Raw genomic sequence first — 288,358 nt, forward strand, 5'->3', positions numbered from 1 at the left:
ACACATACACACACACACACACACACACACACACACACACACACACACACAGTGGGGAACAAACAAAAACAAAATAAGTGACGCAATGTAGAGAGAATACAGAGAGATGGATCATGGATAATACAAGCCGGATTGGTTCAAAACACTGAAGCAAAGATAACGCAAGACTAACACTATGGGGGCCATTTTCTTCACGGAGAACAGTATTGAAATGTAGGGTGTAGATCATTTTCCCTCTCCAGAGCACGTTGGACGACACACATATACTCTCTCTCTCTCTCTCTCTCTCTACCTCTCTCTACCTCTCTCTACCTCTCACTCTCACTTTCTTTCTCTGAGATATTTCCAGCAGTTGTGTGCTGGTGTGGGTTGGGGGAGTGTTGGGGAACAGCTGTGGTGGATGTCTGTGCTACTGGGAACATCCATCTCTTGAACACTTCCATTTTCTCACTTAGTGCTCTGCACCTGAGCACCAGCCTGACCAGGGACTCCTCTCCACGGAGTGAAGTAGCGAGGGAGGGGGAAGAGAAAGGGTGCGGAGAAAGAACAAGAGAAAGAGATAGGAAAGGAAGAGAGTGACAGCTGTATGGCGTTGAGTTACTTTTGCAGCAGCTTACTGTCTGCCTGGAGAGGGAAACGGGTAGAGAGAGAGCGAGAGAAGAGAGATAGAGACAGAAAAATAGAAAGACAGAGAGCACTGAGGAGCAAGACAGAGAAAGAAAATGTGTGGAAGAGAGTGGAAATCATTTTCATTTCATTTTCAATAATTGTCTCTTTCCTATCTACCACAGAAGCCTGTAATATACAGTGTTGACTGGTATTGGAAACAAAAGTTCAATTTCAAACCGGGACTATCTCCAATATAAATCTGTACACTTTCCAAAGACTATCCTTAATCCTTCAAGACAAAACCATATCTTCTGAGAAATATGGCCACTAAAAATGGGGGAAGCCGATAAAGAGACAGAGGGAATGAAATGGAGATAAAGAGACAGAGGGAATGATATGGAGATAAAGTGACAGAAGGAATGAAATGGAGATAAAGCAACAGAAGGAATGAAATGGCGATAAAGCGACAGAAGGAATGAAATGGAGATAAAGAGACAGGAATGAAATGGAGATTGTCACGCCCTGACCTGAGAGAGCCTTTTTATGTCTCTATTTAGGTTTGGTCAGGGTGTGATTTGGGTGGGCATTCTATGTCCCTTTTTCTATGTGTTTGCATTTATTTGTTTTGGCCGTGTGTGGTTCTCAATCAGGGACAGCTGTCTATCGTTGTCTCTGATTGGGAGCCATACTTAGGCAGCCTGTTTTTCCGTTGGGGTTTGTGGGTAGTTATTTTCCTGTTTAGTTCTTGATAACCTGACAGAACTGTTGCTAGTCGTTTTTGTTTATTTTGTAAAGTGTTCATTCTTTCTATTAAAAGTCAAGATGAATACATTCTTCGCTGCACCTTGGTCCCATCCTTTCAATGGCTGTTACAGAGATAAAGAGACAGAAGGAATGAAATGGAGATAAAGCGACAGAAGGAATGAAATGGAGATAAAGCGACAGAAGGAATAAAATGGAGATAAAGAGACAGGGATGAAATGGAGATAAAGAGACAGGAATGAAATTGAGATAAAGAGACAGGAATGAAATGGAGATAAAGAGACAGAAATGAAATGGAGATAAAGAGACAGGAATGAAATGGAGATAAAGAGACAGGAATGAAATTGAGATAAAGAGGCAGAGAGGGAATGAAATGGAGAAAAAAAAACAAGCAGTCTCTAAAAATGGACCAAAGTATCACAAAGGAACCAGGTAAATAATGATGTCTCAGTCAAGTCATACAACTACAGTACACTAGTACAACACAACACCCTGATTACATCTCACAAACTATAAGCCTCCTAAAAGCCTTCCCTTTTGTGGCTTTCTTAGAGTGAGTCCAACAGAGCCTGAAGCAGATCAGATCAGTGACCTATGACCAGGCATCCCACAGTCCAACCAGCCGGCAGACTCTCCACGACAGAGAATGACACACAACTGCACACGCAAACACACACACACCCTGTCTGTCTGGTGCTTATAACCTGATGTCGATTTCTGTCAGTGGTTTCTGTCCCATCTCACCTGATTCAGTGCTTCATTGATTTTAATTCATGTTAATACCAGACCAGAATAATCACTTATGCAAACAAGCTCTAACAGTTTTTTGTAATCCAGAATGTTTCATTCATGAGCCCACCACTTCCCCAGGTATCATTCATCTTGGCCTCCTGCACCAGCAGTACCACGGCCAAGGTTACAGAGGGCCAGGTACTCCCATCAGTCAATCTATCCTCCCTCCCTGTCCAACAGACTCTGCAACTCTCTGAGACCGACTGCAAAGAGTTCTGAGACTTTGAAAAAGTGCTTCACTGGGCAAATTGGGACTGTCAGACAGAGAGAGAGAGAGAGAGAGAGAGAGAGAGAGAGAGAGAGAGAGAGAGAGACCTCTGTCATCTGACCTCAAACTCAGATAATATAATCTTCTTTCAGCCCTATATCCTACCACACTGTGTTGAAACCTGTGAGCTTGTTGCATCTGGGGCTGCCTGTGGCTCTCAGTGATACTGTATGTTTATTTATACTAAGGACAGATGTCATCGGCGTCCATAATTCAATGTTTATTTCCTAATTCATTTTTGTCTAATACTTGCCTTTATTCCCCAGTGAGGCTGCTTGAGGTATGTTTAATGTCAGACCATGTCTACAGTTGAAAGGGGAAAGGGGGCAATGGGCCATTGAGATTTGGTTTAATGTGGTTTAGTAAAAATAACAAAGCATTTTTCTCTTGTCTTTCTTATTTGCATGTGTGCTCCTTGAAGGTGTGGGTGTGAGAGAGATGTGTGTGTGTGTCTGTGTGTGCTCCTTGAAGTTGTGTGTGTGTGTGTGTGTGTGTGTGTGTGTGTGTGTGTGTGTGTGTGTGTGTGTGTGTGTGTGTGTGTGTGTGTGTGTGTGTGTGTGTGTGTGTGTGTGTGTGTGTGTGTGAGTGTGTGTGTGTGCACCTTGAGGGGGTGAGTGGGTGTGTGTAGGTGTGTAGTACTATAACAGTGGTGGCTTGTGACACTATAAATGGGGAGGACGGGCTGGAACAGAATAAATGGAATGAAAGAGAAGATACCATTCCATTCACTCATTACTATGAGCCATCCTCTATGTTACACTCTCTCCTGCACACTGTGTGATGCATGTTCACTCTGCTCCTCAGCCTTTGATGATACTGCCTGGGCTGCTTTACATTATGGCTGGTCTGTCAGAGTAGGAGAGGTTTCATGCCACCAGGGGCTCTCGGTGACTCTGATCCCAGCCGAGATGAGGGAATCTGGGGCATTGGAGATCTGAGGGACCCCCTGGATCTCCCACCATGGGGGTCCCACAGTGAAGTGGAAGTGGGGCGAGTGTTAAGCAGGGGGTTGGTCTATGGGTTTGGACATTCATCAAGGAATATTGGATATTGAATAGTCATTTAAATTAATGACGGACTCCAACATGAATTGCAGACATTATTTTCAACTGAAATCACTTGTCCACTTCTAGACTTGAGTTTAAACTTACCCGGGCCTCGTCGACCTTCCCTACAATGGGAGGCGTGACAATGGCGTGATTTTGGAGGTATAGCAATATGAGACTAAACTGACCCCAACCCTGAAGGGCACTACAGCTGCAACAGTATAACCGTTGTTGAAGTCCTATTTTCTTATTCTTACATCCTGGTCTTCACCGATCTCAGAGGATTGGGTGAAGGGCCGGCCCTGATTGGGCGTGTGATTGGGCACAGGTTAAATAACAGTCCCAGAGCACAGCAGACAATAATCTCCTAACCTCCCTAGATCCCACAGTTTATAGACAAGGTGTTTACCTGTTTATTATCGCATGTTTGTATTGGCAGTGCGGACAGATACAGAGATGGTATCCATTGATTCTTGAAGAATATAACTTAGAAATGCATCATGATCTTAGTTTAATTGTCGTACCCCATGAGAACACCAAATATAAGCTTGTTTTACTCCCATGTTTGTAAACAAAGTCAATATAAACAAAACTGTATAGCCTCAAAACATGGTTACAACTATCATTTTGATATCATGGATGATCAGTCCTTGCATCCATATCCCTGTCTATGAATTTGAGTGGTTATTTTTCTCCAGCCCCATCCCTCAGCTTTTTACCGAAACAGTGGCGGGGAGATGTACTGCAGGCCAACCAAGATGTACTGCAGGCTAACCAAGATGTACTGCAGGCTAACCAAGATGTACTGCAGGCTAACCAAGATGTACTGCAGGCCAACCAAGACGTACTGCAGGCCAACCAAGATGTACTGCAGGCCAACCAAGACGTACTGCAGGCCAACCAAGATGTACTGCAGGCCAACCAAGACGTACTGCAGGCCAACCAAGACGTACTGCAGGCCAACCAAGACGTACTGCAGGCTAACCAAGATGTACTGCAGGCCAACCAAGATGTACTGCAGGCCAACCAAGATGTACTGCAGGCTAACCAAGATGTACTGCAGGCCAACCAAGACGTACTGCAGGCTAACCAAGATGTACTGCAGGCCAACCAAGATGTACTGCAGGCCAACCAAGATGTACTGCAGGCCAACCAAGATGTACTGCAGGCTAACCAAAATGTACTGCAGGCCAACCAAGATGTACTGCAGGCCAACCAAGACGTACTGCAGGCCAACCAAGATGTACTGCAGGCCAACCAAGATGTACTGCAGGCCAACCAAGACGTACTGCAGGCCAACCAAGATGTACTGCAGGCTAACCAAGATGTACTGCAGGCCAACCAAGATGTACTGCAGGCCAACCGAGATGTACTGCAGGCCAACCAAGATGTACTGCAGGCCAACCAAGATGTACTGCAGGCCAACCAAGATGTACTGCAGGCTAACCAAGATGTACTGCAGGCCAACCAAGATGTACTGCAGGCCAACCAAGATGTACTGCAGGCCAACCAAGATGTACTGCAGGCCAACCAAGACGTACTGCATGCTAACCAAGATGTACTGCAGGCCAACCAAGATGTACTGCAGGCCAACCAAAATGTACTGCAGGCCAACCAAGATGTACTGCAGGCCAACCAAGATGTACTGCAGGCCAACCAAGATGTACTGCAGGCCAACCAAGATGTACTGCAGGCCAACCAAGACGTACTGCAGGCTAACCAAGACGTACTGCAGGCTAACCAAGATGTACTGCAGGCCAACCAAGATGTACTGCAGGCTAATCAAGATGTACTGCAGGCTAACCAAGATGTACTGCAGGCCAACCAAGATGTACTGCAGGCCAACCAAGATGTACTGCAGGCCAACCAAGATGTACTGCAGGCCAACCAAGACGTACTGCAGGCTAACCAAGATGTACTGCAGACCAACCAAGATGTACTGCAGACCAACCAAGATGTACTGCAGGCTAACCAAGATGTACTGCAGGCCAACCAAGATGTACTGCAGGACAACCAAGATGTACTGCAGACCAACCAAGATGTACTGCAGACCAACCAAGATGTACTGCAGGCTAACCAAGATGTACTGCAGGCCAACCAAGATGTACTGCAGGACAACCAAGGTGTATTGCATAAAAACATGATCTTATAGTAGGTCATCGTTAACAGAAATAAAAGGTACAAGAAGAAAGTATACTCACCACGCCCCACTGGCTCAGACATTCACATCTTGTCCTGCTGCTGCCTTCCCATTGGTTGTGAGCAACCCAGCAACCGGTAGTCCTCAGCTGTGATTGGTGCAGTCTGGTGGACTGCATCTCCTGCACTCTCCTATTGGGTGGAAGTGATGGAGTTTTCAATTCAATTAGTCAATTCAAGTATCTATTTAATTTTTTAACAAGACAAATGTTTTTTTTTTTTTTAGGGGGAGTTTCAATTATGAAGCGAGTGATTGGCTAATGAGACCATAAGGGAATACCAAACGAGGTTCACGGAGAAGGGACACCCTTAGAGTTTAATTTAACTCAGGCCAAAGAACCGGCTACTAATTGCACTTAAACAATTAGTTAATTCAAGTAATTAAAGTAGTAGAGGGTAAAAACGAAACATTTTCCATCCAATTATATGCATTATTTTCTAAGAGAGCTTTTGATTCAACTTTTAGAATTGTGTCTCTCTTACATTCAAGACGTCCAAACTGACTTTCTCTAAATGGCGGCTCCTCAGCTCCTGCATTCGGAAGTGGTTTTCCTGGTATTTTTCCTCAGCAAGTCTCCTGTAGTGTTACACTGTATTATAAACTGTCTGGTTCAAGCCCTGAATGCTGATTGGCTGACAGCCGTGGTATATCAGATTGTATACCACGGGTATGACAAAACATGTATTTTTACTGCTCTAATTACGTTGGTGACCAGTTTATAATAGCAATAAGGTACCTCGGGTTTTGTGGTATATGGCCAATATACCACGGCTAAGGACTGTATCCAGGCACTCCGCGTTGTGTCCCACTTAAGAACAGCCCTTAGCCGTGGTATATTGGCCATATATACCACACCCCCCGTGCCTTATATCTTAATATACAGGTAAATGCCAAAATAATGGAAACACTTGAGATCATGAGGGATACAAAGTATAATGAAAGCAGGTGCTTCCAAACAGGTATGGTTCCTGAGTTAAACATCCTTAGGGTCATGTATAAAAAAATATTTTGTCTACCATGGCTATTCCCCCATAGGATGACAATGCCCCCATCCATAGGACACAAGTGGTCACTAAATGATTTGATGAGCATGAAAACGATGTAAGCCATATGCCATGGCCGTCTCAGTCACCAGATCTCAACCCAATTGATCACATTGAGCCTGAGACAGCGTTTTCCACCACCATCAACAAAACACCAAATGATGGAATTTCTGGTGGAAAAAAATGGTGTCGCATCCCTCCAAGCATTCCAGATACTTGTAGAATCTATGCCAAGGTGCATTGAAGCGGTTCTGGCTCGTGGTGCCCAATGCCCTATTAAGACACTATGTTGGGGTTTCCTTTATCTTGGCAGTTACCTGTAGATGAATGATGCAACACAGTATAAAAGTGAGATGGCAGTGGGTTATGTTGATCATTAAGACTAGGAGGTCATAACACTGTAGTTATCAACCAGAAACAACAGAGTGTGGGAAAGAGAGGGAAAGAGGGAGAGAGAGGAGGAAGGACATAGATAGAGAGAAAGAGAAAATGAGAGAGAAAGAAACAAAACAGGTAGATAGAGACCCACAGAGAGAGAGAGAGAGAGAGAGAGAGAGAGAGAGAGAGAGAGAGACAGAGCGAGAGACAAAAGAGAGAAAGAGAGAGAGAGAGAGACAGAGCGAGAGACAAAAGAGAGAAAGAGAGAGAGAGAGAGACAGAGCGAGAGACAAAAGAGAGAAAGAGAGAGAGAGAGAGAGAGAGAGAGAGAGAGACAGAGCGAGAGACAAAAGAGAGAAAGAGAGAGAGAGAGAGACAGAGCGAGAGACAAAAGAGAGAAAGAGAGAGAGAGAGAGAGACAGAGCGAGAGACAAAAGAGAGAAAGAGAGAGAGAGAGAGACAGAGCGAGAGACAAAAGAGAGAGAGAGAGAGATAAAGTGAGAGGCAGAAGAGGGAGAGAGAGGGAGGGGAGAGAGGAGAGGAGAGGAGGAGAGAGAGAAGGTCATGGCTTGTATAATATATAAAAGTTGGAACTCCATAGAGCACATCAATAGCCCTGTTGCCTGGCCTGTTGTCCTTCCCATCCACCACCCCTCTGTCGCTCTCAGTACCGTTCCCTGTAGACACGTCTCCAACACAGTTCAGCCCAAGGAAACTAGGGCAGGCGAGAATGCATTTACACAAATCTCTCTTCATCTTTAAAGGGAACCCAGCCAAGCATCAGCCCCAGGAGAATCCCAACGGGACCTCACGGGCTCTATACTGGTCATGGACCAAATGACTGTGGTGTGGGCTGTGTGTGTGTGTGTGCACATGTGTGTGCGTGCGTGCGTGCGTGTGTATGTGCGGGTGTCCTACCTAAGCCTCCTGGCCTTGTCGTCGGCAGCCTGCAGCTTCCTCAGCCTCATTCTCTCCCTGGGGGTCATTCTGTCTAGTTCTGACTTCTCCCTCAGTGTCTGAAGGTGCACCTTTCTCTGCCTGTTCAAAGGGCAAAGGTCAAAGGGCAATGGTCAGAGGTTGGGAGGGCTGGAGTGTTGGCGAGTAAGATAGGTCAGAGGTCAGATACTCCTACAAACAATTACCTCTGCACTGTTAAAAACAATTGCTGCCTTAATGGGATTTTGAATTTACCATGGCAAAAAGAGATACTGTGCACAGTAAACACCTCAGTGTGGTGGATTTGATTGAATTCTAGCGTTTACCTTTTGTAGGTCACTTCCTATGTGAATGTAAATACTTCTTTCAACATGTAATGAATGTAACAAGGTCATTTAGAGTGAGATGGGCAGTAATCAGACATAAACAATATACATATGAAAGAGACGATCTAATCAAGAGGAATATTAATTGGAGACCCTGATTCAGATATGTCTACCACTGTCCTCTAACCATAACTTAAACCCTAACCATAAGCCTAAACCTAACCGAAAGCCTAACCCTCAACCTAGCTTCATGTCCACATCCTGGTTCAACCCTAGCCTCATATTACCTCGATTTACCTCGACTAACCTGTACCCCTGCACATTGACTCGGTACCGGTACCGCCTGTATATAGCCTCGTTATTGTTATTTTATTGTGTTACTTTGTTCTTGTTCTTTAGTTAATTTTTTTATTTTTAGCAACACAAAAAAAAATGCATTGTTGCTTGTAAGTAAGCATTTGATTTGATTTTAATCCTAACCCCAGCTTCATGTCCGCATATCAGCTCAACCCTAACCCGGGGTTCTCGAGCGGCGCAACGGTCTAAGGCACTGCATCTCAGTGCTAGAGGCATCACTACAGACCCTGGTTTGATTCCAGGCTGTATAACAACCGGCCTTGATTGGGAGTCCCATAGGGCGGCGCACAATTGGACCAGCGTCATCCGGGTGAGGATTTGGCCAGGGTAGGCCGTCATTGTAAATAAGAATTTGTTCTTAACTGACTTGCCTAGTTAAATAAAGGTTAAATAAAAAAATAAAAACAACCCTAGCTCCATGTCCACATCCTGGTTCAACCCTAACTTTAGACCCAACCCTAAACCTAGCTCCATGTCCACATCCTAGTTCAACCCTAACTTTAGACCCAACCCTAAACCTAGCTCCATGTCCACATCCTGGTTCAACCCTAATCTTAGACCCAACCCTAAACCTAGCTCCATGTCCACATCCTGGTTCAACCCTAATCTTAGACCCAACCCTAAACCTAGCTCCATGTCCACATCCTGGTTCAACCCTAATCTTAGACCCAACCCTAAACCTAGCTCCATGTCCACATCCTGGTTCAACCCTAATCTTAGACCCAACCCTAAACCTAGCTCTATGTCCACATCCTGGTTCAACCCTAATCTTAGACCCAACCCTAAACCTAGCTCTATGTCCACATCCTGGTTAAACCCTAACTTTAGACCCAACCCTAAACCTAGCTTCATGTCCACATCCTGGTTCAACCCTAACCTTGGACCCAACCCTAAACCTAGCATCATGTCCACATCCCAGTTCAACCATAACCCTGGCTTCAACCACAACTCTAACTCTAACTATAAGGTGTGTAGAATTCCATTCGACAAGTCATCAGGTTCAGTATGTACAAAGTGGAATAACACGATCATGTCACTGACCAGTTAATAAGCATAACATCAGATCAGAGAATCATATCATGCATAATCCCAAATTAATCACAATTTCTCACAACCATATCGCATTGTCCACATGCTACCAAGGCACCTTGGCAAGTCATTACAGATGCAGTCTGTCAGGCAACAAATGACATGATCGTGTCAATCCTAAAGAGATGGGTGTGGCTATTGCTAAGACCTAGACCTAATCTGGTCTTTCTCTGCAGCATGTTACACCTGGCTACTCTGACATACAGGAGAGTGTGTGGCCAGCTAAGCTACTGATGACAGGCACCTTCCCTGATTGGTGCCAGTTTGAATCAGTGACGGTCTGGTTTGTTTAAGAGACAGCTGCTACTAACTGTGCTTCCATGTCTGAGTGAGTGAGAAAATGTGAGTGTGAGGAAGTGAGAGAGAGAGGGAGATTGAGAGAGAGAGAGGAGAGAGGACAGAGAGAGTGAGAGAGAGCGAGATAGAGAGAGGAAGTGAGGGAGAAAGAGAGAGGGAGATTGAGAGAGAGAGAGAGAGAGAGAGGACAGACAGAGAGTGAGAGAGAGGGGGGTTATAGAGTGGGACAGAGTATGGCAATATTAGTGTGTGTTTGGGTAAATGCTTAAAAATCCCTCTGTCCCGATGCAGCCACATTGCGCTAAGCTAAGGAGCCAATGTTCATTCCTCATGTCTGAGGATGATACTGGTGTGTAACTGCAGCCACGTAGCTCTAAACTGAGGAGCCAGTGTTCATTCTTCATGTCTGAGGATGATACTGGTGTGTAACTGCAGCCACGTAGCTCTAAACTGAGGAGCCAGTGTTCATTCTTCATGTCTGAGGATGATACTGGTGTGTAACTGCAGCCACGTAGCTCTAAACTGAGGAGCCAGTGTTCATTCTTCATGTCTGAGGATGATACTGGTGTGTAACTGCAGCCACGTAGCTCTAAACTGAGGAGCCAGTGTTCATTCTTCATGTCTGAGGATGATACTGGTGTGTAACTGCAGCCACGTAGCTCTAAACTGAGGAGCCAGTGTTAATTCTTCATGTCTGAGGATGATACTGGTGTGTAACTGCAGCCACGTAGCTCTAAACTGAGGAGCCAGTGTTAATTCTTCATGTCTGAGGATGATACTGGTGTGTAACTGCAGCCACGTAGCTCTAAACTGAGGAGCCAGTGTTCATTCTTCATGTCTGAGGATGATACTGGTGTGTAACTGCAGCCACGTAGCTCTAAACTGAGGAGCCAGTGTTAATTCTTCATGTCTGAGGATGATACTGGTGTGTAACTGCAGCCACGTAGCTCTAAACTGAGGAGCCAGTGTTCATTCTTCATGTCTGAGGATGATACTGGTGTGTAACTGCAGCCACGTAGCTCTAAACTGAGGAGCCAGTGTTCATTCTTCATGTCTGAGGATGATAGTGGTGTGTAACTGCAGCCACGTAGCTCTAAACTGAGGAGCCAGTGTTAATTCTTCATGTCTGAGGATGATACTGGTGTGTAACTGCAGCCACGTAGCTCTAAACTGAGGAGCCAGTGTTCATTCTTCATGTCTGAGGATGATACTGGTGTGTAACTGCAGCCACGTAGCTCTAAACTGAGGAGCCAGTGTTCATTCTTCATGTCTGAGGATGATACTGGTGTGTAACTGCAGCCACGTAGCTCTAAACTGAGGAGCCAGTGTTCATTCTTCATGTCTGAGGATGATAGTGGTTTTAGTTCTCCCTCTTCCTTCTTAATAACCCAAACCACAGACAAACCATACAGAATATAGAGCATGTCCTTACACCGCTTTCAATATCTGTGCTGCGTCTCTTTCTCCCGCCGATGTCTTGTCTCTCAGCGTCAGACTACAGAACTTGTGTTTTAAGATCTGTAGAGAGTGAGTGAGACAGAGAAAAAGAAAGGGAGGGGGAAAGAGAGAGAGAATAAAAGAGAGAGAAAAGAAAGAGCAAGATAAAGGTTAACATTATCAATCTTATTGCTTTATTACTAACAGACTAGTATATCCCTGTCTAACTTCACCATTGTTGATATGTTTACCTCGCTTGCTCTCTCTCTCTCTCTCTTTCCCTCTCTTTTCCTCTCGTTCCCTCTCACTTCCTGTCTTTCCCTCTCACTTCCTGTATTTCCCTCTCACTTCCTGTCTTTCCCTCTCTCTTCCTTTCTTTCCCTCTGTCTTTCTCCCTCTTCCTCTCTTTCTCTTTAGAAACTCTGTGCTTTCGGCATAATAGAGGGTGGTGCCCTATCTCTATGTCCCTCATTCTCTCACTGAAATCTGTCAACAAGAGAAAAGAGGGACATGGAGGGTAAACCATTGGGGGGAGAGGGAGAGGGGGAGGGAGAGGGAGGGAGAATATTCACAGGACAATAGAAGAAACTTGCCATGGACAAATAACACCAGTCACACCACACCCTGAATACAAATAGAGGGAGAGATGGATGAGGAGGACAGGGAGAGATGGAGGAGGGAGAGCAGGAGGGAGAGGAGGAGAGATGGAGGAGGAGAGATGGAGGAGGAGGAGGGGGAGAGATGGAGGTGGAGGTGGAGAGATGGAGTAGGGAGGAGAGATAGAGGAGGAGAGATAGAGGAGGAGAGATGGAGGAGGAGAGATGGAGGAAGCAGAGGGAGAGATGGAGGAGATATGGAGGAGGGAGAGATGGAGGGAGAGATGGAGGAGATATGGAGGAGATATGGAGGAGGGAGAGATGGAGGAGGAGAGATGGAGGAAGCGGAGGGAGAGATGGAGGAGGAGAGATGGAGGAGGGAGAGATGGAGGGAGAGATGGAGGAGATATGGAGGAGGGAGAGATGGAGGAGATATGGAGGAGGGAAAGATGGAGGAGGAGAGATGGAGGAAGCAGAGGGAGAGATGGAGGAGGAGAGATGGAGGAGGGAGAAATGGAGGAGATATGGAGGAGGGAGAGATGGAGGAGGGAGAGATGGACTAGTTGGAGGGAGAGATGGAGGAGGAGAGATGGAGGAGGGAGAGATGGAGGGAGAGATGGAGGAGATATGGAGGAGGGAGAGATGGAGGAGGAGAGATGGAGGAAGCGGAGGGAGAGATGGAGGAGGAGAGATAGAGGAGGGAGAGATGGAGGAGATATGGAGGAGGGAGAGATGGAGGAGGGAGAGATGGACTAGCTGGAGGGAGAGATGGAGAAGATATGGAGGAGGAGGAGATAAAACAAGAGACATCAAAGAACCATTGTGTTTTATGTCAACACAGAACAGCCAGGCAACACCAATTACTTATACATATACTTTACATGTACATTCAGCCATAGGTGCTAGAGAGAAATGCAATACATAAAATGCAGTGCTGACAGAAAGAAAGCTCAACAGAATACATCATGTCCGGTCAGGTTACCATACTGCACAAGGCAGAAACTAAACACAGACCACCAGATGTGTATCCATGTAATGTGTACATTTACATACAGTGCCTTCGAAAAGTATTCAGATCCCTTTACTTTTTCCACATTTTGTTACGTTACAGCCTTATTCGAAAATGGATTTAAAGAAAAACAACTTCAGCAATCTACACACAATACTCCATAATAAAAAAATAAAAATAACAGAAATACATTATTTACATAAGTATTCAGACCCTTTGCTATGAGACTCTAAATTGAGCTCAGGTGCATCCTGTTTCCATTGATCATCCTTGAGATGTTTCTATAACTTGATTGGAGTCCGCATTGGTGAAATTCAATTGATCGGACATGATTTGGAAAGGCATAAACCTGTCTATATAAGGTTCCACAGTTGACAGTGCATGTCAGAGCAAAAACCAAGCCATGAGGTCGAAGGAATTGTCCGTAGAGCTGCAAGACAGGATTGTGTCGAGGCACAGATCTGGGGAAGAGTACCAAAAAAATCTCTGCAGCAGTCGGGGAAGAAGGGCCTTGGTCAGGGAGGTGACCAAGAACCCAATGGTCACTCTGAAAGAGCTCTAGAGTTCCTCTGTGGAGATGGGAGAACCTTCCAGAAGGACAACCATTTCTGCAGCACTCCACCAATCAGGCCTTTATGGTAGAGTGGCCAAACGAAATCCACACCTCAGTAAAAGGCACATGACAGCCGCTTGGAGTTTGACAAAAGGCACCTAAAGACTCTCAGACCATGAGAAACAACATTCTCTGGTCTGATGAAACCAACTCTTTGACCTGAATGCCAAGTATCACGTCTGGAGGAAACCTGGCACCATCCCTACGGTGAAGCATGATGGTGGCAGCATCATGCAGTGGGGATGTTTTTCAGCGGCATGGACTGGGAGACTAGTCAAGATCGAGGCAGAGATGAAATTAGCAAAATACAGAGAGATCCTTGATGAAAACCTGTTCCAGAGACTGGGGAGAAGGTTCACCTCCCAACAGGACAACGACCCTAAGTACACAGCCAAGACAACGCAGGAGTGGCTTCGGGACAAGTCTCTGAATGTCCTTGAGTGGCCCAGCCAGAGCCCGGACTTGAACCCGATCAAACACCTCTGGAGAGACCTGAAAATAGCTATGCAGCAAGGTTCTCCATCCAACCTGACAGAGCTTGAGAGGATCTGCAGAGAAGAATAAGAGAAACTCCCCAAATGCAGGTGTGCCAAGCTTGTAGTGTCATACCCAAGAAGACTCGAGGCTGTAATCGCTGCCAAAGGTGCTTCAACAATGTACTGAGTAAAGGGTCTGAATACTTATGTAAATGTGATTTTTCCGTTTTTTATTTTTTATAAATGAGCAAAAATGTCTAAAAACCTATTTTTGCTTTGTCATTATGGGGTATTGTGTGTAGATTGATGAGGGGGAAAAAATAAATTATGTAATACATTTTAGAATAAGGCTGTAACCTAACAAAATGTGGAAAAAGTCAAGGAGTCTGAATACTTTCCGAAGCCACTGTATATGCTTGTCAGATACAGTACATTATTTGACATCTCACATGAGCTTAGCTGGCTTTACATTTCAGTGAGCTTCATATTCCTGTCTGAGTGTGTGTGTGTGTGTGTGTGTGTGTGTGTGTGTGTGTGTGTGTGTGTGTGTGTGTGTGTGTGTGTGTGTGTGTGTGTGTGTGTGTGTGTGTGTGTGTGTGTGTCTTTCTAACCTGTCATGGTAGAAAAGGTTATGAACACAGAAAATGTGCTGTGGAAAAAAGTGAACTATGACAGGAAGTCAATTTAGCATTGAGTAAATCCAACCAGCCAGTAGGTTTGATTAGTCTGTGATTCTGGTACCATAGCTCCGCCCATTTGACCTTTGGAGCCACCCCAATCAATCAACCAATCAATCAGCTTTAGGAAGTATTTATATTGCTGTGATATGTGTTATGTTTCCAGGATAGGTCTAACCTGCATACTGTCCTCAATGAATTTTGTCTTCAGAGCTTCTGCAGCCGAGAGCCTGGATGACGGGGTTTTCTCCAGCATCCTAAAAGAGACATAGCACATGGTTCTGGATAAGTTAAGGGTTAGGGTTTGAAGCTAAGTTAAGTGTTAGGGTTTGAAGGAGGGTAAGAGACTCTTTATCCTGTATTATCCTTTTGTACACTTTGAAGCACAATGTGAGAGGTTTGAACTCTGACCTATGTGTTACTGAGTTGACCCTTACATTCTCCAGCTAATGCCTTCTCACCTTTGCATGAGTGTGTTGAGCTCCAGAGAGTAACTGGCTGTCAGTCTGGGGGTTTCTCCCTCCACTATCTTCATCACAACTGACAAGAAGTTGTGTCCTTCAAAGGCGTGTGACAGGCAACACATCTCATACAGGATACAGCCTAGGGCCCTGAAACACACACACACACACACACACACACACACACACACACACACACACACACACACACATCAGCCAACACAGTTCAAACTGGTAGTGATATCATCGACCCCTCTGGGTACACCTGCATTGGTTAAGGATATAACCAGGATCCACTGGTCCTGACCTGAAGTCCAGTCGTACGGAACAGTCGGTGCCAGTTGAGGTAACCTTTGAGGTCCCCATCCATCTGAGCAGTGATAAGGTCACCTACTGTATCAAAACTGTCATTCCATTCCATATTCATTACCTGCCCTTGGAAGGGTAGTGCGACCTGACACTCTGATCTACTGTGTAATTGAATCAATAAATCAATGTCGTCTCATATTTCCAATATGACTAATACCCCACATGGACTCTAAACAGATCAGTAAGAAGTGAGAACATTAACACATTGTCATGGTTGTCGTAGGGTTGAGACCAAGACGCAGCGGGAAAATGTACACTCATCTTCTTTTATTAAAGTGAAGAAGGAAAAACACCAAAAACGTATACAAAACACAAAACGAACTTGACAGTCTTGTCAGGCACACACAGCTAAACAAGAACAATCTCCCACAAAATACTAACACAAACACATACCTATTTATAGGACCCTCAATCAGAGGCAACTAGAAAACACCTGCCTCCAATTGAGTCCAACCCCCAATTACCTAAACATAGAAATACAAATGACTAGACTAAACATAGAAATACATTAACATACAACAGTGCCCAAAACCAAACACCCAACTACTAACACAACCAGCCCGAACCACATAAAACAAATACCCCCTGCCACGTCCTGACCAAACTACAATAACAAATAACCCCTTTTACTGGTCAGGATGTGACCGTACCCCCCCCCCCTCCCCCCCAAAGGTGCAGACCCCGGATGCACCTCACACAAATAAACAAAAATCGGGCTCGGGCCTAAGACCACCCCCTGACCAGTCCACTCCTCCCAAATACCTCGGCCTGACACATATCACTGTAGACCCTGTACTATATTCTATGAGCTCTAGACTGTAGGACGATTCTATGAGCTCTGGACTGTAGGACGACTCTAGGAGCTGTGGACTGTAGGCAGACCCACTTGGTTCCGGGCTGTAGGCCGTCTCACTCGGTTCCTGACTGTAAGCCATCTCACTCGGTTCCTGACTGTAGGTCATCTCACTCGGTTCCAGACTGTAGGCCGTCTCACTCGGTTCCTGACTGTAAGCCATCTCACTCGGTTCCTGACTGTAGGTCGTCTCACTCGGTTCCTGACTGTAGGTCGTCTCACTCGGTTCCGGACTGTAGGCCGTCTCACTCGGTTCCGGACTATACACTGTTGCCGGATACTCTGGACAGGGTACTGTTGCCGGATACTCTAGACGGGGTACTGTTGCCGGATACTCTGGACGGGGTACTGTTGCCGGATACTCTGGACGGGGCACTGTCGTCGGACACTCTGGACGGGGCACTGTCGTCAGACCCTCTGGACGGGGTACTGTCGTCGGATACTCTGGACGGGGCACTGTCGTCGGATACTCTGGACGGGGCACTGTCGTCGGACACTCTGGACGGGGTACTGTCGTCGGAAACTCTGGACGGGGCACTGTCGTCGGACCCTCTGGACGGGGCACTGTCGTCGGACGCTCTGGATGGGGCACTGTCGTCGGACGCTCTGGACGGGGCACTGTCGTCGGACACTCTGGACGGGGCACTGTCGTCGGACCCTCTGGACGGGGTACTGTCGTCGGACACTCTGGACGGGGCACTGTCGTCGGACACTCTGGACGGGGCACTGTCGTCGGACACTCTGGACGGGGCACTGTCGTCGGACACTCTGGACGGGGTACTGTCGTCGGACACTCTGGACGGGGCACTGTACATTAACATAGAACAGTGCCCAAAACCCGGAATAATAAATCAAACACCCAACTACTAACACTACCAGCCCGAACCACATAAAACAAATACCCCCTGCCACGTCCTGACCAAACTACAATAACAAATAACCCCTTTTACTGGTCAGGACGTGACACACATCTGGTAATGGAACTGTACACATCTTCTATTGAGGTGTAATAAAGCTCCCTTCTCCTGCAGGTTGTTTGGCATCAAAGGAAAGTGGCCATGAATAAACAGATTAGATGGGAGAATAATAATAGCCCGCCAGACATATGTGAATGAATATACTAGCTCCCGTTATTACTCTTGATGGATTAGAGAGATAACCAAACGATGACAGGAAGAAGATGGAAGTTAGAGAGTTAAAGGTATTATTTGTCAATCATCCACCTCTTTGTCTTTAATATCACTCCCTCTTAATCTCTTGTTTTATTGCATCCTGCCACACAGTACACCAGAACAACAATGCAAGTAATACAAATGGACAGAGTGATTCTACAATGAATATGAATGTATTCAGATACCATAACGGAGGATAATCAAACAATATCATCTACATTTCCCTGGAAGCCTCCATCTTATTTTCCATATCAAATGTTCCATTGTTTTTATATCAAGTAATAATTGTATTATTTGATGTAAAATAAGAAGAAGGGATTGGGAAGAGGAGTGGACATCCATGTATTACAGGGATTTCAAACATCTATCACCAGTCATTGTCTCATTGTGACCTAACAGAGTTGTGACTCTACTTGTTGCTCTAATCCTCGTACTCTTTCTACTGTGGTACAGTAGAGCGGTCGAGGCGTGAGGTGACCACTTCCTCTCTCATTAGTGTGGTCTATGGGAAGAGACGCTGAGCCTTGCGGAGTGAGGAGGAGTGGGAGGCAACAGACTACCCAGAGGGCTGTGTATCAGTGTCTGAGATCACCACCATCTCCTCAATTGGCTTCTTGTTCTCTTCCTCTCTGTCCGTCTCTCTTCCTCTCTGTCGGATAAAATAAGCCAATTTTCCACTCCCACTCTGGGATTAGTGGTAATTTCCTCTTGAAAACAGATGAATAGGGAAAGAAGGGAGGAAGGAAGGCCAGGGGTGGAACGTAGCTGCTGGCAGCTGGGAGGGATAGTGCAGAGTTGCCAGTGCTTTTGTCTCCATTCAGTACTATGTTCTACCGGCTGTACTTATTTTTCTCCAAGAAATCAGATTCTTCTTCATGAATAACTTCTCAAAAAGACTATTATTTGAAACCATGGAGCACTGGTGCTGAAGGAAGTCATGAACAGTTACCACTGTTGCATTCTTTTCAAAGAACTTTGAGTTCAGTAGATGCTTGCACTTCAGACTGCAGTGAAAAATGAGGGATCTATAGTCGGTCTTGGTATTAAAGGTGTTCTTTATGCTCTCCTGCTGATCAGACCAACGCCCGTATCGACTCCATTCATCATTATACATGAATCCTTTTCTACCCCTCTTCTACACTTCATTACTCATCACATATTCCAGTCCATATCCAAAGTGCCTCTTAGCCATGCTCCTTTTGGACTGCTTTGAAGTGAGTAGCAAGTTCTCAGGAAATGCCAGCCAAATCTCACAATGAGAGTCTGCCTTGATACGTGACAGCATTACACAGCATTCTGAACTCAGCACCTGTAGCCTTAGCAGGAAGCAGAGAGACGGAGGAGGAAACTGGATGTCAACAACTCTCTTGAGGTTCGGAGGGGTATGAGAATCAAAAAAGAACTCATCTTCAAAACGCAGAGCTCTAAAGGTGTTTGCTTCATTAAAAGTTTTAAACATGACAAACATTCACATAATAAAACTTGTGGTGGCTGCCGCAACACAAAACAAGCGTTACAAGTGTTAAGAAAGTTACTACACACATAAACAAACAGTGCAGCATCAAGATAAATGTCAATGTCCACTCATCGTTCAACCTATCTAACCTTACCTTTCTTTACATTTGAACTTTAACCTAACTTTGACCTTTCTGTCTTTGAGCCTCAGTGTGCTGCTCCACCTTCCTACCAAATATCAGACTTGGAGTCGTAACCGTGGTGGTTCAGTACTTCAGGGCTCATGTAGTAAGGCGTGCCCGTGAAGGTGGTGGCCAGGTCACATGACCGCATCAGCAGACAGGACACCCCAAAATCACCTGAACAGAGGAAGAGCAACACTTATAATAATAATATATTATATTATATTTGTAGAGTGCAATTTGCATAAGGTAGGAAACAAAACAAAGAACAATAAACAGCAACAATACATTACCTAATAATGCTAAATCTAGACTAAGCAGAGGAATTTATCAAGCATTATGAGGTGATTATTTCCAAATTGGAACCTGTTCCTATTTCCTGTGCCCTCATTGATCCCATCTGAAAGGACCAGGGGGGTGGGTGTGAGCACTATGCAGAAGGACAATAAAAAGGCTGAAAGAAGTGTCCGCCATATTGCTTTCACCTATCCAGTCCTCTTTCGAATGACAAGGATGAGTCATCATAGGAAGAGGAAAGAAAGACAGTTTTCTGTTTGGAATTGAACTATTAGCACATTAAAGTAGACCGTTTTCTGTTTGGAATTGAACCATTAGCACATTAAAGTAGACCGTTTTCTGTTTGGAATTGAACCATTAGCACATGTTCTGTTTGGAATTGAACCATTAGCACATTAAAGTAGACCGTTTTCTGTTTGGAATTGAACCATTAGCACATGTTCTGTTTGGAATTGAACCATTAGCACATTAAAGTAGACCGTTTTCTGTTTGGAATTGAGCCATTAGCACATTAAAGTAGACCGTTTTCTGTTTGGAATTGAACCATTAGCACATGTTCTGTTTGGAATTGAACCATTAGCACATTAAAGTAGACCGTTTTCTGTTTGGAATTGAACCATTAGCACATGTTCTGTTTGGAATTGAACCATTAGCACATTAAAGTAGACCGTTTTCTGTTTGGAATTGAACCATCAGCACATTTTCCGTTTGGAATTGAAACCATTAGCACATTAAAGTGCATGCCCTTATTATGTTCTATTGTCTTAATTTGATTAAGTGAATTACATATTTGATCTAAATCTTGTAAGCAAACAACTGGCAGTGATTTACACAGTGGGCTACAGATGGTGTGCTGTGCATAAACTGTGTGCTGTGTATAAACTGTGTGCTGTGTATAAACTGTGTGTAATTTCAACAGTTTTGTATTCATCCATTACCTTTGTAGATAATTGTATGCCGCAGACATATGGAGAGAGCCTTTGAATTTAACAGGCGTGACACAGCCTCCCTGCACTTTTAAGGACTAGCAAAGATTTCAAACAAACAAAAAAACTCCCATGGGCCCCTGCTGCATTGGAACTCACCGATTTTAACTATGTTCCTTTTCAGGAAGATATTTTTGGCCTTCAGATCTCTGTGGAGGATGCGCCTGGGACAGAGGAGGCAGGACAAACAGATATCAGCAGACAGGCAGACAGGCAGGAGTACAATAAAGAAATAAACCTTGCACAATGCAATCATGATACTTTGAAGTCCAAAATATATCCTTGTTTAGATCCCTGTGGTTCTTAGACCTCCCCCTTATGTACTCTTCATTTTTGACCAATGGAGTCTTGGACTTTAAAAGTATAAATACAGTATGAACATGTTATGCATGTAGTGGAGTCCAAGCAGCAGCTGGATCAGCCAATCGGTGACCTGGGTCTCAGGCAAGCTCTGCCCTGCTTCTCTCACTTCCTCCAGATGACAGTCCAAGTCCCTGTCCTAGAGCATAGAATATTATAGCAACAGACTCAGATATTCATACAGATACCCACATCACAATAAATGCATGCAAGTGTACACAGGTGCATGCACGCACACACCCACCAACACACTATTGTTGATACACATTGTGGAAAACCTTTTGCAAAATACCCATTCCGATACGTCCATGAGTTCATTAAATTCCATTCTGGGGGAAATGTGCATCAACTCTAACTGTAAGAGCTAAGTGCATCAACACTAAGAGAGCTCTGAATCATCGTCTCTATTTTACACTCCAGACAGAACGGTCCTCTGTCAGCTGCCATTGTGACCATTTAACTGTCTGTGAGGATAAGCTGGAATGAGATCTGAGCTGGCTTCATTCTCTCTAATGGGACTTCCAGAGAGAACAGAACAGCACCAGTGAACTTCTTAATGGAACTGTAGGGGTGTGGGACGGGTAATGTCCTCACTGGTTCATTCTGAGAGGCACTGAGTAGGTTATGATGCTCTGCCAGTGTGCTTGTGTGTGTGTGTGTGTGTGTGTGTGTGTGTGTGTGTGTGTGTGTGTGTGTGTGTGTGTGTGTGTGTGTGTGTGTGTGTGTGTGTGTGTGTGTGTGTGTGTGTATATGGGGGGTGATGGAACAACATAAGCTGTATCTGTGTCAGGTAGGTCTGTCCTCGGCTAAAAATGCTTTAAGCAAACTGTTTCATTAAATAATTAAGACACAGAAATGACTAGAGGGAGTCCGACTGCAATTGATTTGATTATGCCTCCTGGATCAGACTTGCTGCGCTGTGTTAAAAACAAGTGTGACTAGCACCCGTTGTCTCTCTCCTCGCTGCTGCAGCGACCACCACAGAACATCAACACTGTGTATCGTGCTGTCCGTGTTGCTGCAACATAATTACAGCCATTTCTGACTGAAAAGTTCTGTTACCGAAATTCCTAATTTGTTTAGGAAAAACATTCCCTATTCCCTCAACCCTTGCTCTCTTTACGTGACACATGTATGCATCGCATGCACGTGACTTATAGGGCCTGACCTATAGCATATTATAATCACATCAATAAATTGGTTATAACAAGCTCTGAACACTGTAACGCATGACAGCAAAATGGATGCACAGGATGTGACAAACAAACTTGATACGGGGGAATGTTTACTGGTTGCTCAGGAGGTAAAAGGGGAGTTCAGATGTGTGGAATAAATTTGACAAGTTGTGGAAAATACTGGAGATAAAGAAAAAGAAGGTAAGGAGCATGCGCTTCATGCATATTATGTGTGCCAAACAGGTGCTGTTAGATTACAATAAAACATTTCTTACCATTTGGAACAATGTAAACAACATAAAATAAATTACAAGCATAATTTTAGTTTTAGTTTCCATTTTAGTTTTTTTCTTGTAAAGCCTTTCTATACAGCAAAAACTAAAAACAGTCACATTTATTCGTGAACGCAATTTACGAAATGGGTCAGTTTAGGCCTATTTCTTGCAGTAGCCTATATAAGTGTTGAAATATAGGCCTAAGGCCTCAGTAAGTTACAGTATTTAGACTAAACAGAATGCGCTCTTAGGCCTACAGCTCGATGGTGGTTATACAAGGCTGCTATACTAAGCCATGACTTATTATTATAATGCTGATCATAATAATAGTAATAATAACAAGAAGGAGATCAAGGAAAAAGGAGGGTTATTTTTAATAAATATAATTTTGGGGACAATTTGGAACAGAGTAAACAACATTAAATAAATGATAAATAATGCCAGAGAGGCTGGTCTAATGAAAAAAAGTGTAAAGCCTTTATTACAGCACAGCAAAGATTAAAAACAGAGGAATTTGTGGAATTGTTTATCCGACACGTGGTTGTGTGAGGCTTATTGCTCACAGAATCAGTAGGCTATTAATCAAACAGTCAAACAGACAACAGAAGCAGGATCTGTGTTATTTCTGTAGATATAAATGGAAGATTTACAAAGCCAGGCATATTTAACAGTAAAACTGTTGATTATAGACCTAATTAAGTTGGGGTTTCCTCTCTCCTCACTTTTCTTAGACAATTATGGCTGCTTTCTTGGCTCCTAACTCCACTGCTGTCTCGGCCGCATTGTTCTCAACGCCAATATGCTGGTTAACTTTGCTATTATGCACATAGCAACATGGTCTAGGAAAAAAAAAACGCAAATTCAACAGCACACTGATGTGTTTCAGAACCTGATGTGTTTCAGGACAGTAACCACTATCCAACGTGGGAGAAAGCGCATTTGTTATAAAATAATATCATTTTGATTTGTGTTGCACCTGTGACGTTTGTCATTAAAGGTAGACCAAGGCGCAATTTGAGTTGGGTTCATCATACTTAATTTTCAATGTGAACCAGCAAAAACAATGAACAATACAACGAACGAAAAGCTAGGCGTGCAAACACATGCAACACAAAGACAAGATCCCACAACTGACTGTGGGAAAAAGGGCTGCCTAAGTATGATTCCCAATCAGAGACAACGAATGACAGCTGCCTCTGATTGGAAACCATACTCGGCCAATCAAAGAAAAAGACAACATAGACATACAACACATAGAATGCCCACCCCATGTCACACCCTGACCTAACCAAACAGAGAATAACGGCTCTCTCAGGTCAGGGCGTGACAGCACCATGGTTCTTACATAATATAACCATACACAATTTAATCTGCAAATCTGTTAGACTGATGGACTGTGCCATTCCCACGGCCTCCACAATGGATCAGTCCACTCAGACAGGCGCCAATCAGACAGGTGTCTTGTACATAATTTTTTGAGAAAGACTGTAAAACAGGTCCCCTACCTGCTGTAATCTAGTAGGATAAAGACTGGAGAACAGGACCCGTACCTGCTGTAATCTACTGTAGTAGGAGAAAGCCTGGAGTACAGGACCCCTACCTGCTGTAATCTACTGTAGTAGGAGAAAGACTGGAGGACAGGACCCCTACCTACTGTAATCTAGTAGGAGAAAGACTGGAGGACAGGACCCCTACCTGCTGTAATCTAGTAGGATAAAGACTGGAGAACAGGACCCGTACCTGCTGTAATCTAGTAGGAGAAAGACTGGAGAACAGGACCCGTACCTGCTGTAATCTAGTAGGAGAAAGACTGGAGAACAGGACCCGTACCTGCTGTAATCTACTGTAGTAGGAGAAAGACTGGAGAACAGGACCCCTACCTGCTGTAATCTACTGTAGTAGGAGAAAGACTGGAGGACAGGACCCCTACCTGCTGTAATCTAGTAGGAGAAAGACTGGAGAACAGGACCCGTACCTGCTGTAATCTACTGTAGTAGGAGAAAGACTGGAGGACAGGACCCCTACCTGCTGTAATCTAGTAGGAGAAAGACTGGAGGACAGGACCCCTACCTGCTGTAATCTAGTAGGAGAAAGACTGGAGGACAGGACCCGTACCTGCTGTAATCTAGTAGGAGAAAGACTAGAAGACAGGACCCCTACCTGCTGTAATCTAGGGGGGGGGGGGGGTCCTCCACATGTACGAATCACATTTTTACTAATACTGTAGAACTTTGTCCTAGAGCTGTATCCGTACCCATTGGATGCAGTGATCACAATATAGTGGCTATATCCAGGAAAGCCAAAGTTCCAACAGCTGAGCCTAAAATAAGGTATAAGAGATCATACAAAATATTTTGCTGTGACTCCTTTGTGATTGATGTAAAAAATATTTGTTGGTCTGATGTGATTAATAAAGAGCATCCAGACACTGTACTTGATTAATTTCTTAACTTGCTTCTTCCAATTATTGATAAACATGCACCTGTTAAGAAACTGACTGTCACGACTTCCGCCGAGGTCGGGTCCTCTCCTTGTTTGGGCGGCGCTCGGCGGTCAGCGTCGCCGGTCTTCTAGCCATCATCAATCCACTTTTCATTTTCCATTTGTTTTGTCTTGTTTTCCTCACACCTGGTTCAATCCCCTCAATCACTTGTTGTGTATTTAACCCTCTGTTCCCCCCATGTCTTTGTGTGGGATTGTTTATTGTTTGATGTATGCGCACGTTAGACTGATTCCGCTGGGTTATGTCAACCCGTATTGTATTTTGTGTTTGTTGTGCCGTGTGTTTTTGGTTCGCCTAAATAAAATGCTCCGTTTGCTACCCAATATCTGCTCTCCTGCGCCTGACTCCCGTACAGCCATTTACGCATACCTGACACTGACTGTTAGAACTGTTAAGGCTCCATGGATTGATGAGAACTTGAAAAACTGCATGGTTGAAAGAGATGGGGCAAAAGGAGTGGTTAAATAAGTCTGTCTCAACAAAAAGAAGAAGAAACTGTATTAGGAAGCGAGATCAATGATATACATTAAATGAAATTATGGGCAGAAAGACAAATTCAACTCCATCTTTTATCGAATCAGATGGCTTATTCATCACAAAACCATTTGATGTTGCCAACCATTTTAATGATTACTTCATTGGCAAAGTGGGCAGACTTAGGAAGGAAATGTCAACAACGAACCGTGAGCCATCGTATTCATGCATAAAAAAAACAAATAATGAAAGAAAAGCATTGCAAGTTAGAATTTTGTAAAGTAAGGAGAGGTGGAAAAATTATTGTTAACGATCAATAATGACAAACCTCCTGGCATTGACAACTTAGATGGAAAGCTACTGAGGATGGTAGCTGACTCTATAGCCTCTCCTATCTCTTCGATTATAATCACAGTTGTGTATATCCCGCCCCAATCAGACACATCAACGGCCCTGAAAGAACTACATTTGACTCTATGTAAACTGGAAACCACATATCCTGAGGCTGCATTTATTGTGGCTGGGAATTTTAACAAGGATAATCTGAAAACAAGGCTCCCTAAATTTTATCAGCATATCGAATGCGCGACCCGGGCTGGCAAAACCCTGGATCATTATTATTCTAACTTCCGCGATGCATATAAAGCCCTCCCCCGCCCTCCTTTCAGAAAATCTGAGCACGACTCCATTTTGTCGCTCCCAGCCTATAGACAGAAACTAAAACAGGAAGCACCCGTGCTCAGGTCTGTTCAACGCTGGTCCGAACAATCGGATTCCACGCTTCAAGATTTCAACGATCACATGGACTGGGATATGTTCCGCATAGCATCGGACAATAACAGTGATGAATACGCAAATTTGGTGAGCGAGTTTATTAGCAAGTGCATCGGTGATGTTGTACCCATAGTGTCTATTAAAACATTCCCCAAACAGAAACAGTGGATTGATGGCAGCATTCGCGCAAAACTGAAAGCGCGAACCACTGCTTTTAACCTGTTAGGGCTAGGGGGCAGTATTGACACGGCCGGATAAAAAACGTACCCGATTTAATCTGGTTACTACTCCTGCCCAGTAACTAGAATATGCATATAATTATTGGCTTTGGATAGAAAACACCCTACATTTTCTAAAACTGTTTGAATGGTGTCTGTGAGTATAACAGAACTCATATGGCAGGCAAAAACCTGAGACGATTCCATGCAGGAAGTGGCCTGTCTGACAAGTTGTTGTTCATCTTGGCTCTTTTTATTGAAGACTGAGGATCTTTGCTGTAACGTGACACTTCCTACGGCTCCCATAGGCTCTCAGAGCCCGGGAAAAAGCTGAATGATATCGAGGCAGCCTCTGGCTGAAACACATTATCGCTTTTGGCAAGTGGCCGATCAGAGAACAATAGGCTTAGGCGCGTGCCCGAGTCGACCCCATGCTTTATTTTCTTTCGTCTGTTTACCTAACTGCAGATTCCCGGTCGGAATATTATCGCTTTTTTACAAGAAAAATGGCATAAAAATTGATTTTAAACAGCGGTTGACATGCTTCGAAGTACGGTAATGGAATATTTACAATTTTTTTGTCACGACATGCGCCATGCTCGTCACCCTTATTTACCCTTTCGGATAGTGTCTTGAATGCACGAACAAAACGCCGCTATTTGGATATAACAATGGATTATTTGGGACCAAACCAACATTTGTTATTGAAGTAGAAGTCCTGGGAGTGCATTCTGACGAAGAACAGCAAAGGTAATAACATTTTTCTTATAGTAAATCTGACTTTGGTGAGTGCTAAACTTGCTGGGTGTCTAAATAGCTAGCCCTGTGATGCCGGGCTATCTACTTAGAATATTGCAAAATGTGCTTTCATCGAAAAGCTATTTTAAAATCGGACATATCGAGTGCATAGAGGAGTTCTGTATCTATAATTCTTAAAATAATTGTTACGTTTTTTGTGAACGTTTATCATAATTTAGTAAATTCACCAGCAGTGTTCGGTCAGAATGCTAGTCACATGCTAGTCACATGCTAATGTAAAAAGCTGGTTTTTGATATAAATATGAACTTGATGGAACAAAACATGCATGTATTGTATAACATAATGTCCTAGGGTTGTCATCTGATGAAGATCATCAAAGGTTAGTGCTGCATTTAGCTGTGGTTTGGGTTTATGTGACATTATATGCTAGCTTGAAAAATGGGTGTCTGATTATTTCTGGCAGGGTACTCTGCTGACATAATCTAATGTTTTGCTTTCGTTGTAAAGCCTTTTTGAAATCGGACAGTGTGGTTAGATTAACGAGAGTCTTGTCTTTAAAATGGTGTAAAATAGTCATATGTTTGAAAAATTGAAGTTTTTGCATTTTTGAGGTATTTGAATATCGCGCCACGAGATTACACTGGCTGTTGAGTAGGTGGGACGCTTGCGGTTAATCAGAGCAAGGTGACCGGAAACATGACCGAATACAAACAGTGTAGCTATTCCCTCCGCAAGGCAATCAAACAAGCTAAGCGTCAGTATAGAGACAAAGTAGAGTCGCAATTCAACGGCTCAGACACAAAAGGTATGTGGCAGGGTCTACAGTCAATCACGGACTACAAAAGTAAAACCAGCCCCATTGCGGACCACAATGTCTTGCTCCCAGACAAACTAAACAACTTCTTTCCTCGCTTTGAGGACAACACAATGCCACTGACACGGCCCGCAACCAAAACCTGCGAGCTCTCCTTCACTGCAGCCAACGTGAGTAAAACATTTAAACGTGTTAACCCTCGCAAGGCTGCCGGCCCAGACGGCATCCCCAGCCACGTCCTCACAGCATGCGCATGACCAGCTGGCTGGTTTGTTTACGGACATATTCAATCAACCCTTATCCCAGTCTGCTGTTCCCACATGCTTCAAGAGGGCCACCATTGTTCCTGTTCCCAAGAAAGCAAAGGTAACTGAGCTAAATGACCATCACCCCGTAGCACTCACTTCCGTCATCATGGAGTGCTTTGAGAGACTAGTCAAGGACCATATCACCTCCACCCTACCTGACACCCTAGACCCACTCCAATTTGCTTACCGCCCCAATAGATCCACAGACAACACAATCGCAATTCCACTGCACACTGCCCTAACCCATCTGGACAAGAGGAATACCTATGAAAGAATGCTGTTCATCGACAACAGCTCAGCATTTAACACCATAGTACCCTCCAAACTCGTCATCAAGCTCGAGACCCTGGGTCTCGACCCCGCCCTGTGCAACTGGCTCCTGGACTTCGTGACGGACCGCCTCCAGGTGGTGAGGGTAGGTAACAACATCTCCACCCCGCTGATCCTCAACACTGGGACCCCACAAGGGTGCGTTCTCAGCCCTCTCCTGTACTCCCTGTTCACCCATGACTGCATGGCCATGCACGCCTCCAACTCATCATCAAGTTTGCAGACGACACTACAGTGGTAGGCTTGATTACCAACAACGACAAGACGGCCTACAGGGAGGAGGTGAGGGCCCTCGGAGTGTGGTGTCAGGAAAATAACCTCACACTCAATGTCAACAAAACAAAGGAGATGATCGTGGACTTCAGGAAACAGCAGAGGGAGCAGCCCCCTGTCCACATCGACGGGACAGTAGTGGAGAGGGTGCAAAGTTTTAAGTTCCTCTGTGTACACATCACAGACAAACTGAAATGGTCCACCCACACAGACAGCATGGTGAAGAAGGCGCAGCAGCGCCTCTTCAACCTCAGGAGGCTGAAGAAATTCGGCTTGTCACCAAAAACACTCAAACATTTACAGATGCACAATCGAGAGCATCCTGTCGGGCTGTATCACCGCCTGGTACGGCAACTGCTCCGCCCTCAAACGTAAGGCTCTCCAGAGGGTAGTGAGGTCTGCACAGCGCATCACTGGGGGCAAACTACCTGCCCTCCAGGACACCTACAGCACCCGATGTCACAGGAAGGCCAAAAAGATCATCAAGGACAACAACCACCCAAGCCACTGCCTGTTCACCCCGCTATTATCCAGAAGGCGAGGTCAGTACAGGTGCATCAAAGCGTGGACCGAGAGACTGAAAAACAGCTTCTCTCTCAAGGCCATCAGGCCATCACTAACATTGAATGGCTGCTGCCAACATACTGACTCATCTCTAGCCACTTTAATAATGAAAAATTGATGTAATAAATGTATCACTAGCCACTTTAAACAATGCCACTTTATATAATGTTTACATACCCTACATTACTCATCTCATATGTATATACTGTACTCTATACCATCTACTGCATCTTGCCTATGCCGTTCGGCCATCACTCATTCATATATTTTTATGTACATATTCTTATTCATTCCTTTACACTTGTGTGTATAAGGTAGTTGTTGTGAAATTGTTAGGTTAGATTACTTGTTAGATATTACTGCATGGTCAGAACTAGAAGCACAAGCATTTCGCTACACTCGCATTAACATCTGCTAACCATGTGTATGTGACAAATAAAATTTGATTTGATTGGATTTGATTTTTCTGTCATATCTTTAATCTGAGCCTAGAGGAAAGTCCTTGTCCTCAGGCCTGGAGGGAAGCCAAAGTAATTCTGCTACCCAAAAGTTTGTAAAGCTGCCTTTACTGGTTCTAACAGCAGACCTATAAACTTGCTGCCAGCTCTTAGCAAACTGTTGGAAAAAATGATGTTTGACCAAATACAATGGTATTTCTCTGTAAACAAATTAACAACAGACTTTCAGCATGCTTATAGAGAAGGGCACTCAACATGTACTGCACAAACCAAAATGACTGACGATTGGTTGAGAGTTGAGGAGAAACTGACTGCATCACTTCTTCTTTTTATAAGAAACATTAACGTGTTGAAAATCCCAAATTGTTTGCATAGTCAATTTACACACAGCTCTGACACACAGACTTACCCCACCAGACATGACACTAGGGGTCTTTTCACAGTCCCCAAATCCAGAACAAATTCAAGAAAGCATACAGTATTATATAGAGCCATTATTGCATGGAACTCTGTTCTTTCTCATATTGCTCAAATAAACAGCAAACCTGGTTTCAAAAAACAGATAAAGCAACACCTCATGGCACAACGCCTCTCCCCTACTTGACCTGCATTGATATGTAGTCTACGTGTGCCTTTAAAAAAAAAATGTAGTTCTGTCCTTGAGCTGTTCTTGTCTACAGTCGTGGCCAAAAGTTTTGAAAATGACACAAATATACACTTTCACAAAGTCTGCTGCCTCAGTTTGTATGATAGCAAATACTCCAGAATGTTATGAAGAGTGATCAGATGAATTGCAATTAATTGCAAAGTCCCTCTTTGCCATGCAAATGAACTGAATCCCCAAAAAACATTTCCACTGCATTTCAGCCCTGCCACAAAATGACCAGCTGACATCATGTCAGTGATTCTCTCGTTAACACAGGCGTGAATGTTGGCAAGGACAAGGCTGGAGATCACTCTGTCAAGCTGATTGAGTTCGAATAACAGACTGGAAGCTTCAAAAGGAGGGTGGTGCTTGGAATCATTGTTTTCCTCTGTCGACCATGGTTACCTGCAAGGAAACACGTGCCGTCATCATTGCTTTGCACAAAAAGGGCTTCACAGGCAAGGATATTGCTGCCAGTAAGATTGCATCTAAATCAACCATTTATCGGATCATCAAGAAGTTCAAAGAGAGCGGTTCAATTGTTGTGAACAAGGCTTCAGGGCGCACAAGAAAGTCCAGCAAGCGCCAGGACCGTATCCTAAAGTTGATTCAGCTGCGGGATCGGGGTACCACCAATACAGAGCTTACTCAGGAATGGCAGCAGGCAGGTGTGAGTGCATCTGCACGCACAGTGAGGCGAAGACTTTTGGAGGATGGTCTGGTGTCAAGAAGGGCAGCAAAGAAGCCACTTCTCTCTAGGAAAAACATCAGGGACAGACTGATATTCTGCAAAAGGTACAGGGGTTGGACTGCTGAGGACTGGGGTAAAGTAATTTTCTCTGATGAATCCCCTTTCCGATTATTTGGTGCATCCGGCAAAAAGCTTGTCCAGAGATGTAACGGCCGTCGGGAGAGAGAGTAGACCAAGGCGCAGCGGAGTTAGTGTTCATCATAGTTATTTAATTAACGTAAGAACACGATACAAAAAACAAGAAAACCGACAGCCAAAACAGTCCTGTCAGGTGCGAAACGAAACAGAAACAATTACCCACAAAACCCCAACGGAAAAACAGGCACTTATGTGTGACTCCCAATCAGCAACAACCAACAACAGCTGTGCCTGATTGGAAGCCACACGGCCAAAATCAATGAAACAGACAACATAGAAAATGAACATAGAACGCCCACCCAATGTAACACCCTGGCCTAACCAAAATAAAGAACAAAAACCCCTCTCTATGGCCAGGGCGTTAGAAGAGAAGACAAGATGAGCGCTACCATCAGTCCTGTGTCATGCCAACAGTAAAGCATCCTGAGACCATTCATGTGTGGGGTTGCTTCTCAGCCAAGGGAGTGGGCTCACTCACAAATTTGCCTAAGAACACAGCCATGAATAAAGAGTGGTACCAACACATCCTCCGAGAGCAACTTCTCCCAACCATCCAGGAACAGTTTGGTGACGAACAATGTCTTTTCCAGCATGATGGAGCACCTTGCCATAAGGCAAAATTGATAACTAAGTGGCTCGGGGAACATAACATCAGCCAGGAAACTCCCCAGACCTTAATCCCATTGAGAACTTGTGGTCAATCCTCAAGAGGCAAACAAAACCCCACAAATTCTGACAAACTCCAAGCATTGATTATGCAAGAATGGGCTGCCATCAGTCAGCATGTGGCCCAGAACTTAATTGACAGCATGCCAGGGCGGATTGCAGAGGTCTTGAAAAAGAAGGGTCAACACAGCAAATATTGACTCTTTGCATCAACTTCATGCAATTGTCAATAAAAGCATTTGACACTTATGAAATGCTTGTAATTATACTTCAGTATTCCATAGTAACATCTGACAAAAATATCTATATAATAGCAAACTTTGTGGAAATTAATATTTGTGTCATTCTCAACACTTTTGGCCACGACTGTATTTAATGTTCTGTATTATGTCATGTTTTATGTTTTGTGTGGACCCCAGGAAGAGTAGTTGCTGCTTTTGCAACAGCTAATGGGGATCCTAATAAAATACCAAATACCAAATCTAGTAGGAGAAAGACTGGAGGACAGGACCCCTACCTGCTGTAATCTAGTAGGAGAAAGAATAGTAGGAGAAAGATTAGAGGACAGAATCCCTACCTGCTGTAATCTAGTAGGAGAAAGACTGGAGGACAGGACCCCTACCTGCTGTAATCTAGTAGGAGAAAGAATAGTAGGAGAAAGAATAGAGGACAGAATCCCTACCTGCTGTAATCTAGTAGGAGAAAGACTGGAGGACAGGACCCCTACCTGCTGTAATCTAGTAGGAGAAAGAATAGTAGGAGAAAGATTAGAGGACAGAATCCCTACCTGCTGTAATTTAGTAGGAGAAAGACTTGAGGACATGACCCCTATCTGCTGTACTCTACTGTAGAAGGAAAAAGACTGGAGGACAGGACCCCTACCTGCTTTAATCTAGTAGGAGAAAGACTGGAGGACAGGACCCCTACCTGCTGTAATCTAGTAGGAGAAAGACTGGAGGACAGGACCCCTACCTGCTGTAATCTAGTAGGAAAAAGACTGGAGGACAGGACCCCTACCTGCTGTAGTCTAGTAGGAGAAAGACTGGAGGACAGGACCCCCACCTGCTGTAATCTATACAGAAAACACTTTGACAAGATGAAAAGAAAGACGGAGAGAGAGTGAGAGCGAGAGAAGGGGGGTGGAGAAGGAGGGGGCACAGATCAATCACTTGTTCCATGCTCTGACACTTCAGACATTCCCCCGTGACCTATCTCTAGCTTGGAACAGTTTGAAGAGAGAGGTGTGCTGCTCTGGTGCAGGGAACCACAGTGACCATGTAATCATGTTAGCGCTGTATGGAGTGATTCCAAGCCATGGTGTTATATAAGAAAATCACGAAGCCATGACTTTATAACATGAGAAGTGCATGACAGGATCAAAACAACCATATACACATGTAGGATCTTAATTTGAGCCAGTTTGCTACAGTAGGAAAATAATCCTGCAGCAACAGGGAATGTGAATTATGTGATTATAATTCATGGACATTTCTGTAGGGGTTGATACATTTTTCATAAAGGAAAATCAAGTATGACATTTCAAAGGGGAAATAACAAACTTCAGAAGTATTTTTAAAAATACACTAAAGATTTTACATTTCCTGGAAAGTTCTTCTGCAACATGGTGATCAAATTAAGATCATACAGTGAGGGAAAAAGTATTTGATTCTCTGCTGATTTTGTACGTTTGCCCACTGACAAAGAAATGATCAATCTATAATATTAATGGTAGGTTTATTTGAACAGTGAGAGACAGAACAACAACAAACAAATCCAGAAAAACGCATGTCAAAAATGTTATAAATTGATTTGCATTTTAATGAGGGAAAAAAGTATTTGACCCCTCTGCAAAACATGACTTAGTACTTGGTGGCAAAAGCCTTGTTGGCAATCACAGAGGTCAGACGTTTCTTGTAGTTGGCCACCAGGTTTGCATACATCTCAGGAGGGATTTTGTCCCACTCCTCTTTGCAGTTCTTCTCCAAGTCATTAAGGTTTCGAGGCTGACTTTTGGCAACTTGAACCTTCAGCTCCCTTCACAGATTTTCTATGGGATTAAGGTCTGGAGACTGGCTAGGCCACTCCAGGACCTTAATGTGCTTCTTCTTGAGCCACTCCTTTGTTGCCTTGGCTGTGTGTTTTGGGTCATTGTCATGCTGGAATACCCATCCACGACCTATTTTCAATGCCCTGGCTGAGGGAAGGAGGTTCTCACCCAAGATTTGACGGTACATGGCCCCGTCCATCGTCCCTTTGATGCAGTGAAGTTGTCCTGTCCCCTTCGCAGAAAAACACCCCCAAAGCATAATGTTTCCACCTCCATGTTTGACGGTGGGGATGATGTTCTTGGGGTCATAGGCAGCATTCCTCCTCCTCCAAACACGACGAGTTGAGTTGATGCCAAAGAGCTCCATTTTGGTCTCATCTGACCACAACACTTTCATCCAGTTGTCCTCTGAATCATTCAGATGTTCATTGGCAAACTTCAGACGGGCATGTATATGTATTCTTGAGCAGGGGGACCTTGTGGGCGCTGCAGGATTTCAGTCCTTCACGGCGTAGTGTGTTACCAATTGTTTTCTTGGTGACTATGGTCACAGCTGCCTTGGGATCATTGACAAGATCCTCCCGTGTAGTTCTGGGCTGATTCCTCACCGTTCTCATGATCATTGCAACTCCACGAGGTGAGATCTTGTATGGAGCCCCAGGCCGAGGGAGATTGACAGTTCTTTTGTGTTTCTTCCATTTGCGAATAATCGCACCAACTGTTGTCACCTTCTCACCAAGCTGCTTGGCGATGGTCTTGTAGCCCATTCCATCCACAATCTTGTCCCTAACGTCCTTGGAGAGCTCTTTAGTCTTGGCCATGGTGGAGAGTTTGGAATCTGATTGATTGATTGCTTCTGTGGATAGGTGTCTTTTATACAGGTAACAAACTGAGATTAGGAGCACTCCCTTTAAGGGTGTGCTCATAATCTCATCTCGTTACCTGTATAAAAGACACCTGGGAGCCAGAAATCTTTCTGATTGAGAGGGGGTAAAATACTTATTTCCCTCATTAAAATGCAAATCAATTTATAACATTTTTGACATGCGTTTTTCTGGATTTGTTTGTTGTTATTCTGTCTCTCACTGTTCAAATAAACCTACCATTAAAATTATAGACTGATCATTTCTTTGTCAGTGGGCAAACGTACAAAATCAGCAGGGGATCAGATACTTTTTTCCCTCACTGTACATGGTAATAAGGCTGAGACTCGGAGAGCAGCCGGTTTTTCAAGTGTTCTCCTCCTCTCTACCTCTCCTCCTCTCTACCTCTCTTCCTCTCTACCTCTCCTCCTCTCTACCTCTCCTCCTTTCTATCGCTCCTCCTCTCTACCTCTCCTCCCCCTCTACTGCTCTTCCTCTCTACCTCTCCTCCCCCTCTACCGCTCTTCCTCTCTACCTCTCCTCCCCTCTACCTTTCCTCCCACTCTATCTCTCCTCCTCTCTTCCTCTCTTCCTCTCCTCCTCTCTACCTCTCCTCCTCTCTTCCTCTCCTCCTCTCCTCCTTCTCTCCTTCCATACCTTTAAAGAGCTCATCAGGACCCACTCAGAGAAAGGACTGATCTGTTGCAGCACAAAGAGCCTCTGGCTAAATTGGTCCTCAGGTCATTGATGTGAAGTCTACGTTCTCATTCAGTCTCTCTCTATTCAGCTTCCTACTTCACTTTCTCTCACTTTCTGCAAAGGTTAGGCAGCGGAAACGCAATGTCCTAAATTACATCCTGCTATGCTGCTCTGAGACTGAGAGCTCCTTAGGCTTCTGACATGATTAACCAAAACACATGGCCCTAACTATGACACATGTTGCAGTTGGGTTGGCATCCAGGGTTAGTGTGGTTGGTGAAATGTGTTACATCTGGTGTTGCGTCTTCTCTGCTCTCTTCACAGGTTCCCGGTGGCAGCTGGCAAGACATTCAAGACCTAATTTCCACTTTCTTCCTTCCTGCTGGAAAACATATTTTACACCCTCTTCTGTTGGCTCTCTGCAATGAGTCATGCTCAAGCTTGGCTGTGTCTGCTAGTCGGTCAGACTATTTGTCTTCCTGGAATGAAATGATTGTCTGCAGATTGAGAGCGTTCCTTGACTTCTTGTTAATGTCAGCGTAGGTGTGGGCTTACTGTTATTCTGAGCTAGCCAGTGATCCCAGGTTGAAGTAACTTCCGGGTCACTACCACATCAGTGGGCAGGGCTGAGATGTCATTCAGGAGACAGTGGAGGGATGGGATCATTCATGACCAAGCTGTGGTTTGATATACTACATGGCCAACACTGTCTAAGACTGCTGTTTGTGAAGATTTCCAAGACTGCTGTTGGTGGAGATTTCCAACACTGTCTAAGACTGCTGTTTGTGGAGATTTCCAACGCTGTCTAAGACTGCTGTTTGTGAAGATTTCCAAGACTGCTGTTGGTGGAGATTTCCAACGCTGTCTAAGACTGCTGTTTGTGGAGATTTCCAACGCTGTCTAAGACTGCTGTTGGTGGAGATTTCCAACGCTGTCTAAGACTGCTGTTGGTGGAGATTTCCAACACTGTCTAAGACTGCTGTTGGTGGAGATTTCCAACGCTGTCTAAGACTGCTGTTGGTGGAGATTTCCAACGCTGTCTAAGACTGCTGTTGGTGGAGATTTCCAACGCTGTCTAAGACTGCTGTTGGTGGAGATTTCCAACGCTGTCTAAGACTGCTGTTGGTGGAGATTTCCAACGCTGTCTAAGACTGCTGTTGGTGGAGATTTCCAACACTGCTGAAGTCAGCTGGTTGCGGAGATGTTGGTGGAACATTGTGATAAATGGGTCGTTCAAAGTCACCCTCCATATATTGTGCTTCATTAGATATCATGCCATCACCTTTCCCATGTTCTCATGCATACAGTATGTACAGTATGACACGATAAATGGTTTGCAGTTTAGTGACCTTGTCCTTGGTGGTAGAGATTGATGTAGAGCAGGGTTTCTTAAACTATGGGCCTGGGCCCAAAGTGGGCCCTGGGCATGTGGGTCGCAAGTTATCAGAATGCGTCTATAATCACACAGTATTTCATCTTAATTTGGGTCGTTGGAGAATGATTTGGGTCACGGGAGAACGGTCCATTTCTTATTTGGATCTTGAGCTGAAAAAGTTTAAGAACTCCTGACGTAGAGGACCAGAGAATGGCACAGAAGGGCTCACATCTGTTGGTGTGACATGGAGCCTCTAGAATAGATGACTCCTTCTAGCCAGAGGCAGGCTGGCAGAGGCACCGTTCAAGGGCACATTGGTTATGTAACAAACAAACAGCTGACTTTACCATGCCTTTGCACATCTACACATTTAGCATATTATGTCACAGAAGGTAATTGAGCAGAAATATAAATACGATTGGCGAATTAAAAATAACTGAGAGTATGGATTGAGTATATAAAAATGTGTCTATGTGACTCAGTGCTTTCGTTTTTTGCTTTTTGTTTTATGCAATTGTTCTGTCTCCCTCATAATATCACATTGCAGTGGAGGGCATTCAGAATTCAGAGAAAGTCCTCCATTCAATGTCATAGGACAGGGGTTATCGCCATGCGGCATGAACATCACATCAATCATGGAGCCGTTCCTGCAGGGAATAACTCAGCACGTAGCGTGTCCAGATTCACTTATTGTCTCTGTTAGTTGGATCACATTGGTATAATCCTGGAACAGTGGGGAGGGAAGCCACATTACGGTACACACACACGCATGCACACACACACATACACACACACACACACTTTCCTCCTGGGGAATAAACCATTGGTAGCATTCCTATGCTCCTCCTAGCCACATCACTAGCTGATAAGTAACAAGGTGATGACAGTCTGAAAAACAAGATGAGAAATCACTACAAAGATTTACAGGTATATGTTGAAAATGTTGTCTGTCTCACTGAAGAATAATCCCAAACAGATGTACATGTCCTGATAGATCCCAGAAGTTCAAATTACAATATGGACTGGGACAGGGGAAAGGGGAGAGGGGTGAGGGGACAGGGGAAAGAGGCGAGGGGAGAGAGGTGAGAGGGGAGAGAAGCGAGAGGTGAGAGGGGAGAGAGGCGAGGGGAGAGGGGAGAGGGAGGAGGTGAGAAGGGAGAGGGGAGAAGGGAGAGGTGAGAGTGGCAAAGGGAGAGGGGGAGGTGAGAGGGACGAGAGGGGAGAGAGGTGAGGGGAGAGGGGAGAGAGGGGAGTGAGGGAAATAAAGAGAAAGAAAGAAACATGGCACCAATGGAATGGAGGGAAGGAGAAAAAGAGAGTGAAAAGAGAGTGAGAGTGAGTTAGAGGATTGATGATGGATGGATGGATGAATAGGGAGAGAGGGAGGGAGGGATGGATTCATGAATAGGGAGGGAGGGATGAATAGGGAGGGAGGGAGAGGGAGAGAGAGGGATGGATGGATGGATGAATAGGGAGGGAGGGAGAGAGAGAGAGAGAGGGATCGATGAATAGGGAGGGAGGGGGAAGGAGGGAGGGAGGGAGGGAGGGAGGGAGGGAGGGAGGGAGGGAGGGAGGGAGGGAGGGAGGGAGGGAGGGAGGGACATGCAGTCAGATGAGATAACCAATCTGGCTTCAAAGAGGTTGGGAGGTTTCCTAAATCTGACAGAGGTATGGGGTCTGGAGACTGAGAGGAGTGGAGAAGGTGTGTGTGTGTGTGTGTGTGTGTGTGTGTGTGTGTGTGTGTGTGTGTGTGTGTGTGTGTGTGTGTGTGTGTGTGTGTGTGTGTGTGTGTGTGTGTGTGTGTGTGTGTGTGTGTGTGTGTGCATTTGCATGTGTATGTGTATATTCAGTTTATATAATGATGTGTGTGTAATGATGTGAGTGTGTGTGTAATGATCTGTATGTGTATACACAGTATATATAATGATCTGTATGTGTATATACAGTATATATAATGATCTGTATGTGTATATACAGTATATATAATGATGTGTGTGTAATGATCTGTATGTGTATTTACAGTATATATAATGATGTGTATGTGTATATACAGTGTATATAATGATCTCTATGTGTATATACAGTATATATAATGATCTGTATGTGTATATACAGTGTATATAATGATCTCTATGTGTATATACAGTATATATAATGATCTGTATGTGTATATACAGTACATATGATGATCTGCATGTGTATATACAGTATATATAATGATCTGTATGTGTATATACAGTATATATAATGATCTGTATGTGTATATACAGTATATATAATGATGTGTGTGTAATGATCTGTATGTGTATATACAGTATATATAATGATCTGTATGTGTATATACAGTATATATAATGATCTGTATGTGTATATACAGTATATATGATGATCTGTATGTGTATATACAGTATATATAATGATCTGTATGTGTATATACAGTATATATAATGATCTGTATGTGTATATACAGTATATATAATGATGTGTGTGTAATGATCTGTATGTGTATATACAGTATATATAATGATCTGTATGTGTATATACAGTATATATAATGATCTGTATGTGTATATACAGTATATATGATGATCTGTATGTGTATATACAGTATATATAATGATCTGTATGTGTATATACAGTATATATAATGATGTGTGTGTAATGATGTGAGTGTGTGTAATGATCTGTATGTGTATATACAGTATATATGATGATCTGTATGTGTATATACAGTATAAATAATGATCTGTATGTGTATATACAGTATATATAATGATGTGTGTGTAATGATCTGTGTGTGAATATACAGTAAATATAATGATCTGTGTGTGAATATACAGTAAATATAATGATCTGTATGTGTATACAGATATAAAACAATAATATGGTAATCAATAGTAACTTGCGAGCTGGTAACTATAAGTCCATGAAATAGGTTATACAAGAACTGGTGAACAGGAGTCCACTATTGGCATGGAAACCCCTCCAGTAGGCCTTGTATAGCAATAGGCCAGGCCAGACCTGCTCCATGTAAAGAACACCTGCATCCCCCTCTGTATCCATGTACAGTAAAGGTCTGAGACCTGACAATCTCTGATCCACTGGCCACACCACCACAAATCCACCTCGAAGCAGGCAGGCAGGCAGGCAGGCAGGCAGTCAGTCAGTCAGTCAGTCAGGCAGGCAGTCAGTCCCTAATATGCAACCAGGGCTTCTTTTTTCTGATTTGATTTCTAATTCAATTTCATTTGTTGAGCCTTTAAAACGTTCTATCCGCATCAGTACCGTCCGTATATTGCTCTTTTCCAAGTGAAAGACCTCGCATCGCAGGGAAATGAGTGGCGGGATATTGCTAAATGGATGTGTGGTGGCGGGCGAGGCTAAGGAGAGTGTGAGAGGCGAGAGGCATGGTGCTGCCAACCACATCTATCCGCAGCCCAGAAGGAAATATTACCAAGCTGTTTGTCCTCACCTCCGTAATTCTTCCCTAAAGGTACAGAAACACTTATTGAGCTAGCGGGTACACACAACTCAAGTAAGCAAGGACAGCAACGTCAGCTGGTCGTCATTTAATTAGTGTGCTTGCCTGTGTCCTGCTATTGGCTGATACTTATTTACACATTGGAGAAGGACTCCAAAGGCCTGCTGGTAGGTGCTGGTAATGAATTAGATATGTGTGTATGATACAATAATTACTCGGTACTGATAGCACATCAGCTGCGACTTTGTAATTAGCATAGAAAGCACACAATAAACCATCTAGAAAAGACCAGCATTGTTAGTAATGACTGTGTTTACAAACACTCAATACACACGTTTTGGATGGGGAACATTTACAGTGACTGTTGACAGCTAAATTAACCGAAGGAGCAATTCTTATTTTCCCAGAATGCTGCACACACTAAGTGAATGGGTGGGGAGAACTAAATAAATAAAGGGGGAAACTATTTCTGCCTTGCTGGCTGCCTGTCACTCTTGTTTCTGAAACAGGCAGAAGAACACATCGCTCCTCATTCAGAGTTAATCATTTTAACGTTAGAATTAAACGATAAGGAGGGGATTCTTAATAAAGGGGAAGAAGACAAGGCCATTTGTCTTGGGCTGATATGAAACAGCAGCTCTCTCTGTTGTAGCCTTGAAGTCTGCTCTTTTTAAAGTCTAGTTTTTTCTTGTTCAAAGCCATCTACTGTATGTGATTACACAGTGGAATATAGGTCAGATTGATGGGCTTGTTGACCAGAATAAGTCAATAAGTTCACGTTGCACACTGTATGTTTATGACTCATGTACACTCTTAGAAAAAAAGGTGCTATCTAGAGCCAAAAAGGGTTCTTCGGCTGTTTCCACAGTAGAACCCTTTGAAGGAGCCCTTTTGGTTCCAGGTAGAACCCCTTTGGTTCCAAGTAGAACCCATTTGGTTCCAGGTAGAACCATTTTTGGTTCCATGTAGAACCCTTTCCACCAAGGGTTCTACATTGAACCCAAATTAGTTCTACCTGGAACCAAAAATGGTTACCTACTCTACTGTGCGCAACAAAACATCAATTTAAAAATACTTTATTGCTATGTGCATAGCTACCTGCTTCAGTGCTGTCGTGTCTTTGGGTTACCATTAAACGGAAGATATGTTTATCAATTAGCTCCCTGTAATTATTATCACGCGATTAAACTGATTAATTGTAATTAACTAGGAGATCGGGGCACCAAGGAGAATATTCAGATTACAAAGCTATAATTTTCCTAATATAACTTTCCTGTACCATAATATTCTATTCTATTATAGTATAGGTCGATTATCTTCTAGTTTAAATGGTGTATTTACCTCTATTCCAGTCTCATTCCAAAACGTCGTAAATTGTTGTATCTGCACGAACCCAGTCTTTACTAAAATCATCCATACATCAATTGTCTTAAAATCATTTATTTACTACACTAAGTAATTAACAGAAAAACATACAAACAGTAATTATCGTCACAAAGGATTGGTATCGGAATGTGCCCTACTGGCTAAACAGGCAGGTCGGCCTGTTGAACAATGGATCATAAAAGGTCGGCTGAGAAGTTACACAGGGTTCATTAATATTAACAATTGACAATTGAAGGCTCACTCATTCGGGAACAATTGCAATCAATATATATTTACGCTCAGTGTGTCGTTCTGATTCTTGTTGGAGAGTTCGGTTCTGTTGGGAAGTTTTGTCCGCGTTCTCTCTCTCTCTCTCTCTCTCTCTCGGTTAGAATGGATCTTTCAGAGCGACATTCATTAATGTCGTCATCGAATGGTTGTTTCGTTGGTCTTCGCGTCCAATGATATAATTTACTTAGCTGCAGACTAATAATTAATATCAAAGACTTGTTCTTATTCTGTCAGTATCGATAGTCTAAAAGTTAACCACGTGGTATGGTTCACTTTCAGTAGAGGAATTGGAAGGTAAAACCTATTAGCCAACGGAGTGTAGGCCTGGTCTGAAGAAATGTAAATCCGGGGGTGTTTTATAGTGCCCATAGAACAGCTTGTCAAATGACGCCTGGTCCTGTATGGGTCCCTGGGGGCGTGCCTATGACTGAGTTAGATTTGGTTACAGAAATACAATTCTATCACATTACATCAGTACATAGCATCTCAATGTCTTACAAAAGCTTTATCCTTATTAATACATTCCATACACCCATATGATGTAAGTCTTAAACTGAGTCTATTATATAAACAGTTTTATGGTAATATGGCTATATTGTCTCTTCTGAGTATCACAAAATGGTACCAAGCGGATCAGTTCGTAGCTGGATTCTTCACCAATCTTCCATACCTTCTCCAGAACACAAAATGTCGCTTGGCTTTCCAATTCTATGAGTTGGAAGAATTTCCTGTGTCTCTCTATGGGCCATGTGGCCAGAGACTCTCCTGGAATTTTAGAGTTTTTACGACCCTTTACACACAGGGTCGATTGGGTGCAAAAGGGAGGGGTCAACTGTCCTCCCTGTACCAAAAGAGGCCAACGTCATGACAGTGCCAAGAAGGGTAGCAAAAAACAGAAGTCATGAGTGACTGGCTTCAGCAAGTGCAGGAGGAATTCTGTCTGGACATAATAAATTCATTCAGAACCCCCCCCACACACACACACACACACACGAGTCATCATTGCATGTGATAGACAGTAGCTTGACTGACACTGGTCTCATGTGACGAGGAAAGGAAAGCTACCAGTCATCTCTCAGTGTGGATGTGGCTGTCTGATGGACAGTCCAGGTAACAGAATCAATCCCCCAGTGCACACATGTCAAACTCATTCCACGGAGGGATGAGTTTCTGCAGGTTTTCGCTCCTCCCTTGTACTTGATTGATGAATTCAGGTCAGTAATTAGTAAGGAACTTCCCTCACCTGGTTGTGTAGGTGTTAATTGGAAAGAAAAAAGAAAAACCCACAGACACTAGGCCCTTCATGGAATGAGTTTGACACCCCTGCCCCAGGGGAACAAACATCAGACATTCAGAAACTCCTTTTACTCAAAGCAGGTGTGATCCATGAGCAGAGTGATAACATTGATCATCATAGCAGATGACGATTTGATATGTATTTTTACTGCAGAGGGGCTGGTGGCACCTGATGTCTTCAGTAAGGGAAAGGGTGTGGCTTCCAACACCAACCCACAATCTGCTGTCATACGATCTGAGAAAAATGTGAGAAATGAATGTGTATACTCTATGTGAATGCACTGCTTTAAATGCATCCTTGACACATATATCTCTACATATCCCAAATATAGCTTGAATACAGCTAACTGACAATCAGTTGTTGGAGGGCGCATTAGACTGCTGTATCGCGGAGTCGTAATGAGTCACAATAGAAATACCACAGCATCTGGTAAGCTGGAGCCATATGCTACAATGGGCAGAACAAAGCCAATTCAGGCAGTGACTCAGAAGATCAAACTGCTTAAGAATACGTTCTGCACTCACACACACACACACACACACACACACACACACACACACACACACACACACACACACACACACACACACACACACACACACACACACACACACACACACACACACACACAGGAAGGGAGGAACTGTATCAAGCAGATGCTCTATGATTGGTCTATTAACTATATAGCTTTGTTATCCTAAATACAGCCCCTTGGCTAGCACTCTTTATACATCTGGCTATAAAAGAGTTATCCTAAATACAGCCCCTTGGCTAGCACTCTTTATACATCTGGCTATAAAAGAGTTATCCTAAATACAGTCCCTTGGCTAGCACTCTGTATACATCTGGCTATAAAAGAGTTATCCTAAATACAGCCCCTTGGCTAGCACTCTTTATACATCTGGCTATAAAAGAGTTATCCTAAATACAGCCCCTTGGCTAGCACTCTTTATACATCTGGCTATAAAAGAGTTATCCTAAATACAGCCCCTTGGCTAGCACTCTTTATACATCTGGCTATAAAAGAGTTATGCTATTGTAATGATTCTCCCAAAAAGATTCAGGGATTTCATTTCAGATGTTTAGTGGATTTCATCTGGACTACAAAAACCATTTAGAGAACTCTCCCTCCCTCCCTGGTAGTAGCTAACTTGCTAATGTGTGCTGTGAGTGAGGTGAGCTGTCTGCCCTGTGAATGGCGGTGGTTTTGAGTGGCAGTGCTGTGCTAGTGTGTGGTGGGTCAGGGGGTTAGTGGGCACCGCTGAGCTGTGGTAACAAGTTGAAAGCCTTGCCCTGAGCCTGGAGCGTGGGTATAATGACCCGTGGCATGACGTCTCTTGCCTCTGGGTGCCATAACTAATTGGTGCTGCATTCTCTGAAAAGGGTATGTCTCCCTCTCTCCCTTTCTTTACTCCCTATCTCCCTCCATTTCTTTCTTTCTTTATTCACTCTCTCTCACTCCCTCTCTTTACTCTCTGGGTGGAAGGATGGTAGTCCCTTTCCCTCCATTTCTTTGAAACCTAAAAGATGTGATGAGGTGTTGAGTGGGAAGGAGGGCATGTGTGTGTGTGTGTGTGTGTGTGTGTGTGTGTGTGTGTGTGTGTGTGTGTGTGTGTGTGTGTGTGTGTGTGTGTGTGTGTGTGTGTGTGTGGCAGAGAGACAGAATGAAAGTGAGGACTTTTTCCAATTCAAATCTGCTATCTGCAATGATTGGATTCTGGCCCATGATTAAAGATGGGCTACTGTCACGCTCTCCTTAATGACTGAGACCCTATGAATGCAGCACACTGCATGAAATGGCAAAGGAGCCTCAGAGCCTACTGTCTGGCACCTTGCAGGGGCTTGATACTTGCCCATGAGCCAAGCGTACCTGCTGTGGCATCTGTGTGCTCAAAGAGACACGGACTCTGGGCCCGTCTCGCTGGACTGTGCCAGCAGGCATCATGCTTCAACGTTGGTTAGGCAAGACCCAGTTTCATCATGTATGTCCACACACACACACACACACACACACACACACACACACACACACACACACACACACACACACACACACACACACACACACACACACACACACACACACATACTCACACATACTCACACATACTCACACATACTCTATCCCTCCAGGGGAATTTATTCTCACTGCTACATGTATGTACAGACCCGTTTTTGGAATAGCAGTCCATCAAAGCCTATTGGATTAATAGACATACGCTGATGTTGTAACTCTACAGTATATGTTCCAGACAGTGAATGAATATAGTCATTATAGTGGATTCAATTATACTCAGTCCAGAGAGCCAGTTCTCTTCATGTTGAGTCTCTAGTACATCCAGATAATGCCTTGGCTTCTGCAATGTAGTTCAATGTAATGCAGTTACATTTTATAAGTCTGTCATGTCTACGTTTATGTTTTTAAATGTTTGTAAATTGTAAAGTATTTTTGTCCGTAATGTCTTTTTCATTATATGTCAGACCCCAGGAAGACTAGCTGTCACCATTGGTGTCAGCTAATGGGGATCCTAATAAAATCTAAAATGTGTTTGATTAGCACAGAGCCAGCTGCTCAGAGCAAACATTCTCTCCCCCATACATGGGGATATGATTAGGGAGACAGAGAGGAGAGAGAGAAGAGAGAGGGGAAGAGAAGAGATGTGAGGTGCTCTCAGGCATCGGTATACCCAGGCTAATGCTGCCACCAAGAGGATGAACTGCTGTTTTAATTGAGCACCAACGGTAGAGGAACCACCCCTACACTCCTAGTCATCGGTCTCGACCCCCAACACACTTATCTAGAAGGATTGGAGAGGTGTAAGCAATATGAAAGATTTGACCCATTTCTAATAGAGGGCAAGGTGGGCACTGGGCAGTTGACATGTGAAGAGCAGCGCAGGACAACAGCAGGAGGCATACTCACAGTTTCTCCCCATCCCTTGCTCTAGTGTCTTGTACGAGGTAAACAGTGCCAAAACTCCCTCTGCCCAATCTCTGTAGGATGCTGTATCTTTTGGCAATCAGGTTGCTGGGGACAGGAGTTATAGGAGTGGAGAGGGAGTGGACATGGCAGGATGAGTGGGCTTCCAGCTCCTCAAACTTGGGCATCTTGTTGTGGGATTCTTACAGGAGAATTAACTGCAAAATTCAGCAAAACACAAACATGTTGCTTTTCCTTATTTCATGCACGTTTGCCCAATTCAGATGAAAATAAATAAATACATATTTTACCGGGGAGACAGAGTCAGATAGCAGCACAACGCACTTGTTACAGTGTAGGATTACTGAAAGCAGAGTCCTGGCTAGCTTATTCCATTTCACTATTGCCACTTTGTCAAACAAACTCACCTGTTTGCAGATAGATGTTGGCTATTTCCACCAGTTTAAAACATCCATAGCCTACTGTATTAACTTCTGTGTTTACTCTTGTTCCTATGGTAATAGGAAACCTCTTGTCTCCCTTTCATTACACCCTTTTATTTCACCAGGTGTCAGTGAAGAGCCTTCTGATGTGAAGGCCTGTTTGGGATAGGGAGTTTTAGTCTCAATTCTCATGCCAATGCATTTGACCAGAAGACTACACGTATTCTATATTCTCTTCTAACGTGGAATCGAGTTGTATGAGACATCTGTAGGCTGGCTACCTAACCTAAGTCATATTCTTCAAGAATATAGTCAATTACTTTTTCCACATTTTGTTATGTTACGGCCTTATTCTAACATGTATTAAATTGTTTTTCCCCTCAATCTGCACACAATACTCCATCATGACAAAGCAAAAACAGGCTTAGAATTGCTAGCGAATTTATTACAAATACAAAACGTAAATATCACATTTACATAAGTATTCACACCCTTTACTCAGTACTTTGTTGAAGCAGCTTTGGCAGCGATTACAGCCTTGGGTCTTCTTGGGTATGACGCTACAAGCTTGGCACACCTGTATTTGGGGAGTTTCTCCCATTCTTCTCTGCAAATCCTCTCAAGCTCTGCCAGGTTGGATGGGGAGCGTCACTGCACAACTATTTTCAGGTCTCTCCAGAGATGTGAGATCGGGTTCAAGTCTGGGTTCTGGCTGGGTCACTAAAGGACATTCAGAGACTTGTCCTGAAGCTCTCCTGCATTGTCTTGGCTGTGTGCTTAGGGTCGTTGACCTGTTGGAAGGTGAACCTTTCATTTAATCCATTTTAGAATGTGGAAAAGGTCAAGGGGTCTGACTACTTTCCGAATGCACTGTAGATAGAACTACTATTATTGAAATGAGCCTTGCATTGCAGTCTGGTCTCATAGACTAGACGTAACATTGTAAATCCGGGATGCTCAGATTAGTATGATATATTATGTTTGGTATGGTTACATAAGACATATGGTTATTTAAAGTAGGATGGTTGGTAGGGCTGGATGGATGGGTGGGTGTATAACGTGAACGTCTAGCAACCCAAAGGTTGCGAGTTTGAATCTCATCACGTAGTACTTTAGCATTTTAGCTAATTAGCTCATTTTAAACTACTAGCAACTACACTATATATATATGAACGTATGTGGTCACCCCTTCAAATTAATGGATTTGGCTATTTATGCCACATCCATTGCTGACAGGTGTATCAAATCGAGCACACCGCCATGCAATCTCCATAGACAAACATTTGCAGTAGAATAAAAGTGCTGAAGAGCTCAGTGACTTTCAACGTGGCACCGTCATAGGATGCCACCTTTCCAACAAGTCAGTTTGTCAAATTTCTGCCACACCAGAGCTGCCCCGGTCATCTGTAAGTGTTGTTATTGTGAAGCAAAAACGTCTAGGAGCAACAACGGCTCAGCCACAAAGTGGTAGGCCACACAAGCTCACAGAATGGGACCGCTGAGAGCTGAAGCGCGTAAGCTTAAAAATTGTCTGTCCTCAGTTGCAACACTCACTACCGAGTTCCAAACTGCCTCTGGAAGAAATGTCAGCACAAGAACTGTTCGTCGGGAGCTTCACTAAATGGGTTTCCATGGCTGAACAGCCGCACACAAGCCTGAGATTTTCATCCGCATTGCCAAGCGTCAGTTGGAGTAATGTAACACTCAGCGCTATTGGACTCTGGAGCAGTAGAAATGCCTTCTCTGGAGTGATAAATCACGCTTCATCACCTGGCAGTCCGACGGACAAATCTGGGTTTGGTGGATGCCAGGAGAATGCTTCCCCAATGCATAGTGACAACTGTAAAGTTTGGTGGAGGAGGAATAATGGTCTGGGGCTGTTTTTCATGGTTCGGGGCTAGACTTCTTAGTTCCAGTGAAGGGAAATCTTAATGCTACATTATACAATGACATTCTAGACGATTCTGTGCTTCCAACTTTGTGGCAACAGTTTTAGGAAGGCCCTTTCCTGTTTGAACATGACAATGCCCCCATGTACAAAGTGAGGTCCATACAGAAATGGTTTGTCGAGATCGGTGTGGAAGAACTTGACTGGCCTGCACAGAGTCCTGACCTCAACCCCCACGAACACCTTTGGGATGAATTGGATGCCAATTGCGAGCCAGGCCTAATTGCCCAACATCAGTGCCTGACCTCACTAATGCTCTTGTGGATGAATTGAAGCAAGTCCACGCAGCAATGTTCCAACATCTAATGGAAAGACTTCCTAGAAAAGTGGAGGCTGTTATAGCAGCAAAGTGGGGACCGACTCCATATTAATGTCCATGATTTTGGAATGAGATGTTCGACAAGCAGGTGTCCACATAATTTTGATAATGTAATGTACTTAGCATGTTAGCTAACCCTTCCCCTTACCCTAACCTTAACCGTAGCTAACCTAACCCTAACCTAACCCTAACTCCTAAACTTAACCCCAACCCCTAACTCCTAGCCTAGTTAACGTTAGCCAGCTAGCCAGCTCGCCACCTGGCTAGAATTTGTAACATAGCATACGTTTTACTAATTCGTAACATATAGCTTGTTTTGCAAATTCGTAACATATAATGCTAATTTTAATTCGTAACATATCATACGAAATGGGTGATAAAACCCACAAATTAATACATATCATACGAAACATAACATATCATACTAATCTCTAATCTAGACTCTAGAGTAATACGAAATGCTCTGCATGCTCTGAGACCAGGTTGCAGCACAGCAGAAAATATCCCAGATTGTGCAATTCTTTCATTAGCCTGTTGATTTTCTTCCAGTTGTGGCGCTGTAGTTCTGCCACCGTAAAAGCCTGAGAAGGAGGAGTGTAGCCTACCGCAGAACAGGAGACGTTTTACTTTACCACACCTCGACTCGTGAGCTGACCGTTTTAAAGATATCATGTTCGTTTGAGAGAGAAAGCGGATTCCACACTGATGTTACGGTAATGGCAAATTGGTTGAAATTGGTTCTTTAATTGTGGTAGGGATCTAGATGTAAATGTGTTGCTATGCTAATTTCGGAGTGACTGGATTGAGTGAACGGTTTTTGGGTTGAGAACTCACGTCAGTGTTTGTCGTTAGTAAAATGTTAAATGCAGATGTTACTTACATTGTTGCCTTACAGATGTTTCCGTCGAGACGGTGGCGTACTGGAAGACAAAAATAATGCCTCAATAGAAAATATTGAGAATGTTAATTTGAGAATATGGACATTGAATGTAGCCTAACTCTTTAAAAATCACATTAATCAAGATTGGATATTGGACACATTAATACACATTCAATGACCATCTCTTTTCAGGATATTCAATTGGATAGTCACTCAGTTTTATTTAACATGCCTGTTGCCCTGTTGAATTGAGGCTACAACAGAACACTGTAAATCAATGGCCGGTGTTGTTCTCAGGCCAGGCATCTTTAGGTAGACCTACAGTTAAAAAGCTGGAGATCTACATATGCTACACATTTTCACCCTTCACTCACTACCTTTACCTTGATCTCCTGGTTCAAAGTCGAGTTCAGTTTGTAAAGAGATACAGTATACCCAAACCTCTTTCTTTGACCTCTAATTTCTGGGGCTTTTACAAAGATGCAAGGGGGTAGGTACTCGTTTGGGGAAAGAATGTCCTTGTCTGGTTATTTACCAGTATTTTATAAGACTGTGAACTAATATGATTACCAGTACATCAAAGATCAAAGCATAGTTGAGATCTTACTCAACTTAGTTGAATTCAGTGCTAATACTGGTGACTTTAATCCAAATAAAGGTTTGATTATTAATCAATCTCCTATTGAAACCACCATGTTGCACAGGGCTCTTAGGTCTTGTGTGTCACAGTCCTAAATGTCTGTCTTTCAATCCTGAATCAAATCCATTTGTAAGACTTACTGGTCAATGTAGCTTACATTAGATAATGATTTGGTGACAGTTAAATAGTGTTTACTGTGACTAGATGGAGGAGAGAATCCCCGTAGTATGCCTGCAGCTCTTTTCTGAGGGACAGTTGACCCGGGTCCTGAAACCTTCAGTGGGTGTTGCTGTTATGACAGGAAGTCCCTTGCCACTGCAGCGTGAATCCCTTGTCTTGCATGAGTGTCACAGACAGGAAGTCCCTTGCCACTGCAGCGTGAATCCCTTGTCTTGCATGAGTGTCACAGACAGGAAGAGTGATAAGCAAGTGTGTGGGGGACGCATGTTGACTGACAGCAAATAGGCCTGTGGAGATGTAGGCCTATTTAGTATGGGGATGTAGAAATGAACATGCCCATAGTACTGTATCTGAATTGATTGTGCTATTCTAGCAGGTGAAGATTGTTTCACTTCCTATACCTTGTCAGCCTTCCACTAATGGAATCTGGTTTTGACTCGACAGGCCCTACAGTACCTGAGGCAGTGGAAATCTGGGGAGACGAGCATCCACAGGAGATTCAGTGAGAGGGAAGAGGTGACATTCTAAACGTTAAGAGAAAGGAATAGAACCGGACTTGGCACTGAGCCTTGGGGGACACCCATCTTTTTTGGGGACTGGACTGGTTGCAACGCTCTCACCATTCCACCCTAAGCGGCGTTCTTGTTCTCCACCACGTCCTCTGCTGCCTGCAGGGCGTCCAGAGAGAACCAGGGCCTCCGGACCCACTCAGAGCAAAGCAGCAGCACAGCAGGGATGAGCGAGTTCTGGCACAAGATTGGCTGCTGCGTGGTGGCCAAACCTCCACCGGTGAGTTTGTCCCTTCTGAGAAATTACTGGAACACACAGTAACTTTTTAGCTGCCGTGCTAGCCCTGCTTTTACAGCTCCAAGGTCAATGGGTCGAGATGAAGGGTTTGCCTGATTTTTAAGATGTTTACCTGCCTCCCAGGAGTTTGGATATTAGATTGACCACACCACCATATCTACAACTTCACTTGTTGAAGTTAGTTCAGCCATGCCAGCTGTGGATCCTCAAGATGCATGACATGGGATGACATGGGTATCATTAGCTGATGCTTCAGCCAGTCAACAACACTAGTGAGAAGAGAACCCTCTGCTACTGTCAGTCGCCTGAGAAATAGGTCAGGTAGATGGTGAGGGAGTGGAAGAAGGAAGGACTCTGGCCTTTTCTGTTGTTTTGAACTGGGTGACCCACATAGTCCCGAAGGTCTGCCTATTTGGAGGGCTAGACTTCAGTCCAGACAAAGACTGCTCTGTCATTAGACGTTACCTCTTGAATCAGGATTAAGAAGACGTAGGTTAGGCCGGGTTCAACCTTAGTCTAGCTCATAGACATGTGTAACTTCATAAAAAGAAAAGCAAAACAAGAAACCCTCCGTTATTACCAGATCAGAAAATATCAAGGCTGTCCCAAGCACTGTGAAACTATTGTTGTAGTAGTAGTCGTCACGTTGTCGTCGTAGACTTGGCATTAAGTCAAATAAGGAGATTGTATCCCTCCACAGCATGTCTCTATGGTAACTCCAGAACCCTCCCTAACAATTAATGGGGTCTCTGAGGGGAAGTGGGCTTCTGGCATGTGCTGCTATTGAGCTCATTCTTTTCCCTCCTTCCTCCTCCCTCTCCTTTATTTTTAGGTCCTTGTTTATTCTATTGTTGGGACGAGAGAAGGCCGGACTAGAATGTGTGTATAGCGTGTGGTGGCATACTAACAAGTGTTACTTCCCAGAAAGGCTTGCTTTGTAAATTGTGTATTTCTGATAACAGTGCAATGACTACATGTCGTTGGACCTGTGTATAATGTAATTAACATTCTTTTTAGTTTTTATAAATCCCTAATTATTCAATTTAATAATTGCTATGTGGCATTTGCACTATACAGTCAGAATATTGATACAGTCAGTGTGGTCATGATCCATAATGTGAAATGGCTAATTAATTCCTGTCAGTTCTGGGTCATCTCTGTCTGCACCCAGCGTAGCCTGTTGTAACAAGTGGGGCTTATTCACAGCACTGCTGACAGGTGATGACATGCCTTTACACTGACAGAACTGAACATGCTCTAATAAAACAGCTATTAGAGAAGAGGATGTTCAACATTCCACTTACATTCATGTCATTTAGCAGACGCTCTTATCCAAAACGACTTACAGGAGCAATTCATGTTAAGTGCCTTGCTCAAGGGCACATCGGGCAGATTTTTCACCTGGTTTGAGGGATTCGAACCAGCGACCTTTCAGTTACTAGCCCAAATCTCTTAACCGCCGCCAGGCGACCTGACCTGCCGCCAGGCGACCTGGACCTGACCTGCCGCCAGGCGACCGGACCTGGCCTGACCTGCCACCAGGCGACCGGACCTGACCTGACCTGCCGCCAGGCGACCGGACCTGACCTGACCAGCCGCCAGGCGACCGGACCTGACCAGGCGACCTGGACCTGACCTGCAGCTAGGCGACCTGGACCTGACCTGCCGCCAGGCGACCTGGACCTGACCTGCCGCCAGGCGACCTGACCTGGACCTGACCTGCAGCTAGGCGACCTGACCTGGACCTGACCTGCCGCTAGGCGACCTGACCTGGACCTGACCTGCCGCTAGGCGACCTGACCTGACCTGACCTGCCGCCAGGCGACCGGACCTGACCTGACCAGCCGCCAGGCGACCGGACCTGACCAGGCGACCTGGACCTGACCTGCAGCTAGGCGACCTGGACCTGACCTGCCGCCAGGCGACCTGGACCTGACCTGCCGCCAGGCGACCTGACCTGGACCTGACCTGCAGCTAGGCGACCTGACCTGGACCTGACCTGCCGCTAGGCGACCTGACCTGGACCTGACCTGCCGCTAGGCGACCTGACCTGGACCTGACCTGCCGCTAGGCGACCTGACCTGGACCTGACCTGCCGCCAGGCGACCTGACCTGGACCTGACCTGCCGCCAGGCGACCTGACCTGGACCTGACCTGCCGCTAGGCGACCTGACCTGGACCTGACCTGCCGCCAGGCGACCTGGACCTGACCTGCCGCCAGGCGACCTGACCTGGACCTGACCTGACCTGGACCTGACCTGCCGCTAGGCGACCTGGACCTGACCTGCCGCTAGGCGACCCGACCTGGACCTGACCTGCCGCTAGGCGACCTGACCTGGACCTGACCTGACCTGGACCTGACCTGCCGCTAGGCGACCTGGACCTGACCTGCCGCTAGGCGACCTGGACCTGACCTGCCGCTAGGCGACCTGACCTGGACCTGACCTGCCGCTAGGCGACCTGACCTGGACCTGACCTGCCGCTAGGCGACCTGACCTGGACCTGACCTGCCGCTAGGCGACCCGACCTGGACCTGACCTGCCGCTAGGCGACCTGACCTGGACCTGACCTGCCGCTAGGCGACCTGACCTGGACCTGACCTGCCGCCAGGCGACCTGACCTGGACCTGACCTGCCGCCAGGCGACCTGACCTGGACCTGACCTGCCGCTAGGCGACCTGACCTGGACCTGACCTGCCGCTAGGCGACCTGACCTGGACCTGACCTGCCGCTAGGCGACCTGACCTGGACCTGACCTGCCGCTAGGCGACCTGACCTGGACCTGACCTGCCGCCAGGCGACCTGACCTGGACCTGACCTGCCGCCAGGCGACCTGACCTGACCTGCCGCCAGGCGACCTGACCTGGACCTGACCTGCCGCCAGGCGACCTGACCTGGACCTGACCTGCCGCCAGGCGACCTGACCTGGACCTGACCTGCCGCCAGGCGACCTGACCTGGACCTGACCTGCCGCCAGGCGACCTGACCTGGACCTGACCTGCCGCCAGGCGACCTGGACCTGAACTGCCGCCAGGCGACCTGGACCTGACCTGCCGCTAGGCGACCTGACCTGGACCTGACCTGACCTGGACCTGACCTGCCGCTAGGCGACCTGGACCTGACCTGCCGCTAGGCGACCTGACCTGGACCTGACCTGCCGCTAGGCGACCTGACCTGGACCTGACCTGACCTGGACCTGACCTGCCGCTAGGCGACCTGGACCTGACCTGCCGCTAGGCGACCTGACCTGGACCTGACCTGCCGCCAGGCGACCTGGACCTGACCTGCCGCCAGGCGACCTGGACCTGACCTGCAGCCAGGCGACCTGGACCTGACCTGCCGCTAGGCGACCTAACCTGGACCTGACCTGCCGCTAGGCGACCTGACCTGGACCTGACCTGACCTGGACCTGACCTGGACCTGACCTGCCGCTAGGCGACCTGGACCTGGACCTGACCTGCCGCTAGGCGACCTGACCTGGACCTGACCTGCCGCTAGGCGACCTGGACCTGACCTGCCGCTAGGTGACCTGACCTGGACCTGACCTGCCGCTAGGCGACCTGACCTGGACCTGACCTGCCGCTAGGCGACCTGACCTGGACCTGACCTGCCGCTAGGCGACCTGACCTGACCTGCCACTAGGTGACCTGACCTGCCGCTAGGCGACCTGGACCTGACCTGCCGCTAGGCGACCTGACCTGGACCTGACCTGACCTGGACCTGACCTGCCGCTAGGCGACCTGGACCTGACCTGCCGCTAGGCGACCTGACCTGGACCTGACCTGCCGCTAGGCGACCTGACCTGGACCTGACCTGCCGCTAGGCGACCTGACCTGGACCTGACCTGCCGCTAGGCGACCTGACCTGACCTGCCGCTAGGTGACCTGACCTGCCGCTAGGCGACCTGACCTGGACCTGACCTGCCGCTAGGCGACCTGACCTGGACCTGACCTGCCGCTAGGCGACCTGACCTGGACCTGACCTGCCGCTAGGCGACCTGACCTGGACCTGACCTGCCGCTAGGCGACCTGACCTGGACCTGACCTGCCGCTAGGCGACCTGACCTGCCGCTAGGCGACCTGACCTGCTGCCATTGAGTATGAAATAACAAGTAGAAGATCAAAACTCTTATCGAAGATCATCCCATTCAGGTTACAAAATGCATTATGTGTGTGTACTGTAAAGTCTGTAAGTTCTTTTCTTCCACTGGGCTTGATTGCATAATATCTGTCTGTCCCCATTTTCTATTTCTATATATTTTCTATTATTTCCAGAGAAAGAGGCGCAGGAAAATCGACCGCAGCATGATCGGCGAGCCCACAAACTTTGTCCACTTGACACACATTGGCTCTGGGGAGATGGCAGAGGGCCGGGCCCCGGTAAGAGAGATGATACCTAGACTGACTGGGGCTGGTGTGTCTTAAAATGTGTCGCGATATTGTGAAGGTGGTGTAGTGTGTGTGTGTTGCAAGTGTGTTACTCCTCAGTACATGGGCTGGGCTTTGCAGCTTCCAACCTGCCGCTAGGAATGTTGGCCTGGTTTCCCACGGAATACAGTCTCATTGGACAGGGAATGAGAGGAGGAAATGTAGAAACGCTGGGAAATGTTGGCCTGGTTTCCCACGGAATACAGTCTCATTGGACAGGGAATGAGAGGAGGAAATGTGTCTCAATTCGTTCACCTATTAGTAGGATATGGATATTAACTTTAGTTTGAAACCTGTTACGCTATGATGGATAAAGTGTATACAGTACTATCAGAAGACTAGCCAATCACTAGTCTGGTCACTGTTTAAATCACTGTATGGAAAGTAGGTTAAATTGAGTGATGGTCCATTTCTGAATGTATTACATGATGTTGATATCAGTACTAAAATGTATGGACTACTGTGTCACTCTGCTAAATGACTGAAATGTATGGACTACTGTGTCGCTCTGCTAAATGACTGAAATGTATGGACTACTGTGTCGCTCTGCTAAATGACTGATATGTAAAATGTCTCACTGATAAACTGACTGTTCCATCGTGATCATGACCTCCAGTTGTGAAAGTCACCAGATCTTTTGAATGAAATGACACATTTCCACATTGTATCAGGAGGTGGGCTGAGAACAGTCAGGTGAGGAGTATGTTACTGAAACGTATTACATAATTCCATTTCCTCAGCTGCTATTGCGTAACCCTCTAATGTCCATTGTTCTGTTATGACCCATAGCTGTCAGACTGTAGTTATTGTAGTGTTCGTCAAGCACATGCCGTTTCTGCAACGCCTGACGTCAGAATAATTGATCCACACCTGTGCATTCATCCAACTCTGAACTGCGCCGTTAAAAAGTAAAGGAGAAAAAAAACCACAGCCTAAAGCAAGTCCCATTCCTCCTCACTCCATCCCCATCATATGGTCACTCATCATTATGTAAAGACGTAGGTTATGAGTAATGCTGCTGGCCAAATGGATCAAATGTTGTCAGCAGTCCAAATGGGATCATGTTTCATATGAACACCACAGAAACGGACTGTTAAATATGTTACATAAAATGATACAGTATAGAAACAACACATGAAATCATAGTTCTAATTCTGGCTTCGGATCCTGCCTCTCCATCCATATGTTATCATGAAGAGGTTATGACCTGCCTTTTGATATGAAAATGACTAAGTATCTGTAGAAACTCTAACAGTCGTAATCTTCCTGTCCTGCAGTCAGGGCCGGTCCAGGATAAGATGAGGTCGAAAGGACCCAGTGCCAACGGCTGCAGGAGCATGTTATAGCTGCTGCCTACCAAGTAAGTACCCAGTTAATGAAGCTATCGCCATATCTGCAATGCAATAGCTTCTCTGGAACTGACCTTCACTTCTGGAACTGACCTTCACTTCTGGAACTGACCACCTTCACTTCTGGAACTGACCACCTTCACTTCTGGAACTGACCACCTTCACTTCTGGAACTAACCACCTTCACTTCTGGAACTAACCACCTTCACTTCTGGAACTAACCACCTTCACTTCTGGAACTAACCACCTTCACTTCTGGAACTAACCACCTTCACCCTTCTCTGGACTTGTAGAATTAACAGTTTTCACTTCTCTCTGTAGGCATGGAGAACCATTTCCATCCTCCTCTATGCGCCCCTCTCATCCCAAATCAAAAGCAGTCACTGCAGCGTAACCTGTTTCTAATGGAGCACTTGGCAAACCTGAGAGCGGACCTAATAGAGAGCAGAGAGGCTCTTCCTGACGTCTGCAGGATCCATTTAGCCAAACAGGACGATGCCCTTTCTGTGGTCACCACAAGAATCGCCCTGCTCAGAGGAGGATGGACTGATGTTTTTGATGCTTTTTAAAGAAAAGTATTTGTCTTTCTGATGGACTTTGGACTTCCACTGTATTTCAGCCAACAACGTTTCTGTGTCACGGCCAGCAAGCGTGTGTGAGAGGGCCGGTGAGAGTGTTTAGCAAAATTTGTTGACTAACATGGCTGATTCCATTTCAGGAAGTGAAGATTATGTTCTCAAGGATCACCTGAATGTTGTAAACCATTGACCTACTGCCAAACAAATAGTATCCAAAATATCTTGCGTATCTGTCTAATGAATGAGGATGCACCTTTATTTTCCCACAGTGCATAGTTAAAGGTGTCTTTGTGTGTGTTTATAAGTGCAAAATGCTATGTGATTTTGTTGCTGTTTAGATGCCAGTACTGAGTAGTGTTATTTTGATTGTACCAGTTGCTATAGAGCCCCATTTGGACTGCTACCCAGTTGCCATAGAACCCCATTTGGACTGCTACCCAGTTGCCATAGAACCCCATTTGGACTGCTACCCAGTTGCCATAGAACCCCATTTGGACTGCTACCCAGTTGCCATAGAACCCCATTTGGACTGCTACCCAGTTGCCATAGAACCCCATTTGGACTGCTACCCAGTTGCCATAGAACCCCATTTGGACTGCTACCCAGTTGCAAGCATACAGGTAACTGCCAAAATAAAGGAAACCCCAACATGGTGTCTTAATAGGGCATTGGGCACCACGAGCCAGAACCGCTTCAATGCACCTTGGCATAGATTCTACAAGTATCTGGAACGCTTGGAGGGATGCTACACCATTTTTTTCCACCAGAAATTCCATCATTTGGTGTTTTGTTGATGGTGGTGGAAAACGCTGTCTCAGGCTCCGCTCCAGAATCTCCTATAAGTGTTCAATAAGGTTGAGATCTGGTGACTGAGACGGCCGTGGCATATGGCTTACATCCTTTTCATGCTCATCAAACCATTGTGACCACTTGTGCCCAGTGGATGGGTCATTGTAATCCTGGAAGAGACCACTCCCATCAGGGTAGATCTGTTTCACCCTACAGTAGGTAGAAGGTGATCACTCAGAATGGCTGTGTATTTATTGGAGTTTACCTTGTCCTCCATGGGGTTGAGTGGACCTAAACCATGCCAGGAAAATGCACCTCCACACCATAACAGAGCTGCCAATAAGTACCCTCATTTACTCAAGTGTTTCCTTTTATTTTAGCAGGTCCCTGTAGCTGGTCACTGTGATACACAATTTACTAGCACCTACTCTGAAAAACCCAAACTATTAGTCAGCGGGAAGAGTCTGTTAGTAACACGGGTTGTTGTTGAAATTCGAAACACCCTGACCATTACGGGGCTTTCCAGTGATCTATCCTGGAATTATGCCACTCATTAAATCAACTGCATCGAAGGAACATTCCAGAAGGTAGTTTGTTCTCTTGTCGAGGGGGATGTCCACCCCCTTGATCAGAATGGAACATTTCAACCATTTCACTGTGCATTCCCCTTGTAATTTCTATATGGCCTCCCACTTGAGCTTGTTGTAGGTGACGTGCCCTCCAAGCTGGCTTGTGACCCACATGACATCCACACGATAGTGACATACATTCTGAAACCAGGTGGCAGTTTTAAACATCTGATTTAAATCATACAGTAGAAATGAAAGTTTGTTTCCTGTACACAACTGTATTTCTGACGTGCTTAGTATACACAATCTGTGAATAACTCGTCACGCTCTGTCGTTTTTTTGCTAAGTGTGTCCATACGGGGAAAAACTCACTGTTTGAATTGGAATGTTTTTTTAATATTGTATCTTATGTGATTTAGCTAGGCCAGTATCCTATGTGATTTAGCTAGGCCAGTATCCTATACCAGAACATATGGCGTATGGATGGTGTAGAACATGTACAGTATGTTGTCCCTTTCACTAATACCGTATGTGTTTTATACACTGGGCCTAATGTTTACTTAATGCTGAAGGGTGACTTTGCATATTGCTTGGTGGCTTTCCTATCTTTGTTAGAGCATGTAATCCTGGGTAAATTCTCAGCCCAACAGAATGACTGCTGCCTTGAAGTTTCTTGAACAGTGTACATTGGGAACGTCAGTCATTTGAGTCTGTTGGCATTTTAAGTTTCTATCCCATCTTTATCATGATTGTTGTTAGACCAAAGCTTGAGTTCATTAGAAATGATTTGTGCAACCTCTTGATTCTTCCTGGAAATACAGTTCACATTCTGAATAGAATTCTAGGGGAGTAATCTCTTCTGATGTTGAATGTTATCACCAAATGTGTTACTCAATTTTCACTGCCTGGTACAGAAATAATAGAATTTCAACCAACTGGTTCCAGTGGCCCCTATGGGCTCTGCTGTGAACATTTCTGGGAGATTGTATCATTTTCATTGAAGTTAAAGTGGGAATCTATAGTTGCTACATCCATTTTGGGATTTATAAATGATATATACCCATTGATTCTTGAATATCTTATAAATGCCTTAGTTCAACTATATTGTTGATATCATGGATGTTCAGTCCTTGCATTAATAGCTCTGAGTTTGAGAGCGGTTACATTTCTCCAGGCCCATCCTTCAGCGTTTTACCAAAACACAGGCAGGGTGACTGCTTTGTTATTGTTTCAATTAAGGATTCTAGCTTTAATCTCAAACTATTTCAACAAACACATCTCACTGAATCCATCTGGTATAGCACAAATATTGCAATCTAAACAAATGCCCTAAAATAAATGGAATGTACACTATAGTCTGTGTATGTCTCTCTTTTAAAAACATGCATAACAAAGATGTTAAATGATGCAACTAACAATGCAAATAGTTGGTATGGAAATCTTGTTCTAAGAGCAGCCCAGGGTTGAGTGAATAGATGGGTGCAAGGATCATGTTCCAGCAGCAAAACCCACTGGAACAGAAGATTACAATTTAACGGGAGTAGACTCCATGAACTGTCTAACCATGTGAAATACAGTCCTAAGAAGAGGACGGGTGTAGTCTACGGGGTGTCTAGTCGAGGACGGGTGTAGTCTACGGGGTGTCTAGTCGAGGACGGGGGAAGTCTACGGGGTGTCTAGTCGAGGACTTTGTGAAGGCTACGGGGTGTCTAGTCGAGGACGTTGTGAAGTCTACGGGGTGTCTAGTCGAGGACGGGTGAAGGCTACGGGGTGTCTAGTCGAGGACGGGTGAAGGCTACGGGGTGTCTAGTCGAGGACGGGTGAAGGCTACGGGGTGTCTAGTAGAGGACGTTGTGAAGGCTACGGGGTGTCTAGTCGAGGACGTTGTGAAGGCTACGGGGTGTCTAGTCGAGGACGTTGTGAAGGCTACGGGGTGTCTAGTCGAGGACGGGTGAAGGCTACGGGGTGTCTAGTCGAGGACGGGTGAAGGCTACGGGGTGTCTAGTCGAGGACGGGTGAAGGCTACGGGGTGTCTAGTCGAGGACGGGTGAAGGCTACGGGGTGTCTAGTAGAGGACGGGTGAAGGCTACGGGGTGTCTAGTAGAGGACGGGTGAAGGCTACGGGGTGTCTAGTAGAGGACGGGTGAAGGCTACGGGGTGTCTAGTCGAGGACGTTGTGAAGGCTACGGGGTGTCTAGTCGAGGACGTTGTGAAGGCTACGGGGTGTCTAGTCGAGGACGGGTGAAGGCTACGGGGTGTCTAGTCGAGGACGTTGTGAAGGCTACGGGGTGTCTAGTAGAGGACGGGTGAAGGCTACGGGGTGTCTAGTAGAGGACGGGTGAAGGCTACGGGGTGTCTAGTCGAGGGACGTTGTGAAGGCTACGGGGTGTCTAGTCGAGGACGTTGTGAAGGCTACGGGGTGTCTAGTCGAGGACGGGTGAAGGCTACGGGGTGTCTAGTCGAGGACGGGTGAAGGCTACGGGGTGTCTAGTAGAGGACGTGGTGAAGGCTACGGGGTGTCTAGTAGAGGACGGGTGTAGTCTACGGGGTGTCTAGTCGAGGACGGGTGAAGTCTACGGGGTGTCTAGTCGAGGACGTGGTGAAGGCTACGGGGTGTCTAGTCGAGGACGGGTGAAGGCTACGGGGTGTCTAGTCGAGGACGTTGTGAAGGCTACGGGGTGTCTAGTCGAGGACGGGTGAAGGCTACGGGGTGTCTAGTCGAGGACGGGTGAAGGCTACGGGGTGTCTAGTAGAGGACGGGTGAAGGCTACGGGGTGTCTAGTCGAGGACGTTGTGAAGGCTACGGGGTGTCTAGTCGAGGACGTTGTGAAGGCTACGGGGTGTCTAGTCGAGGACGTTGTGAAGGCTACGGGGTGTCTAGTCGAGGACGTTGTGAAGGCTACGGGGTGTCTAGTCGAGGACGTTGTGAAGGCTACGGGGTGTCTAGTCGAGGACGGGTGAAGGCTACGGGGTGTCTAGTCGAGGACGTTGTGAAGGCTACGGGGTGTCTAGTCGAGGACGTTGTGAAGGCTACGGGGTGTCTAGTCGAGGACGTTGTGAAGGCTACGGGGTGTCTAGTCGAGGACGTTGTGAAGGCTACGGGGTGTCTAGTCGAGGACGTTGTGAAGGCTACGGGGTGTCTAGTCGAGGACGTTGTGAAGGCTACGGGGTGTCTAGTCGAGGACGGGTGAAGGCTACGGGGTGTCTAGTAGAGGACGTGGTGAAGGCTACGGGGTGTCTAGTAGAGGACGGGTGTAGTCTACGGGGTGTCTAGTCGAGGACGGGTGAAGTCTACGGGGTGTCTAGTCGAGGACGTGGTGAAGGCTACGGGGTGTCTAGTCGAGGACGGGTGAAGGCTACGGGGTGTCTAGTCGAGGACGGGTGAAGGCTACGGGGTGTCTAGTCGAGGACGGGTGAAGGCTACGGGGTGTCTAGTAGAGGACGTTGTGAAGTCTACGGGGTGTCTAGTCGAGGACGGGTGAAGGCTACGGGGTGTCTAGTCGAGGACGGGTGAAGGCTACGGGGTGTCTAGTAGAGGACGGGTGAAGGCTACGGGGTGTCTAGTCGAGGACGGGTGAAGGCTACGGGGTGTCTAGTCGAGGACGTTGTGAAGGCTACGGGGTGTCTAGTCGAGGACGGTGTGAAGGCTACGGGGTGTCTAGTCGAGGACGTTGTGAAGGCTACGGGGTGTCTAGTCGAGGACGTTGTGAAGGCTACGGGGTGTCTAGTCGAGGACGTTGTGAAGGCTACGGGGTGTCTAGTCGAGGACGTTGTGAAGGCTACGGGGTGTCTAGTCGAGGACGTTGTGAAGGCTACGGGGTGTCTAGTCGAGGACGGGTGAAGGCTACGGGGTGTCTAGTAGAGGACGTGGTGAAGGCTACGGGGTGTCTAGTAGAGGACGGGTGTAGTCTACGGGGTGTCTAGTCGAGGACGGGTGAAGTCTACGGGGTGTCTAGTCGAGGACGTGGTGAAGGCTACGGGGTGTCTAGTCGAGGACGGGTGAAGGCTACGGGGTGTCTAGTCGAGGACGGGTGAAGGCTACGGGGTGTCTAGTCGAGGACGGGTGAAGGCTACGGGGTGTCTAGTCGAGGACGTTGTGAAGGCTACGGGGTGTCTAGTCGAGGACGTTGTGAAGGCTACGGGGTGTCTAGTCGAGGACGGGTGAAGGCTACGGGGTGTCTAGTCGAGGACGGGTGAAGGCTACGGGGTGTCTAGTCGAGGACGGGTGAAGGCTACGGGGTGTCTAGTCGAGGGACGGGTGAAGGCTACGGGGTGTCTAGTCGAGGACGGGTGAAGGCTACGGGGTGTCTAGTAGAGGACGGGTGAAGGCTACGGGGTGTCTAGTAGAGGACGGGTGAAGGCTACGGGGTGTCTAGTAGAGGACGGGTGAAGGCTACGGGGTGTCTAGTCGAGGACGGGTGAAGGCTACGGGGTGTCTAGTCGAGGACGGGTGAAGGCTACGGGGTGTCTAGTCGAGGACGGTGTGAAGGCTACGGGGTGTCTAGTCGAGGACGTTGTGAAGGCTACGGGGTGTCTAGTCGAGGACGTTGTGAAGGCTACGGGGTGTCTAGTCGAGGACGTTGTGAAGGCTACGGGGTGTCTAGTCGAGGACGTTGTGAAGGCTACGGGGTGTCTAGTCGAGGACGGGTGAAGGCTACGGGGTGTCTAGTCGAGGACGGGTGAAGGCTACGGGGTGTCTAGTAGAGGACGGGTGAAGGCTACGGGGTGTCTAGTCGAGGACGGGTGAAGGCTACGGGGTGTCTAGTAGAGGACGGGTGAAGGCTACGGGGTGTCTAGTAGAGGACGGGTGAAGGCTACGGGGTGTCTAGTAGAGGACGGGTGAAGGCTACGGGGTGTCTAGTAGAGGACGGGTGAAGGCTACGGGGTGTCTAGTCGAGGACGGGTGAAGGCTACGGGGTGTCTAGTCGAGGACGGGTGAAGGCTACGGGGTGTCTAGTCGAGGACGGTGTGAAGGCTACGGGGTGTCTAGTCGAGGACGTTGTGAAGGCTACGGGGTGTCTAGTCGAGGACGTTGTGAAGGCTACGGGGTGTCTAGTCGAGGACGTTGTGAAGGCTACGGGGTGTCTAGTCGAGGACGTTGTGAAGGCTACGGGGTGTCTAGTCGAGGACGTTGTGAAGGCTACGGGGTGTCTAGTCGAGGACGTTGTGAAGGCTACGGGGTGTCTAGTCGAGGACGGGTGAAGGCTACGGGGTGTCTAGTCGAGGACGGGTGAAGGCTACGGGGTGTCTAGTAGAGGACGTGGTGAAGGCTACGGGGTGTCTAGTAGAGGACGGGTGTAGTCTACGGGGTGTCTAGTCGAGGACGGGTGAAGGCTACGGGGTGTCTAGTCGAGGACGGGTGAAGGCTACGGGGTGTCTAGTCGAGGACGGGTGAAGGCTACGGGGTGTCTAGTCGAGGACGGTGTGAAGGCTACGGGGTGTCTAGTCGAGGACGGGTGAAGGCTACGGGGTGTCTAGTCGAGGACGGGTGAAGGCTACGGGGTGTCTAGTAGAGGACGTGGTGAAGGCTACGGGGTGTCTAGTAGAGGACGTGGTGAAGGCTACGGGGTGTCTAGTCGAGGACGGGTGAAGGCTACGGGGTGTCTAGTCGAGGACGTTGTGAAGGCTACGGGGTGTCTAGTCGAGGACGTTGTGAAGGCTACGGGGTGTCTAGTCGAGGACGTTGTGAAGTCTACGGGGTGTCTAGTAGAGGACGTTGTGAAGGCTACGGGGTGTCTAGTAGAGGACGGGTGTAGTCTACGGGGTGTCTAGTCGAGGACGTTGTGAAGGCTACGGGGTGTCTAGTCGAGGACGGGTGAAGGCTACGGGGTGTCTAGTCGAGGACGTTGTGAAGGCTACGGGGTGTCTAGTCGAGGACGTTGTGAAGGCTACGGGGTGTCTAGTCGAGGACGGGTGAAGGCTACGGGGTGTCTAGTCGAGGACGGGTGAAGTCTACGGGGTGTCTAGTAGAGGACGTGGTGAAGGCTACGGGGTGTCTAGTAGAGGACGGGTGTAGTCTACGGGGTGTCTAGTCGAGGACGGGTGAAGGCTACGGGGTGTCTAGTCGAGGACGGGTGAAGGCTACGGGGTGTCTAGTCGAGGACGGGTGAAGGCTACGGGGTGTCTAGTCGAGGACGTTGTGAAGGCTACGGGGTGTCTAGTCGAGGACGGGTGAAGGCTACGGGGTGTCTAGTCGAGGACGGGTGAAGTCTACGGGGTGTCTAGTAGAGGACGTGGTGAAGGCTACGGGGTGTCTAGTAGAGGACGTGGTGAAGGCTACGGGGTGTCTAGTCGAGGACGGGTGAAGTCTACGGGGTGTCTAGTCGAGGACGTGGTGAAGGCTACGGGGTGTCTAGTCGAGGACGGGTGAAGGCTACGGGGTGTCTAGTCGAGGACGGGTGAAGGCTACGGGGTGTCTAGTCGAGGACGGGTGAAGGCTACGGGGTGTCTAGTCGAGGACGGGTGAAGGCTACGGGGTGTCTAGTCGAGGACGTTGTGAAGGCTACGGGGTGTCTAGTCGAGGACGGGTGAAGGCTACGGGGTGTCTAGTCGAGGACGTTGTGAAGGCTACGGGGTGTCTAGTCGAGGACGGGTGAAGGCTACGGGGTGTCTAGTCGAGGACGGGTGAAGGCTACGGGGTGTCTAGTCGAGGACGGGTGAAGGCTACGGGGTGTCTAGTAGAGGACGGGTGAAGGCTACGGGGTGTCTAGTAGAGGACGGGTGAAGGCTACGGGGTGTCTAGTAGAGGACGGGTGAAGGCTACGGGGTGTCTAGTAGAGGACGGGTGAAGGCTACGGGGTGTCTAGTCGAGGACGGGTGAAGGCTACGGGGTGTCTAGTCGAGGACGGGTGAAGTCTACGGGGTGTCTAGTAGAGGACGTGGTGAAGGCTACGGGGTGTCTAGTAGAGGACGGGTGAAGGCTACGGGGTGTCTAGTAGAGGACGGGTGTAGTCTACGGGGTGTCTAGTCGAGGACGGGTGAAGTCTACGGGGTGTCTAGTCGAGGACGTGGTGAAGGCTACGGGGTGTCTAGTCGAGGACGGGTGAAGGCTACGGGGTGTCTAGTCGAGGACGGGTGAAGGCTACGGGGTGTCTAGTCGAGGACGTTGTGAAGGCTACGGGGTGTCTAGTCGAGGACGGGTGAAGGCTACGGGGTGTCTAGTCGAGGACGTTGTGAAGGCTACGGGGTGTCTAGTCGAGGACGTTGTGAAGGCTACGGGGTGTCTAGTAGAGGACGGGTGAAGGCTACGGGGTGTCTAGTCGAGGACGTTGTGAAGGCTACGGGGTGTCTAGTAGAGGACGGGTGAAGGCTACGGGGTGTCTAGTAGAGGACGTTGTGAAGGCTACGGGGTGTCTAGTAGAGGACGGGTGAAGGCTACGGGGTGTCTAGTAGAGGACGTTGTGAAGGCTACGGGGTGTCTAGTAGAGGACGTTGTGAAGGCTACGGGGTGTCTAGTCGAGGACGGGTGAAGGCTACGGGGTGTCTAGTCGAGGACGGGTGAAGGCTACGGGGTGTCTAGTAGAGGACGTTGTGAAGGCTACGGGGTGTCTAGTAGAGGACGTTGTGAAGGCTACGGGGTGTCTAGTAGAGGACGTTGTGAAGGCTACGGGGTGTCTAGTAGAGGACGTTGTGAAGGCTACGGGGTGTCTAGTCGAGGACGGGTGAAGGCTACGGGGTGTCTAGTCGAGGACGGGTGAAGGCTACGGGGTGTCTAGTCGAGGACGGGTGAAGGCTACGGGGTGTCTAGTGTTTTTGAACAGTAATATTCACTGGATGTACTTTGTATTACCACCTTTAACTCCAGTCCTACTCTGCTCAGAATAACCAGCAGTCTTTATTTCACACCTGAAGATTATTATTATTCCATCTTCACTTATTTACGTAAGCTTCTTCAACAACAACAAAACACACAAACAGCCCAAAGACGAGTCCCGTGATAACAGCTTTATTTACATGAACAACTGACGAGCAGACAGACCACCGGGACAAAGATGTGAATGCAGAGGAGTACAAAATAATCCCTGAAAAACAAGCAGCCAGATTCCAGTCGTTAACGAAGGACACCATATCTATCTGAGGCCATTCAGTTTCCTCCTCCACAATGCAACACAATTCTGAGTATTTCAGAACACCCAGCTGACATGAGCGATACCAACCACCATATAATCTTACTGAATACTAATCTGATTTAATACTGAATGCATCATCGTCTCATGTATTTAAGATCTGTTGTCCATAAATTTTAACTACCACCATTTTTTTTTTTTAAAGGAGTCTTTTGAGGACTTGTGTAGATTTAAAAACATCCCCAATGTGGTGTTGTTATAATTCAGTAGCAGTAACATTGAAAAAAAACACATTTCCAGTGGTAGCATTGTCATTGGTTACACTAATTGCACTGTTTGTCTACATAACCTGTTTCAAGTACTCATGACATCACCCTGAAGGAGGTAGTGATGCCGAAACGTTGGTAAATTCCTGGGAGTTTATATATGGAGTGTGAGACTTTATTTTCATAGCTTATAGTTTATTCGTTGTTAGTCAGCACCTCCACACAGACACATTTTTTCTGGGTGTGCGCCAGCTCATGTTTTTTAATCAGCATAAAGGACTAACATAAAACAATACATTCAATAGCTCCCTTTTTCAGAAAAATGTTTTTCATTTTCAGATGAATATTCTTCATCATCCCTAATTAATGGACAAGTCACTGTTCCTGTGTACGAGTTACAGTAAATGCAGGCAGTAGTATTCTTCTTCCATGGCTACCTCACTTCCTGTGGCTGTCAAAGCCCATTTCCTGAATGCCTGCAGCATTTCCATGGTGACACCCCTTCCTTTAAAATAGTGTAAAAGCCCTTACACATGTGGTAAGCAAAGCTCTAAAAAAATATATCTTAAAGTGAGAAGATCATTCAGCTATAGAAAGTATGGTTAGAAAATTAGAAAAGTACAGGTTGTTCAAGAGTTCTCTTACATAAATATTTGCTCTGAGGGTAGGCTATAAAAAGGCTTAGGTTTACAAGGTCAGAATAATACATCAGAATTTGTCATGCTGTAAATTCTGATTTATTTTATTAAATACACTTTGTCTCCATCTTAACCTAAAGTATTTGTTGCGCATCAATCACATTTTAGTAAACATTAAAAGGTGACATCCTAACAACCTGACAGTCAAAAGTGTTGTACTTGGCACTAGAGTGCAGTAAGCCCTTACAGATAAAGTAGCAGTAAATGTCAATGTGAGTTCCAGTGAAGGTAACTGTAACAGAAAACCATCTGGACCATTCATTTAACTCTAGTGTTAAATGTTGTGTTCAAACTGACTGTAGGTTGCTCCTTGATGACAGGTCTCACAAATCACTCTGGCATCAATACATATGATAGGGTTGCATTCAAGTACCACAAAATAGGGGCAGTTATGAAACTGTTGCAAAGCCAGTGGCTTGGGGAAGTGAACTTCTTTAGTGACGTTACGTTCAACGATGAACAAATAAAAGGTGTGTCTGTACACACAAAGTCTTTCATTTTCTGTACAACAAAAGTGCTGCACGTCCAAGCATACCTGCAGGGTGACATTTGGACTAGTTAACTTTTGAACTTGCATGGTAATTCAGCCCATAGTTCCTGGTCGTCTGCTGTCTTCCCCTCCTTCTCCTAGCCACTCAAAATGTCCGCTCTTTGGCTTCCCACGATATGTCCCTCACCTCACCCGTTCATCCTCACATCATACCTAGAGAAAACAAAGCACTTTTAATACGGGAATAATAATCCTACAAAGTAAAATTGTAATAACTTTGAGGCTAATATAGCTCTGAAGAGAAGCCAGTCACTCACTCTCGGATGCTGTCGGGGATCTGTAGGTGTTCCATTGGGATGTACTCGGACAGCTCCTGCAGGCTGTGAATGAAGCGGATCTTCCGGCTGAACTTCTCACTGTGGAGGGCACAGAGAGGTCAGAGGTTAGAGTGAACATCAGCATGGTCAAGGCATAGGCATATGCTGTAGCTGGATCTTCACAACAGATGGAGTGGGACTCACTGAAGCAGTGTGACTCGTTGAATCATCTTCTGAGGACTGATGTGGTTCAAATGAAATATGACTTTAATGGTTCTGCTCACCTGATGAAAGGCTTGACGACAGTGATGAGTGCTTTGATGTACCAGGCAGGGTGGACCACAAAGAGCCCCTTCAGGTCCTTCCTCAACCTGCCAGGAGAACCATCACCATGACTCCACAGACATTACATTTACATGACTCATCCACATTATTCAGGGCGAGTTACAATACGTGTCAAATACGTAGGTGGAAACAACCACATGATATGAGTAACATAGTGGCTGAGGCAGAATCTCTGGATGGAACACGGCGAATGTCTGTGATTTCGTAAACGATCCCCTAGGCATGGGCAGAAACCTGACGTCAATGTCTGTTTCTCTGAGTCACATGAAGAAAATCATTCACTTAGACGCCTCAGTAAACACCAGCCTTATGTGAATACAATAAGAATGTTCATCCTATGTGTAGTTCTCCTCTTAATGCCCTGGGAAGAGTGCCGTGATATACGGCTTTGAGATCTGACTCTGATGATATGACTCAAAAGCTCACGGTTGCATAGCAACTGCATTTGCCTCCCTCCAAATTGAGCGCGTGAGGTAACGTCTGAGGGCTGGTTTTCTCAAAGACACCAGTGTCTGGAAGTAGGTCTGGTCTCGTCCAAGTTCACCAGAAGACATGCTACAGATGGAGGATCTAAATTGGATCACCTGTTTGCAGGATAGCATTCCTGCAATGCAGGACATTTTTATGTAGTGTTTTTGAGGTTTAAAAAGGCTTCTGACGTTTTGACTTGATTTTCCCTTACGAAAAATATATCAACCCTTACACAAATGTCTAATTATAATCCACATAATAATTCACATTTCCGGTTGCTTCAAGATTATTTTCCTGTTGTAGCAAACTGGCTCAAATTAAGATCCTACATCTGTACCTTTGGCACTATAATTCCCTAAGGCAGGGTTTCCCAAACTCGATCCTGGGGACCCCCTGGGAGCAAGTTTTGTTTTTTGCCCTAACACTACACAGCTGATTTAAATAATCCAAGCTTGATGAGTTGGTTCTTTGAATCAGCTGTGTAGTGCCTGGGCAAAAACCAAAACGTGCACCGAGTTTGGGAAACCCCACCCTAAGGTATATTAGGAGCAAGATGGTCAACCTGACGTTTTTCATGAATATTGTCTTCAATTGGGAGGCCACTGTGGTATGCACAGTGAATGTGGTGGTTTATGTATGGGAATGTTATGTTGTGGAGTGTGGCCAGTGGCCAGGCATGCAGAGACTGAGCACTGAGCTGCCTTTATATGGACTATGGAAACATCTCAGTGATAAGGAGGACTACATTACAGTAGAACCAACAGCACAGATACAGTATGAGACAACTGGCAAATATACCGACACGTGGATATACTTTAATACATTTATTTTTGATTGGATTTGTATTATTGATATTGATTATTGTACTGCGATATTGAGAGAGCCAGCACACAAGCATTTCACTGCACCTTTTATACCTGCTGGAAATGGTGTACGTGATGAATACAATTCGATTTTGCACACGCACACAGTCAGGGGTCAGAGGGTTATCTGAGGAATGTCCGGAGGGGGCACTTCCCTGTGGTAGAGATCCTCACAGCCCTGAGTCATTACACTACCCTGTGGTAGAGATCCTCACAGCCCTGAATCATTACACTACCCTGTGGTAGAGATCCTCACAGCCCTGAATCATTACACTACCCTGTGGTAGAGATCCTCACAGCCCTGAATCATTACACTTCCCTGTGGTAGAGATCCTCACAGCCCTGAATCAGTACACTTCCCTGTGGTAGAGATCCTCACAGCCCTGAATCATTACACTACCCTGTGGTAGAGATCCTCACAGCCCTGAATCATTACACTACCCTGTGGTAGAGATCCTCACAGCCCTGAATCATTACACTTCCCTGTGGTAGAGATCCTCACAGCCCTGAATCATTACACTTCCCTGTGGTAGAGATCCTCACAGCCCTGAATCATTATACTACCCTGTGGTAGAGATCCTCACAGCCCTGAATCATTACACTACCCTGTGGTAGAGATCCTCACAGCCCTGAGTCATTACACTTCCCTGTGGTAGAGATCATCATTACACTTCCCTGTGGTAGAGATCCTCACAGCCCTGAATCATTACACTACCCTGTGGTAGAGATCCTCACAGCCCTGAGTCATTACACTTCCCTGTGGTAGAGATCCTCACAGCCCTGAATCATTATACTACCCTGTGGTAGAGATCATCATTACACTTCCCTGTGGTAGAGATCCTCACAGCCCTGAATCATTACACTTCCCTGTGGTAGAGATCCTCACAGCCCTGAATCATTACACTTCCCTGTGGTAGAGATCCTCACAGCCCTGAATCATTATACTACCCTGTGGTAGAGATCCTCACAGCCCTGAATCATTATACTACCCTGTGGTAGAGATCCTCACAGCCCTGAATCATTACACTTCCCTGTGGTAGAGATCCTCACAGCCCTGAATCATTATACTACCCTGTGGTAGAGATCCTCACAGCCCTGAATCATTATACTACCCTGTGGTAGAGATCCTCACAGCCCTGAGTCATTACACTTCCCTGTGGTAGAGATCCTCACAGCCCTGAATCATTACACTTCCCTGTGGTAGAGATCCTCACAGCCCTGAATCATTACACTTCCCTGTGGTAGAGATCATCACAGCCCTGAGTCATTACACTTCCCTGTGGTAGAGATCCTCACAGCCCTGAGTCATTACACTCCCCTGTGGTAGAGATCCTCACAGCCCTGAATCATTATACTACCCTGTGGTAGAGATCCTCACAGCCCTGAATCATTATAGCATTCCTGTGATATTCATTTTTAACATTTACATTTTAGTCATTTAGCAGACACTCTTATCCAGAGCGACTTACAGTAGTGAATGCATGCATTTTTTTTGTACTGGCCCCCCATGGGAATTGCTATATATTCCACACGAGGGGAGGAGAAGCAGAGATAGGACAGGAATAAGAGCCCTCCCATTACGTCCTCCCATTCTGTCCAATACCTGGACCACAGCAGTGCTATACAGAGAACCATAGGGCCACTTGCCCCCTCCTCTGGACTCTTTCAGTACAACAGCAGAGGGAACCTTGTGAGAGAAAGAGCAAGAAGAACGTACTGTACCTTCTGTCAATGGAGGTGTAACACTGTCGCAGCCATTTGATGGCAGGCATCTTATTCCTGGGAGCCATGCTGCACAGGTACACCATGACATAGCCTTCTGACACCATCAGGTCCAGCGTCCCCACTATGTACCTGCACCGTACACACACCCCCAAATAAGAAACAAAAAGTACTTTGATTGTCATCTTTAATTGAGACCTCAACACCAGAGGGTGTTTGTCCGTCTACACTGACCTGAAGAGATTGTCCATGACGTACTCATAGTTCTCCACCGTGTTCTCTGGTAGGTAACAGGAGGAGAACGTGATGATGGCGTTCATAGCCTCCCCGTAATAACCTAGGAACACAGAGGCATACCTCATGAGATACAGCACATGTATATCACATAGAATTACATAGCGAAGAATGACAAGTTCCAACTGTGGGAGTATAGACGGAGTACATGTTGAACTGCTACTGTGTTAAGTACTGCTAATGGGGGTCCTAATAAAATACTGAAATACTTAAGGCAAATGTATTTCTGTTTGAACTCTTGTTGTTTGACATCATAATGAGGTAACTTGATTGGGCCCAGTAAGGCTGTTCAGAAAATAGATACAATCTTATAGTCAAAGGAAGTCATTCCCCTCAACCTAACATACTATTATTTTAGGGGTATAAACAGTAATATATAGATGGATTCACCTGGATTCACACTGAGTATACCAAACATTAGGAACACCTTCCTAATATTGAGTTTTCCCTCAGAACAGCCTCAATTTGACGGGGTATAGACTCTACAAGGTGTCAAACGCATTCCAGAGGGACGCTGGCCCATGTTAACTCCAATGCTTCCCATAGTTGTATCAAGTTGGTTGGATGTCCTTTGGGTGGTGGACATAGGATACACATGGAAAACTGTTGAGCATGAAAAACCCAGCAGCGTTGTAGTTCTTGACACAAACCAGTGCGCCTGGCACCTACTATTTAAAGATATATATATATTTTTTAAATGTAACCTTTATTTAACTAGGCAAGTCAGTTAAGAATAAATTGTTATTTACAACGACGCCTACCCCGGCCAAACCCAGACGACGCTGGGACAATTGCGCGCCGCCCTATGGGAATCCCAATCACGGCCAGATGTGATGCAGCCTGGATTCGAACCAGGGACTGCAGTGACACCTCTTGCACTGAGATGCCGTGCGTTAGATCGCTGCGCCACTCAGGAGCAACCATACCCCGTTCAAAGGCACTTAAAGCTTTTGTCTTTCCCATTCACCTTCTGAATGGCACACATACACAATCCATGTCTCAATTGTCTCAAGGCTGAAAAATCCTACTTTAACCTGGCTCCTCCCCTTCATCTACACTGATTGAAGTGAATTTAACAAGTGACATCAATAAGGGATCATAGCTTTCACCTGGATTCACCTGGTCAGTCTATGTCATGGGAAGAGCAGTTCTTAATGTTTTGTATATCAGATAGAATTACATAGGGCAACTGAAAACCATTCCCTTTCACTGAGGCCTGTCGTTTTCAGCAAATGCATAAAGTGGGAGCTACACAACAGATGCTGAGTCATATGCACTCAGCTGGACTCAGTTATGGAAGCTTTGATTTTACAGGCTGGTGAAGTAGCTACTTGACAGTCATCTTCAGCTGTGTCTCACCTCCGTGGGAGAGCACCTGGAGGTATGGCTCCAGGACACTCATGTTGACGTGGTACTCCTGTCCTGCAACGCAGAACCTTCTCCAGCGGCGCCCCCTGTTGTCCACCTGGTCTAGCTCCATGGAGCCCATCTCTGCCTGCTCCATCACCGAGGTGCCTGAGACACCATCCTCCCCCCGGCCCAGCCGCGGCAGGTCATCTGGAGAGTCAGAGGTCAGATGAAGGTCAAGAATAGTGGGATTAGATTGTGCAAGCATCATACCATTCAATTTCAGAATGGAATTCAGAATTATAAAATGGAATGGAATAGAAGAATTCTATGTTCCAAATTGGAATTTCTCTCTCTCTCTCACACTTTCTTTCCTACTCTCTCTGTTTTCTGACCTCCCACTACAGTTCATTCTACCCCCACACCCCCTCAGTCTCTCTCCCCACCCTCATACCTCCCACTCTCGCTTTCACCTTCCCACTCCAGTTCTCTCTCACCCTCCCACTCCAGTTCTCTCTCACCCTCCCACTCCAGTTCTCTCTCACCCTCCCACTCCAGTTCTCTCTCACCTTCCCACTCCAGTTCTCTCTCACCTTCCCACTCCAGTTCTCTCTCACCCTCCCACTCCAGTTCTCTCTCACCTTCCCACTCCAGTTCTCTCTCACCTTCCCACTCCAGTTCTCTCTCACCCTCCCACTCCAGTTCTCTCTCACCTTCCCACTCCAGTTCTCTCTCACCTTCCCACTCCAGTTCTCTCTCACCCTCCCACTCCAGTTCTTGTCTCCTCTCTCACCCTCCCACTCCAGTTCTTGTCTCCTCTCTCACCCTCCCACTCCAGTTCTTGTCCCCTCTCTCACCCTCCCACTCCAGTTCTTGTCCCCTCTCTCACCCTCCCACTCCAGTTCTTGTCCCCTCTCTCACCCTCCCACTCCAGTTCTTGTCCCCTCTCTCACCCTCCCACTCCAGTTCTTGTCCCCTCTCTCACCCTCCCACTCCAGTTCTTGTCTCCTCTCTCACCCTCCCACTCCAGTTCTTGTCTCCTCTCTCACCCTCCCACTCCAGTTCTTGTCTCCTCTCTCACCCTCCCACTCCAGTTCTTGTCTCCTCTCTCACCCTCCCACTCCAGTTCTTGTCTCCTCTCTCACCCTCCCACTCCAGTTCTTGTCTCCTCTCTCACCCTCCCACTCCAGTTCTTGTCTCCTCTCTCACCCTCCCACTCCAGTTCTTGTCTCCTCTCTCACCCTCCCACTCCAGTTCTTGTCTCCTCTCTCACCCTCCCACTCCAGTTCTTGTCCCCTCTCTCACCCTCCCACTCCAGTTCTTGTCCCCTCTCTCACCCTCCCACTCCAGTTCTTGTCTCCTCTCTCACCCTCCCACTCCAGTTCTTGTCTCCTCTCTCACCCTCCCACTCCAGTTCTTGTCCCCTCTCTCACCCTCCCACTCCAGTTCTTGTCCCCTCTCTCACCCTCCCACTCCAGTTCTTGTCTCCTCTCTCACCCTCCCACTCCAGTTCTTGTCTCCTCTCTCACCCTCCCACTCCAGTTCTTGTTTCTTCTCTCACCCTCCCACTCCAGTTCTTGTCTCCTCTCTCACCCTCCCACTCCAGTTCTTGTCTCCTCTCTCACCCTCCCACTCCAGTTCTTGTCTCCTCTCTCACCCTCCCACTCCAGTTCTTGTCTCCTCTCTCACCCTCCCACTCCAGTTCTTGTCTCCTCTCTCACCCTCCCACTCCAGTTCTTGTCTCCTCTCTCACCCTCCCACTCCAGTTCTTGTCTCCTCTCTCACCCTCCCACTCCAGTTCTTGTTTCTTCTCTCACCCTCCCACTCCAGTTCTTGTCTCCCCTCTCACCCTCCCACTCCAGTTCTTGTCTCCTCTCTCACCCTCCCACTCCAGTTCGTGCATGCTGTCAGGGAAGTTGCAGGATTCGCTGTCCGAGGGCGTCTCCAGGGCCTCCAGGTTGATGTCCAGCTCTGTGTCATCTTCGTCGGGTGAGAGGGCGGCGGCAGAGTACCCGGTGTCCCCCGACTTCACGCTGCGGTCCGCTGAGTCGGTGCGGGACAGGGTCAGGCTGAGGGTGGGCGCCACCAGACGCTTCTTCCTTATGGGGTTTTCTGACAGGGCCAGGCTAGTGGGTGGAGCTGGGGGAGTAGCATACACACAGGTATTGTGGGATATGGTGCAGTGCTTTTGGAATTAGGCCTTTGCAGACATATGGGTATTAGGGATTTACCTGGTCTCTCTGCATTTTCTCCTGGGGTCTCAGGACTATGGGCATCTTCAGGAAGAGGTCTAGGGGGGATTACAAAATACTTGAAAAAGCTTAGTACTGCTTTCTTACCTAGTCATAACCAAAAAGCATTCTTTGCAGGGACCTAAAATATTGTTTAAGATTGTCATGGTGAACAGGCTGGGGTTTCCAGTTCATGTGGTCAGGGGGTAAGGTGAAAGGTCAGGGTTAGGTTTGTCTCTGACCTGGGGAACTCCTCATCCTGCCATTCCTCCCTCAGCTCCATGTCCTGGATGTAGGAAGCAGCCTTCGCCCCCTCTGGACTCCTACAGAACAGACAGCATATCACAGTACATTCAATAGTCTTCAAATGCTTTGCTGTACATGCTGTAATAATCAAAAGATTCAACAACTGTCTATAGTCCTTAAGAGCTCAAATAAGACAAAGTCTGACAGACACTGATGAAGGCCACTGCCCAAACGCATGTACCATGTTTTTAATGTGATGATGCCAAATTAATAAAGTCTTATTTGTAAAGTCCCTGTCCAACATTACGCACGAATCACAAGGTCCAATCATTGCAATATGTTCATTGGTCACCAGGGGAGAACGACTGCCCCCTCTCATTGAAACCAAGGAAGTTCAAGGCCGACTGTGGTACTGCAGGCATTGTTAGCAGAAAACAGGATTATAGGGATGGGCATTTGACATTTTTTGATTGTTCTAGTACTCGCATAATGTGCATTTATTTATATGCCACCAGTGTGAAACAATACCTAATTTATCATAACCATTAGTGCTATATAAGATGAATTTATTGAAACTGTAAAATCAACTGGTTATATTATGTGGTGGAACACAATCTTCAAAAAGGCAGTAACATCAGCAGTGGCACTTGCATAGAAGCCTATGGCTGTGCAATGGCATAGCATTGTTTTGTTCATTTAACAGACAAGCCACTCTTACTTCCCAAGCCCTTATCACAGTCAAGACACACCTTGCAAGCAAGCACCCGCCCCACACACACACACACCCACCCACCCACCCACCCACACACACACAGAGAGAGAAGAGTCCTCAAGTTCTCCCTCAGCTCACTCCAGTGCTCAGTGAGTACACAGACACAATCACGTCCAAGTGCAGAAGAGTGAGAGAGAAAAACTAACAATGTAGAAGCTTGCAACTTGTCTTACTCCATGTGTGTCCTCTGGCTGTCATTGGTCTAGACTGCCTCTGCCAGTGGACACACTTGACAAGGTTTCAGGACCACTGCAAGAGTCAAACAGCACCCTCTGTGACTGTGCCTCCAGTACTCCATGGAAGAGTGGTTCACAAAGTGGCCAACACACCCTTAGACCCACCAGCTGCATGCATAATGCATGCACCCTTGGCACATATGTACAGTATGTCTGCTGATCACTTCCCTATATTGCGTTAACATTTACATTACATTTACGTCATTTAGCAGACAGTCTTATCCAGAGTGACTTACAAATTGGTGCATTCATCTTATGATATCCAGTGGAACAAACACTTTACAATAGTACATCTATATCTTTTTGGGGGGGGAGGGTAGCGGGGTAGGGTTAGAAGGATTAGTTAATCCTATCCCAGGTATTCCTTAAAGAGGTGGGGTTTCAGGTGTCTCCGGAAGGTGCTGAGGGATGGGCATTATATGCATTTGGTTTGCTAACTTGCTAAGTGGCTAGATGTCAAGATCAAGCTTCTTGGTTACAGTAGATAGTCTTGGTTTAGAAGACTCCCAGCTGTCACTTAAAAATTAAAACAAAGTGATAAGCAAATGCTAGATGCACCAATAAATTGGCAATGATAAAATAATTATAATATGTCCAACTGTAGGCCCTATATAGAAAGAAATGAAGAATCGTGAAACTACAGTAAGTTTATCCATATAGTTTAAGCACTTTTAGTGTCATTACACAGTATTAACATGTAGTAAACTAACTTTGCACAACTGTATTCAAGCCGTCAACTGGATTATACATTGCTTCCACATCAGCTTCCCGTCTCCAACTTAGTTCTACAGTAGTTACACAATGCCTTTGTAAAGAAAGATAGACTCACCGATACACAAAGCAACTGAGCATAGACTACCTTTCACCCTTTCCTCTGTATAAACGCGCACTCATGCAGACATCATGATTAAAAGATGAGTAAAAAAACGTTTAAAAAATGTTGATAAAGAAGATAAGTCATTTCAAAGTCGTCAATTGTAAACACTCCGACGTTCGCACAAGTACAGTGTTCTGACGACCCAACCACACAGCAAACAATACATTAGCTTAGCCAATCAGAGGGCTTTGTACGTGCTCGGCTGGTGACACGTTCACCACACCTGAGTGACTGAGAACTTTCTGATCTATCACTCATCGCAACTGGTAAACGCATCAAAATGAGCAGATCCGTAGAGAAATAGTTGAGTATCTCAATGCAGCAGAGTCTCAATCTCTTACCACACTGAAAGGAAACACATTTCGGCAACAATAACAGTTCCTGTTTACTCAACTATCATTAAAAAATGGTATTGCCTTCTCCTGATTTGTTTTTTTTACGAGAATGACACATCAATATATCCATCTCGAGAGCCTGTATGTGTATGGTTTGATGAGTCAACCCAGCTGAACTCGTGACAGTAAGGTTTAGCTGCGTTGGTTTGTGAGATGTGGTCTGAGTATAAACTCATATATTTAATTATATAAAATGTGGCCGTCCCGTTATGACGTGATCGTTGTGGCACTGAATACCTGAACATCTTGTGAGATTGGAACATAGGGGGTTTACAGGGTGTGTGTGTGTGTGTGCGTTTGTGTGCGTCTCTGTGTTGCAACCAACCAGTGAACAGATCTCAACTCAATTGAACACTTACGGGAGATTCTGAGCGCTCATGAGACAGCGTTTCCCACCACCATCTACAAAACACCAAATGATGCAATGTATCGTTGAATAATTGTGTCGCATCCCTCCAATAGAGTTCCAGATACTTGTAGAATCTATGCCAAGGGGCATTGAAGCTGTTCTGGCTCGTGGTGCCCAACGCAATATTAAGACACGTTTGGTGTATTTTGGCAGTTACCTGTAGACGCGTGTAAAAAAAGCTGTTAATAGCTGCTCGTGGTGGGAAGGGAAGACAACCTCTGTGTTCTTGCATTGTTCCCGATGAAGCATGCCTATGGTGTATACTCTATCTTCCATTGTACTCTATGTTAAGGAAACCTGATCTTGTGATGGCCACGGCCTGTCGAGGCGGTTATTGAAGCCTCTGCCTATAAGAGGACAGGAGTAGATAGCGGGGATTAACCTAACGCAAAGAAAACTCCGATTCAAACTCCCTTTCCGACATCATTATAATGTCAAAATATGTTCCTTCATCACCTAATATGGAGTTTCGCTGAGCAACTCTCATATTTACTCCCGTTACAGCCGGTATGTAGCCTTCTTCCAAAAAGCAACGGAAAAAATGCCTCTTCACCTCTAATCTATCGATAACTCCAATCTATCCACCTCCGGCAGATAGACTGATGACAATATACAGAAGAAGGGATATGGAAGGAATTCGGAGGCAACTAATGATGACATCAGAGATACAGTGGCAGTATTTCTGTACCTCGCAGTACAAGTATAAGACAGAGACTAAGATCAGTATGTTTCATTCCAATTACCGGTATATTAATTATAGGCCTAAATCAAATTTCTATCTAGTGGCATTATTACTTCACCCCAGACACTGTTCGTGAATCCTGTCAACAGCTCACAAAATACAGTGGTGGAAGTTTCCCTTTAGTCCATGTACATCTTAGTTATAAAACAAACATTGGCAATTACTAAGCCCATGCATGAATCAAAGCTTTGTCAGCTTTGCAACGCCAGCGATTCAGCACTGAGGAAGTCATTAGAGCAGAGACTCCCAGGACGGATGCCATCTTTATCGTCACTACTGGCCTGGTTAGTGTCAGTGGCTTGTGATTTCCCATTTCTCCTTTTGTTATTAACCCCTGTCCATTGTCCAGAGAGCAGGTCATATGACATGGAGTCTAGAGGGTGTAAAGGAGATAGATACAACACTCACACTTCTGTACTCCATATTTCCCTCTAGCAATTGAAATTCACTACTCCATATTTCCCTCTAGCAATTGAAATTCACTACTCCATCTTTCCCTCTAGCAATTGATATTCACTACTCCATCTTTCCCTCTAGCAACTGATATTCACTACTCCATCTTTCCCTCTAGCAACTGATATTCACTACTCCATCTTTCCCTCTAGCAACTGATATTCACTACTCCATCTTTCCCTCTAGCAACTGATATTCACTACTCCATCTTTCCCTCTAGCAATTGAAATTCACTACTCCATCTTTACCTCTAGCAATTGATATTCACTACTCCATATTTCCCTCTAGCAATTGAAATTCACTACTCCACATTTCCCTCTAACAATTGAAATGAGCTGAAACACTGATAATACTTAGTTTTTGTTTCAGGAAACCCACACCGCTATGAGCGTCACTTCACATTTGTTACACACACTGGTTGTGAAACTATGGGTTTCCACAGAATAAACTAGCACAGTGGTAGATACATTCAGTTTAATCACTTACCCATTTAGCATGTACTGGTCCCCCTGGTCTGTATAGGTCCCCATATCGTCCACCCTGTGAGTGAGATCAGATGATTATTACAGCACTGAATGGGTACCTCCAGGAACTAGTGTTTCTGGCAAAACAAGACAGCCTGCTGGCTCATCTGCCTTTCTCATGAGGAAGTCTGTTGATGTGGGTGGGTGTGTTTGTGTGGATGTGTCAGTGAATTCACCCTCTTCCTGTCCCTACAGGTTTTTCTGCATTTCAGCAGGACCTGTTGTGGTTGCTTCCCTATTGCCTAAGGCTAAGCTCACCTGGGCAGCTATGGTGCTTAGTCGTCAGATTGAAACATGTTTAGCTAGAGCCTCGCAGATAGAAATGCACAGCATAGAATAAACAGAAACATTTGTACTCTGCATAATGGAGGTTTGTCCATTCTATACATTACATTTCTATCTGCAGTGTTCTAAACATTGCATCCAATTGAATGTGCCTCAGTTCTCCCACAGTCAGGGAGGAGTTAAGGATAGGAGGGAGGTAGGCTTGGGCAATATACCGTTTATACCAGGGTATTTAGAAAAATACCAACGGTATGATTTTCAATACCATTATTTGGGTTGGGGGCACCCCCACCTCGCAGGGCCTGCCGCGTTGCAACTTAAGTATAACTATAAGAAATACATGATATCCAGCTCAGGCCTCCAGCTATGCATTTGGTTTGCTAACTTGCTAAGTGGCTAAATGTCAAGATCAAGCTTCTTGGTTACAGTAGAGACATTCAATGCCCTCCTGGATCAAGATCCCTGTTGCCTAATTTGTTTTGTGCGTAAAAAAGAAGTGTGCACTTCCGGTAATACGTATACCCCGGTATGGTACAGAAACGGTATGACTCTAGAGGAAGGTAGACAGTAGATACCACACTGGGAAGACCTCCATGGTCCCAACATCCTCCACATCACACATACTGAGTTGAAATAACAGACAAAACAGGATAAGAAACTTTAATACTATTTAACCCTTTTCAACATTTCAGGTGAAACCATTACATTTCTAACTGTAAAACTTTAGTCCGCTGGTTTCCAAATGATTAAAAACTGATTGTCCTTCATAACATCTGCTAATGGTCTAACCTTGACTGAAATCTACTCTACCTTTTGGTGCAGATTATAGCTAGATCTCAACAATGTTCTCATCAATTTGGAGCATTTTATGAAATAAACAGTCATTTAATTAGACTACATCAGGCCTGGAAGTACCTTGAGTGGTTCTGGGGAGTCCTAGTCTCAGATAAAAGAGATCAAAGTATTATATTCAAATTAACATGACATCAGCAATATCATTGGTACCAAGTGCTTTAACACAAAGCGGAAGTTACAGTATCTTCTTGCGATACAATTGCATATAATCAGATAATTCTTAAATAATATTTTTTTTTAAATTATGTTTACATACATTTGCAGTATACAAAATCTTTCATTTGGAGAAGATACAGTATTATAATGGTGTTTTGAATCAGAAGAACATTCAAAACGGATTTATTATCAATAAAACAGTCAGTCAAGGAATAATGTCTAGCTATCTCTAGCAATAACTATTCAACACAAACACTTTACTTCAACGTCAAACTGCTTATCAATTATGTAAAATCAACACTGCATATCATGCAGAGTGACACTTTATTTGGACCGTCCATCTGTAGATGCTCTACAGACTATCACATTTCAACTATGTACTAAACGCCAACCTTAACCTAACCCTAAACTTAACTCTTTGCCTAAACCCAACTATTAACCCTTACCCTAAGCTTAGTAATAAGCTGCTTATCAACAGATAGTTTGACCATCTGTAGAGCATCTACAGCTGGACTATCCAAATAAAGTGGGGCCGCATATTGGTTTAGGCATCTATCATAAAAATCTTTCTATACACATTAGTATAGGGCACAGTGCCTAGATGTCAAGATCAGGCTTCTTGGTTACAGTAGAGACATTCAATGCCCTCCTGGATTAAGATCCCTGTTGCCTTTGTACACAGACCACATATTGGTTTAGGCATCTATCACAAACATTTTCATATACACATTAGTCTAGGCTGCACACACACTCTTGGGGAGATGAGAGAGAGTGGATCTATTTTCTCAAATGTATTTCCCGGAAACATTTTTCCATTAACAGAGTTCCCACGTAAATGTCTTATTCCCATTTAAGGATGAAAGCATCGGTGTCACTAATATTTGATTATTTAACCTTTATTTAACGAGGCAAGTCAGTTAAGAACAAATTCTTATTACAATGACGGCCTACCCCGGCCAAACCTTAACCCGGACGACGCTGGGCCAATTGTGCGCCGCCCTATGGGACTGCCAATCATGGCCAGTTGTGATACAGCCTGGAATCGAACCAGGGTCTGTAGTGATGCCTCTAGCACTGAGATGCAGTGCCTTGGACCACTGCGCCACTCGGGAGCCCCCCCCATATAAAGCACAGGTGTCACTAACGTAAAGCACGGGTGTCACTAACGTAAAGCACGGGTGTCACTAACGTAAAACACGGGTGTCACTAACGTAAAACACGGGTGTCACTAACGTAAAGCACGGGTGTCACTAACGTAAAGCACGGGTGTCACTAACGTAAAACACGGGTGTCACTAACGTAAAGCACGGGTGTCACTAACGTAAAGCACGGGTGTCACTAACGTAAAACACGGGTGTCACTAACGTAAAGCACGGGTGTCACTAACGTAAAGCACGGGTGTCACTAACGTAAAGCACGGGTGTCACTAACGTAAAGCACGGGTGTCACTAACGTAAAGCACGGGTGTCACTAATATTTTCAATACATTTCCATCATCTCCAATATGATTGCCAGTGGATTGTTTACTCCTCTGGATTGGGAACAGTGTGCCTCCCAGTCCTTGTCCCAGCGGATCAATGTTGTGCCTACCTTAACACCCTGCACAGTCACAAACAATCTGTACTGACTGGTCTGAATCCTGTTGCGAGAGCTCTCTGACCATCCAGCTGTTATACAGGTTAGTGAGCTTGGATGCTCCGCTGACCACAGGAGTGTGAGTGACATCAGAGTCCCCCTGCGTTCTCCTCTTCGCTGGCCATCTTGCTGAACTTCTCCGTCAGAGCTTCAGCGCTGATCTTGGGCAGCCCGTTGTCAAGGGGACAGCCCTCCACCAGACTGTTCATAGGGGTGGGGGGGAAGTAGGAGTCCTCCTCTATCCCAGCGTCCTCAGTGCACGCTCGTTGCCGTGGTGCCTCGTAGCTCTCTTCTAGGTTCCCACCTTGCACCTCTCTTCGCTCCCTGTCCCTCAGGAAGTCCTTGATGATGGGCAGCACCTTCTTCCTGGAGGCCAACGTGTTTCCCTGGAGATAAGCCCTGATGTCCGAGTAAGGGCTGCTCATTGGACTCAGGCTCAGACTGGGGCTCCGGGATTGCTCCAAGGCTTGGCTCATCTGCAGGACAACAAAGACCGTTCAGTTCATCATATAAAGTAGACATTGTAAAAAACAACACTGGCAACCCAAAGCTTACTATCAACTCTTCATAATGACTTACTTTAACTCTAGATAGTCAACTCTATGGGATCATGTCTGATTGGGATGGTGTAGTTCTTACCTCCCCCCTGTAGAGGGTGCTGGAGCTGTAGACGGCCAGCTGCCTGAAGGGCTCCTTGTTATTGTTGAAGGAGATCGTCATGGCCACCACCAGGTTGTAGCTGTGCTTGTGGCAGAACTCACAGAGCTCTTGCTGTAAGCTTTGTCTCTGTAGAAAAGCCTGAAGGACAACATTTATAGATATTACAGTTTGTTTGTGAATCTCAGTATAAACTCAAGTGCACCTGTTGAGTCCCTTTATAAGTTCACATGAAGAGACGGCACAGGGTTTGTGCCTTTTTACTTGTGGTTCCACCTGATTGGACATGTGGGGGGGTGATCTTCATGAACTAGGTGCAACATCCCACCTTTACGTTTTGAGTGTCTGAAGGGTGCGTCAGGCAGTAACACGGGGAAGTGTCTGAAGGGTGTGTCAGGCAGTAACACGGGGAAGTGTCTGAAGGGTGTGTCAGGCAGTAACACGGGGAAGTGTCTGAAGGGTGTGTCTGGCAGTAACACGGGGAAGTGTCTGAAGGGTGCGTCAGGCAGTAACACGGGGAAGTGTCTGAAGGGTGTGTCAGGCAGTAACACGGGGAAGTGTCTGAAGGGTGCGTCAGGCAGTAACACGGGGAAGTGTCTGAAGGGTGCGTCAGGCAGTAACACGGGGAAGTGTCTGAAGGGTGCGTCAGGCAGTAACACGGGAAGTGTCTGAAGGGTGCGTCAGGCAGTAACACGGGGAAGTGTCTGAAGGGTGCGTCAGGCAGTAACACGGGGAAGTGTCTGAAGGGTGCGTCAGGCAGTAACACGGGGAAGTGTCTGAAGGGTGTGTCAGGCAGTAACACGGGGAAGTGTCTGAAGGGTGTGTCTGGCAGTAACACGGGGAAGTGTCTGAAGGGTGTGTCAGGCAGTAACACGGGAAGTGTCTGAAGGGTGTGTCAGGCAGTAACACGGGGAAGTGTCTGAAGGGTGTGTCAGGCAGTAACACGGGGAAGTGTCTGAAGGGTGTGTCAGGCAGTAACACGGGGAAGTGTCTGAAGGGTGTGTCAGGCAGTAACACGGGGAAGTGTCTGAAGGGTGTGTCAGGCAGTAACACGGGGAAGTGTCTGAAGGGTGTGTCAGGCAGTAACAAGGGGAAGTGTCTGAAGGGTGTGTCAGGCAGTAACACGGGGAAGTGTCTGAAGGGTGTGTCAGGCAGTAACACGGGGAAGTGTCTGAAGGGTGTGTCAGGCAGTAACACGGGGAAGTGTCTGAAGGGTGTGTCAGGCAGTAACACGGGGAAGTGTCTGAAGGGTGTGTCTGGCAGTAACACGGGGAAGTGTCTGAAGGGTGTGTCAGGCAGTAACACGGGGAAGTGTCTGAAGGGTGTGTCAGGCAGTAACACGGGGAAGTGTCTGAAGGGTGCGTCTGGCAGTAACACGGGGAAGTGTCTGAAGGGTGCGTCAGGCAGTAACACGGGGAAGTGTCTGAAGGGTGCGTCTGGCAGTAAGACAGGGAAAGACTCTGATAACTTGAGGACTGTGTTCAGTTTAGATCTGAAGGTGAAACATGTGCATTGTGAGATGGCATACTGCAGTAGAACTGGGTACATGATAGTATTTGAACCATGTTATTATCCACCAGTAGTAGGTATAACCTTGTGATGTATCACATAGTGAATAGTTAAGATGCACCTCCAGTGTCATATATATCACACTGACTGCCAGTTTTAAATCTCCTTCCGATGCCACCTTCATGTCTTTCAGTAGCATCTGTTCTGTGGTGAGACCTGGGAACAAGGGAATACGAGCAAAAAAACATTGTAGGTCTCCCTCTCCTTCATACGTAAACATGGCATTGATATCATGGGATGATTATCGTTCTAATCTGAGAGGCAAAAATCACATCCACAAGGCTGAGCTTCAGGTATTCATCCTGGGGTGTTTACCTGACACGTCAAATTTAGCATTCTGCAAGGACTGGAAGAGGACGCCCCTTGGTGGCAGGTTGGGGAAGTGCGTCTCCAGGAGGACAGCGTACTGGCTGTCTTTAGGGGTGACTTTCCCTGCCTCTGGGGCCATGTTCACACAGTCTAACACTATGGTGCCTGTGATCACAAAGAACAGGATGTCAGTTTCTTCACACAGTGACACAGTTAAAGGTATAGTTCACCAAATACTGACATGATTTCCACATACATCAGTTATATTTCTGGTTACCATATAAGAGCTGGGCCACCTGTTGGTCGAGGACTTCAGGGGCTTTCTGGATGATCCGTTCTGTCACCAGGGTGGTGCAGGAGCCCACTGTCTCCACGGTAACAGGACAGGAGGGAGAGGGCTTCCTCTCCAGGAGGTGATGGTCGATCACCTCCAACACCGCCTCCTCTAGATCACGGTCAGAGCTGCGACCGACAGACAGACAGACAGACAGACAGACAGACAGACAGACAGACAGACAGACGAGACAGACAGACAGACAGACAGACAGACAGACAGACAGACAGACAGACAGACAGACAGACAGACAGACAGACAGACAGACAGAACAGACAGACAGACAGACAGAACAGACAGACAGACAGACAGACAGACAGACGACAGACAGACAGACAGACAGACAGACAGACAGACAGACAGACAGACAGACAGACAGACAGACAGACAGACAGACAGACAGACAGACAGACAGACAGACAGACAGACAGACAGACAGACAGACAGACAGACAGACAGACGAGACAGACAGACAGACAGACAGACAGACAGACAGACAGACAGACAGACAGACAGACAGACGAGACAGACGAACAGACAGACAGACAGACAGACAGACAGACAGACGACAGACAGACAGACAGACAGACAGACGACAGACAGACAGACAGACAGACAGACAGACAGACAGACAGACAGACAGACAGACAGACCAGACAGACAGACAGACAGACAGACAGACAGACAGACAGACAGACAGACAGACAGACAGACAGACAGACAGACAGACAGACGAACAGACAGACAGACAGACAGACAGACAGACAGACAGACAGACAGACAGACAGACAGACAGACGACAGACAGACGAGACAGACAGACAGACAGACAGACAGACAGACAGACAGACAGACAGACAGACAGAACAGACAGACAGACAGACAGACAGACAGACAGACAGACAGACAGACAGACAGACAGACAGACAGACAGACAGACAGACAGACAGACAGACAGACAGACAGACAGACAGACAGACAGACAGACAGACAGACAGACAGACAGACAGACAGACAGACAGACAGACAGACAGACAGACAGACAGACAGACAGACAGACAGACAGACAGACAGACAGACAGACAGACAGACAGACAGACAGACAGACAGACAGACAGACAGTCAGCCAGGCTATTTCAAGGAGTCTCTAGGTCAGTGTAGCTTTTGTAGAGATACAGGTGATGATCACATGGGGAAGTGTTTACGTCCTGGATGACAGTCAGTGGACAGGGGTTAAGGTGTCATGGTTGACCCTGACCTGGGCAGCACGTTGTGGTCCACCAGTGTGAGGTCCAGCCGGCCGGCCCGGTGTAGACTCCCCAGGTCCACCTCGTCCCGGAACACCAGGTCATCCTGGGAGAGGCCACTCTCTCTCAGCAGGAAGGTATTGTCCGTGCGCAGCGGGAACTCTTGCCGGGGAATGTTCAGAACGGGAAGAGGAATTTTCCCAGAATCAAGTGTCTGGGAGGGGGGAGAGAGAGGTGTTATAACACCTGACACTTGCTCTGTTGAACCATTCTCAACACATGGGTCGGGTCCAAATGATGGGGTGGGTTACTCTCACCTTGGACAGGAAGTATGCGTAGGCCAGAGCTGACACCATGGAGTCCAGGTCACAGGCCTCGTTCCCCAGGACCACATGGAACCCTGGGCTGCCATCTGCGTTCCCCTGAGGAGGGTAGAGTGAGATGAATACAGTCACAAGAATATCCAACTCCTATGAGGGGATTTACCATGAGAAAATACAGGGCAGTCTATCCATTACTCTTGTAATGGGCCTTCAAAGGCAATCAGATGTGTCTTAGTGAGTGGACAGTGCTATGTGGACAGGCTGTGTGTGTGTGTGTTGTAATGTCAATGCACGTCACGATGATGCTGTTCACTGGAGATTAGGTACTCTCGGTTCTGCACAATGTCCCCCATCCTAGAGTAAAACCCTGGACACTGTTTGAATAGCCTTCTGAAGGGTCAATGGCAGATCCCAGTGCAGCCTAAAGTGGATGAGCTAAGGGCTGACTTCATTCCCCTGCCTGAAGGCTCTGGCTAGCTCTTTGTCAATTAGCCTTAGGCTAATTCCATCAATGACCTCAGTAGAGCAGACTGTGATGTAATGGCTAAGCTACATGACGGCCTGCTAACTCCACTACATGTTCTTGTTGAATGTTTTAATGTGGAGTTGAGAAACAAGTAGGGTGTTTCATTTTCCCAGAGCATGGCCGTCTGTGACAGCGGCACGAGTCATGGGTGCCAGAGCTAGGGCCTAACAGAGACAGCTTGTTGCGATAACAAAAGCCGGTCATGTGACAATTAGCCAGTCTACAGCCTGAAGCCTAGCAGCAGGTAGCCTAGCAGTTAAGAGCGTTGGGCCAGTAATCGAAACGTTGCTGGTTCTAATCCCCGAGCCGACTAGGTGAAAAATAAAATCGATGTGCCCTTAGAGCAAGGCACTTAATCCTAATTGGTCCTGTAAATCACCCTGGATAAGAGTGTCTGCTAAAATGTTCCCAGTCAGTGAGGGGATTATTAACATGCTCCTCTCCCCTGAACACTCAGTAGGTCAGCATGGAGGTATAGGGAAGGGACATCAGCCATCTGTTGCAGATTAAGAGTAAACAGAGTACTGAAGTAACTCAACTAGACAGGTGAAAGAAAATTCTCAGGAAGCATCCACCATACGACCCAGTCTCATCTATCCACCATACGACCCAGTCTCATCTATCCACCATACGACCCAGTCTCATCTATCCACCATACGACCCAGTCTCATCTATCCACCATACGACCCAGTCTCATCTATCCACCATACGACCCAGTCTCATCTATCCACCATATGACCCAGTCTCATCTATCCACCATATGACCCAGTCTCATCTATCCACCATATAACCCAGTCTCATCTATCCACGATGTTTTCAGATTGATGCAGAAGGAGAGGAAGCCACTGTTAACTATTGAAATGCACCGCACCTGTCTTTCATTTGCCATTAGACTTCTCTAAACCCAGCCTCCCCATGTACACACTGGATAGCACATCTGCAATAAGAGCCCTCTGTGTGTGCTGGTGCTGACTTCTCTTCCCCCTCACTGAACACTGAGTAAATAAGGTGTGACGCTCTGAGGCGCTATAAACACCATCTGATCTCACTCATCTTGATAGGGCTTGTTTTGAACCCAAACAGTGCTCTTTTCCTTAAGGTCAAGAGCACAACATCAAGACCCTGAAATTAAAGCCATCGTATAAATGTAAGTGTGGGAGACATGCAACGCAAAACAATGCACGTGGGCATATTGACACCTGAGAGGCAGCTGACAGGCAGCTGACCCTACAAGAAATCTACTTTCATGTTCCATTGCAATTGAACAATTATATTTGTTTGAATATCACTGAAATATATTAATGCAATATATAATGCAACATAATGAAGCAGTGTATGAGTTACATTTAACGCAATTATGTGATCACGTGACAGTGCTAATTTACTTGGCTAGCCAACTAGCTAGCTGTAATTACAGTCTATGTACAGTACAAATGTAGCTAATGTACGGTGACAACTGTCTCAGTCGGATCTAATTTGTTGCGCATGCACGAGCCCTGAAGCAACACCGTGACCATGCGGCGGGCTGCTGTCACACTGCCCTACTGTTTTTAAATGACAAGTCTTTCGACTTGATCTACTCGGAATTTAATGTCTAGCTGGCTTTCTCCTGATATCTCTGAAAACTACACTAATTGAATTTGACCATCAAATGTACATGTCGAAGTTATTTAGAAGACTACATATCTAGCTGACGTTACCCGTTAAGACAAACTAAACATTGAAAATGGATAAAGCAAGCAAACGGCGCGACCACCAGAAACATTCGATGTTCCTACCTTCAGCACATTGCGACAGCTTTTTAAAAATATATCCATGGTTAACGGATGCACTACGTAAAGACAGTCTGAAATTACAGTTTGCTAGTTGTCTTTGTTGCATATAGCTAACAATAGCTGTATCTGCACGTCTCAGGAATAAACTGTAAGTTTGAAATGTTAATGTTCAAGAGTGGTGCGTGACTCGTTTTGGGCTGAAGTGACGTTCAAAGACGTGACGTGGTATTATGGGTAGTGTAGTATGAAATATGGTTTACAAACTGGTCGTTTCAAAGAGAACTGTTGTAGCAAAGATTTTTATAACTAAAGCAAGATAGACCACAGCCTCTCGCTTCCAATGGGAACAAATGAGCCATAGTGGGCAGAAGAAGCAAGAAGGGGGGCAGAGCCAAATACGAGCTAGCGAGATCCTATTGGCGCGTTCTAGCGTTATCTTCATATTTCTGTTAGGGAACGCCTACTCTGAAGTGCGCGTGTGCAATAACTTAATTTGCATTTGCACTCCCAAAGAATGCGACTTTTGAAAACTTTTGCAAGGGTAAAGTCTACAAACCTTAGTCCACTCTGTTCATAACATATTCCAGTTTTGGGAACAGAAAACTGTATTGAGATCAAATGTTTCATCGGTAGTGATTGGAAACGCCAAGCGGATGCTTCACATTTAAACATCCAGTGAAATATCTGTCTCGTTGTTCTATCTGTGGTAAGTAGTGTCGAGAGGTTTGTGATGGGATGCCGCTAATGTCAGAAGTGACTTTTAGTACCAGGTTAGGATAACTTACGCAGCAGGTTAGTATAATTAACGTAGCAGTTTAGGAGAATAGGTTAAGTTTATGAAAAGGGTTAGGGTTAGCTAACATTATCCTGACGCAACTCAATAGTTGACGTCACTTTGACATCAGTGCCATCCCTTCTAGACATGACCAGTGTCTATAGGATGTAAAAAGAGTGTCATGGGACCATCTTTTGTGACCCCCCCCCCCCCAAGAAACAACCCTCAATATATGATGGTTTACATTCTTAAAACATCTTTATTTTTTTGTTCATTATGACCTTAGACGTCAACTGTTGACAAACAATCAACTGTCTTTTTTTTAACAGACAACTGTAGCCTATCTCTGGGTAATAACATGTACCATGTAGCCTATTATAAAACATGGGGAATGGTAGGCTCTGTTAAAATCTTATATGGTTCATCATCATCTTAGGTAGATATTTCACAATTCTATATCAGTAAAGATTTGTAAGGCTGGGTTTACACAGGCAGCCCAATTCTGATTATTTTCCAATTAATTAATTTGACCAATCAGATCAGCTGTTTTACTGATAATTGGGTAAAACATCAGAATTGGGCTGCCTGTGTAAACCCTGCCTTACCGATCTTCACTGATATAGAATTGTGAAATATCTACCTAAGATGATGAAGCATATGAGACTAACAGAACCAACCATTCCACATGTTTTATAATAGGGTACATGTACATCTACCTAAGACGTTGAGAATCACATAAAATACACAACTAATATATATCTTGTCAAAAATGTTTTATAATTACCCATTCTATCCCAACTCCACCTGAACTGAGATTATTATGGCCATTTGGTCCTATGTATTAAACAAATGTGAAAGAGCAAATAAAACAAAGATTTATTTGAACACTTGAGGTAAATGTCTATAAAAAGATGCCGGATAAAACAAAGTGCCTTTAAAAACAATGCTATCCCATGCTAAAACAATAGATCAAATCCATTGATAAAAGTTAGTGGTATTTGCACTTCAAACCATCTCTGGCAAAAATCATCACGTTCCCTTGTCTCTGACTCCAAAGAGAGATGGTATGGAGAAATGCTTTAATTATGCTTTTTGTGTTGTCTCTGTAGTAATGCACTTGGTATGGTTGTAATTCTACTGTTGCCACCTGACTCCTCGCTCTCATTGAACATGTCCCTCATCGCTTCATTCTAGATCTTCTCTCATTGGACATGTTCCTCATCGCTTCATTCTAGATCTTCTCTCATTGAACATGTCCCTCATCGCTTCATTCTAGATCTTCTCTCATTGGACATGTTCCTCATCGCTTCATTCTAGATCTTCTCTCATTGAACATGTCCCTCATCGCTTCATTCTAGATCTTCTCTCATTGGACATGTTCCTCATCGCTTCATTCTAGATCTTATGTCCCTTGCTCCAGTCTAGTTCTTCTCTCATTGGACATGTCCCTCATCGCTTCATTCTAGATCTTATGTCCCTTGATCCAGTCTAGATATTCTACCTTTAGACAAGTCCCTCATCGCTCCAGCCTAAATCTTCTTCACATAATTCCCAGGAAACATGCCTTCCCTCCCACGAAGACGACCGTACCACCAGCCTGATGGATCTGGAGGGAGGACAGGTGAGGAAACCAGTCAATCTAGCCATTATAGATTATATAGTCCTTTTCTATCCTACAGATGAAGCACAGGAAGACTGCAAAATTTAAAATGTGGTTATAGTATGCCTTTAATAATGCTATACTACAAGCAGTATATAATATGTAGCAGTACTTATAGTGTATGACTAATAGCAGTTTTATACTACTGTAATTAATATACTCAGTTTATAAAAATATCACCTCAGAGATGATCTACTGTAAGGGTTTAGTACCTTCAGTGAGGATTTCAATTACATCCTCTGCGTTGAAGCTCAGCTCATCAGTGTCCTGGGCGTCGTAAGCATACAGCGCTCGGCATTCTGGGGAGCGAGGCTTGGGCTTGGGGGCAGGCTTGGGGCGGCCCGCTCCTGGGGAAGGCTTGACATCCTTCGAGCGTCTACGATGAAGACTGAAAGAAATTGAGATGAGAGAAAGAGAGATCTAGAAAAAGTGTCTTTCCCTTGATTTACAGTATCTAATACTATTTGAGTATTTGAAAAAACACCAGCAACAACAGGAAGAATATCCATTTTAAAAACCTAACAAGTATCCAAACAGGGCCTGAGAACTCACCCAGCCACTCCCTGGTCAGGCACGTTCATGAAAGCGGTGTCTGCCTGGCTCTGGTTGTTGGAGCGGTTGTTGGTCTGCCGGGACCCCTGTTGTCGTGGTAGTGTGGGCTGCTCCATACTGGACTGTCGGCGGAGCAGAGAGACCCTGGACGCCCTGGACGAGGGCGGCCCACCCCGCTGACCACCACCCCCACCTCGGCCTCTGCCCCTGGGGGCGCCTGAGACAGATGAGGGAGATGTTGAGTCAGGTCAAAAGTGAAATGAGTGGCATCATTGGAGAGGCTCAGATATCTAGTTCTCTCACCTTGTGACTGCTGTCCTGAGCCTGGAGTCTGGTTTCCCATGTAGCGACTTTTCCTGTTGTCCCTGCGGGTCGGTCCTGGGGAACACATGACAAAAAGGTGTGATGTGTCTGAAATGCTATGGGATGGTTGCACAGACCCAGATTAAGCCTACTAATAGAAGTCTCCTTTCAAAGTGCATGGACTCACTGGAGTTCTTGGGGAGCCCAGGTCCGATGGTGACTATGAGGACCTTGCTGCTGGGCTTCACAACCGCCTCTTCTCCTTGGCCCGGCTGGAACTGGATCTGCCTGGAGCCAGCCGCTGAGAACGGCCCCCAACCTCCCTTCTTCACCTTAAACTCCAGTCTAAATGAGGAACGGAGAGGGGGGAGAGAAGAGCAATGGGTTAAGAAATGGCTTAAAAGACTCAAACTGCATAACCTTTTTGCGTTATGTATCTTTGAGAGATTATTAATGATCGTTGTTGTAAAGCATTACACTGGTATGTTTTAAGGGGCAACCTGCAGTTGCAACATCAAATTTTGGACTTATAAATTAATGATATATACCCATTGATTCTCGAAACATAACAATTTAGAAATGCCTCATGAGTTTAGTTCAACTTTCACACCCAGTCCAGTGTTTCCCCTAGGATTTTTTTTCCGAAGCGGTGGCAAAGTTAGTGGTGGGGACGGGGTCTCCCTCCAAAATTCTTCCAGGCCCTCCTCTTGGCCGCAGGTTCTGCTGTTTTAAAGCAAATTCCCTGCCATTTAACACATTTCAATATGGGGTGGGGAGAATTGTTTTCAAAGCTAATTTCCTACAATTCTCCACATTTAGCCAGGGCTTATGCCATGTTCTTATGCTATCTGAGTGACTCAAACAGTATAACAAAATCACATCGGGACCCATGCCATGACATTTTTTAATTTTAGATTCTCACTGACTGTCTAGTTTTCATTTTGGTGGTTGTAACATGATCTTATAAATATATAGCTCCATCATCTTTTATACATACTTTATATGTGGTTTTAGTCATTTAAGTTGCTGATAAATGAATACACTGCAGTCAGAACCCAAAATATACGCTTACTTTACTCCAAGTTTTGTATACAAAGTAAATGCAAAACTGTATAGCCGCAAAACATGGTTAAAGCTATCTTTTTGATATTATGGATGATCAGTCCTTGCACCCATATGTCTATGAATTTGAGAGTGGTTTTATTTATTTAGCCCCATCCCTCAGCTTTTTATAGAAACCACTTTGTTATGGTTTCAACTGCGGATTGGCCCTTTTAGTTTAACAGTAAGGCCCCTTTTAGTTTAACAGTAAGGCCCCTTTTAGTTTAACAGTAAGGCCCCTTTTAGTTTAACAGTAAGGCCCCTTTTAGTTTAACAGTAAGGCCCCTTTTAGTTTAACAGTAAGGCCCCTTTTAGTTTAACAGTAAGGCCCCTTTTAGTTTAACAGTAAGGCCCCTTTTAGTTTAACAGTAAGGCCCCTTTTAGTTTAACAGTAAGGCCCCTTTTAGTTTAACAGTAAGGCCCCTTTTAGTTTAACAGTAAGGCCCCTTTTAGTTTAACAGTAAGGCCCCTTTTAGTTTAACAGCAAGGCCCCTTTTAGTTTAACAGCAAGGCCCCTTTTAGTTTAACAGTAAGGCCCCTTTTAGTTTAACAGTAAGGCCCCTTTTAGTTTAACAGTAAGGCCCCTTTTAGTTTAACAGTAAGGCCCCTTTTAGTTTAACAGTAAGGCCCCTTTTAGTTTAACAGTAAGACCCCACTGATTGGTCTAAGGCTAAGCTCAGAGTAAAGACTGACTGACAGGTTGTTGAACTTGAGCGGTAGCTTCCTCTGGGTCTTCTCATCATAACGTTTGTAGAGCAGACTGAGGAACTCCGTCTTGAAGATGCACTGAAGGACACTGTCGTAATGCTCCTCGTGGATGATGAAGAAGTCATCCTGCAGGGTGCTGAGGGAGGAAAAGATACACATATTTTCAATGAAAACCCCATTTCTACTACTGTGCATCATGACCATCAACTGGTATAACACTTCCAGAGTATCTAAACCTGCACCTGAGAGAGACTGACTGAATCTTCTCCACTTCTATCTGTCTCTTCAGAACCTCGTGGATCTGCCCCTTATCTGGTCCCTGCTTCACCTTCTCCCGACCAATCAGATACAGGAACTTAGGGGTCAGGATGAGGTCACGCTTCACAGTCTGCAAGATGGAGAGAGGCATATTATATAACTTGTTGCTATTATAGGCTTACTGACCAGGAACCACAATATATAGGGGGTTCAATGAGCAGACAAGCATTGGCAGTATCCACCAAACCATTGGTGGAGTATTAACACTGTCTCGTCTATCTAACATGAATAACAATAGCATTATGCGTTCTGTGACAATATCAATGTTGGTTTGTTACTGTGGTCATACTTGACTCTTACCCTAAACCTGCGGTCATATTTGGCAACCACATCTGCAAAATCGATCTTCTCCCGGCGGCCCACGAACTGCCGGATCTCGGGGTGGTTGTTGGTGCCGATGTAGTCGCCCACAAAGTTCCTGTTGAGACTGTTCCTCCTCCTCTCCTTCTTATTCAGTAGGATGTCTGAGGCTACAGGACACGACACAGTGTGATACAGTACTGAACTGTTCCTCCTCCTCTCCTTCTTATTCAGTAGGATGTCTGAGGCTACAGGACACGACACAGTGTGATACAGTACTGAACTGTTCCTCCTCCTCTCCTTCTTATTCAGTAGGATGTCTGAGGCTACAGGACACGACACAGTGTGATACAGTACTGAACTGTTCCTCCTCCTCTCCTTCTTATTCAGTAGGATGTCTGAGGCTACAGGACACGACACAGTGTGATACAGTACTGAACTGTTCCTCCTCCTCTCCTTCTTATTCAGTAGGATGTCTGAGGCTACAGGACACGACACAGTGTGATACAGTACTGAACTGTTCCTCCTCCTCTCCTTCTTATTCAGTAGGATGTCTGAGGCTACAGGACACGACACAGTGTGATACAGTACTGAACTGTTCCTCCTCCTCTCCTTCTTATTCAGTAGGATGTCTGAGGCTACAGGACACGACACAGTGTGATACAGTACTGAACTGTTCCTCCTCCTCTCCTTCTTATTCAGTAGGATGTCTGAGGCTACAGGACACGACACAGTGTGATACAGTACTGAACTGTTCCTCCTCCTCTCCTTCTTATTCAGTAGGATGTCTGAGGCTACAGGACACGACACAGTGTGATACAGTACTGAACTGTTCCTCCTCCTCTCCTTCTTATTCAGTAGGATGTCTGAGGCTACAGGACACGACACAGTGTGATACAGTACTGAACTGTTCCTCCTCCTCTCCTTCTTATTCAGTAGGATGTCTGAGGCTACAGGACACGACACAGTGTGATACAGTACTGAACTGTTCCTCCTCCTCTCCTTCTTATTCAGTAGGATGTCTGAGGCTACAGGACACGACACAGTGTGATACAGTACTGAACTGTTCCTCCTCCTCTCCTTCTTATTCAGTAGGATGTCTGAGGCTACAGGACACGACACAGTGTGATACAGTACTGAACTGTTCCTCCTCCTCTCCTTCTTATTCAGTAGGATGTCTGAGGCTACAGGACACGACACAGTGTGATACAGTACTGAACTGTTCCTCCTCCTCTCCTTCTTATTCAGTAGGATGTCTGAGGCTACAGGACACGACACAGTGTGATACAGTACTGAACTGTTCCTCCTCCTCTCCTTCTTATTCAGTAGGATGTCTGAGGCTACAGGACACGACACAGTGTGATACAGTACTGAACTGTTCCTCCTCCTCTCCTTCAGTAGGATGTCTGAGGCTACAGGACACGACACAGTGTGATACAGTACTGAACTGTTCCTCCTCCTCTCCTTCTTATTCAGTAGGATGTCTGAGGCTACAGGACACGACACAGTGTGATACAGTACTGAACTGTTCCTCCTCCTCTCCTTCCAGTAGGATGTCTGAGGCTACAGGACACGACACAGTGTGATACAGTACTGAACTGTTCCTCCTCCTCTCCTTCTTATTCAGTAGGATGTCTGAGGCTACAGGACACGACACAGTGTGATACAGTACTGAACTGTTCCTCCTCCTCTCCTTCTTATTCAGTAGGATGTCTGAGGCTACAGGACACGACACAGTGTGATACAGTACTGAACTGTTCCTCCTCCTCTCCTTCTTATTCAGTAGGATGTCTGAGGCTACAGGACACGACACAGTGTGATACAGTACTGAACTGTTCCTCCTCCTCTCCTTCTTATTCAGTAGGATGTCTGAGGCTACAGGACACGACACAGTGTGATACAGTACTGAACTGTTCCTCCTCCTCTCCTTCTTATTCAGTAGGATGTCTGAGGCTACAGGACACGACACAGTGTGATACAGTACTGAACTGTTCCTCCTCCTCTCCTTCTTATTCAGTAGGATGTCTGACGACACAGTGTGATACAGTACTGAACTGTTCCTCCTCCTCTCCTTCTTATTCAGTAGGATGTCTGAGGCTACAGGACACGACCCAGTGTGATACAGTACTGAACTGTTCCTCCTCCTCTCCTTCTTATTCAGTAGGATGTCTGAGGCTACAGGACACGACACAGTGTGATACAGTACTGAACTGTTCCTCCTCCTCTCCTTCTTATTCAGTAGGATGTCTGAGGCTACAGGACACGACACAGTGTGATACAGTACTGAACTGTTCCTCCTCCTCTCCTTCTTATTCAGTAGGATGTCTGAGGCTACAGGACACGACACAGTGTGATACAGTACTGAACTGTTCCTCCTCCTCTCCTTCTTATTCAGTAGGATGTCTGAGGCTACAGGACACGACACAGTGTGATACAGTACTGAACTGTTCCTCCTCCTCTCCTTCTTATTCAGTAGGATGTCTGAGGCTACAGGACACGACACAGTGTGATACAGTACTGAACTGTTCCTCCTCCTCTCCTTCTTATTCAGTAGGATGTCTGAGGCTACAGGACACGACACAGTGTGATACAGTACTGAACTGTTCCTCCTCCTCTCCTTCTTATTCAGTAGGATGTCTGAGGCTACAGGACACGACACAGTGTGATACAGTACTGAACTGCCAGGACACAGTGTGATACAGTACTGAACTGCCACGACACAGTGTGATACAGTACTGAACTGCCAGGACCCAGTGTGATACAGTACTGAACTGCCAGGACCCAGTGTGATACAGTACTGAACTGCCAGGACCCAGTGTGATACAGTACTGAACTGCCAGGACCCAGTGTGATACAGTACTGAACTGCCAGGACCCAGTGTGATACAGTACTGAACTGCCAGGACCCAGTGTGATACAGTACTGAACTGCCAGGACCCAGTGTGATACAGTACTGAACTGCCAGGACCCAGTGTGATACAGTACTGAACTGCCAGGACCCAGTGTGATACAGTACTGAACTGCCAGGACCCAGTGTGATACAGTACTGAACTGCCAGGACCCAGTGTGATACAGTACTGAACTGCCAGGACACAGTGTGATACAGTACTGAACTGCCAGGACCCAGTGTGATACAGTACTGAACTGCCAGGACACAGTGTGATACAGTACTGAACTGCCAGGACACAGTGTGATACAGTACTGAACTGCCAGGACACAGTGTGATACAGTACTGAACTGCCAGGACACAGTGTGATACAGTACTGAACTGCCAGGACCCAGTGTGATACAGTACTGAACTGCCAGGACCCAGTGTGATACAGTACTGAACTGCCAGGACACAGTGTGATACAGTACTGAACTGCCAGGACACAGTGTGATACAGTACTGAACTGCCAGGACAGTGTGATACAGTACTGAACTGCCAGGACCCACTGTGATACAGTACTGAACTGACAAGACACGACCCACTGTGATACAGGGCTTAACATATACAGTAGATGTAACCTACTGTGATGCAGTACTGACCGTGTATGGTAAAAAGCTCATTCCCACAGAGAGAAACCAATGACTTACCTTCCTCTCTCATCTTGACGTACTTGCGGACGGCGATGTGTTTGCGCCAGGCCTTCTGGATGGCCCGAGCATATCCGTTATATTTCCTTTCCCTCATCTCCTCCAGCAAGAACAACTACAGACACACATTTCACAATACTTCTAGAAATCATCACCTTTACACTCAGAATAACCAGACTGTTATGTGTCAGTAAAGAGGTTTTCTAGGGAAGGAGAGAAAGATGTACTGATTCTGGGGCCTTGATGAAGATCTTAGTCTTTCCCAGCTGGTACTGGTCCTGGTCCATGTTGACAGAGCGGAGGAGGTGGAGAACCCCCTTCCTCTCCTCCCCTGTCCACCGGGGCCATGTCTCCCTGGTCAGGATGGCGTACCTGTAGGACCACACACAGCCATTTTACTGGACTGGTAGAATGTCCTCAAGTCCCCCATACATTTTTTAAATAAATAGAAACAAAATATTGGGTGGAATTTATTCCGATCAAGCCAAACGCTGATGAAAAAAACATGAACAAATACATTTGTACTGACGTTTGAAATCTGTAAAGCCAGCATGGAAATCCATCTCTTGCACCCCTGACCCCTATGACCTTAGGGCTCACCTCTGCAGGAACTTGGCAAAGGCTCGGCGGAATGCGTACCCGGCGCGGCGCACACGAATGTTCTCCCGCAGGCCCAGGTACTCCACCTGGTGTTTGGCCCGAGTGTCCTCCCAGTCCCGAGGCTTCTTGGTCTCGTTGGGCTTGATACAGCGGATGTAGTGGGGGGTGCACTTCATCAGGGTCTGGACCAGGTTGTTGGCTTGTTTCTGAAGGACATGGAGGTTCAATGATTGGTAGCACCGACCAGGCGCTCAGAGCAGTAAACAGACTGATGGAAGAAAATACATCCCTGTACAATAACACATTCAGTGACCCGTGGCCTGGATGTTATGGAAGACAGGGGGGTGGGGGAGTCACTCATCTGAGATTGGACTGGCATGTCTGTTTCCATAGCAACAATAATATTTAGTGGACAGATCTACGTAAGCATAACTGGCATCGTAGAATCTGTGGGGAAGGAATGGGATGGGTGGGATAATGAGCAGCAGTGGTTACAGTGTGGGTCTTTCCTCACTGGTTATTTGGACAAATCACGATTTCGTAGGTGTTAGCATCTTTCGAATTTCGGGAGGGGAGGGGACAGTCGGCCCGTAGAGAGGGTTCCGCTCCACGTTCCGGTTCCACACCTCGTTCTAGCGTCTCTTCTCTTCACACGTATGAACCCAGAACTTAATCAAGCAGCTGACCAATTACGTGAGACTTTGTTCTGGTTCTACAGAGATTATAGTAGCACACAACCGCGTCAGATCCTTACCTTGATCTTGCTACTGGCGGTGGTAGGACGGCCCTTTTTCTCTGCCTCTAGGTTTTCTGGGAAAAGGGTTTTTATGAAGGCACTGCCCAAACACAGACAGACAGAGAGAGAGAGGCTGGTCAGTGGCGGTCTATGTAATTATCATATAGTATACCTATTATAACACGTCTCACTACACTTACAATTCACTGCTCTGCATCAGCTCAATGATGTCGTTGAAGAGCACATCTCTGTTCCTCTCACAGAAGCCACTGACGTCATAGGACACCTGAGAGAGAGAACAAGCTATCAGTCTTTCATTTCAGCATTTTCCCTCTAACACATTCTGACATTTAGGACATGTAGGCTCCATGTACTCCAAACCCCCACCAGGGGGCAATGTACCAAATAATCTAAGAGCTGTAATCTTTGGAATGTTGAATCAGGTTGTAATGAGGATGCATTCTAAAAGCCCATAGTGTTGTACTGTATGGTGTTCGTGCCTTGCCAGCGTAGTGGTGCACTATGAAGCCTTTATTCCAGCTGTTGAAGTGCTCATGGGAGCTGATTCCCGCTTGTAGCTTCTGGATCAGGGTCTGGTCTGCACCCTCCCCCTTAGCATGCATGGTGGCACACACATCGTCCAAGATACTCATGATGCCTGGGGGGTTCTGGGTAATAAGAACAGGGCATATCAAGAACTGTACCACACACACCATCTACTGGTACTGTAACTAGTTCACCTGAATTACAGACAAAATGGCCGGTCAACTTCAGCAATGGCCGAATATGATCACTCACCAGTTTGGACTCAATGAGGTCACACACGACTTTGTTGTTAAAGTACTCGATTGGCGTCCACTTAATCCCTTCCTGCACATACTCCTCCTACAAGAAACAACGTCAGTATCTGGGAAAACAGGCCAAAGTAATGTAGACGTATCATAAGACGAAAGAGTGAAACAAGTAATGTAGTGTTATCACTTACCTGCTCAGCTTTTAACGTGAGCTCAATGAAAATCTGCTGCAGTTTCTCATTCACAAAGTTGATGCAGAACTGCTCAAAGCCGTTTTTCTATTCGTGTTAAATAGAGATGTGAAGGAAAATGTTATGTTTGTGCTTTTCTAATAACCAATTCGACTGAGTTGATGCAAGTTACTGATTGATCATGCCTGGGAGGAATCCTCACTATCAGTATAAGCAATTTGGCAGTACGCCCAGAACCTTGTTTTGAGAAAGGAAAGGAATATCTCAGTTTCAAGGTGTCAGCTTGGAGAGAAGAAGCCTTGTGAGGTATTGGTCGGTCACAAGCATGAACCAAAAGTTAATGATGAATAAGCTAAACCATGCAAATATAACTTGTCTGTGGAAGCAGTATATAAGATAACTAACAGGACTACCATGGCAGAGCTAATACTTGGTGCATTTGTTTGTTGGAACCTCTCCAGCTTGATGATAATAAAGAATCATTCATTTCAGATTGACTTCAGGAGTCCCTGGTGGTAATTTCCACAACAGAGCGCATATGTAGTATTAACGATTTTGTATGAATAAAAAGCAGTAACAATTCAACGTAACTGGAGGTGGAAATTAGGTGTGCAGGACATACGTGTGCAATCTTAAACAAAATGATATGTGGTCTAACAGCCTATAGGTGGAAATGACTATGTATGCAGTGTTAAACGAAATGAAGGCTAGTCCAACAGTAGAAGTGGAACAACTCCTGTATGAGGCAGCACAGAAATATCCACCTGGAAGATTTCAAAGCCATAGATGTCCAGCACCCCGATGTTGAATTCCTCATGGTCTTTCTGTATGGCTTTGTTGATAGACTGGGGGAGTGGAGAGAAGAAAGAAATCTATGAAGAAGTTGAATTGCTAGTCTATATTTTCATGATACAGTACTACAATAAAAGGAAGTGTCATGGTCGTAGCAACAGTAAACCTCTTGTGAGACAACAGGACAGAACATGTGTACGCTACGCTGCCTCCCTACTGCTCCCATCTCTAGACGTGTTCTGTCTTGTGTGGCTCCCACACCAGCAGTCAAAAGACAAACAACTGGACAAGAACCCAGACAGCAAGTCCAACACATGTTCCGATAAGAGGGATGACTCTTTGTAGTAATTGTGAACATGTTTGGCCATGCTTTGCTGTTACATGTTCCCTCTACTAGTTAATTAGTCAAAATATAAGTGAAATGAAATGGACACTTACATCCACAAGAAAGTCAAACAGGCGTGAGTAGAGGGCTTTGGAGAGGGCGTCCCGTGTGAAGGAGGCCTGCTCTGTGTTCAGGGTGACAGCGATGCTCTCCGTCTTGCCTCCCCACTTGCTGTCCATGATCCGGCTGGTCAGCTTGTTTTTCAGACCCTCCTGGGAGATTCCCAACAGGTAGGCCGGGAACGCCAGGACTGCCGGAACATGGAGGAGGGGAAGTGATATAGGACAGCGAGAGAGATCACAAGTACAAAGAGGGCACAGGATAGGGGTTGGTTTGGGATTGTGTGTGTGTGTGTATGTAACTCACAGTCCTCACTCTCCACCACAGCGTAGTTTCCCTCCTCTCTGAAGGCGATGTTACCCAGATGCAGGATGCCTGCTACAATCTGCAGCACCATGTCCTGATCATCTACAGACAGGCCCACCACTGACATGGCCTCCTAAAACACACACACACACACAATGAAGACAAACTGCCTCTCTATACATGTGAAAAGAGAGAGTGAGCGAGAGAGAGAGAGCTCACCATGGTGTCAGAGAATTCCTTCTTATCGTTGACATCCTCCACGGTGTAGGTCCCAGACTGGTTCAGGTAGAGGTAGTAGTCAGGTGTGGTGACACCAAGGTTCTCCCTCATCTCTTTAGTGGCGCCCCCCAGGAGCTAAGGGTCAGGGTCGTTAGGTCAAAGGTTAATTAAGTGATGGAATTCTCTCCATAATTATTGTTATTCTGTCCCACCTGGTAGTAGATGTGGAAGTTCCTCTCTCCCTGGTTCTGTGACACCACCCTGGACTTCTCCAACAGGAAGTTGGAGATCTTCCCTCCGTCTGGCTCTCCTCCACGGCTGAACTGGATCTCAAAGTACTTCCCCTGTGGTAAAAACAGACACAGTGATTAAGGTTCCTTGTCCAGATAAGGCCTATAACAGGGATGCAACAACAAAGCTCCACCTAGAATCCTTCCTATTGCTTTCACCTATCTGGTCCCATCAGCTCTGCCAATGGGAGTGAATGGCAGAAGAAAGGCCACAACATTTTGGAATGAAATGCACCCCTAATTCCTTATCCACTCTATCGGTATTCCCAGATTCCCGGTTCTACTCACAAAGCGACTAGAGTTATTGTTGCGCACAGTCTTGGCATTCCCAAAGGCCTCCAGGAGAGGGTTGGATTGGAGGATGATGTCTTTTACGTGCTGTGAAGAAGAAGAATAAAGGAGAACAGATGAACCCACTAATATGTGTCTGAGAAGAAGAAATGAGAGAATGGAAGGGAGAATTAGTCAAATGTATCCCCTATACCTGGACTTTGGGACCTCCGCCCGACACCTTGGAGATGTAACCCATTATGTATTTTGCTGCTACGGTCTTTCCTGCTCCACTCTCCCCACTGCAAAGACAACGGAAAGCTTTGGGAAACAGGGCAACACCCGAACTCATTGTGATGGTATCCCATTGACAGAATGCATGGTTTATGTGACAGTTCAGGTTACAGGAAGTATGAAGTTTGATCTGTAGGAGTGAGATGATTGGTCAGACCTGATGATGACACACTGGTTCTCACAGTCGATCATCATGTTACGGTACATGTTGTCAGCCAGGGCGTAGATGTGAGGGGGGTTCTCATACTGGGCCTGGAAACGGAGGAGAAAACATTACTCCAGTGTCCACGGCAGGTAGCCTAGCGGTTAAGAGCATTGGGCCAATAATCAAAAGGTCGCTGGTTCGAATCCCCATGCCGACTAGCTGAACAATCTGTCGATGTGCCCTTGACCAAGGCACTTAACCCTAATTACTCCTGTAAGTCACTCTGGATAAGAGTGCCTGCTAAATTACTAATTCAAAGAAAATAAAAAATGTTTTAATAATATATATATACTGCTCAAAAAAATCAAGGGAACACTTAAACAACACAATGCAACTCCAAGTCAATCACAATTCTGTGAAATCAAACTGTCCACTTAGGAAGCAACACTGATTGACAATAAATGTCACATGCTGTTGTGCAAATGGAATAGACAACAGGTGGAAATTATAGGCAATAAGCAAGACACCCCCAATAAAGGAGTGGATCTGCAGGTGGAGACCACTTCTCAGTTCCTATGCTTCCTGGCTGATGTTTTGGTAACTTTTGAATGCTGGCGGTGCTTTCACTCTAGTGGTAGCATGAGACGGAGTCTACAACCCACACAAGTGGCTCAGGTAGTGCTGCTCATCCAGGATGGCACATCAATGCGAGCTGTGGCAAGAAGGTTTGCTGTGTCTGTCAGCGTAGTGTCCAGAGCATGGAGGCGCTACCAGGAGACAGGCCAGTACATCAGGAGATGTGGAGGAGGCCGTAGGAGGGCAACAACCCAGCAGCAGGACCGCTACCTCCGCCTTTGTGCAAGGAGGAGCAGGAGGAGCACTGCCAGAGCCCTGCAAAATGACCTCCAGCAGGCCACAAATGTGCATGTGTCTGCTCAAACGGTCAGAAACAGACTCCATGAGGGTGGTATGAGGGCCCGACGTCCACAGGTGGGTGTTGTGCTTACAGCCCAACACCGTGCAGGACGTTTGGCATTTGCCAGAGAACACCAAGATTGGCAAATTCGCCACTGGCGCCCTGTGCTCTTCACAGATGAAAGCAGGTTCACACTGAGCACGTGACAGACGTGACAGAGTCTGGAGACGCCATGGAGAACGTTCTGCTGCCCGCAACATCCTCCAGCATGACCGGTTTGGCGGTGGGTCAGTCATGGTGTGGGGTGGCAGTTCTTTGGGGGGCCGCACAGCCCTCCATGTAATCACCAGAGGTAGCCTGACTGCCATTAGGTACCGAGATGAGATCCTCAGACCCCTTGTGAGACCATATGCTGGTGCGGTTGGCCCTGGGTTCCTCCTAATGCAAGACAATGCTAGACCTCATGTGGCTGGAGTGTGTCAGCAGTTCCTGCAAGAGGAAGGCATTGATGCTATGGACTGGCCCGTCCGTTCCCCAGACCTGAATCCAATTGAGCACATCTGGGACATCATGTCTCGCTCCATCCACCAACGCCACGTTGCACCACAGACTGTCCAGGAGTTGGCGGATGCTTTAGCCCAGGTCTGGGAGGAGATCCCTCAGGGGACCATCCGCCACCTCATCAGGAGCATGCCCAGGCGTTGTAGGGAGGTCATACAGGCACGTGGAGGTCACACACACACTACTGAGCCTCATTTTGACTTGTTTTAAGGACATTACATCAAAGTTGGATCAGCCTGTAGTGTGGTTTTCCACTTTAATTTTGAGTGTGACTCCAAATCCAGACCTCCATGGGTTGATAAATTGGATTTCCATTGATTATTTGTGTGTGATTTTGTTGTCAGCACATTCAACTATGTAAAGAAAAAAGTATTTAATAAGATTATTTCTTTCATTCAGATGTAGGATGTGTTGTTTAAGTGTTCCCTTTATTTTTTTGAGCAGTATATATATATATATTTTTTTTTGTATTACTATTTGTCTAAAGTCCTGTAAGTAAGAAGCTTCATCTATTGTGAATGCTGTTTACCGAGCTGGACAAAAACACATCTAATAAAAATACATGGTGAAAATAAACTGCTGGATGTTTGATAGCAAGTCACCTAGGGCTTGTAGAAAACACTCATATATATATATATCTCAATAGGTGATGCAAAGTATGTGTGTATATATATATATATATATATATATATGAGTGTTTTCTACAAGCCCTAGGTGACTTGCTATCAAACATCCAGCAGTTTATTTTCACCATGTATTTTTATTAGATGTGTTTTTGTCCAGCTCGGTAAACAGCATTCACAATAGATGAAGCTTCTTACTTACAGGACTTTAGACAAATAGTAATACAAAAAAAAAAGGCATTTACAAAAACTTCTGCAGTAGAATACATTCTCACATATTTGTAACAGAAGTGGTTAATGGAGTGTCTACTGGTCCCTCAGACCCGAGTGAAACTAAAGAAATGAAGGAGGTAACTGAGAAACAGGAAGCCTTGGGGTTATTCATTAACTCTGTGATTATGAGGTGAGGTAAACAATGGACAACTTAATGGCATTGAACAGATCATTTACATGATAGTGGGAATGTGGGAGGGCATACTTTGCATCACCTATTGATAAGCAGCATTTTATACACTACAGTTTCTCTGTCTAGATCGAGGGATGCAAACAAATCCTGAAACTGGTAGGTAGGTGCAGCCAGCCAGCAGAAAGCCCAGCGGCTTTAGTAGTGTGTATATTACTCACAGCTCCCTGGTAGAGCTCCACCTCTCTGTCGGTGAAGTAGGGCAGCTGTTTAAAGGGGTTGACAGAGATCAGCACCGACCCTATGTAGGTCTGAGGAAGACACGTTAAGAACAACTAGAATATCCATCTGGAATACACCACCGCCAGGGACCACAACAACGTTGACGTGTGTAGTTGTGATCACAGTGTTAGTCCCTAACGCTACATGTGGTGTACTGGAAATATGGTGGTTGAGACACAAACATATTATCCTTCCATGTTGTTCTACACTTTTTAAAGCATGTTATTAACGCTAATCTCATAACAGGCTAATGTGAGTGAAGTGATCACACAGGTGTGTAGGTCCATAGGGTGTGTGTGTGTGTGTGTGTGTGAGACAGAGAGACTACGGTGTATGTACATCTACAAAGCACAGCAAAGCCTCAGTGTATTTGCCACATATAGCAGTGTGTGTCCTGGTTCTACTACTAAGTTGAAGCTGAAGGATACGAAGATGTAGTCGTCCATGTATCTCTTCTTGAGGTTGTCAGTGATGGCATCCTCGTTGATCTTGGACAGCAGGACCATGTCGTCCACCCCGCTGATCTTAACATTCTGGGTCTGCCAGTGGTAGCGCTCCTTACTCCCCTGAGACAGACAGACAGACAGACAGACAGACAGACAGACAGACAGAGACTTATTGCAACCAGTCACTGCAAATTCTCTCTTTCCGTTTCAACTCCTCTCCTCGTCCATTAATGAACACTCATATGTCCTCATTAACTGACTGAGGAGTGGGAAAGATCAGTGATGGGCTGGTAGCAGGGAAAACTGAATATGCCGGAATCTGACATACCAACTACTTTACACAAGAGGCTGTGAGCTCTTCAAAAATCGCATTGTGGAATTCTGTAAATGTACAATGGTTTGTGTGGTGGAAATAGTAATGGCCGCACAGTGTACACCAGTGGTCACCAACCTTGTACACAATAAATTACATAAAAGTAGCTTTCCAATACACTTTTTAGACTGTGCTTGTTAGACTGTGCCTGACACAAATAAGCTGAATGTAAGTGTTATGACCATAAAGTAAAGAAACACAGTCTTCATACTCATCGCGCCATAAAGATGTTCCCAACACAAAAGCCCATAACACATGTATTACACAATTACAGCAGCCTCGGTTTCAAAAGAGGATGACAACTGTGGTCATACTCAAACAGCTATAGAAATGGCTCAACCGTTGGTGTTAATCTACACACTCTTACCAAAATAACCTTGAATATTGCCATATTGACCACAAGATAGTGAGGTAATAACTGTCATAATACAGCTGTGTGCCTGTGTGCCTGCCAGGATGAATCAGAACAGTATCATTTTATTATTTAAACTTTATTTAACTAGGCAAGTCACTTAACAAATAACAAACAATAACAAATTCTTAATTACAATGACGGCCTACCAAGAGAAACGTTTATGATTGAAATACCCTCGTCAATTCAGTGGTGTAAAGTAATTGTCAAACACACATCACATTATACAAGGTGCTGAATGAGAAACTCTGCATATAAAAGAAACAGAAAGGCTAAGCAGCAATATAGTGTGTAGGCTGTGTTGTTCCTTCATTCATTCAGTGATGGTCAGATGGGCAAGAAGAAGCAATGCCACGAGGGAAATACCTTGTGATTTATCAGTCATGAATCACCATGACAGACAGATGGTTTGGGTATTGTTCTCGTAGTCATGCGTCTGGAACCAAACAGGTCACAGGGTGAATACCAGCAGTGGTTTGTTCTCCTTTTCTCTAACTTGATCAGTACGGATAAAAATGAGATCAGGAAAGGAAGAATATTCTGTCACGTTATCCTCCTGAATGTGTCCAACCAACACAGAGTCCCGATGTTGAGTCCCAAAGTTATGACCAGGTATAATGTTGTATGCATGACATCACAGAGGGGTCTGTCCCCCGTGGACCTCAAATCTTCCTATCCTGATTTGTCTACATTCCATTTCCCTCCTAGGGCCTGTTCATTGGGGATAACCCTGCCCAGACACGTTGTTCCAGGTTGATTCATTTGAATCAGCTTCACCTGCAGTTTGACAGGGAAACAGTTTTGCTAGCTGAGTGCTGTAACGTTTAGAGGCAAAACATTTACTATAGTAGCATAGCCACGGGAAGTAGTTGGGGGTATTGTTTGTGGAGGTGGGCAGGGTGGCAGCAGAGAAAACAATGTTTTGCATGCTCTAATTGGTCCACTAATACAGGATTATTAAAGGCCCAGTGCACTACTTTTGTGAGAGAGAATAAAAAAATAAAGAAACCATTTATTTTGTATTCTGATTTTTCAGTGGGTGCTGCAGCACCCCGTGGCTATGTGTAGTAGACTACAGGTATGCCTAGGCTGTGATTTAGGTGTGCATGCAATAACCCCTGGGAAAAGTGTATGCCCAGGCTAGTCGTGTTTCCATCTGTAGGTAGGCCTAAACGTTGTGCCTATTCCAATGTTATTAGATACTATAGCCCCCTTTCCTTGTCACCTTTCCTATAACCTAGCACCACTGATCATGACTTGACAGGTGGAAGCAGCACTAAGGTGAAAACCTGCCCACACTTTTCAGGTATTGGAAAGGAGTTCAAGGAGTACTGGGACATTTGAGGCAATAGTCTACTGATTGAATCAAATGTAGACAGTCTACCTGTTCACGACAAGGAAGTCTGTGCAAAAGAAAACTGCGCAGACTTACTAATATTTGCATCGTGTGGATCCAACAGTGTTACACCAGTTGTTTAAAGTTAGTGATTTATGAATCAAAGCGCCTTTTCAAGCTCCGGTCAGGCATCCAAGAATATTTGTCTACAATCCTCGTCATCCACCAGGTTTCTGTATCAAACACTAGGCAATATGACTTGTTGGCTCAAGGAAATATTCTCCAGTCGGGAGAACATCACGAGTAGGCTAAACATTCGATTTATGTTTAAATTCATTTCGGTGTGTAGTTGGTGATTGAGAAAAAGTATAGGTTACTTACCATTTTAACTTGATATTACTTCCTGATTGAGAAAAATGAGAAATCCACCTTACACGGAAAGCTTGAGGAGCTAAGGAGTGTCACGAGCTCAGGTGAAACGCAAACGTAATATCATACTTATAAATCTAAAGAGGGTTAATTTAATTGTCGGTATTATATGCTGTTTTCTATCAATGTAAAAACTTTCACCCGGTGCTTCAACGTTGATTGAGTAGCCTAGCCTGACTTCTTCTAAGGAGGTGTGGTCAGTTTGTAAGTCATTTATACATTTGCTTAATAGCGGCAAGTGTGGACAGGTAAGGGAATACCTCTGCAGATGGTATTATGGTGTCTTTTAAAGCCTATCACCCAGGTACAATGGTGTAAAGTAGTAGTATATGGTTACGTATTGAAATATCCAGACAGGTAAAAATGTCATTTTCAACAGCCTGACAGACAAATTAAATTTATTACAAAGAAAAATGTACAAGTTAAGGGAGGTCACATGATCATAACAGCTGGTCCATTAAATAACAGTTCATAAAGAAATAAAAAGGTTTGACAACACTAAGGTAGTAGAAAAACTATTGGGAGAAATAAAGTTAATTAGGATTCTAGCTTGTAATTGGTTTGCCCCTACACATTCAGAACAGGGGTGAAAATCCAGCTTCTATTGAGATGAATGTAGAGTGGTGGATGGACATAAAACAGTCATGATGAAACAGAGAACAGGTTTTGTATCTCTATCCTGCCCTAAAACACAGGAAATCAGCCATACAGTTCATAGACTCAATCTTTATCAACCTCGATCCAAAAGTATTCTGAATTAGAAATGTTGAAGTAACACTTTAAGCCAACCATTCGTGAATTGACTATTTTCCTCAGTGTTCAAAGCTGCTTTTGTGAAATACTTGGTTCTTCTGAGGTACTTCAGTCAAACTGGTGTTCTTGTAAAACTGCTTTGCTCTCCTTTTGTCTATTCAGACCATTCCCACAAGTACCCGTTTCTTGTGGCTCAATACAGACAGCAGTAGGCTCTTCTTCCTCCAAACTTATACCAGGCAGAAATACAAGTCTTCACAGTTGAGTCATGTCCCTTCATACAAAGTGATGCACAAAAGCTTACAGAAGAAATGAGGTTGATAGAAGATACATCGGTAGCGTGGAGCTACCTCATTCCAACCCACTATTGTCGGATCATATTTTGAGGGAACTATGTGAATCTAGCAAACAATGTCACTCCTCAACAACCAAGAACAGTCATGAGTATGGCAGTCCAAAGACAATGGAAACAGAGCTGGCTCCTAAGCATTTCACTAAGTGTTCATTCCATGACTGAGAAAGTGTAGAGAAAGCCACTATAATAGAGTTTGGAATGAGATGGTAAATATGGAGACTGAACACCATCACACTGGGGTGACAGATTGATTTAAAGGGCTGGTGAGTGTTATGTATATCTGAGGCACAGGGAAACTGTACCATTACATACTGCAGAGAGGGGGAGAAACAGAACACATTCCTCTTGGAGAAAACAAAGCACATTGAAAGATATGGGGGTAAAACAGACAGAGAAACAGAGAGACGTGAATAAAGATGCAGGAAAAGAGGAAAACCACAGCTGAAACCTCTCCAATCTCCTGTCTAAATCCTGTGAGGAAGAACATCAGTCCAAGGTTGAGGTGGTGTTAGAAACAAATATAAACTATGAATGTATTCTGTCTGTAGAGGTATGGGGGCTAGTAGGGGGAGTGGTCTCTGCCCGTGGTGCGGCCTCTCCAGTCCAGTCCATGTATGTCCACTGCACATTTAGAAACATACACACTCATGTATCCTTTCCATACACACGTCCTGTACACACGCGCGCACACACACACACGTTCACATGATGCCGTTGGTGAGGTACTGGAAGCCGTCATAGAGCTTGGTGGTGATGGAGCGCATGGATCCGTCCACCATCTGCTCCACCAGGACCTGCAGCTGTTCCTCCGTCAGGCTCATGTGGAAACGCTCCTTCAGGGTCCGGATGGTGCTGGAGCCGTGGAAGCAGGGCAGCTGGGAGCCTGGTAGGGAGAAGAGAGGGACACTGATGAAGTACAGTTTGGTACTTATAATGACCAAGTGTACTTATCGATAAAGCATTTTCCTTAAAGTTAAAGCTACTTTACAGGACTAACTAAAGCTAACATGACTACCATACAGACTAGGACAAGAGAGACATGTCATGACTGATACACAGTTGTGGGTCAGGACAATGTAAGAATGAAGAGTAATTACCTTGCTGCATGATCTCCACTATCTGGATGACTTTGTCCATGTGTTTACGTGCTGCTATCAGGCCCTGCAGCATGAGCATCTTATAGTAATTAAACATGTCTCCATCCAGACCTCCCATCACCTAGAGAGAGAGACAGAGTATCTTCTAGTCATTAAACATGTCTCCATCACCTAGAGAGAGAGACAGAGTATCTTCTAGTCATTAAACATGTCTCCATCACCTAGAGAGAGAATCTTCTAGTCATTAAACATGTCTCCATCACCTAGAGAGAGAGAGAGAGACAGTATCTTCTAGTCATTAAACATGTCTCCATCACCTAGAGAGAGAGAGTATCTTCTAGTCATTAAACATGTCTCCATCACCTAGAGAGAGAGACAGTATCTTCCAGTCATTAAACATGTCTCCATCACCTAGAGAGAGACAGAGTATCTTCTAGTCATTAAACATGTCTCCATCACCTACAGAGAGAATCTTCTAGTCATTAAACATGTCTCCATCACCTAGAGAGAGAGAGTATCTCCTAGTCATTAAACATGTCTCCATCACCTAGAGAGAGAGAGAGACAGTATCTTCTAGTCATTAAACATGTCTCCATCACCTAGAGAGAGACAGACAGAGTATCTTCTAGTCATTAAACATGTCTCCATCACCTAGAGAGAGACAGAGTATCTTCTAGTCATTAAACATGTCTCCATCACCTAGAGAGAGAATCTTCTAGTCATTAAACATGTCTCCATCACCTAGAGAGAATCTTCTAGTCATTAAACATGTCTCCATCACCTAGAGAGAGAGACAGTATCTTCTAGTCATTAAACATGTCTCCATCACCTAGAGAGAGAGACAGTATCTTCTAGTCATTAAACATGTCTCCATCACCTAGAGAGAGAGAGTATCTTCTAGTCATTAAACATGTCTCCATCACCTAGAGAGACAGAGTATCTTCTAGTCATTAAACATGTCTCCATCACCTAGAGAGAGAGAGTATCTTCTAGTCATTAAACATGTCTCCATCACCTAGAGAGAGAGAGAGACAGTATCTTCTAGTCATTAAACATGTCTCCATCACCTAGAGAGAGAATCTTCTAGTCATTAAACATGTCTCCATCACCTAGAGAGAGAGAGACAGTATCTTCTAGTCATTAAACATGTCTCCATCACCTAGAGAGAGAGAGAGAGACAGTATCTTCTAGTCATTAAACATGTCTCCATCACCTAGAGAGAGACAGAGTATCTTCTAGTCATTAAACATGTCTCCATCACCTAGAGAGAGAGAGTATCTCCTAGTCATTAAACATGTCTCCATCACCTAGAGAGAGAGACAGTATCTTCTAGTCATTAAACATGTCTCCATCACCTAGAGAGAGACAGAGTATCTTCTAGTCATTAAACATGTCTCCATCACCTAGAGAGAGAATCTTCTAGTCATTAAACATGTCTCCATCACCTAGAGAGAGAGACAGTATCTTCTAGTCATTAAACATGTCTCCATCACCTAGAGAGAGAGAGTATCTTCTAGTCATTAAACATGTCTCCATCACCTAGAGAGAGAGAGACAGAGTATCTTCTAGTCATTAAACATGTCTCCATCACCTAGAGAGAGAATCTTCTAGTCATTAAACATGTCTCCATCACCTAGAGAGAGACAGTATCTTCTAGTCATTAAACATGTCTCCATCACCTAGAGAGAGAATCTTCTAGTCATTAAACATGTCTCCATCACCTAGAGAGAGACAGAGTATCTTCTAGTCATTAAACATGTCTCCATCACCTAGAGAGAGAGAGAGAGACAGTATCTTCTAGTCATTAAACATGTCTCCATCACCTAGAGAGAGAGAGACAGAGTATCTTCTAGTCATTAAACATGTCTCCATCACCTAGAGAGAGAGAGTATCTTCTAGTCATTAAACATGTCTCCATCACCTAGAGAGAGAGACAGAGTATCTTCTAGTCATTAAACATGTCTCCATCACCTAGAGAGAGAGAGTATCTTCTAGTCATTAAACATGTCTCCATCACCTAGAGAGAGAGACAGAGTATCTTCTAGTCATTAAACATGTCTCCATCACCTAGAGAGAGAGAGAGTATCTTCTAGTCATTAAACATGTCTCCATCACCTAGAGAGAGAGACAGAGTATCTTCTAGTCATTAAACATGTCTCCATCACCTAGAGAGAGAGACAGAGTATCTTCTAGTCATTAAACATGTCTCCATCACCTAGAGAGACAGAGAGTATCTTCTAGTCATTAAACATGTCTCCATCACCTACAGAGAGAATCTTCTAGTCATTAAACATGTCTCCATCACCTAGAGAGAGAGAGAGTATCTTCTAGTCATTAAACATATCTCCATCACCTACAGAGAGAATCTTCTAGTCATTAAACATGTCTCCATCACCTAGAGAGAGAGAGACAGTATCTTCTAGTCATTAAACATGTCTCCATCACCTAGAGAGAGAGAGACAGTATCTTCTAGTCATTAAACATGTCTCCATCACCTAGAGAGAGACGGAGTATCTTCTAGTCATTAAACATGTCTCCATCACCTAGAGAGAGACAGAGTATCTTCTAGTCATTAAACATGTCTCCATCACCTAGAGAGAGAGACAGTATCTTCTAGTCATTAAACATGTCTCCATCACCTAGAGAGAGAGACAGAGTATCTTCTGGTCATTAAACATGTCTCCATCACCTAGAGAGAGAGACAGTATCTTCTAGTCATTAAACATGTCTCCATCACCTAGAGAGAGAGAGACAGTATCTTCTAGTCATTAAACATGTCTCCATCACCTAGAGAGAGAGAGAGTATCTTCTAGTCATTAAACATGTCTCCATCACCTAGAGAGAGACAGAGTATCTTCTAGTCATTCAACATGTCTCCATCACCTAGAGAGAGAGACAGAGTATCTTCTAGTCATTAAACATGTCTCCATCACCTAGAGAGAGAGAGAGTATCTCCTAGTCATTAAACATGTCTCCATCACCTAGAGAGACAGAGTATCTTCTAGTCATTAAACATGTCTCCATCACCTAGAGACAGAGTATCTCCTAGTCATTAAACATGTCTGCATCACCTAGAGAGAGAGAGAGACAGTATCTTCTAGTCATTAAACATGTCTCCATCACCTAGAGAGAGAGAGACAGAGTATCTTCTGGTCATTAAACATGTCTCCATCACCTAGAGAGAGAGAGAGACAGTATCTTCTAGTCATTAAACATGTCTCCATCACCTAGAGACAGAGTATCTCCTAGTCATTAAACATGTCTGCATCACCTAGAGAGAGAGAGAGACAGTATCTTCTAGTCATTAAACATGTCTCCATCACCTAGAGAGAGAGAGAGAGACAGTATCTTCTAGTCATTAAACATGTCTCCATCACCTAGAGAGAGAGAGACAGAGTATCTTCTGGTCATTAAACATGTCTCCATCACCTAGAGAGAGAGAGAGTATCTTCTAGTCATTAAACATGTCTCCATCACCTAGAGAGAGAGACAGTATCTTCTAGTCATTAAACATGTCTCCATCACCTAGAGAGAGAGAGTATCTTCTAGTCATTAAACATGTCTCCATCACCTAGAGAGAGAATCTTCTAGTCATTAAACATGTCTCCATCACCTAGAGAGAGAGAGAGAGTATCTCCTAGTCATTAAACATGTCTGCATCACCTAGAGAGAGAATCTTCTAGTCATTAAACATGTCTCCATCACCTAGAGAGAGAGAGAGTATCTCCTAGTCATTAAACATGTCTCCATCACCTAGAGAGAGAGAGAGAGAGACATAGTATCTTCTAGTCATTAAACATGTCTCCATCACCTAGAGAGAGAGAGAGAGAGACATAGTATCTTCTAGTCATTAAACATGTCTCCATCACCTAGAGAGAGACAGTATCTTCTAGTCATTAAACATGTCTCCATCACCTAGAGAGAGAGAGACAGTATCTTCTAGTCATTAAACATGTCTCCATCACCTAGAGAGAGACAGTATCTTCTAGTCATTAAACATGTCTCCATCACCTAGAGAGAGAGAGACAGTATCTTCTAGTCATTAAACATGTCTGCATCACCTAGAGAGAGTATCTTCTAGTCATTAAACATGTCTCCATCACCTAGAGAGAGAGACAGAGTATCTTCTAGTCATTAAACATGTCTCCATCACCTAGAGAGAGAGAGAGAGAGACATAGTATCTTCTAGTCATTAAACATGTCTCCATCACCTAGAGAGAGACAGTATCTTCTAGTCATTAAACATGTCTCCATCACCTAGAGAGAGAGAGACAGTATCTTCTAGTCATTAAACATGTCTCCATCACCTAGAGAGAGAGAGACAGAGTATCTTCTAGTCATTAAACATGTCTGCATCACCTAGAGAGAGAGACAGAGTATCTTCTAGTCATTAAACATGTCTCCATCACCTAGAGAGAGAGACAGAGTATCTTCTAGTCATTAAACATGTCTGCATCACCTAGAGAGAGAGACAGAGTATCTTCTAGTCATTAAACATGTCTCCATCACCTAGAGAGAGAGAGTATCTTCTAGTCATTAAACATGTCTCCATCCAGACCTTCCTTCCACCTAGAGAGAGACAGTCACAAGAAACACTGTTTTAGTCAATTAGCTTTGTTGAAGATGGCAAAGTGTTTCAAACCTGTGCTTTACTCCTGGTTCAAAAGAGTGCAAATCTGAATAAGAACGTCGCATTAGCGTTCCTGTCAATTAACTCACGTCTACAAACTCGTTGGTGAGCTTGAAAGCAGAGGTCTCGAAGCCAAGGTTGCGGGGCGAGCTGGACAGGATGAAGCCAAAGTCTATGTGGATGATGTGGCCCTCAGCGTCCAACAGGATGTTGCCATTGTGTCTGGAGAGATGACAGGGAGGAGAGAGATGAGAGAACAGAAATGGTCAGAAAGAAAGAGGGAAAATAAGAGAGTGAACAGAATGTAAGTGATGAGAGAGAGAGATGACAGGGAGGAGAGATGAGAACAAAATGTAAGTGATGAGAGAGAGGATAGAGGAGTGAATGAGAGGAAGTAGTAGGTGTGTCTGACCTGTCTTTGACCTGCAGCAGGTAGCAGATGAGACAGTAGCCTGCACAGCTCTGGACAAAGTTGCGCTGGGCCGTGAGGAAGGCCTCGGTGGTGTGGGTACCGTGTTCCTGCAGGAAGTAGTCCAGCAGAGGCATCTGGCTCTGTTTCTTCACCTGGCGGAGGGATATCAGAGAACTTTAACATTTAAAGTCCAAATCCAGTCTCCCTTTCAGATCATGTAACTCCTTTTTTACTTAACAAAAGGCACATCTTAATAGGTGGTCCAGTCATGACATAGCACGGGGCGGATCCCATCAGACCAACTCATTGAAGTTTGCAGGACGTATTTAATAATAATTTGGTGGGTATTATATACATGTGTGAATTAGAAATGTAGATTTTTTTTTTTTTTTTTTTTACATATCCCAACTCCCCCTGAGACACTCTCGGACAGTGGGGTCACGGTCAGGGCATTATCAACGGTGACTCAGGAGCAATTAGGGTTAAGTGCCTTGCTCATGGGCACATCAAGAGATTTTTCGGCTTGGGGATTCGAACTAGTGACCTTTCGGTTACTGGCCCAACCTGCCGTGTGCCCCTGGGAGAAAAGGTACTGATCTAGCTGGCTGAGGGGGAAAGGTACTAATGTTAAATACTACTAATAGTAATGTTTGTTTTTGCGTGTGATTCTGTTGGAGCCTTTCTGAGCCCACTCACCTGGTGGATGGACACAGCGTTGACGATGGGTTCAATCATGCCGCTGTCAGAGGAGATCACCAGGATCTTGTAGGGTTTGATCCAGATAGGCACGCGCTCCTGTTCCCAGATGATCTGGGAGAGGGAAGAGAGCAGTACATAATTAGTCCAGATAAAGTATATACAGGAGATTATACAGTGGGGCAAAAAGTATTTAGTCAGCCACCAATTGTGCAAGTTCTCCCACTTAAAAAGATGAGAGAGGCCTGTAATTTTCATCATAGGTACACGTCAACTATGACAGACAAAATGAGAAAAAAAATCCCGAAAATCACATTGTAGGATTTTTAATGAATTTATTTGCAAATTATGGTGGAAAATAAGTATTTGGTCAATAACAAAAGTTTCTCAATACTTTGTTATATACCCTTTGTTGGCAATGACACAGGTCAAACGTTTTCTGTAAGTCTTCACAAGGTTATCACACACTGTTGCTGGTATTTTGGCCCAGGTGTTGTGGACAGGTGTCTTTTATACTGATAACAAGTTCAAACAGGTGCCATTAATACAGGTAACGAGTGGAGGATGGAGGAGCCTCTTAAAGAAGAAGTTACAGGTCTGTGAGACCCAGAAATCTTGCTTGTTTGTAGGTGACCAAATACTTATTTTCCACCATAATTTGCAAATAAATTCATTAAAAATCCTACAATGTGATTTTCTGGATTTTTTTTCTAATTTTGTCTGTCATAGTTGACGTGTACCTATGATGAAAATTACAGGCCTCTCATCTTTTTAAGTGGGAGAACTTGCACAATTGGTGGCTGACTAAATACTTTTTTGCCCCACTGTACTGTAGTGTAAATGCTGGGTGTGGATATGTAGAAAGTAGAGGTTCATCTTTGCTGTGTATGTGGAGCTAGAGAGAGTCCATTCAGAATGACCTGGAGCTGCTGCAGCACTTGAGAGGCCAGGAGCTCTTGCCGAAGGTCGTCGCCACACTTGACGATGACTGACAACAACCTCCAGGTAGGGATGTGTCCATATGGGGAGCCCTCCCTTATCCGCCTGTTCAGAACAACACAACAAGTACAGGCACATACAATTAGCAAAGCTCAAACCTTTCCTCTAGCCTTGAGGTTACCATCAAGGCATGCAACACCTCCACAGTCCACTGTGGGGATTGAGTACGCACTGAACCTTCTCCTGCCACGGCTCCTTGAGGGCCACTGCTGAAGGGTCCTCTGGGTCCCGCTTGAATGTGGTTGGTGTGTGAGCTAGCTGCTCTGAGAGACGCCGCCTGTGTAGTGGGGGAAACACACATTCACCATCACTACTGAAGAAGCATCATATACATCACAGTTTGAAAGACCACATTATACCACCCAATGAAGAAGCATCATATACATCACAGTTTGAAAGACTACATTATACCACCCAATGAAGAAGCATCATATACATCACAGTTTGAAAGACTACATTATACCACCCAAAGCTAGCTCTCTCCCAGCTATTCCTCTGTACCTGATGTCTCCAGCAGCGATGAAGATGGGTTCCTTGCTGTCCAGGCTGGTGATGCTGTCCACTGAGAACTGGGAGATGTTGTCACAGCTGTTGGTGTGGAACTCTGGGAGCTGGGATAACAGAGGAGAGGGAAAGAACAGGGGAGAGGGTGAGTCCACAGCCCATACTCCTTCACTACCTGATAAGGGTAGGTGGGCTCCTGACCCCTACCTCCACCTGCAGATCCCCGATGTCATCCACAGACCAGGCTTCGTTATCCTCATCGTAGTTGTGAACCATTGAGAAGCCCCCGGCTCGCTGATCCACCATGATGCCGCAGTCCGGAAGGTTCTCCACTGAGCGCGTGATGCGGATCCTCGTCTCGGAGATCCGTACCGGAACGTTGGACGTCTCAAAGTCCTCACACTCCAGAACCTCCACATAGATGAGGTACGGCGCCTGACGAGGTAGAGGTGATTGTTTACATGTTTGTGTTGGTGCGTCATCCATTCTACACTGTGTGTGTGTGTGTGTGTGTGTGTGTGTGTGTGTCTCCCCCCACCTTGTCTTTGGAGTTGAGCACCACAGCCTGTGTGTGAGGGACGCGCACCACGTGGTGGTCGAAGGCGGCGGTGGGCAGCCAGACGCGGGCGGGCAGCTTGTGGTTGAGCAGCGACAGCTCCGAGATGAGCCGGGACGTCTTCTGCTCCTTAGTGGGCAGCGTGGCCAGCCGCTTCCCAATGCCCATCAGGGACTTGATGAACTCTCTCTGGGGTGCCAGACGCGCAGGCTACAGAGGAGGAGGAGGAAACATGGCAAGAGTAAATAAGATGTATGAACATAATGACCTTAGGAGGAATAGTGTTTTGTTAGAATAGTTCAGTGTTGTGTTGGAACCAAATACTCTCTACAACAACACACCTTCTCGTGTTGACCTCCAGAGAGTAGGGAAATCAGAGCACCACTCCCTTGTCAAATTACAACAGCAACTTAGATGTACAGCCATGAGCCGCTGGTCCATTTGTGTCAAGTTCGTTTGAAATGATTCAGAAGTCAAGGCCCATTATTGCAGCTGATTCAAGTGAGCAAATGTGTATAATCGCCTGTAATCTCAAAATAGCCTTTTAAAAAGCCGAAACACTTCAGCAGCCAACTTGACACAAATGTCAGAAGACTAGTTGAAACAAGAAAGACCACAACTTGAAACCATTAGCAAATCATTCATTTGAGGCTAAATTATTGCAGCAGTGGTTTAAAGAAGTCCAAGTTTACACAAGCCGCAAAACACCATATACACACATATTTTATTCCAAAACAGGAAAAATAGATAATTAAACCAATAGAGTGGAGGTTTATAAGCATGTATCACAATCTGCACCCGTAACAACCATAGATACACAACTGAAATATGACCCCAAAAAACAATGACAAACGGATCCCACTACTGCCACCAATGACCTGACCTGACCCCTGACCTGAACCCTGAGGACTATTTAGCTCTGGAGCCCAAACTTACATATTGAGATACATGCTTACGACTCCTCACTTCACATACAGAGAGTAGTCTACAACCCGGCTGCCAATGGAGACAGGCAGCCATCATCCCAGAATGCACCACAGAAGTCTGTGGTGATGGAGGCCGTTAACTTACTGTACCAGTCTTAGTCTAACAATCAAGACATTCAGAGCTGGAGCTCAGATCCTGGGAAAGGTGAGAGGTTAAAGTACAAAGTAAGGAAAGGAAAGGGGGGTGGAGGGAAAGATAAGAATATTTACTTTATTATTATTTTTGTTTACCAGCAACGAGAATCATAATTAGGTAGTATCAGACTGTATGCCCCCCAGTGAATGGGAAGAGGCTGCATTGTGTGCCTGTGTATTCCAGGGTCTTGTCGTGAGGAGTGACAACATATCTGCAGCTCTACAATGATCCCAGTTATCTGGGTGAACTACTACTAACACCCTCACATGATACTAAAGGTCACAGAGCATGGGGAAGAGAATAGAGGAAATAGAGAGCTATGTCTATAGAGCATGGGGAAGCAAAGACAAGGAAAACATTAAGAGAGAGATGAGCAGAGAAAAGCTTCCTTTATGAAAGTCTAGTGACATCCAGTGTTTATGAATGGTTACTCCCAACAGACAGTGTCTCACTACACATTCATCAGGGGGAGGAGGAATGATGGTGGGAATAGTCCAAACTAAATACAGTGCCTTCAGAAAGTATTCACACCCCTTGACTTTTTACACATTTTGTTGTATTACAGCCTGAATTTTAAATTATTTTCGGTCACTACCCTACACACAATACCTCATAATGTCAAAGTGGAATTATGTTTTTAGAAATGTTTACAAATTAATGAAAAATTAAGAGCTGAAATTACTTTGAGTCAATAGGTCGAATATTCAATCCCTTTGTTATGGCAAGCCAAAAAAAATTCAGGAGTAAAAATGTGCTGAACAAGTCACATAATACTTTGCTCTGTGTGCAATAATAGTGTTTAACATGATTTTTGAATGACTACCTCATCTCTGTACCCCACACATACAATTATCTGTAAGGTCACTCAGTGCATTTCAAACACAGATTCAACCACAAAGACCAGGGAGGTTTTCCAATGCCTCGCAAAGGCACCCATTGGTAGATGGGTACAACAAAAATAGAAAAGCAGACATTGAGCATAGTGAAGTTATTAATTACAATTTGGATGGTGTATCAATACACCCAGTCAACACAAAGATACAGGCGTCCTTCCTAACTCAGTTGCCGGAAAGGAAGGAAAGCGCTCAGGGATTTCCCCATGAGGCCAAAGGTGACTTTAAAACAGTTAGAGAGTTTAATGGCTGTGATAGGAGAAAACTGAGGATGGATCAAAAACATAGTTACTCCACATAGTAACCTAAATAACAGAGTGAAAAGAAGCCTGTACAGAATGAAAAAATATTCCAAAACATGTAACCTGTTTGCAATAAGGCACTAAAGTAAAACTACAAAAATGTTGCAAAGAAATTAACTTAATGTCCTGAATACAAAGCATTAGGTTTGGGGCAAATTCTGGGAACAGAACCCATAACCCTGGCCATGCTCTACCAACTGAGCTACATGGTGCCACGTGGGAACAGAACCCATAACCCTGGCCATGCTTTACCAACTGAGCTACATGGTCCCACATGGGAACAGAACCCATAACCCTGGCCATGCTCTACCAACTGAGCTACATGGTCCCACGTGGGAACAGAACCCATAACCCTGGCCATGCTCTACCAACTGAGCTACATGGTCCCACGTGGGAACAGAACCCATAACCCTGGCCATGCTCTACCAACTGAGCTACATGGTCCCACGTGGGAACAGAACCCATAACCCTGGCCTTGCTCTACCAACTGAGCTACATGGTGCCACGTGGGAACAGAACCCATAACCCTGGCCATGCTCTACCAACTGAGCTACATGGTTCCACGTGAGAACAGAACCCATAACCCTGGCCATGCTCTACCAACTGAGCTACATGGTTCCACGTGAGAACAGAACCCATAACCCTGGCCATGCTCTACCAACTGAGCTACATGGGACCACGTGTGAGTCTCTGTGGATATGTAACCATGACACTTTCTATACAGAGACAGAAGAGGAAGTATTATTCCCTGCTCTGTCTGGAATATGTGCATTCCATTGACCCCTCACCCCAATAGCATGTCATCTTCGGGCCTATTTTTCAGACAACTGGTGATAACAGCTACAGATGAAGAGTGCTGGACTGTGAACCTTTTCTGTTCTTGTATAATGCCCCCCCGTTGGACCCCAAGCAGTTGCTTCCAAAGTTAGCTATCCCACTTTGTGAGATACCTGCCAAGATACAGAGAAACAAACTGACTTAGTGGAAAACAAAAACGTGTATATACTCCCAGTACACACCTCGTCCTGGTTGCTCTCCACCTTGGGATTGCTCGCTGTCCTCTTCAGGTTGCTGCTCAGGCTGATACTGACCGTGGCGTCTGACTTGGAGCGCTGATGCGTGCGCTTAGTCGGCGACAGACCGTGCTCTCCGCCCAAGCCGTGCCCGTGCAGGGATGGCGCAGCGGTCGGAAGTGGGCAGAAGGGGGCCAACATCAGTGGCTGGCGGGCACGGACCGCGGCTGGTTTGAGTTCATCGGAGAAGATGAGTTTGCGTAGCTTGGTGCCGCGCGAGTGTCGCTGTGTGGAGATGTGCATGTCGGAGGAGTAGGCACCCAGCAGCCAGGCGCACTGCAGCGAGAAGGAGATACTCTGACGGCAGCGGTGTACCTGTGGTGGGAAAAAATGATTTGATGTGAAAGGAGCTTTAGAGAGGATACATTTGTAATTCTGATGAGTAGCTAGCCACGGAGGCAGTTCAGGGAGGTAACATACGCACCACGTAGGGCTTGATGGCGTCTCCCACGTCCTCGTCCATGTGGATGTACATGTTCAGCAGCTGCGGCAGGTAGAAGTCCACCTCCTCGTGGCGGAAGCTGAACAGACGGTTGCCGATGTAGGCCTGCACACCCGGCTCCTTGGAGTTGTGTAGATAGGAGATGGCCATTGACACGTCGAAGAGTTTGGACTCAAACAGCCGCAGCAGCCACGACTGCTTGGAGGGGTTATGGCGCTGGCGCCGCCGCGCGCTTTTCACCGAGCCTGGAGGCAGTGCCTCAGAGTCCTCCTCCCCGGGGATTTTTGGGGGCTTGATAGGCTCTGTATGTACAGTCCCGTTGACCAGTGTTTGGTCTGTGCTATTGCCACCATCAGACCCAGAACCTGACCCCTCACTTTCACCTTTGAGGAACTTCACCTTCTGCAGCACCTCCTGGCAGGCCATCTTGGCCACCTCGGGGTCGATGACCAGGGTCAGCTCGCCCACGCCCTCTGAGATGACATCCAGGGGTGGGCTGGAGGCGACTGGACCATCGCTGTGACTGGGGCTGGGACTGGTGGTCTGCTGGTGGTGGTAGGATCCAGAGGAAGGGGAGGAGGGCAGAGAGAGGGAGGGAGAGGAGGAGATGGACAGAGAGGAGGCTGTGGAGGGGCTCTGCGGTTCTAGTTCCTCCGGCTGTACAGCAGACAGACCCAGCTCCGTGTCACCCATCACGGCCGCTCACCGCACTCCCACTGGGGCCACAGAGAGAGAGAAGTGGGGAGGAGAGGATGATGACGAGGGGGAGAAAGGGTGGGGGTGGTAGTGTGAGAGAGAATAGGAAACAGAAAGAGGTTTCATCATCATTTTTGGGGCAGTCAACGTGTGACAGGCCTATGTTTGTGGCGGTCATGACATTTTGTCAGCAGGTTATTGTCATGCAAAAGACTGCTGGTCTCACGGTAATTGACTGTTAATTAACAAACACGTTTAGCATATCCAGGCCTCCACGCATACAAGCCGCATAAAAGCCTTTGGAACATCTACATTAAAAAATAAATAAAGTTCAATAAATCTATTTAATATACACAATCACAATGAATCCATTATGTATTTTAGGCAGGTCTTAAGAAACATGACATGAAGAAAATGTATTTCAGAAGAACATGTTATCTGGCTATGCGCCGTGCCATAGGCTGTAGGCTTGTTAATTTAGCAGAAAATATATTCTTATATGTCCCGTGACATTATTTGATATGATTTTATAGTATGAAGAATATAATTGAACTTAGCTGAATAAAATAGAAATGATATTTTTCCCATTCCGGAGTGAGTGTGCATATGAAGTGGCTGTGTTGAGCATAAAAGTGAACATTTCAAACAGGTCCTATACACTAGATTTAGAGTTATTTAGCAACTTTAGCTGTGAATGATACAAACCTTAGAATGTCTTAGAAATCAAAACATATATGGGCTGCATGATGCGACTATAGGCTATGGATGATTTGAGATGGGCTGTATGATGCGACTATAGGCTATGGATGATTTGAGATGGGCTGCATGATGCGACTATAGGCTATGGATGATTTGAGATGGGCTGCATGATGCGACTATAGGCTATGGATGATTTGAGATGGGCTGCATGATGCGACTATAGGCTATGGATGATTTGAGATGGGCTGCATGATGCGACTATAGGCTATGGATGATTTGAGATGGGCTGCATGATGCGACTATAGGCTATGGATGATTTGAGATGGGCTGCATGATGCGACTATAGGCTATGGATGATTTGAGATGGGCTGCATGATGAAAAAATACAACTTAGAGGCCGCTTGCCTGCCATTAAATGTTTCAGTCATACCAGGTAGGCTACTCCGGTTATTTCACTCCACACATCAACTACATTTTGAGGAGCATGCAGCCTCCCGCTGTGCTACAGGTGATATTCTGCCCTAACTCTGTATGCCATGGCCTCTCTAACCCCGTTCCTGCAGCTACCCAGTGCTTACATTTGGGAAACCAAGTGAAATCTGTTCATGAACATTGATAGTAAAGTTTTTACAACTAAACATATTTCATTTAACTGTTGCCAGACAGACCCTCTCCCTGCGGGCTGGAGAAAGGAATGAAGGAGAGAGAGGAGGGGATGGAAACAGACAATGGTGAGATATTCTGTAGCTAAAGGTAATGTGTCAGCCTATTCATTATTAAAATATAAAACATGCCCTATTACTAGGCTATTCAAAATCAAATACAAATTCACTATAATTGTAGGTTAACTCTGTAAGCCGCCCTGCACAATCAAGGAACCAACAGCATGGCCTAGGCCTATACGTTCTCTCCCAGACTCATGGATAGAAATGTTGGAGCGTAGCATAAGGTAACCAGTCCATTCAGTATGCATAATAATACAGGCCACACTGAAAGGCCATTACTAGAACTATAGGCTAGACCAATTATGTACTAAAGACACCTTAAATCAGTTTGTTTTACATTTTTCTGCCATGCGTAATATGCGGTAGGTTATGTATTGTATAACGGCAAAATCATTATTTTAATTCCATTTGTTTTGGGCTTGGGCTCATATAATAGAAGCCTATAGGTATGTATAAACTGCAATATGTGAATGGGTGTTTTGAATGAATCATCACCTTAGAAAGCGCTGTCCATTTCGTTGTGTTAGGCTTTGAAACAACATCCACAACGATCATGTTTTCCACTCAGTTTCAACCTGTTGTTGAACTTCTTTCTTCAAATTGATCAATCACCATTGAGGTGAGTTTTAAAAGCACATTACTGTTTTGAGAAGTTTTTGATGTGATTTTTGACCGCATTTGCATCGATATCAGAGTGGTTGGAGGGACAATAGAGCCCTGAATACCAGGCCGTTAGCGACCTGATGGTCGTTAGCGAGTTGGGTACTATCAAAGCATGTCTAGAGTGTATAAGCGGTGATTACCGTGACTAAGCGGTCACATGGAATTCTACTGCGGTCATGAATCATGACTGCCGGAGTGGCGGTAATATGGTCACCTCAACTGCCCTAGACAGGCCGCAAGTCTGCAAAACACAGCCCATAGCTCCTTTGATTCTTCATATAGCATTTACATCTAACAGGAATCAGGTTTGGACTAAGTGGAACAAGGTGCTCAGTGTGTAAAATGGATCTGACAATCTGTGTCAGTCTTCCCATCAGTCAACTAACATACTGTCTGTGAATGTAGGCCAATGACCTTTTCTATGAGTCACTGTCCATCTGTCTGTCCGTCTATGAACGTGTTCGTCTGACTGCGGTCACTGTGTTCCGGCAGGCCCTGCCATGTAACGCACATGGCCATACACACCTGCTAATTCTACTGAGCAGATTAGCACCACAACCTAGTGCCATGTACTACAGGCCCAAAGCAGGGGGAGGGAGGGTTTTGTCTCTGAAACCTCTGTTATCCATCAGGTGTCAATCTTCAACATGGTTAATAGCACCCCATCATAAGCCATCCATCATGGAACATAGTGAACATGGATCTACCAGAAACTTCACGACTACTAAGATGAAACCAATACATTTTTCACATTGTTGAATCAACAACGTGGGCTAAGCGCCTCGATCATTGAGAAGAATGGGTGCAGTATAACACTGGTCCTGCTGTATAATACTTGTGTGGGTGGTGGAGCAAAGTACTTCCTCATTGGGCTAGTATCCATCAGTCTTTTTCTTTGTCCAATATGCTGAAAAATGTAAACTCAGAAAGGGCTGGTGGGTGTAGAACAGAAGTGTCAGGTTTGTATACAGTGTTCAGCAGATGGAATATGAATTAACCCTTCGCTAACTGGCTGCAGCAAGTTGTTGTTGAATTAGCCGTTTCAAGAAGCAGGGACAAGGCAGGGAAATACGCATAGCTAGCATAGTTATCCTAATCGTCCAAACAGAATCATACAAGTGTCTAGCCAACCAACACCGTCTAGGCAAGGGGTGGGTGTGTGTCATGGAGATAGGTATACAAACATTTGACACGTGTGGTTAACGTTATAAATATGCTGCAGTTGCGATTAATTTTGCTAGCAACTAACGTTGGCAAAACATTTACTAGAACGCTAACGTTAGAGATGGCTAACTCGCTTCAGATGAGTAACGTTAACGTTAGGTAGAAAATCAAACACTAGCTAGCTAACTAACTGACAGTAGTTAGTTAACAGTCCACTAGCCAGCTAGTTGTCGAGCTTGCTGACTAGTTCAGAGCGTAACGTTATTTGCTAGGTAGCTAACATTAAACTTTTTATTTTAGTTAGCTATAACTTAGTAGCTATAGCCGCCTCCTCATTCCTGGTCAGATTTAGCTATCTAGCGTTAGCTACCTATCTTCCTTAAACGATGACAAGAAATACCGTTATCTTAGTAGCTAGATTAACCATTATGACAAATTCTTTACTCGGGTGTTTTTGTATCTAATATCTAGCTACCAAGTTAATAGCCGACTAGCTGCTAACCTAAACCTGAGGGATTAACGTTTGCTTGCTAGCACATAAGTAGATACACCAGCTAACTCGCGTATCAAACTCCTCGTTGTCTTGAAGGCCACGCCACTCTTTGAGTGCTATGAACAAGTAGAAACATAACTCCTACCTTTAAATTGTATTGGCTGATTAGTTAAGTTTTTTTTAAATCCAATTTCTCTGCTCCATTTAGAATGCGTTCAGTGCCGAGTTCTCTGAACTACTTATTGGAGAGGTGACAGACAGGCTAGGGCTGCCTGCTTAGTGCCTGTGTAAAATATTTGTGCATTATGACAAACTACTCCACAATAAGTGTTATTAATATTGTTGTAAAACATGGAAAATTGCTGAAAGAACGTAACATTTTAGCTACATCCAAAAGTGCGTAATAGGGTAGAGTACACTATACTACCACTGTATTATACATAGGCCACAGAAGGTTGGTGGCACCTTCATTGGGGAGGACAGGCATATGGTAATGAGTGGAAAGGTATCAACAACATCAAACGCATGGTTTCCATTCGCTCCATTCCAGGCATTATTATGACCAGTCCTCCCCTCAGCAGCCTCCACTGACATAGGCCTATCCTTTACCAATGTATTGATAATATACCTTTCATTACCATAAACTTGTTTAATTTGTCATAGCGGATGGCTAAGTGCACCGCTGGAAGCTTCCAGAGATGTAGAAGTACTGTTGCCACAGATACAAAAATGCTTTTTATGGGTCAATAGTATGCTTGTTCAGTATGTTGTATGAGGGGCTTCCCCACTTTGTCACAGTGCTTTGACTTGGATCACACAGTTGTGCTCTGCCTAGCTGCTGGGGATGCAGGAGGAGGATGTAGCTACTGCTCTCCTGAGACCTAGAAGTACTGTTGCCCCAGACCATGGTGCGTCTTGGGTGTGTTTGTGTGGAGTGTTTGCCCCCCCCCCTCTGGAATTTCCACTCTGTCACACACACGTATGGCCAAGCCTGGCATGAAAAATGGGACTCCTGTGCTGATAGCAATGATCTATTTGCATTATCTGACAATATTCTTTTCTCACTTCTGTTAATTAACCACACCATTGGATCTGAAAGAAGTACAGTTTGATTATGTTTAGGGATGTAGGAAAGTAGCTGCCCAAATCATGCCTGGATTAAAATTGAGAAAAGTTTATAGGTCACCTGCGCCTGATGTGGGCAGTAGCAGGCAGTGTTGAGCAAGTATAAATCCAGCCAGCCAAAGGAACTTTGCTCCAGTTCACACAACTTGGCCACCATCAAATGTTAATTGGAGTTATTTTCCAATGCAAACCAGTAATGCCAAAATGTTTAGTCCTTTAAAATAAATCATTGCAGTGATACACTTTAGATAATATTTGGGCCAGTGGGTAACTGACTCACCCAAGCTTGAGAAAGCTTTTGATATCACTTGATAGATTTGCTTAAGGGTCATGCTTCAAGGTCATGCCAGACGTGTAGTGTAATGAACCATAGCCATGAGACTCAGTGATCAATTATTATTCTATAAACCAGTATGAATATGCAGTATATTTATTCAATGTATTATTTAAAACCATTGATATCTTGCAAATGAACGTGTAGTCAATGTAGGGCAATGAGTATTTAAATCAAATGAACTGTATAATAATTATGCAAACCATTATTCATGTAGTAGAATTGATAGCCTGGTGGTTAGAGGTAGTTAGCGCGTTGGGCCAGTAACTGAAAGGTTGCTGGTTTGAATACCTGCACCAACAAAGTGAAAAATCAGTTGATGTGCATTTGAGCAAGTCACTGAACCCTAATTTACTACAGGGGCACTGTACTACTATGGCTAACCCTGTAAAACATGTTTCACTACACATTTTACTATTAAATTAAGAGTAATCAATAGTCCAGACATACAGATTCATTCAACCCTGCTGAACACACACTCGGGCCATTAAGGAATTATGAAAATTAGAACGTCTTCATATTCTTAAAACAGTAGGCTATACCGCACCATCACATGTTAGTCTATGAATTCCATATGTTCTCATTTTTTTAAACCTCAGTTTAAAACCACTGGCATTAGAAGTAACAGACATAACATTTGGTCCATAGATGAGATATGACTTAAGGCACAATTACGCATTTAAAGCAAAGCAGCATGGAATGATTAGGCAGCATTATTGGGCATGACGCTCGAGAGGATGCCTCCTTCCCCACCCGTTCCCAACTAATATAAGTTACATGAAGTCTATGTAAAGTATGGTGGGAATGAGAGGGGGAAAACTGGGGCCTCCTGCGTAACTTTACAGCCAGATGTCAGAGGTGCAGTCTCCCCCAGGGTATCGTAGCTCGTGGGCCAAGGCCGGGCCATTGGGCTCTTTCCCAAAGTCGACCAGGAAGTTCTCGTTCACCTTGAGGCCACCATTGGCTGTGTTCACATCAATCTGCATCATAACAGAACCCTCCCTAGGGCAAAGAGAGAAACAGACAAGGGACAATAAGAAATAGAGTCAAGTATTCCATTTGATAGTGTTTCTAGCTATTGGTGTTCAAAAGATCTTATTGAAGCAGCCCATGATATTGAAAACACTTATAAGAGCAATAGTTTACAACTGAAACCTGTTACTGACATTTTGTGTGCATTGACCACAAGTAAAGTGGTGGGAAATTGTAATACTTGAGTAAAAGTAAAGATACCTTCATAGTAAAAGTCACCCAGAAAAATACTACTTAAGTCTAAAAGTATTTGGTTTTAAATATACTTAAGTATCAAAAGACTATTATCTACTTAATTAAAAATACTTTAAAGTACTACACACCACTGAGTAATAGAAAAATCTAAGACAGATGAACAGGTCCTCACTTGATCATTTCCGGGTAGAACTGCTTGTCCCAGCCGCTGTAGAGAGAGGTGGTGACGTACAGTCTCTTCCCATCCAGACTGAGCTGCAACATCTGGGGGCTCCCTGGGATCCTCTTCCCCTGGTGTGGAGCACATGTACACACAAGTCGTTGTCTGCACCTTACAAATGCAACCTAAACACCTACTTTTGACCTACTGCAAACATTCTGCCAGTGTATGTGAAGCGTGAGTTTGGGCATAGATTGTTATTCTTACACACCTTGATTGTGCGTGGGGGTGGTTGGCTCTGATTCTCTGGGTCCTCCAGTACTTTGACAGGGCCATCATTTAGGATGCTCCCTCCCAAGAAGAGCTGAATACACAGGGAGATGGACAGTCAGTGGACAACTAACCATTTCAGGAGACTGTCCTAACTAGCTACCTTAAGTTGAATGAACTGACTAAGTCGCTCTGGATAAGAGCGTCTGCTAGATGACCAACATGTAAATGTAGGAGGACGCTTGCTTGACCCAAACACAGGTACACATCACATAGGCAGACTGATGAAGATGATGATTCATTTAAGTAGCTACATAAAAAAATAAAAAAACATATGCACTTGTCATGTTTAATACCTCTGTCCATTGCCTGTAAGATGAAACATTTTTGGTGGGTGTAAAATAATAAAAATCCGCCATTTTGTAAACTTGTGATCTCACCTGGCCAGCCAGACGTGGGTTCCTCCTGTTTGTGATGTCATACTGTCGTATGTCTCCGTGCAGCCAGTTACTGAAGTATAGGAAGCGGTCGTCCAGGGAGATCAGAATATCTGTGATCAGACCTGAGATGAACAGATCACACAGCATCCATCAAATTCAGGAAAACCCATTTAATTTGGTATTTCCATTTGATTATGGAACGGGTAGTTACACCCAATTCCAAATGTTCAATATGTACTGGAAGTGTTAAATGTATCCCTAATCTGCAGTACTCTCCCATCAACATTTTCCCCCCACACACACACACTCACTTGGCATCACTGGCAAAGCCCATCCCTCCACTTTCTTACTGGGGACGTGGATAACCTTCTCAGCAGCCCAGTCTCCTTTCTGTTGAGACAGTACCATTTTAGAAGACACTCAGCCAAAAACAAAAGCAAGAGAGATCATACATGTTATTCTACTTTTTCCTATGTATGAATGTGTTGCTCACTGGGGTCCTGTAGAAACGGAAGACGGTTCCTTGGAGTGCACAACCGACGTAGCCCTCCGTGGCGGCGGGATCATGGAGGAAGCGGATCTCCAGAGGAATGGCGCCCTCCTCCCCCAGGTCCAGGGACTGTAGCCGCTTGTGAGTGGTCCAGTCCCACACGTGGATCTTCGATCCATAGAGACCTGCAGACAGAACAGCAGCATTGAAACATTGTTCTCAACAAGTGTAATACAAACACACGTATCACCTCTATTTACACACCTTCTTTGACATGTTCCGGGTTGAAACCGTAGGCGAGGGCTTTGGGCGCTCCCCATTCGGTGCTCATCATAACGTTGTGTCGGGGCTGGTACCAGAAGTCATAACCAAAAGGTGCCGCCTCACCAGGAAGCTCCCAGTTACCAACCACCTCAAACGTTTTACCATCCAGCAAGATAAAGCCACCTGAGAGAAACACATCCTGCATCAGTCATCTAATCCAAATGAATATTAACTTGTCTAAATGACACTCCCTTGCCCCGCCCAGTATTCTTTATCATTGTGGATTGTAGAGCCTTTAGTCCCTTATTATAAACTGGGTGGTTCCATCCCTAAATGTTGACTGGCTGAAAGCTGTGGTATCAGACCATATACCACAGGTATGACAAAACATTTATTTGTATTGTTCTAATTACATATGTAACCAGTTTATAACAGCAATTTGGCACCTCAGGGGTTTTTGGTATATGGCCAATATTCCACGGCTACGGGCTGTATCCAGGCACTCTGTTGCGTCATGACTACGAAAAGCCCTTAGCCGTGCTATATTGGCCATATACCACACCCCCCGGGCCTCATTGCTTAAATATAGGCATGTTTTTTATTAATCCCTATTCTTATCTGTATGATACAGAGTAAAGTGTTTCTAGGTTGCATACATTGTATGAGGCTGAGGACAAGGAGAGAAGCATCAGGTGTTGTCTGCTTTCTTTTGCCCAGAACACACCGTCTGTCCCCCTACTGCAGCGTGTTGTCTCCTCCTACCTTTGCCATTGCCAGATGGATCTCCCAAGCTGCTGATCATAATCTGGCCACTGCCCAGGCAGTGTGTGGTGTGGGGGTTGGCCAGGCCCGTCTTCCAGAAGATATCTGTGGGCTCCACAATCTGTGAGGAAGCAATCCTTTGGTTTAGATCAGATTACGACCTGCATGGGTTTGGACACTTTCCTTTAAAAAACAAATGATGCATATTTGAGAAGATGGCTACAGGCTGTTGGTGAGAGATGGGTACGAGGCTTGACCAAATCTGTACATTCAATTGTCTGTTTTTGATTTGTCGTGTGCTGGAGCTCCTTGTATGACATTGTGTGGCGTTGACTGGATTTGATGCGTGTCATTTGTTGATGTTCTGAAGAAAAAAAAAACCTTAGCTGTGCAACATGGTCACCGAGTTCTGTAGTATCACTATAACCCATCACCTGCTGTAGAAGGGTGACCCTTTACCTTGTGCATCTGTGGAGCGCGGGGGTCTGTCCCAGTGTCCACTATGTAGACCCGGGAGGAGATGAGCGAGGGCAGGATAAGTCGGTTGCGCTTCTTGGATGAGTCGCCAAAACAGCTGCTGCAGGCGTTCCAACCAGAGTGGTGTAGCTCGTCATTCAGGTTGGGCATGGGCAGTCTGTGGATGACCTGTACGCGCAGACATTACCAGGTCACTCTTTAATCCACAAGGTCAAAGGTCATGTATAATACTGTCATCTCTTCAGTATTTAAACTACCGACCACTGACTAATGACGACAGGTGTGAAAATCAAAAGCAAGGCAGTGGTTGTTTGATATAGATCAGCAGTACCTGACAATAAGTAGGAGACTTGGGGTCCACGTCGACAGTGGCAAGGTAGTCTGGTTTCTGGATGCCAGTGTTGCGATAAATGCAGGGCAGGTACACAATCTCCTCACGTGGACCTTCAAAAACAAGATCCCCGTTTCAGGAGGCACTACCGTCATTCACTCCTCCCTGACCACAAGAACAAGGACCATGACAACCGCAAATCCCAAAGAGGGATGGATATTAAGGGTTGCACTATTTCCTAGTCAACTGACCAGTGGGGTAAGTTGAGCCTGCTGTGGTTTTCCCATCTGGGGAGGTGGTTACTGAATATAACCAAACACAAAGCGCAAAGAATCAAACCGCAAACAATTCCAGTAGCCTAAAACTGATATGTCTGGTTCCTCAAAGTTCCAGTAAAATATAGACAATTTATGGCATTTGTGTGTGTAAACAACATTTTCATGCAACTGACAAACTCAAGCAACCAAAAAAAATAAAATAAATAAAATTGTCCCGACTTGTACGATGGGCAAGTGACCATTAGACCTTAATGTCAATCCCTCCTAAAACACATGGGGTGAGCTAAGCTTGTGTTTCCCAGAAAACAACACTCACCCTTCATGGCATCCAGTGGGCTTTTGTAGCCAGGTCCACAGCCTGTGCATTTAGTTGCTGGAAAAACACAAGCAAACAGCAAGTTCTCAAAATAACTTCACTGCCACACACAGCAATCTGTGTTTACTATTACTGCTGGACATCTATGGCAGGTAACAACCACAGAAACTGTCACACCTACAAGTCATATATGCATTCGTCATACAGTTGTTAGGCATATGTTTAAAATGACCTAGTAGTTTCATCACAGGTAAGTCATGTAGAGAGACATTTTTGTTGTAAAACTGTTGCAGAATGAGTGTGTGAAAGGAGACATTCACTTGTCCACTTTGTCTTCCTTTCCCAAGGTTGCCGTTACTGGCAGCCATCAGAATAGTAGGTAAATGCACTTTTACTGTACAAATCTGTAATGCAATGTTATATCTGTAATGTTATGATTGTGAATGTCAGAGAACAAATCAAATCCGCACAACATGGTCCCAAAAATGCAACGATTATTTACCCAGCCAATGTTTGACCCTAGGGTCCAAATAAATAAACGGAGCACTGTTGAGAGTATACCAGTGTGCAGATTCTGTTAATTAATACATCAGAATCAGAACATTCTATATCAAGGTCATACAGATATTTACAGATTAACAGTGTTAACTATTTTTAGGCCAATTAAGTGTAAGATTTGACAAAAATAAAAACATTTGACAAATTGACATTCCCACTATGGTGCCAACACCCCACAGAGTTCCTGCTCCCTAATCACAGCCACTACATTAATGGTAATAAAAAGTGGTTTAGGCTATGCCAACTTGGACGCATGTCTTGATTTACAGAATAATAGCAATTCAACAGTGCAGACATCGATTCACAAGAGACTGACAGGGTTGGGTCAGTAACCTTGATTTACAGAACAACAATGGTTAAAGCCCATCTCAGGGTCCTAAACTCCTATGGTGACTGGGTCTAGACAACAATCGTTCAGAGACTGTATAGATTTCAGATAAGCTTCATTAGCATGAATGGTAAGGCTACTGTTGATAAAGCGAAGTGAGATAATGACATGTCTATGTATATCTGTGGAACTTAGAAGGACTCTGCTGATCCAGAGTGCTGGTTGTCTTTGGCATTGTACCAAATCCTATAAACTATCAAAATAAAGATGAGGAAGGCACAGTGATTCCGAAACGTTGGTAAATACCCATTCAATTGCTGGGAGATTATACTTGGAGTGTGCGACTTTATTTATTTTGATAGTTTATTCGCCGTTAGTCAGCACCTCCACACTAACTATTTTCTGGGTGTGCGCCAGCTCATGTTTTTATTTTTGTATTATTGTACCAAATCCTGCCATAATTTAGTGCTGCCTTTACTTGGAATAAATGATTGCCTTCGTCATGATCGAAGCTGTGCCTTTTTCCTTACACATGGTAAACAATGGTTTCCGCCTAAACCATTGTTGCAGCTAAGAAACAAAGTGAAGAAAAAAATAAACATATGGAAACCACAACAGATGTCAGATATCAAGCAATCTTCGAGGAAACTAGTCTCCAGTCCAACATTTCACCACACATTTCCTTCTAAGAAATACAAGCCCACAAGTTCAGCTTCCGTTCATTTAATGGGTTTGACTGTTGCAGGTCCAAAGAAATGTGGATTTGTATCTTGCATCAATGTTGGATTCACATATTTTCAACAAGAACTGCCGCACGTACGTGCGCAATTACTCACACTTATTTTCGTTTTGGACATATTTCATTGGTTGTCTTACTCAAATATGCATTTATATAATGCAATAACACATTCAGCTCTAGGTTAAATTACGTTAATGAAAAGCTGGCACTATGGGAGTGGTTAGCATTATGTTCTAGTCCACGTTCAATCATTAACTTTGTCATTCCCCATTTCAACGTTCTTTGACAGATTTCCTAAAAGTGACGAAAATGAGTGAAAAAGCAAGAAGATTGGACAAACCCATCTTGCAGACTTTCTTCGTCCGAGGTATCCACAGGAATCCGTGCTTTCTATGGGTTCTTTCAGCTGGTATGAGAGTGGAGCAATGCTTGGTGCGGGTTTTATAGGGTAAATGGATTGAGGGAGGAAAGGGGAGTGTTTTTGGCAACATAACGTTGCACGTAGAAATAAGTATTGAGTGCATTTCGCCCTCGGTGGTTATTCCGTTTTGCGACCAATGGACAATGGATTGATCAAAATGACATAAACCCAGCCCAACCGGGGCACAGGGCGATGCCAAACGAACTATCCATTAATATATGAACGAAGAGATACCCCAGCGCGATGGTCCTGTCCTCTGTTCTAGTTTGACATAACTTTCTACAACCGGTTTCGTCAAGTGCTTTGACGGCAACATAACATTTATCTGACACGTTTCTGGCGCAAAGCAAAATAACATGTTCAGTGCACTATAAAATACATATGCAGTGTTGTTTTACAGTTTATTTCCTATGGTCCATACTGATTAGATATACGGTCTATTAAACTCGTGCTACCTTCCTACTTAGACTGTGTCAAGGGGTCATCTCTTGCGTAACTCGATATGGGGGAATGTGAGGTTAAAGCCACAATCTGGAGGTTTAACAATATTGTGTTTCAGTCCGTAGACAAAAACAACCTATTTCAAATGAGACGCAGCTATGAATGTAAGGACTTAATCTATAAGATTGACTTTGCTTTTTTAATCATATTTTTAAGATATACATTACAGACTCAAATGACATCAAAAACATAAACAGTTGAGTATTACAAACGTATATTTTGAATTAGGCCGCATGATATGATAGAATTATCTACTACAAACCCATAAAACATTTAAGTATTATTTTATCAAGAATTGTAAACCTAGGCTATGTCATTCATGAAAATGACCATTGAGCTGCAGGAAATATCCCAGATTTTGCCTCACGCCTGCATTTGATTAGGAAATGTTTTTCTTACAAGAGATTCAGAATCTTCAGGACTGACCATGTCACGATTTCAATATCCCCCATGTCCCTTTGGAAGTATTGAGCAGACCAAAGACAAATCAGAAAAGAAAGGATTCATTTAATTTAATCTCTGTGTGTCCATGACTGTGACAAATGAGGTACAGTTCAGATAATTGTTAAAGAACATATTGGACATCTGCAAAATGCATTAGATATTATGTAACTCCATAAGGAATTCAACATTCCCACCATTTCTCAAGCTTGTCAAGCCTTCCTCAGTACTACAATCTATTGACAGACACAGGCAGGAGAACATGGTAGTTCACCCAAATCACATTTGTTTATAAGTCCTTAAGATAAATAGAATACTCTATATAGCTGTAGGCCTAGTCATCACTAGCCTTCTAGCAATATGGCTGAGTCTCTATAGCCCATAGATTAGGTTACTTTCAAGGTAAGGAAAGAATGTATGTAAAGTCATTTGAGTGCAATAAGGGACAAGGAAGCAAAAGTTGGTGGCAAATTTGTAAACCAACACCAATCTGTCAAAAAGGCATTGAACTTTTAGAAAATGCTAAACATGGCATAGTAAATATTCTCAAACTGAATTAAAAATGCATTAATGTACAGTATAGCACCTTAAAATGTTTTGTGTTCAGTTGATGATCTGTTTAGAATTGATTTCTACCACTAAAACAACTTCCACCACAAGAACATGCCTTACAGTTGATGGAGTTTGGATCCAGTCTGTTGTGCATCAGTGTTCATTAAAGCAAAACGTAGAACCAGTCAAGTCCAACAAGGGATCCCCACTCAGTTTCCCCACACTGATGACATAAAAAACGTTACAAGGTTGACCAATTGTACTTTAACAGTATGCACTGTAATCTTCTGTGGCCATTTGCAGGGAAGACCCACAGGCTGTGTGGCCTAAGGCAACACGGCAGATGTTCTTGAGTAGGACCGAAGAGCAGTATTCAACTCAGAGTTTGTGAAAGGGAAGGACTAAGATGGGGAGACCTCCTCATGGGACCCTCCAGTCTCCTGGCTCTCTGGCAGCGGCTCCATCTCTTCTTCTACCTTTTCCAAGATGTTATCCTTTGTTGTGTCCATTTCTATAGCTGCCTTGTAATTCTCATCTAACGTTCCTTCTCCACTTTCCTGCTCTTCATCTACCTTCCCTTCCTTAACCTCTTGCTCCTCATCTAGCCTCTCTTCTCCAGCCTCCATGTCCTCTTTACCCCTGCTGTCTTCCTGCTCGAGCTCTGCTGGTGACTCTGGCTCCAGAACCTCAGGACCTAGCAGGGCCTCTCTGAGAGTACTCATCAGCTCTGACTGGGTCTCTGCCAGAGTCTTGGTCATTTCCTGGTCCCGCTGCCCAGGGACCAAGTCAGTAAGGTGGAAGGACTGTCGCAGCAGATCAGGCTGTTCCTCTAGGTAGGACAAGGCCTCCACTAGCCAGGCCACTAGCAGCTGCACTAGGTCTTTGTGTGTGACCCCTGCTGCCCCACCCTCGGCAGCCAGCCGGGCCCAGCGGGCCAGCAAGAAACTCTGCAGCACGGGCCTCAGGCACATCTCCAGGGGCTGGAGGCGGCAGGTGCAGCCAGCGGGGACCACGGCCGGCAGGGTGCCAGTGGCACCAAGGGTGATCAGGAAGTCCTTAGACACGTGTCCACGGTGGCCGTCCAGGATCAGCATACCTTTGGTACTCCTGTTCTGGTCCAGCATGTGTTGGCGCCACACCAGAGACTCCCACAGCGCCAACTCCTCGTCCCTGGTGAATCCCTCCACCTTGGCCTCCAGCAGGACAGAGTTGGCGAGGCCTGTGCCCTGCATCTTGGGGAGCTGCCCCTTGATTAGGACCAGGGTGCGTAGCATGGTGCCATCGGCCAGCGCTGACAGATAGATGGTGACCAGAGGTTCCCTGGTTCCCACCAGCTGGAGAGCATCTTCTTTGTCCACTTTGGCTGGATCTGCAAGCACCTCAATGTCTACAAAGACAGACAGCTCGTCCATGGCAGCTATGCCTGTGTGGGGCAGATCGTGGGCCTGGATGTGCTTGCGGGTGAACTTGGTGAAGGAGTTAGCATTGTCCTCCATGGAGCGTGGCAAGCGGCAGCTGACCGTGGCGGTCCGCCCAACAGCCTGCCAGCCAAGGCTATGCTGCAGCATGAAGCTCACAGCCCAGTCGTAAGAGATACGGAAGGCGCTGCTGTGACCGTCCTGGCTGTGGATCTCAGAAGCCCTCTGAAAAAGGTTCTTCTCGTTGAGCGGCAGCTGCTGCTCTCGCTGGGCCATGACCCACTCCACCATGCGCTCCACCGCCTCTCCCTTGCCGGGTCCCCGGCCATCACGCTCCAGCTGCTTCTCCTTATCCTTCAGCCAGGCCCGGATGAGATTGGACTGGGTGGATAGCTGCTTGGCGGCTTGACGTTCCCCGCAGCACAGAGCAAACAGCACTATCCTCAGCAGACGCACAGAGAGGGTGTCCTCTCGTTCTTTTACCACCGGGCGTACTGTCGGAGGGGTGACGGGAGGATCAGATGCGGCAGGCTGCTGTTTAGACTCCCCTTCATGAACAATTTCATCAACGTCCTTGCCAAGACCTTCAACCTCCATTTCTTCATTGTCTGTGTCTGAGCCCATGTCCTCCACTGGGGCCATTGCCTCGTCCAGGTCACTCTCTGGCCCTAAGGGACCCCACTCGCTGCTGTCGTCAAAGCGGTCTGCTCCTGTGGTGTTTCTGCAGAAAGACAAAGCAGGAAAGAAAGATGAGTGGTATTTGAGGCATGACTGATAAAACATCTCAATTAATCACAATATTTTGGGGGGAGTAAATCGTGTGAAACCAGGGTGAAACGGCTGGAGTGTGTCTCGTAAAGTACCTCATGTCCTCCATGATGAATCCAACATTAGGGGAGCCTGTACAACAACAAAAAGAGAGGATAAGAGATTTAGATTTGAAGAGAAAGAGCACGCAGCTAAATGTAAGTGTTACAACAAACATTTCTGTTTCAGGTTGAACTATGTAGACTTTGTTTTCCCTATCATAATGTATTATTAATATCATCCTTCACCTTCACAGTTCCCCTGTCAAGCAGTCACAGACTATGTTTTGACGCTTGTATACTCATGGAGATGAAGCTAGTCTTGGGATTGATTATATACTGTATGTGTTTTGGTATCACGAGATGATATTGTGTGTGCATCTACAAAGCATCAAATAAATGATTGACCTGAGTGGTGGGGTGAGAAGCCATGATACTCCCAGAAGCAGCTGGGCTGCTTGCACAGGTTGGCTTTGCAAACGATGCATCCAAACACGCTCTCATGGCGCAGGTTCTTCAGATTGCAGTTCTTGCATCTCTTGGTCTTGGCGGTGAGTTTAACCAATCTGTGCCTTAGTTTATTTGGATTGCCTTGCAGGGCAACCTCTCGCACACTCGCTAGTCCCTCCTTATTCTCAGAGTGGATGCGTGCTTGTCTCTCTGCACACTTGGCTAGCTGGTGCCCTAAGCGCTTGCGAAAGTTTGCCTGGGTAAAGAGTCCGCCCTGCACCCATGACGGTGGGTTCTCTTTGCGGCTCTCCCGCAGCACTATGAAGGCATTGACTATGCTCAGGTTGACCAGGAACCAGAAGAGACTGCGCCAGTGCTTGTCTAGTGGCAGCCCTCCTAGAGGGTTGCAGGCAAGCAGCTGTTTGCAGATGTCCACTCCTCGCATATTCTCCTGCAGAAGTCGGAAGGCTAAGGGCCGCTCGATGGGGCTGAGTTCGCCCACTTTGGTCTGAGACTTCCTCCACACTGTGTCTGGCTGCCCCGGCTCGGCGTTGGTGGACAGGCAGCCCATCTCCTTGGTGTCTTTCCAGCGGGTGGCCAGCAGGGGACCTAACTGCCTCTGCAGGAAGTCCCCAGGCTTCTCCAGCTGACCCTGCTCCCACAGCTCCCTGGGGAGGATGGGGCTTGGTGGAGGAAAGGAGCTGGAGGCGTAAATGCCCTTGTCCAAGAGCATCTGCATGAGAGGGGCAGAGGCCAGTGAGCTACCCAGGAAGAGCTGGTGGTGTTTCTGCTGGAGTCCCTCCACTAAGGGGGGAACTACACTGAACCCCAGCTCATTCTCCTTCTCCCTCCCCATGTGGATGAGCAGTCGGTGGCAGTAGCCCGACTTGGAGTCACACAGCAGCCAAACCCCTGGTTGGGCCTTAGGGTTCCCTTTGGCTTGGCCGGCCTCCGTCTCCAGGCTGGGCAGCAGGGCCCGGTCGATGGCCAGGCACCGGTTGGGTTGGTAGGCTTCCCACATGGAGTCGCCAAGGATGCTCAGCATAGGTCTGAAGAGACGCAGCCTGTCGCTGCCACTGCCCTCCCCCTCCTCCTCCTCCATGGAGGTGAGCAGACTACCCATCCAGATGTTGTTGGAGATCTGCTGGAAGCGCTTGATGGACATGGCCCTGAAGAAGGTGTGGCAGTTGTCGTAGTGCTGCCAGGACCAGTAGTTGGCAGGCTCTGGGAGGCTCTGAAGGCCCATGAGGATACTGAGACCTATGAAGCCCTTGATCTCATGAGCGGCGACAGGGACCCAGTCCGGGTCACGCTGCCCAAGAAACTGGCAGGTCTTGGCCTTGGCGTTGGTCTCGTTGGCGATGAGCTCCATGAGCGAGTACGGAAAGAGCAGGTTGAAGTAGTCGACAGCGTCACTGTTTTTGTTTAAGGACTGGCGAGGACCGCAGCTCTCTGTGAAGTCGAGGATGGTTATGGAGTCGGTGCCTCTCAGCAGAGGTTCTCTCCAGTTCTCCATTAACGCCCATTCAGACCTCCCCACTTCCACATCCCCCCCGGATTTGTCCTCCTCCTCCTCTTGGCAGAACTCAATGTCAGACTCCAGAGACTCTGTGGGGGAGGGAAGGGGAGGGGATCACAGGAACAACAGTTAGTCTTCTGCTCCACAGAGCCAAGTTGACAACTTTTCTTTTATAAACACACTGGGCCATTTCTTATGTCAGCGAAAGTCCACTTTTACAACACCATGTGGATAGAAAGAGAACAGGGAAAAATATAACACCTTCTCAACTGACCAGTAGTCTGAAGACAACATAAACGGCAGAGGAAAACAGATTGGTATGCAGACTGTCTCCTTGGTAAGACATTCCTCCTCTGCACTTGGGTCATTTTTAGACTCCACACATTTTCCTATTCACTTTGGCACAAAACATGCTTTGGAGTGTGTCTTGACGTACAACATCTGTCAGTTCCTGTAATGCAGGGTTCCACAAGTGGCAGCCCGCAGGCCTCTTTGTTGGACATGAGACTGTAAAACACACCAGCAAATCAGCGCCAAGTGATTTACATGTTCTGTTCCAACGTATTCCCACGCATAATAGAGAGATATGTGATCGTATACAAATGGAAGCAAGGATTGAAATGATGTTTTAGTCAAATATTATATCTGTTTGGGCTTTGAGGTCAATTTGTAATTATGTTTTGGCCCCCTGACCATCCCCTCAAGAAAAAATCTAATCGTCACGTGGCTGAATCTAGTTGATGATCTAGCAACATGGGATGCAGCCATGTAGAGTTCTTTTACCTCCTTAATGAAGAGAAGGGGAATGTGTGGTAACAAACACCTGTTGTGTGTGGTTGTGAATAATAGTGTGTGGTTCATCTTCTGCCACATTACTTTCTGTAGACACACACACACACACACACACACACACACACACACACACACACACACACACACACACACGGCCTATACTCACTCACCATTTCATATTTATTTTTGTGTTTACAAGTTTGTAAAAATAGTTTTACATTAGGTAGGGCCAATAGCTTTAGTGCAACCACATGACCAGAACATAAGGCCTTGTTCTAACCAATATAGAGTACAAATATTTATGTTTGAAGACCCCCTCTGGTGTCCTATATGAGGGGATTTTACGGGCACTGTACAATATCTGGTGTGTACCATGTCTCTCACTGTACAATATCTGGTGTGAACCATGTCTCACTGTACAATATCTGGTGTGTACCATGTCTCTCACTGTACAATATCTGGTGTGTACCATGTCTCTCACTGTACAATATCTGGAGTGTACCATGTCTTTCACTGTACAATATCTGGTGTGTACCATGTCTCTCACTGTACAATATCTGGTGTGAATCCTACCATGTCTTCCAGTGTTCACAAGGGGAGATAAGCTCAACACCTTGTGCAACAAAACACTTGGCATCAGGCCAAGTTAAACAACGAAGCAAATGGAAAAATATAAAGACAGCAATCTACCACAACTAGATATCTTTGTCAAATCATGGGGCTCTTTTGCTGGCACATTTTGCACAAAATGTCACCATGAATAGATACATTTTGTTAGGGTGTTGCCATCCTGGTTATACGTTATAGTACATCTAATAAGATTAATGGTGTATAAATGTTAATATCTAAATGCTTATGCATTGTACTTAGTAGTATACACTTTATAAATTGTGCTAGCAATTTCAAAACATTTTCTAAACTGCACACATAAAGCATCTCTCCTTCCATGGAAAAACTGACATGCAAATGCTATCTGTTTGGAGTTGTGTGAGGAGCTTGAAGACACCTACCGTTTGGTGTGCAGGTGCTGGAGCCGTGACTTGGGTCCTGGGCCAGGTGCTTGGCCATAAGGTCACCTGTCTGAGAGCTGAAGTCACAGACCTCACACCACAGCTTCAAATAGCTGTGTGGAACAGAGGGAGAGAAGGTTGGCAAGTATCCCTAGAAACTGGCAAGGCAAAAAATATAAAAAACAACACAGCGGAAAAAGTGTCCATTACCAAGGGGGTGGCCGCTTGTGCAGGGGGACCCGGTTGGTTTTCATACGTGGTGCATGATTTCTGCAACAAGAGAATTGAACGCTATCAAACTGTCCAAGTCATCTATGATCAATGAATGAACTATTGTTTCTTTAACTAATAAAACATGATCTATATTGAAGCTTGACTCACGTAATCATGTGGTCTGCGTAGGAGCGCGAGCAGCAGGTGCTGTAGGGGCACACGGCACAGTGGACGAAGGTGGGGTAGTGGTCGGGGAAGCTGGGTACGTCTGAGCTGCACTCCATGCACCGCTGCTTGACTAGAGACACACTGTAGAGGTCACACAGAGGTCAGACACAATATATGTGTTTATACATCACCCTGGCCATAAGCCAACCCTCCAAGGGTGTCTCAGGGAGAGTTGGGATATGCAAAAAAAAACTACGTATTTCCAATTCACACTCACACACACACACACACACACACACACACACACACACACACACACACACACACACACACACACACACACACACACACACACACACACACACGTATTAATACACACTTGTACATGTGTGAAATATAACAAATACAAACACCCACCAAATGATGATTATATTTATACCTGCTCTCAGCGCTGGCGCTACTGTCACACTTCTCAATCAAAAACTAAGTCTGAGATGAATGATAGAAGACTCCATGCACAACAATATGACTATTATTCACCTCCGTTTCTGAAACTTGGTGAGCAGGTCCAACTGCTTGATGGATTTCCTCATGGTGGTTTTGGTTGTTTGTGGAGGTGGTTTGGTATGATGTTGTAGATGATGTTGTATGTTGGTGTAGGTCTGGCCTGCCTGAGGAGTGGGGCCTGTTGTCTTATAGTCCATCGGTACATTCTTGGGCAACTGTCCCTTGTGGTGGGAATATGCCCTGATGGTCACCTAAGTACACAGACAAGAATACAACACAGTGTTTAACCCCATTTTACTAATGAATACTATACCTATACTAATATAACTCCTTCTTGATCTAGGACATGCATTTCTTTTTGGTTAACCGTTGTTCTGTCCAACAAGTCAATTGCCTGAATCTCTACACTCTTAGAAAAAAAGGGTTCCAAAAGGGTTTTTCGGCTATCCCCATAGGAGAACCCTTTTGAGTTCCATGTAGAATCCTTATTTTGGGTTCCATGTTGAACCCTCTGTAAGGATTCTACATGGAACCAAAAAGGGTTCTACCTGGAACCAAAAAATGTTCTTCAAAGGTTCTCCTATGGGAACAGCAGAAGAATCCTTTTCGGTTCTTGAAAGCACCTTTTCTACTAAGAGTGTAGATAAAGTGGCAAGACATTTCTCTGTGGATGACGCCACTTTGTGGCACAATTAAGAGAAGGTCTAATCAGTGAAATTAAGCTGTTCATCAACTCACTTTAGTCCCAGGTTGGAGCCCCTCCAGCTGCTTGGGTTTGCGGAAGGTCCTGTGGCTGTGGGTTTTGTGCTCCATCCTGTCCGTGGCAGAGAGGAACTGCAAACGGCACTTGTTGCAGTGACTCGCTCTACTGGCCTGAAAAAAATCAAGAGTTGCGTTCAGCGTTTCAGGGCTATACATAAACTGCAGAAGAAACTGTGATCTCTTTTTGTCTTTGTACAAGAGTTTACAAAACACTTTTTCTTGCCTACTTTGCAGTATCACTGCCTTTATAAAACATATGGGACCGGTTTCCCAGACCCAGATTAATCCTAGTCCTGGACTAAATACACACTTACAATGAAGATTCTCTGTTGAGATTGGTGTTTAATCTAAGACTAGGTATAATATGAGTGTGGGAAACCAGGCCAAAAATACTTCTTTGCACTTTAAGAAAATACCTTCCTTTAAGTAAATTCTTTACAACAGTTTTAAATGGGAACAATCCTCACTTTTTTATGGTCCTGTGTGGTTCAGTTGGTAGAGCATGTCACTTGCAACACCAGGGTTGTGGGTTTGATTCCCACGGGGTTCCAGTACGAGAAAATGTATGCACTCACTACTGTAAATTGCTCTGGATAAGAGTGTCTGCTAAATTACGTAAAATGTGGCCTGGGTTGTTCCTCTACCTGGTGTCGTATGTAGTGCTGCTGGTAGGAGTTGGGGCTCTTGAAGACCTTCAGACAGTAGACACACAGCTGGTTGCATGTCTTTGCATGATTGGTACAGAAGTGATTGTACACATCAGAAAAGAAAGAAGACCGGTACCGACACACCTTGAAAAGAAGAAGGGATGGGATTTCAGGAAGGTGTGGTTCTGAGAGTAAATGGAGAGGCCAGCATTTATTCGATCCTGTTTAACTGGAGGTGAAAGGTTACCAACCTGGCAAATATAGGGCATCTCTCCTGGTTTGTGGGTGTTCTTCATGTGATGCAGGAACACAGGCTCACTCTCAAACGCCCACTCACAGATCTTACAACATGCTGCACGGTCAATAGAGAAAACAATCAGAAATCGTCCATCAAATGCAACTTAGTTTTACCATAAAAAATATATATATCTCACAGGATGCATATTAACAACAGGTGAATATGTAAGTCTGGTAATATGTGAGGGCGTACTGGAAGACTGAGTAGGCCCGTGGGCATTCTCCACATGGTACTGGAGCTGGGCGCTGGTAGAGAACTGGCGGAAGCAGTGCTGGCAGGAGGTCAGCTGGTCCACCCATTTAGTCATCTCTGGGTGCTGCTTCATGTGGTCCATCAGCCTACCGAGCATGCACGCACACGCACACACACACACACACACACACACACACACTTAACATCCTTCCATCAATTGAGATTTGCATAGTTCTAACACTTGAATAAGTGGTCCAGATACGTATGATTGATACTTCTGTCCCTAAATGTTGTCATTTCAAATCAATTTATGGTCAGCCTGTATGTGTACATACTGTGTGTGTGTGTGTGTGTGTAGCAGGTGACCCCATCCTCACCTAATGTTGCTATTGGACCTCTTGGGGCAGATGACACATTTGAAGGAGTAGTTCAGCTTGGTGGGCTGGCTGTCGACCAGGGACTGTTGGCCCGCGAAGTGGCCATAGTAGAAATCATCCACTAGCATAACCACCTTAGGCGGAGGGTCTGGGTTGGAGCTGGGAGCCCGTTCTGGCAGGGGGTTCTGAGTGCCACTGCTGCTGGAAGGCCCAGCAGTATTGACCAGGTCTGGACAGCAGAACTGTGAGGGGGGAATTCAATGAGGTTTAAATTGCCATCATGCTCATCATTATTAGTGGTGAATGTTCATGGTTTAATATCTGGAATGTTCTATGGTGCATATGATTAAGCTTCTTACACACATATGTCCTTGAAGTGCTTCTTGCATTTTGAATTGGGCTCCACATCGGGGGCATATCTTCACCTCCTGATCAACTGTAAAACAAACAGAACAGGGAAACATTTGCCCGATGTTCTGTTCAGCGACATTTTCACACTTAGAACCAGCGAGGGCATATGATAATGAGCAATAGATCTGATATGGATGTAATTACTGTACCTTTGGTGTTGTCCTGTGTCAGGGGCGTGGCCACGGGTACATGGGCCTGGCTGTTGCTCTTGACGATCTGCAGAAGCTGCGATTGGAGAGCGACTGGGACTTGGTTCCATTTCACTATAGCACAAAGGAAAGCAGGGGATGTTCAACAGATTTCACTATAGATACAAAAGCTGTACTTCATTGAATTTAGACCCACCCATAAAATAAGAACTTACAAATCTGAGGCTGTGAGGAAGTGTTGAGTAGAGTGGGCCGGGTGCCCATGGTGCTAGCCGTGGTGGTGAGGGGGGCGTGACTCGCCCCGCGGATGGTGAGGGTGGCAGGGATTTGCATAGTGGCAAAGGTGCCGGGCGCCACCTGCCGTAAAACACCACTGGGGCCAGCAGTGGGCCTAATCTGTGCAGGCTGGGTCACAACCTGAGGCATCCCCATAGACGGAGCAAAGAACTGCCCTCCAGGTCCTACCATAGGAGAGAGGGGGCTGTTAACAAAATGGTGTTACTATACACCATGTTGTCCAAAATGGCTGCTGTCAATAACTTGCTTCCTGGAGACTTTTCAAAAATGAGTGTTTGGGACCCCTGTATGTCTATTGTAGCTCTGTGAAAATAGCATTGGATAAAGATGCTGAAATTAAAGATATAAAGATATACAATTACCAGAGAGTAGGGTGATGGGTCGAATCATCTGGCCTTGCTGTAAATTCAGAACTATCCCCATAGGGTTCTGCCCAGGCCTGACGTTTCGGACCGGGAAACCCTGTGAGATATAGTAATGAGATGAAGTTAAATACATTCTTAAATGCATTCCACCTTGCTGAGCTGAACCAAAGCAGGCCAGAGAAGATCCGTGAGCAGTGATGCAGCCCGTACCTGGGTGAAGTAGATCTGCTGGGCATTGGCCGGGCCGGCACCAGGGTTAACAGCTGTGGGCAGTAGCATGGTGCTCAGACCTGTAGGGGTTTGGATCTGGATCAGCTGTTGTCCCTGGACCATGCCAGATGGCACCAGAGAGGGCATACCAGGGACTCCCGTGGGGACCATAAATTGAGGTAACACCGATGACGACACAGGAGCTGAGGGACACAGAGGAAGGGGGACAACCTAGTGGTTAGTGTCCAGGGCGGGATCTGAACTCCGGTCTACCAAGGGAGAAACCAATGTCTTGACCGTTAGACCAAGAGGACATTCCCCCTTTGCTGAGAATGAAACTGATTTTGAAGTCGTAGGCCTGGGCTACCTCATCACGAGACCATGACTCATGTCTGCTACAACTGCTTCAGCCCTTGGTTCTAAGGGTAGGCCTACTGTATAGTATAATCAGTAGTGTTGCCACTTTAAAAAGGAGCAGCTTGTGCATTCTCTTTAGTTTCTGACTCCGAGGTGTATAACACATTTATAAATACTCCTGTACAATCAAATAATGAAAATCAATTCCTGAGCTTTTCCTGTGTTTCTGAAAGTAACGACAGCGGTTTTAACCTTTGGGCAGTGTGCGTTTGAGACACCATGCTTCCCCCAAAACATCAACTCACGTGCTGTAGTGGTGCGCTGCAAGACAGAGGAGGAGGACGGGACTGTGTTGGAAACCATTGCCAGGACACGCTGTGCAGCTGAGGGAGTGAGGGAGGGTATGCTGGGAATTGGAGTCTCTCGGGATGTCGAGGAGACAAAGGTGGCTTCACAGACTGCAGGAAACACACAATGGCATAAACAGCAAGGTACAGTTGAACTACATGAGAATTAGCGTCCATTCTCGTGTTTTTATTTGATCTCACCTAGTATTGATTCTGAGCTCTTTCTTTCAGTTTCTATTCTGTATTTCTTACTTCTATACCATTGATATTGAATATTCCATTGTTGAGGAAAAGCTTGCAAGTAAGCATTTCACTGTACTATTTACCCTTGTATCCTGTACACAGGACAAATAAACTTTGATTTTATTTACATTCACAGCATAGTCCTATGCCAGGGGTGTCAAACTCATTCCATGGAGGACCTAGTGTCTGCTGGTTTTTGGTGTTTCCTTTCAATTAAGACCTAGACAACCAGGTGAGGGGAGTTCCTTACTAATTACTGACCTTAATTCATCAAGCCAATCGAATCGTACAACACCGGATGTTACGACACTCGTCGGATGTGGCAGGGCTTGCAAACTATTACAGACTACAAAGGGAAGCACAGCTAAGAGCTGCCCAGTGACACGAGCCTACCAGACGAGCTAAATCACTTCTATGCTCGCGTCGAGGCAAGTAACACTGAAACATGCATGAGAGCATCAACTGTTCCGGATGACTGTGTGATCCCGCTCTCCGCAGCCGATGTGAGCAAGACCTATAAACAGGTCAACATTCACAAGGCCGCTGGGCCAGACGGATTACCAGGACGTGTACTCAAAGCATGCACTGACCAACTGGCAAGTGTCTTCACTGACAATTTCAACCTCTCCCTGTCTGAGTCTGTAATACCAACATGTTTCATGCAGACCACCATAGTCCCTGTGCCCAAGAACACTAAGGTAACCTGCCTAAATGACTACAGACCCGTAGCACTCACGTCTGTAGCCATGAAATGCTTTGAAAGTTGGTCATGGCTCACATCAACGCCATCATCCCAGAAACCCTAGACCTACTCCAATTTGCATACCGCACCAACAGATCCACAGATGATGCAATCTCTATTGCACTCCACACTGCCCTTTCCCACCTGGACAAAAGGAACACCTATGTGAGAATGTTATTCGTTGACTACAGCTCAGCGTTCAACACCATAGTTCCCTCATAGCTCATCACTAAGCTAAAGACCCTGGGACTAAACAGCTCCCTCTGCAACTAGATCCAAGACTTCCTGACGGGCCGCCCCCAGGTGGTAAGGGTAGGTAACAACACATCCGCCACGCTGATTCTCAACATTTTTGCATCACTGCCTGGTATGGCAAATGCTTGGCCTCCGACCGCAAGGCACTTCAGAGGCTAGTGCGTACGGCCCAGCCAAGCTTCCTGCCATCCAGGACCTCTATACCAGGCGGTTTCAGAGGAAGGCCCTAAAAATTGTCAAAGACTCCAGCCACCCTAGTCATAGACTGTTCTCTCTGCTACCGCATGGCAAGCGGTACCGGAGCGCCAAGTCTTGGTCCAAGAGGCTTCTAAACAGCTTCTACCCCCAAGCCATAAGACTCCTGAACAGCTAATCAAATGGCTACCCAGTTATTATCTATGCATAGCCACTTTGACAACCCTACCTGCATGTACATAATTATCTCAATTACCTCGACACCGGTGCCCCCGCACATTGACTCTGTACCGGTACCCCCTGCATATAGCCCCGCTATTGTTATTCACTGCTGCTTAATTATTTATTTGTTTTTCTTATCTCTTACTTTTTATTTTGTAGGTATTTTTTTTAAACTGCATCGTTGGTTAAGGGCTTGTAAGTAAGCATTTCACTGTAAGGTCTACCTACACCTGTTGTATTCGGCACATGTGACAAATAAAATTGGATTTGATTAATCAAGTACAAGGGAGGAGCGAAAACCCGCAGATACTCGGCTCTCCGTGGAATGAGTTTGACGCGTGTCTTATGCTAACAGACTATATGACTGAGTCATTGACCATTCATACATGTTCAGACCATGACAAGGGACGCAGTGATCAGTCCGTCACCAAGATGACAGTCAAAAGGGTGTGCCAGTCTGTCTCTGTGGCAATAGTTGGCCAATGGGCATGCTCACCGTTGTCGTTGTCGCCCTCTATGAATTCCAACTCCTCCTCCACGTCGTCATACATCTGTTGCCATGGCTCCAGCTCCTCCTCCTCACACTCCATGAATAAATCGCTGTCCATATTGCTGAACGGATCAAATCATGTCTAATAAACAACTAAGACACACTGAATGGTTAAAATGTCTAATGTCATAAGTGTAGATCTATCGCTGGAGAACTATGAACAGTGTCAGAACACCATACAGTACATTAAAAAAGACCATTGTTGCTTGAATAAATATCAGTATTTTATAACTGTCACGTGTTTGTGTAACTTTTATTTATTTATTATTTATTTTACCTTTATTTAACTAGGCAAGTCAGTTAAGAACAAATTCTTATTTTCAATGACGGCCTAGGAACAGTGCCTTGTTCAGGGGCAGAAAGACTGATTTTTACCTTGTCAGCTCGGGGATTCAATCTTGCAACCTTTCGGTTACAAGTCCAACGCTCTAACCACTAGGCTACCTGCCATAATCTACAGTATTGAAGAAAAAAAAGCCTATTGATTGAATGATGACAATGTGACTCAGAGACCTGGGTTCAGAAATATAGAAAATCTGTCCAGGATTTAAATAATCTTATCCAAATGCATTTTTAAAGATATAAAAATATTTATTAAAGTATTGAATGAAAACATTGCTTCTCTGACAATTTTTTGGGGCCATTTAAAAAAAATATATATATATACATAATTGAGTTAATCTATTATTCTTCTGTAGCTCATTGTGACATAATTTCTCGCTAAATGTCCCTGGCAACCACTAGGAAATTTACGAAAGGGGCGGGGGACAAAAAATAGTTCTCTACATGCATGACAGATTTGAGGTGCATGACTCAAATAAAACAGCTGTTCGTTCCGTGAGTCTAACAAGTTATATACATGTATTGCAGAAGACATGATCTCGTAATGCAATAGTCGCATTCCAAAGAGATAAGACCCCCCCCACATTTTGGGTAAAATACATTCTGCGTCGGCGTAATGTTACAACTGACTCACAACGTTTAGGCTACGCTATTGATGCCTTTCCACTGTAACGTTTAGCGTGCATATTAGGTATATTTACGGCACAAAAATAAATATTATTTGTGACACCCAAACTAAAAGTAAACCATAAACTATTCTAGTTAAATACTTACCCTTTCCAATACGAAGACAGAACGCTAATAAACTAGAACACACAGAAATTATTCGCGGGCTACATGTTCCCCATTGGAGGCATATTAATCCGCATGAAGGAGACAGACGTTTACCTCTTTCAGCAAATTACATTGGTCAAAACAAAGTTTTGCGTCATTTCCGCTTTAAAATCTGCACTGTGATTGGCTTCCATCAATGTAAAGAAGATAGGCGGAGCAAAGCGTTTCAGGAAATAGGGTTGCCCTAAAACTGCGTTGTTTTCATAAATTACATTCAAAACGTAATTAATTCAATTCAATTCATTTCTAACACGGTCATTAATACTCAAATACATGAAATAGTATTAATTTCAACCAAATTTGTGTCAATACTAATATCCATACACTCACTAAAGGCAAATTAATTGAAGGTGCAAGCAGCCATTTTGTTATATCATGATGCTATTGATAATCCCTTATTCATGGCTCAAATTCCATTGCATTACATTGAGCCACTGGACTTCCTCATTTGCCTTGTGAGAAAAATGACCAGACACTCAGCCCTGACAAAATGCTGTCTAAATGCAAATACACCTCACACGCGATACAGTTTTGGAAACATTTGGAATTTTACTTTCATATAAGCAAGAAATAATTGTTCAAATACAAAAGCTACATTTACTGTGCCATTTAGGAAAGAACATTGCCTCAAACCGAGACTACACTTCCTCCCCTCCAATTTCCAATGGCGCGGAACTGGGGAGGAAGTTTTGTACTTTGGCTGGGGGCTGTGTTTTTGAAAATTCTGCAGGGTGCAACAATTATGTAACTTTGCTAAAATGCATACAGTAAGTGTATATTTTGTATTTGAAAGATTATTCCACCCTGATGTGAAAGTTAAGTTACAAAGGATTCCAAAACTATCGGAAGTGAAGATTATTAACGTTTCTAAACTTTAAAACAGTGACAGGATTGTAGTTCATTGATCCAGCTGTGGTCCATACTTTTAATTGAGAACTAAATGGCTGGGTTCTCATGAACTAACTATTGATGTGCTGATTAATGTTACATACTCACATTGCAATTTTATGTTCTCACATTACAATTTTACAGAGTGAACTGTGTGTGTGTGTGTGTGCGTGTGTCAAATCAAATAATGTTTTGTTGTTGTCACATGCGGCAAATACAACAGGTGTAGACCTTACTGTGAAATGCTTACTTACCAACAATGCAGTTCAAAAAATAGAGTTAAGAAAATATTTACTAAAAAAATCATAACAATCTTTAAGTAATACAAGAAAATGACATAACAATGTAATGTGTGTGTGAGAGAGAAAGAGAGAAGGGGTCATCATCCAGGATAATTGATTCACTTTTGGATTCATGTACATGTAGTCCACTCAACAAAACAATGTTACAAAAAGACTGCTTATAGGCTATAGGCCTAGGCTGTCATCAAGGCTACGTTGAAGAATCTCAAATATAAAATATATTTTGATTTGTTTCACTTTTTTGGTTACTACATGATTCCATATGTGCCATTTTATAGTTTTGATGCCTTCACTATTATTCTACAATGTAGAAAATAGTAAAAAATAAAGAAAAAACCCTGGAATGAGTAGGTGTGTCCAAACTTTTGACTGGTGCTGTATTTGGAAATGTGTATATATATATATTTAATTTTATTCTCTTAGGTTATAGGTTTAGGCTATTGTAACGCTGAATTGACCAGTAATATTACTGTGAGGTAGCAAACATAACCCATCAGTGCAGCACAGTAGGCATGCTATCTCCCTCTGGTCCCTATACATTTGATAAAGGACATGTGTCATGCAGCAATAGGTCTTACCTCAAATAGCCTAACCAAACAACTATCACAGCAGCCTATAAACATAAGGATATTAGCCCGTCATTGTGATGTCAAAGTTTATCATTGTAGGCAGCAGGTTGGCCTAAACGGCATGCCATGGATATAGTCTTTATGCCAGATCATGTTCTAGGAATTGTATTCTAGTAAAATGCATTGTTATACAATTCTGTCTATTCATTTGCATTGGTATGTTTACATTTGTTTGCAGCGTTTTCATTCGCTGGACTGGGCTCACTCAGTTCACACCTAGAGATGTAACATAACACGTTGTATTTCGACACCACTGCTGCTCTCGTATTGCCCATGATACATTAGAGAATACGATTGTAATCTCTTCGTAATCTGAAGACAGACGCTAAATCCCTCTATTTAAATTGCTTTAAACCTATGAATAGCCTCGCTCTCAGATGAGAGCATCATAGCCGACAAACATCGTAATATTCCTCGATTAGAACGAGGTGTCTCCCAAGGCGGACGGTATTCGGTCCGTCCACCTATGGTCTGGCAGGTTTTTGCCTAGACTACGGATAAAATGTGGGATGAAGTTGATCCGTCTGCGCCGGTTAAGTATGGCGCTGTCATAGCGGTCACAGTGATCTGTAAGTCATGGCCTTTGTCTTTCATTGTACTATTTGAAGCGTGTTTGTTGCAATGAAATAACCAAGTAAAAAATATAGAACAGAGTTTGAATTAAATGTGAAGGGTGGCAAGGAAATCACTCAGAATATGAAATCTATTTAACGGTTTAAAGAAAAGGCTCAAAAGGTCATTTCCATTCTCTATTATCATTCAACTCGGTTTGTCTTTTTGTCTCTCTTCTTATTGTTTTATTAGAGAGTGCGATAACTTTGTTTTTATTTTGAATATTAAACAGACAATAATAAAATTGGTTGTGTTAATTGTAATTTGTGAAGAACACTTACTAAATTTGCCAGCAGATAATTATGCTCTCTTTGCAGACATCTGTTATTAAGATGTTATCTTGATGTTATTCAATGTTTTTTAACAGTTCTTTATCACAGAAATATCCCAGCTCTTAATATCAAGTGCACAGTTAACTCCTATTCATACATTCCAGGAGCATGTTAAAATGCTCAGAGTTTATGTCAGTCCACCGAGAAAATTTTGATTTTAAGAGACATACATTGCCTCCTCCAAAAACACATCATCAGCTCAGACATCAGAGCTTCACTGTCAGTTCTAGTCCGTATTCCTGGTCGCCATAATATTTTGCTCTCAAATTAACCCACTACACTCTTAGAAAAAAGGGTTCCAAAAGGGTTCTTTGGCTGTCCCCATAGGATAACTATTTTTGGTTCCATGTAGAACCCTTTTAGGTTTTATGTAGAACACTTTTGGGTTACATGTAGAACCCTCTGTGGGTTTGACCCTTTGGGTTCTAAACGGAACCCAAAGGGTTCTACCTGGAAGAAGAACCGAAGAACCCTTTTAGGTTTTAGATAGCACCTTTTTTTCTAAGTGTACAGATTTCAAGCCATAATGTGGGAGGGAATCAATTCTTTCCATGTTGTTTGTTGCACCGCCAGGCGTTGTTCTGTTGAGAAAATGGATTGCTGGGGGTGTGTGTCGATCTTCAGTCCAATTACGTGGCAAGACGGTGTTGGTCACCGGTGCCAACACCGGCATTGGCAAGGAAACGTGCCGTGACATGGCACGTAGAGGTATGGCACAATCACATTATGTAGCTATGTACACAATGTCACAAGTATGTGTGTGTCATACTGTAAAGACACAGTTTGACATACTTTAAGGCAGGGTGTTAAATTGCTGCCTTCGACCATCCCATCCCAGGAAATGGTTGCAATACTGGGAGCAGGGTACCCTTCTCTTTGGACAGGATGTGCGATGTGGGGGGATGGCGTGTGTTGTGTATTTGTGCCTTCTCTAACTGACTTTGGGGTGCTGTAGGGGCGCGGGTGGTGATGGCATGCCGGGACCTGACACGGGCTGCGAGGGCGGCGGACGAGATTCGTCAGGCCACGGGGAACAGCAACATTGTAGTGCGGCACCTGGATCTGGCCTCTATGTACTCTGTCAGAGAGTTGGCCAAAGAGTTCACTGCCAGTGAGGATCGCCTAGATATACTCATCAACAACGCCGGTGAGCATCAGCAACCACTGGAACAGCCATGTCTGGGCCCAGATTCACAAAACATCTCAGAGGGAAAAGTGCTGATCTAGGATATTGTTTTCTTCCTTTTAGATCATAACAAATAAGATTACATGGACCGGGGGGACCTGATCCTAGATTAACACTCTTACTCTGAGACGCTTTGTTAATACGGGCCTAGAATGAGAAGCTGGCTTTATGGCATTATGACTGATAAGGATGGTTGATTCCAGTTATATAGCGCTTCATCATGATGGTTGTCTCCATCAGGTGTGATGATGTGCCCTAAGTGGCTAACAGAGGACGGCTTCGAGACACAACTGGCTGTCAATCACCTCGGACACTTTCTACTGACCAATCTCCTTCTGGGGAAGCTCAAGAGCTCCGCCCCTAGCCGTGTTGTCAATGTGTCTAGCATTGCACACAAAGGGGGTAAACCGGCCTATTGGACTTTTTTCTGCCTTTCCATAATATAGGTGCCATGCAATGTAAAAAACAAAGTCTATTTCCCTACATCTAGGTAAGATCCAGTTTGATGATCTTTTCTTTGCCAAGAGGCCGTACAACTCCCTGGTCAGTTACAGGCAGAGCAAGCTGGCCAACGTGCTATTCTCCAGAGAGCTGGCCAGAAGGTTGAAAGGTAAACAGAAATACCCTCGGTTGTCTTTGGTCTTGTGCACATTTATTACAACCATTACGACAACAATATTGTCACCAATAAGAGTTTTAATTGACTGTCAGGTAGGACTTTTCCCAGACACAGTGTAGAGGTGTAAAACACTGGGATCTGGTCCCCTGGTAGGTACGGGGGTGACGTCCTACAGCCTGCATCCCGGGGTGATCAGGACAGAGCTGACTCGCCACGTGGAGACCTGGTTCCCCATGCTGAGGGCCATCCTGTCAGCCCCCTCCATGCTCCTCATGAAGACCCCCACCCAGGGTGCCCAGACCTCCATCTACTGTGCTGTCACCCCAGGACTGGAGCACAAGTCTGGCAGCTATTTCAGGTAAGCTCTGTGGTGAAAGTAGTGCTGGATAGGACATGGACATCAAGTATTTTATTGTTTTCAATTGTTGTCAAGGTTGTTTAGCTCCGGTTTGTAAAGTGTTATTGGTGTGTGTGTGTGTGTGTGTGTGTGTGTGTGTGTGTGTGTGTGTGTGTGTGTGTGTGTGTGTGTGTGTGTGTGTGTGTGTGTGTGTGTGTGTGTGTGTGTGTGCGTGTGTGTCTCAGTGACTGTGCCATGACGGAGACCGCCCCAGAGGGGAGGGATGATGTGGTGGCCAAGAGGCTTTGGAAGGAGAGTGCCCGTCTGGTGGGTTACATAGAAAAAGACTGAACAACCCCCTCCACCTGAAAACTATAGAGAAGACTGAACAACCCCCCCATCTTGAAACTATAGAGAAAGACTGAACAACCCCCTCCACCTTCAAACTATAGAGAAAGACTGAACAACCCCCTCCACCTGAAAACTATAGAGAAGACTGAACAACCCCCTCCACCTTCAAACTATAGAGAAAGACTGAACAACCCCCTCCACCTGAAAACTATAGAGAAAGACTCAACAACCCCCTCCACCTTCAAACTATAGAGAAGACTGAACAACCCCCCCACCTTGAAACTATAGAGAAAGACTGAACAACCCCCTCCACCTTCAAACTATAGAGAAGACTGAACAACCCCCTCCACCTGAAAACTATAGAGAAAGACTGAACAACCCCCTCCACCTTCAAACTATAGAGAAAGACTGAACAACCCCCCCACCTTCAAACTATAGAGAAGACTGAACAACCCCTCCACCTGAAAACTATAGAGAAAGACTGAACAACCCCTCCACCTTCAAACTATAGAGAAAGACTGAACAACCCCCCCACCTTCAAACTATAGAGAAGACTGAACAACCCCCTCCACCTGCAAACTATAGAGAAAGACTGAACATCGCCCTCCATCTTCAAACCATAGAGAAAGACTGAACATCGCCCTCTACCTTCAAACTATAGAGAAAGACTGAACATCCCCCGCCATCTTTAAACCATAGAGAAAGACTGAACAACCCCCTCCACCTTCAAACTATAGAGAAAGACCGAACATCGCCCTCCATCTTCAAACTATAGAGAAAGACTGAACAACCCCCTCCACCTTCAAACTATAGAGAAAGACTGAACAACCCCCTCCATCTTCAAACTATAGAGAAAGACTGAACATCGCCCTCCATCTTCAAACCATAGAGAAAGACTGAACAACCCCCTCCATCTGAAAACTGGGAACTCATGAACTTAGGACAGCCCCAACCCTCTCTGACAAACAGCATCAACAGATTGGACGACTGATACCAAGGAATCCTTAAGCCTCTCAATATAAAAAAAACCTGTAAGGAGTCTTCAAAAAGACATGAATGGGTGATGTATTGTTACCAGGTTGGGGCGTCCATGCTTACCTTGGACATTGCAGACTGAAAGACTAACAGACCTGTAGGAACTCAACTCAGGACAAAAAGTCCTTTCACCTCACTATGCTGGAGATCAGATATCCAATAAATTGTTTGGAGCATCCATCACTAGTCCTTCTTGTAGAATTCTGGCCCCTGTTAACACGGACGTCATGTACCCCAACAATCTGAGGTTTAACGGGGGTCATGTACCCCAAAAATCTGAGGTTTAACAGGGGCGCCATGTACCACAAAAATCTGAGGGGGCACAAAGTATGTGAGGATGGCTGAGGGAGTGGTTGGATAATTTAGCAATTTTCAAACACCTGAAACAGCTTTTTCCTACAATCTAGAGCCATCATCATTATGCTTAATTTTATGTTAAAAATATGTATATTTTTCTGCATATCTAAGCATACTTTTTGAACAGTCTGTATCCTCCTGACTGGTGGTTATTTTTTTAAAGAAACAAAATATTATTCTCTACATCTCTGCCAAAAATCTGGGTAAAAGATTGAAAGGAATGTGAGTCTTATTCAGTACATTTAATAATTCCTCTCTTTTCTAAAGTCTACCAACCTTGCCAGCACACATGCCAGCTAAGATAGTTAGACAAGCTAGCTACTCTAACTTGTTTGATAGCCTGAAATGGCTTCTTTATAGCTAGTTGTGAGGTTGGGAGATTGGGAACCTATCTGGGCTAGCTAAAGCCAACTTCAGAAAATTGCTAGGAGGCTATTTATTTTTTTATTTATAAAAACAGGACACATCTGAGGGGGCACGTGCCCCTGTGCCCCCTAGGGGCATTATACCTCTGCCTGATAATATGAATGTCAGTTGAGAGTGTTATACTTGATAGCTTAGTACATTGGGATGAATATTACACTGGTGATCATGCATTTAACACATTAGAGTGTCATGTTTATGAAATAAGCAGGTAAATAGTATATTTGATCATTAGAGATTGCAGATACTTATTGCCAAGTATTCACCTGTTTATTTCCTGAGGGCACTGTAAAAGCATGTTTATCCTAAATGTTCTCTGTAAAGAGTAATTGTCTTTTAGAATTCACTCCTGAAACAGGAAACTACTGATGGCCATTCTACTTTGTTTTTTCTTTATTTAACTAGGCCAATGGTAGCTTAGGAACAGTGGGTTAACTGTTCAGAATGACAGATTTGTACCTTGTCAGCTTGGGGATTTGATCTTGCAACCTTCTGGTTGCTAGTCCAATGCTCTAACCACTAGGTTACGCTGCTGCCCCTTTTCAAGGAAGGATCATCTTCAAGGTCATTTTGCAACGTAGCAACGAGGACAGTCTCAAATAAAATGTTAGCTTTGTTTCTGTCGTTACCTTCATTTGAATAACAAAAATGTGTTTTGTATCAAACCTGTATAAATGTGATTCTCTTATTCCATCTGTAAAGGTTTTCTGCCATGCAGTGAGTAGGAGTAACCAGCAGAGGGTAATGTGTCCATTATAATTGAGCCACCAGAGAGCAGTGTAGTCCACTTACCACGCAGTCAGCACCCTACAGCCTCTTTCCAGGATTGCCGATACTGAGTAGTAACTGAATTGTTTTAAACTTACTACTCAGGTGTCCTGTCATGTTCCCAATGAATCATATTTTTACAATGGTGACAACCAACCTCTCAAATATAATTTCAAAATAGCCAATATTGTTCCAAGCAGTTCACATCCAGAGACCCATAAAAAGTGTGAAATTGTTTTGTATTGTGGGAAAGCGGGTTAATTTCATAAGCTATGGTTGTCTAAAAATATCAGTGTCAGAGAAATTATTTTACAACAAGTGCTTTGAAATAAAGAAGCTGAGACACACACTATACCACCATAAGTATATGACATTCATAGTGTCTAATAGACTCTACTATAAGGGTTTGGAATAATGTTAGGAGTCAGTAAACATGCTGTCCTTATAGACCTAATGGTTCAGTAGACATGCTGTCCTTATATACCTGATGTTTCAGTAGACATGCTGTCCTTATAGACCTAATGTTTCAGTAGACATGCTGTCCTTATAGACCTAATGGTTCAGTAGACATGCTGTCCTTATAGGCCTAATGGTTCAGTAGACATGCTGTGGTTATAGGTCTAATGGTTCAGTAGACATGCTGTCCTTATAGACCTAATGGTTCAGTAGACATGCTGTCCTTATAGACCTAATGGTTCAGTATACATGCTGTCCTTATATACCTAATGGTTCAGTAGACATGCTGTCCTTATAGGCCTAATGGTTCAGTAGACATGCTGTGGTTATAGGTCTAATGGTTCAGTAGACATGCTGTCCTTATAGACCTAATGGTTCAGTAGACATGCTGTCCTTATAGACCTAATGGTTCAGTATACATGCTGTCCTTATATACCTAATGGTTCAGTAGACATGCTGTCCTTATAGACCTAATGGTTCAGTAGACATGCTGTCCTTATATACCTGATGTTTCAGTAGACATGCTGTCCTTATATACCTAATGGTTCAGTAGACATGCTGTTCTTATAGACCTAATGGTTCAGTAAACATGCTGTCCTTATATACCTAATGGTTCAGTAGACATGCTGTGGTTATAGGTCTAATGGTTCAGTAGACATGCTGTCCTTATATACCTAATGGTTCAGTAGACATGCTGTCCTTATAGACCTAATGGTTCAGTAGACATGCTGTCCTTATAGACCTAATGGTTCAGTAGACATGCTGTCCTTATATACCTAATGGTTCAGTAGACATGCTGTCCTTATAGACCTAATGGTTCAGTAGACATGCTGTCCTTATATACCTAATGGTTCAGTAGACATGCTGTCCTTATAGACCTAATGGTTCAGTAGACATGCTGTCCTTATAGACCTAATGGTTCAGTAGACATGCTGTCCTTATATACCTAATGGTTCAGTAGACATGCTGTCCTTATAGACCTAATGGTTCAGTAGACATGCTGTCCTTATAGACCTAATGGTTCAGTAGACATGCTGTCCTTATAGACCTAATGGTTCAGTATACATGCTGTCCTTATATACCTAATGGTTCAGTAGACATGCTGTGGTTATAGGTCTAATGGTTCAGTAGACATGCTGTCCTTATATACCTAATGGTTCAGTAGACATGCTGTCCTTATAGACCTAATGGTTCAGTAGACATGCTGTCCTTATAGACCTAATGGTTCAGTAGACATGCTGTCCTTATATACCTAATGGTTCAGTAGACATGCTGTGGTTATAGGTCTAATGGTTCAGTATACATGCTGTCCTTATAGGCCTAATGGTTCAGTAGACATGCTGTCCTTATAGACCTAATGGTTCAGTAGACATGCTGTCCTTATATACCTGATGTTTCAGTAGACATGCTGTCCTTATAGACCTAATGGTTCAGTATACATGCTGTCCTTATATACCTAATGGTTCAGTAGACATGCTGTCCTTATATACCTGATGTTTCAGTAGACATGCTGTCCTTATAGACCTAATGGTTCAGTATACATGCTGTCCTTATATACCTAATGGTTCAGTATACATGTTGTCCTTATAGGCCTAATGGTTCAGTAGACATGCTGTCCTTATAGGCCTAATGGTGAAGACCCTTGAACTGAGAGTCAGTAAGCAGATGACAGCTCTGTCTTCCACTAAAGAGCTGATCTTATTAAGCTATAGCAGAGACTTATGACAGCAACATGTGACCTCTCACGGCTGGTAAGTAAACAGCAACTTAGAGAGGTCACATGTTACAGGATGTCACAGGTCAGGGGTAGGACAAACATCGCTAAGGTTTCCACATAGACTGATCTTGTTGCTAAAATTGATGAAAATCTAAAAATGTACATACAAGTTCCCCTAAATGTTAGTTCGGAAAAGACCAGCTATCTCTTTGACAACCTCTGTCCTGTAGAGTCTGCAAGCTATACTCAGTTGAATATCGACTCATCTGGACTGCCACTGGAGACACTGTAAAAGCTATTATCTTTTATATCCATTGGACATTACATTCCCAATGCCACTATTCTCAGACATATCGAACATCCTCATTCAGGACCCTGGACAGAAAGACCCACATACCTTAATGACCTGGATCAATGACTGAGTGCCAGGGTGGAGTCTCTCAACACACACACACACACACACACACACACACACACACACACACACACACACACACACACACACACACACACACACACACACACACACACACACACACACACACACACACACACACAAAGGCCTGAAAAGCCTGGAATGGGATAATGCATCCTGTTGGTGTGGGAACATTGATCAGGCCAGACAGTCTGGGTATTAGTGGGGGTAATGGGTACGGCACCATCCTTCCTCTTTACCGGTTCACTTACCGATCATTTTAACAAACTCCTGTCTCCCCCCTATCTTACCCCTGTCTCCCCCTATCATACTCCTGTCTCCCCCCTATCATACCCCTGTCTCCCCCTATCATACTCCTGTCTCCCCCTATCATACCCCTGTCTCCCCCTATCATACCTGTCTCCCCCCTATCATACTCCTGTCTCCCCCCTATCATACTCCTGTCTCCCCCATCAAACCCCTGTCTCCCCCCTATCATACCCCTGTCTCCCCCCTATCATACCCCTGTCTTCCCCCTATCATACCCCTGTCTCCCCCTATCATACCCCTGTCTCCCCCCTATCATACTCCTGTCTCCCCCTATCATACCCCTGTCTCCCCCCTATCATACCCCTGTCTCCCCCCTATCATACTCCTGTCTCCCCTATCATACTCCTGTCTCCCCCCTATCATACCCCTGTCTCCCCCCTATCATACCCGTCTCCCCCCTATCATACTCCTGTCTCCCCCTATCATACTCCTGTCTCCCCCATCATACCCCTGTCTCCCCCCTATCATACCCCTGTCTCCCCCTATCATACCCCTGTCTTCCCCTATCATACTCCTGTCTCCCCCATCATACTCCTGTCTCCCCCATCATACCCGTCTCCCCCCTATCATACTCCTGTCTCCCCCATCATACTCCTGTCTCCCCCATCATACCCCTGTCTCCCCCCTATCATACCCCTGTCTCCCCCCTATCATACCCCTGTCTCCCCCTATCATACCCCTGTCTCCCCCCTATCATATCCGTCTCCCCTATCATACTCCTGTCTCCCCCCTATCATACCCCTGTCTCCCCCTATCATACCCCTGTCTCCCCCTATCATACCCCTGTCTCCCCCCTATCATACCCCTGTCTCCCCCTATTATACCCCTGTCTCCCCCTATCATACCCCTGTCTCCCCCCTATCATACCCCTGTCTCCCCCCTATCATACTCCTGTCTCCCCCTATCATACCCCTGTATTCCCCCATCATACCCCTGTCTTCCCCCTATCATACCCCTGTCTCCCCCTATCATCCCCCTGTCTCCCCCCTATCATACCCGTCTCCCCCCTATCATACTCCTGTCTCCCCCTATCATACCCCTGTCTCCCCCTATCATACCCCTGTCTCCCCCTATCATACTCCTGTCTCCCCCCTATCATACTTCCGTCTCCCCCCTATCATACCCCTGTCTCCCCTTATCATACCCCTGTCTCCCCCCTATCATACTCCTGTCTCCCCCTATCATACTCCTGTCTCCCCCATCAAACCCGTCTCCCCCTATCATACTCCTGTCTCCCCCTATCATACCCCTGTCTCCCCCATCATACCCCTGTCTCCCCCCTATCATACCCCTGTCTTCCCCCTGTCATACCCCTGTCTCCCCTATCATCCCCTGTCTCCCCCCTATCATACCCGTCTCCCCCTATCATACTCCTGTCTCCCCCCTATCATACCCCTGTCTCCCCCCTATCATACCCCTGTCTCCCCCCTATCATACCCGTCTCCCCCATCATACCCCTGTCTCCCCCTATCATACTCCTGTCTCCCCCCTATCATACCCCTGTCTCCCCCTATCATACCCCTGTCTCCCCCTATCATACCCCTGTCTCCCCTATCATACTCCTGTCTCCCCCTATCATACCCCTGTCTCCCCCCTATCATACCCGTCTCCCCCCTATCATACCCCTGTCTCCCCCTATCATACCCGTCTCCCCCCTATCATACCCCTGTCTCCCCCTATCATACCCCTGTCTCCCCCTATCATACCCCTGTCTCCCCCTATCATACCCCTGTCTCCCCCCTATCATACCCCTGTCTCCCCTATCATACCCCTGTCTCCCCCTATCATACCCCTGTCTCCCCCTATCATACCCCTGTCTCCCCCCTATCATACCCGTCTCCCCCTATCATACCCCTGTCTCCCCCCTATCATACTCCTGTCTCCCCCCTATCATACTCCTGTCTCCCCCCTGTCAACGGAGTGATGGCCTCCTTTTTTGTTTTTCATATAGGCTTGCTTCCCCATTGTCCTTGGAAGAAAATATAGTTGAGCACTTTCTACCCTCATCTACAATCACCTTTCATTCAGGCAAGAAGGTGTATGCCCCAGTCTGTCTGTCTGTCTGTCTGTCTGTCTGTCTGTCTGTCTGTCTGTCTGTCTGTCTGTCTGTCTGTCTGTCTGTCTGTCTGTCTGTCTGTCTGTCTGTCTGTCTGTCTGTCTGTCTGTCTGTCTGTCTGTCTGGTCTGTCTGTCTGTCTGTCGGGTCTGTCAGTCTGTAGGGTCTGTCAATCTGTAGGGTCTGTCTGTCTGTCTGTCTGTCTGTCTGTCTGTCTGTCTGTCTGTCTGTCTGTCTGTCTGTCTGTCTGTCTGTCTGTCTGTCTGTCTGTCTGTCTGTCTGTCTGTCTGTCTGTCTGTCTGTCTGTCTGGTCTGTCTTTCTGTCTGTCGGGTCTGTCAGTCTGTAGGGTCTGTCTGTCTGTAGGTCTGTCTGTCTGTCTGTCTGTCTGTCTGTCTGTCTGTCTGTCTGTCTGTCTGTCTGTCTGCAGGCATCCCCTCAACAGTTCCATCTCTCCAGGGAGAGAAGCCAACAACATCAGGAGGAGCCCAGAGCCCGGCTACCAGCTGTGGCAGTAAAACACGTGTTAGTCTAATTAGCAGCGCTAGCACAGCTGTGTTGAAGATGACAAAGGTTGACAGCACAGGGCGCCTCCTCTCGTGAAACTGTGCCTATATTTTTGGTTTAATGGTTTAAATGGTTCTACTGGTTTAAAACCATGTTATTCCCTTCATAACATTATATCTATATCCACATGGAAATGACACATTATGTCATCAATTTGGCAAAAATAAAGCAACGTTTATTTATTTACTGTTAATGCCTTTTCCCACCAGTATGGGATAAAAACGCCGAGAACTGTTGTCAAACATGCTCTGTGGTTATGTTCCACGATGTGTGAAACATTTCAGGAGACTTTTCAACTCTGTTGCTGAGTGAATGGATGATAACCACAGGCATCAGTGTGGTGCACTTTGTCAAGAGAGAAGACGAGGGGGCAAGGGTGACTACTAAACACAGTGACTGAGTGTTTCACCAGAGAGGGTATGGGCAGAGGAATGTGTGATTATGACTGAACTCGATGCTAATGATGGCTAGTGACGCACTTTACCCGGCACGGTGAAAGGAGCACTGGGCTACTCAGACAGGGACTAGTGAATAGGACACGTCGTTATGGCCAACCACAGCCCTTGTTATGCTGACCCGGGGGTCCCTGTTGTTCTCCTCACACACACACACACACACCATTTTCTTCCCAGGGAAATGGTGTGTGTAGCACTTTAGGAAGGGCAAGTCTTCACTGTTGGCCTGGCCGTGGGAGTCTTATTCAACCCCAGTCTTCACTGTTGGCCTGGCCGTGGGAGTCTTATTCAACCCCAGTCTTCACTGTTGGCCTGGCCGTGGGAGTCTTATTCAACCCCAGTCTTCACTGTTGGCCTGGCCGTGGGAGTCTTATTCAACCCCAGTCTTCACTGTTGGCCTGGCCGTGGGAGTCTTATTCAACCCCAGTCTTCACTGTTGGTCTGGCCGTGGGAGTCTTATTCAACCCCAGTCTTCACTGTTGGCCTGGCCGTGGGAGTCTTATTCAACCCCAGTCTTCACTGTTGGCCTGGCCGTGGGAGTCTTATTCAACCCCAGTCTTCACTGTTGGCCTGGCCGTGGGAGTCTTATTCAACCCCAGTCTTCACTGTTGGTCTGGCCGTGGGAGTCTTATTCAACCCCAGTCTTCACTGTTGGCCTGGCCGTGGGAGTCTTATTCAACCCCAGTCTTCACTGTTGGCCTGGCCGTGGGAGTCTTATTCAACCCCAGTCTTCACTGTTGGCCTGGCCGTGGGAGTCTTATTCAACCCCAGTCTTCACTGTTGGTCTGGCCGTGGGAGTCTTATTCAACCCCAGTCTTCACTGTTGGCCTGGCCGTGGGAGTCTTATTCAACCCCAGTCTTCACTGTTGGCCTGGCCGTGGGAGTCTTATTCAACCCCAGTCTTCACTGTTGGTCTGGCCGTGGGAGTCTTATTCAACCCCAGTCTTCACTGTTGGCCTGGCCGTGGGAGTCTTATTCAACCCCAGTCTTCACTGTTGGCCTGGCCGTGGGAGTCTTATTCAACCCCAGTCTTCACTGTTGGTCTGGCCGTGGGAGTCTTATTCAACCCCAGTCTTCACTGTTGGTCTGGCCGTGGGAGTCTTATTCAACCCCAGTCTTCACTGTTGGTCTGGCCGTGGGAGTCTTATTCAACCCCAGTCTTCACTGTTGGTCTGGCCGTGGGAGTCTTATTCAACCCCAGTCTTCACTGTTGGTCTGGCCGTGGGAGTCTTATCCAACCCCAGTCTTCACTGGCCCTCAGAGGGGCCTGGGCTGTGCTAAATAGCCTGGCTATCTGGGCAACACTGACTCATGGTTGGAATGCTGGTATGTTCAACAATGGTGCTACACGGCAGAGGCTTTCATGTCTCTGAAGTAGCATGGCCTGGAAGCACCATTGTCTACTACCCCATAGCTCATCCCCCAGGCAGGGGCTGGCTGATATGCAGTCTCTACCCACTGAAGTGGTCATCTTTCTGGCTAAGTCATTTACAAGCTCCCCTCACATCCACCCCCTCTAACCCCCAAGCCATGCAAAACAGAGGGCTAGAACTTATTGAAGGCTAGTAAAACTAGCCAGGGGACAGAGAGACGGTAAGAGGAACAGTGTGTCTATGTATGTATGGTGCTTTGACAACACAAGTGCACTTGTCATGCAAATAAAGCACTTTGAATTTGAAGCAGAGGGAAAGAAAGATAGAACGAAAGAAGGGAGAGGAGGAAAGGAAGAGAGAAGTTAAGAAAGAAAGAAAGAAAGAAAGAAAGAAAGAAAGAAAGAAAGAAAGAAAGAAAGAAAGAAAGAAAAAGAAATGGAGAGGAGGAAAAAATAAATGGAGAGGAGGAAAAAAGAAATGGAGAGGAGGAAAAAAGAAATGGAGAGGAGGAAAAAAGAAATGGAGAGGAGGAAAAAGAAAGCAAAACAGGAGAGCAGGAGAGAAAAAGGGGTGGGGCCTCCTGGGTAGAGGGGGAAATCCTTTCATCTCAGTGGAGAGTTTCAAGACAGCAATGGGAGAGAACAACAGGGTCTGTGTTTGAAATGGTGTCCAGAGAGGTGTGATTTAGGTGACTAATCGATGTCGCAGCGCTGCTATTCAGTCCTAGAGCAGGTCACCAGATCAACCTCTTAAAGGCGAATGAGTGTGCTCGCATACTCCCATAAAAGACCTTCGTTTGAAAATCGATAAAAAGCGGCAATAGTACTGTTTTGTCCATTTTGAGACGCTGTAGGCAATATACACTTCCTCAAAATAGTCAGAATTAATCTAAGATAACCCGTCCCCTCCCCATGTCTACCCCCATGTCTACCTCTCCCCTCCCCATGTCTATGTAACAGTATAACTTCCGTCCCTCTCCTCGCCCCTACCTGGGCTCTTCTGCACACATCAACAACTGACACCCACATCGTTACCCATCGCGCCACAAAAGCCGCGGTCCTTGCAGAGCAAGGGGAACAACTACTTCAGGTCTCAGAGCGAGTGACGTCACTGATTGAAACGCTATTAGTGCGCACCATCGCTAACTAACTAGCCATTTCACATCGGTTACTTCTACCCCCCCCCTATGTCTACCCCTCCCCTCCCTATGTCTACCCCTCCCCTCCCTATGTCTACCCCTCCCCTCCCTATGTCTACCCCTCCCCATGTCTACACCTCCCATCCCTATGTCTACCCCTCTCTATGTCTACCCCTTCCCTCCCTATGTCTACCCCTCCCCTCCCTATGTCTACCCCTCCCCTCTCTATGTCTACCCCTTCCCTCCCTATGTCTACCCCTCTCCTCCCTATGTCTACCCCTCCCCTCCCTATGTCTACCCCTCCCCATGTCTACCCCCCCTCCCTATGTCTAATCCTCCCCTCCCCATGTCTACCCCTCTCCTCCCTATGTCTACCCTCCCCTCCCTATGTCTACCCCCCCCTCCCTATGTCTACCCCTCCCCTCCCTATGTCTACCCCCCCCTATGTCTACCCCTCCCCTCCCTATGTCTACCCCCCCTCCCTATGTCTACCCCTCCCCTCCCTATGTCTACCCCTCCCCTCCCTATGTCTACCCCTCCCCATGACTACTCCTCACCTCCCCATGTCTTCCCCTCCCCTCCCCATGACTACCCCTCCGCTCCCCATGTCTACCCCTCCTCTTCCCTCATCTCTCTTGCCCTCTCCATGGCTCTTAAATCCTTCTTTGCCCAGTAGTTGGTCTTGGCAGTGTGATGGGAATCCCTCTAGGCAGAGTGCCAGTGGCCCTGATAGAAAGAGAGGAGAGAGAGAGTGACAGAAGGAAATTGAGAGAGAAAGAGAGTGACAGAGAGAGGTTATGAGGGACAGCTGCAAGGACCCTCCATTCTGACCCTACTCTGACACTAGCTGAGACACTTACTGGGACACACGCACACACTGTGACAAGCTCACACAGGCAGGGCTATAGGGAAAGTGAAAGTGTAGACCAGGTCACAGGGGCCACAGAGAAAATAGAGTCTGACCTACTGCTGGGATCTCTATATGTACTGCATTATGTCCCTTTATGTTACTGGGTCAGATGCCAATCTCTGGCAGACTGGGACTCAGCACCCCATTAATCTGGCTTGACTCTGAGTGCTGCTATATAGGGAGGAGGAGGAGGGATAGAGGGATGGATAGAGAGATGATAGAGAGAAGAGCAGAGCAGGAGATCATGTCTAGGGTGTAATTAACGCCAGGCTCTGATCCCAGTTTATTGTTGTGTGGAGAAATCTCTCTCTCTCTCTTTCCCCCCTCTCCCCCCTTCTCTCCCCCCCTTCTCTCTCTCTCAATTCATTGGCATGGGAAACATATGTTAACATTGCCAAAGCAAGTGAAGAAGATAATATACAAAAGTGAAATAAACAATAAAAATGAACAGTAAACATTACACTCACAGAAGTTCCAAAAGAATAAAGACATTACAAATGTCATATTATGTATATATACAGTGTTGTAACGATGTGCAAATGGTGAAAGTACAAAAGGGAAAATAAATAAACATAAATGTGGGTTGTATTTACAATGGTGTTTGTTCTTCACTGGTTGCCCTTTTCTTGTGGCAACAGGTCACAAATATTGCTGCTGTGATGTCACACTGTGGTATTTCACCCAGTAGATATGGGACTTTATCAAAATCGGGTTTGTTTTCAAATTCTTTGTGGATCTGTGTAATCTGAGGGAAATATGTGTCTCTAATATGGTCATACATTTGGCAGGAGGTTAGGAAATGCATTTATAAAGCCCTTTTTACATCAGCAGATGTCACATAGTGCTATACAAAAACTCAGCCTAAAAACCTCAAACAGCAAGCAATGCAGATGTAGACGCATTGTGGCTAGGAAAAATTCCCTAGAAAGGCAGGAACCTAGGAAGAAACATAGAGAGGAACCAGTCTCTGAGGGGTGGCCAGTCCTCTTCTGGCTGTGCCGGGTGGAGATTAAAAGAGCACGTGGCCATTAAGGCCAGATTGTTCTTCAAGATGATCAAACGTTTATAGTGGTTGTAGAGGGTACAACAGGTCAGTACCTCAGGAGTAATGTCAGTTGGCTTTTCATAGCCCGAGCATTCAAAGGTCGAGATAGCAGGTGCAGTAGAAAGAGAGAGAGAGAGAGAGAGAGAGAGAGAGAGGGAGAGAGAGTCGAAAACAGCAGGTCCGGGACAAGGTAGTACGTCCGGTGAACAGGTCAGGGTTCCATAGCTGCAGGCAGAACAGCTGAAACTGGAGCAGCAGCAGGTGGACTGGGGACAGCCAGGAGTCATCAGGCCAGGTAGCCGGAAGATCACGTTAGTGACTCAACCTTTCCGCACCTCTCTCTCTCTCTCTCTCTTTCATTCTCTCTCTCTCACTCTCTCTTGCTCTCTCCCACCCCTCCCTCTCCCCCTCTCTCTCTCTCTCTTTCTCTCTCTCACTCTCTCTCTGTCTCACAAACACACACACACATGCAGAGGAAGAGAGATTCTGTGTATGAACCCTGATTAGAAGGTGTTTGTCATGACAGAGGAGATGTGTGACCCTGTGGGGTAGCCTGAGAGCTGGCACTGCTTATGGAGAATATAAGCTGATCTCCCTGGAGGCACAGAGGTGTTCCTCTCTTTCTCTCTCTTCTCCATCTGTCGTTTTCCCCACGCCATCCTTCCTCTGTTAGCCTCCTGCACCGGAGAGTGTGTGATGCTGTGTGTATTCTGGCTGATGTGTATTTTGGCTGTAACCTGTATAATCATTATCAACCATCACTGTCCTGTAACCTGTATAATCATTATCAACCATCACTGTCCTGTAACCTGTATAATCATCATCAACCATCACTGTCCTGTAACCTGTATAATCATCATCAACCATCACTGTCCTGTAACCTGTATAATCATTATCAACCATCACTGTCCTGTAACCTGTATAATCATCATCCAACATCACTGTCCTGTAACCTGTATAATCATTATCAACCATCACTGTCCTGTAACCTGTATAATCATCATCAACCATCATGGTTAATCATTATCAACCATCACTGTCCTGTAACCTGTATAGTCATTATCAACCATCACTGTCCTGTAACCTGTATAGTCATTATCAACCATCACTGTCCTGTAACCTGTATAATTATTATCAACCATCACTGTCCTGTAACCTGTATAATCATTATCAACCATCACTGTCCTGTAACCTGTATAATCATTATCAACCATCACTGTCCTGTAACCTGTATAATCATCATCAACCATCACTGTCCTATAACCTGTATAATCATTATCAACCATCACTGTCCTGTAACCTGTATAGTCATTATCAACCATCACTGTCCTGTAACCTGTATAATCATCATCAACCATCACTGTCCTATAACCTGTATAATCATTATCAACCATCACTGTCCTGTAACCTGTATAGTCATTATCAACCATCACTGTCCTGTAACCTGTATAATCATTATCAACATCACTGTCCTGTAACCTGTATAATCATTATCAACCATCACTGTCCTGTAACCTGTATAGTCATTATCAACCATCACTGTCCTGTAACCTGTATAATTATTATCAACCATCACTGTTCTATAACCTGTATAGTCATTATCAACCATCACTGTCCTATAACCTGTATAGTCATTATCAACCATCACTGTCCTGTAACCTGTATAATCATTATCAACCATCACTGTCCTATAACCTGTATAATCATCATCAACCATCACTGTCCTGTAACCTGTATAATCCTCATCAACCATCACTGTCCTATAACCTGTATAATCATTATCAACCATCACTGTCCTGTAACCTGTATAATCATTATCAACCATCACTGTCCTGTAACCTGTATAATTATTATCAACCATCACTGTCCTGTAACCTGTATAATCATTATCAACCATCACTGTCCTGTAACCTGTATAATCATTATCAACCATCACTGTCCTGTAACCTGTATAATCATTATCAACCATCACTGTCCTGTAACCTGTATAATCATTATCAACCATCACTGTCCTGTAACCTGTATAGTCATTATCATCATCTATCTCTTTACAGTTTTCTATAACAACCTCAACCAAGAAAACCATGAAAAGACTGAAACAACATTTTGATCCTTAGGTTTTCATCAACCGCAAGCAAGCATACTAAGATACAGTATGTACACATGCACAAACGCACACTCGCACACATGCACACATGCACAAACGCACACTCGCACACATGCACAAACGCACACACTCACACATGGGAAGGAGAAGCAGTGTTTGTAGGGAGAGTGGAGCCGTATTGATTCCCACTAGTCTGTGTCTGAGAGCTATGCCTCCTCAGCCCCCAGTCCCCATGTTCCTGTGAAGAGAGTTTGGAGCACACTAGTAAATATTAACCTCCTGGGGAAGGCCACTTCTCTATATGTGTCACACCCTGACCATAGAGAGCCCTTGTTTCTCTATGGTGTACTAGGTCAGGGTGTGACTGGGGGGTATTGTAGTTTATTATTTCTATGTGGGATTCTAGTTTATTATTTCTATGTTGGTGATTTGTATGATTCCAAATTAGAGGCAGCTGGGAATCGTCTCTAATTGGGGATCATATTTAGGTAGCATTTTCCCACCTGTGTTTGTTGGATATTGTTTTGAGTTATTGCATGTAGCACCTCTGATGTCACGGTTTTTTGTTTGGAAGTTTCGCTTGAATAAATATGTGGAACTTTAATCACGCTGCGCCTTGGTCCAATCATTACGACGAGCGAGACAGAATATCCCACCACACCAGGACCAAGCAGCATGCCCAGGAGGAGAAGGTATCCTGGGCTTGGGAGGAGACAAAGGAGGAGAAAACGTTCTGGACTTGGGAGGAAATTATGGCTGGAGACGAAAGCCTTCCTTGGAAGCAGACGACCGGAGAGAAGGGAGGTCAGCGATGATGCCAGGGTTCGCGGCCACGTAGAAAGCCCAAAAGACAGCCCAAATGTATTTTTGGGGGGAGGGGCACACGGGTGGTCAGCGGAGCCGGGGAGTGAGTCAGTGACAACCTGGGAGGAGATAGAGAGGTGGTCGGTCGACCCAAGGAGAGTACCAGAGCCCGCCTGGGAGTCAATGGAACAATGCGAGGAGGGATACCGGAGAATGGAGTTGGTTAGGAGTATGCAGCAACGCAGGCGTTTGGAGGAGCGTGTCACCAGTCCGGTGCAACTTGTGCTGGTCCCACGCATCAGGCCTCCAGTGCGCCTCCCCAGTCCGGTACGTCCTGTGTCCCCTCCTCACACTCTCCCTGAAGTGCGTGTTCCCAATCCGGTACGTCCTGTGCCTGCACCTCGCACTCGCCCTGAAGTGTGTGTCACCAGTCCGGTACCATGTGTGCCGGCTCTACGCACAAGGTCTCCAGTGCGCCTCCACAGCCCAGTATGTCTTGTGCCAGCTCTTCGCACTTGCCGTGCGAGGTGTGTCATCGAACCGGTACCATTGATGCCGGTTCTACGCACCAGGTCTCCAGTCCAGAGCTTCCGGCAACAGTTCCCAGTCCAGAGCTTCCGGCGACAGTTCCCAGTCCAGAGCTTCCGGCAACAGTTCCCAGTCCAGAGCTTCCGGCGATGTTCCACAGGCCGGAACCTCCAACCACGGTCCACAGTCCGGAACCTCCAGAGACGGTCCACAGTCCGGAACCTCCTGAGACGGTCCACAGTCCGGAACCTCCTGAGACGGTCAACTGTCCGGAACCTCCGGCAACGGTCAACGGTCCGGAACCTCCTACAACAGTCCACGGTCCGGTACCTCCTGCGACGGTCGACGGTTCAGAGCTTCTAGACACGGCATCCAGTCCCGCTCTATGGTGGGAGCCTTCCTCAGCGCCAGTGCCCAGTCCAGGCACATCGTCCAGTCCAGCTCCATGGCCGGAGCCATCCTCTGCACCGGTGTCCAGTCCAAACACGGTGTCCAGTCCTGCTCCATGGCCAGAGTCTTCTTCTGCACCGGTGCTCAGTCCAGATACGGCGTCCAGTCATGCTCCATGGCAGGAGCCTTCCTCTGCACCGATGTCCAGGCCAGGGCTGGTGTATCCGCGGGATGAGCGGGTTCTTCGGCCCCCACCAAAGCTGGTAGATCCGCGAGCTGAGCGGGTTCTTCGTCCCGCACCAGAGCCGCCACCGACACTAATCACCCCCCTACCCTCCCCATTTGGTTTCAGGTTTTGCGGTCGGAGTCCGCACCTTTGGGGGGGTACTGTCACGCCCTGACCATAGAGAGCCCTTGTTTCTCTATGGTGTAGTAGGTCAGGGCGTGACTGGGAGGGGGGGGTATTCTAGTTTATTATTTCTATGTGAGGTTCTAGTTTATTATTTCTATGTTGGTGATTTGTATGATTCCAAATTAGAGGCAGCTGGGAATCGTTGTCTCTAATTGGGGATCAAATTTAGGTAGCATTTTCCCACCTGTGTTTGTGGGATATTGTTTTGAGTTAGTGCATGTAGCACCTCTGATGTCACGGTTCGTTGTTTGTTTCTTTTTGTTTGGAAGTTTCGCTTGAATAAATATGTGGAACTTTAATCATGCTGCGCCTTGGTCCACTCCTTTAAACGTTCGTGACAATATGACTGTTTCCCAATATGATCAGCACTGATGCATTTTCAATATGTCCCATTTAAGGCTTCACCGGGGAGCTAAACAATCGCTTTCCCATGATTCAGCTGGGCTGGGCTGCAGTGTTCAGGATGCTAGGCTTCCTGGGAAGTTACTATCAGGAACCTTGGTTTGTTGGCGGCTTTGTTTCTGGCAGTATTGGTCACAACAACAATTGATTAATCCAGAAGTGTGTCAGGATTGAATCAACTGTTTCCAAGAACTGGCGTTGACTGATTGCAGTAAACTTAAGATCATTGTGTATGTTAACTTTTGACAATTCCTCTAGTATGGTTCTGGTGGAAGAAACCATGAAATGACTCAGAAGTGTATAGGAAATTCAAGTTTGCGTAACAATTAAATGTAGTTTGTGTCTGTATATGACGCTACTGCACAGACGATCTGGACTTTAGACACACTTCACCAAAGTAGCAATGTGCACACTGCCCACAAAATTAGGTGGAAACTGAGCTGCACTTCCTAACCTCCTGCCAAATGTATGACCATATTAGAGACACATATTTCCCTCAGATTACACAGATCCACAAAGAATTTGAAAACAAACCCGATTTTGATAAACTCCCATATCTACTGGGTGAAATACCACAGTGTGACATCACAGCAGCAAGATTTGTGACCTGTTGCCACAAGAACAGGGCAACCAGTGAAGAACAAACACCATTGTAAATACAACCCACATTTATGTTTATTTATTTTCCCTTTTGTACTTTAACTATTTGCACATCATTACAACACTGTATATATACATAATATGACATTTGTAATGTCTTTATTCTTTTGGAACTTCTGTGAGTGTAATGTTTACTGTTCATTTTTATTGTTTATTTCACTTTTGTATATTATCTACCTCACTTGCTTTGGCATTGTTAACATATGTTTCCCATGCCAATAAAGCCCCTTGAATTGAATTGAATTGAGATAGCGAGAGAGAGAGCGTGTGTGAGAGAGAGAGAGAGAGAGAGAGAGAGAGAGAGAGAGAGAGAGAGAGAAAGAAAGAAAGAAAGAAAGAAAGAAAGAAAGAAAGAAAGAAAGAAAGAAAGAAAGAAAGAAAGAAAGAAAGAAAGAAAGAAGAAAGAAAGAAAGAAATTAAGAATAATAGACACACAAAGAGACAGAGAGACAGGGAGAGACAGGGAGAGTCACAGCGACTGTATTGATTTAACAGACAGTAATTACGTTACCTAACCTGGCAGACATTTCCAGAGGCAAACAATGTTCCCTAGATGAAACAATGCTAGATCAGTGTGTCCGTCTGGTGCCCGGATAAAGGGCACAGGCGCATGTCCAACCACAGACACACACACACGCATGCACACACACACACACACACACACACACACACACACACACACACACACACACACACACACACACACACACACACACACACACACACACACACACACACACACACACACACACACACACACACATTGCGCTACCCAGCCACTCAGGGATGGAACAGGTGATGAAACATCTACTGTATGTCTCTATGGTCTGGGCTAACAGGAAGCAGCTTTTTGCTCTTGGTGCATAGTGTGTTGATAGTAATGTAGAAAGTTATGTAATTATTTTTGAGTGGCTGTTCAACAACAATGTACTCTCGTGTTATGCAACAATAGTTGAAGAATAGATGACCCTTTAGGGCAACTTTTATAATTGGATCAGTGTGTATTTTGTTTATTTTGACAGGGAGTCACGTGAAGCAAGGTCTCTTTTTCAGAGGATATACACATGAATACACATTATACACATCAGTATACACCAAGGATGGGCATCTTTGATTGGGGTGGGGGCCACAAAAAAATCAGAATACATCATAAGGGGCCGCAGTGGCTCACAGGTCTGCATACCCACATCCAAACCCAGACATGCAGTCAGAGCCAGCTCTAGCCTTTTTGGGGCCCCACCCACATTACGAGCAAAAGATTTTAGCGGCCCCCCTCTTGACTGTGGAGAGAATTTTTTTTTGTTAATTTCCTGAAATTCTACACATTTTTCCATGTGGTGGAGAGAACATTTTGCAGTTTTAAAGCAATAGTACACATTTTGCCATGGGGCGGAGAAAAGATTTGTGAAATTTTCTAACAAATTTCATGCATTTCTGCTCATTTTGCCATGGGGCAGAGAGAACGATTGGCAGTTTTACAGCTAATTTCCTGCAATGTTACACATTTTGTCATAGGGTGCAGCGAAATGTTTGCAATTTTTAAGCTAATTTCCTGTAATTCTACACATTTTGCCCTGACTTATGCCATGTTAATATAATATCTGACTTACAAAATCAATGGGTGACCCCCGGTCTGTAATTCGACCATGATTAGCTGGCTCGACTAACTTACCAATCTACAAATGTTTAGCTGACATGGACTAATTGATACAATGACATAACAAGAGAAAAACTGCTGATACACATCCATATTTCGAAATTGCACCTTGTGTTTCTACTATTCTAACTCTCAACATTAACATTGTTTTATTTTGTTTTTAAAAATGAAGAGAGAGAATGGGCAAGAGAGAGAGATAGTAAACTTAGCAGTAGAAACCTAAACAGTATATTTGACCTCTCAGCTTCCCTATCAAATCAAACAAATTCAAGCACACAACCAAAGACAATTAACCACAATATACATTTTTTTGATGAAGAATGCAAAAAACCTAAGAAAGAAATTGAAAAACCTATCCAACCAAAAACATAGAGACCTAGAAAACCTGAGCCTACGCCTTCACTATGGTGAATCACTAAAACAATTCAGAAATACACTACGGAAAAAGAAAGAACAGCACGTCAGAAATTAGCTCAATGTAATTGAAGCATCCATAGAATCTAACCACTTCTGGGGAAATTGGAACACACTAAGCAAACAACAACACAAAGAGTTATTCATCCAAAACGGATATGTATGGATAAACCACTTCTCCAATCTTTGTGGCTCTATAACAAGGAACAAACAGCAAAAACATATACATGATCAAATACAAATCTTAGAATCAACTATTAAATACCAGAACTCACTGGATTCTCCAATTACATTGAATGAACTACAGGACAAAATACAAACCTTCCAACTCAAAAAGGCCTGTGGCATTGATGGGATCTTAAATTAAATTATACATTATACAGACCACAAATACCAATTGGCTATACCTAAACTCCTTAACATCATCTTCAGCTTTGGCATCTTCCCCAATATTTGGAAACAGGGACTGTCAACCCCAATCCACAAAAGTAGAGACAAATTTGACCCCAATAACTACCGTGGGATATGCATCAACAGCAACCTTGGGAAAATCCTCTTTATTATCATTAACAGCAGACTCGTACATTTCCTCAGTGAAACAATGTACTGAGGAAATGTCAAATTGGCTTTTTACCAAATTACCATACGACAGACAATGTATTCACCCTACACACCCTAATTGAAACAAACAAACCAAAACAAAGACAGTCTACTCATGCTTTGTTGATTTAAAAAAAGCTTTTGACTCAATTTGACATGACGGTATGTTATACAAATTTATGGAAAGCGGTGTTGGGGGAAAAACATATTTCATTATAAAATCCATGTACACAAACAGCAAGTATGCGGTTAAAATTGGCCAAGGAACACTCCAATTTATTTCCACAGGGCTGTGGGATGAGACAGGGATGCGGCTTGAGCCTCACCCTCTTGTTTCTACCTGTCAGGGCCCAGGTCTGACAGAATCTGTAAATCTTAGTAAGACAAAAATAATGGTGTTCCAAAAAAGGTCCAGTTGCCAGGACCACAAATAAAAATTCCATCTAGACACCGTGCCCAAGAGCAGGTATTCCCAAACAGGGGTACGAGCAATGCCGTCGGGGGTACGTCAAATAAAAATGTGATTCACATAAAAAAAACATTTCTTCACGTTTTCAAACAGTACATTTCTATTTTCTAATTGGGCTATACATTTGGGTGAGGTTTTTTTCTCACCTGAGTAGCCTCTTTTCACTGCCAAAAATGAAATTAAAACATCTACTGTAGTGTTTAGCGAAATACAATGTCAAATTGTCACGTCCTGACCAGTATAAGGGGTTATTGTTTATTGTAGTTTGGTCAGGACGTGGCAGGGGGTATTTGTTTTATGTGGTTCGGGGTTTAATGGTATATGTATTTATGTAAGAGGGGTGTTTGATTTATGTGTTCCGGGGTTTTTGGATAATGTTCTTGTTTTGTATTTCCATGGTTTTCTATGTTGTGTATTTCTTTGTGTTGGCCTGGTATGGCTCTCAATCAGGAACAGCTGAACATCATTGTTGCTGATTGAGAGTCATACTTAGGTAGCCCTGTTTCACCTGTCCTTTTGTGGGAAGTTGTGGTTGCATAGCTGTGTGTTTTAGCCTGCAATCATGTTCGTTCGATCGATCGTGTTCTTGTATTGTTTGTTATGTGTTCAATAAAAGTCATTATGAGCACTCAACCCGCTGCGCCTTGGTCCAGTATATACGACGGCCGTTACACAAATACAGCACAATGTCAAATACAGGTAGCCTAGTCAAATAATGAACATCCAATCACATTAGCTGTTACTCTCTCGCGGGAAACCTTCACTCTTGCGCAGACATTTAGAAACGAAACATGCCAATTAGAAAAATAAGCCACAGGAGAATAAAGACAACTTTCGAGTAGTAAGACATGTATAAAAGCAACAGATACCATTAATAAGAAGGGGCTAGAAGTGTCTTTATGGTGAGCTACCAAGCCCCATACTATTGTGGATAACTTAATTCTTCCTGCTACCGCAGATATGGCTGGAACAATGCTGGGGGGAAAGGCCCAAAAAACTGCAGACAATGCCTTCATCAAACAACACTGTTTCACGACGCATCATTGACATTGCAAGAGATGTTTTGAAACAATTACTGCTTCTTACACAAGCTAGTGAATTATATGTGTTACAGCTAGACGAGTCAACCGACGTGGCAGGCCTGGCACAGCTCCTAGTATATGTCCGTTACGTTTATGGGAGGTCAATTAAGGAAGACATCCTCTTCTGCAAACCAGGACAACATGAGAGGATATTTTTAAAGTACTTGACAGCTTTGTGACATAAAATTGACTTTGGTGGCCAAGATGTGTTGGTATATGTGCTGATGGCGCAAAAGCCATGACAGGGAGACATAGTGGAGTGATAACACGCGTGCAAGCAGTTGCTCCCGACGCCACTTGGGTACACTGCAGCATCCACCGAGAGGCTCTTGCTGCCAAGGGAATGCCTGACAGGTTGAAAGACGTTTTGGACACTACAGTGAAAATGGTTAACTTTGTTAACCTGAACCTGAACCTGAACTCTCATGCATTTTCTGCATTATGCAATGATATGGGCAGCGACCATGTAACGTTTTTACAACATACAGAAAGAAGTGTGCTGGTTATCAAGGGGCAAAGTATTGACAAGTTTTTTGAATTGAGAGACGAGCTTAAAGTTTTCTTCACTGACCATCATTTTCACTTGTCTGACCGCTTGCATGATGACCAGTTTCTCACACGAATGGCCTATCTGGGTGATGTTTTTTCTCGCCTGAATGATCTTAATCTAGGATTACATGGACTCTCCGCAACTTTATTCAATGCGAGGGACGACATTGAGGCTATGATTAAGCCACGCTCAAGGTCCTAAACGATATCATAACCGCCATCGAAAAAAGACAATACTGTGCAGCCGTATTCATCAACCTGGCCAAGGCTTTCGACTCTGTCAATCACCGCATTCTTATCGGCAGACTCAACAGCCTTGGTTTCTCAAATGACTGCCTTGCCTGGTTCACCAAATACTTTTCAGATAGAGTTCAGTGTGTCAAATCGGAGGGCATGTTGTCCGGACCTCTGGCAGTCTCTGTGGGGGTGCCACAGGGTTCAATTCTCGGGCTGACTCTTTTCTCTGTATACATCAATGATGTTGCTCTTGCTGCTGGTGATTCTCTGATCCACCTCTACGCAGATGACACCATTCTGTATACTTCTGGCCCTTCTTTAGACACTGTGTTAACAAACCTCCAGACGAGCTTCAATGCCATACAACTCTCCTTCCGTGGCCTCCAACTGCTCTTAAATACAAGTAAAACTATATGCATGCTCTTCAACCGATCACTGCCCGCACCTGCCCGCCCGTCTAGCATCACTACTCTGGACGGTTCTGACTTAGAATATGTGGACAACTACAAATACCTAGGTGTCTGGTTAGACTGTAAACTCTCCTTCCAGACTCACATTAAGCATCGCCAATCCAAAGTTAAATCTAGAATTGGCTTCCTATTTCGCAACAAAGCATCTTTCACTCATGCTGCCAAACATACCCTCGTAAAACTGACCATCCTACCGATCCTTGACTTTGGCGATATCATTTACAAAATAGCCTCCAATACCCTACTCAATAAATTGGATGCAGTCTATCACAGTGCCATCCATTTTGTCACCAAAGCCCCATATACTACCAACCACTGTGACCTGTACGCTCTCATTGGCTGGCCCTCGCTTCATACTTGTCGCCAAACCCACTGGCTCCAGGTCATCTACAAGACCCTGCTAGGTAAAGTTCCCCCTTATCTCAGCTCGCTGGTCACCATAGCAGCATCCACCTGTAGCACGTGCTCCAGCAGGTATATCTCTGGTCACCCCCAAAGCCAATTCCTCCTTCGGCCGCCTCTCCTTCCAGTTCTCTGCTGCCAATGACTGGAACGAACTACAAAAATCTCTGAAACTGGAAACACTTATCTCCCTCACTAGCTTTAAGCACCAGCTGTCAGAGCAGCTCACAGATTACTGCACCTGTACATAGCCCATCTATAATTTAGCCCAAACAACTACCTCTTCCCCTACTGTATTTATTTATTTATTTATTTATTTTGCCCCTTTGCACCCCATTATTTCTATTTCTACTTTGCACTTTCTTCCACTGCAAATTTACCATTCCAGTGTTTTACTTGCTATATTGTATTTACTTCGCCACCATGGCCTTTTTTGCCTTTACCTCCCTTATCTCACCTCATTTGCTCACTTTGTATATAGACTTATTTTTCTACTATATTATTGACTGTATGTTTGTTTTACTCCATGTGTAACTCTGTGTTGTTGTATGTGTCAAACTGATTTGCTTTATCTTGGCCAGGTCGCAATTGTAAATGAGAACTTGTTCTCAACTAGCCTACCTGGTTAAATAAATACAGTCTACTACTCTTTATATGTAACAGATTGACTGTCTACAGTCTACTACTCCCTATATGTAACAGATTGACTGTCTGCAGTCTACTACTCCCTATATGTAACAGATTGACTGTCTACAGTCTACTACTCTTTATATGTAACAGATTGACTGTCTACAGTCTACTACTCCCTATATGTAACAGATTGACTGTCTACAGTCTACTACTCCCTATATGTAACAGATTGACTGTCTACAGTCTACTATTCCCTATATGTAACAGATTGACTGTCTACAGTCTACTACTCCCTATATGTAACAGATTGACTGTCTACAGTCTACTACTCCCTATATATAACAGATTGACTGTCTGCAGTCTACTACTCCCTATATGTAACAGATTGACTGTCTACAGTCTACTACTCCCTATATGTAACAGATTGACTGTCTACAGTCTACTACTCCCTATATGTAACAGATTGACTGTCTACAGTCTACTACTCCCTATATATAACAGATTGACTGTCTACAGTCTACTACTCCCTATATGTAACAGATTGACTGTCTACAGTCTACTATTCCCTATATGTAACAGATTGACTGTCTACAGTCTACTACTCCCTCTATGTAACAGATTGACTGTCTACAGTCTACTACTCCCTATATATAACAGATTGACTGTCTGCAGTCTACTACTCCCTATATGTAACAGATTGACTGTCTACAGTCTACTACTCCCTATATATAACAGATTGACTGTCTGCAGTCTACTACTCCCTATATGTAACAGATTGACTGTCTGCAGTCTACTACTCCCTATATGTAACAGATTGACTGTCTGCAGTCTACTACTCCCTATATGTAACAGATTGACTGTCTACAGTCTACTACTCCCTATATGTAACAGATTGACTGTCTGCAGTCTACTACTCCCTATATGTAACAGATTGACTGTCTACAGTCTACTACTCCCTATATGTAACAGATTGACTGTCTGCAGTCTACTACTCCCTATATGTAACAGATTGACTGTCTACTACTCCATATTCACCACTGCTCCTGTCAAGTAGCTTTAGGCCTGGAAGACAATATACTGTTACACTGAATGTTTAATTCAGGGGAGAACACACACACACACACACACACACACACACACACACACACACACACACACACACACACACACACACACACACACACACACACACACACACACACACACACACACACACAGCTAATGTTGTGGGGACACACAATTCAGTACCATTCAAAATCCTATTTTCCCTAACCCCTAACCCTAACCCTAATCCTAACCCTAACCCGTACTCTTACCCTAACCCTAACCTTCTGGTATTTGGTATTTATTAGGATCCCTATTAGCTGTTGCAAAAGCAGCAGCTACTCTTCCTGGGGTCCACACAGAACATGAAACATGACATAATACAGAACATTACTAGACAAGAACAGCTCAAGGACAGAAGTACAAAAGGCACACGTAGCCTACATATCAATACAGACACACAAACTGTCTAGGTCAAATAGGGGAGAGGTGTTGTGCTGTGAGGTGTTGCTTTATCTGTTTTTTGAAACCAGGTTTGCTGTTTATTTGAGCAATATGAGAAAGAACAGAGTTCCATGCAATAATGGCTCTATATAATACTGTATGCTTTCTTGAATTTGTTCTGGATTTGGGGACTGTGAAAAGACCTTAACCCTTACCCCTAATCCTAACCCAAAAACCTACCCTTAACCCTAATGCTCCAAACCCTAAAACTAACCCTAGCTCCTAACCCTTAACGTAATTCTAACCCTAACACTTATTCTAACCTTAACCCTAAACCCCCTAGAAATAGCATTTGACCTCGTGGGGACTAACAAAGTGTCCCCAGTTGGTAAAATGTTTGTTTACTATTCTTGTGGGGACTGGTCCAAACAAGAATAGTTAAACACATCCACATGCGCAAACACACATGCAAACATGCACACACACACACACACACACACACACACACACACACACACACACACACACACACACACACACACACGCACACACACACACACACACACACACTGACAGACCACACAGCTCTTCCCATAACACGTTCTTCACATTCCAGAACCAAACCCGCCTCTAAATCATCAAGGTTGCTCTGGCATGGCTGTTTATTTGGGGTGTCTAAAATGACATGTCAGGAATACTAGTGGTACAGGGTCATTTCAGTCTGTGTTTTGTGAAGGAGTGCAGGGAACTAAACAAGCTCAAGGGCCCACTTGGGTTGCTGGAAAAGTGGTACAATGTACGCTGAAATACTCACTGTACCATGTGAACACAACTAAATGAGAGAGTATATATCAGTGGAGGCTGCTGAGGGGAGGACGGCTCATAATAGTGGCTGGAATGGAATGTAATGGCTGGATTGGAATATAATGGCTTAAATGCAGTGTAATGGCTGGAATGGAGTATAATGGCTGGAACGGAGTGTAATAGCTGGATTGGAATATAATGGCTGAAATGCAGTGTAATGGCTGGAATGGAGTGTAATGGCTGGAATGGAGTGTAATGGCTGGAATGGAGTGTAATGGCTGGAATGGAGTGTAATGGCTGAAATGGAGTGTGTAATGGCTGGAATGGAGTGTAATGGCTGGAATGGAGTGTAATGGCTGAAATGGAGTGTAATGGCAGGAATGGAGTGTAATGGCTGGAATGGAGTGTAATGGCTGAAATGGAGTGTAATGGCTGGAATGGAGTGTAATGGCAGGAATGGAGTGTAATGGCTGAAATGGAGTGTAATGGCAGGAATGGAGTGTAATGGCTGAAATGCAGTGTAATGGCTGGAATGGAGTGTAATGGCTGGAATGGAGTGTAATGGCAGGAATGGAGTGTAATGGCTGAAATGGAGCGTAATGGCTGAAATTGAGTGTAATGGCTGGAATGGAGTGTAATGGCTGAAATGGAGTGTAATGGCTAGAATGGAGTTTAATGGCTGAAATGGAGTGTAATGGCTGGAATGGAGTTTAATGGCTGGAATGGAGTGTAATGGAACAGAAAGGAATCAATCATCATTACAGTCATCTATGCTAATAGGACACATGGTTAATTACTTCACCATTCATCATGTGACTCCTTGATCTACAATGACATAATACATGAAAAAAGCCCATGAAACTAGTAAGCATTATGGAAAGTTAAGGCTTGTACTCAGACATGCCGTAAACAGAAACAGCTGTTATAATTCTCCCCCTAACCTCTGACCGTCTAATGGCCTAACTGGAAGACGGCTGTTTGTTTTTTCTTCTGAAGTGGATCAACACAGGAGGAAGTGGAGCGCTATTGGCCAACGGCGTAGGGCGGTGAAGGGTTTGTTGTTGCGGACTGACTCCCTTCTTGTTGCAGAGTCAGCCCTCTAAAAAATGTGACTGTGGGATTGTGTTGCCCTGGGCGGCTGTCTGGGTCTGTCTGGGTCTGCAAAGAACAGGTCAACAACTCTGACTTCTCTAGACCTCAGTACTTTGAGCAAAAAACTGATACCGGCCTTGTAGAGGAGACAGGGTATGGTTGTCACGCTGCCAAACAGCCACGACCACGGGTTGCTTGTAAATGTGTGGCTGATATGGTGCCTCTATGGGGGGGATGACCCAGATATTGAACTATATACACAGTGCAATGTAACGATAAGTTTGGTCCTTTAAGGGGAGGACAAGTAATGTCATGATATGTCAAACATCTCCCTTACAATGTTGAGTCTGATGGTAAATCAGATTAGGCATTTCTTCACAGGCATGCTATGACGTGGCCAATCTGACTTCCTCTTCCCCTGTCTCCCTTCCTCTGTAAACCATCAGACTGCAGACCATTCAGAACCACCTGACTGTGTCATACCTAACTGCTATTTTTGGTATTCACGTTGCTTTTATCACAAGAAAGTGGCTTTGACTCATCTTCCTGAGGTTATTCTTGGGATTCTAATAGCAGATGTAGCACCATGAAATTGTTCCGTTTGACACCCCTGAGGAGATTTTGGTCTGATTCAGCAAATCCTTTTCAGGAAACAGTAATAGCTCGGAGCTATCAAATAACGCACCAATGTGTTTTAACCTTAGAAAAATACTGTACGGGTGGTTGAACACAGAATAACCCCACAGGTTTGGCTGATGTAGGATTTACGGTTACATCAATCTTGCCAGCATTGGCTAATTCTGTGGAGAATGGACTCGAAGCGGTAGTAAAATATGAGTTATACTGTGCCATTCTGCCACGCAATACAGAGCTATGACCTTGGTATGGCCGAAGATAGAGGTACATTCTGAAAGATGAGTTTGTGATGACTCCTTTTGTACATTGTGGTTCTGAGAAGCTTCCTCACATGACTCACACCAGCACTTAACCTGAACTGAGCAACACCCAACCTTTAGACCACCATAACTATTTGTAACCATTGTATTTATAGCCATTACACATTCATAGCCACTTGATGTTTTGGTATTGTTTAAAGCCAGAGATATGGATAAAGCGTCTTAAATTGATTATCCTGTTGTTGCAGGAAATGTCCTGCGTTACAGGAAATACAAACTTGTAGTGTATTCAAGGTTTAAAAAGGCTTCTAAAGTTTGTAATTTCCACTTTAAAATGTCAGACTTGATTTGCCAACGAAAAATGTATCAACCCTACTAAAATGTCCATTAATTATAATCGAACACAATAATTCCAATTTCCTGTTGCTGCAGGATTATTTTCCTGCTGTGAGAAACTGATCAGATTCAGATCCGTTCTTTAGGGTCAGTCATTTTGTATAATTTAGAAAAGAAAATGACTTGCAGTTTAATCCATGAATCATAAAAATCCTAATCTAAATAAATCGGCATCTCAAACACAAATGGCATTCCTCAACTAAATAGACCCCAAAGCTGGTTTTAACCAACACTTGCGTGTGAGAGCCTGAGCCATGACCCATTTCAGACCTTTCCTTTGGCCTTCTATTGGGTAATGAAATTATCAGTTGTGTGGCGCCTGCGGATCAACCTCCTCTCAACATCTGTCTGAGGCCTTGCCTTAAGATTAGAGTGAATGAGAAGACTTCAACCAGATTTGACATCTCAGAATCGCTGGGCATCTATCTACGCATCACTGTCTGGAGGATTTATTTCATCCTCATTTTGGAAGGGCAGGGGGTGGGGCTTGATGAAGATCCTGATACTTAACTTACACTGCTGATGACCTGTAAGATCAAATCTATTGGCAGAGAGTGAATGGAGGGCCAGGGGTTTTACCAGTCTAATCCCATTGGGAGTATCCTAATCTGGACTCCCAAATCCCAGACCAACGAACCAAACCTTTCCCCCCACCACCATGTTGACTCCCCAGTCACACCAGTCCCCATGTTGAGTCCCCAGTCACACCAGTCCTATGTTGAGTCCCCAGTCACACCAGTCCACATGTTGAGTCTCCAGTCACACCAGTCCTATGTTGAGTCCCCAGTCACACCAGTCCTATGTTGAGTCCCCAGTCACACCAGTCCACATGTTGAGTCCCCAGTCACACCAGTCCACATGTTGAGTCCCCAGTCACACCAGTCCACATGTTGAGTCCCCAGTCACACCAGTCCACATGTTGAGTCCCCAGTCACACCAGTCCTATGTTGAGTCCCCAGTCACACCAGTCCACATGTTGAGTCCCCAGTCACACCAGTCCACATGTTGAGTCCCCAGTCACACCAGTCCTATGTTGAGTCCCCAGTCACACCAGTCCCCATGTTGAGTCCCCAGTCACACCAGTCCTATGTTGAGTCCCCAGTCACACCAGTCCTATGTTGAGTCCCCAGTCACACCAGCCCCCATGTTGACTCCCCTGTCACACCAGTCCCCATGTTGAGTCCCCAGTCACACCAGTCCACATGTTGAGTCCCCAGTCACACCAGTCCTATGTTGAGTCTCCAGTCACACCAGTCCTATGTTGAGTCCCCAGTCACACCAGTCCTATGTTGAGTCCCCAGTCACACCAGTCCTATGTTGAGTCCCCAGTCACACCAGTCCTATGTTGAGTCCCCAGTCACACCAGCCCCCATGTTGACTCCCCAGTCACACCAGTCCCCATGTTGAGTCCCCAGTCACACCAGCCCCCATCCCATTCCCCTGGCCGCCCGTCTGTCATGTCCCAGCCCCACTGCCCTACATTGCTGGTTTATAAACCCAGGCCATCTGCGCCCCTGTCTAGCGCCCACAAAAACTGCTCCTGCCATGCATGGGCCCTAATCTCTCCCCTTCTCACCTAATCCAGTCCACAGGATCCAGTGGTGGAGCAGCTCAATCCCACTAAGACACATACCAAGTTGGTTAACTTAGTCAGCCTGGCCTCATAGACTAGACGTAATACAGTAAATGTAAATCCAAGACACTCAAATTAGTATGTGATATGTTTGGTATGGTGACATAAGACAGATGACTAGTTAAGGCAAAAACCCAAAGGTTGCGAGGTCGAATCTCATCATGGACAACTTTTCAACTACATACAACTTTTAACCACTTTGTAACTAATTAGCATATTAGCTAACACTTCCCCTAACCCCAACCCAAACCTTAACCTTTTTAGTTAACCCTTCCTCTAACCCTAACCTTTACCCTTTAACCTTACTCCTAAGCGAAATGCTCTTAGACCAGGTTGACCTAGTGTATGCTCCAATTTATAACACTTGTTGGAGCAATCAGTAAATGAGCAAAGTTCCATGCTTCCATGAGTCTATTCAATTCAGTACTTTCAGAGTAGAATATCACCAATCAGCTTTAGAATCAGCATCATACTGAGCACCATATGGCACTACTGCCCAAAATGTATACAAACTGAATCCATTGTAACCTTGAAGCACAGAAGTGCAGACTGCCTACATTTGAAATGAGTTTGAGGTAACAGGTTTCATTTTTTTTTTAGATACTACAACATAGTTAAGTATTTTGTTTGGGTTCTCCAGTCTTATAGCTAAGACATTTTCTTTGTGATAGCAGGAAGCATCCCATCCGTTTTGACTTGATCTCCTCCAAGTACCAGACAACCTTTCAATCTTCTTATCGCAAAGGATTTTTTTTTCAAGCCCATGAGGATGTAAACAAAAACTTGTAGGTTATTTTGGTTTCATAAATAATCATGTTAAAACGCTAAGCATAGAGAAAACCAGTGTTCCTCTTAAAGCTTTGGATAAAACATGTAATTTGGTTGATAATGCTTCACTTTTAAGAGACATCTGTGTTTGTTGCTAATAAAGATATTTACTATGCCATCACACAAGCTTTGTTTTCACATCTGCTCTTCCAGGAGTGTTTACCTGTTTGTGGTAGTTAAAGATGCAGTCCGGGATCTTAAGCATTTTCAAATTCGTAACATATCATACGAAATGGATGACATTTTCTGGGCTCGTGAGCACTACTTTTCAAAACTACTGGCTAAAATTATACAGAACTTTTCAGAGCATCACTTTAAGGCTTTATCGTGTTCTGAGGAAATCCAGTCAGTGAGATGACCTTTAACATCACACTGGCTAACCAGTGCTCTCCATTCTCTGTACTGTGTAAAGAAGGGCCACAGTTTTAAGTTGCCTGCAGTCATGGTCCTTCAAGATAATCAGCCTTGATTAACCTTCAAAGATACACAAAAATAAACATGTACACACACACACACACACACACACACACACACACACACACACACACACACACACACACACACACACACACACACACACACACACACACACACACACACACACTTGACAAGGTGAAGAGTGATCTCTTTATAGGGATGACCTTTGGAGAAACAACAATAAGCGTCTGAAGGTGAACACTTGATGTGAGGGCTCTGATCTTATCAATGGGGGAGTATGGCAGAGGCATTGGGGGTGAAGAGGGTTGTGATTAGTCCTAGAAGGCGAGGGAGAGGAGAGAGGGAGAGGGAGGGGAGAGAGAAAGGGAGAGAGAGAAAGAGAGGTGTCACAGTTGTCTTCGTCTTCAGAAGAAATAGAGAAGTCCTCATCTGACAAAGTAGACCAATACGCAGCGGAGGTCGCGTTCATCTTTGAATTTAATTAATCAATAACGTGAACACTATACAAAACAAGAAACAACGACAGTGCAACAGTTTTGCAGGCTATACAAACGCAGTGCAAAAACAACTACCCACAAACACAAAGACAAACACACCCTATTATATAGGACTCCCAATCAAAGGCAACGCAACACACCTGCCTTCAATTGGGAGTCCCATCCCAATTAACTATACATAGAAAACGAACCTAGAACCTATACCCACAACTAACTAACTAAACATAGAAATACATAAACACAGAGCAGTGCCCAAAACCCCCGGAATACATAAATAAAACGACCTACTACCTACACCACCACCCCAAACCAGATAAAACAAATACCCTCTGCCACATCCTGACCAAACTCCAACAACAAATAACCCTTAACTGGTCAGGACGTGACAAGAGGAGAGAGAGAGAGAGCGAGAGAAAGAGAGAGAGTGAGAGAGAGACAATACCCATTAATTATCAAAATCCAGAAAAGAGACGTTAAATTTTACAACCACCTAAAAGGAAGAAATTCCCAAACCTTCCATAACAAAGCCATCACCCACAGAGACATGAACCTAGAGAAGAGTCCCATAAGCAAGCTGGTCCTGGGGCTCTGTTCACAAACACAAACAGACCCCACAGAGCCCCAGGACAGTAACACAATAAGACCCAACCAAATTATGAGAAATCAAAAATGATTACTTGACACATTGGAAAGAATTAACCACACAGCAAACTAGAATGCTATTTTGCCCTAAAAAGAGAGTACACAGTGGCAGAATACCTGACCACTGTGACTGACCCAAAATTAAGGAAAGCTTTGACTCAGTGAGCATAGCCTTGCTATTGAGAGAGGCTGCCCTGGCTCTCAAGAGAAGACAGGCTATGTGCACATTGCCCACAAAATGAGGTGGAAACTGAGCTGCACTTCCTAACCTCCTGCCAAATGTATGACCATATTAGAGACACATACTTCGCTCAGATTACACAGATCCACAAAGAATTTGAAAATTCTATTAGGTGAGTTACAACAGTGTGACATCACAGCAGCAAGATTTGTGACCTGGCAACCAGTGAAGAACAAACACCATTGTAAATACAACCCATATTTATGTTTATTTATTTCCACTTTTGTACTTAACTATTTGTATATCGTTACAACACTATACATAGCCATAAATTGACATTTGAAATGTTTCTATTCCTTTGAAACTTTTGTATGTGTAATGTTTACTGTTAATTTCTGATTGTTTATTTCACTTTTGTTAATCTATTTCACTTGCTTTGGCAATGTAAACATGATTCCCATGCCAATAAAGCCCTTTGAATTGAATTAAGAGAGAGAGAGAGATCAGAGAGGGAGAGAGAGAGAGAGAAAGCAGAGAGAGAGAGCAGAGAGAGAGAAAGCAGAGAGAGAGAGGAGAGAGAGAGAGAGAGAGAGAGAGAGAGAGAGAGAGAGTGAGGTCTGGGGATTAAGAGAGAGAGATTGAGACATGGAGAGGAAGACAAACAGATGTCAATAGACAGTGTTGGTTTTAGTCCCTAACATGACAAAGACACTTGCATGGTTTTACTCCCTAACATAACAAAGACACTTGCATGGTTTTACTCCCTAACATGACAAAGACACTTGCATGGTTTTACTCCCTAACATGAGAAAGACACTTGCATGGTTTTAGTCCCTAACATAACAAAGACACTTGCATGGTTTTACTCCCTAACATAACAAAGACACTTGCATGGTTTTACTCCCTAACATGACAAAGACACTTGCATGGTTTTACTCACTAACATAACAAAGACACTTGCATGGTTTTAGTCCCTAACATGACAAAGACACTTGCATGGTTTTACTCCCTAACATGACAAAGACACTTGCATGGTTTTACTCCCTAACATAACAAAGACACTTGCATGGTTTTACACCCAAACATAACAAAGACACTTGCATGGTTTTACACCCTAACATGACAAAGACACTTGCATGGTTTTACACCCAAACATAACAAAGACACTTGCATGGTTTTACACCCTAACATAACAAAGACACTTGCATGGTTTTACACCCTAACATAACAAAGACACTTGCATGATTTTACACCCTAACATGACAAAGACACTTGCATGGTTTTACACCCAAACATAACAAAGACACTTGCATGGTTTTACTCCCTAACATGACAAAGACACTTGCATGGTTTTACACCCTAACATGACAAAGACACTTGCATGGTTTTACACCCTAACATAACAAAGACACTTGCATGGTTTTACACCCTAACATAACAAAGACACTTGCATGGTTTTACACCCTAACATGACAAAGACACTTGCATGGTTTTACTCCCTAACATAACAAAGACACTTGCATGGTTTTACACCCTAACATAACAAAGACACTTGCATGGTTTTACACCCTAACATGACAAAGACACTTGCATGGTTTTACTCCCTAACATAACAAAGACACTTGCATGGTTTTACACCCTAACATAACAAAGACACTTGCATGGTTTTACTCCCTAACATGACAAAGACACTTGCATGGTTTTACTCCCTAACATAACAAAGACACTTGCATGGTTTTACTCACTAACATGACAGACACTTGCATGGTTTTACTCCCTAACATGACAAAGACACTTGCATGGTTTTACTCCCTAACATGACAAAGACACTTGCATGGTTTTACTCCCTAACATAACAAAGACACTTGCATGGTTTTACTCACTAACATGACAGACACTTGCATGGTTTTACTCCCTAACATGACAAAGACACTTGCATGGTTTTACTCCCTAACATGACAAAGACACTTGCATGGTTTTACTCCCTAACATAACAAAGACACTTGCATGGTTTTACACCCAAACATGACAAAGACACTTGCATGGTTTTAGTCCCTAACATGACAAAGACACTTGCATGGTTTTACTCCCTAACATGACAAAGACACTTGCATGGTTTTACTCCCTAACATAACAAAGACACTTGCATGGTTTTACTCACTAACATGACAAAGATACTTGCATGGTTTGCGTTGTGTGTTTGTGTTCGTGTTGTTTGTGTCATTGCTATGCTATAACACTAAAATGCCCACTCCCAATGACACACTTTCTTGGCGCTGACCCCCAGCGTGCTATAGCCTGGCATGAGAAGCCAGTTGGCAAACACTAGCGAGCATTACACAAAGAAGTGTGCTTTGTTCTGTCTCTGTTCTTTTTTCTATCCTGTCTCCCTTTCTTCTCCACTTTCTCCTCCTTTCTCTCTCTTCCAACTCTCTTCCCCCTTCGTCCCTCCCAAACACAGAGAGAGAGATAGATTCCTGAAAAGTCACATGTGGAGTGAGGGGATTGACATGCTTTCACATTAGCCTGAGGGCTGTGTTTGTGTCGGAGTGGGTTGGGTAGTTTATTGATCAGTATTATGGACCTAATCATGGATTGATTATCTACAGGCATGTGACAAAAATAGGGGAGAGTAAGAGAAACAGGGAGAGTGAGACAAAGAGGAGAAAGTGAAGTAAGAGTGAACTGTTGAAGTGGCTTTGGTCTAACAAAGGGCTACAGCCTGTTGTAACCTAGACCATTAGACCATTCACTCACTGGTCTACACACACACACACACACACACACACACACACACACACACACACACACACACACACACACACACACACACACACACACACACACACACACACACACACACACACACACACACACACACACACACACAAACAATGCCTCCTTTGGCCCCCGTGAAGTGAGGTCATGCTATACTCTATAAGCTGATTTACAGTGCAGTTGTGCAATAGCCTTGTGTTATACCAGGCCAGGAGAGCATTTTAACACTACTGCTGGGTGGGATTAGCAGGAGTCATGCTGCTGGGACTATTCTGGGATTACTCCATCCTATTACTCCATCCGGATTTCCTTTTTTCATCAACCATGATAGGAGATTGTGAGAGGAGACTGCGGGAGAAAGAGATCGGGGGAATCTTGAGACAGTAGACTCACTACCCTCTGTCTCTTTCTCCTCAGACAGACAGAGAGAACCGTCTGTGCATTGAATAGTGAGAGTCTGTCCTGAGAAAGAGCAAGGAGAGAAGAAGGAACGTCTACACTTGACAGGTTCAGCACACGTCCAGCTGTAAACAAATCTACACAAAAAACATATACAGTGTTGGTCCCATGTTTCATGAGCTGAAATCAACAACAAAAAATCCAGTCTAAAATGTGCAGTTTTGTCACACAACACAATGCCACAGATGTCTCAGGTTTTGAGGGAGCGTGCAATTGGCATGCTGACTGCAGGAATGTCCACCAGAGCTGTTGCCAAATAATTTTATGTTCATTTATCTTCCATAAGCAATCTCCAACATTGTTTTAGAGAATTTGGCAATACTTCCAACCGGCCTCACAACCGCAGACCATGTGTAAACACACCAGCCCAGGACCTCCACATCCGGCTTCTTCACCTGCTGGATTGTCTGAGACCAGCCACCCGGACAGCTGATGAAACTGTAGGTTTGCACAACCAAAGAATTTCTGCACAATCTGTCAGAAACTGCCTCAGGAAAGCTCATCTGTGTGCTCGTCGTCCTCACGAGGGTCTTGACCTGACTGCAGTTCGGCATCATAACCGACTTCTGTGGGAAAATGCTCACTTTGATAGCTACTGGCACGCTGGAGAAGTGTGCTCTTCACAGATGAATCCCGGTTTCAACTGTACTGGGCAGATGGCAGACAGCGTATATGGTGTCATGTGGGCGAACGGTTTGCTGATATCAACGTTGTGAACAGAGTGCCCCATGGTGGCGGTGGGGTTATGGTACGGGCAGTCATAAATTACTGACAACGAACACAATTGCATTTTATCAATGGCAATTTGAATGGACCGAGATACTAGGACGAGATCATGAGGCCCATTGTCGTGCCATTCATCCACCGCCTTCACCTCATGTTTCAGCATGATAATGCACGGCCCCGTGTCGCAAGGATCTGTACACAATTCCTGGAAGCTGAAAATGTCCCAGTTCTTCCATGACCTGCATACTCACCAGACATGTCACCCATTGAGAATTGAATGATGGTGTTGGAGTCGTGCCTGGCCATGCAGTCATGAGTGAACAGAGAGTACAGGAGGGGACTGAGCATGCACCCCTGAGGGGCCCCTGTGTTGAGGATCAGCATGGCGGATATGTTACCTACCCTTATCACCTGGGGGCGGCCTGTCAGGAAGTCCAGGATCCAGTGGCAGAGGGAGGTGTTTAGTCCCAGGGTCCTTAGCTTATTGATGAGCTTTGAGGGCACTATGGTGTTGAACGCTGAGCTGTAGTCAATGAATAGCATTCTCACATATGTGTTTCTCTTGTCCAGGTGGGAAAGGGCAGTGTGGAGTGCAATAGAGATTGCATCATCTGTGGATCTGTTGGGGCGGTATGTCTATTTGGAGTGGGTCTAGGGTTTCTGGGATAATGGTGTTGATGTGAGCCATGACCAGCCTTTCAAAGCACTTCATGGCTACAGACGTGAGAGCTATGGGTCGGTAGTAATTTAGGCAGGTTACCTTAGTGTTCTTGTGCACAGGCACTATGGTGGTCTGCTTAAAATATGTTGGTATTACAGACTCGGACAGGGAGAGGTTGAAAATGTCAGTGAAGACACTTGCCAGTTGGTCAGGGCATGCTCGCAGTACACGTCCTGGTAATCCGTCTGTCCCTGCAGCCTTGTGAATGTTGACCTGTTTAAAGGTCTTGCTCACATCGGCTGCGGAGAGCGTGCTCACACAGTCTTCCGGAACAGCTGGTGCTCTCATGCATGTTTCAGTGTTATTTGCCTCGAAGCGAGCATAGAAGTAGTTTAGCTCGTCTGGTAGGCTCGTGTCACTGGGCAGCTCTCGGCTGTGCTTCCCTTTGTAGTCTGTAATAGTTTGCAAGCCATGCCACATCCGACGAGTGTCAAAGCCGGTGTAGTACGATTCGATCTTAGTCCTGTATTGATGCTTTGCCTGGTTCTGTCATGCCCTGATCTGTTTCACCTGTCTTTGTGATTGTCTCCACCCACCTCCAGGTGTCACCAGTTTTCCCCATTAGTCCCCAGTGTATTTATCCCTGTGTTTCCTGTATGTCTGTGCCAGTTCATCTTGTTTTGCCAAGTCAACCAGCAGTTTTCCTGGCTCCTATTTTTCCAAGTCTCTGTTTTTTCTTAGATCTCCTGGTTTTGACCCTTGCCTGTCCTGACACCATATCCACCTGCCTACCACTCTGCCTGTTCTGACCTTGAGCCTGCCTATCCCCTTGTACTGTTTGGACTCGGACCTAATCACTGAACCCCTGCCTGTCCTGACCTCGAGCCTGCCTATCGCCTGGTACTGTTTGGACTCTGACCTGGTTTATGAACTCTAGTCTGTCCCCGACCTGCCTTTTGCCTACCCTTTTTGGTAAAATAAATATCCGAGCTCAACCATCTGACTTCTGTGTCTGCATTTCGGCCTTGCCTTGTGCCCTTATAGTATGAACTGGCCATGACAGACCCCGCAGACTTGGACCAGCTCCATGACGCTGTCTCCCTGCATGGTGCCACCATTGGGAGGCATGAGGAGCTACAGCTGGACCTTTTGGAAGGGCTTCGTTCGCTGACGGAACGCCACGACCAAGGGTTCAAGACTATAATGGAGCAAATCAGTGAGTTAGCTCATAGGCAGCCCACCACCTCTGAGACCTCCCAACCTCCCAGTAACCTTTCTACTACTAGTGGATTTGTTCAAACTACCCTGGCTCCTCGAGAACCCCGCTTACCTCCTCCGGAGCGTTATGCAGGCGATCCTGCTACCTGCCGGGCTTTGTTTTCCTAGTGCTCCCTCACTTTCAAACTCCAGCCCTCTTCGTTCCCATCGGATCGAAGATAGCATATTTAATCACGCTAATGTCCAGAAGGGCGCTCTCCTGAGCAACGACTGTGTGGGAGCAGCAATCTGCTGTGTGCCTTAGCCTGGAGGAATTCATGCAGAAGTGAGGAAGGTTTTCGATTCTCCGTTGCCCGGGAGGGATGCGGCTCGAAAACTACTGCAGGTACATCAGAACTCCCGTTGTGTGGCAGACTACGTAGTAGATTTTTGCACATTGGCCGCAGAGTGTTCCTGGAATCCGGAGGCTCTGTTTGACACCTTCCTCCACGGACTGTCTGAGGGGATAAAGGATGAGCTCACAGCTCGGGAAATACCACAGGACCTTGATTTCCTCATTGCCCTGGCGATTAGGATTGATTGGCGCCTAAGAGAGCCCCGGTGTGAGAAGAAGTCGGGTCTCGGGAACACTCGCTCTTCTGCTGATGCTGGCGCCCTTCCGAAGGAATCTGGAAATCCCTGAAGTTTGTATTTCCGAGGAGAGCCGAAAACACTCGAGGTTCCCAGAGAATCATCGGCGACGGGTGAGTTGGATAGTCCTGAGCCCATGCAACTGGGAAGAGCAAGGTTATCAGTTGAGGAACGCTCACGTAGGCTGAATTCTAACTGTTGTCTGTACTGTGGAGGGGCGGGACATTATATAGCCACTTGCCCAGTTAAGAAACCCTTTTCTTTAGTGGGAAAAAGTACTCTGGTGAGCCAGACTGGGAGTCCCCTAACTTCCATCACCTGTCCACCTTTTTTTGTGATTCTGCTGTGGGGAGACCAGACTAAGTCTCTCAGGGTGCTCACTGACTCTGGGGCTGATGAAAGTTTTATGGATGCTACTGTAACCGGTGCTGTACTGCACCGCTGTAACTCCGTGTTGTGTGTGGTTGATTGACACTATAGATGTGGACTTTGGAGATCAGGTAGTTTTAATCAAGCAAAATTCACTCTCTACATCCTGCATCTGCATCCAAAAGAAAATAAAACATTTGTAGAGCACATATGTTCTGCGAATCGTCGCCTCTTTCTACAACAGATGCACAATACAAGGGACTGGGATCATTTGAGGAGCTAGCCATCGTTCACACATACAATAGCCTGCTAATACCTTAGCTAGCTATTAACCACATGTTGAATTCAGAATGTTGACATCATCCTAAAAAGTACAATTACAAGTGCATCTTAACAATACCATCCACTTATGAGTAACCTCTAAATATACAACATTATTCATGAACAAAACACTGTGTGTATGACTTTGTGCTTAAAATAATCAAACTTTTCTGAAGACGACAGAAAAAGCGTGCCTACCTCTCATAGTGCATCAAAATGATGTGAGCACGAGCACGCAGGGCAAAACGTAAGTACACACTCCCCTACTCCCAGGATGCAGGCATGCATAATAACAAATCAACATGACATATTAATATATGAACCTGGGGAAATTCACATAGTACTTTAACAACTGTTACACTACCATGGTTTCTGAATTAATTATTCCCACTCAACTTCTCTCTGTCCCCATGGATGCAAGGGCACTGGACGGCTGTATTGGAAAAGTCACCCATAGCACAGTGCCCGTTCATATACAGGTATCAGGAAACCACAGTGAGATCATACAGTTCCTCCTCATCGATTCCCCCCATGTCCCTGTGGTTTTGGGATTTTCTTGGCTCCAGGGTTTTCTTTGTGGAGAAGAAGGACAAGACTCTGTCTCCGTGCATTGACTACCAGGTCTGAATGATATAATGATCAAGAATCGTTACCTCCTACCACTCCTCTCCTCGGCTTTCGACCCTCTCCGGTGGCCACCATTTTTTCCAAACTGGACCTTCGGAATGCCTACCACCTGGTTCAGATATGCAAAGGAGATGGAAGACAGTCTTTAACACAGCCAGTGGACATTATGAGTACCAGGTCATGCCGTTTGGACCTACACCTTTTGTTATATCAGAGCTCAACCATCTGCCTCCTGTGTCTGCATTTGGGTCTAGCCTTGTGCCCTTATAGTTTGAGGGTTCGTCGGAGGGCATAGAGGAATTTCTTATAAGCTTCCGGGTTAGAGTGCTGCTCCTTGAAAGCGGCAGCTCTAGCCTTTAGCTCAGTGCGGATGTTTCCTGTAATCCATGGCTTCTGGTTGGGGTATGTACGTACAGTCACTGTGGGGACGACGTCATCGTCATATCATATTGATGAAGCCAATGACTAATGTGGTGTACTCCTCAATGCCATCGGAGGAATCCCAGAACATATTTCAGTCTGTGCTAGCAAAACAGTCCTGTAGCTTAGCATCTGCTTCATCTCACCACTTTTTTATTGATCTAGTCACTGGTGCGTCCTGCTTTAATTTTTGCTTGTAACATGCTGACAACATGATGACAAATCTTTGGAGATGTGCTTTACCTTGTTTGGTGTCAATTCAGTAGTGACTCAGTTTTATTAAAATATTTGTTTTAGGGGGAAATTAAAATAATGGTGATGAGAAGACACTGGAGAAAAACATATTTCAGGCACAGCACTTTTGGCTCTTGAGCACCACTTCCGGCTGAAATTATACAAAAGTTAGAGGGTGCAATTTAACATTTTCTAGACATCACTGTACTTGTAGCCTAACACCCCCTCCCACACACCCCCATTTTCTACAGCCTATAATTTTCATGTTTGCGTCTTTCACACGAACCTCGTGCCTTCATTCCTTATTTTCCGTGATGATATCATGACTCGGTAGCCCTACAGCTTTGGTTTTAGAGAGATGGAGCCGTCGAGTTACAGAGCGGGGGAGAAGGCTATCCAGTCTCCCAGCTGCATGCTCTCTAATAACCAAAGCCTCGGAGAAGAGAGGAGAGGGAGGGGGACTCAATAGGGAGGCAATGAAACGGACTCATCCGCGTAACTAGACATTACCAGTTCAGTTCAGTGTTCAGAGCATGCGAGAGCGTAGCTAGACCAACCGCATTCAGTTATAACTACAAAGGAATAGAGAGGGAGAAAATTGAAGTGTTCCAGCCTAGGGAGGCGGCGAGGAAAGGAGCAAGACATAGGCTACTGGCGGCTTTCGAGCCTCACGGGCATATACACCCCGTGTCCAGAATTTACGGCGATTCTTGGCATCAGCTTATTGTACAAAATTGCGGATTTATAACTGAGTGAAGTCGGGGATAGTCATCGACAGTCCTATCCTTCACAATGAAGAAAAACAATTCAGCTAAACGGGTAAGGTTCTGCAACGATGCAAGTGATGATCACTTCAGCTTCAATGTAATAACGGGTTTCTGGTTAGCTGCTACTCCAAAGAATGTAACAAAAAGCTACAATGTAACGAGTGTTGTATTTAATAAACAAGTCAATGCTACTTGATACGTTACTGACTCGGTTACTTTGCAGCCAAGTCTCAGTCCAAACTCCAAAGTGATGCATTTGTTAGACATGCTGCTTTGCTTTATTTATTCATAGTGGGGGACATTCTCCAGTTAGACTATCTTAACTTGATTAACAAAATGATATTCGACTAGAGATCTAGCAGTGTAGAGTTTAAAAGTATTCTGATGAAATGCTTGTAGTGGATGCTGTGAAAGACTAACGTTTTTAGGGACTGCTCTTTTTGTGTATAACGGAATCAGAGGATTTTAAAACGAGCTTTATTCTTGGAATGCAATTATCTAACGTGGTCGGTGTAGCCTAACTGAGATCATAAGATGGTGACAAAAACACTAGCCCAAGAAAAACGGTGCGCGCAAGGAATGTGACAGCATCTACATGACAAAGGAAATGACAGGGGGCTGAGTCGCCTCACAAAAAGACTCTCCTCTTTTTCTTGTCTGTTCAGTCCCCCTTTGGAATCTGAACAAGGTGCTCTGGCAATTTAATGTCTTCACTGCTACTTTGTTGCTTTCGTTGAATATGCAGGGCCCGCAGGACACAAACCAGCACAACACGCAGCCAGACAAAATCGGTTGGATTCGCAAGTTCTGTGGCAAAGGGATATTTAGGGAGATCTGGAAAAATCGTTTTGTAATACTCAAAGGAGACCAACTTTACATCTCAGAGAAAGAGGTAAGTGACGCCTCTTCATTGAACAGCTGATATTTACACACCTTGACCTTTTTTGGAGCAATTCTTTTAACTTTTCAAATGCAAACAGAGCCAGCACATCTTTTACACTAATTTTGGGGTACATTGTAATAGTCCTTGTTGAGCATCAACACTGTGAAATATAGGCTACTTTATGACATCATACCGTGGGTTATAAATGACAGTATTTCCAGTGACAACATACAGTATATGGAGTGTTTAACCATGTGGTCATGTAGCAGTCTCAAGAGAGACCCTAGACATGCTCTCCTCTGTTCTGGATCCACTCAGACTGATGGACCAAATCAGCAGCTCCAAAAGCTTTGTGTGTGTGTGTGTGTGTGTGTGTGTGCAGGTTCACTTAAGGCTTCACATAAATCTCTGTATCCTCCCGCCAAGCCTCATCTATCATCCCTCTGGGGCTGGTGTGCCAACGGGTTCTGTCTTTCTCTCTCTCATTCTCTCTCCCTCTCCGTCTGTCTGTCTGTCTGTCTGCCTCTCTCCCTCTCCCTCTCCGTCTGTCTGTCTCTCTCCCTCTCCGTGTGTCTGTCTCTTTCTCTCTCTGTCTGTCTCCCTCTCTGTCTGTCTCCCTCTCTGTCTGTCTGTCTCCCTCTCTGTCTGTCTGTCTGTCTGTCTGTCTGTCTGTCTGTCTGTCTGTCTGTCTGTCTGTCTGTCTGTCTGTCTGTCTGTCTGTCTGTCTGTCTGTCTGTCTGTCTGTCTGTCTGTCTGTCTGTCTGTCTGTCTGTCTGTCTGTCCCTCTCCTTCTCTCTCTCTCTGTCTCTATGTCTCTCTCTCTCTCTCTCTCTCTCTCTCTCTCTCTCTCTCTCTCTCTCTCCCTGTCAGCAACAAACCTGAGCTGCAGCACACCTTCCACCTCACTGGATATCCAACATTATAGATGAAAAAACTCCACTGTATGTCTGCTCTACGCTATACTTCAGTCCTTTGACCTACAGTGTCTGTTAATCATTGCAGTCAGACGTCAGAGTGCTTTGAATGGCTGAAGTCTGATTCATTACTCCTGTTAGTTGTCCACAGCAAAACAGCTTGACAGAAGATTAGAAAGTGTTTATTAATAGAGCTAGGAAGTCTCCAGAGACCTCTAGTACATCAGTCTAACCTTATGACAGAAGGAGTTGTCGGAGAGATAACCCTAGATGGTAATAAGGCACGCAGTAACTGCCGTGGTCAGGCTCACTGAGAACAGAGAGCGTGCTCCAGGCATAGCTATGAGACAGCACAACAGCACCCGCATGGTTGTGGTGTTGCAATATTAAGGCCTTAACGTTGTGGTAACCATAGTGACAGAGCCAGCCTGTGATGTGTCAGGGTGATTGCTCCAGATATTAAACAGAGGCAATAATGAGCCACATAGTCAGTCAATGTGATGCTTGATACAAGGCAGAGGCAGTTTTAAACCGCTTAGCTGAGAGTTACAGGGAATTTGCTACAAACGCACATGTACGCACGCGCAAACACACACACACACACTGACTGCCATCGGGCACTGACAGTTCTCTTGTTGGGCTTGCTTTAGAGTTGCAGGGTATTAGTATTCTGCCAAGCTCAGCTGAAGCTTACAGGAGGATGTGTTGGCAGCTTCTAAGGGACCACTTTAACACCTTACTCCAATTGTAAACATAACTCCAGGGATCACAGCGGAATCTGACAGACACTGAAGATTCCAAACTGTGATCTAATCAATCCTAACATATTCACAGCTTTGAGGGAAAGTAGCCGTTGAGAGTTGAATCTCAAGGCATATGTGGCAAAGAAAGGCCTTCCAGGGTTTTGGTCACTTGAAGAGGTCACCAAGCGTATCAATGTAGTGCCCTTTTCAGTCATTTGTCACAGAATGATAAACAAAAGCACCCAGAGCTAAGGACCCCAAAATAACTAACCTTAGGAGACGATGGAAACCCCGCCAGATAGAACATTAGCTTTTATCATTGTCAGATAAAATGGTGAATTCATGATCATTTCCCATTGACATTCTGTCATGGGGCATGTTAAGGTGGGTGACGTCAGTGCAGCTCATATATTCACCCACCAGGCCTTCACTTGAGTTGACTGTCATGACTTAGTGTCAGCAGTCCTGAGAGAGATTTTTACAATGGAGGGAGCATGAGTCACAGGTCCAGTCTGTAATCAACCTGCTAGCCCCCTTTCCCTACACCTTTCCAAGGGTCGTTATAGACCTGTGAGAATCTGATGGCTGTAAACAATATGGCTGGAACTCTATGCAGCCAACGGGTTGGCCAAATCCTATTCTTTCAGATCTGTAACTGATGACCCTGCGTAACAAGTAGCTTGGGTCCATATCAAGTGGCTAGCAGGTAGGTCTAAAATCTATGGTCAACAAAGGAAGTGCCTTCCTCGACTTTCCTCAAGTGGCTTTTAGGGCCAAATGTCAACCCAACATTCTTTTTCAAGACAGTGCGTGCATGAGGTCAGGTTTCATGGAGATCTGAGAGGAAAGGCCTCCCCGTAGTTGGGACAGCTGTGAGGAGCGAGCTCTGGCAAGTGGGAGAGCTCCGATTTCACCTCGCTGACCAACCTGTTCCAGCCTGACGTCTGTCATGTTCTGATTCAGTCTCTGTCTACTTTCACTATGATGTCTGGTGTGTTTCACTCCACTTTTTACATACCTAACCACATTCACGTTTCCCAGTTCACTATGATGCTTATACTGTCCTCAACCAAAGAGACAACTAAGTTAGACTGGCAGATATGAGCCATGGACTTATTGACTGAATTAGTTCCTTCTTCTGAGTGTTTCTGAGTGTTCTTTGCCCAAATAAGGAAGATGTTTTTTCCCTGTGGGGTATTTTGAAACAGTCTTTGTCTCTGTTCTGCTTTGTGTGTTAGAGGGTTATTGGTCAGAGCACCAAACAGTACTTCCTCTCAGAAACTGACCGCATAAACTTCTTCAAATGACTCGTCAAGACTTGGAGGGATTTTAAGAGCACTTGTGCAAAAGACAGTACCCTAGGTAACACCAGCACACAACCAGAAACTTTAGTCCATGAAGTTTATCAAATCAAATCAAATGTTATTTGTCACATGCGTCGAATACAACCGTGAAATGCTTACTTACGAGCCCTTAACCAACATTTCAAAGTTTTGAAAAAGTAAGTAAGAAAAATTTGCTAAATAAACTAAATTAAATAGAGTAACACAATAAAATAACAATAAAGTGGCTATATACAAGGGGTACCGGTACCGATTCAATGTGCAGGGGTACGGGTTAGTCAAGGTAATTGAGGTAATATGTACATGTAGGTAGGAGTAAAGTGACTATGCATAGGTAATAAACAGAGAGTAACAGCAGTGTATGTGAAGAGTGTGAAGGAATGTGAATGTATGTGTATGTGTGTGGCGTCAATATGCATGTGTGTGTGTGTTTTGTGTATGTGTGTGTGTTGGAGTGTCAGTGTAGTATGTGTGAGTGTGTAGTTAGATTTCAGTGAGTGTACATGGAGCCCGTGCAAAAGAGTTCGCATTACCCTTTTTAGTGCCTTGCGGTCTGATGCAGAGCAGTTGCCATACCAGGCGGCGATGGATGCTCTTGATGGTGCAGCTGTAGAACTTTTTGAGGATCTGAGGTCCCATGCCAAATCTTTTCAACCTCCTGAGACGGAATAGGCGTTGTCGTGTCCTCTTCACGACAGTGTTGGTGTGTTTGGACCATGATAGGTCCTTAGCAATGTTCCCTATAAGCTTCGCTCGGGCACGCAGCTCCCCTGGGACTGCCGCGTAGAAGAAATATCAGCCTGCACAGAGAAGCATAAAATTTAACTTCACTCAACTTTCTAGAGATAACACTATCAACGTTTCCCTGTACTGTGGGAATTGTGATCGAATCAACGCAATATTAGCCACTTTCAATGCAACATACCGAAACAAAATTAACAATGCAAGACTTAGTATGCAAAACTAACTATGCAAGAGACTTTGTTGTAGGCAGAACGCATCAGAGTAAGATTCTATTGCATTGACAAGCACGACTCAGGCCCATACTCTACACACACCGGTGCCCCTAAACCAATCAGAGCTGCAGGCCTATATGCAAATAGATCACTGCCATATAAGGATCTACGCCATTCACATTGAACTGGACTGTTTTTACAGCATGAGCGGTCATCAGTAGATATGCTTGTTTTGAGATCAAAGCGAGAGCTACATCTACCGACGTGTGCACATTTAGTTATTAGTCCAGTTTTAGATCATTTGTAGTCATCAATGGGGGAGTGATTGCTTCATACAAAAGCACAAAAGGTATGCATTTTGAAAAGCGAGTCAGGTAAGGAGCTTTTTTTTGTCTTAAAGGGGCAGTGTTGTAGCCATTATTTGTCTGATTCTTCGTAATAATGGTATGTGAATAATGATGCATTTTATTTTGTGAAGTGGTTTCTTGCATCAAACAACACAACAACATTTCCAGTCACCTCCTTTGTCTGGAGGACAAGTGGATAAACAGGTTAATGTCAAGCCCTGCATGTTTTTTTTAAAAGTCAAAAGTCATGGAATGTAGGTCTATGTTGAACACCACACATTGGCTGAACGATAGAACAGCTATTTACATGTTCAAATGTAATGGGATGCATTTTGTCCCTTGTTTCTGATGGTAGGCCACTCTGGTAGGCCTACATTATGATCAAATAGCCACAGTAGACTACTTGGCCACTGTTAAAACTAACTTAAAGCGGGTACAGCCTCAGTGTTTACAGTAAACGTGCACCGGAAGTAACATTGGAACATTGGTCCTTAGTGATGCGGACACCAAGAAGCTCTCGACCTGCTCCACTAGTGCCCTGTCAATGTGAATGGGGGTATGCTCGGCCCTCGTTTTCCTCTTTGTCTTGCTCACGTTGAGGGAGAGGTTTTTGTCCTGGCACCACACTGTCAGGTCTCTGACCTCCCTATAGGCTGTTTCATTGTCGTCGGTGTTCGGGCCTACCACTGGTGTGTCAACGGCAAACTTAATGATAGTGTTGGAGTCGTGCGTGGCCACAGTCTTGGGAGGGTCAGAGTGGCGGATGGTGTTGAGGGTCAGCATGGCGGATGTGGTGTTGCCTTCCCTCACCACCTGGGGGCGGCCCATCAGGAAGTCCAGGATCCAGTTGCAGAGGGAGGTGTTCAGTCATTATCATTCCTCTGTTATCTCAATACTGGAATACCCTATAGACATGAATTCACTAGGTCTTAGTTCCTTTGGCTTGATGAGGTCTTAGTCCATTGGGTTGATGAGGTCTTAGTCCATTGGGTTGATGAGGTCTTAGTCCATTGGGTTGATGAAGTCTTATTCTATTGGGTTGATGAGGTCTTAGTCCATTGGGTTGATGAGGTCTTAGTCCATTGGGTTGATGAGGTCTTATTCTATTGGGTTGATGAGGTCTTAGTCTATTGGGTTGATGAGGTCTTTTTCTATTGGCTTGATGAGGTCTTATTCTATTGGGTTGATGAGGTCTTAGTCCATTGGGCTGATGAGGTCTTAGTCCATTGGGTTGATGAGGTCTTAGTCCATTGGGTTGATGAGGTCTTTGTCCATTGGGTTGATGAGGTCTTTGTCCATTGGGTTGATGAGGTCTTATTCTATTGGCTTGATGAGGTCTTATTCTATTGGCTTGATGAGGTCTTAGTCCATTGGGTTGATGAGGTCTTATTCTATTGGCTTGATGAGGTCTTAGTCCATTGGGCTGATGAGGTGTTTTCCATTGGTTGATATCTTATCCATTGGGTTATAGTCTTTATTGGGTTGTATTTTTGTTATAGTCTTATTCTATTGGCTTGATGAGGTCTTAGTCCATTGGGTTGATGAGGTCTTATTCTATTGGCTTGATGAGGTCTTAGTCCATTGGGCTGATGAGGTGTTTGTCCATTGGGTTGATGAGGTCTTAGTCCATTGGGTTGATGAGGTCTTAGTCCATTGGGTTGATGAGGTCTTTGTCCATTGGGTTGATGAGGTCTTTGTCCATTGGGTTGATGAGGTCTTATTCTATTGGCTTGATGAGGTCTTAGTCCATTGGGTTGATGAGGTCTTAGTCCATTGGGTTGATGAGGTCTTATTCTATTGGCTTGATGAGGTCTTATTCTGTTGGGCTGATGAGGTCTTAGTCCATTGGGTTGATGAGGTCTTAGTCCATTGAGTTGCACACAAACCTCTTTTGTTTGATCTGTGAGTTATCAAGTCATGTCTGGCAGTGTGTTTCTGAAACGCTCTGCACATGATTTGCTATCTTGAAGCGGAGCATGTGCTACAGGCTCCGATCCAGTTTGTCTCCTCAACACTGCCAAGCACTAGATCCATTTTGAGACCGTTTTCAGCCCACAGCCCCACACTATACTTTCTGCTTCCTCATTGGTATCATCATACTTCCTAACTAAAGGCTGCAGTGTTTATTTGCACTAGTTTCTCTTCCTGGACCTGTTCTTATGGAGTCAGTCAAGGGGATGTATGAGGGAAAGTAGTGTGAGAAAGATCATCTGTTTGAATTTTAGATGAGCCTGATCAGTCCCAGAGCGGGTGGATTTCACTTCACAACCACAGCTTTTCTTCAATGAAACCATTCTAGCAACCTGCTCAGTGATTCATTCAGTGTTGAGGCACATAAAGATTTAGCTCCTTACATTTTAATTAAGACATAGGCTTACCCCAAGCAGTCCGTTAGCCTTGGCTTTGTCCTGAAGGGGAAGAGATGTTTTCTGTTTGTCTAAAGGGAATGATGCAATGGAGGAAGGAAGGGAAGGACGAAAGGGGGAGAGATGGAAGAGAGAGAAAGGAGGAGAAAGTGGAGAAGAAAGGGAGACAGGATAGAAAAAAGAACAGAGACAGAACAAAGCACACTTCTTTGTGTAATGCTCGCTAGTGTTTGCCAACTGGCTTCTCATGCCAGGCTACAGCACGCTGGGGGTCAGCGCCAAGAAAGTGTGTCATTGGGAGTGGGCATTTTAGTGTTATAGCATAGCAATGACACAAACAACACGAACACAAACACACAACGCAAACCATGCAAGTATCTTTGTCATGTTAGTGAGTAAAACCATGCAAGTGTCTTTGTTATGTTTGGGTGTAAAGCCAACACTGTCTATTGACGTCTGTTTGTCTTCTTCTCCGTTTTTCTCTCTCTCTCTTTGATTGAACAGATGTAATTCAATTTCTCTCTCTTTCTCTCTCTCTGCTTTCTCTCTCTCTCTGCTCTCTCTATCTATGCTCTCTCTCTCTGCTCTCTCTCTCTGCTCTCTCTGCTCTCTCTGCTCTCTCTCTCTGCTCTCTCTATCTCTGCTCTCTCTATCTCTGCTCTCCTATCTCTGCTCTCTCTATCTCTGCTCTCTCTATCTCTGCTCTCCTATCTCTGCTCTCTCTATCTCTGCTCTCTCTATCTCTGCTCTCTCTCTCTGCCTCTCTGCTCTCCCTATCTCTATCTCTGCTCTCTCTCTCTGCTCTCTCTCTGCTCGCTGTCTCTCTGCTCTCTCTCTTTATCTCTGCTCTCTCTATCTCTGCTCTCTCTCTCTGCTCTCTCTCTCTCTCTCTGCTCTCTCTGCTCTCTCTCTCTCTCTCTGCTCTTTCTGCACTCTCGCTACCTCTATCTCTACCTCCCTTCCTTCTCTGTCTACCTCTACCTCCCGTCTCTCTCCCTCTGTGTTCTGAATGGGAGTGGTGGGTCTGTGGTAGTGAGCCTCCAGCTGCCCACATGAGGGTGAGGGGAGTAGTGGGTTAGATGAGGATGGGCTGCTAGTTTCCATGCCAACCTATAGAAAGTCTCCAAAGCCTGGCACGGGGCAGACCATAAGTCCACATGCTCCCTCCGGAAAGATGCCATGCTGAATGTAATCATGGGCTGGACTCAAGGTGTGAATGAGATGAACAGAATCCACTCTGTGTCTGGTAATAAGAATAGTTTGGTGGGTGCTTGTATGTGTCCTATTTCACACATGTACAAGTGGGTATTATATACCTGTGGGAATTGGAAGTGTATTCTTTGCATATCCCACCTCCCCTGAGACACCCTCGGAGAGTGGGGTCACGGCCAGGGTCAGCCATTATCAACGGTGACCTTTGGAGCAATTAGGGTTAAGTGCCTTGCTTAAGGGAACATCAACAGATGTTTCACCTCGTCGGCTCAGGGATTCAAATCCAGGACTTTTCTTACTGCCCAAACGCTCTAATCGCTAGGCTGCCTGCCACCCAGATGCATATGTTATGGTTGTGCTGCTTGTGCATTTTGGACTCACCCCTTGTTGCAAAGATGCAGGGTTGTTGAATCCAGCAGATTGTTAAGGGGACTGGTATTGAGTCAAGGATGAACACAAATGAGGAGCCTTCCATTTGAAAAGTGGATAGCAAAGGCTAGTTTATAGTGACACCTCAATGTCTAGGTGTTCTGCATGTTCTAGAAGACAGGGTGGAGGGGGGCATGACTCATTAATGCAGTGGTCCAAACTGCCTGATTCCAGTGCTGCTGTACTTTTAACATTTGCATCAGGGCCATTAAACTCTGGCAAATTCTTATTTTCAATTACGGCCTAGGAACAGTGGGTTAACTGCCTTGTTCAGGGGCAGAACGACAGATTTTTACCTTGTCAGCTCTGGGATCTGATCTTGCAACCTTTCGGTTACTAGTCCAACACTCTAACCACTAGGCTACCTGCTGGTTACTAGTCCAACACTCTAACCACTAGGCTACCTGCTGGTTACTAGTCCAACACTCTAACCACTAGGCTACCTGCCACCCCAGGATGATGATGGAGTCAACCTGTCGGTTACTAGTCCAACACTCTAACCACTAGGCTACCTGCTGGTTACTAGTCCAACACTCTAACCACTAGACTACCTGCTGGTTACTAGTCCAACACTCTAACCACTAGGCTACCTGCCACCCCAGGGTGATGATGGAGTCAAAAGGCTGTAAACGCTCAGTACTCTTTTTCTCATTTGAATGTATTTAGGTCACTCTCCAGCCTTGCCAGAAATGATATGTTAACTCAAATATGATGATATGTTAACTCTGACTGGGGGAGTTGTGGTAAGAGCAATGTAACAAGACAAAATGATCTTTAAATGAAAAAGGGGTTTTGGGGGGTTGGAATATGGAGAAGAGTTTGAAGGCTCCTGCCTAGATGTGACACACCTCACCGATACACTCAGAATGTTTTGCTGCAGAAACGGTAATGAGAGCCACCATCTGCTTGAATAAAGTAGGCCAGAGTAAGAGCAGTGTTTCCCACACCATTACTGAGGCGGGTCTCCACTGGTTCCAACACAACAGGCTGGTGCAGTAGGTCAAAAAACTCCTTGGGCTTATTTTTCAAATTGGCATGTTTTGTTTCTAAATGTCTGCGCAAGAGTGAAGGTTTCATTGAGTTGTGAGATAGTACTTTTGCACATATAACACACTGTGGCTGTGGAAAGGCACTGCTCCCAATATAAGTGAACCCCAAATCAATGTAGTTCTCATCATATTTGTGCCTCTTCGATGGTCCAACGTCCCTGTCCCTAGAATTACTGATGCTAGTGTTGGATGTGCTCGTGGAAGGAGAACAACTTGTGTCGTCGACAGGTGCAGGTGTATTACTGCTGGTAGTAGCAGTTCTACCAGTAGAGCTGGTATGTGTCTCTATGGGCCTTACTTTTTTTAACCATTTATCAATTTTCGAGCAAACGGAATGAGCAGCAGCTACATTTGGCTAGATACGGACCGTTAGTGGAATATACAACAACACCTATACAGGGAATTATAATGTTCCCCTGGGGAGATGAATGCACCAATTACAGGGCTAGCCTCATAGGCTCCACCTCCACCCAGTACCATGAGGTGATCCTCTGTAACTCTATCAGTAGCTTGTAACACCAGGCGACTGGGTTCCTTTCTTGGGACCATCTGTAAATCAGTCTGGATTAAAGCGTCTGCTAAGTGGCATATATTGTTATATATTATGTGGGATAATGCTTGTAAATACACCGAAGGGAAAATGCATGGTTCCATCATGTACAGTCAAGATGCAGGGAATTCAGTTTTTTCAACCCAAGCACTGGCCCTTTAACCTGAAGAGAACTCACCCTATGAGTGATTATAGGGTATTGGCTGCACTTTGGTGAAACTGGGGATGGTGATTAGTGGTTACATGACACATAATCTGATGTGTATCAGGCCTGCTTGTGACCTCACAGATATACTTTATACCACTGTAAAACATGTATCGTATATCATCATGAGTGGTAGGAGAGAGATCCAGAGTATGCTGTTTTTATTCATCAGTAACATTGGGGGATATTTTGGCTCATCCTTTTGGAAAGTGTTACCTTGAAAAGGAATGTCCCTACTTTAATCTCAATGCAATACATAAGAGCTGTTAATTATTCACCCCCCCCCCAATCCGCAATGGAAAAAGTCCCCCGTAGTTTTGTCGGCACAGCACGTCCTCAGCCAAAATTAGCACCGGTATCTTTTGTGTTGCGAGCACTTGGGTTTCTCCTTCTCGTTGAGGGTCTATGTATAGCCAGGGCCAAGCCTTGCAATAGCTGAATGCTACAAAGAGCCTCCAACAAAGCCAGACAAGATGGCGTTTTGAGATCCGTTTCTTCCTAGGCAGGTATCAGGGCCACCGAACACAGTGCTTTGTTGTTTTTCCACCTCTGGAGTTTAATGGCTGGTCTTGAAATAGGGCCTCCTTCACAAAAGAGTCCAAACCAAGCTTGACGAGGGGACTATGTGTTCTCCATGTTCCTTGACAAACAGATATGGGCTCCAAGCTTAACAAACACACTGTCTGGTTAACACCTACTTCTGACACGTCACGTGAGCAGAGTCCGGCTCAGGTTCTGGCTCTGTTGAGGCTACATCAGATAGGCTTCTCCTCAGAGGATACCCTGGTCTGTCTTGACGCTAGCAGAGGTCACCTAGCCTCAACGAGTCTCCTCCTGCCCTGACCCCTAAACCCATCTGAAACAGTATTAATATATCTCCTGTCCTGACCACTAAACCCATCTGAAACAGTATTAATATATCTCCTGTCCTGACCACTAAACCCAACTGAATCAGTATTAATATATGTCCTGTCCTGACCCCTAAACCCAACTGAATCAGTATTAATATATCTCCTGTCCTGACCACTAAACCCAACTGAAACAGTATTAATATATCTCCTGTCCTGACCCCTAAACCCAACTGAAACAGTATTAATATATCTCCTGTCCTGACCACTAAACCCATCTGAAACAGTATTAATATATCTCCTGTCCTGATCACTAAACCCAACTGAAACAGTATTAATATATCTCCTGTCCTGACCCGTAAACCCAACTGAAACAGTATTAATATATCTCCTGTCCTGACCACTAAACCCAACTGAAACAGTATTAATATATCTCCTGTCCTGACCACTAAACCTTACTGAAACAGTATTAATATATCTCCTGTCCTGACCCCTAAACCTTACTGAAACAGTATTAATATATCTCCTGTCCTGACCACTAAACCCAACTGAAACAGTATTAATATATCTCCTGTCCTGACCACTAAACCCAACTGAAACAGTATTAATATATCTCCTGTCCTGATCACTAAACCAATCTGAAACAGTATTAATAAAGCTCCTGTCCTGACCACTAAACCCATCTGAAACAGTATTAATATATATCCTGTCCTGACCACTAAACCCATCTGAAACAGTATTAATATAGCTCCTGTCCTGACCCCTAAACCCATCTGAAACAGTATTAATATATTGCCTGTCCTGACCACTAAACCCATCTGAAACAGTATTAATATATCTCCTGTCCTGACCACTAAACCCAACTGAAACAGTATTAATATATCTCCTGTCCTGACCCGTAAACCCAACTGAAACAGTATTAATATATCTCCTGCCCTGACCACTAAACCCATCTGAAACAGTATTAATATATCTCCTGTCCTGACCACTAAACCCATCTGAAACAGTATTAATATATCTTCTGTCCTGACCACTAAACCCATCTGAAACAGTATTAATATATCTCCTGCCCTGACCACTAAACCCATCTGAAACAGTATTAATATATCTCCTGCCCTGACCACTAAACCTTACTGAAACAGTATTAATATATCTCCTGTCCTGACCCCTAAACCTTACTGAAACAGTATTAATATATATCCTGTCCTGACCCCTAAACCTTACTGAAACAGTATTAATATATCTCCTGTCCTGACCCCTAAACCTTACTGAAACAGTATTAATATATCTCCTGCCCTGACCACTAAACCCATCTGAAACAGTATTAATATATCTCCTGTCCTAACCACTAAACCCATCTGAAACAGTATTAATATATCTCCTGTCCTGACCACTAAACCCATCTGAAACAGTATTAATATATCTCCTGCCCTGACCACTAAACCCATCTGAAACAGTATTAATGTATCTCCTGTCCTGACCACTAAACCCATCTGAAACAGTATTAATATATCTCCTGTCCTGACCACTAAACCTTACTGAAACAGTATTAATATATCTCCTGTCCTGACCCCTAAACCTTACTGAAACAGTATTAATATATCTCCTGTCCTGACCCCTAAACCTTACTGAAACAGTATTAATATATCTCCTGTCCTGACCCCGAAACCTTACTGAAACCGTATTAATATATCTCCTGTCCTGACCCGTAAACCTTACTGAACCAGTATTAATATATATTCTGTCCTGACCACTAAACCCATCTGAAACAGTATTAATATATTGCCTGTCCTGACCACTAAACCCATCTGAAACAGTATTAATATATCTCCTGTCCTGACCCCTAAACCCAACTGAAACAGTATTAATATATCTCCTGTCCTGACCACTAAACCTTACTGAAACAGTATTAATATATCTCCTGTCCTGACCACTAAACCTTACTGAAACAATATTAATATATCTCCTGTCCTGACCCCTAAACCCAACTGAAACAGTATTAATATATCTCCTGTCCTGACCACTAAACCTTACTGAAACAGTATTAATATATCTCCTGTCCTGACCACTAAACCTTACTGAAACAGTATTAATATATATCCTGTCCTGACCACTAAACCCATCTGAAACAGTATTAATATATTGCCTGTCCTGACCACTAAACCCATCTGAAACGGTATTAATATATCTCCTGTCCTGACCACTAAACCCATCTGAAACAGTATTAATATATCTCCTGTCCTGATCACTAAACCAATCTGAAACAGTATTAATATATCTCCTGTCCTGACCACTAAACCCATCTGAAACAGTATTAATATATATCCTGTCCTGACCACTAAACCCATCTGAAACAGTATTAATATAGCTCCTGTCCTGACCCCTAAACCCATCTGAAACAGTATTAATATATTGCCTGTCCTGACCACTAAACCCATCTGAAACAGTATTAATATATCTCCTGTCCTGACCACTAAACCCAACTGAAACAGTATTAATATATCTCCTGTCCTGACCACTAAACCCACCTGAAACAGTATTAATATATCTCCTGTCCTGACCCCTAAACCCATCTGAAACAGTATTAATATATCTCCTGTCCTGACCACTAAACCCAACTGAAACAGTATTAATGTATCTCCTATCCTGACCCCTAAACCTTACTGAAACAGTATTAATATATCTCCTGACCTGACCACTAAACCCATCTGAAACAATATTAATATATCTCCTGTCCTGACCACTAAACCTTACTGAAACTAGTATATATCTCCTGTCCTGACCACTAAACCCATCTGAAACAGTATTAATATATCTCCTGTCCTGACCACTAAACCTTACTGAAACAGTATTAATATATCTCCTGTCCTGACCCCTAAACCTTACTGAAACAGTATTAATATTTCTCCTGTCCTGACCCCTAAACCTTACTGAAACAGTATTAATATATCTCCTTTCCTGACCCGTAAACCTTACTGAAACAGTATTAATATATCTCCTGCCCTGACCACTAAACCCATCTGAAACAGTATTAATATATCTCCTGTCCTGACCACTAAACCCATCTGAAACAGTATTAATATATCTCCTGTCCTGACCACTAAACCCATCTGAAACAGTATTAATATATCTCCTGCCCTGACCACTAAACCCGTCTGAAACAGTATTAATATACATCCTGTCCTGACCACTAAACCCATCTGAAACAGTATTAATATATCTCCTGTCCTGACCACTAAACCTTACTGAAACAGTATTAATATATCTCCTGTCCTGACCCCTAAACCTTACTGAAACAGTATTAATATATCTCCTCTCCTGACCCCTAAACCTTACTGAAACAGTATTAATATATCTCCTGTCCTGACCCCCGAAACCCATTACTGAAACCGTATTAATATATCTCCTGTCCTGACCCGTAAACCTTACTGAACCAGTATTAATATATATCCTGTCCTGACCACTAAACCCATCTGAAACAGTATTAATATATCTCCTGTCCTGACCACTAAACCCATTCTGAAACAGTATTAATATATCTCCTGTCCTGACCCCTAAACCCAACTGAAACAGTATTAATATATCTCCTGTCCTGACCACTAAACCTTACTGAAACAGTATTAATATATCTCCTGTCCTGACCACTAAACCTTACTGAAACAGTATTAATATATCTCCTGTCCTGACCCCTAAACCCAACTGAAACAGTATTAATATATCTCCTGTCCTGTCCTGACCACTAAACCTTACTGAAACAGTATTAATATATCTCCTGTCCTGACCCGTAAACCTTACTGAAACAGTATTAATATATCTCCTGTCCTGACCACTAAACCCATCTGAAACAGTATTTATATATTGCCTGTCCTGACCACTAAACCCATCTGAAACGGTATTAATATATCTCCTGTCCTGACCACTAAACCCATCTGAAACAGTATTAATATATCTCCTGTCCTGATCACTAAACCAATCTGAAACAGTATTAATATATCTCCTGTCCTGACCACTAAACCCATCTGAAACAGTATTAATATATATCCTGTCCTGACCACTAAACCCATCTGAAACAGTATTAATATAGCTCCTGTCCTGACCCCTAAACCCATCTGAAACAGTATTAATATATTGCCTGTCCTGACCACTAAACCCATCTGAAACAGTATTAATATATCTCCTGTCCTGACCACTAAACCCAACTGAAACAGTATTAATATATCTCCTGTCCTGACCACTAAACCCACCTGAAACAGTATTAATATATCTCCTGTCCTGACCCGTAAACCCAACTGAAACAGTATTAATATATCTCCTGTCCTGACCCGTAAACCCAACTGAAACAGTATTAATATATCTCCTGCCCTGACCACTAAACCCATCTGAAACAGTATTAATATATCTCCTGTCCTGACCACTAAACCCATCTGAAACAGTATTAATATATCTCCTGTCCTGACCACTAAACCCAACTGAAACAGTATTAATGTATCTCCTATCCTGACCCCTAAACCTTACTGAAACAGTATTAATATATCTCCTGACCTGACCACTAAACCCATCTGAAACAATATTAATATATCTCCTGTCCTGACCACTAAACCTTACTGAAACCGTAGTAATATATCTCCTGTCCTGACCACTAAACCCAACTGAAACAGTATTAATATATCTCCTGTCCTGACCACTAAACCTTACTGAAACAGTATTAATATATCTCCTGTCCTGACCCCTAAACCCAACTGAAACAGTATTAATGTATCTCCTGTCCTGACCCCTAAACCTTATTGAACCAGTATTAATATATCTCCTGTCCTAACCACTAAACCCATCTGAAACAGTATTAATATATCTCCTGTCCTGACCACTAAACCCATCTGAAACAGTATTAATATATCTCCTGTCCTGACCACTAAACCTAACTGAACCAGTATTATGTGACACTCCCTCCTCTCTCCCATTCTATCCAGTAGGTTCAGACATTGCTGACTTGCAATATGCTGCCTTTGAGTTCTAAGAAGAGTGATGATGTTGGCCTGACCACTGCATTCTGGAGGCACCTCTGAGAGGGAAGAAGAGTGTAGAGTCAAAGTTGACTGGACTAACGTTGGCATTGCCCTGCTACCTATCCTGTCCTGCTGTCTCCCATGTCCAGCCATGCGTCCAGCCATGTGTGTGTCCTACAGCTTCTGCACAGTTTGATCAGTCTCTGTCCTGCTCCACTAATGGAAATTGATTGCCACTTAGCGAGGGCCTAGTTGTGCTGAGGGGTCAAGTGACGTCAGCGCAGGTCCTGCTGTGTGCTGGGAACCAGTTAAGAGAGAGGCTTTCTGACAGTAAACCAACCAGGGTGATGTTTGAGGCATAGCATGGTCACACCATGTCTGGTCTTCTCCCTCCTGAAATCATACAGTGGACAGTACTGGGTGTCTCGCCACTCAACCACAGGAAGTCATAGAAGATGATAATGTAACATGGTCATCATCATAGCTTGATGTAAGACTTCCCCAGAGTCCTGTGACTTAAAGGTGTCAGAATGAATGTGACAAGATTTAATTTTTCATCAGAAGAAGAAGAGAGAGGAAAGAACTGGTGTCTGTGGATAGACAGTATGGTGGATAGACATTGTGGTGGATAGACAGTGTGGTGGATAGACAGTGAGGTGAATAGACAGTGTGGTGGATAGACAGTGTGGTGGATAGACAGTGTGGTGGATAGACAGTGTGGTGAATAGACAGTGTGGTGGATAGACAGTGTGGTGAATAGACAGTGTGGTGAATAGACAGTGGGGTGAATAGACAGTGTGGTGAATAGACAGTGAGGTGAATAGATAGTGAGGTGAATAGACAGTGAGGTGAATAGACAGTGTGGTGGATAGACAGTGAGGTGAATAGACAGTGAGGTGAATAGACAGTTTGGTGGATAGACAGTGTGGTGGATAGACAGTGTGGTGGATTGACATTATGGTGGATAGACAGTGTGGTGAATTGACAGTGTGGTGAATTGACAGTGTGGTGAATAGACAGTGTGGTGAATTGACAGTGTGGTGAATAGACAGTGTGGTGAATAGACAGTGTGGTGGATAGACAGTGTGGTGGATAGACAGTGTGGTGAATAGACAGTGTGGTGGATAGACAGTGTGGTGGATAGACAGTGTGGTGGATAGACAGTGTGGTGGATAGACAGTGTGGTGAATAGACAGTGTGGTGAATAGACAGTGTGGTGAATAGACAGCGTGGTGGATAGACAGTGTGGTGGATAGACAGTGTGGTGGATAGACAGTGTGGTGAATAGACAGTGAGGTGAATAGACAGTGTGGTGAATAGACAGTGTGGTGGATAGACAGTGTGGTGGATAGACAGTGTGGTGGATAGACAGTGTGGTGGATAGACAGTGTGGTGAATAGACAGTGTGGTGAATAGACAGTGTGGTGGATAGACAGTGTGGTGGTTAGACAGTGTGGTGAATAGACAGTGTGGTGAATAGACAGTGTGGTGGATAGACAGTGTGGTGGATAGACAGTGTGGTGGATAGACAGTGTGGTGGATAGACAGTGTGGTGAATAGACAGTGTGGTGAATAGACAGTGTGGTGAATAGACAGTGTGGTGGATAGACAGTGTGGTGAATAGACAGTGTGGTGAATAGACAGTGTGGTGAATAGACAGTGTGGTGAATAGACAGTGTGGTGAATAGACAGTGTGGTGAATAGACAGTGTGGTGAATAGACAGTGTGGTGAATAGACATTGTGGTGGATAGACAGTGTAGTGAATAGACAGTGTGGTGAATAGACAGTGTGGTGAATAGACAGTGTGGTGGATAGACAGTGTGGTGGATAGACAGTGTGGTGGATAGACAGTGTGGTGAATAGACAGTGTGGTGAATAGACAGTGTGGTGGATAGACAGTGTGGTGAATAGACAGTGTGGTGAATAGACAGTGTGGTGAATAGACAGTGTGGTGAATAGACAGTGTGGTGAATAGACAGTGTGGTGGATAGACAGTGTGGTGAATAGACAGTGTGGTGAATAGACAGTGTGGTGGATAGACAGTGTGGTGAATAGACAGTGTGGTGGATAGACAGTGTGGTGAATAGACAGTGTGGTGAATAGACAGTGTGGTGGATAGACAGTATCATGCATACAGTCTGTGGTTATCAGTCACAGACACTGTCACAGAGAAAGAGGAAGACAGACTCAAGTCTGGCTTTGTGGCTCTGAGCTCCAACATCATGTTGGCTCAGGACCCCCCCCTGATGAGGAGTGACAGAGTGTGTGTGGAGGGGGGGATTAAAACCAAAGTGAGTGTCAGCGCTGAGGGGGACATGTGTTGGGAGGGAGGGGGTGGCCGTGGGTTATGATATCTCCCAAAACCTTCTGTCCAGTGCCATCTACTCTTTCAATCCTAAACCCACAGCCCAACTCACCCACCCAGGGCCACAACACATCTCCCAACAGTGGTGCCGTATAGCTGAAATCTAATCCTTTGTAATGCAGTAAACACTTTAAATCACCCAAATTGATCATGTTTATGCAATGACCATTTCTGTTATTGAATTGTTATTCCTGTCTGAAAGCACAAATAAGTATTCTTATAAACCCATTTTCTAAATACATGTATTAATCTTTTTCCTGACTGGCTGTCTGGCCATCAGCTTACCAGCTAGATAACTAACAGATATCTGCCTTGTCTCAATGCAAACAGGCCTTTTGATTGTTCTACTGCAGCGTTTCCCAAACTCGGTCCTCGGCACCCCCAGGGGAGCACGTTTTGGTTTTTGCCCTAACACTACACATCTGATTCAAATGATCAAAGCTTAATGATTAGTTGATTATTTGATCATCAATCAGCTGTGTAGTGCTCGGGCAAAAACCAAAACGTGCACCCCTGGGGGTCCCGAGGACCGAGTTTGGGAAACCCTGTTCTAAGGAGTGTGTATGACTCTACCAAGGTTCCGAAAACTAAAATCACGAGAGGCAGCGAGCGGTATGTGGACTCACTGAGGCACATTTATGTACAAAAGTTTAACATTATTTTAATTTATCTTTTGTACGCCCAATAAAACGTTTAACTTTATGAGGTGGATGGCTGTCATGTCGTCAGACTGTCCCATGATAGACGGTCCCGTGGGGGTTGTGTCATAGACCCACAGCCCCATGTGGCAACTGGCTGCCCCGGACCTGAACTCACAGTGCCACCCTGCCACCTGGGGAGGGTTAAGATGGTGACACTTTACTGGTGACCTCTTCCAAACCTAGAGCCATATAAATCTGTGATGCAGAGAACGTGGACGGAATCACGGAATCCAGACATTTAAACATAATTCAATGATGTTCAAACATTTATTGAACTTAGTAGGAAATCAATTACATTTGCCCAAGTTTATCATAAGAAATGAACAGACTGCATCAGTGATTCGTATTTCCTGTAACTTCCTGAATAGGCAACGAGAAGTCCCCCTGTCTGTCTGTGTATGTGAGGTGAGCACATCTACCTCTTTGTGTAGCGGTTAGCGATGATGCTAATGAAAACAGTCTTATGGTAGATGGAAAGGCTCCCAAAAAACTTCTCAATGAAATGTTAACTACAAAGTAGCCTATGCTGACCTGGCAGAATGATATCAGGATTATTTTCATGAATCCAGTGGGTATTTGTTTAGCAAACTCTACCATCATATGTGTGCTACAAAAACACGCTAAACAACAGCCTCTTGCTAGGTGTACACTTGAAATAAAGGGTAACTATATCCAAAAATCTAATCTTCTCAAATTTTTCCCAGACCTCAGAAGTGGTCTCCTGATGTGGTTTAAGCATTGTTGTGGACAGACACAAAGCCGTGTCTGACCTTAATCCAATTAGCTGTTGTGTTGTCACTGGGTGCTGCCTGTTCAGTCTATTGCCTTTGTCCTGGGATGTGTTTGGTGGTGGGGGACGTCAGATTAATAACACAAGTTATTAACAACCCGGAACAGGAGGGAGTTTGTGTCTAGGAAGGGTTGGGGGTTGGGGCTTATTGTGCACGTTGTGATTAGTCCAGCATGTTCCGGACCGGTTGTGTCCTTCAAGGATTGATGGCCTCCTGCCCTATCTGCACCCTGCAGCATTATTGGATGACTGCCTTTGTTTCTATTTTAGTGACTTCGTGCCTGCTAGCCCCGCCTTTACACCATACAGCCTCACACATCACATGGGAGACATCCTTTGTGTCTCTCACAGTTTTCAGGGACACAGAATACACTATTACAGTTCACACAGTTCATTCTGTTGAAGTTGACGTCTGTATTGGAGTCTTAGCTTTCTGTTCAACATCTCCATCTGTCTACTGTGTCTATCTGAAACATCTCCATCTATCTACTGTGTCTATCTGAAACATCTCCATCTATCTACTGTGTCTATCTGAAACATCTCCATCTGTCTACTGTGTCTATCTGAAACATCTCCATCTATCTACTGTGTCTATCTGAAACATCTCCATCTGTCTACTGTGTCTATCTGAAACATCTCCATCTATCTACTGTGTCTATCTGAAACATCTCCATCTATCTATTGTGTCTATCTGAAACATCTGTCCGTTGTGTCTATCTGAAACATCTCCATCTGTCTACTGTGTCTATCTGAAACATCTCCATCTATCTATTGTGTCTATCTGAAACATCTGTCTATTGTGTCTATCTGAAACATCTGTCTATTGTGTCTATCTGAAACATCTGTCCATTGTGTCTATCTGAAACATCTGTCTATTGTGTCTATCTGAAACATCTGTCTATTGTGTCTATCTGAAACATCTGTCTATTGTGTCTATCTGAAACATCTGTCTATTGTGTCTATCTGAAACATCGCCATCTGTTCATTGTGTCTATCTGAAACATCGCCATCTGTCCGTTGTGTCTATCTGAAACATCGCCATCTGTCCATTGTGTCTATCTGAAACATCGCCATCTGTCCGTTGTGTCTATCTGAAACATCACCATCTGTCCGTTGTGTCTATCTGAAACATCGCCATCTGTCCGTTGTGTCTATCTGAAACATCGCCATCTGTCCATTGTGTCTATCTGAAACATCGCCATCTGTCCATTGTGTCTATCTGAAACATCGCCATCTGTCCGTTGTGTCTATCTGAAACATCACCATCTGTCCGTTGTGTCTATCTGAAACATCGCCATCTGTCCGTTGTGTCTATCTGAAACATCGCCATCTGTCCATTGTGTCTATCTGAAACATCACCATCTGTCCATTGTGTCTATCTGAAACATCACCATCTGTCCATTGTGTCTATCTGAAACATCGCCATCTGTCCATTGTGTCTATCTGAAACATCGCCATCTGTCCATTGTGTCTATCTGAAACATTGCCATATGTTCATTGTGTCTATCTGAAACATCTGACACATCTGTCCATTGTGTCTATCTGCAGGTGAAGGATGAGAAGAAGATCCAGGAGGTGGTTGACCTGACGGATTACGAGCGTTCTGAGGAGCTCCGCAAGGCCAAGAGCCGCAGCAAGAAGAACCACAGCAAGTTCACCCTGCTGCGCTCCAGAACCCCAGGCAACACGGTGAGTCCACAGGAAGTGTCCACAAGAACCCAGATCTAGAACCTTGGAAAGAGCAAACCTGTACCTCAAAGTACTGTACCACAATAGCAACACAATCAATACTTACATCTTAAACACAGTGTTGAGATGAGTTCACGGTACTGTAGCCGGACATTAACATAGTCAGATCAGTTACAGCAGCCAGATTGATTGACAGGCTGATTGACACTCACCTGACCCCGCCCGCCAGACCGGGCCACCACCCTGTACACCCTGTCCTTAGTCATTAGCCATGATCCCATTTGACTCGACTTAGCTCCTCCCACCTCTGTCTCTGCCCAGAGAAACCGTCCTCCTTCTCTCTGTTCCCTCCCTCCTTCTGTTCCCTCCCTTTCACAGGGACATTGTGTTCCAGACTCTCCACACCTCCAACTCCTACACCCAGTATATGATCACCAACGCTGATGGACAGACTAACTTGAGAAACAAAGTGAAAGTGTCAAATTCCCAATGCTTGTAGACCATTTGAAATCTGACAGTTTACCAGTCCAGTTCACCTTTGAAACATGGAAAGGCTCTTCTGGTGAGGCAGTGATTCCACCATGACCCCTACACACACTAGGGATGGGCATTTGACGGTTTTTTTATGTTCGAGGACTCGCATATATTTTTTTGGAGTACTCAAATCCTTTTTTTTTATATCATGTAGAACACAAGGCCCCCGCTGGGACAAAAGATGTGTCCATTTATCTATAGACATAACCTGTATGATCCTTGGCTTGGTTTCCTTTCTGTTGTGCCCTGCAAATGCACATATACAAATGGAACACTAACATGGTCTCCAAGTCCTGTTCAGGCAGCCACAAAGCACAATCCACCAAATAGTTTTACAATAATTGACACAAATGTGATCTCTGGTTAAAGGTCAAGCGTTGACTTCCTTTCCAGTACTCCATTACTCATACCCATCCCTAACACACACATGCACTCACAAAGCTGCACACACACACGCACACATACACACACATACACCATCTGCAGGCTCTCCCAGAACCCCCAGAGCAGCAGAAGGATAGGGTATCATGTTGGGTTGTCAGGCCAGGAAGCTTGTGTTTCAGCACACAGACAGACACAGACAGAGAGATTCTCAGAGTCTCCACACAGCTGCAGTTTCCTGTAGCCTCAGTGGGAGAAAGAGCACCATATGGTCATATCTGTGTGTGAATGTGTGCGTGAGTGATCTGGGTTTCTGGAATGGTACCTATATGAAAGGTATCCCTTACAGATGGTTGACTGAGTACTATGCATGTTAGGATTTTCATCACTCCCCTCATGCTCAGTAACACAATATTGTGCAAGGCCCTGGCTTCTTACATTCCCAGTCTCTCTCCCCTTTGTGTCTGTCAGGTCCCTAACCTGGTGTTCCTGGCTGTTAGTCCAGAGGAGAAGGAGTCCTGGATAAACGCCTTAAATGGAGCAATCACCAGATCCAAGAACAGCATCCTGGATGAGGTGAGACACACCCCTCGATGCACCTCCACTCTCCTTCTCCTCTTCCTCTCTCTCTTATAAACAACACTTCATCTGGCACATGGCCAATTGCAAGAGGATATCTTACTGAATGCACTTTTGAGGAATGGAATCCATTGACCTGCCCCTCATTCACACACACCCTCATGACCCGACACTAAACTCCACAGCATGTTGACGTGGAAAAAAGTGCTTCAGAAATAAAAGGAACTGTTATAGTATCTTACATTCTATCTTAAACTGGTTTCCTGATGAGGGCATTTTCTGGGTTTCAGTCTAGTGTAGTGTAGATGTAATGACCTCTATAAAGAAGAGAGAGACAGGTGGTGACTGATGGGACAGTCTTCTAGCTGAGGCTGCTGATCAAAGGATTCCCTCTCTGTTTGGGGATGATGGGATGGATCCTTCATCCCTCCTTCTCACTTGCAGGTCAATCGCCCTGATGACATCAATAGGCAGACGGTAGGGGAGCAGCTTGATGTGAAATAACATGTACACACACTAAAACACACATATACATACACACACACTTCTGAGCTTTTATGCACTTAACGCATCGCGTCAACACCATCCTTATATAAGGCCACAACACACACATTTGACATAATCGCCAACACACACACACGGATGGACACATGCACACACACACTGACGCACGAAAGCACATGCATGCACACACACACGCACCCTATCACACAGCTATAGATGGCCTAAAATGTACAGGTCCCTATCACGCAGCTATAGATGGCCCAAAATGTACAGGTCCCTATCACACAGCTATAGATGGCCCAAACTGTACAGGTAACTATCACACAGCTATAGATGGCCCAAACTGTACAGGTCCCTAAAACACAGCTATAGATGGCCCAAACTGTACAGGTCACTATCACGCAGCTATAGATGGCCCAAACTGTACAGGTCCCTATCACACAGCTATAGATGGCCCAAACTGTACAGGTCCCTATCACACAGCTATAGATGGCCCAAACTGTACAGGTCCCTATCACACAGCTATAGATGGCCCAAACTGTACAGGTCCCTATCACACAGCTATAGATGGCCCAAACTGTACAGGTCACTATCACACAGCTATAGATGGCCCAAACTGTACAGGTCACTATCACACAGCTATAGATGGCCCAAACTGTACAGGTCCCTATCACACAGCTATAGATGGCCCAAACTGTACAGGTCACTATCACGCAGCTATAGATGGCCCAAACTGTACAGGTCCCTATCACACAGCTATAGATGGCCCAAACTGTACAGGTCCCTATCACACAGCTATAGATGGCCCAAACTGTACAGGTCACTATCACACAGCTATAGATGGCCCAAACTGTACAGGTCACTATCACACAGCTATAGATGGCCCAAACTGTACAGGTCACTATCACACAGCTATAGTTGGCCCAAACTGTACAGGTCACTATCACACAGCTATAGATGGCCCAAACTGTACAGGTCCCTATCACACAGCTATAGATGGCCCAAACTGTACAGGTCCCTATCACGCAGCTATAGATGGTCCAAACTGTACAGGTCCCTATCACGCAGCTATAGATGGCCCAAAATGTACAGGTCCCTATCACGCAGCTATAGATGGCCCAAAATGTACAGGTCCCTATCACACAGCTATAGATGGCCCAAACTGTACAGGTCACTATCACACAGCTATAGATGGCCCAAACTGTACAGGTCCCTATCACACAGCTATAGATGGTCCAAACTGTACAGGTCCCTATCACACAGCTATAGATGGCCCAAACTGTACAGGTCCCTATCACACAGCTATAGATGGGAGAAGCAGAAGCACTCTCACAATGACTATCCAAATCCATGACATCACTGTTAAAGAAACAGAACGAATACAACATTGAGCTACTTTCACATAAAATAAAATACATTTAGAGGACAAATGGTCAGGCGTGTGGATGGACTCGGAACAACAGCACCAGCACTGTGAGAGATATCAATTACCTCCAGGGCTCCAGTGTCTCTGCTGCTCAATAGCCTGATGACATCAGAGACGGGATTCACTCTTCCACCAGGATGGGGTTTCATTGCTCTCAACTGTAGGGTTATCGCAGGTGGAGTCCTACATGATGGTACACACATACTGTAGATCTATGTTGATAAACCTGCATTGAATTGCAATGCAACATTGGTTGAAAGTGTTGTATACACATAATGTATGTGTATAATAGCGAACCTAGCGCCCTTAAATACACCCTTATTTAAATGTTTATTTAACCTTTATTTAACTAGGCAAGTCAGTTAAGAACAAATTCTTAACTGTAGAGATACTGGGGTGCAAAGGAGCAAAAAAATAAATAACAATATTTATTTTATTTATTTCACCTTTATTTAACCAGGTAGGCTAGTTGAGAACAAGTTCTCATTTACAATTGCGACCTGGCCAAGATAAAGCAAAGCAGTTCGACACATACAACAACACAGAGTTACACATGGATTAAAACAAACATACAGTCAATAATACAGTAGAAAAATAAGTCTATATACAATGTGAGCAAATGAGGTGAGATAAGGGAGGTAAAGGCAAAAAAGGCCATGGTGGCAAAGTAAATACAATATAGCAAGTAAAACACTGGAATGGTAGATTTGCAGTAGAAGAAAGTGCAAAGTAGAAATATAAATAATGGGGTGCAAAGGAGCAAAATAAATAAATAAATACAGTAGGGGAAGAGGTAGTTGTTTGGGCTAAATTATAGATGGGCTATGTACAGATGCAGTGATCTGTGAGCTGCTCTGACAGCTGGTGCTTAAAGCTAGTGAGGGAGATAAGTGTTTCCAGTTTCAGAGATTTTTGTAGTTCGTTCCAGTCATTGGCAGCAGAGAACTGGAAGGAGAGACGGCCAAAGGAGGAATTGGCTTTGGGGGTGACCAGAGAGATATACCTGCTGGAGCGCGTGCTACAGGTGGGTGCTGCTATGGTGACCAGTGAGCGGAGATAAGGGGGGACTTTACCAAGCAGGGTCTTGTAGATGACCTGGAGCCAGTGGGTTTGGCGACGAGTATGAAGCGAGGGCCAGCCAACGAGAGCGTACAAGTCGCAGTGGTGGGTAGTATATGGGGCTTTGGTGACAAAACGGATTGCACTGTGATAGACTGCATCCAGTTTATTGAGTAGGGTGTTGGAGGCTATTTTGTAAATGACATCGCCGAAGTCGAGGATCGGTAGGATGGTCAGTTTTGACGAGGGTATGTTTGGCAGCATGAGTGAAGGATGCTTTGTTGCGAAATAGGAAGCCAATTCTAGATTTAACTTTGGATTGGAGATGTTTGATGTGAGTCTGGAAGGAGAGCTTACAGTCTAACCAGACACCTAGGTATTTGTAGTTGTCCACATATTCTAAGTAAGAACCGTCCAGAGTAGTGATGCTAGACGGGCGGGCAGGTGCAGGCAGCGATCGGTTGAAGAGCATGCATTTAGTTTTACTTGTATTTAAGAGCAGTTGGAGGCCACGGAAGGAGAGTTGTATGGCATTGAAGCTCGTCTGGAGGGTTGTTAACTCAGTCTCTAAAGAAGGGCCAGAAGTATACAGAATGGTGTCGTCTGCGTAGAGATGGATCAGAGACTCACCAGCAGCAAGAGCGACATCATTGATGTATACAGAGAAAAGAGTTGGCCCAAGAATTGAACCCTGTGGCACCCCCATAGAGACTACCAGAGGCCCGGACAACAGGCCATCCGGTTTGACACATTGAACTCTATCAGAGAAGTAGTTGGTGAACCAGGCGAGGCAATCATTTGAGAAACCAAGGCTATTGAGTCTGCCGATGAGGATGTGGTGATTGACAGAGTCGAAAGCCTTGGCCAGGTCAATGAATACTGCAGCACAGTATTGTTTGGGGATGAGGTAGTTGGATGGGCTATTTACAGATGGGCTATGTACAGGTGCAATGATCTGTGAGCTGCTCTGACAGCTGATGCTTAAAGTTAGTGAGGGAGATATGAGTCTCCAGCTTCAGTGATTTTTGCAATTCGTTCCAGTCATTGGCAGCAGAGAACTGGGAGTTTATTTACAATGACGGCCGACTCCGGCCAAACCCGGATGACGCTGGGCCAATTGTGCGCCGTCCTATGGGACTCTCAATCACAGCTGGTTGTGATGCAGCCTGGATAGCTAACCTAGTGCTCTTAACTACACACATATGCTGGTCATCTCCATCTTTTCTCGTTCCACCTGATAATGTAATGGTTAGAAGCTTTCAGATCCAATTGACAATTATGACGTAGATATTAGACATAAAATCCCAGCGGATAAAATATGACATGTTGCTTAGTCCCACTAGCCAGTGAATAAACTACACTCCAGCTGAACTCACTTCATCAGTGGAGACTGTGTTATCACTAGATGACAGTGCAGACGTGTTGGTCATCAGTGTAGCTATAGGTTAGCTATTGGTTAGCTATAGGTTAGATATAGGTTAGCTATAGGTTAGATATAGGTTAGCTATAGGGCGGAACTCACTTCATCAGTGGAGACTGTGTTATCACTAGATGACAGTGCAGACGTGTTGGTCATCAGTGTAGCTATAGGTTAGCTATTGGTTAGCTATAGGTTAGATATAGGTTAGCTATAGGGCTGAACTCACTTCATCAGTGGAGACTGTGTTATCACTAGATGACAGTGCAGACGTGTTGGTCATCAGTGTAGCTATAGGTTAGATATAGGTTAGCTATAGGTTAGATATAGGTTAGCTATAGGGCTGAACTCACTTCATCAGTGGAGACCGTGTTATCACTAGATGATAGTGCGGACGTGTTGGTCATCAGTGTAACTATTGGTTAGCTATTGGTTAGCTATAGGTTAGATATAGGTTAGCTATAGGGCTGATCTCACTTCATCAGTGGAGACCGTGTTATCACTAGATGACAGTGCGGACGTGTTGGTCATCAGTGTAGCTATAGGTTAGCTATAGGTTAGCGGCCTGTTTCCCAAGGCCTTATGCAAATTGTTGTGGCCCATTTGGCCCAGTGCATCACATGCCTGTAGATAATCAATCAATGATTACGTCCATAATACTAATCAATAAACGTCTAACTGTTCCATTATCTCTCTCTCTCTCTCTCTCTCTCTCTCTCTCCTCTCTCTCTCTCTCTCTCTCTCTCTCTCTCTCTCTCTCTCTCTCTCTCTCTCTCTCTCTCTCATCTTTCTTTATCTCTTTCTTTTTTTCTTGCTTTCTTTCAGGTGATGGTTGAGGATGAAAACCTTCTGTCCCATCTGACACGGGACAGGGCTAAGATCCCTCACACACGGCGCCTGCCTACACGAGGACACATCATGGCTGTGGTAGGTATCCTGCTTCCCCTGGCCTGTCTTGTCTTAGCCCTCCTTATTACCACAACGGCTGGTTGGAGACAATTCCAACTCGGTCAATTGAGCTTTAATTCAATGAGTCAGTTGGACATGGTAATGATCAAACTACTTTCAACTGGAATTTTTCATTAGTTTAATCCAATTCATTTCCTAACTTAACTAAATCACAATGGGCCTTACCCTGATCTCAGTGTTTCTCACTGTGTCTAATATCACTAACAGACTGTTTCTCCTTGTTCCGTATCCAGGCCTCCACTTCTACCTCTGACGGCATGTTGACCCTTGACCTGATCCAGGAGGAGGACAGCCCCAGCACAGACGGCCAGGACACCTGTGACAAGAGCTTCCGGGCCAACCTGGACAAATCCACTCAGCTCGACTGCCTCAGGTCCAAAACAGAGGGTGCCATCAGTAGCATCTGTCTAGCGACTCCCGCAGAGGTCACTGGGAAGTCCCAGAGCCTGCCGCGCGATACCGGGGTCACCTGGGACGACAAACAGCAACTTCAGAGCCCGATGGGGAAGTCCTGCACTCCTCAGCCGGGCAAGAGGCTCACACCGGCCGAGAAAAGCCGCTGCGCCTCCATGGACGAGATCCTCTCACACTCCGGGACGCAGGCCACCAAACCCAGGACATCCATCCCCCGCTCTGCCACCTCCGCCCCCCCGGGCAACCTGCCGCCCATCAGCCAGCTGCAGGACCTAATCGCTCAGAAGCTGGAGAGAACTCAGGAGCTGCTGATGCAGGTGCAGGGGACGAAGGGGCAGGAGGTGGAGCGGGGGAAGGGGAAAGGGAAGGACTCGCCAGGTTCCAAGGGCTCCAGGGGTTCCTCGGACGGGGCCCGGGCAGAGGCAGAGAGGCTGCTGAAGGAGGCAGCGTCCACATGGGGTCAGGCCAAGGATGTTCTAGAGGAGGTGAAGGAGCTGAGGGCTCTCTACCGTCATCTGGACTCCTCGCCCATCACCCCTGCCTCCCTCTCACCCCTCACACCCTCCAACAGCGGCAAGCAGACTGACTACAGGAAGAGCATGATGTGACCGTCAGAGAACTCAACACAGACTGGACTATGAATCCCTAAGCAAAAAAAAACATCTCAACATGCAAAGCCACAATATTGTTAAATATGTCTGTTTCTCTCCTTCTGTGTCCTTTCACTTTATTGATGCTGTGACAAAGTGAGGACATTCAGTTGCCCAACGACGTCCCCTGTGCTTGACCACTGTGCCCTTACATGTCTGCTTGATGAAGGGTGTGGGGGGCAAAGGGAAGGGGCCAATCTAGGGTCTGAGGTACATGTTGGCCAGGGAGTCCAGTAGAGATCCTGTCTCTCTGTACTGACCGGCTGCTGAAAGACCTTGTGATACTGCAGTGTCGGGTTTTACTCACAATCTCAATGTTTTCCTCTGCGTTGGTTGTCAAACAGGGGATGTTGCAAGGTTTGGGCGGGGAATCAGAAGGGCTCTGCTCTCCAGGGATAGACACACAGTGGTTGAGGATAACTCAGATTACAGGAAGGGAAACATGGCGTCCAGACCAGCCCGCATGTTGGGAATGGGAATGTTTTCCTTTTTCTGTTAGGTTGGTCTGAGCCAGATTCCCAACGACCACCACTCTAAAAGCAACAGCAGCCCACCCACCGTACACCGTACAGTACAGCATTCTCCCTCCCTCCCTCCCTCCCTCCCGCTGCTGCTCTGGGAATGGAGCTCGGTGGACTCCTCATCTCTGCTGGTCCATTATGATTCACAGGGGCAAGGGGAACCAGTTCACATAGTCAGAACGCACTGGCGTTCCATAGGGTGTTTCTGTCTGTTCCATGAGCCATATGATACAGTCAAAATGGAGGACGTCTGTCTGGGTTGTGTTGTTACTAGATGGTACATACTAGGACAGGGCTGTTCCTTTCTTGTTGGCCTACAGCCAGTTGTCTTCAGCCAGTTGCCACTGCAGCCATTGATTCTCGTGCTGCTGTAGAGCCATGGAGCCGGGATGGCGTCTGTGTGTGTCTGGTGTGAGTGGTGATTCTCATGCTACTGTAGAGCCATGGAGCCGGGATGGCGTCTGTGTGTGTCTGGTGTGAGTGGTGATTCTCATGCTACTGTAGAGCCATGGAGCCGGGATGGCGTCTGTTTATTACTGACCATTGTGTCTGTGTGTGGTGATTCTCATGCTACTGTAGAGCCATGGAGCCGGATGCTCCGATGCGTCTGTATGTGTCTGGTGTGAGTGGTGATTCTCATGTTACTGTAGAGCCATGGAGCCGGGATGGCGTCTGTGTGTGTCTGGTGTGATTAGTGAATATCATGCTACTGTAGAGCCATGGAGCCGGGATGGCGTCTGTGTGTGTCTGGTGTGACTGGTGATTCTCATGCTACTGTAGAGCCATGGAGCCGGGATGGCGTCTGTGTGTGTCTGGTGTGAGTAGTGAATATCATGCTACTGTAGAGCCATGGAGCCGGGATGGCGTCTGTGTGTGTCTGGTGTGACTGGTGATTCTCATGCTACTGTAGAGCCATGGAGCCGGGATGGCGTCTGTGTGTGTCTGGTGTGAGTAGTGAATATCATGCTACTGTAGAGCCATGGAGCCGGGATGGCGTCTGTGTGTGTTTGGTGTGAGTGGTGAATATCATGCTACTGTAGAGCCATGGAGCCGGGATGGCGTCTGTGTGTGTCTGGTGTGAGTGGGAGGCATGACATAGAGGTCAGATGCAGTACTGAGGAGAGGAACCACTTGTAAGTGATTTGCTAAAATAGTAATAATAACAGAATTGCACTATGAAGGAAGGCTGTAAAACAAGAGGATGAAACTGGTGGTTGGAAACTGGAGAGAACAGATGTGTCTAATATGGCTTTTCATTCTGTTCTACATATTTGTTACGACAATCTAGTGTTTCTAGAAACATACAGGCTGCATAGTTCCAACGCCTTGATACCTAAGACAGTCGCTCGGCTCGCTACTGTTTGAAAATCTGAGCTTCTCAAAGGTACAATGTGTGTAAACAATGCTGTTGATGAACGCATCCCTCCGGCTAGCTAACAGTGATGCTAATGCTTGACCTCTGACCTCCCTGTCCTACTTAACGTCTTATTGGGTTTATGGCAGAGAAGAGAGCTATGCAACATAGCACGAACACACACAACCACAACGAGAGAGAGAGAGCGAGAGAGAGAGAGAGAGAGAGAGAGAGAGAGAGAGAGAGAGAGAGAGAGAGAGAGAGAGAGAGAGAGAGAGAGAGAGAGAGAGAGAGAGAGAGAGAGAGAGAGAGAGAGAGAGAGAGAGAGAGAGAGAGAGAGAGAGAGAGAGAGAGAGAGAGAGAGAGAGAGAGAGAGAGAGAGAGAGAGAGAGAGAGAGAGAGAGAGAGAGAGAGTCGCCTGATCAAAACATCCAGTGCGCCTCTCCAGAGCACCCCGCCTTGTTTTATAGTCAGTAGCTACGTATGTTATGTGTTTGCACAGTGCTGTGGAAATGGTTCGCTCTGGACTGTCAGACAGACAAAAAAAACAGTGTTATGATTATGTTGTTATCATTGTTTGTATTTTTTATTTGTTTAAAATGCTTTTGTAGGATGATTTAAGGCACTCTTTAGAGAAGAAAATGGCCGGGGCATTCTAGAACGTTCACGCTCTTAAAATGCTCAACTGGAAACTCTGCATATTGTAGTGTTACTCTGTTTGTTCAACCACAACCACAACCCAATAACAGAAGTCAGAAACCATTGACGTTGAAGTTGGATATGGACATGAAAGAGGATGAAGTGAGAAAGGTATGTTAGAAAGACGACAACAGGAAACATTTAACGGAGTAGGCCATAAACAATATTTTTACTAGTATGTCTATTATTGTTGTTGTTATTTAGTTTTATCTGGGAGGAAGTACTATCTTGTGTGAGGCTGAACACAAAACCTAACGTTTGTGCAATCCTGAAAAGATTGATATGACCGCCGATGCACTGTACATACTCAGAGCAGTTTGAATCATCTCAAAGGATGTTGCTGTATTTTCTTATTGTGTTGCGTTATGATGGAGACGGAAGTGGCTTTGCTTTGCACTGAAGTTCCTCACTTCTGGACTGTCAAAGTACTTGAGACATAACCACTTGTGCAATTATAACAATCAGCCTAATTCAGACAACCAGTGTTCTATATTGAATGTTTGCTTTTTTAAGTCAAAACCTAGCCGAGAATTGTAATAAAATGATTTTTGTATGTCCATTCAGAAGAATACCCTACTGGAATACAGGGCTGGTTTTCATAGGAAATGCTGAGGTAGGAAGTGATTGATCCAAGCATTGTTTTTATGGCAGCAATAATACCATCGTCAAGCTATGCCAAAGATAATATGGCTGTACAAGGAAATAAAACTATTCCCATTGAAATACTTTGATAATGTAAATAAGGATGTTTCATACTTTCTAGTTGACAATGTAAACGTCAGCCTACTTGTTCTGACAACCATACCACATGTTGTGTCACACCAACTCCAACCTTAATAATCCATCAAACACCAAGTCAACTTAACCTCTTCTACACCTGGCAATGCGTTCTGGGATATAATAATATAATATATGCCATTTGGCAGACACTTTTATCGAAAGCGATTTACAGTCATGCATGCATCCATTTTATGTATGGGTGGCCCCTGGAATCAAACCCTCAGGTATGGCAGTACAAGCGCCATGCTCTACCACCTGAGCCATACAGGACCAGGATACAGGACCAGGATACAGGATCTGTGGCCACAAGCTGTGAAATCCAGCCAATATTGGCCACACATGGTCACACACAAACACATAACATTCAATGATGACTGTTTTCTTATTTCTGTAAGGTGAAATGTCTTCCTTCTTTTTATGTATGACATGTTGTCATATTTTCAGTTTCCTTTCCAATTTTGTTCACCAAATGTGGGTCCGGCACCAAAACAGTAGCTACCGCAGCCTTAAATACCAAGAGGAATATAGGAAAGTTACTCAGCAACTACAATGATTGTCCCCCAGCTATTTACAAAATCCTAATTCTTGTGCATTATGGGTGAGATGAAGATTGTAGCATAGGAATACAATAGCAGAGTACGAGCTAGGTGGATTACTAGATGGGGATGGAGAAGGTATTGTTCAGACTCAGAGGTTTAAATCCTGCTCCCTCAGGGTTCCATTTTAATAAATTGTGCTAAACAAAAGAAATGGAGGATTTACTTTCTCTTCATTTTTGACCAAATCTGTTCAAGAGCATTTGAAACTACACCCACACTCTCTCTGCCAGTCTGTAGAAACTGTATGTACATGCACACATACACACATACACACACACACAGAGACAAACACACGTCACACACACACAGGAATGATTCCATGCATGTGTGCACCTCACACCATGTGGCAGGAGCTGCCTGCTAGTCCGACACAGACAGACAGAGAGCTGGGCCTACGGCATGACGGACTGTGTGTTATCATCCTCCTGTGTTGTCACTGCCAAAGACAGTACAGAGATGGTGGCAGCTCCTTAAAACTGGGTGAGATGTGGCACCGATGTTCACAGCCCCATCGAGGCAGGAAGAGGAACAGATACTGACAGTGATTTTCAATGAGACACAAAAATACACCACAGAAATAAAGAAGCCAAAACACAGCTGAGAGAAGTCTACTGTGTGAATAGAATACATCCAATACATCCTCTGCCCAATGCACACTTAAATATGCATGCATATTACCCTGTCTTTCTCTTGCTCTGTCTCTCTCTCTTTCTGTCTTTTGTTCTCTCTCTGTCTCTCTTTCTCGGCCTGTGGAGATCCTGACACTCCATAGGGCAGAATCCCCTCCCAGAGGGCAGCAGGCCCCTGTGGCCTCCATGCTCATTAAACACATGAGAGATGTCCCTCTGTCTCCTCAAATTAGGACTGACGCTGCTCTGCTCGGTGACTAACTACAGTCACACTCCAGATGTCAACACTTCATCCAACAGCATAGCAGACAGGAAGAAGCTTGCTGTCACCACGAGTCTAATGGGTGTATATGATTTTATGAGCGACACTCCACATTGACTTACACATTGAGGAAGAAAAGCATCTCATGGTCACCTCAAGCATCCTTGAGGTATTTGTTTAGCACACGTGTTACCATCATTGTAGGCCGTCATTGTAAATAAGAATTTGTTCTTAACTGACTTGCCTAGTTAAATAAAGGTTCAGTTAAAATATATATATATATATATATATATATATATATATATATATATATATATATATATATATATTGAAAGAATATATATAAACTCAGCAAAAAAGAAACGTCCTCTCACTGTCAACTGTGTTAATTTTCAGCAAACTTAACATGTGTAAATATTTGTATGAACATAACAAGATTCAAAAACTGAGACATAAACTGAACAAGTTCCACAGACATGTGACTAACAGAAATTGAATAATGTGTCCCTGAACAAAGGGGGGGTCAAAATCAAAAGTAAGAGTCAGTATCTGGTGTGGCCACCAGCTGCATTAACTACTGCAGTGCATCTCCTCATGGACTGCCCCAGATTTGCCAGTTTTTGCTGTGAGATGTTACCGCACTCTTCCACAGAGGCACCAGCAAGTTCCCGGACATTTCTGGGGAGAATGGCCCTATCCCTCACACTCCGATCCAACACGTCCCAGACGTGCTCAATGGGATTGAGATCCGAGCTCTTCGCTGGCCATGGCAGAACACTGACGAGCAGTATAGCTGGTGGCATTGTCATGCTGGAGGGTCATGTCAGGATGAGCCTGCAGGAAGGGTACCACATGAGGGAGGAGGATGTCTTCCCTGTAATGCACAGCATTGAGATTGCCTGCAATGACAACAAGCTCAGTCCGATGAAGATTGCCTGCAATGACAACAAGCTCAGTCCGATGAAGATTGCCTGCAATGACAGCAAGCTCAGTCCGATGATGCTGTGACACACCGCCACAGACCATAATGGACCCTCCACCTCCAAATCGATCCCGCTCCAGAGTACAGGCCTCGGTGTAACGCTCATTCCTTCGACGATAAACTCGAATCCGACCATCACCCCTGGTGAGACAAAACCGCGACTCGTCAGTGAAGAGCACTTTTTGCCAGTCCTGTCTGGTCCAGCGACGGTGGGTTTGTACCCATAGGCGACATTGTTGCCAGTGATGTCTGGTGAGGACCTCCCTTACAACAGGCCTACAAGCCCTCAGTCCAGCCTCCCTCAGCCTATTGCGGACAGTCTGAACACTGATGGAGGGATTGTGCGTTCCTGGTGTAACTCGGGGCAGTTGTTGTTGCCATCCTGTACCTGTCCCGCAGGTGTGATGTTTGGATGAACCGATCCTGTGCAGGTGTTGTTACGCGTGGTCTGCCACTGCGAGGATGATCAGCTGTCCGTCCTGTATCCCTGTAGTGCTGTCTTAGGCGTCTCACAGTATGGGCATTGCAATTTATTGCCTTGGCCACATCTGCAGTCCTCATGCCTCCTTGCAGCATGCCTAAGGCACGTTCATGCAGATGAGCAGGGACTCTCGGCATCTTTCTTTTGGTATTTTCAGAGTCAGTAGAAAGGCCTCTTTAGTGTCCTAAGTTTTCATAGCTGTGACCTTAATTGCCTACCGTCTCTAAGCTGTAAGCTATGTTCATTAATTGTTTATGGTTCATTGAACAAGCATGGGAAACAGGGTTTAAACACTTTACAATGAAGATCTGTGAAGTTATTTGGATTTTTACGAATTATCTTTGAAAGACAGGGTCCTGAAAAAGGGAAGTTTCTTTTTTTGCTGAGTTTACAGTACCTAACTAGAGTCATGGGTAGACGTAACATAGTAAAGGTAAATCTGTCTCCCTCCATTAAGTATGATATGTTACATTTCGTATGGTATGTATTAATTTGTGGATGTCAATAATACATTTTGTGTGATATGTTACAAATTCCAATTTATTGTGGCTAACCTAGGTGGCTGGCTGGTTACGGTTAAAGGGTAGGTAGCATAAACATAACCACATGTAACATGTGGATTTGCATTAGTATACACATAAAAAGTTCCAATGCCAAGTTACGCCTCACTGTAAAAAAAAAACAACAGTTATTACATAAAACCGATCAGAATTCAGAAAAATGCTGTAGTTGTCACGGTTGTCGTAAGAACGGGACCAAGGCGCAGCGTGTGTAGAGTTCCACATCTTTATTCCAAAGTGAAATTTATCAAAACAAAATATATCAATAAACGAACAACGAAACGTGACTACGTGGTGCACATGCACAAACACAAAACAATATCCCACAAACACAGGTGGGAAAAATAGCTACTTAAATATGATCCCCAATTAGAGGCAATGATTACCAGCTGCCTCTAATTGGGAACCATACCAAAACACCAACATAGAAATTTTAAACTAGAACACCCCCTAGTCACGCCCTGACCTACTACACCATAGAGAAACAAGGGCTCTCTATGGTCAGGGCGTGACAGTACCCCCCCAAAGGTGCTGACTCCGGCCGCAAAACCTGAAACCAAATGGGGGGGGAGGGGTTGGGGGGGGTGACTAGTGTCGGTGGCGGCTCCGGTGCGGGTCGTAGCCCCCCCCAGACCCCAGATCTGACCATGGCGCCGGGCTGAACGGCGTGCCTGGACTGGGCACCGGCGCAGAGGAGGGCTCCAGCCCTTGAACTGGGTTGGACGCCGTGCCTGGACTGGGCATTGGCGCAGAAGAAGGCTTCGGCCATGGAGCTGGGCTGGCCGTCGTGCCTGGACTGGGCACCAGCGCAAAGGAGGGCTCCGGCCATGGAGCTGGGCTGGACGCCGTGCCTGGACTGGGCACCGGCGCAGAGGAAGGCTCCTGCCCTGGAGCGGGACTGGACCCCGTTCCTGGACTGGGCACCTGGCACAGAGGAAGGCTCCGGCCTTGGAGTGGGATTGGACGCCATGTCTGGACTGGGCATCGGCGCAGAGGAAGGCTCTGGCCATGGAGCTGGACTGGATGCCGTGACTGGACTGGCCACCGGCGCAGAGGAAGGCTCCTGCCCTGGAGCAGGACTGGACGCCTTGCCTGGAAGCTCCGGACCGTTGACCGTTGCTGGAGGTTGACCGTCGCTGGAGGTTCCGGACCGTTGATCGTCGTGGGAGGTTCCGGACCGTTCACCGTCGCGGGAGGTTCCGGACCGTTGACCGTCGCTGGAGGTTCCGGACTGTGGACCGTCGCGGGGAATTCCGGACTGTGAACCGTCGTTGGAGGTTCTGGACTGGGAACCGTCGCCAGAAGCTCTGGACTGTTGATGCGCACTGGAGGCCTAGTGCGTGGAGCTGGTACAGGTGGCACCGGACTGGTGACACGCACTTCAGGGAGAGTGCGGGGAGGAGGCACATGACGTACCGGACTGGGGAGACGCATTGGAGTCCTGATGCATGGAGCCGGCACAGGTGGCACCGGACTGTTGACACACACTTCAGGGCTAGTGCGTGGAGCTGGCACAGGACGTACCGGACTGGGGAGGCGCACTGGAGGTCAGATGCATGAAACCGGTGCAGATGGCACCGGACTGGTGTCATGCTTTTCAGCACGCCTGTGCTGCAGCATTCTCATCGCTACCACCTCTCTCCGGAATCTTTCATCAAATTCCTCCTCCGACTCCCAAACAGGCTCTGGCACGCTCTGCTGCTCGACCGCCAGTTCCATGTGCCCCCCCTCCCCCAAAAAATCTTGGGGTATCTGTGGCCGTGGTCCCCGGCGTCATCGCTGTCCTTCCATGGTCCTTGGCGACTCCCGCTAAGGAAAGGTCTCATGTCCTCCCATGATTTCCTCCCATGTCCAAAACACCTTCTCCTCCATGGCACGCTGCTTGGTCCTTGCGTGATGGGATATTCTGTCACGCTTGTCGTAAGAACGGGACCAAGGCACTGCGTGTGTAGAGTTCCACATCTTTATTCCAAAGTGAAACTTAGCAAAACTAAATATATCAATAAACGAACAACGAAACGTGACTACGTGGTGCACATGCACAAACACAAAACAATATCCCACAAACACAGGTGGGAAAAATAGCTACTTAAATATGATCCCCAATTAGAGGCAACGATTACCAGCTACCTCTAATTGGGAACCATACCAAAACACCAACATAGACATTTTTAACTAGAACACCCCCTAGTCACGTCCTGACATACTACACCATAGAGAAACAAGGGCTCTCTATGGTCAGGGCGTGACAGTAGTCATGTTGGAAAATGTTTTTCTGGGGTGTGATGTAATATGGAGGATCTGGCAAGCAGGCCTTTTCCCTATAATGTAAACAGAAATAACTTAAAATATATAACTTAAAATTAAACCAAATAGTTTGCACTCATGACTACTGGTTTCAATAAAATCTTCAGCCAATTTACAAGCAAATAGTTTTTTTTATTTATTTTGACAAATCAACTTGCAAGGTTACAAGCCAACTAGCCTGCTAACGTTAGCCCTACCAGCGTGCTAATGTTACGTTTACACTGAATCAACTTGCAAGGTTACTAGCCAACTAGCCTGCTAACGTTAGCCCTACTAACCTGCTAACATTAGTCCTACCAGCCTGCAAATGTTACATTAGCACTGAATGAGTCACCCAGTTGCTTTCAACACCTAGCTTGCAGCTACATTAAAGTAAACCAACGTTTTGGAAATATATCATGGTATCTAACTGTCACGCCCTGATCTGTTTCATCTGTCCTTGTGCTTGTCTCCACCCCCCTCCACATGTCGCCCATCTTCCCAATTATCCCCCGTGTATTTATACCTGTGTTCTCTGTCTGTTTGTTGCCAGTTCGTCTTGTTGGTCAAGCTTATCAGCGTTTTTCCTGTCAACTCCTGTTTTTCCCAGTCTCTCTTTTTCTCGTCCTCCTGGTTTTTCACCGTTGTCTGTCCTGACCCTGTACCCACCCGCCTAACCACTCTGCCTGTCCCTGACCCTGAGCCTACCTGCCGTCCTGTATCTTTGCTCCACCTTTGGATTACCGACCTCTGCCTGACCTGACCCTGAGCCTGCCTGCCATCCTGTACCTTGGCCTCTACTCTGGATTATCGACCCCTGCCTGACTTGACCTGTCGTTTGCCTGCCACTGTGGTTACAATTAACATTGTTACTTCACAAAGTCTGCACTTGGGTCTTACCTTGATACCTGATACTAACCAGTTATCAAAGAATATTAGCTACATGCACTTATCTTAGCCAGAAAGCTAGCCAGTCAGCTAATGTTAGCTATTTAGCCAACTTGCTATTAGCCTAGCCAGCCTAGCCAACCACCATGGTTATGGTCGGCAAGCTAGAGCCCAACTACAGTAGACCAGCTTGAACAAAACTAACACAACACAACTAAAACATAATCACAGATTAAAAGCGAAGAGAGAGCAGAGATTTACAGATTGATGGCTCGGGCCCATTCGATGGTAAAACTTTTAAAAGAGTGCAGGCTGAGTTAGCTACCAAAGCGAGGGGGAGGTTGGCGCTTCACCAGGCCGAGGGAGAGTCAGGGACATCCAATAGCTATATAGAGAGAAAAATCAAAAGCAGATAGATTCTGCTAAGGTGGAAAAAGTTACAAAACTCCCGTAGTCTACTTCGCAGAGAACATGCCGAAAAGTTGACAAAACAAAAAGGAGAACAGACAAGGTACTACACAATTAGAGCCAGCATGTATGATTTTCTCTTTCGTTTTGAGCCCACGGCAAGATGACACCAGAGCCTGCCGTGCTAACGGGTTCCCACTAGATAAAACAGCCACAAAGTCTGTGAACAGCATGAGATGTGGGTAACGTTAGCGAGCTTGAGCTAGCTACCGCGCTAGCATACAAACTCGGTAGCACTGAGTAGATCCTCCATATGACGTTGAGAAATAGTTAATTGTGGGTAGTTAAGAAGATATCCAGAAACAATTTAATAAATATGTAATAACCCAAAAACATAACTATGTTTGTATAGGTAACCAGATCATGGCTACAACTAAGTTACTAAGTCTTTGACCACACTGTGTTGTTACATTGATGTCATTCATACTACCCTTTAAGGTTAGAATTAAGATTAGGGTAGGAGTTACGTTAAAGGGTTAAGGTTATCATTAGGGGAAGGGTTAGCTAAGTAGTTGCAAAGTAGCTAAAAATTAGTAAGTAGTTGCAAAGTTGTTAACTAGCTAAAGTTGTCTGTGATGAGATTCGAATATGCAACCTTCGGGTTGCTAGATATTCACGTTATACACCCAACCATCCACCATGACCAACCAATCTCCTTTTGTTTTTGCCTTGAGTAACTTTCTGTCTTATGTTACGATACCAAACATAACACATCATACTAATTTAAGTAACCCAAATTTACATTTACTATTTAACGTCTAGTCTATGAGACCAGGCTGGTGTTACCCTCAAATAACATTAGGGTTCAGTGAATATAAACTATGAGCAAGAAAAAGGAAGATGAAGAATGTCTACAACACAAGTGCCTCTTCCTGATTCCACTCGGCTGTGTGCGGTTAGTCACAGATTGTGTCTAGAAATAACAGGCAGAGCCGATCACGCTCCTCTCAGCAACACATACACGGTCTGGTCTGTCTGTCTCAAACGGTGTCATGGCTCTGTTCAGAGCAGCCTACGTACTTACATTGAGCGTTCTTGGCTCAGTTCCATCATTTCCACTCAAACATTACATTTTCTTGGGGTGAAAAAAAATCTGAAAAACTTGGAGGTTTATCCAACTGGCCTGTGATCTCCTTGTGACTGATGTTCCAAGAACTCTGTCTTTCATGTGTTTTCTCAAACATGAATAGTCAGAATTGTCAAAACATTTAAGCAATCCATGCTATATAATGTAATAAAGTATTACATAGCAACAAATCTTTATCTGGTGCTAACATCGTGTGTCCAAACCCAATATACGACTCCATCTATGTTCTGCCAGAGAGACCTCTCCTTGCCATGTAGCCATACTGTATTGACTTAAACCACCTCAAAGAATACTGCAGCATATGTTGCACATTTCTCCTTTTAAATTCTACTCTAATGCTGTTTCCACATTGGTGTTCCAGTCCAACTCAAGCTGTTTCATTTTACCACACTGCATGATGGGAGTGAGACAGAGTGAGACAGATGTCCTGCCAACAGGCATTCTGGGTACAGAGCTCATATTTTGGAAACCATGCAAAGCTGCTGCTCTCTGGGTCTGCCTTTGATTTGCATATATTTGCCTTCCAGAATTGGAAGGACCACAACAAGGTGTTCTGCCTTATGGGTGAAGAGATGCTTCATGGGAGAGCCTACATGTCACGGATCCCTCGGGAACTTTCATTGCGCACACCTTGCCCCTATTCCCACTGATTGTATTTGTAAACTCAGCAACAACAAAAAAAAACATACCTTTTTCAGGATCTTGTTTTCCAAATAAATCCAAATAACTTCACAGATCTTCATTGTAAAGGGTTTAAACACTGTTTCCCACGCTAGTTCAATGAATCATAAACAATTAATGAACATGCACCTGTGGAACGGTCGTTAAGACACTAACAGCTTAGAGACGGTAGGCAATTAAGGTCACAGCTATGAAAACTTAGGACACTAAAGAGGCCTTTCTACTGACTCTGAAAAACACCAAAAGAAAGATGCCCAGGGTCCCTGCTCATCTGCTTGAACGTGCCTTAGGCATGCTGCAAGGAGGCATGACACCTGCGGGACAGGTACAGGATGGCAACAGACTGTCTGCAATAGGTTGAGAGAGGCTGGACTGAGGGCTTGTAGGCCTGTTGTAAGGCAGGTCCTCACCAGACATCACCGGCAACAACGTCGCCTATGGGCACAAACCCACCGTCACTGGACCAGACAGGACTGGCAAAAAAGGCTCTTCACTGACAAGTCGCGGTTTTGTCTCACCAGGGGTGATGGTCGGATTCTGGTTTTATCGTCGAAGGAATGAGCGTTACACCGAGGCCTGTACTCTGGAGCGAGATCAATTTGGAGGTGGAGGGTACATTATGGTCTGTGGCGGTGTGTCACAGCATCATCGGACTGAGCTTGTTGTCATTGCAGGCAATCTCAATGCTGTGCATTACAGGGAAGACATCCTCCTCCCTCATGTGGTACCCTTCCTGCAGGCACATCCTGACATGACCCTCCAGCATGACAATGCCACCAGCCATACTGCTCGTTCTGTGTGTGATTTCCTGCAAGACAGGAATATCAGTGTTCTGCCATGGCCAGTGAAGAGTCCGGATCGCAATCCCATTGAGCACGTCTGGGACCTGTTGGATCGGAGGGTGAGGGCTAGGGCCATTCCCCCCAGAAATGTCCGGGAACTTGCAGGAGCCTTGGTGGAAGAGTGGGGTAACATCTCACAGCAAAAACTGGTAAATCTGGGGCAGTCCATGAGGAGGAGATGCACTGCAGTAGTTAATGCAGCTGGTGGCCACACCAGATACTGACTGTCACTTTTGATTTTGACCCCCCCCTTTGTTCAGGGACACATTATTCCATTTCTGTTAGTCACATGTCTGTGGAACTTGTTCAGTTTATGTCTCAGTTGTTGAATCTTGTTATGTTCATACAAATATTTACACATGTTAAGTTTGCTGAAAATTAACACAGTTGACAATGAGAGGACGCTTCTTTTTTTGCTGAGTTGATATATGTCCTTTGTTTACCATGGTGCTGTCAATTATTGTTACAATGTCCGTTGGTGCGTGTGAGTACCTGTGCTGTGTGTTTGGGCTTTCGTGCCATTGTGGATTGAGCAGGTGATTACGGGTCTCGTCCCGTGTGATAATCATTGTGCACTAGTGTTATCTATTCAAGGTACTCCTCGCTCTTTTGTTTGGGTTTCAACCCTGTGTTTTTGTTACTTGTTTGTTTGGTCTTCGTCCCGTGCCTTTACACGGCACGCCGTAATTTGGTGCCTAATAAAAACAACTATTACGCATTCCTGCGCCTGTCTCCCCAATCATTTATATCAGCGTGACACTATATCTCTGGAATACTACAACTGACAAAGTTTGTGAGGGTTCATACGCCATGACACCTGCAAAGTATGTTGCGCTCTAACCTTATTGCAGGACAATATGCTACTGGCCAATATTCCTGAGCTTGTCATTCATACAAGTCTGCATCATGTAAAGAGACCAGGGGCTCTATTCAATCTGCATTGCGGAAATTCTGCTTTACAGCGTGATTCAAATTTAAAGGCAATGTTCTCGCTTTAGTGGAGACCACATTCACGGTAAAAGTTGCATATGTTGGCTCAATCTGAAACGACCTTTACATTTCTATTGAGGAATCTGCAACGCTTCAGCCATACAGACTGAATAGAGCCCCAAGTCATGAGATCATTGGGTGCTAAAGTAGGCTATCATTTATTTTTTACATTCACTTTACATTTTGTTTTGCCTAGCTATATCCAAGCTCATTTGATTTGACTTTGCTTACATCTGATTTTGCCTTTAACTATTTGCAACTTCCCTCACCCCATCAGAAGATCATGTATTTTGTGAATGTGCTCTGTTGTGTTCAGTGGGGATTTATTTTAGCTTTGATCACCATGGAGATTTGGGTGTGATGGGGTGAGATTGTGTTCAGGGGTCCAGGGGGAGAAGAGAGGAGAGAAGAGGAGGAGAGAGGAGAGAGGAGGGAAGGAGAGGAAGGGAGAGGACATGAGAGGAGGAGGAGAAAGGAGGAGAGGAGGAGAAATGGGAGAGGAGAGGAAGGGAGAGGAGTAGAGGGGAAAGGAGGGGAGAGGAGACACCCTCCAGCTGCTTTGGCCTTTGTACCCATCTGACTCTGCTCCTCTCTGGGGATGGGACACAGTCTCTGAGCTCTCAAGGGGATTCAGGATGGTAGGAGCAGTGGGCTGTGAGGAATAGAGCGGGAGGACACAGGCAGTGTGTGTTTGAATGTGTGTGTGTGTGTGTGTGTGTGTGTGTGTGTGTGTGTGTGTGTGTGTGTGTGTGTGTGTGTGTGTGTGTGTGTGTGTGTGTGTGTGTGTAATTCCAGGGATGCGTTCTGCTGATACACTCCTTTTGGGAGATTCCCTTCTTTGCTGTGTCAGCAGACTGTCAGAGTCTTAAAAGACAGCCGAAGCTCCAGTGAGGCCTCTGGCCTCCTGTATGTGTGCACTGGCTTGCTTCTGTGTGTGGAAACGGAGAATGATTTGTTAAGAAGAAAAGAAACCACAATTCCCCCATTGACAACCATACATAATTGAGGTATAAGTTAACCATGCTTAGCCATGTGTGCATATGGAAGGTAGGCAGGCAGACAAAAAGCCCAGTGTAACTGCAGCGGCTCAGGGAAACCCTTCCCCCTAGAACCTGATTGTCCATATAAGGCAAGGAGCAGCCCGAGCACTGTGATTTGCTGGCTTACGGACACAGTGAGGGAGGAGGGGAAGGTTAATGCAGGGGTGTGTGTGTGTGTGTGTGTGTGTGTGTGTGTGTGTGTGTGTGTGTGTGTGTGTGTGTGTGTGTGTGTGTGTGTGTGTGTGTGTGTGTGTGTGTGTGTGTGTGTGTGTGTGTGTGTGTGTGTGCATAAATGCGTGTTTGTATTTGTGTTGCGATGAGGGAAGTAGCTGAGGACCAAAAAACAAACATCAATAATAAATTGATGATCAATATAACAGTGTGTACGTATAGTGATAGCAGAAGTTATGTGAAATCAACTCCACCATGTACAGCAGCATGTGGATTTATGGGAATGTGTGTTGACATGCAGTAGTATATATGCGTATGGTATGGCCTAAGTGTATATGGTATGTGTCTGTGTGTGATTCCAGGCCAGAGGGGATTTATGGGGCCTGGGATAGCTATAGAATGCATGATGACAGAGTTATGTAACTGCAGTGGACAATACCTCCATATGATCAGAGATGCTGACTGATGAAAGAGTCCATCAGCCACCTGACAAGGCCATGCTCTATACAATCTCTCTCTCTCTCTCCTTATCTATCTCTTTCTCTCACTGTCTCTCTCTCACTCTCTCTTTCTCTCTCCTCTCTCCCTCTGTTTCTCACTCTATCTCTTTCTCTCTCCTTCCTCCCTCTCTCTCTCTGTCTCTCGCTCTGTTTCTCTCTCTCTGTTTCTCTTTCTCTGTTTCTCTCTCTGTCTCTCTTCTCTCTCTCTCACTCTCTCCCCCCCCCTCTCTCTCTCTGTTTCTGTCTCTCTTTCTGTCTCTCTCTCTCTCTCTCTCTCTCTGTTTCTGTTTCTGTGTCTCTCTCTCTCTGTTTATGTTTCTGTGTCTCTCTCTCTCTCTCTCCCTCTCTGTTTCTGTTTGTCTCTCTCTCTCTCTCTCCCTCTCTTGCCAGACAATGTTAAGTGGTGCTTCCTCCCAAACTGGACAGCAATGACAGATCTAATGTCTGTGCTATTGTGTGTGGCTGTGAATTATTCAACAGCAGACAGACAGCCCTAACCCTCATCAGCTTTCAAACAGTAGTATCGCAGTGTGGTAATGTTGTTATCAGTAAGCATTTCTCAAAGACACAATCCATTGTCTTTCTGCTAGTGTAATGTGTTGTGTTTTATGGATTATTCTTCTGTGAAACCAATTTCCTCTTGTTTTTAACTATACTACTATAAACTCCCCTTTCATACTGTGTTGGGGTGACATATTCTGATATATTCTGTTATATAAAACCTATCAATTGTTGTGTATTGTGATAACATTCTGATTGAGTGTGATCTCTTGTGCATGTGATCATCACACAGTATCAACTTCAAACAGCTCCCTCAAACAGTCCACAGAGCATCATTCATCATATCACTGAGTAATGTTCCCCCTGGATGCCTCCACTGAATGAAGTGGCCTCTATTGCCCTTGGAAGTGCCCCAGTGGACCCCTAAATGGGGGCACTTGTGCCCTGGTGATCTGCCCACCCCTGCATGGCCCCAGGCAGGGAACATGGAGGCTCAGGGACAGGGGTGGTGAGGGGTACTGACTGACCCTGACATTGGCCATGCCATGGGGGGAGTCATCCTGGAGGTCACCCTGGGTCACCTTGTGGAGTCTGCTTCTCTCTGCTGTTACAGTGCCTTCCTCTGTCCAGTCCACTGATGATGCAGTGTGTCTGACGGCTAGGGAGACAGAGGATAGGGAGGTGGTGGTGATGGAGGAGGGAGGGAGGGATAGCCCAGCAGATGTTACACACAGACTTGACAGCCGCTTTTGTGACTCTGGAATGCGTTCAAAAGCGCGATGAGTTATGATCCCCGGCAGGATTGGGCGCTGGGCCGGCTGAATCCCTTCGATGAGCAGGGAGAGGAAGAGACGGGTGGTATGTGATTTGGCGCAGGGCAGGCAGAGGTGGCTGGTGAGTGTGGAGGCGGTGGCTGGTTGGTGAGGAGGGAGGGGATGAGAGGGGGAAATCTCTCTACTTGCTGATGAGAGGCGCTGCCCGGGGAGAGCCAGCCGTGGTGGGACATGCCACCTTTTAGTGTGGTGCCCTACTCGGATCGCTAAGCTACTCTGTCTGTCACTGCCAGCCACAGTTCACCTCAATACACTGGGCTTTGATCCCTCTGGCCTGGGTATTAGGCCCCATGACCTAGCTTTTGTTGTACTGGGGTGGATGTACAGTATTAACAGATGTTGAGACGGATCACAGAACACCACTATTATCAGACTATGGAGGGGCCAGGGATAATGATAGCAGATAGCTACACAGCATTACACAAACAGGGCTAAACAGTCATATGCTTTTAACTAACAAAATCCTGCTGATTTAGTATTTAGAGGCAGTGGGTGCTCTTCCTGGTGTCCAAACAGGAAACAACACAACAAATAAAATATATAGTTTAAAGTTTTCAACTATACTACCATAAACTCCCCTTTCAAAAAGTGTTGGGGTGACATATTCTGATATACACTGAGTGGACAAAATATAAAGAACACCTTCCTGATATTGAGTTGCACCCCTCCCCCTTTTGCCCTCAGAACAGCCTCAATTCTTTGGGGCATGGACTCTACAAGGTGTCAAAAAGCATTCCACAAGGATGCTGGCCCATGTTGACTCCAATGCTTCCCACAGTTGTGTAAAGTTGGCTGTTAGTCCTTTGGGTGGTGGTCCATTCTAAATACACACGGGAAACTGTTCAGCGTGAAAAACCCAGCAGCGTTGCAGTTCTTCACACAAACCGGTGCACCTGACACCTACTACCATACCCGGTTCAAAGGCACTTCAATCTTTTGTCTTGCCCCTTCATCCTCTGAATGGCACACATATACAATCCATGTCTCAATTGTCTCAAGAATTAAAAATGATTCTTAACCTGTCTCATCCCCTTCATCTACACTGATTGAAGTGGATGTAACAAGTTGCATCAATAAGGGATAATAGCTTTCACCTGGATTCACCTGGTCAGTCTATTTTCTGGAAGAGCAGGTGTTCGTAATGTTTTGTATACTCAGTGTATATAATATTATTATATTATATATAGTACCAGTCAAAAGTTTGGACACACCTACACATTCAAGGGTTTTTCTTAATTTTTACTATTTTCTACATTGTAGAATAATAGTGAAGACATCAAAACTATGAAATAACACATATGGAATCATGTAGTAAGCAAAAAAGTATTTTAGATTCTTCAAAGTAGCATTTTCTCAACCAGCTTCACCTGGAATTATTTTCCAACAGTCTTGAAGGAGTTCCCACATATGCTGAGCACTTGTTGGCTGCTTTTCCTTCACTCTGCAGTCCAACTCATCTCAAACCGTCTCAATTGGGTTGAGGTCAGGTGATTGTGGAGGCCAGGTCATCTGATGCAGCACTCCATCACTGTCCTTATTGGTCAAATAGCCCTTACACAGCCTTGAGGTGTGTTGGGTCATTGTCCCGTTGAAAAACAAATGATAGTCCCACTAACTGCAAACCAGAAGGGATGGCGTATCGCTGAAGAATGCTGTAGTAGCCATGCTGGTTAAGTGTGCCTTGAACTCTAAATATAAATAAATCACAGACAGTGTCACCAGCAAAGCACCCCCTCACCACGACACCTCCTCCTCCATGCTTCACGGTGGGCACCCCACATGCGGAGATCATCCATTCACCTACGTCTCACAAAGACATGGCGGTTGGAACCAAAAATCTCAAATTTAGACTCATCGGACCAAAGGACAGATTTCCACCGCTCTAATGTCAATTGCTGGTGTTTCTTGGCCCAAGCAAGTCTCTAATTCTTATTGGTGTCCTTTAGCAGTGGTTTCTTTGCAGCAATTCAACCATGAAGGCCTGATTCATGCAGTCTCCTCTGAACATTTGATGTTGAGATGTGCCTGTTACTTGAACTCCGTGAATCATTTATTTGGGCTGCAATTTCTGAGGTTGGTAACTGTAATGAACTTATACTTTGCAGCAGCGGTAACTTTGAGGTACAGGTGAACCTGTAACCATATTACTTCAACAGCATTTGACATGAGATCCTCTCTAGGCTTTATAGGAATATGACTCTGAATATCAATAGCAATACCTCTCTTGACGTTCCTGTCTCTGCTGTAGATGTTATAGCCATATATTGCTACCACTGTATCACCAAAGGAATTATCTAAGTGAGTTTCAGATATACATTTACATTTACATTTAAGTCATTTAGCAGACGCTCTTATCCAGAGCGACTTACAAAATGGTGTATTCACCTTATGATATCCAGTGGAACAACCACTTTACAATAGTGCATCTAAATCTTTTAAGGGGGGGGGTTAGAAGGATTACTTTATCCTATCCTAGGTATTCCTTAAAGAGGTGGGGTTTCAGGTGTCTCCGGAAGGTGGTGATTGACTCCGCTGTCCTGGCGTCGTGAGGGAGCTTGTTCCACCATTGGGGTGCCAGAGCAGCGAACAGTTTTGACTGGGCTGAGCGGGAACTGTGCTTCCTCAGAGGTAGGGGGGGCCAGCAGGCCAGTGGTGGATGAACGCAGTGCCCTTGTTTGGGTGTAGGGCCTGATCAGAGCCTGAAGGTATGGAGGTGCCGTTCCCTTCACAGCTCCGTAGGCAATCACCACGGTCTTGTAGCGGATGCGAGCTTCAACTGGAAGCCAGTGGAGAGAGCGGAGGAGCGGGGTGACGTGAGAGAACTTGGGAAGGTTGAACACCAGACGGGCTGCGGCGTTCTGGATGAGTTGTAGGGGTTTAATGGCACAGGCAGGGAGCCCAGCCAACAGCGAGTTGCAGTATATAGCCAGCATATGAATGCTTTCTGTTGTTAGCAAGTTGATTTCATTAACCTTGTTTCTTAGGATACATACACTGCTCAAAAAAAATAAAGGGAACATTTAAACAACACAATGTAACTCCAAGTCAATCACACTTCTGTGAAATCAAACTGTCCACTTAGGAAGCAACACTGACTGACAATAAATTTCACATGCTGTTGTGCAAATGGAATAGACAACAGGTGGAAATTATAGGCAATTAGCAAGACACCCCCAATAAAGGAGTGGTTCTGCAGGTGGTGACCACAGACCACTTCTCAGTTCCTATGCTTCCTGGCTGATGTTTTGGTCACTTTTGAATGCTGGCGGTGCTTTCACTCTAGTGGTAGCATGAGACGGAGTCTACAACCCACACAAGTGGCTCAGGAAGTGCAGCTCATCCAGGATGGCACATCAATGCGAGCTGTGGCAAGAAGGTTTGCTGTGTCTGTCAGCGTAGTGTCCAGAGCATGGAGGCGCTACCAGGAGACAGGCCAGTACATCAGGAGATGTGGAGGAGGCTGTAGGAGGGCAACAACCCAGCAGCAGGACCGCTGCCTCCCCCTTTGTGCAAGGAGGAGCAGGAGGAGCACTGCCAGAGCCCTGCAAAATGACCTCCAGCAGGCCACAAATGTGCATGTGTCTGCTCAAACGGTCAGAAACAGACTCCATAAGGGTGGTATGAGGGCCCGACGTCCACAGGTGGGGGTTGTGCTTACAGCCCAACACCGTGCAGGACGTTTGGCATTTGCCAGAGAACACCAAGATTGGCAAATTCGCCACTGGCGCCCTGTGCTCTTCACAGATGAAAGCAGGTTCACACTGAGCACATGTGACAGACGTGACAGAGTCTGGAGACGACGTGGAGAACGTTCTGCTGCCCGCAACATCCTCCAGCATGACCGGTTTGGCGGTGGGTCAGTCATGGTGTGGGGTGGCATTTCTTTGGGGGGCCGCACAGCCATCCATGTGCTCGCCAGAGGTAGCCTGACTGCCATTAGGTACCGAGATGAGATCCTCAGACCCCTTGTGAGACCATATGCTGGTGCGGTTGGCCCTGGGTTCCTCCTAATGCAAGACAATGCTAGACCTCATGTGGCTGGAGTGTGTCAGCAGTTCCTGCAAGAGGAAGGCATTGATGCTATGGACTGGCCCGCCCGTTCCCCAGACCTGAATCCAATTGAGCACATCTGGGACATCATGTCTCGCTCCATCCACCAACGCCACGTTGTACCACAGACTGTCCAGGAGTTGGCGGATGCTTTAGTCCAGGTCTGGGAGGAGATCCCTCAGGAGACCAGCCGCCACCACATCAGGAGCATGCCCAGGCGTTATAGGGAGGTCATACAGGCACGTGGAGGCCACACACACTACTGAGCCTCATTTTGACTTGTTTTAAGGACATTACATCAAAGTTGGATCAGCCTGTAGTGTGGTTTTCCACTTTAATTTTGAGTGTGGCACCAAATCCAGACCTCCATGGGTTGATAAATTGGATTTCCATTGATTATTTTTGTGTGATTTTGTTGTCAGCACATTCAACCATGTAAAGAAAAAAGTATTTAATAAGATTATTTCATTCATTCAGATCTAGGATGTGTTATTTTAGTGTTCCCTTTATTTTTTTGAGCAGTGTATTTTAATGTGGGCCATTTTTTTAGCTTTTCTGGGAATCTTATCAGAGGAAGACATGACAGCAATATTTATATTAGAACTGATAGGGTTCACTGTTTAGTGGGATTCTTGCTATGGCAAAACATCTCAGTGCTAACAGTATAACTCAGGTTCATAGGCACATGATTACTGCTAACAATAGCTGTCGGATTGACAGAAGCATTTAGAGTAACATAAATTTGGTTACTTACATTGTGACTGCCAACACCCCTGGGAAAATGTACATTTGCAGCAGCACTACAACTCAGCAACACAATAGTAGGGATTATCTGAGCAGGGCTTGGGTCACTGATAAGTCATTGTCTCAACGCGGCCTTGAAATGCGAGGAAAGGGCCCAGGCACCAAGATGACTTGGATGGACTCTATCATTCCTGTAGAGCACCTTGTTTCCAACAGTTGTCTATAAAAGTTATGCCAACAAAGCTTTTATACTGTAATGCAAGTAGCCTGCTGAATCTTTTGCTACCGCAGCCCAGCGATGGCACTGGGCCTGAAATAATCGCCTGCTTTTTGAAGTCTTTCAGAGTTGAAATGAGTTCTTTAAAATCCAGTTTCGGCAGTTCCGAGCTAGCCCTCCTAATGTCGTTTGACCCCCCATCCCCCATATGATTGTCTAAAACACAAAATTGGATTTTATCAAAACAAACACGTCTGTGCTGTGCAACATGAAAACAATTGAACAATCTTCCAGTATTTTGGAATGAACTTTTTTTTACTGCTCTAATTACGTTGGTAACCAGTTTATAATAGCAATAAGGCACCTCCGCATTGCGTCACGCCTAAGAACAGCCCTTAGTGGTATATTGGCCATATACCATAACTCTGGCCTTATTGCGTAAATATAACTTGACCGATGACCTTAGTTCAACTGTCGTAGCCCATCAGAACCCAAAATAGCTTGTTTTTCAATGTTGATTAACAAACTATATAGCCTCAAAACACAGCTAAAACTCTCATTTAGATATTATGGATGATCCTTAGCTTTGTATGAATTTGAGTGGTGACATTTCTCCAGCCCCATCCCTCAGCTTTTGACCAAAACAAGGGGAGTGCATTGTTAGCTTCAAATGCTGATTGCCGCTTGAAATCTAAAACTTAATTCAACAAAAAAAGACCTGATTAAAATTACAGCTAGCTACATTCTTAAGTATTTGGGGCTTTTAGGTTTCATTCAGCACCCAAATCCAATGCAGAACATAATGAAGTGTCAGAGCTGAATGTTGCCAGGAATGAGGTTTCTGGGCTTTCAATGTTAAACTACGGGCTATAGCACCACCACCTGGTTCATGTCTTCAACTGGCCTCTCTTCAGAGTTCAGACCTACTGATGGGTTACACATCCATTAGATATCAGAATAAAACTGACCTGTGACCAGAAACAGTGTTATTCATCTAGAGGGTCAAAGTTAGTACTATGCCCATTAAATAACTTGATGGAAAAAAGTTAAAACAAGAATTAACAGAATTTATTTTTTATTTAAAAACACTTCAAGAAGATTAATTAACATAAATTCCAAAACATGACTTTCTCAACAGCTGAGGCCAAAAAAAAGACAAAAAAATAACAATGTTGAGCGTCGGGGTCTGATGCTTTACATCCTGACACGTGCTTTGTGTTTATTAAAAATAAAGGACAGAGATATTGCATGTTTACAAAAAAAGAAAAGCAAATACTACACAGAAAAGATAAAAGGTCTATTTACATAGTCATACAAGTTTAAAATTCTTGCACAGTAAAACCATAAAACTCCAAACAGAAACAAAAAGGAGGCAGAAAAGTTTTTTTTCATTGGGATATGACAGAAGTCCAGGGTACCAAGTTGGATTCAGGAAAGATGAGACCATTAACTGTGTACCTGTTTATCACCAGGTCCTTCTCAGAGATTGGGTCCACCTGAGCTTTAGAATGTCACTAAACTGGTCCAGAATTAACTCAGTGTAGCCTGAATACGAATTAGCTCTTTAAACACACCTCTAGGGCTTCCTTGATGACGATCAGAGCTATAGTAAGAGACCTGAAAACTACATCACCCAGAGTCATCTGCAGCCCTAGCACAATACATATTTAAAAAAAATCCGGACTAATCGGCTGTTTGATTGTGGAATTAAAAGTGAATTGATGACACCGCGACCGGACAAACTTTAAAGGTATCAAATCCCAGGGCCTAAACAAAGTACTTAGGAAACAGTCAGCAATCCCTACAATACAGCGCAGGTAGGGTACATATAGTGTAGGTGAACAGATAGGAGGGGCTAACAACTCACTAAGGTTCCTTTCTGCCCGGGTCACTGTTAAACATTACTCGTTGGCCACCTGTCTACATATAAACCAGTGGAGGCTGGTGGGAGTAGCTACAGGAGGATTGTAATGGCTGGAATGGAACCGAGTCAAACGTGTGGTTTCCATATGTTTGATGTGGTTGATACCCGAGGGGCACAGCAGTCTAAGGCACTGCATCTCAGTGCTAGAGGCATAAATACAGACCCTGGTTCAATTCCAGGCTGTATCACAACCAGCTATGATTGGGAGTCCCATAGGGCGGCGCACAATTGGCCCAGCGTTGTCCGGGTCAGGGTTTGGCCGTCATTGTAAATAAGAATTTGTTCTTAACCGACTTGCCTAGTTAAATAAATGTTAAAAAATATATACATCGTTCCATTGATTCCAGTCTAGCCATAACAATGAGCCTGTCCTCCTATAGCTCCTCCCATATAAACCTTACTATGAGCCAACCAGACAGCACATGGAGCTTTTCGCTTGACAACTAAAGTCTTGGGAGAACACGGCATAGGAGACAATCACAACCAGATAGAGTTGAAATGGGCCACTACAACTTCTCAAACATCACCTTGTCTGAACGCTATAGCCCCTCCCCACATCTGTCATGTTCCAAAACCACATTCCATTTTATAATTCTAAAACGCTTTCCTTTTTGTATGGAACATGTACAAAACAAATTAAAACACTTAGATTATACAGTAATATCTATGGTATACAAAAAAATTTATTCACAAACTATTTCCTGTTCCTGTTGTTCTAGCCTAGTTGTGATCCCATGCTGTTACAGGAGGGGCTAGTCGTCATCTCCATCGCTGTCATCTCCCTCGTCCTCCGCATCCCTCTTCCGTTTCTCTCCCTGGACTCCTACTCCATCCTCTTCCTCCTCCTCTTCAACATAGTCATCATCATCTTCCTCATCCTAGGGCCAGAGAACATTTCAATCAACATGACTAGGAGTTCTCTTTTCCTGTAGGCCTTTTAGACCCAACATACTAGAAAGCAGCAGGTGGCTGCGTTAATCCCCTAACCTAACGTAGCAGGTGGAGAAAGATGCCTGAGCGGAGTCCCTACTTCTATTTTAAGGGGAAGCGGAACATAGGTTGAAAATACTCCATCCCCGACAATCTGAAACATCTGCTTTCTGTCAACACCACCAAGGGTGGTAATCACTAGCTTTCTGTCAACAGGTAGAATCAGGAAATAAATGTAAATTGACGTCTGGTGTGTATCCTCTAAGAGACAGACTGTTCGCTGCACATGGGTTTGATGAATGATTACCTGAATGCCATCCTTCATCAGGTAGGACAGTCCCACCTCTTCGCCCTCAGAACCCTCATCATCCTCGTCATCGTCCCCATCTCTGGTGGGGCCGGCTGTGTGCTCGTCATCTGTGGGGAGGACAACATTGGGTTAATTCTTTGTAATGGTCTAGGACGAAGGCACATGTCTTAAGTTTATCCTCCCAGCCCTGTTGCTCACCATCATCAGCCTCTGAGTCTAGCCCCTCGTTGTCATCTGTGGGGAGGACAACATTGGGTTAATTTTCTTTGTAATGCTCTAGGACAAGGGAACACGTCTCCTTTCCTCCCACCCTCAGCACGTCCCCCTCCCAGCCCTGTGTTGCTCACCATCGTCAGCCTCTGAGTCTGGCACCTCGTTGTCTTCGTGGTCATAGCCGTCCAGGAAGGTGACCTGGGGCAGCAGCTCAAAGACACTCTCCCTGTAGTCCTCCAGAGTGGTGATCTCACAGCTGTACAGGTCCAGACTCTTCAGGTTCTTCAGGTTTTTCTGCAGTCACAATGTTGCTGTTAAGATTCTGTAATAATGATTGTGATTGGAATCCATTAAGTGGAATGTACTTTGTTGGGGGTTCCCTTACCAGAGGCTTCACAGTGCTGAGCTCCTTGATCTTGTTGCCGCTCAGGTTGAGATACGTCAGGTTGGGACACTTCTCAGACAGCTGGTCCAGGCCTCCAACAATCATGTTATCACTGATCTCCAGCTGAAGAGGACAGATATTGATTCATCTGAAAAAATACTTATAATAATTGCTTAATATCTTATGTGTCGTCCACTTCACTACTATAGTATGTGGCTATACACAGATTAATACATGTTACTTGTATTATTATTATTTTTTAATGTGGGTGAACCATCTTAACCTCTCCATGACCTGTGGAAAAATAAGATCTTGGACAGAAGATGATGCTCACCTTGAGCAGTTTTGGCAGGGAGGGCAGCTTAGCCAGGGAGGTGAGCCCCACGTTGACCATGCTGAGGAACTCCAGCTCCTTGTAGTCATCTGACAGCCCTTCCACCTCTCCATCACTGGACCGACAGTTGTCCACCACCAGCTCAGCCACCTGTGGAACAGAATCATTTTTGTTTTTATGAACTTGTTATATTGTTCAAGAAATAGAGAATATGAATAAATGACGTAGCATACTAGTATTCGTTTTGAACTACGCTAGAGAATGTCAACATCCTTCCTGCCTGCAACTCCCCCTCATCATACTAAAGTTAGCTCATGATCATAGAATGCGCGCGGTCACTATCCCCAGCCAGAGAAGTCATTAATTGTTACTGTCGCGGGAACTATAGCTAACTAACGTTACAAAGTAACACTAGCTACTAGCGGTCGTAGTTAGCTAGCCATAAAGTAACATATCTTGGTGAGGTTTAAATTGATCATGTGCTATTCATAACCCTTACAAAGTCAACGGCCCAGCGTATAGCAATTGGCCAACACTTTCATACAACTTCAACTTCGTATCAACCGATGCAACATTTGATGCACGATGAAGTGTTAAAGAACGCAAGGCTACAAAGTAATTATCCGCACAACGATGGGCGGCATTTTGCACAACTTTACCTTGCAAAACGCCACGCGGGCGCATAGGTTGCATGAAATGCATTCCAAAGATAGTTACAATATGTACCTACCCATGTGATTGATAACCTTGTATTTGCGGATTAGGCAAATTCAGTTAGCACGCTGTTTAAAATACCAAATAAACACTACTTTCACACAAGTCACTTCTATTCAGTATGCGCAAACAACTCCATTGTGTTCTTCAAAACAACTCGTGGAGTTGGTCGGCTCTACGATAGCAAATCCAAGGATAATTTATTATAGGGCATTGCTGGCTAACTAGCTAGGCTACTAAAGTCCATGTAGGCTATCAATAGTGTTTGCTAATTCTTAACATCGCCATTATTTGGGTTGGGAAAACTTGAACTCCATTAACTAACTAACGTTACCGGTTAGGAGTCTAGCTAGCCAGCATTGGCGCTAGCTACATGTAGCTAGCTAGCTGATGTCCTTGGTAGCGCTAACTCAGTCAGAGCAAGTCGCGCCACCAAGGTTCTGATCCTATTTTAGTCCGAATCGATTTCTATTGCATCATCTTTGTGCTAACCACCCATATGTGATTTATTATCAGATATTTTGTTGGCACACCAGTTGTATAATATAAATTAGCAAGCTAAAGAGTATCGAGCATCGTCATTTCGCATCCACCATGGTTGAGTCGTCATCCTTCACAAAATGCATTAGGAAATAAATAAAGACGTAATACTATACCTCGGCCGGGGTCTTGTTCCTCAACTCCAAACTGATCCTCTTCTCCATCTCCATTTTGAAGACAAACGAAAGCACAAAATCAAAGGAAAAATGAAAATAAAAAGCCGACCACTCAAGCGCTCAGTCACTCCAACCTTCTTCTGTCTATGGCTGATAGGCGATAACCAAACCACCATGTTACCTCGCACCCAACCCCCTTTCTAAGACACGCCTTCTTCTACATGAATATTACGTTTTTCTGTTTTTAATCATGCTATTGGGCCAGCTATTGCGCCATTCAACAGGGACCGCCCTAATTTACATAATATGGCTTGGTGGTAGTTGTAATTGGTCAGGATTGCGTGGTCATTTAATACAGGTCAACCAATGAGATGATTAATACCTCACTTTTAAACTTAGGATACGCCCCCTCTTTGTTCTCATTGGCGCCATTATCAAGTATCGACAGTTGATATAGTACTGTGTTCATAACCAAGTGGGGAAAGTAGTTATTTCTAGTTGAGTAATATCAAATAAAATTATATTTGTCACATGCGCCGAATACAACAGGTGTAGACCTTAACAGTGAGATGCTTACTTACAAGCTCTAACCAACAATGCAGTTAAAAATAATAATAATTACAGAAAAATATACAGAAAAAAAGAATAAGAAATAAAAGTTACAAATAATTAAAGAGCAGCAGCAAAATAACAATAGCGAGGCTATATACAGTGGGCACCAGTTAGTTAAAGTAATTGAGGTACTATGTACATGTAGGTAGAGTTATTAAAGTGACTATGCATAGATAATAACAGAGAGTAGCAGCAGTGTAAAGGGGGGGGGCAGTGTAAATAGTCTGGGTAGCCATTTGATTAGATGTTCAGGAGTCTTATGGCTTGGGGGTAGAAGCTGTTTAGCAGCCTCTTGGACCAAGACTTGGCGCTCTGGTACCGCTTGCCATGCGGGAGCAGAGAGAACAGTCTATGACTAGGGTGGCTGGAGTCTTTGACAATTTTTAGGGCCTTCCTCTGACACCGCCTGGTATAGAGGTCCTGGATGGCAGGAAGCTTGGCCCCAGTGATGTACTGGGCCGTACGCACTACCCTCTGTAGTCCCTTGCAGTCGGAGGCTGAGCAGTTGCCATACCAGGCAGTGATGCAACCAGTCAGGATGCTCTCGATAGTAAATACTAGTTGGATGCATTCACGTGATTTTAACTTGTTGAGAAACGCCGATTGTGTAATGTCAAACAAGCTGCGTCAACCATAAACTAAAAGTACAGCTATCATGCTCGCAAACAAAATATAATGTTCAAAAACCATATTAATAGATTGCTTTTTATAAATAATATTTTTTGTTGTTCCATTAAACTGCTGAAAATGCTGGTGATGTCAAAGATCAGCCTGTGGGAGAAGTTGGCGCTCAGGGATGATATAGGAGTTTTCACAAATTACCAGTTCGAGGGGCGTTCAAGTGTACTGAACAAAAATATAAATGCAACAATTTCAATAATTTTACTGAGTTACAGTTCATATAAGGATATCAGTCCATTTAAATAAACAAATTAGGCACTAATCTATGGATTTCACATGACTGGGCAGGGGTGCAGCCATGGGGAGCCAGGCCCAGACAATCAAAATACGTTTTTAGAAAAATGAGCATTCAATTCTCTGGCAACAGCTCTGTTGGACATTCCTGCAGTCAGCATGCCGATTGCACGCTCCCTCAAAACTTGAGACATCTGTGGCATTGTGTTGCGTTTTATTGTCCCCAGCACAAGGTGTGCCTGTGTAATGATCATGCTGTTTAATCAGCTTCTTAATATGCCACACCTGTCAGGAGGAGAAATGTTCACTACAGGGATGTAACCAAATTTGTGGCAAAAAAATTCTGGGATCTTTTATTTCAGCTCATGAAACATGGGTTTATATTTTTGTTCAGTATAGAGTTTCCCCAGTCGTATATGGTAAATACACCTTCCCAATTGGTTATAAACGCAGCGTTAGAGTGTTCCGCTATAATAAATGTAATGTATAATCCACATTTTGACACTGTGAAAATGTTCAATATAAAATACATTAGCATTTTGGTAAGTTACCAGACGCTCTTATCCAGAGCGACTTTAGTCAGTGCATTCAAGGCAGGTAAGACAACCACACATCAAAGTCATTGCAAGTAAAACTATTCTTGATAAAGCATCTATCAGCAAAGTCTGTGCTAGTAAGAAAAGACAAGCATTTTCAAGTATTACATTTTTTAAAATGTGGTCCTCTGTGACTCAGTTGGTAGAGCATGGTGGTTCGATTCCCGGAACCAATCATATATAAAAAATGAATGCATACTGTAAGTCACTTTGGATTAAAGCGTCTGCTAAATGGCATATATTATTCAAAATTTGATTAAAAACCCAACTTTCAAAACAAAGTAATTGAATGCTAGGCTTGGCAAGCCAGGCTAGCCTGGTCCCAGACCTGTGTGGGCTATTACCTATTCTATTCTTTCATGCATGACAATGAGTGGCAACTACGAGGAGTGGCATGATGGCACAAAAAGACTGAAACACAGGCTAAAACCAAGCTTATTATGCTGATTTCCCTCCAGTGTCGCAAAAGTGTCTCTTGAGCTTCACTATCTTCCTTCATAGTTCCCTGTGATGCCCCCATCTCATTTCAACACTAGCCTAGTTCCCAGTAGGAACCTATGCATGTAAATTATAGCTACACAATTTACTAGATGAGGTATGGCATCTCTTCCTTATATCAATACTGCTATAAAAATATAATATTCCTTCCATTTTACCCCATGTATCTCTATTTGATGATGTGTTGTACTGTGTTTATGTTGTAGTATCAGTGATGCTCACTAGATGTCAGGCAACACAATGTAGTGGGCTGATGGACTAACCTGCCAGAAGGTCATCTAGATGTCAGGCAACACAATGTAGTGGGCTGATGGACTAACCTGCCAGAAGGTCATCTAGATGTCAGGCAACACAATGTAGTGTTCTGATGGACTAACCTGCCAGAAGGTCATCTAGATGTCAGGCAACACAATGTAGTGTTCTGATGGACTAACCTGCCAGAAGGTCATCTAGATGTCAGGCAACACAATGTAGTGGGCTGATGGACTAACCTGCCAGAAGGTCATCTAGATGTCAGGCAACACAATGTAGTGTTCTGATGGACTAACCTTCCAGAAGGTCATCTAGATGTCAGGCAACACAATGTAGTGTTCTGATGGACTAACCTGCCAGAAGGTCATCTAGATGTCAGGCAACACAATGTAGTGGGCTGATGGACTAACCTTCCAGAAGGTCATCTAGATGTCAGGCAACACAATGTAGTGGGCTGATGGACTAACCTGCCAGAAGGTCATCTAGATGTCAGGCAACACAATGTAGTGGGCTGATGGACTAACCTGCCAGAAGGTCATCTAGATGTCAGGCAACATAATGTAGTGGGCTGATGGACTAACCTGCCAGAAGGTCATCTAGATGTCAGGCAACACAATGTAGTGGGTTGATGGACTAAACTGCCGGACAGCCATGGTCTGCTGACCTAGGGTTCAACGGCTTGCCTCTAGAGGCCTCTGCTTACTCTTTTTTTCTACTCAGACGAACTTGCTGAAAGGTTCTATTAATCGGAAGAATCAGACAGAAGCTCAGACGGCCGAACATTTGATTTATCTCCCAAAAATCTGTTTGTGGCTACAGCTGTTGGTGAGTTTAGATGTCTCACTTCTCAAAATTCAAAAGGCACTCGCACATCTGCCCTGTTGCAGGTGTATGGTAACAGTTGAATAAGATGAGAAAAAAGAAGAAACCAGCACACTGCTCTTGATAGTGTCACTGCTCTTTATTAAGCTTTACGTATCGACCTCAAGGCTTTCGTCAGAGCTTAATAAAGAGCAGTGATACTAGCAAGAGCAGTGTGCAGGTTTCTTCTTTTTTCTCACTTTTGACATGCTTTACGTTTTAAACTGTTTCTATACATTTACGGCCTTGTGTTTACAGCACTTTAAAATAGCTGACAGCTTGCGACACCATCTCCCATCTATGACTGTGCCTTAGTCCCGATTCTCCACACTTTTCCGTGGGGGGTGTGTGCAAGTGCACAATTTGAGAAAAGTGTGGAGAATCAGGGATGCACACAGCTTGACCTCTAAAGGGTCAACGACAGGTCATGGGTATGCCTGGCGATGTAATGATAGGCCCTTGAATTACATTAGAAAGGGGAATCCCACTGTCTATGGACTGGAGTGGGAGGTACTGTATGTAACATTTAGACAGCCCCGAGTCAAGCCAGTCTTGAAACACGTCAGGCACATGAAGCGAGCTTCTCATGACCTGGCTTTGCCTGTTAATACCAAGCAAGGGAGGGGTTTGGGGTTATTTTACAGCGTAGAGCTTTTTCAACACTTTTTTTCCTGAAGATAATGTATCTGTCCATAAGTTGCTCTGTCTTGTATCTCACACAGAGAGATTAGAGTGTCAGAGCCCTGGTGTCGTGTCTTTGGCATCATTAAAACTGAAGACCTATTTGTCAAATAACTCTCTGTAATTATAATTACGCGATTAAACTGATTAATCATGTAACTGTAATTAACTAGGAAGTCGGGGCACCAAGGAAAATATTCAGATTACAAAGTTATAATTTTCCTAATATAACTTTCATAAATTTTAATATCTTATCAATTAGTCTTTGAATTAATTAATTATTATTTACCTCACATTAGTCTCATTCCAAACGTCGTAGATTGTTGGTTATCTGCACGAACCCAGTCTTCACTATGAGTCATCCATACATCAATTGTCTTAAAATCATTTATTTACTAACTAAGTAATTCACAGAAATGCATAACAAACAATAGATATGGTTACAAAAAAATGATAGAGGAATGTGCCCTAGTGGGCTAAACCGGCATGGCGGCTTGTTAGACAAAAGGGGAGTGGGGGGTCATCTGAGGAGACACTACAGAGGTGAATATTATAACAATTGAAATGCTAATCCTTTGCACATGAATGCTCACTCATTCGGGAACAATTGCAATCAATATATATATTTACGCTCAATGTGTCGTCGGGATCTCTGTTGAAAAGTTTGTTTCTGTTGGAGAGTCTGTCCGCCCTCTCTCTCTCTCTCTCTGGGTTGTGGTTAGAATGGATAGTTCAGAGTAACATTCATTCATGTCGTTATAGAATAGCTGTTTCAGCGGTTGTCGGTCTTCGCGTTCAATGATACCGAATTCCTAGCTGCAGACTAGTAATTAATATCAAAGACTTGTTCTTATTCTGTCGGTATCGATAGTCTAAGAGTTTAACCTCTATGGGCTAGGTGGGACGCTAGCGTGCCACCCGTGGTGCACTCCATCAACAGCAGGTGCATTTCAAGAGCAGCAAATTTGAATCCAAATAAATGTCAAAATTCAAATTTTTCAAAAATACAACTATTTTACACCATTTGAAAGATAAACATCTCCTTAATCTAACCACGTTTTACGATTTCAAAAAGGTTTTACGGCGAAAGCATAAATTTAGAGTATGTTAGGACAGTACATTTACAAGAGTTGTGTGTAATGTTTTGTCAAGTCAAAGACAGGGTCACCAAAACCATAAAACCAGCTAAAATGATGCACTAACCTTTTACAATCTCCATCAGATGACACTCCTAGGACATTATGTTAGACAATGCATGCATTTTTAGTTCTATCAAGTTCATATTTATATCCAAAAACAGCGTTTTACTATGGCATTGATGTTGAGGAAATCGTTTCCCTCCAATAACCGGCAGACAAGTCAGCGTCACAAATTAAATAATTAAAATTAGAAAACATTGGTAAAATATTATATTGTCATTTATAGATTTACATCTCTTGAACGCAATCAACTTGCCAGATTTAAAAATAACCTTACTGGGAAATCACACTTTGCAATAATCTGAGCACTGCGCCCAGAAAAATACGCGTTGCGATACAGACTAGACGTCATGTTGGGGAGATCTAAAATCGAAAATACTATGTAAATAATCCATTACCTTTGATTCTCTTCATCAGATGTCACTTCCAGGTATCACAGGTCCATAACGAATGTAGTTTTGTTCAAAAAAGCTCATCATTTATGTCCAAAAATCTCCGTCTTGTTAGCACATGATCTAAGCCAGCCGGACTTCTCGTCATGAACGAGGGGAAAAAATATATTTCCGTTCGTTCAAACATGTCAAACGTTGTATAGCATAAATCATTAGGGCCTTTTTTAACCAGAACATGAATAATATTCAAGGTGGACGAATGCATACTCTTTTATAACGTATTGGAACGAGGGTACCCAACATGAACTCGCGCGCCAGGTGTCTAATGGGACATCATCGTTCCATGGCTCTTATTCGGTCAGATCTCCCTCCAGAAGACTCAAAACACTTTGTAAAGGCTGGTGACATCTAGTGGAAGCAATAGGAAGCGCCAAAATATTCCTCAGCCCCTGTGTTTTTCAATGGGATAGGTTTAAAGTCAATACAACACATCAGGTATCCACTTCCTGTCAGAAAATGTCTCAGGGTTTTGCCTGCCAAATGAGTTCTGTTATACTCACAGACACCATTCAAACAGTTTTAGAAACTTTAGAGTGTTTTCTATCCATATATAATAAGTATATGCATATTCTAGTTACTGGGTAGGATTAGTAACCAGATTAAATCGGGTACATTTTTTTTATCCAGACGTGCAAATGCTGCCCCCTAGCCCTAACAGGTTAACCACGTGGTATAGTTAAAAGTTCAGCAAGAGAAATGCATGGTCTGCAACCTTTAGCCATCTCGTAATTGAGGTAAGCTCGGTCTCCTCTCAAACCTTGGCCCTCTCGTTATCGAGGTAAGCTGGTCTGGTGATAGAAAACCTAGGTGGGGGTTTTATTCGGGACACAGAAAAAGGCTGTCTCATGACGCCAGGTCCTGTCTGTGCCCCTGGGGGCGTGCCAATGACTTAGTGAAACTTTAAACAGAAATACAACTCTCTCACATTAACATCATTACATAGCATCCCATCATCTCACAAATAGCTTCATCCTTATTCATTCATTTTATACAACCATTAGATGTAAGTCTCATTCCAGAGACTCTTCTATAAACATGGTTATGGTAATGTGGCGGTATTGTCTCTCATGAGTTTCACAAAATTGTACCAAACGGACCAGTTCGTAGCTGGATTCTTCACCGATCTTTTATACATTCTCCAGAACATAAATATTGTTCAGACCTCCAGTTCTGTGAGGTGGAAGAAATTCCCTTGTTCTCTCTATGAAAACTCACTCTCTCTCTATACTGTGACCATGAGGAGATAGTCTCCTCCAGGAATTTACGATCTCTCTGACCACAGCAGCCTGGGTGTAGGAGACAACGGAGATGGTGCAGAGGTAGGGGGATGGTGCTCGCTGTGTCCAAAGAGGGCAACGTCATGACACTGGTTAATGCCACAGTGAGTGAGAGTGCTGCATCCAGATCACTTCTAGAATATACTTTATCACCCCTCCTTTGTAACACATAGCAGCCATTAGGAAATGAATAAGTAGCTGAAGTCATAACTTCGTTAAAAACCCCAAAACACCATCAGAGAAATACAACAGGTACACACACACATGCACCCACACGCTCGCACGCACACGCACGCACACACACACGCACACACACGCTCACACACACATTTTCCTACTCAATTGATGGCTTGTTTTACTCCTCCCATAGAGACTGTTTCCCAGCACCTGGGTGTCAGTCGTTTATGCCATGACCCCTGCCCCTTTGACCCCCAGGCCATTTCCATCAGTGTGACTCCTTCCAGATGTGTGTTACAGTGGCTGCGGTGGTTTTCATGGACTGTCTGGTTTAGAGGGTGCTGAACACGCTGCTCATGGTTTACTGACGGAACAAACAGCTTTGTCAACAGAAAATCCCACTGATGACAGGATTCAGTGTGAACTGTGCACTTTCCTTTGGGAGCATAGGGGATACCTGCGAGTGCAATATTTTTCCATCGGATAGGGTCCATGGAACAGCAATGTTTGATTAAATGGTTCATTGTGCAAAGCATTTTTTGTTTCTGTTGCCGTGATAATGTTTCCTTGCCTGAGACATGAGTACAGATGTTAGCCGCTAGCCTCATCTCATCGCTAAAGTCGCTAGCCTTTAGCTTGACATGTTAACACTGTCTCCTTCTGAGCACATTGCACTGCTGAGCCGTGTTTGATTCCTGGTCAGTTACAGGATGAGCTTGAAGAGCACTGGGTCCAGTATGGGAGAGACATTGCACTGCAATTCCAAAGACACAAACTCCTATGTAATCCCAGAGAATATTTGTATTTTTGTACTGTGGACTCTGAGCCCAAGATGAACATTGAACACACAGTGCATGTTTGAGCGCCGTTTGTGTGCATACTTGCTCCAGACGGCAGATTTAGAAACCTACAAATTCTTGTGTGGATTTGAGTGTTTTACCCCAAATGTTGGTCTCAGAATCCACAGTCCAATAAGGTCACATAGAAAGTGTTACATGGTCAAATGGCATGTGTCTTTGGAATTGCAGTTAATGGGAAAATAAATACTCACGTCACTGTGCATCAACATAGACATGCATATGAGGGGAGGCGTTCTCAGGGCTCAGATGCCGGACCAGATGTGTCAACATGTCCCGCGTCAACTGGTCTAGTAGGGAGTGAAGGTAACAGAACCCAGCCGTGCTTCAAGCAAGGGCAGAGGCTAAGGGGGAATGAGCCTGTCTACACTGAGTGTACAAAACACATGCCTTTGAACGGGGTATGGTAGTAGGTGCTAGCCACACCGGTTTGAGTGTGTCAAGAACTGCAACGCTGCTGGGTTTTTCATGCTCAACAGTTTCCCGTGTGTATCAAGAATGGTCCACCACCCAAAGGACATACAGCCAACTTGACAACTGTGGGAAGCATTGGAGTCAACATGTTCCTAATGTTTTGTACACTCAGTGTATATTGTCAAGAGCCCCCTAATCATAGACCTGTCCACAGGAGCTGCTGAAGATGGCAAATGACTCTAGCGCTATCACCCAATACCAGTGGAGGCTGCTGAGGGGAGGATGGCTCATAATAATCGCTGTTATGGAATATAATGGCTGGAATGGAGTGAAGGGAGTGAATGAATGAAAACCATGTGTTTGATGCCATTCCATTCACTCCCTTCCGGACATTATTATGAGCCGTCCTCCCCTCTGCCGCCTCCTGTGACTGAGATAATAAAGCTGTGGGATGTGGTAGGTCATGCTGTGTATTTTAGTGTGACGTGTGTTAATTTATTAACATGGAGCCAGTAATAATATACCGTCTGGGTTGATCATCTCTCCCATTCATTATACTGTTTGCACTTGTCATTTTCATTTGAGCAACATTCTGGACAGTGTTTGATGCGGTACATGTGAGTAAGTAGGAGTGTATGTAAACCACTTACATGCTAGGATATTGGAACTCAAATGGTGTCCATAGCAACATACTGTATGTTCTTTGGCCTCAGTAATGCTTCCCCTGTTCCCATTAGGCTGCATTGTCATTATTAATTTGCTAGACGCTGAACAGAGATGGTGAAGAGAGAGAGAGAGAGATGAAAAGCAAAGGCCCTGGGACAGAAAGATTTCCAGGACGGTGGAACAAGTCTTCCTCCAGTAAATCATACTGAGATGTCTCATTGGGGGACTGGTGTGAATGTTTCTGCTGTGGGTCAGCCCTCTTTGATTCAAGCATTTAGGGCACTCCTTATCCAGGGATGTGTGTGTTTAGTAGGGTGGGGATTTAGGGGGTTGGATATTAGCTGTAATGTGGGAGTATGTTGGCTCGCAGGTGTTTGAAACGGGAAAGTCCATAATTCTCAGAAAAGTGCAAATCCAAGTAGTAAAAATGCTGTAGATTTTACTTATCCTTTATTTTAGCAAGGAGCCCCATTGAGACCAGAGCCTCTTTTTCAAATGTATAAAATATACAACATGCAAACATACAACGTCATGAAAACATACAATACAATGAGTAATTTACGAAGCAAACATAATAAAAAGATTGAATGATGAATACGAATAGTAAGAACAATAGTCCATCATAAGGCGGTTTGGGATGGAGCAGTTTAGTACTTCCTGTTATATTTCAGATTCTATACTGGACTAAGACTAAGAGATGTCCTGTATGGATATACAAATAATCATGAATGCACTATTGTCCGTCTGCCAAGTCAGAAAGCACTACAGAAATACTGTTTCATAGGGTAGTCAATGAACAGGCTCAAGATGGGAAAATTCCATCATATGACAGATTCTAAATGATCTCTTAAATTCAATGCAGACAATCCATCAGTTTGTCAATAAGGTCTTTCATATTGCATGGCATGACCGATTCCTCACCATAGCCGCAGGCCTAGCTAACACTGTGTTGGCATAGATTAATCTGCCTTCAATGACTCATATTCCCCAACAACTAGCCCCGTAATGGCAGTACTGGCCCTCTTTGTAGAGAGTGACTTCAAAGACTTGTTGAGACAGAGCCCAGTTTGAATAACAAAGCCATGTTGCCTGTTTGGCTGAGGCTTGTCAAATAGAGATTTGATGATAAAGCAGAGAGAACTCTACGGTCACTGATGGGTCTGCTAACCACCAAAGACTGAATCTGGTCAAGTGGTTATGACCCTTATCACAAAAAGCCTACCAATAATGCAGTGACACAGAACATGGCATGGAATGAGATGGGAGGGGCAGGAGGGGCAGGAGGGTGCAGGAGGGACAGGAGGGGCAGGAGGGGCAGGAGGGGCAGGAGAGGCAGGAGGGACAGGAGGGGCAGGAGGGACAGGAGGGTGCAGGAGGGACGGAGGGAGGGGCGGGAGGGGCGGGAGGGTCGGGAGGGACAGGAGGGGCAGGAGGGGCAGGAGGGGCAGGAGGGACAGGAGGGGCAGGAGGGGCAGGAGAGGCAGGAGGGGAAGGAGGGGCAGGAGGGGCAGGAGGGACAGGAGGGGCAGGAGAGGAAGGAGGGGCAGGAGGGACAGGAGGGGCAGGAGGGACAGGAGGGGCAGGAGGGGCAGGAGGGACAGGGGGGGCAGGGGGGGCAGGAGGGGCAGGAGGGACAGGAGGGGCAGGAGGGGCAGGAGGGACAGGAGGGGCACTTAAGTAGTAACATAATCCAGAGCCTTTCCACATGTGTAACGAAAGGAAAGTAGTTTAGTCTCTAAAGGTGCCCATTTGTGTTCTGTGTATCAGTATCTGTCAATTGTTTTTGAGACAGAGAGAAAGAGGAGAGACGATGTGTCCTTAACTTACCTGTGATGTAATTTACCCAATGATCGCTTGGCTGGCTAGAGAGATGAATATGCCTTTATGCCATCGCTCACTGTTCACGCTTCAACGACAGATGACAGATGTTCATCACAATAGTAAGGTTGTCTTGGAGATAAGAATAAAAGAGAATGTGAGAAAGAGCAAAAGAAAGAGGGAGCAGAGTTCAAAAATCAACCAGCTGTTAAATGTTACTTTCACTTTCTCATAGTCATTTTCCATAAGCAGAGATGACATCTCGGTGGCTTATTGTTTTAGTTGTCAGTGGGGATTTTCTTTAGGATGGAATTTCAGCATGGCTCGTAGAGTTGTAGCATGGCCAGCCCAGGTGTCATAGAGCTGCAGGTGATGCTGGTGGTTTAAGCCTGCTGTTTAGCTGTTAGCAGCACTTAGGCTGGCACAGTGAGGATTCGGGTTACCAGCCTCTCATGTCATACCACACCACTCTGCATGGTCTTTCTCCCATGATGAGGGTCCCCACTGTTTGGTTTGTACTGCTGTCGGCAGGTGGTCTTATCTGTTCATGGTCTAACTGCATTAGAAGGATTTTTGTCTCCCTGGGGCCTTGGATTTACCAGTTATAAAAAATATAGATTGGTACCAAATAGTATTTTTTTCATCTTCCTGTGCTGCAGAGGGCAGAGACAGGAATTAAGATATTATTTCATATCAAGTGATACACCATACCACCACCTCCATGTAGAGAGATAAACCATAACACCACCTCCATGTAGAGAGATAAACCATACCACCACCTCCCTGTAGAGAGATAAACCATACCACCACCTCCATGTAGAGAGATAAACCATACCCCCACCTCCCTGTAGAGAGATAAACCATACCACCACCTCCATGTAGAGAGATAAACCATACCACCACCTCCATGTAGAGAGATAAAGCCATACCATCACCTCCCCGTAGAGAGATAAACCATACCACCACCTCCATGTAGAGAGATAAACCATACCACCACCTCCCTGTAGAGAGATAAACCATACCCCCACCTCCATGTAGAGAGATAAACCATACCACCTCCTCCCTGTAGAGAGATAAACCATACCACCACCTCCATGTAGAGAGATAAACCATACCACCACCTCCCTGTAGAGAGATAAACCATACCACCACCTCCATGTAGAGAGATAAACCATACCACCACCTCCCTGTAGAGAGATAAACCATACCACCACCTCCATGCAGAGAGATAAACCATACCCCCACCTCCATGTAGAGAGATAAACCATACCACCACCTCCCTGTAGAGAGATAAACCATACCACCACCTGCATGTAGAGAGATAAAGCCATACCATCACCTCCCCGTAGAGAGATAAACCATACCACCACCTCCATGTAGAGAGATAAACCATACCACCACCTCCCTGTAGAGAGATAAACCATACCCCCACCTCCATGTAGAGAGATAAACCATACCACCTCCTCCCTGTAGAGAGATAAACCATACCACCACCTCCATGTAGAGAGATAAACCATACCACCACCTCCCTGTAGAGAGATAAACCATACCACCACCTCCATGTAGAGAGATAAACCATACCACCACCTCCCTGTAGAGAGATAAACCATACCACCACCTCCATGCAGAGAGATAAACCATACCCCCACCTCCATGTAGAGAGATAAACCATACCACCACCTCCCTGTAGAGAGATAAACCATACCACCACCTCCCTGAAGAGAGATAAACCATACCACCACCTCCATGTAGAGAGATAAACCATACCACCACCTCCCTGTAGAGAGATAAACCATACCCCAACCTCCATGTAGAGAGATAAACCATACCACCACCTCCCTGAAGAGAGACAAACCATACCACCACCTCGCTGTAGAGAGATAATCCATACCACCACCTCCATGTAGAGAGATAAACCATACCACCACCTCCCTGTAGAGAGATAAACCATACCACCACCTCCATGTAGAGAGATAAACCATACCCCCACCTCCATGTAGAGAGATAAACTATACCACCACCTGCCTGTAGAGATAAACCATACCATCACCTCACTGTAGAGAGATAAACCATACCACCACCTCCATGTAGAGAGATAAACCATAACACCACCTCCATGTAGAGAGATAAACCATACCACCACCTCCCTGTAGAGAGATATCCATACCACCACCTCCATGTGGAGAGATAAACCATACCCCCACCTCCATGTAGAGAGATAAACCATACCACCACCTCCATGTAGAGAGATAAACCATACCACCACCTCCATGTAGAGAGATCAACAATACCACCACCTCCATGTAGAGAGATAAACCATACCAACACCTCCCTGTAGAGAGATAAACCATACCATCACCTCCATGTAGAGAGATAAACCATACCCCCACCTCCATGTAGAGAGATAAACCATACCACCACCTCCATGTAGAGAGATAAACCATACCACCACCTCCCTGTAGAGAGATAAACCATACCACCACCTCCCTGTAGAGAGAAAAACCATACCACCACCTCCATGTAGAGAGATAAACCATACCACCACCTCCCTGTGGAGAGATGAACCATACCACCACCTCCATGTAGAGAGATAAAGCCATACCACCACCTCCCCGTAGAGAGATAAACCATACCACCACCTCCATGTAGAGAGATAAACCATACCACCACCTCCCTGTAGAGAGATAAACCATACCCCCACCTCCATGTAGAGAGATAAACCATACAGCCTCCTCCCTGTAGAGAGATAAAAAATACCACCACCTCCATGTAGAGAGATAAACCATACCACCACCTCCCTGTAGAGAGATAAACCATACCACCACCTCCATGTGGAGAGATAAACCATACCTCCACCTCACTGTGGAGAGATAAACCATACCACCACCTCCATGTAGAGAGATAAACCATACCACCACCTCCCTGTAGAGAGATAAACCATACCACCACCTCCATGTAGAGAGATAAACCATACCACCACCTCCCTGTAGAGAGATAAACCATACCACCACCTCCATGCAGAGAGATAAACCATACCCCCACCTCCATGTAGAGAGATAAACCATACCACCACCTCCCTGTAGAGAGATAAACCATACCACCACCTCCCTGAAGAGAGATAAACCATACCACCACCTCCATGTAGAGAGATAAACCATACCACCACCTCCCTGTAGAGAGATAAACCATACCCCCACCTCCATGTAGAGAGATAAACCATACCACCACCTCCCTGAAGAGAGACAAACCATACCACCACCTCCCTGTAGAGAGATAATCCATACCACCACCTCCATGTAGAGAGATAAACCATACCACCACCTCCCTGTAGAGAGATAAACCATACCACCACCTCCATGTAGAGAGATAAACCATACCCCCACCTCCATGTAGAGAGATAAACTATACCACCACCTGCCTGTAGAGATAAACCATACCATCACCTCCCTGTAGAGAGATAAACCATACAACCACCTCCATGTAGAGAGATAAACCATACCACCACCTCCATGTAGAGAGGTAAACCATACCACCACCTCCCTGTAGAGAGATAAACCATACCACCACCTCCATGTGGAGAGATAAACCATACCCCCACCTCCATGTGGAGAGATAAACAATACCACCACCTCCATGTAGAGAGATAAACCATACCACCACCTCCATGTAGAGAGATCAACCATACCACCACCTCCATGTAGAGAGATAAACCATACCACCACCTCCATGTAGAGAGATCAACCATACCACCACCTCCATGTAGAGAGATAAACCATACCAACACCTCCATGTAGAGAGATAAACCATACCACCACCTCCCTGTAGAGAGATAAACCATACCCCCACCTCCATGTAGAGAGATAAACCATACCACCACCTCCCTGAAGAGAGACAAACCATACCACCACCTCCCTGTAGAGAGATAAACCATACCACCACCTCCCTGTAGAGAGATAAACCATACCACCACCTCCATGTAGAGAGATAAACCATACCCCCACCTCAATGTAGAGAGATAAACCATACCACCACCTCCCTGTAGAGAGATAAACCATACCTCCACCTCCCTGTGGAGAGATAAACCATACCACCACCTCCATGTAGAGAGATAAACAGTACCACCACCTCCCTGTAGAGAGATAAATCATACCACCACCTCCATGTAGAGAGATAAACCATACCACCACCTCCCTGTAGAGAGATAAACCATACCACCACCTCCATGCAGAGAGATAAACCATACCCCCACCTCCATGTAGAGAGATAAACCATACCACCACCTCCCTGTAGAGAGATAAACCATACCACCACCTCCCTGAAGAGAGATAAACCATACCACCACCTCCATGTAGAGAGATAAACCATACCACCACCTCCCTGTAGAGAGATAAACCATACCCCCACCTCCATGTAGAGAGATAAACCATACCCCCACCTCCCTGAAGAGAGACAAACCATACCACCACCTCCCTGTAGAGAGATAATCCATAGCACCACCTCCATGTAGAGAGATAAACCATACCACCACCTCCCTGTAGAGAGATAAACCATACCACCACCTCCATGTAGAGAGATAAACCATACCCCCACCTCCATGTAGAGAGATAAACTATACCACCACCTGCCTGTAGAGATAAACCATACCATCACCTCCCTGTAGAGAGATAAACCATACCACCACCTCCATGTAGAGAGATAAACAATACCACCACCTCCATGTGGAGAGATAAACCATACCACCACCTCCATGTAGAGAGATAAACCATACCACCACCTCCATGTAGAGAGATCAACCATACCACCACCTCCATGTAGAGAGATAAACCATACCAACACCTCCATGTAGAGAGATAAACCATACCACCACCTCCCTGTAGAGAGATAAACCATACCCCCACCTCCATGTAGAGAGATAAACCATACCACCACCTCCCTGAAGAGAGACAAACCATACCACCACCTCCCTGTAGAGAGATAAACCATACCACCACCTCCCTGTAGAGAGATAAACCATACCACCACCTCCATGTAGAGAGATAAACCATACCCCCACCTCAATGTAGAGAGATAAACCATACCACCACCTCCCTGTAGAGAAATAAACCATACCACCACCTCCCTGTAGAGAGATAAACCATACCACCACCTCCATGTAGAGAGATAAACCATACCACCACCTCCCTGTAGAGAGATAAACCATACCGCCACCTCCCAGTAGAGAGATAAACCATACCACCACCTCAATGTAGATAGATAACCCATACCCCCACCTCCATGTAGAGAGATAAACCATACCACCACCGCCATGTAGAGAGATAAACCATACCACCACCTCCCTGTAGAGGGATAAACCATACCCCCACCTCCATGTAGAGAGATAAACCATACCACCACCTCCATGTAGAGAGATAAACCATACCACCACCTCCCTGTAGAGAGATAAACCATACCCCCACCTCCCTGTAGAGAGATAAACCATACCACCACCTCCCTGAAGAGAGACAAACCATACCACCACCTCCCTGTAGAGAGATAAACCATACCACCACCTCCATGTAGAGAGATAAACCATACCACCACCTCCCCGTAGAGAGATAAACCATACCACCACCTCCATGTAGAGAGATAAACCATACCCCCACCTCCATGTAGAGAGATAATCCATACCACCACCTCCCTGTAGAGAGATAAACCATACCACCACCTCCCTGTAGAGAGATAAACCATACCACCACCTCCCTGTAGAGAGATAAACCATACCACCACCTCCATGTAGAGAGATAAACCATACCACCACCTCCCTGTAGAGAGATAAACCATACCGCCACCTCCCTGCAGAGAGATAAACCATACCACCACCTCAACGTAGAGAGATAACCCATACCCCCACCTCCATGTAGAGAGATAAACCATACCACCACCGCCATGTAGAGAGATAAACCATACCACCACCTCCCTGTAGAGGGATAAACCATACCCCCACCTCCATGTAGAGAGATAAACCATACCACCACCTCCATGTAGAGAGATAAACCATACCACCACCTCCCTGTAGAGAGATAAACCATACCCCCACCTCCATGTAGAGAGATAAACCATACCACCACCTCCCTGAAGAGAGACAAACCATACCACCACCTCCCTGTAGAGAGATAAACCATTCCACCACCTCCATGTAGAGAGATAAACCATACCACCACCTCCCCGTAGAGAGATAAACCATACCACCACCTCCATGTAGAGAGATAAACCATACCCCCACCTCCATGTAGAGAGATAATCCATACCACCACCTCCCTGTAGAGAGATAAACCATACCACCACCTCCCTGTAGAGAGATAAACCATACCACCACCTCCATGTAGAGAGATAAACCATACCACCACCTCCCTGTAGAGAGGTAAACCACACCACCACCTCCGTGTAGAGAGATAAACCATACCACCACCTCCATGTAGAGAGATAAACCATACCACCACCTCCAGATAGAGAGATAAACCATACCACAACCTCCCTGTAGAAAGATAAACCATACCACCACCTCCATGTAGAGAGATAAACCATACCACCACCTCCATGTAGAGAGATAAACCATACCACCACCTCCCTGTAGAGAGATAAACCGTACCACGACCTCCCTGTAGAGAGATAAACCATACCACCACCTCCATGTAGAGAGATAAACCATACCACCACCTCCATGTAGAGAGATAAACCATACCACCACCACCATGTAGAGAGATAAACCATACCACCTCCTCCCTGTAGAGAGATAAACCATACCACCACCTCCATGTAGAGAGATAAACCATACCCCCACCTCCATGTAGAGAGATAAACCACACCACCACCTCCGTGTAGAGAGATAAACCATACCACCACCTCCATGTAGAGAGATAAACCATACCACCACCTCCATGTAGAGAGATAAACCATACCACCACCTCCCTGTAGAAAGATAAACCATACCACCACCTCCATGTAGTGAGATAAACCATACCACCACCTCCCTGTGGAGAGATGAACCATACCACCACCTCCATGTAGAGAGATAAAAGCATACCACCACCTCCCCGTAGAGAGATAAACCATACCACCACCTCCATGTAGAGAGATAAACTATACCACCACCTCCCTGTAGAGAGATAAACCATACCCCCACCTCCATGTAGAGAGATAAACCATACCACCTCCTCCCTGTAGAGAGATAAACCATACCACCACCTCCATGTAGAGAGATAAACCATACCACCACCTCCCTGTAGAGAGATAAACCGTACCACCACCTCCATGTAGAGAGATAAACCATACCCAAACCTCCATGTAGAGAGATAAACCATACCACCAACTCTCTGTAGAGAGATAAACCATACCACCACCTCCCTGTAGAGAGATAAACCATACCACCACCTCCATGTAGAGAGATAAACCATACCACCACCTCCCTGTAGAGAGATAAACCATACCCCCACCTCCATGTAGAGAGATAAACCATACCACCACCTCCCTGAAGAGAGACAAACCATACCACCACCTCCCTGTAGAGAGATAAACCATACCACCACCTCCATGTAGAGAGATAAACCATACCACCACCTCCCTGTAGAGAGATAAACCATACCACCACCTCCATGTAGAGAGATAAACCATACCACCTCCTCCCTGTAGAGAGATAAACCATACCACCACCTCCATGTAGAGAGATAAACCATACCCCCACCTCCATGTAGAGAGGTAAACCACACCACCACCTCCGTGTAGAGAGATAAACCATACCACCACCTCCATGTAGAGAGATAAACCATACCACCACCTCCATATAGAGAGATAAACCATACCACCACCTCCCTGTAGAAAGATAAACCATACCACCACCTCCATGTAGAGAGATAAACCATACCACCACCTCCCTGTGGAGAGATAAACCATACCACCACCTCCATGTAGAGAGATAAAACCATACCACCACCTCCCCGTAGAGAGATAAACCATACCACCACCTCCATGTAGAGAGATAAACCATACCACCACCTCCCTGTAGAGAGATAAACCATACCCCCACCTCCATGTAGAGAGATAAACCATACCACCTCCTTCCTGTAGAGAGATAAACCATACCACCACCTCCATGTAGAGAGATAAACCATACCACCACCTCCCTGTAGAGAGATAAACCGTACCACCACCTCCATGTAGAGAGATAAACCATACCCAAACCTCCATGTAGAGAGATAAACCATACCACCAACTCTCTGTAGAGAGATAAACCATACCGCCACCTCCCTGTAGAGAGATAAACCATACCACCACCTCCCTGTAGAGAGATAAACCATACCCCCACCTCCATGTAGAGAGATAAACCATACCACCACCTCCCTGAAGAGAGACAAACCATACCACCACCTCCCTGTAGAGAGATAAACCATACCACCACCTCCATGTAGAGAGATAAACCATACCACCACCTCCCTGTAGAGAGATAAACCATACCACCACCTCCCTGTAGAGAGATAAACCATACCACCACCTCCATGTGGAGAGATAAACCATACCCCCACCTCCATGTAGAGAGATAAACCATACCACCACCTCCATGTAGAGAGATAAACCATACCACCACCTCCATGTAGAGAGATAAACCATACCCCCACCTCCATGTAGAGAGATAAACCATACCACCACCTCCCTGTAGAGAGATAAACCATACCACCACCTCCATGTAGAGAGATAAACCATACCCCCACCTCCCTGTAGAGAGATAAACCATACCACCACCTCCATGTAGAGAGATAAACCATACCACCACCTCCCTGTAGAGAGATAAACCATACCACCACCTCCCTGTAGAGAGATAAACCATACCCCCACCTCCATGTAGAGAGATAAACCATACCACCACCTCCATGTAGAGAGATAAACCATACCACCACCTCCCTGTAGAGAGATAAACCATACCCCCACCTCCATGTAGAGAGATAAACCATACCACCTCCTCCCTGTAGAGAGATAAACCATACCACCACCTCCATGTAGAGAGATAAACCATAAAACCACCTCCCTGTAGAGAGATAAACCATACCAACACCTCCATGTAGAGAGATAAACCATACCTTCACCTCCCTGTGGAGAGATAAACCATACCACCACCTCCATGTAGAGAGATAAAACCATACCACCACCTCCCCATAGAGAGATAAACCATACCACCACCTCAATGTAGAGAGATAAACCATACCCCCACCTCCATGTAGAGAGATAAACCATACCACCACCTCCATGTAGAGAGATAAACCATACCACCACCTCCCTGAAGAGAGACAAACCATACCACCACCTCCCTGTAGAGAGATAAACCATACCACCACCTCCATGTAGAGAGATAAACCATACCACCACCTCCCTGTAGAGAGATAAACCATTCCACCACCTCCATGTAGAGAGATAAACCATACCCCCACCTCCATGTAGAGAGATACACCATACCACCACCTCCCTGTAGAGAGATAAACCATACCACCACCTCCCTGTAGAGAGATAAACCATACCACCACCTCCATGTAGAGAGATAAACCATACCACCACCTCCCTGTAGAGAGATAAACCATACCACCACCTCCATGTAGAGAGATAAACCATACCACCACCTCCCTGTAGAGAGATAAACCATACCACCACCTCCCTGTAGAGAGATAAACCATACCACCACCTCCATGTAGAGAGATAAACCATACCACCACCTCCCTGTAGAGAGATAAACCATACCACCACCTCCATGTAGAGAGATAAACCATACCCCCACCTCCATGTAGAGAGATAAACCATACCACCACCTCCCTGTAGAGAGATAAACCATACCACCACCTCCATGTAGAGAGATAAACCATACCACCACCTCCATGTAGAGAGATAAACCATACCACCACCTCCATGTAGAGAGATAAACCATACCACCACCTCCCTGTAGAGAGATAAACCATACCCCCACCTCCATGTAGAGAGATAAACCATACCACCACCTCCATGTAGAGAGATAAACCATACCACCACCTCCATGTAGAGAGATAAACCATACCACCACCTCCATGTAGAGAGATAAACCATACCTCCACCTCCCCGTAGAGAGATAAACCATACCACCACCTCCATGTAGAGAGATAAACCATACCCCCACCTCCATATAGAGAGATAAACGATACCACCACCTCCATGTAGAGAGATAAACCATACCACCACCTCCCTGAAGAGAGACAAACGATACCACCACCTCCCTGTAGAGAGATAAACCATACCACCACCTCCATGTAGAGAGATAAACCATACCACCACCTCCCTGTAGAGAGATAAACCATACCACCACCTCCATGTAGAGAGATAAACCATACCCCCACCTCCATGTAGAGAGATAAACCATACCACCACCTCCCTGTAGAGAGATAAACCATACCACCACCTCCCTGTAGAGAGATAAACCATACCACCACCTCCCTGTAGAGAGATAAACCATACCACCACCTCCATGTAGAGAGATAAACCATACCACCACCTCCATGTAGAGAGATAAACCATACCACCACCTCCATGTAGAGAGATAAACCATACCACCACCTCCCTGTAGAGAGATAAACCATACCACCACCTCCATGTAGAGAGATAAACCATACCACCACCTCCATGTAGAGAGATAAACCATACCACCACCTCCATGTAGAGAGATAAACCATACCACCACCTCCATGTAGAGAGATAAACCATACCACCACCTCCCTGTAGAGAGATAAACCATACCACCACCTCCATGTAGAGAGATAAACCATACCACCACCTCCATGTAGAGAGATAAACCATACCACCACCTCCACGTAGAGAGATAAACCATACCACCACCTCCATGTAGAGAGATAAACCATACCACCACCTCCCTGTAGAGAGATAAACCATACCACCACCTCCATGTAGAGAGATAAACCATACCACCACCTCCATGTAGAGAGATAAACCATACCACCACCTCCATGTAGAGAGATAAACCATACCACCACCTCCATGTAGAGAGATAAACCATACCACCACCTCCCTGAAGAGAGACAAACCATACCACCACCTCCCTGTAGAGAGATAAACCATACCACCACCTCCATGTAGAGAGATAAACCATACCACCACCTCCCTGTAGAGAGATAAACCATACCACCACCTCCATGTAGAGAGATAAACCATACCACCACCTCCATGTAGAGAGATAAACCATACCACCACCTCCCTGTAGAGAGATAAACCATACCACCACCTCCATGTAGAGAGATAAACCATACCACCACCTCCATGTAGAGAGATAAACCATACCACCACCTCCATGTAGAGAGATAAACCATACCACCACCTCCATGTAGAGAGATAAACCATACCACCACCTCCATGTAGAGAGATAAACCATACCACCACCTCCATGTAGAGAGATAAACCATACCACCACCTCCATGTAGAGAGATAAACCATACCACCACCTCCATGTAGAGAGATAAACCATACCACCACCTCCCTGTAGAGAGATAAACCATACCACCACCTCCATGTAGAGAGATAAACCATACCACCACCTCCATGTAGAGAGATAAACCATACCACCACCTCCATGTAGAGAGATAAACCATACCACCACCTCCATGTAGAGAGATAAACCATACCACCACCTCCATGTAGAGAGATAAACCATACCACCACCTCCCTGTAGAGAGATAAACCATACCACCACCTCCCTGTAGAGAGATAAACCATACCACCACCTCCATGTAGAGAGATAAACCATACCACCACCTCCCCGTAGAGAGATAAACCATACCACCACCTCCATGTAGAGAGATAAACCATACCCCCACCTCCATGTAGAGAGATAAACCATACCACCACCTCCATGTAGAGAGATAAACCATACCACCACCTCCCTGTAGAGAGACAAACCATACCACCACCTCCCTGTAGAGAGATAAACCATACCACCACCTCCATGTAGAGAGATAAACCATACCACCACCTCCCTGTAGAGAGATAAACCATACCACCACCTCCATGTAGAGAGATAAACCATACCCCCACCTCCATGTAGAGAGATAAACCATACCACCACCTCCCTGTAGAGAGATAAACCATACCACCACCTCCATGTAGAGAGATAAACCATACCACCACCTCCATGTAGAGAGATAAACCATACCACCACCTCCCTGTAGAGAGATAAACCATACCACCACCTCCATGTAGAGAGATAAACCATACCACCACCTCCCTGTAGAGAGATAAACCATACCACCACCTCCCTGTAGAGAGATAAACCATACCACCACCTCCATGTAGAGAGATAAACCATACCACCACCTCCCTGTAGAGAGATAAACCATACCACCACCTCCATGTAGAGAGATAAACCATACCACCACCTCCATGTAGAGAGATAAACCATACCACCACCTCCCTGTAGAGAGATAAACCATACCACCACCTCCATGTAGAGAGATAAACCATACCACCACCTCCATGTAGAGAGATAAACCATACCACCACCTCCATGTAGAGAGATAAACCATACCACCACCTCCCTGTAGAGAGATAAACCATACCACCACCTCCATGTAGAGAGATAAACCATACCACCACCTCCATGTAGAGAGATAAACCATACCACCACCTCCCTGTAGAGAGATAAACCATACCACCACCTCCATGTAGAGAGATAAACCATACCACCACCTCCCTGTAGAGAGATAAACCATACCACCACCTCCATGTAGAGAGATAAACCATACCACCACCTCCCTGTAGAGAGATAAACCATACCACCACCTCCCTGTAGAGAGATAAACCATACCACCACCTCCATGTAGAGAGATAAACCATACCACCACCTCCCTGTAGAGAGATAAACCATACCACCACCTCCATGTAGAGAGATAAACCATACCACCACCTCCCTGAAGAGAGACAAACCATACCACCACCTCCCTGTAGAGAGATAAACCATACCACCACCTCCATGTAGAGAGATAAACCATACCACCACCTCCCTGTAGAGAGATAAACCATACCACCACCTCCATGTAGAGAGATAAACCATACCACCACCTCCATGTAGAGAGATAAACCATACCACCACCTCCCTGTAGAGAGATAAACCATACCACCACCTCCATGTAGAGAGATAAACCATACCACCACCTCCATGTAGAGAGATAAACCATACCACCACCTCCATGTAGAGAGATAAACCATACCACCACCTCCCTGTAGAGAGATAAACCATACCACCACCTCCATGTAGAGAGATAAACCATACCACCACCTCCATGTAGAGAGATAAACCATACCACCACCTCCATGTAGAGAGATAAACCATACCACCACCTCCATGTAGAGAGATAAACCATACCACCACCTCCATGTAGAGAGATAAACCATACCACCACCTCCCTGTAGAGAGATAAACCATACCACCACCTCCATGTAGAGAGATAAACCATACCACCACCTCCCTGTAGAGAGATAAACCATACCACCACCTCCATGTAGAGAGATAAACCATACCACCACCTCCCTGTAGAGAGATAAACCATACCACCACCTCCATGTAGAGAGATAAACCATACCACCACCTCCATGTAGAGAGATAAACCATACCACCACCTCCATGTAGAGAGATAAACCATACCACCACCTCCATGTAGAGAGATAAACCATACCACCACCTCCCTGTAGAGAGATAAACCATACCACCACCTCCATGTAGAGAGATAAACCATACCACCACCTCCCTGTAGAGAGATAAACCATACCACCACCTCCATGTAGAGAGATAAACCATACCACCACCTCCCTGTAGAGAGATAAACCATACCACCACCTCCATGTAGAGAGATAAACCATACCACCACCTCCATGTAGAGAGATAAACCATACCACCACCTCCATGTAGAGAGATAAACCATACCACCACCTCCATGTAGAGAGATAAACCATACCACCACCTCCATGTAGAGAGATAAACCATACCACCACCTCCATGTAGAGAGATAAACCATACCACCACCTCCCTGTAGAGAGATAAACCATACCACCACCTCCCTGTAGAGAGATAAACCATACCACCACCTCCATGTAGAGAGATAAACCATACCACCACCTCCCTGTAGAGAGATAAACCATACCACCACCTCCATGTAGAGAGATAAACCATACCACCACCTCCATGTAGAGAGATAAACCATACCACCACCTCCCTGTAGAGAGATAAACCATACCACCACCTCCATGTAGAGAGATAAACCATACCACCACCTCCATGTAGAGAGATAAACCATACCACCACCTCCATGTAGAGAGATAAACCATACCACCACCTCCATGTAGAGAGATAAACCATACCACCACCTCCATGTAGAGAGATAAACCATACCACCACCTCCATGTAGAGAGATAAACCATACCACCACCTCCCTGTAGAGAGATAAACCATACCACCACCTCCATGTAGAGAGATAAACCATACCACCACCTCCATGTAGAGAGATAAACCATACCACCACCTCCATGTAGAGAGATAAACCATACCACCACCTCCATGTAGAGAGATAAACCATACCACCACCTCCATGTAGAGAGATAAACCATACCACCACCTCCATGTAGAGAGATAAACCATACCACCACCTCCATGTAGAGAGATAAACCATACCACCACCTCCATGTAGAGAGATAAACCATACCACCACCTCCATGTAGAGAGATAAACCATACCACCACCTCCATGTAGAGAGATAAACCATACCACCACCTCCCTGTAGAGAGATAAACCATACCACCACCTCCATGTAGAGAGATAAACCATACCACCACCTCCATGTAGAGAGATAAACCATACCACCACCTCCATGTAGAGAGATAAACCATACCACCACCTCCATGTAGAGAGATAAACCATACCACCACCTCCATGTAGAGAGATAAACCATACCACCACCTCCCTGTAGAGAGATAAACCATACCACCACCTCCATGTAGAGAGATAAACCATACCACCACCTCCCTGTAGAGAGATAAACCATACCACCACCTCCATGTAGAGAGATAAACCATACCACCACCTCCATGTAGAGAGATAAACCATACCACCACCTCCCTGTAGAGAGATAAACCATACCACCACCTCCCTGTAGAGAGATAAACCATACCACCACCTCCATGTAGAGAGATAAACCATACCACCACCTCCATGTAGAGAGATAAACCATACCACCACCTCCATGTAGAGAGATAAACCATACCACCACCTCCATGTAGAGAGATAAACCATACCACCACCTCCATGTAGAGAGATAAACCATACCACCACCTCCCTGTAGAGAGATAAACCATACCACCACCTCCATGTAGAGAGATAAACCATACCACCACCTCCATGTAGAGAGATAAACCATACCACCACCTCCATGTAGAGAGATAAACCATACCACCACCTCCCTGTAGAGAGATAAACCATACCACCACCTCCATGTAGAGAGATAAACCATACCACCACCTCCATGTAGAGAGATAAACCATACCACCACCTCCATGTAGAGAGATAAACCATACCACCACCTCCATGTAGAGAGATAAACCATACCACCACCTCCATGTAGAGAGATAAACCATACCACCACCTCCCTGTAGAGAGATAAACCATACCACCACCTCCCTGTAGAGAGATAAACCATACCACCACCTCCATGTAGAGAGATAAACCATACCACCACCTCCCTGTAGAGAGATAAACCATACCACCACCTCCATGTAGAGAGATAAACCATACCACCACCTCCATGTAGAGAGATAAACCATACCACCACCTCCATGTAGAGAGATAAACCATACCACCACCTCCATGTAGAGAGATAAACCATACCACCACCTCCATGTAGAGAGATAAACCATACCACCACCTCCCTGTAGAGAGATAAACCATACCACCACCTCCATGTAGAGAGATAAACCATACCACCACCTCCCTGTGGAGAGATAAACCATACCACCACCTCCATGTAGAGAGATAAACCATACCACCACCTCCCCGTAGAGAGATAAACCATACCACCACCTCAATGTAGAGAGATAAACCATACCCCCACCTCCATGTAGAGAGATAAACCATACCCCCACCTCCATATAGAGAGATAAACGATACCACCACCTCCATGTAGAGAGATAAACCATACCACCACCTCCCTGAAGAGAGACAAACGATACCACCACCTCCCTGTAGAGAGATAAACCATACCACCACCTCCATGTAGAGAGATAAACCATACCACCACCTCCCTGTAGAGAGATAAACCATACCACCACCTCCATGTAGAGAGATAAACCATACCCCCACCTCCATGTAGAGAGATAAACCATACCACCACCTCCCTGTAGAGAGATAAACCATACCACCACCTCCATGTAGAGAGATAAACCATACCACCACCTCCATGTAGAGAGATAAACCATACCACCACCTCCATGTAGAGAGATAAACCATACCACCACCTCCCTGTAGAGAGATAAACCATACCACCACCTCCCTGTAGAGAGATAAACCATAGCCCCACCTCCATGTAGAGAGATAAACCATACCACCACCTCCATGTAGAGAGATAAACCATACCACCACCTCCCTGTGGAGAGATGAACCATACCACCACCTCCATGTAGAGAGATAAAACCATACCACCACCTCCCCGTAGAGAGATAAACCATACCACCACCTCCATGTAGAGAGATAAACCATACCACCACCTCCATGTAGAGAGATAAAGCATACCTCCACCTCCCCGTAGAGAGATAAACCATACCACCACCTCCATGTAGAGAGATAAACCATACCCCCACCTCCATATAGAGAGAT

General features: G+C 45.1%; 11 protein-coding genes across 22 annotated transcripts; 3 read left to right on the forward strand and 8 right to left on the reverse strand.

Moving 5' to 3' along the window:
* Positions 1-5,700: 5,700 nt before the first annotated feature.
* LOC106574729 (serine/threonine-protein kinase Nek11-like) lies at positions 5,701-46,699 on the reverse strand. The gene is made up of 10 exons (XM_045717760.1): positions 46,550-46,699; positions 21,067-21,185; positions 20,786-20,850; positions 19,454-19,580; positions 15,373-15,522; positions 15,090-15,168; positions 11,536-11,621; positions 8,017-8,136; positions 6,160-6,253; positions 5,701-5,808 (listed from the first exon to the last, which is right to left on the reverse strand). The coding sequence occupies exons 1-10, from the start codon at positions 46,697-46,699 to the stop codon at positions 5,701-5,703; spliced, it is 1,098 nt and encodes a 365-aa protein (XP_045573716.1).
* A 3,077-nt stretch (positions 46,700-49,776) lies between these two features.
* Positions 49,777-60,794, forward strand: LOC106574107 (CDC42 small effector protein 1). The gene is made up of 5 exons (XM_014149680.1): positions 49,777-49,934; positions 51,366-51,710; positions 56,002-56,106; positions 57,432-57,514; positions 57,825-60,794. Exons 2-4 carry the CDS (start codon positions 51,657-51,659, stop codon positions 57,498-57,500), a joined length of 228 nt encoding a protein of 75 aa, XP_014005155.1. The 5' UTR covers positions 49,777-49,934; positions 51,366-51,656; the 3' UTR covers positions 57,501-57,514; positions 57,825-60,794.
* Positions 60,795-67,368: 6,574 nt separating this feature from the next.
* LOC106574167 (BCL2/adenovirus E1B 19 kDa protein-interacting protein 2) lies at positions 67,369-81,455 on the reverse strand. Of its 3 annotated transcripts, none has more exons than XM_045719064.1 (10): positions 81,166-81,455; positions 76,792-76,872; positions 76,550-76,608; positions 76,200-76,457; positions 74,331-74,528; positions 72,912-73,014; positions 72,678-72,809; positions 69,561-69,647; positions 69,277-69,375; positions 67,369-69,172 (listed from the first exon to the last, which is right to left on the reverse strand). In XM_045719064.1, the coding sequence occupies exons 1-10, from the start codon at positions 81,207-81,209 to the stop codon at positions 69,148-69,150; spliced, it is 1,086 nt and encodes a 361-aa protein (XP_045575020.1). In that variant the 5' UTR covers positions 81,210-81,455; the 3' UTR covers positions 67,369-69,147. The 3 variants fall into 3 exon arrangements, with proteins under 3 accessions (XP_045575020.1, XP_045575021.1, XP_045575022.1); XM_045719065.1 differs by lacking the exon at positions 81,166-81,455 and adding an exon at positions 78,663-79,272; XM_045719066.1 differs by lacking the exon at positions 81,166-81,455 and adding an exon at positions 78,633-79,268.
* A 679-nt stretch (positions 81,456-82,134) lies between these two features.
* Positions 82,135-91,087, reverse strand: LOC106606071 (prune exopolyphosphatase 1). 2 transcript variants are annotated; one of them, XM_045719063.1, is made up of 8 exons: positions 90,877-91,087; positions 88,567-88,671; positions 88,261-88,463; positions 86,947-87,131; positions 86,676-86,834; positions 86,449-86,516; positions 84,774-84,932; positions 82,135-84,610 (listed from the first exon to the last, which is right to left on the reverse strand). In XM_045719063.1, exons 1-8 carry the CDS (start codon positions 90,913-90,915, stop codon positions 84,224-84,226), a joined length of 1,305 nt encoding a protein of 434 aa, XP_045575019.1. In that variant the 5' UTR covers positions 90,916-91,087; the 3' UTR covers positions 82,135-84,223. The 2 variants fall into 2 exon arrangements, with proteins under 2 accessions (XP_045575019.1, XP_045575018.1); XM_045719062.1 differs by having other exon boundaries at positions 86,422-86,516.
* An 800-nt stretch (positions 91,088-91,887) lies between these two features.
* LOC106574105 (unconventional myosin-Ie) lies at positions 91,888-111,235 on the reverse strand. 3 transcript variants are annotated; one of them, XM_045719067.1, is made up of 28 exons: positions 110,981-111,235; positions 108,461-108,598; positions 107,972-108,061; positions 105,260-105,354; positions 105,023-105,110; positions 104,827-104,916; positions 104,461-104,592; positions 104,249-104,383; positions 104,030-104,162; positions 103,717-103,913; positions 103,251-103,331; positions 102,487-102,573; positions 102,300-102,386; positions 102,002-102,169; positions 101,702-101,787; positions 101,520-101,601; positions 100,766-100,971; positions 100,393-100,537; positions 100,166-100,280; positions 98,662-99,233; positions 96,591-97,982; positions 96,215-96,360; positions 95,962-96,108; positions 94,351-94,508; positions 94,164-94,238; positions 93,861-94,077; positions 93,521-93,696; positions 91,888-93,254 (listed from the first exon to the last, which is right to left on the reverse strand). In XM_045719067.1, the coding sequence occupies exons 1-28, from the start codon at positions 110,981-110,983 to the stop codon at positions 93,178-93,180; spliced, it is 5,118 nt and encodes a 1,705-aa protein (XP_045575023.1). In that variant the 5' UTR covers positions 110,984-111,235; the 3' UTR covers positions 91,888-93,177. The 3 variants fall into 3 exon arrangements, with proteins under 3 accessions (XP_045575023.1, XP_045575024.1, XP_045575025.1); XM_045719068.1 differs by lacking the exon at positions 98,662-99,233 and having other exon boundaries at positions 96,591-96,760; XM_045719069.1 differs by lacking the exons at positions 91,888-93,254; positions 93,521-93,696; positions 93,861-94,077; ... (2 more) ...; positions 95,962-96,108; positions 96,215-96,360 and having other exon boundaries at positions 97,855-98,613; positions 98,680-99,233.
* Positions 111,236-111,409: 174 nt separating this feature from the next.
* On the reverse strand, positions 111,410-129,579 carry LOC106599237 (phosphatidylinositol 4-kinase beta). 2 transcript variants are annotated; one of them, XM_045719071.1, is made up of 13 exons: positions 129,448-129,579; positions 124,845-125,578; positions 124,367-124,735; positions 121,013-121,240; positions 120,682-120,909; positions 120,472-120,581; positions 120,143-120,247; positions 119,892-120,015; positions 118,972-119,085; positions 118,276-118,427; positions 117,953-118,085; positions 113,234-113,297; positions 111,410-113,019 (listed from the first exon to the last, which is right to left on the reverse strand). In XM_045719071.1, the coding sequence occupies exons 2-13, from the start codon at positions 125,553-125,555 to the stop codon at positions 112,838-112,840; spliced, it is 2,520 nt and encodes an 839-aa protein (XP_045575027.1). In that variant the 5' UTR covers positions 125,556-125,578; positions 129,448-129,579; the 3' UTR covers positions 111,410-112,837. The 2 variants fall into 2 exon arrangements, with proteins under 2 accessions (XP_045575027.1, XP_045575026.1); XM_045719070.1 differs by having other exon boundaries at positions 113,234-113,354.
* Positions 129,580-130,841: 1,262 nt separating this feature from the next.
* On the reverse strand, positions 130,842-137,891 carry sbp1 (Selenium-binding protein 1). Of its 4 annotated transcripts, none has more exons than XM_045717678.1 (13): positions 137,742-137,891; positions 135,777-135,833; positions 135,434-135,484; positions 135,183-135,295; positions 134,834-135,019; positions 134,375-134,495; positions 133,613-133,795; positions 133,352-133,533; positions 133,209-133,248; positions 132,859-132,980; positions 132,420-132,512; positions 132,161-132,279; positions 130,842-131,763 (listed from the first exon to the last, which is right to left on the reverse strand). In XM_045717678.1, the coding sequence occupies exons 1-13, from the start codon at positions 137,743-137,745 to the stop codon at positions 131,601-131,603; spliced, it is 1,434 nt and encodes a 477-aa protein (XP_045573634.1). In that variant the 5' UTR covers positions 137,746-137,891; the 3' UTR covers positions 130,842-131,600.
* Positions 137,892-138,810: 919 nt separating this feature from the next.
* LOC106606069 (pogo transposable element with ZNF domain) lies at positions 138,811-154,062 on the reverse strand. Of its 3 annotated transcripts, none has more exons than XM_045719072.1 (20): positions 153,935-154,062; positions 152,765-152,880; positions 150,570-150,722; positions 149,908-150,110; positions 149,695-149,794; positions 149,251-149,496; positions 149,036-149,149; positions 148,835-148,911; positions 148,476-148,717; positions 148,099-148,244; positions 147,860-147,960; positions 147,606-147,752; positions 146,938-147,072; positions 146,233-146,450; positions 145,693-145,833; positions 145,522-145,581; positions 145,312-145,424; positions 141,949-143,598; positions 141,598-141,634; positions 138,811-141,455 (listed from the first exon to the last, which is right to left on the reverse strand). In XM_045719072.1, exons 2-20 carry the CDS (start codon positions 152,874-152,876, stop codon positions 139,718-139,720), a joined length of 5,733 nt encoding a protein of 1,910 aa, XP_045575028.1. In that variant the 5' UTR covers positions 152,877-152,880; positions 153,935-154,062; the 3' UTR covers positions 138,811-139,717. The 3 variants fall into 3 exon arrangements, with proteins under 3 accessions (XP_045575028.1, XP_045575029.1, XP_014057632.2); XM_045719073.1 differs by having other exon boundaries at positions 152,765-152,911; positions 153,935-154,043; XM_014202157.2 differs by lacking the exons at positions 149,695-149,794; positions 149,908-150,110; positions 150,570-150,722; positions 152,765-152,880; positions 153,935-154,062 and having other exon boundaries at positions 148,839-148,911; positions 149,251-149,408.
* A 2,030-nt stretch (positions 154,063-156,092) lies between these two features.
* LOC106606092 (retinol dehydrogenase 12) lies at positions 156,093-161,681 on the forward strand. Its single transcript, XM_014202212.2, has 7 exons — positions 156,093-156,382; positions 157,331-157,465; positions 157,713-157,904; positions 158,184-158,345; positions 158,434-158,553; positions 158,716-158,920; positions 159,145-161,681. The coding sequence occupies exons 1-7, from the start codon at positions 156,316-156,318 to the stop codon at positions 159,248-159,250; spliced, it is 987 nt and encodes a 328-aa protein (XP_014057687.1). The 5' UTR covers positions 156,093-156,315; the 3' UTR covers positions 159,251-161,681.
* Positions 161,682-201,699: 40,018 nt separating this feature from the next.
* Positions 201,700-233,584, forward strand: LOC106606096 (pleckstrin homology domain-containing family O member 1). Its single transcript, XM_045719074.1, has 6 exons — positions 201,700-202,262; positions 202,956-203,102; positions 224,464-224,604; positions 225,991-226,095; positions 231,330-231,431; positions 231,707-233,584. Exons 1-6 carry the CDS (start codon positions 202,236-202,238, stop codon positions 232,493-232,495), a joined length of 1,311 nt encoding a protein of 436 aa, XP_045575030.1. The 5' UTR covers positions 201,700-202,235; the 3' UTR covers positions 232,496-233,584.
* A 22,176-nt stretch (positions 233,585-255,760) lies between these two features.
* LOC106592767 (acidic leucine-rich nuclear phosphoprotein 32 family member E) lies at positions 255,761-260,382 on the reverse strand. The gene is made up of 7 exons (XM_014184093.2): positions 260,169-260,382; positions 258,799-258,948; positions 258,465-258,587; positions 258,214-258,373; positions 258,065-258,100; positions 257,864-257,973; positions 255,761-257,504 (listed from the first exon to the last, which is right to left on the reverse strand). The coding sequence occupies exons 1-7, from the start codon at positions 260,220-260,222 to the stop codon at positions 257,379-257,381; spliced, it is 759 nt and encodes a 252-aa protein (XP_014039568.1). The 5' UTR covers positions 260,223-260,382; the 3' UTR covers positions 255,761-257,378.
* Between the last annotated feature and the right edge of the window lie 27,976 nt (positions 260,383-288,358).

This window comes from Salmo salar, chromosome ssa05 (assembly GCF_905237065.1).
Source record: "Salmo salar chromosome ssa05, Ssal_v3.1, whole genome shotgun sequence".
Lineage (NCBI taxonomy): Eukaryota > Metazoa > Chordata > Actinopteri > Salmoniformes > Salmonidae > Salmo > Salmo salar.

Excerpts from the sequence above, each read along its gene's own strand:
- LOC106574729 (XM_045717760.1), bottom strand. The coding sequence starts at position 46,699 with ATGCCCAAGTTTGAGGAGCTGGAAGCCCACTCATCCTGCCATGTCCAC. Across the intron at positions 15,169-15,372 it reads CTCAACACACTCATGCAAAG|GATGCTGGAGAAAACCCCGT; the intron begins GTGAGAAGGCAT and ends TGTCTCTTTTAG. Across the intron at positions 5,809-6,159 it reads TCAGTTTGGACGTCTTGAAT|GAGAGTGCAGGAGATGCAGT; the intron begins GTAAGAGAGACA and ends TCCACCCAATAG.
- LOC106574107 (XM_014149680.1), top strand. The coding sequence starts at position 51,657 with ATGAGCGAGTTCTGGCACAAGATTGGCTGCTGCGTGGTGGCCAAACCT. Across the intron at positions 51,711-56,001 it reads TGGTGGCCAAACCTCCACCG|AGAAAGAGGCGCAGGAAAAT; the intron begins GTGAGTTTGTCC and ends TATTATTTCCAG. Across the intron at positions 56,107-57,431 it reads TGGCAGAGGGCCGGGCCCCG|TCAGGGCCGGTCCAGGATAA; the intron begins GTAAGAGAGATG and ends CCTGTCCTGCAG.
- LOC106574167 (XM_045719064.1), bottom strand. The coding sequence starts at position 81,209 with ATGGGGACCTATACAGACCAGGGGGACCAGTACATGCTAAATGG. Across the intron at positions 73,015-74,330 it reads CCAGGTGCTCTCCCACGGAG|GTTATTACGGGGAGGCTATG; the intron begins GTGAGACACAGC and ends CTGTGTTCCTAG. Across the intron at positions 69,173-69,276 it reads ATCCCCGACAGCATCCGAGA|GTATGATGTGAGGATGAACG; the intron begins GTGAGTGACTGG and ends TGTTTTCTCTAG.
- LOC106606071 (XM_045719062.1), bottom strand. The coding sequence starts at position 90,915 with ATGGATATATTTTTAAAAAGCTGTCGCAATGTGCTGAAG. Across the intron at positions 86,835-86,946 it reads GGTGGCCCAGCTCTTATATG|GCACCATAGTGTTAGACTGT; the intron begins GTAACCAGAAAT and ends TTGTGATCACAG. Across the intron at positions 84,933-86,421 it reads TGATATATATGACACTGGAG|GCTTTTCTACAGAGACAAAG; the intron begins GTGCATCTTAAC and ends GTTGTCCTTCAG.
- LOC106574105 (XM_045719067.1), bottom strand. Across the intron at positions 105,355-107,971 it reads TGGAGCTCTACCAGGGAGCT|GCCCAGTATGAGAACCCCCC; the intron begins GTGAGTAATATA and ends CTCCGTTTCCAG. Across the intron at positions 94,078-94,163 it reads CTCAGGACAGCAGTCACAAG|GCGCCCCCAGGGGCAGAGGC; the intron begins GTGAGAGAACTA and ends CATCTGTCTCAG.
- LOC106599237 (XM_045719070.1), bottom strand. The coding sequence starts at position 125,555 with ATGGGTGACACGGAGCTGGGTCTGTCTGCTGTACAGCCGGAGGAACTA. Across the intron at positions 124,736-124,844 it reads ACGCCATCAAGCCCTACGTG|GTACACCGCTGCCGTCAGAG; the intron begins GTGCGTATGTTA and ends TTCCCACCACAG. Across the intron at positions 118,428-118,971 it reads ACGCTGTGTCCATCCACCAG|GTGAAGAAACAGAGCCAGAT; the intron begins GTGAGTGGGCTC and ends TCCCTCCGCCAG.
- sbp1 (XM_045717677.1), bottom strand. Across the intron at positions 135,020-135,182 it reads AGTCTCCTACTTATTGTCAG|GTCATCCACAGACTGCCCAT; the intron begins GTACTGCTGATC and ends CTGCGCGTACAG. Across the intron at positions 133,249-133,351 it reads TCCGTTTCTACAGGACCCCA|AAAGGAGACTGGGCTGCTGA; the intron begins GTGAGCAACACA and ends CTGTCTCAACAG.
- LOC106606069 (XM_045719072.1), bottom strand. The coding sequence starts at position 152,876 with ATGGACAGCGATTTATTCATGGAGTGTGAGGAGGAGGAGCTGGAGCCA. Across the intron at positions 148,912-149,035 it reads GACACAGGACAACACCAAAG|TTGATCAGGAGGTGAAGATA; the intron begins GTACAGTAATTA and ends TTTGTTTTACAG. Across the intron at positions 147,073-147,605 it reads AGCACTACATACGACACCAG|GCCAGTAGAGCGAGTCACTG; the intron begins GTAGAGGAACAA and ends GATTTTTTTCAG.
- LOC106606092 (XM_014202212.2), top strand. The coding sequence starts at position 156,316 with ATGTGGGATGAAGTTGATCCGTCTGCGCCGGTTAAGTATGGCGCTGTC. Across the intron at positions 156,383-157,330 it reads CATAGCGGTCACAGTGATCT|GCGTTGTTCTGTTGAGAAAA; the intron begins GTAAGTCATGGC and ends TTGCACCGCCAG. Across the intron at positions 158,921-159,144 it reads AAGTCTGGCAGCTATTTCAG|TGACTGTGCCATGACGGAGA; the intron begins GTAAGCTCTGTG and ends TGTGTGTCTCAG.
- LOC106606096 (XM_045719074.1), top strand. The coding sequence starts at position 202,236 with ATGAAGAAAAACAATTCAGCTAAACGG. Across the intron at positions 226,096-231,329 it reads AGAACAGCATCCTGGATGAG|GTGATGGTTGAGGATGAAAA; the intron begins GTGAGACACACC and ends GCTTTCTTTCAG. Across the intron at positions 231,432-231,706 it reads GAGGACACATCATGGCTGTG|GCCTCCACTTCTACCTCTGA; the intron begins GTAGGTATCCTG and ends TTCCGTATCCAG.
- LOC106592767 (XM_014184093.2), bottom strand. The coding sequence starts at position 260,222 with ATGGAGATGGAGAAGAGGATCAGTTTGGAGTTGAGGAACAAGACCCCG. Across the intron at positions 258,374-258,464 it reads TCAGCACTGTGAAGCCTCTG|AAAAACCTGAAGAACCTGAA; the intron begins GTAAGGGAACCC and ends TTGTGACTGCAG. Across the intron at positions 258,101-258,213 it reads AGACTCAGAGGCTGACGATG|ATGACAACGAGGGGCTAGAC; the intron begins GTGAGCAACACA and ends TCCTCCCCACAG.